This window comes from Cupressus sempervirens, chromosome 7, assembly GCF_028749045.1.
Source record: "Cupressus sempervirens isolate cs-2001-9-10 chromosome 7, ASM2874904v1, whole genome shotgun sequence".
NCBI lineage: Eukaryota > Viridiplantae > Streptophyta > Pinopsida > Cupressales > Cupressaceae > Cupressus > Cupressus sempervirens.
The window spans coordinates 799,046,697-799,279,521 of record NC_143124.1 but is presented as its reverse complement, the minus strand read 5'-3'; the positions used below and the strand labels follow the sequence as shown (position 1 = coordinate 799,279,521).

At 35.0% G+C, this 232,825-nt stretch overlaps 3 protein-coding genes across 4 annotated transcripts; 2 read left to right on the top strand and 1 right to left on the bottom strand.

The window, feature by feature from the left end:
- Nucleotides 1-54,522: 54,522 nt before the first annotated feature.
- NFXL2 (NF-X1-type zinc finger protein NFXL2) lies at nucleotides 54,523-188,011 on the top strand. Of its 2 annotated transcripts, none has more exons than XM_089793043.1 (14): nucleotides 54,523-54,718; nucleotides 54,799-56,075; nucleotides 95,128-95,241; nucleotides 95,434-95,489; nucleotides 105,378-105,444; nucleotides 124,874-124,966; nucleotides 142,343-142,428; nucleotides 142,561-142,723; nucleotides 142,831-143,076; nucleotides 143,360-143,550; nucleotides 154,424-154,505; nucleotides 173,432-173,644; nucleotides 176,633-176,719; nucleotides 187,222-188,011. In XM_089793043.1, the coding sequence occupies exons 2-14, from the start codon at nucleotides 54,846-54,848 to the stop codon at nucleotides 187,384-187,386; spliced, it is 2,793 nt and encodes a 930-aa protein (XP_089649169.1). In that variant the 5' UTR covers nucleotides 54,523-54,718; nucleotides 54,799-54,845; the 3' UTR covers nucleotides 187,387-188,011. The 2 variants fall into 2 exon arrangements, with proteins under 2 accessions (XP_089649169.1, XP_089649170.1); XM_089793044.1 differs by having other exon boundaries at nucleotides 54,574-54,718; nucleotides 54,820-56,075.
- On the bottom strand, nucleotides 79,485-80,540 carry LOC149549782 (uncharacterized). Its single transcript, XM_089794967.1, has 2 exons — nucleotides 80,354-80,540; nucleotides 79,485-80,162 (listed from the first exon to the last, which is right to left on the bottom strand). The coding sequence occupies exon 2, from the start codon at nucleotides 80,131-80,133 to the stop codon at nucleotides 79,519-79,521; it is 615 nt and encodes a 204-aa protein (XP_089651093.1). The 5' UTR covers nucleotides 80,134-80,162; nucleotides 80,354-80,540; the 3' UTR covers nucleotides 79,485-79,518.
- Nucleotides 188,012-218,399: 30,388 nt separating the features above from the next.
- Nucleotides 218,400-221,465, top strand: LOC149549780 (L-ascorbate oxidase-like). Its single transcript, XM_089794369.1, has 3 exons — nucleotides 218,400-218,431; nucleotides 218,529-218,703; nucleotides 220,821-221,465. Exons 1-3 carry the CDS (start codon nucleotides 218,400-218,402, stop codon nucleotides 221,463-221,465), a joined length of 852 nt encoding a protein of 283 aa, XP_089650495.1.
- The last annotated feature ends 11,360 nt before the right edge of the window (nucleotides 221,466-232,825 follow it).

The window sequence follows — 232,825 nt, the reverse complement described above, 5'->3', positions numbered from 1 at the left end:
GAGACCCCTTTCACTCTCCTTGTCATTCACTTTATGTTTCTATTCCTCTTTAGCATTTTATGATCATTTCTAGCCTTTAATTGCCTCTCAACTCAATAATATGAGTCTTGTCCTATTTCAAAATTTCAACATACTTTGTCCAAAAATTAGATGTCATAAAACCTAATATAAAATTTATTTTAATATAATCCCTATTATCCTTGCTTCCTTCAAAATCAAGGCCTATTTTCTCGCGACTAGATATAAATTATCAACACGGTCAATCATTTTTTGGTTGAAATTTGAAGAGAATAACATGATTACCTTAACATTACTAGATCTAGTCTTGATATTAGGATATGGTCATTGTAAGTTATTATTTTATCAATTTTAATCTTGTAACTCGTACATAAGAAAGTTGTCTTTCCACATTTGGTAGGTAAATTCAATACAACCCTTATGATGAGAGATGTCTAGAAAAAATGAGTCTAAAGGTTTGCATATTTGAGAGATAATTCAACAACATCAAGTCTTCATCAAGGATTTCTCATTATGATGAAAACTTCAATGAATGTTGGAGGAATATAGGGACTAGCCACCAACTGATAATTGACTTCTACATATCCCTAAGGGTTTTGGTATAATTTTATGTTATTTTTTATATTTTGGGAATAACTTCCTGTCTAAGTTTTATCATTGATTTGTGATCATTCATATGTTCATGTATTCTTGAGTTCGTATATGCATCATATTTGATTGCCTCATTTAAATTTCACTCTAAAACACTTAAGTAGGGATCTTATTTATGTTTTTCTCACTTATGATTCATACAATATTAGACACACTTAAGGCTTAGAGTAAACACTATAATCTTTAGAATTTAACTTGATTATTTGTAGAGGTGTAAATTAGCAAAATGGGTTCTTGACAAAGACAAACCCATATATATCGATAACACCAAGCTCTCTCCCTTATGTGAGTTTATAAAGAAATCTCATTCAAAATTTGAAGAGGCATAATTACCCAAGTTTTAAAAAGAGATTTTTAAAGGAAACTTCATTTTATTAGCAAAGGATAATGACAGTAAGCCCTAGAGTCCTAAGGACTAGGGCATATAGAAGATTTGTTTGAAGAGGTAAATCGGTGTAAAAACAACTTTGCCAATTAAAACATTTTTATCCAAAAAAATTCTTTAATAACTTTAGATGCAATAGTTATGCACATAAACACCATGAGACAAGATTTATGTGGAAATCCAATATGGGTGAAAACCACAAAAAATATTTGCTTCATATATAAACTTATTCTTATGCAATGTTTTGTAGGTTCCAACCCTTATGTTTATGAGAACTAACTCACTGGAAGAACCAATTCCCACACTTCATAGGTACCGACCTACTGGAAGCACCAATCCCATTGTTGTCTTCATGAGCCAACCCACTATGCACAAACTAATTTTTCACCTTGACACTCAACTAATTATGGACCCTTTAGCACAATTGTTCTTGTATTTGATCTTTATACCTCTATTGATCTTCTCTTTAAATCCACCTTGCAGCTTTCTCTACTTTGAAATAAGCCTCTACTCCTCTATATATACATAAATCAAATTTTTAATATGATTATATATTCTAATTTTTTTCACATATATCTTGTCACATCATGCATTGCTCACTTTGCTCTTATATTTATACTTTATATTTTCATATTGACCACTCTTGTGCTTGGGACAGGCTAATCTCCAAACAAAATGCACTAAAGACAAAACAAAGTCAATTTTTTTTTTTTCCGTATTCATGAAAACATAGTGATTATTTTTTAGTTTTTTTGTTGTTTTCAACTACAAACTATGCAAATCGTGAAGATTAGATGCTGAGATTTTTGGAAAAATCCATGATGTTTTTTTATTTTTTGAAAATTGGTCAACTGTACAGTTTGTAGAGAGGATAGTCGCGTCCCCCATACTTCAACAATTTTAAATCTAAATAGTTTATTCCTTTTTATCCTTACAAATCATACTCAATTCATCTTCTTATTTATATCTTTCATTTCTATGAAATGTGCTTCTTGAGATAAAGATACATATCGCCTCCTTTTATTATTATTTTATTGAATCACTCATTTAATAAATACTTCCCTTAATCGCACCTCAATTAAAATAACATAGCTATTTAATTATACTTTTAAGTTTTCTTTTAATGTTCATTACCCTACCTCTATGACTTTTCTATTTGATGAGCATTCAATGCATCTAATATCATTCCCATGATATTTGTATCTCTACATATTGTCAACTAATTACACATTTTGCACAAATCGCAATTTTGTTTTTCATCTTTAATTCCAAATCAATTTCTATTCATTTATGATGTAAAAATATAAGCTCGTGGTGGTTTCTTGTGATATTCAAATTGTGTTTTTCATATTTGTTCCTTGAATAAATATTTATGTTCCTTCCATAATCATAATCACACAACTTTTAACTTGTTAATAGTTAACAATCATGACTGTTGTGTATAGTTTCACTCTTAATTTGAACAACCCATCTAAAAATATGTTCCTTCATTGCTGACATGGACATGTATATGATTTGGTACTTCCTTTTTGTTGACATGTCTCTGAATTACATGGCTTTCACATGCCTTCTAAAATAGTCATCATTAAACATATATGGTGTCAAAAATTTATCTTTATCATTGCTTTCTGATTTCTATCCCAATGCTACTCTATTCTATACTTTTCTTTTGTATACTTAAGCCCATACACTCATTCCTTTTGAGGTTGTATGCATGATTCAATATATTATTCATTGTATATGCACAAATTTTATTTTAACACATTCTCATATACTAGTATTCAACAACATAATTCTGGATATTTGTGTGTGCTAAAATGTTGACACACTTCTATGATTATATCCAAGATTGCTCAAGAATGAGGTCTCAAATAGCAACTCATAGCTATCTATTTATGGAGAGAAAGGGTTTATAATGGAGGCCCTCACTTTAGACCTAGTTTGTGCCCATGCAAGTACACCATAAAATGAGAGAGGAAAAGAGGAAAAGTAAGAGTGTTAGTCTCCATGATCATCAAATATGCATGCAAATGAAAATGGAAGCTATTCTATATGATAACAATGCATGAAAACAAACTAATCTATGAAAGGAAATGCAAATGAAAGATTATTCTATGAAAGGAAATATAAATCTAATCTAACATGCAAGTGCAAGAGTAATCTAAATGGATTGTCATTGATGCATGAGAGAAGAAGACAAGAAAAGAGAAGCTGCAATGTCTAAGCTCAAGTGCTCAACTCTCCTCCAAAATCGCTCTCCAAACTTGCAGCATAACAATAAAATCTTTATCTATGAAAATAAGAAGGAGACCTTATAAAGGAAAGTGTGGAGAGGAATGCATCCTTAAGAGTAATGTGTGATAAATCTCTAAAAAGGCAAGTGAGAGGAAAAATCCCATCACTTAGAAATATGTACAAAAAAGAAATCTTTATTTATTTTTATTTATTTTATTTCTTTTTTCATCAAAAAAGAGAGCTTTAAGTGGGGATTTATTTATTTAATTAAAAGAGGGATTTTCTTTTAATTAAATAAGATAAGATTATTTAATTAAAAGAGAGATTTTAATTAAATAAGATTATTTAATTAAAAGAGAGATTTTTTTTTAATTAAATATGATTATTTTATTTATTTAAAAGAGATATTTGTTTTAATTAAATAAGATTATTGATGAAATGATCAAACCTTAAGAAATATTGAAATAATTAAATTAATTACGATTTGATCAAGAAAATTGATTTGAATTGAAAATATTGTAAGGCATTGATTCAAGAAATTGATAAATCAATTCCATCATTTGATAAATTGAAGATTGGGGGCCCATACTCTAGATGACCATTTTAAGGTTCATAAATTTGCCCATCTTTAACTAATGTGTGATCTTTATGGGAACGCATGTAGTCAAAGAATGCAGTTGAAGTGTGAGATTGATTTGGGGTCACAAAACAACCCAAATATGTGATCAACGAATGGGAACGCATCATGAGAAAGATAAGTTGATTGAAAAAGGCAAGGTCAACACCCCTGTAAATAGGTAATTGGCATGTCCAAGATAATAATCTCAAGCAAGGTTGCCTCAAGCAGAGTAATTGATAGGATTGATAAAGCTGAGTCAATGAAGTTTGATAGGTAGTGCCCCTCGTGATCAAAATTGAAATGAGATAGAGGAGAAACAAAAAATTGATAAATTTGATCAAATCAAATTAAAGATAAGGTTCTTGATGTAAGATGAAAGATATAAGGATCACAGAACCAAGGTAGATCATCAAGCATGAAAGATTATGCCCCAAGGTTGAATTAGAAGAAAAGAAGTGGGGTGAAAGTGAATGGAAGATAGAAGTTTGGAAGAGGTGAAAAGAAATGGAGAGAAGAAAGAGAATTTTCCTTAAGAAAGAGACTGCCCCAAAATCAATCAACTGTTTAAGATAGAAAATTTTGATTGAGATCATGAAAGAAGATAAGAAAATGAAGATCAAAACATGACCACAGTTGATTAAAAGTCCACAAGAAAGATGAAGGAAAAAAACCCTCTCAAACTCACAATGCAGCCTAAAAATGCAAATTAACATGAAGTCTAACAATGCAAACTACATGAAAATGCAAAGGTGTATTTACAATAGAGAAACTATAACATAGCATTTTGTGTTCATCATTTATTAGAGAATATTAAGGAACTTATTTTCATCACTGGTCCATTATTAACAGACATCGAAAAATCACACAATCATCACTAGTCACAAGCGTAACTATGAAGATTTGAATGTGATTTAGATTGGATTAGAATGAAAAGATTCTAACATAAGCATCAAATACATAGAGGTCAAGATGATTTCAATGTTATCTTACCCAATTTAATGTAGCAAAAACATGCTCGCATCAAGGCATAGATGTCGAGATGACCATAAGAATGGCTATGCAAAAATAGTCAAGGATGATACCTCAAATCTCCTAAGTGTTTCAAGGGGACAATAATAGACACTCTAGAGTTTCTAGACCACACCCACAAGTAGAAAGAAAATAAAAACATGCCCCATGTCCAAGTCCTCTAGCTATGCATACCAAAGAGACTTATTAGTTAAGGACACTCAATGAAAATTGATAATAGTCAACACACAAAGAAAAGATCATGACATAGCTCCAACATTAAGTGATGTGTTAAAAAATTTAAGTATGTTAACTAATACTAAGTTCTGAGGATGAGAATCAAATGCTTGCAAGTAGGTAAGATCAGATGACAAAACTGGGTAAGACCAAACTAACAAATGTTGAAAAACACTCGATGTCAGGGGTTGTATTGAAAAATACAATTGGGGTGGTGTTAAAAAAAACACCATTTGCAAGGTGTCCTAAAGACTAACGCATCCAAGAAACCAAAGCTAACACAGTTATGCCCCCTAGACAAAGACTGAGACTAATTCCAAACCAAGGCAACAAGGACAAGACACGATGGAGAAAGGCTAAGTGTCAGGGACACATGCTAAGAAACAAGGGTGCAAAGGCCTCAAGTAGCATCCGTTTCCAAGTTTTCACCACTTAGATTTTATTGCAGTTTGTTTTTTATTTTTTATTTTTTCATTAATTTTTTATTTTATTTTATTTTTTATTTTCATGATTTTTTATTAAAAATTTTGTATTTTTGAGATATTTGATTTTTTCGGTGATATATTAAAGCGCCTATTGCTAGGTTTTCACTAAGATGATCATTTGTTCCAGACATTTTGTGCTTTTAAGGATTTTTTTAGCATCATATATGATTTTCTTTTTATTTTATTTTTTAGAATGATTTAGAGTTTACTTGCTCTCAAGCAAGATCAAATCAATTTGTCCCAATGTCTAGCAAGGTGTAGGAAATGATGGAGAAAGATGGTGAATAATCAAAGATGGATAAGAAAGGAGTATGAAGCTAGTGAAAGCAATCCTCAAGGATTCACTCCTCAAGAGTACCTAGGCTAGGGAAAGATAGCCATATGAAGCATGTGTTGGACAAGCCAAGAAAGGAGATAGCATGTAAGATATGTAGTGGAAGCCAATAAGTGCAATAGCACATAGGATAAGTGATGAAAGCCAATAGCATGAAAGTGTGTAGTCCAAAAGAGTACGCATGTCAAGAGGCCTATGAGAACCAATTTTTTTTTTAATGTGATCAAGACCAAGGGGTCAAATAGATAGGATGGTGATAGGATGGAGAAATAAGAATGAAGGTAGATATGAAGGCTATGAATGAATCTTCTAGATCAACATGGAAGCTAATGGATAAAATAGCCAATACACAAGGATAGCTCAACATTGTCAAGATCAAAGAGAGAAAAGGGGATAGATGGATGATGGAAGAATTACCCATGATGCTTGTTTGTCAAGTTTTCATCATGGTACTTATCCAAGGCACCACAAGAATGGTTTTCACCATAGGATGAATTTATTTATCTTTAGTTTTGCTACCAAGGCGCCACAAGAAGTGGTTTTCACCAAGGCACATTTTCATATTTTTTTATTTTTTCAATTTTTAGAAAGAGCTCAATTTGTTTGAATTTAGATAACACTCCTGTAGGAAAGATAAGTCATGATAATCCAAGACCATAGAAAGGTATGCTCAAAGATGCTAATAGAGTGATGGAAAGGAGATGGTAGATAATGTATATGGAGGAAAAGGTTTTATGATTTGGAAAGCTAGAAGGAATATGGATAGCAGGTAAGTGTAGACTTGAAAATATTGCATAAGGGTAGATGAGAAAGTAGGCAAGATCAACATCGACACACAACTTGAAGGGTTGTGAAATGATGGAGTAGTCATGGAGGAAATAACTTGAGGTTTAGATGCATGAGGTATTAGAGAAATCTTGGAAGGAGATGGAGTGGAAGGCTTTGGAGGCTTCTTAGGAAGATTTTTGGAAGAAGATGGAGTGGAAGCCTTGAGAAGTATAAATGCTAACTTAGATTTATTTTCAATATTCAAGTCTTTCAAAAGAGACTTGGGAATCCATATAGCTTTAGATTTATTTATTTTTTGGATGCTTTTGAACGCATTTCTTTGATTTAACTCTTTGGGTAGTAGACCTTTGTGGTCTCTTGAATGTTTTTTTTTTCTTTTTATTCACATGTCGATTAGATGGGACATAGTGATCTTCTTTTTTCAATGGATTCTTGTATTCTTATGTTGATCATCCAAATTACTTCCAAAATACTTGGGATTTATGGATGAACAAGGTTAGTATGATTGGTTCATATGGATAGATGAATGAAGATTCATCAAGGATGAGTGTCTTTGTTGATCTTGAGGTACAATAGGATAAGTAGGAGATGAAATACGAGTGAAATAGGAGATGGAGGAACATAAGGTCCCAATATGGAAGGAAGTTTTGAAGGCTTTATCTTAGATGGATAAGGACCAAGGATAGATTTTGGAGATGCAAAGGGATAATGAATAGGGGTATGAACATCTTTAGAGTGAGAGACATGACCAAGGCCATCAATAGACTCATGTGTAGCTTTAATAGGAGAAATATCTTTGATAGGAACAACACCTTTGATAGGAGTGTTTGAAGCAAGTGAGCATAGTTTTGAAGTGAGTATGAAAAGGTAAACAGGAAGGGATTCTTTGATCTTGACAAGTTTCTTTGGATAAAATAGGCATAGAAATTTGTTCACAATTTTTAGTAAGCTCGAGGGAATTAGTAGAAGTACTATCTTCATCATACTTAGGAGGTGGGTAAGACATAGGATATGGTAGAGTGACATCTTGAAGGATATGAAGGGGTGCTTGATCTTGATCTTTCTTGACATTTTTATATTTAGCCTTTTGAGAGTCCTCTTGACATGGAGCCACTTCCAAGGACAAGGGATAATATGAGGTTTGCATGATAGTAACTTGAGGAGATAGTGAATGACTAGTTGAAGTGAGCATAGTAGGCATAGCATCACATGAAGGTTGAGCATCTTTAGTCTTAGTAGCATGAAAAAGTTTGCAGCCAAGTGTAGATTAGCTTGAGCTTCTTTTAGAGGTAGCCCTTGAGGATACACATAATCAGTGTGGAAAGCATTAGGCTCTTTGTTTGATGGAAGTATGTTGGATAGCTTTGAAGTTTTAGGAATTTCATGAGTGTTAGAAGTGGAGGTGTCAAGGAAACCATCACTTGACATAGGTTCATCAACATGATCTTGCTCAAGAGAAGTATCATCATCATATAAGTCTTTAGGAATTTCAACATCAATAGCTCCATCACCAATAAGATCTTGAATTTAATGTTTTAACGTAATACAATCTTTTAATTTTATGGTCTTTATTTCTATGGTGACCATAATAGTGATCATCTCTCCACAATGGAGGTTTTACCTTAGGTTCATAAGGTCTAGATTTGTATGGTAAATTAATTATCTTGTTTGTAACTAAGGTCTCAAGCACCATGTCATATGAAAATCCCAAAGGAGTAAAATTCTCTGAAAATTATGTCTAGGACCATTTTTGTCATTCTCGTCTTGGTCAAAGATAGGTCCATCATGAAATATTGGCATATGCTTAAAGGAGTTATTACTCGCTTTCTCTCTCAAGAGGTCTTTGGATCTAGAAGATGAAGACGATTGATGTCTGGGAGTAGAAGATGTAGACCTTAAAGAAGATGATTCATGTAATGATGTAATATTCTCCTCTAATATTTTTTCAAATTTAGATCAGATTCCCATTATGCGCTTAGTGAGATAAAGGCAAGTAGGATCATTTGTCTCTTCTATCTCTTTGTATTGAGCATATATAGATCTTGAAATTCTTTAACAGTATGGAGGAGATCATGATTATCTATATTTGGTTGAGGCTTTATAGCACAAGGTTTGAATGTCATGGTGGTAGATAGAAAATCAAGCATGAAGGAGACTACGAAAAGCTAATAAGGCACATGAGATAACTTGATGTCCAATCTAGAGAGGTAGAGTGTTCACTTTCCAAAGAGAGGTAGCAATAAAAGAGTGACTTGTCAAGAAAAGTGCCCAGGCAACTTACGACACCTATGACTCAAGTCGAGAGCTAGGCAAGAAGCCAAATAGCAAGTAGATAGCTCAAGCGAGATGAAAAGTGAACAACTTTCCCAATCAAAGAGTTTAGTCAAGAGATCAAGGTAACCATTTTAGTGAAAGAGAAGGTCTTAGAAAGCTAACATAGACTACGAAGATGGAAAAGACCAAGAGTGGTAAGACCAAAGAGCCATTTTAAGCAAGTTCAAGCACTAGAGAGATAACAAACCAAAGTCAAATGATGGAAATCACCCTAGAAAGAAACATAAGAAAAAAAATTAGACATGATGTTTCACATGGAGAAAAATATTTTTGGAGTTTTGGATTATTTTATGGTTTTTTTAATGTTTTTGAAGTTTTGAATAAAAACACACAATGAAAGCATGCAAAAAGGAAAGAATCCTAAGGCTCAATTTGATGGATGTGTCCCCTTTTTTTCAAAGTGAGGAAGGTTCTAAACATTCAAGCACATCAAACACGCCAACAACCTATTCGGGTTTCTATAAGGATGCAAAAGCTCAACTAGGGGATGTCCTCGATGTACGCAAGGTGTGTGAGGCTCAAATTTGTAGATGAAAGAGAATACTGCCAAATAGCAAGGGGGAAACAGTAACCCAATCTTCACCTTCACTTCCCAAATGTATAAAGTTCTTTTGGACTTAGCCAAGATTGACAATATTGCTACTTCCAAGAGCCCTGTCTTTAGATTCAAGCCACACTATTTATACTCTGTTGGAACATAGGAGTTGAGGTCATCCCCTAGGGTGATCACTTCTCTAGGAAAGCCCCCTAAAAAAATAAAAATAAAGATCCCTTATTTATGTTCCCCTCAAACTCCTTAACAAGGATGCAAGAATAAAACATCCATAAAAAAACCTTGGGGATTAAAAAACAAAAGGGGTTTATTTTAAGCCCAAATCCAAATGTGAATGATTCATTTTAAGTCCTTTTTTCAATGTTGAGAAAACACGTTAAACAATTTGACAAAAGAAGAAAATTATTTTACAATGAAAAAGAAGTTTATGATCACTTTTTATAATTCAAATGAGAAGGTTTGGAATGTGTGCACCTTTATTTCATGCTTTCCAATTTTTCCATTTCTTTGCTCCTTAGACCTCCAAGTTACCGTCACAAACTTCAATCAAGTGTATGAAATCATGAAGAAATAATAAAATTCATATGAAAATACATTGAAATAGGTTATTCCATACAAAATTAAAACTCATTTCAAGCATTAAACCTTGTGCAAATAAAGTGTAAGCTAACCACTAAAATGCATTTTTTTTTTTTTTTTTTTAACCTAGTTCTCAAAATTGAGATTTTATGCTATGATTTCGGTCCTAAAACTGAAAATGTAAAGAAGAGACCCCTATTGAAAACCAGAGAGCTTTCCAAGAATGTAAGAAATTTAGTCATATATCTTCATTTGTTCCCTAGGGACTCATTTTTTGAAAACAAATCAGTTTTTAGAAATCGAGTTATAGAGCCCCAATATGATTTCCACATTCAAAACACAAAGAATAGACCCTATGTAGAATTTAAAGGCCTTTTCAAAAATGTATATTTTTCTTAAAAAAATCTTTGATTTGCGGCCATAAATTATTTGGTATGAAAATCAATGAAAAATTATAACTCACCCACAAAAGCTCAAAAAATTCCAAATTTTGGATTGAGACATCTCTAATGCATCCCCAATCTGCAAAAACAAATTCAGATCCAAAATCCAAGCGGTTTAAGAGATATGATCAAATCTTTCAAATCTCGGGGTTTTAACCTTCAAATGAATTTGCACAAGGGTTAGCCTTAAAACCAAAGTAAGAAACTTGCAAAACCACTTGATTAGATCCAAGAAATTATTGTAAAAAACCAAAAAAAAGAATGCAACTAAAATGCAAGAAAGAAATGAAGCTAAAAACTTAGTTCTAGCCCCACGGTGGGTGCCAATAATGTGTGCTAAAATGTAGACACACTTCTATGAATCATTATATCCAAGATTTCTTGAGAATGAGATCTCAAATGGCAACTCATGACTCTTCATGGAGTGTAAGGGTTTATAATGGAGGCCATCAGTTTATACCCAGTTTGTGCCCATGCAAGTACACCATAAAACAGGAGATTCAAATAGGAAAAGCAAGAGTGCTAGTCTCCATGATCATCAATTATTCATGCAAATATAAATAAAATTTATTCTATATGATAACAATGCATTAAAGCAAACTAATCTATGAAAGGAAATGCAAATGCAAGATTATTCTATGAAAAGAAATATAAATCTAATCTAACATGCAAGTGCAAGAGTAATCTAAATGGATTGTCATGGATGCATGAGAGAAGAAGACAAGGAAAGACAAGTTGCAATGTCCAAGCCCAAGTGCTCAAGCTGTCCTCCAAAATTGCTCTTCAAACCTCCAACATAACAATAAAATGATCTATGAAAATGAGGAGAGAGCTCCTTATAAAGGGAAGTGTGGAGAGGAATGCATCCTAAAGCGCAATGTAGGATAAATCCCTAAAAAGACAAGTGAGAGGAAAAATCCCACCACTTAGAAATATGTACAAGAAAGAAATCTTTATTTATTTTTATATGATTTATTTAATTTATTTCCTTTTTTCATCAAAAAGAGAGCTTTAAGTGAGGGTTTATTTATTTAATTAAAAGAGGGATTTTCTTTTAATTAAATAAGATAAGATTATTTAACTAAAAGAGAGATTTTATTTTAATTAAATAAGATTATTTTATTTATTTAAAAGGGATGTGTTCTTTTAATTAAATAAGATTATTAATGAAATGATCAAACCTCAGGAAATATTGAAATAATTGAATTAATTATGATTTGATTAAGAAAATTGATTTGAATTGAAAATATTGTAAGGCATTGATTCAGGAAATTGATAAATTGATTCCATCATTTGATAAATTGAAGAATGGGTCCCATAGTCTAGGTGACTATTTTAGGGTGTATACAATTCATTATCACCTTATTCTCAACATAGTCATTGATTTTGATCACTGAATTAGATTGCCCATGTAATATAAGATTGGTATAATTTGTTGCATATACTATTTTGTTGAATGATACTATTAAAAAATTCTTATGGCTTACTTTTATTGTTGATTGTTTTCTCATACGATGAGTCTCTTGTTGGAAACTACAATTGGAACAATTGATATGTTGTCATTGATGTCAAACCTTATCAATAAGACAGTTTGCTATTTGATTTGAGTGTCATATCTATATGATTAATGAAGAGGATTTGAGAAGTTGGACATAACAATAGCACCTAGAGGAAAGGTTGAGTTATGGAGAAGATACTAAGATGAACACTTGATTAGTTAGACTTTGAAAAGAACAAATGATTGTTCAAATCATGTTACAAGTGGAGATGACAGTTGTACTACAGCATTGAAGAAGTAATCAAAGACCGACCAAAGCATAGGCTTGACCAAGCAACAAAGAAGAAGATTAAGGAACTTGTAAATTATGTCAAGTGATGCTAGTGTCAACCAAGCGTCACCATATGCTGAGCAAAAACAGTGTCGATCAAGCATCAATATTGATCGAGTGTCAATATATGTCAAACAAGAATGTTAGTAGCAATCAAGCAACCCAATGATGACCGAGTGTGAAGACACAGTATTGGTCAAGTGAGAGAATTTGATTAATTATGAGGAAATCATGATTTCCAACCCATAGAGTTAATTTCTTGAAATGTGTAAAATGTGTGGAAGATAAGGATGAATGACCTAGAACATTCTAATTCAAGGAAAAATTGTGTTTGTGTGTTTTATGAAAGGATTCATAAAGAATCCTTGAGAAGTTTCTAGAAGGGAAAAGAGGAGATGAAAGTATGGAAGAATTCGATGAATTTAACCTAATCCTAAGATCGACAGTGATATTTAAGCAACAAAAGATCAAAATTACCTATTTAAGGAGGTGTAAGGGCTAACTTTAAGGTTGGTTGAGGTTAGCAATGTTTGTGAAGACCTAATAAGGTTAGAACAATTGTTGATGCTATTGATTGACAAACTTAAGCAGAAGGCTTAGAACAGTTGAGAAGAGGTGAAGAGTGGTCGCTTGAAGGGTTGCCAAGAAAATTAGAGATAGATATGAAAATGGAGGCCAGTCAGAGGATCACCATGTGAGTCAAACTAAGATCTAAGTTTGTGAAGTGAGTTGTATTTGTCAGGTCAAAACCTATTGTTGATTTCTAACCATTGTATCAGTATTGAAATCCTTTAATCAAGGTTGACCTAACAGTCATATGTAAGTCCTTCAAACAAGGTGACATTCTAATGGAATATTCTAAAGTCTTCTAACAAGGCCACTCCTAATAGGGTGATTAAATCCTTTAACAAAGTCACATTCAACAGCGTGTTTTATAACTCTTAACAAGGTTGGCTCCTAACAGAGCTTACTTCATAACAGTGACAAGATTGGTGGCATGTTATTGGTGGTTTTTCCCAAATTGGGTTTCCATATTAAATCCTAGTGTCAAACTTGTGTCGATGTTATTTGTGATGATTTTCTTTTAAAGTTTTACATTCGGCAAGTTTTTCGTAATTAGGACAGTGGACTACTAGTTGATGTTATTGATAATCTGCTATAGAGAACAAACTAATGAATGTTGAGATCTAAAGTTGTTTAAGTGTTTATTTGTTCAATTGGTACATCTAGACCTTGGATAATGGAAAAATCATAGAAAGAGTTAACTATCAAGTATTAAGTAACCAATTATTTAATACATAGGGTGGCTCGCTACTAGTTTGGATCACTTTTATTTGGGCTCACTGTCATGATACAAGATATAAATGATTAATAATTATAAAAAAAATGAACTAGTGGGAATGCATCTACAAATGCATTGAATACAATTGTGTATAACAAATCTTCTCCTTTTTATTGATACTTGAAAACTTTACTAACAATTTATATATTACAATTTACATTTACATACAACATCATATATATCATCATTAATGTAGTATTACATTTACAAAAAAATCTAAGATTACTATAGTTATATACCATTATTGGTATGTACTTTCTTTATGTCAATTGCGATGCAAAAACGAAATGTGTAGTTGATCTCCAATAAATAATTTGTTAGCTATACCAAAATAATTTTCACATAAAAGTATATTGATTTTTTTTATCAAAAAAGCCATGTACAATGTTAATTATGAATTATTATTGTTAATATTAATAATAAAAAAATTTAGTGACCTCTATGAGTATTAATATTAGTGAACATAGAACTGATACTAAAAGATCCAGAATGGTGACACATATGACAGCAAAAAATGGCTAGATAATCTAACAATTACCCCCATTTTCATTGATAACAAACAAAAATATTTTGGGAAGCCAAAAATGCGCATCAAAAACTACAATTTAAAAAATATGAAACTTTTTAACTACTACTAAATGAATGCAAAAATCCCACTAATAAAGACATGTCAATAATTTCTACTTCTTATTTTTTCAAAATCTATAAAAATTTGTAGACAACATTTTTTTGTGTTTTTTGTTGTTTTTGTTGACAATGCCCCCTTTTTTAATATATGAAAAGCGGTCATAAATTGTAAAAACTAAAACATATGGAAAACCTACAAACTTTAAGCATTGATCGAAATGGAATCAAGTATCTCTTTTAACTTTTAATTAGTTCTTCAATTGAATTATCCTTGTTTCAATTCCACTTTGTGATAGCCTAAGACAGTTGGTAAAGACGTACACAAATAATAACCAACATAGCTTATGCATCTTCAAATGTTGACAAATTTTATAAGGAATACCCTTATGTATTTAACATTGCATTACTCAAGATAGAATTATAGGAGACACACATATCTAGATTACCTAATAGAAAAATGATACTTTCCCTTTGTTATTGAAGGTGGAAAAATTTCTTTCAGCTCTTGTTCCAATTTAGTTATAATTTTACCCATCAAGATTAATAGTTATCTTGCAAGACCTGTAGTCATTTCTCACAGATAACTTAGTAGTATCCATTTCCTCCTTATCTTCTAGTTTAACATTAAATATTGCAAAATATTGTAAACATGCACCAATAAAAACCTATTTTTGGTCATTAGAAGATTCAAGTTCATACATATCATCCATACTCCTTTTATCATCAAACAATAAAGCATCAAGAAGTATAATTGAATATAAAGGATCAAAACCAAAGTTAGGACTTACCTCTTTCTTCTTTTTGTCTCTCCTCGCCTTTGTCCAAAATGGTTCTTTATCCTTGTCAAATTTGGTAGATTCATTAGACTCGTTACCAAAATCAACTATGATGGGAATAGCACTAGGATGTCTGCTAAACATTTTAAAATTGCCCCTATGAGAAAAGCATTTTTTAAGTCATCATGTGTGCAAGTTTTTCAAGGTAGAGTAAAAAAGCTTGTCAGACCCTCAATTCTCCTTTCTCTTTGAAGTGGATAGAACTAACATAATGCAACTTTCTATCCTTTCTACTTGTCTTCTTCTATCTTCTCTTCTCATGGATTACATAGCATAACACAACTTGCTAACATGTTGGAATCCTTATTTTTTCTCTCATTCTTTATGATCTCATAGTTATGCTAGTGGCTTGGATCATGGATTTTGTATCATCTTTAGTGATACCCTTTCCCTTTATATTTTGTCATTTGTTCTCTCACAATAATTTTTTGTATATGATATTATTTGACGTGAGATTTTTTTATTAAGATCTCTTTCACTAGTTAATTTGGAGTATAATAACCATCTTTGTATGTTGTTTTTTTCTTTCTTTGTTTAGATTTGTTTCTTTTCACTTGTGCATGGATGTGGAGTTGATATCCATGGTTTGGGGGCTTAAATCCTTTAATTTTGTGTTGTCTTACCTCTTTTTTATTCAACCATGATCATCTCTCTTTCATCATTCTTTCCTTTCTTTGATATCCTTCTTTATTATATGCATGATATTGTCTCATACTCCCACTAAATCAAAATTTAAATGTATAGTCCTAAAATGTAAGAACTTAATTGTGCTCATGTTGTGCTTACTTTAGTATGTCTCCTATAATATTGCACTTAAATGCATACTTAATTTAAATATGCATCCTCTCCCTCTTTTAATCTTGTTTAAAATTAAGGTTGGTCTCACTGCTAGGCATCATTTCCCATTTTTCATCCAATTCCATAATTCATATCCTTAACTAGGACTCATGCATTTATTTTTAGATTTTAGGATTTATCTCGATGTCCTGGAAACCTATATCCCGCCTCCTTTCTTATTCCATGACATTCCCTAGGAATTTGATCTTATTTTACCATGGAAAATTTGAGATTTGACTTGTCCCAAGGTTTTTGAGTGTAGATTTAGCTAAGGGGCCAATGGTAGGGTTTTCCACAAAGTTTTAGATTCATAGTTGGCTTTGACAAAACTTGAGCCACAAAATGAGTATAAAAGGACACCTCCTCCTCTCATTTCACACGTCCATTATTATGAAATCATTCTATAGTTAACAAATCATGCATACATTTTCCATTCAAGAGATCCATGTGCAAGCTACCATCTATCATTATGAAGGAATCCATTATCAATAATTCAATTCATCAATCATTCACATCTAAGGAAGTCATCAAGAGACATCAAGAATTTAAGTCTTTATTTCTATCATGAAATCAAGGTTTTTCCTTCCATAGATCTAGCTTCTTTGCCCCATTAAAGGCCAAGAAAAGGAGTGTGTTATCAAAGAAAGTGATCTATATTTATCCATTAAGTCTTCTTCTTCTCTCTATTCCCCAATTAATCATTATAGAAAATTATATCTGCTACATCAGGTTTTGTCTTACATGATTTCCTTCTGAGAATTTTTTTAGTCAAATCCATTATATCAGCATACTTTATCACATTTAAAGAAGTGATTTTATCTACATGGTAGATATAGTTCAGTGTCTAGATCTAGCCTCCGTTACATGCTAGCACGCTTTTTATTTATTTTGTTTTGTTTCAAGGTTGATTCATATACAAGGGTTTGACTGATGTAAGCCCCTTCTTCCTAATTTTACTGTGCTTAGGAACATGTTACAAAGTTGTGGATTCAAATTTCAAAAGTTCATGTGTAGTCATAAGATCCAAGATAGTTTCATTAGATCCGACACTATTAGGACACAAGTCAACTTGTCAACTTGTTCTTCGAAAACTAACTTATACCTCACTTTTGGCTGAAAATTTTACTATAGAGAGTATAGGTCTCAATTTCCCAAAGCCAAAGTTATAATAGATTCTAAAATTTCGACGATAGTCAAATCCAATTTCAAATTACCATTTCCTCTATTCCATTTCTGGGTACACTCATTCCTTGTCTTTTCCCTTACACTTACTTTAATCTAAATTAGATTTACTTTGTTTTAATCATTTTTCATATCACATATCATATCATATCTCTATAAGAAACTAAAAATACCTCTTTGAACACAAATCTTGCATTAGAACCCTTCATCCTTTGGTTGTGCCAATCAGATTTATTTAAAGGTGGGTTTTTATTCCAATGTATAGGCCCCTTTGATGTAGAATTTGGTATGTACTCTACATCTTAGCATTGCTCAACATTTTCCTCTATACAAGTACATACAAGTGTTATAGTCTAGGTATATACACAAGTGTACAAAAGAACTATTTGACTTATTAGAGCATCTCTCATTGGATTATCTTCTTGATAATAAAGTGCAATCTTAGTAATGATTCAAGCACAAATTTTACATAACATATGTTGATTGGCATGCATTTGAGCGTATCAAAATATTTATATAAGAAAATAAATTGTAGTAAGTGCATAGATAAGCATATAAGAACATACAAAAGATACAATAAATATAAGAAACAAGAAGGATCACAAACTAAAATGCAGACCATAAAAACATCAGCCAATTATATGCTTCTAAATGTGATAATTTGAATGATTAACACTACTTTAATTGCTTTAGTTATGTACATTATAATATCAAAAACATGAATCATTTATTAAAACCCATCCTTAATTAAAAATTGTTAATTTATACTACATTAGAGGTAGAAAATTATTATATTAAATTGAAAACTTATTAATAAACACCCTTGAACATCAATAAGGGAATATAACTACTCAAGATATTCCAAAGCTATGTTGGTTCAAAGGTTTTTCATTTTTAGGCTAGTATAAGATAATTCTTTTCTTGAGTGTGGGTTTTGAATAACTTTTCTTTATTCCAAAATGATACTTTAATACATAATAATTTTTTCAAATCCATATTTATACATTAGAAGATAAATTGGCAATTGACTAAGGTTTGAGTTTGTCTCCCATTGTAAGTTTAATTGAGAGGTTTGGTGTATGAAGGTTCATATTTAGTATATTGGGATGTGATAATTTTTCACTTGACTTTGATACTTTTTGAAATAATATTACCTTAATTTAATTGTACTCAAATTACTATGGATTGGCTTATAGCTAAATATTCTATTATTATTAATATATAGTGGCTTTCTCAACTTTTCTATATAAAGAAAGCAGTTGACTAGGGTGACTTATCTTGACTCTAATGGTTTAAAACAATATACACCAAAACTAAAATTTTGATACTTGTCATAGTATTCTCTAATATCAAGTGTTGATCAATGATCATTCCAACATAATTCTTCAAAAGAGACTTGATATTTCTTGGAAAACTTAGAACTAAGAACATATGTCTTCCCATAATCTCAAAGGATGTAAAGTGCCAAATGATTTTTTTCTATTAACTTTCTAACAAATGCTTTAGTATTATCTACACTATTTATTATTTATATATCAATACCAAGTACATGAAAGTTAAAATAATGACTATATAAAAAGGTACTAATAGTTACACTTGATATCTTAGGCAAAAATAATAGCTAAGGAATTAAGAATCCTTGTTGTTTTAAAGAAATGACTGCTAATTAAATTAATATAAAAATTGATCTCATGGTCCATTCATCGATTTTGAGTAATCTCTTTAATACAATATGATAATTTTGACTAGTAATATATTACTTTTCAAATCTCTCCCTATTATATACTTAGCATTAAATATATAAGCAATAATATCAATACTTTATATGGTAACTAATGTACATACTCTTAAATGATGAAATTCTTTGAAGTTACATAGTGGTGAAAAATAAATGCACTACTCTAGCTATCAATTCAACTAGGACCAAACACTCTTCATTAAACATTGGGATCCAAATTGTAATAAGTGAAATGGTGATCAATTATAGACCACCACTTCATTTGTACATTGGAATATGAAACCCACCCTTAGACCAAATCTAATTAACCCAACCCAAAAGGATAAAGAGTGTTAATGCATGATCTTGAAAAGGATATTTTAAGGTAATCCTTATACAAATAGAAATATATGATTATTATATGTAAAAAAACACCTATTACATGATAAAAGAAATGATTGCTAACAAGATGTGATGTCAAATCGTATGTAAGACAGTAAGTGCTCAAAGAAAATGGAAATAACTAACTCATATTGAAGTTAGGAAGAAGGAATGAAATTCAAATATGAAATTAACTGTAATAAAACTATCAGAAGTAGAAATTGTTCTAGATTTGGAATCCTGACACCTGTAACTCTTGTATATGAAATTTGCAAATTCCCAAGATAATGTCAAGCAAAGTCATCCTTGTCAAAACAATTAGATCTTGTTTTGGAGGCACAAAAATTGATGAAATATGTAGCAAAACTATCATTAGTGTAGTAACTCTGAAAATTCAAATCTTAAATTGTGGCATCTATTGCTGCTAAAGAAAAAGGGGAAATTGTTTGTGGGGAGGGGTTTTCTTTGTTCAATCCTCTATATAGGAATTGACCTTGAAACAAAATAAATTTTGCATGTAAACAAGAGAAATGTAAGTATTAACCTTGCATGAGAAACCCTCATGGATGGATGTTAGGATTTGATAAACTCATGAAGATGCTTTTATGCTTTCTTGAGATGCTTATGAGGATCAAGTGTGTTTTTCCAATTATATGGATATACACTTTTCAAATCCTATATCTTGAATAAATTTATGCTTGATCACTTAAATGGAGAAGAAGAGAGAAGAATAATGGATGCGGATAGTCTTGCTTGCTTGTCAATTCCTCTGCTTGGTCACCACATGAGAGAGAAATTTGCATCAATAAGAGAAAATTATCTTTTAATGGATGAAGACCTAGAGATCTCGAATTAGATACTTGTCTTCAAATCTTGAGTCAACCACCTTAAATTGCATGTACTTTCTCTTGAAATCAACTTGTATGTGAGATATATCTTAGAATAAATGTATCAATTTTCATTTGATAGTGGATGTCAAAATGAGATGAGTTGATCCCTTTTTATACTGATTTTGATATTCAATATTGTCAAGATGACCACATGTAAGATTGGAAATAAAAACCCCCTGCATTAAGTATGAAGTTTTCTTAAGTTCAATCCCCAAGACAAGGCCAACCTGGGTCACCCTTACCCCACCAGGGTTAATTTAAAAGTATATCCAAGGAATGGGAAGTTTGAAAAGACTTGGGGAGATATAATAAAGATTTGGGAAATAAAGCATAAATAAGCTCAAACCTTGAAATCACTAAAATAAGGTCTAATAGGCCCTAGAGTCTTCAATTAAATGAGCTCTAACATTTTAGGATAGTAGACTTAGCCCCCACTTTAGTGGGAGTACAAGACAATCACATGCTCATGGTAAAGTAGATCAAATACATAAGATGATCTCATCAAAGTCAAGAAGACAAGGAAACATGAAGCACCCAAGTGACTTAAGTCCTCATCAAATCCAAAACTAAGATAAGGAAGACATCACTTGAAAGAGAAAGAAAGAGAGAGAAAGAAGAGTGTGATTACCTAGCCCAATAAGATTGTTTGTCTTACTATTTTCCTCACAAATAAAGAACCACAAAAGATGACATTAAAAATCATATCATTTGTGTGTGTAAGAATTTGGTATAGCTCTAATACCATGTAAGAATTAGCCTAAGGCAAGAATGAAATGCCAAGATCTAGAAGCTCAAGAGATAGCACAAGAGAGACAAGATATGATCAAATGAGAATGGATTGATCAGATAATTGGATGAATACATCATAGAAGTGCCTTGTATATAAAGGCAATTGAAACGTCTAGGAGTCATACAAGAGATAGGCATAACAACTAAGCACATGTCCACTGAGAGTGGATTATCCTTCATTGTGCATGAATGTATGTGCAACAATGAGAGGATAAGAATACAAAGGTGTATCTCATAAAGAGATGTAGTAGACAACATGTGCTCAATTGGAGTGCAAACTACTGTGTTGTCAACATGACAACTCATATGAATATGCAAACTCCTAAGTGTCTGCATGACAAATAATATGAATATGCATTATCCTAAGTAAACTTAAGTAAAGTGTAAATAGTAAATACTTATTTACACCAACACTTCCCCCCCTAAGTGTAACTTATGGAAATGTACGTAAGCTCACAAAAGCTTGATAATAATGCAAGATGGGTCTTGACTACTAGGCCATGTTAGGTACCCATGTACAAGATGCAAGTGCAAAAGATAGATGCAATGCAATCTCTCAAAAAGTGGAGAAAGAGGGAAAACCACATTGGAATAACCCCCCTCCAAAAAGAGAGATAAGTACAATAAGAGAAAATGAGAGAGAAGAAGACCTCATGTGAGGAAAAGATCCCCCATAAGAGAGAAGAAGAGGAAGATAGACCAAGTAACCCCACCTAAATGTAGAATGTACACCCATGGCAGATGCTTCAAGCTCAATGTAGAAACTGTGCCATGAGTGTAGAACAATATTCCTCCCCTTAGGAAGAAACAAAACAAAAGGTGCATCAATGAAGCCTCTCCCACCTATAGGAAGAAACCTCAAAATGTATAGAATCTCTGAAACCTTCTCAGGTGTCCCCATGTCAATACTAAAAGGTGCCTTCTCCAAATCATGTGTACTATGCCACTTTGTTGAAAAGAAACAAATCAGGATCAATTAAGGATGAACATAGAACATGTATCAAAGACCCAAGTGTCTCCTATGAAGAGAAAGTGACCTCCTCCAACTGTTGTATCAAAGTATCCACCATCATGTCAACCTCAAAAGACTAATCAAGTAGGGAATGAAGATGAGGGTCAGAGTGTTGCCCCACAACAACTGAAGAAGGATCATCTTCACCAAAGAGAATATGAATGTCCTTAATAGTGTCTTCCAAATTCATAATGTAGGACTCCATAAACAAACTAGAAATGTCTGCCAAGTAGTCATCCCATGGAATTGAGTCTAGAAGACAATGAATATCTTGTTGCACTAAATCGCTTGAATCCATGGCTATGTGAATACAACTATCATCATGAACAGTAGTAGATAGAATATCAGTAGGAGGAGAAGTAATGGATGGCTCAAGAACTTGATCACATGTGAGAACACCCAAGTTCAAGTAGCCAAAGTTCTCCTCAAAATATGGATCAACACTAGAAGTGTTATCAAAATCTGCTGAAGAATCTATTGAGAAATCATTGTCATTATCATAAGAAAAATCTGAGTAGTATAATCGAGATGTATGATCAACCACCCTTATAGAAATGATCTATCTAGTCTCCAAGTCTATAATAAAAATTGAATTAGGTGTGAATTCCACAATCTTTCTTCTATCTCCATGAGTGAGCTGATAGATGGAAAGAAGATTATGACTTAGGTGAGGTACACACAACACATCTTTGAATTATCCCTCCCCCTTATCAATAGTTCCTTTCCCAATCACATTCATGTAAGTATGATTTCCCATCAAGATAGCTGGAGTATGAGAAGGATCAAATGATGAAAACATAGACTGTAAAGATGTTGTATGATGAGAAGCCCCTAAATCTAGAAGTCATCTCCCTAAATCTTGACTTGAAGTAGCTATTAAGGCTTGACCTTTGCCCATGTGATCCTTTCCTTTATCAAAATATGAATGTGAAGAAGAGGATGAAGTAGCCATTCTTGAAGGTAGACTAATTTTATTGTTCTTGAGAGGATTCTCAAGTTCATCAATTTCCTTCTTATTACAATGATGTTCTTCATGTCCATTCTTCTTGCAATATGCACAAGTAAGAAACTCCTTCTTAGATGATTTACCCTTATTGTTGGATTTTTCTTGTGGTGAGGAAGATTTTTGTGTGGAGGTAGACTGATGTGTAGAGGAAGATTGTTGTGTGTCATCTTGTGGCTTAGCCTTCCATTGCTTTTGCTTCTTGTTGGAACTTTTACCACCTTGATTACCTTGATTCCCCTTATTAGCTACCAAGGCTTTGGACTTGGAAGATTGGAGGATTCCAAAACTCACTATTTTTTCATGTTTTAAGACCAACATTCCTAAAAATGACTCAAATGAAGGCTTAGTGAAGGCACTTCCCATTGTTAACTTGTGAGTATTATAACTTGAAAAAAAAGTTGCATATTTAGGAGTAAGATGAGTCATCACATGTTTGATCAACTTTCCATCCTTGATGGGTTCACCACAATCCTTATGTTGTGCCCTGTACATGTCTACTTGGGTAAGATAATCTTTTATGGTGTCAAAATTCCTAGATCCAATTTGAGAAGATTGTCCTCAATGGTGTAGGCCATATCTTCATCTACTATCCCATACAATGCTTCAAATTATCCCAAACTTCTATTAGATCGGTAATGTTTTTGATGTGATATTTGACAAGATCTGAGATATTATTTAGCAAGGTTCCTAAGGCCATCTCTTGTTTTGATTCCCAGTCTTCTTTATGAGACTCATCAACATCATCATCAAGTTTCTTTGCAGCACCAGTTACATAACGTAGTAAACCTTTTTCAACTAATGGTTCTCTTTTCTTTCCAAGTAGCATAATTATATGGTGTTAATTTAGAAAAAGAACCCATAATGCAAAACAAAGAGCACAATATCAAAAGAGATAGAAGAACACAAGACACACATCCCCTTTTCACTCAATCAAATATTCCCCCCAAAAAAAGATGATTTGGCCCTTTATATTTAGTGCGTGTACAATTGACCACTTGTCAAAATAGACCAATGTGGACTTCTATTTTTGATGGTTACAACAACAAATATGAAGCTATTGACTAAACAAGATAAGACACAAGACCTCTCAAGGATCTAATTAATTACAAGTGCTAAAAAAGGCCAAAAATGACCAAATGATGAAAGTAGTATGTCCACTCAAAATTACTCCAAACTGATACTAGACCTAGAAAGTAGACAAAAATTATACACTTTCAAAAAAAATAGCACCTGAATATGTGTCCATATAAGCCTGAATGAAGCCTTTGAAGTTGTAAAATTTGAGATTTTCTATTTGCAGAAAACTTTAGGAACAAAGATCACAAACAACCTACACCAATGTGTAGATCACAAAATTCTACCCCAAAACAAAAAAAAAAATCTCAAAAAAAGGAGTCTATAAAAGGGAGATATCGCTATTTGAAAATCACCTCTATAATTATTTTTTTTGAATCACTGTTGTCGCATCTCCAAAAATCAAATGACTCTAGATTTCACCTCATATGTCTGATTTTAATGAAACAAAAGTCGATTTTATTGGTTTTTTGACCTTTTGAATGTGATGCCAATATCTGATTTGCACCAACAAGCTCTAATCTTGACCTGCAAAAAAAATCTCTCCAATGGCTATGCAATGAAACTCCTACGGCTCTTATACCATGTAAGAATTAGCCTAAGGCAAGAATAAAATGCCAAGATCTAGAAGCTCAAGAGATAGCAAAGGAGAGACAGTATATGACCAAATGAGAATGGATTGATCAAATAATTGGATGAATACATCATAAAAGTGCCTTGTATATAAAGGCAATTGATATGACTAGGAGTCATACAAGAGATAAGTATAACAACTAAGCACATGTCCACCAAGAGTGGATTATCCTTCATTGTGCATGAATGTTCATGCAACAATAAGAGATAAGAATGCAAAGGTGTATCTCATAAAGAGATGTAGTAGACAACATGAGCTAAATTGAAGTGCAAACTATTGTGTAGTCAACATGACAACTCATATGAATATGCAAACTCTTAGGTGTCTACATGACAACTAATATGAATATGCATTATCCTAGGTAAACTTAAGTAAAGTGCAAATAGTAAATACTTATTTACACCAACAGTGTGATACTGCTTCAACCAATCAAGGATTTCCTTAAGGAAAGTGTGTCCAATAAGGGATTAAATAAGGAATGATAGGTCCTATGGGAAGGTAAGATTCATTAGGGGTCAGTAAAGAGAAGAGAGGGAATATATCCTTAAGGAAAGTGTATCCATAAGGGATTCAAAAGAATGATATATCTAGGGGGAAGGTAATATACCTTAGGGATCGAAAAGAAAAGAAGGATTTTTCATTAAGGAAGGTGCATCCGTTAAGGAATTTAAATGAAAACTAGCATTGAAATAATGTGTGTGTATGTGTGAAAAATGTGAGTAAAGTGTATGCCCCCATGTAAAAGCTTATTAAAAATCACCTAATAGGTGGAATTGATTTAATGAAGCATAAATACATCCATGAGAAATATTTCCACTATTAATGCCCCCAAAAAAGGACAAATCAAGGAAAATGAGCACATGACAAAAGAGACCATGAAAGGGATCTACCAACTCTAGTATCGATATGATCATAAAATAATATGTGAAAATATTATGTCAAATAAAATATCATCATCTCATAATGGTTGTGAAACTACAATCACAATGGATGAAAATCATGTAAGAGTTATGAAGAAAAGCCTTTTTGGTTCAACATCATAGAGACAAATAGTTAGTTCCAACAAGAGGAGCAAGGTCAAGAACACTAGAGAGAACAATAGTTAGTTCCAAAAAAGACCTTGGTGTGAGGAGAGCTCAATGTGTTCATTACTAGGAGTGCTAGATAACTATTGTGAAAGCATAGCTAGGAAACCATAATGAATATCAATATTCCCATGCATGTCATTAGAATCACTACCATGAATATCATTGTTAGCATCAAGAACATCATCATTAAGAGTATCTTCACCATCTAAATTAATTATAATGGAATATAAGAAATGAATAAAATTAACGCATTTGTTCATTTTTATGTTTTTTGAATTCACTTCCTTCATTGGCTAAAGTATGAGTTGTTCAATGGTAAGAAAATCATGAGGTGAAGTATTTTTTGAGAAGCATATTGATGAGCTCTAGCATCATGCTTGGATGAAAATAACGAGCATGATAGTTATGATTGGTTTTGCTAGAGATTTGGTTTGGGATAAGTTTAATTAATATTGAGTAATGTTCTTTTTTAGGAGGAACTGAAGGTGTGAAATTAGATTGAGAGATGACTTGGAAGAGAATGTGTATAAGAAATATGAGGTGGAACAAAAGAATATAAATGAGGTATACATGGTGTAGGAAGAATTATATGTCTAGGATCATCCTTAGGTTTGTTAAGTTCACAAATATTTTGAACTTCGTAGGCTTGGTATGATAAAAATAGATATTTAGGATGGACTTGAGTTGTTTGGGGCATAGAAGGCCAAAAGAAATCAAGGTCAGCTAAGTTTCATGGCATAAAAGATTGATAAAGACTATAGTTAACATTATGATATTTCTACTGTAAGGAAATTTAATAAATTTATGAATAGGAGGAGTCATAACTTTCATGGAGGTAAGCCAAAGAAGACCAAGTTTGACTTTAAATTGATCAAAAGATGGAATGATAGTACAAGTAGCATCTAAATTTTTACCACCAACTTCAACATAAAATGAAATGGAAACATGGAAAGGATAAAGAAAACCATTGCAAGTCTGAATCAAGACATCAAAATTATCATAAAAACCTTTTTGCAACTATTCACTAAAAGATTCTCTTCAATTATCACATATAAGTGGGATTAATAAGGGCACCATGTAAAGCCTTGCTAGAGAACCTAGGAGATATAAACCTAAAATATGCAACTAAGGCTACGTAAAAAAAGAAATTCCTTAAGAGATTACGAACAATAATGTAACAATAACGTGGAAACAAGTACTAACAAGATAACACATGCACACAATGTAACTCAAGACATAGATTAGAAATCTCAAGGGTTTTATAATGTTGAATTACATGTATATTTAAACCTACTAAGTGCAATCATAATATTCCACTCCACACAATGGAGATGAATGATGAAGAACATCATCACATATGAGAATCTCAAAACCAATTGATGCAATGTCCAAATACATAAAAACTTTGCATCCACTACACAAGTCACACAATATGAGATAAAAATCAAAGTATAAAGTACATATACAACATCTTGTAAAGGTTTCATAACCAATACATTAATTAATGCACAAGAATAAAATGAGAAGATAAAATGTGCTTTCAAGATGAATCAAGATAATGCAACTGCTACAAGGATTATCTAGCACTAGAAGAAGAAGTCAAAATATATGTAGGAAAGTGTCATCACATACATCTAACCATTTAATTTTACCTAGAAGCCTCTCTGGACCCTGACACTTAGGTTATTATATATCACATCAACAAATCTCTCATACAAGAAAGGCTACTAACCATTCAAGACCTTGATCAAGAATCTTCTCCCACTCTCATCCTAGTCAAAACCTCAATCAAGTACTTAGGTATGGATGAGTAACACCCCCCACCTCCCCACCCCTCTCTTAATATATTGTGTTACCACTTTATTAAGTTACTTACAATAAGTGATCGTGGTAGCCACTTGTGGACTCCAATGCTTAATGCAAGCCAGTCCTAGTTATACACCTAGATAACCTACCCTAAGCTCATAGATCATAAAGAATCTCATAAAAAAATTCAATAATAATAATCAAATACAAATCCATAAAAGAAGCTTGAAAGACTCACATTGGTCCTCAAATCATAATTCTCATAAATATATATTGGTCCTCAAACCATGATATGAAAAATCCTAGTTGGTCCTCAAACCATAATTCTCATAAATACATATCGTTCCTCAAACCATGATATCACAAATCCCATTTGGTACTCGAACCATCACATAACACACTCTCAAAGAGTACACAATAGATGAGCTTTAAAAATTGGTTAGAAAAGAGTAATGGTGACTGGAACACCAATATTAACTATTTAACACACACCACATAACCAGACACTCCCCAAAGCCTTTGTCTACAAATCCTATAGCCAGCATAAATCTCACAATATCAACATTGAAGAAGACAATACACACATTTGTGATCACATAAATAGCTTCTCATGAATAAGTGTTCAATTTGTTTTGTAAAGTTTAGTTTGGCTATAAAACATTCATATAAAATCTCATATGTGTGTGTGTACATACATGTATATATATATATATACACACACACACATATATATATACATATATATATATATGTGTGTGTATATATGTGTATATATATATAGATATATGTATATATATGTGTATATATATACAGATATGTATATGTATGTACATACATATACATATATATGTATATATATACATACATATACATATATATGTATATATATACATATATATGTATATGTATGTATATATATACATATATATGTATATGTATGTATATATATACATATATATGTATATGTATGTATATATATATACATATATATGTATATGTATGTACATACATATACATATCTGTATATATATATACACATATATATATACATATATATATATATATGTATATATACATGTGTATATATATATACATATATATACACATGTATATATATACATATATATATACATGTGTATATATATACATATATATGTATATATATATACACATACACATATATATATACATATGTATATATATGTATATATATATATATATATATATATATATATATATATATTCTTTTAAATAAATAAGTATTTAAATAGACTTTTCATGAATGTTAAACACCGTGTGTTTAATAATGTAATAATGATATTAATTTTTTTAAATGTAAATATAAATAAAAACATTAGTTTTAAAACCAACATGTATAAAAATAATAAATAATATAGATTTATTAATTTATTAATTTTTAAAATAAATAAATAATAATTTTTTCTTTGCAAATTCAACAACAAATAATTTCTTTCTTTTCTTTTTTTTTTTGAATTCATAAATAAAAAATAGCTTTCAAAAGTTCAAATATATATACTTCTATTTTTCTTTTGGTCTTCTAATTTGTGATTTATTATATTTTTCTCTAGACATATATTCTTTCTTATTTTCTTGTAATTCTATAAAAATGATTATACTCATATGCAATTAACATGTGTATGCTCATATGCATAATAATATATAAAAGATATTTAAAATAAAAATTTAAATTTAAATCTTCTAGAAAATAATATACTCCCAACTCAAGATCTAGGGTATAACTATTATTCAAATGAATAAGAAATTCTCCTCACGCAACAAAACCCAAAAAGTCTTTTAAATTCAAATCTTGAAACAATAGAAACCAAAAAACTTCAACAATCTAACAAAGATGATGTAAACAATCTTTCTGATATATATATATATATATATATATATATATATATATATATATATATATATATATATATATATATATATATATATATATATATATATATATATATATATATAGTAGTTCGTTGCAATCACGAGAATAATCTCAAAACCCCTAAAAGCTTCAAACATTTGAACAAATTCTATGAACTCCCAAAGTTCAGATAAGCTCCAATACTTGATAAACCTAATGAAATAATAACCTAAAACCCTCTAATATAGAAGACTCAATAGAGTTTTTAAAACAAGAGACCCAATCATGTGCACTAAGCTTTTAACTTAAATCATAATTCAATTTTATAAAATTGAAAGTACAACTTTAATTACATATTAATATTTTTAGCACACTCTATGTGAAATTATAATTAATGTATTTAGCACAATATAAAATGAAAAGGTATAATTTAAATATATTTAATAATTTTAGCACAATATAAATCCAACTTGATATTTTATATCAATTTATATTATTTGTACAGATTTAATTTGGATTTTGGATTTAATAATTATTTATGTTAATGTTAGTGTACTTTTAGTCGGATAAAATTCACTCTATATCTATTACATATATTATATTATATATATATCACATATTACATATGTGATATATGTGTGTGTGTGTTAAATAAAAAACAATTATATTAAATATTAATGAATAAACATGTCACATGGAGGGACATGTATATCCATATTTCGTCTAATATAAGAGAGATGGTTTCCATTTGGAAAGTATATACCATAATAGGCAATGCAAATACATTTGAAATAATCACCAAAAACTAACATGGTATCGGATCCAATTGTAAATGTATCAAAGAGAAGTTTAAAAATGAAATTATCAAGAGTGTGATGATTTATAACATATCTTACAATAGAAATTTATCATGACACATTATTTAAGATGTTCTCATGCTACATTATAAACATAGATAAAATAATGTATTTTTCAAAGAGGGGAGAACATTAAAGTTCTCAACACATTAGTATCAAAGGTACAAGGTAGAAAGATATACTGTCACTATGGAAAGTATTGGAAGGTTAGCATACAATAAATACTCATGAAGAAACAATAACCAAAGAGTGACAGAGGGAGAATGAGTATGAAAAGAACTAGGAAAAATATATACAAAGATTCATGTTCTAATTCTTAGTCAACATGGAGAAGATATCAAGTATAGTGGAGATCACCAAAGACATTAGGTATGGAGAGAATAGTACATGTCAAATGGTAAACACCATGAAAGGTCTACAGGGAAGATATAAGGGAAAAGAATATACGAGAGGAAACATGCCAAAAGACAACTAAAATGGTGGAGATTAGGCATGAGGATGCCATATTGTCAAGGAATAAGATACAAAAAAATTGTAAAAGAAGCAATATATGTTGCCAACGAAAAGAGGGAATGGAGGATAAGGCGTGTTTAGCTAAGAGTAAGCCAAGGTTTAAAACACAGAAGTGGTGTGATTAACATGTAAGGAAGAAGTATGACTCAACATACGTGTATTTCCCATTTATATTACAAGATATAAAACAAAATAAATGAAGACTATAAGTGGACAGTAAAAGGAGATATAAGTATTACATGTAACTTACTACTATACTACAACTCATAAATTCATCCATGTAGTAGAGTCATAGAAAAAGAGCTTGATAATTGGATGGACCATTGTCCTACAAAGGTGAGTAATTTAACAAGGGTTGAGGTTGTACTAAGACATTGAAGGCTATTGATAATTGACCATCTAGTGTGAGAGAAATACTATGCAAGATGAATGTAATACTCATTAGGTGATCAACCCTAGTTTGAGTATGTTGACAGATCCCAAGGTTAATAACCTTGGTCCCACTTCAAACCCTAAAATTTTGTGTGGGTACAATAAAATGGGAGGTAGTGACACTCAATGATGCACCACAAGAGAATAGTGATGTTGGTCAATAAAGCATTATAGAACTCGCCAAATAAATAAATTTTGTTACCAAGGTTAGAGGTACATATAAATTATTTATTTTCTTATGAATATATTATAATATTTTGATTAGGATAAGAGCATTAATAATTAATGAGATTATAATGGGGATTTATAATCATAAAATGATAAATTGTATTGGAATAATTGGGATCACTCTCGAAGTCTGGTGTTTTATAATTATTTATATCATGTTGGAAAATATCATGTAATATAAGAGCTATTTTCCTTGATATTTTCCAATAGTGTTCTTGCAGGAAAAAGAGGGAGATTGAGATTCAAAGGGAGTCTGAGAGTCCTTGTGTGTGACTACATGGTTTTAATGGGGGCTTGTCCCCTGTGCACATCACGAGGAAGTGATGACTTCCAAGTGATTATCATAGAATAATTCCAAATGATTATTACTTGTATTTGCACAAATTATTGAAAGGCAACGATCTTACAATAACTTAATTTTCTATTATGATGGATATCTTACAATGTTTATGCAGATCATGATAGATTATACTTTGCATGGTGGATGTTTGTATGATAAGAATTATGAGAAAGTGTGTGCACATACCTCATGAACATTTTGAGTACATGGTGAATGTTAAGAAAATTGATGTTCTGGAGGCCATTACACAAAATACTTGTTGAATATCATATGAGATGACATTCAAGAGGCCATTACTCATAATACTTGGTGAATATCTTGCAACTCGACATTTAGAAGGTCATTACTCCCAATATCATTACTCAGGGTATTTGGTGAATATCAATTGTTGATATTCTGGAAGCTAATTTTCATGATATCAAATGCGATCTCAAAATGTTGAATATCTTATGATCAAAGATATTACATTGAGATAAAAAATGGTCATGCATTATTCTCCCTAACTAAGAGGGAGTATTAGTGTTAATGTAGTTTCAATTGGATAAAACTCACTAAAGATGTGTGTGTGTGTGTGTGTGTGTGTGTGTGTGTGTGTGTGTGTGTGTGTGTGTGTGTGTGTGTGTGTGTGTGTGAGAGAGAGAGAGAGAGAGAGAGATTTAATTAGATATACAAGATATATATTACATATGTGATATTTACATATATAATATTTATGTTTGTGTGTTGAATAACAAACAATCATATTATATACTAATGAATAAACATGTCCTGTGAAGGGACATGTCTATCCATATTTCATCTAATATAAGAGAGATGGTTGCCATTTGGACATTGTATACCATAATAGGCAATGCAAATACAATTGCATTGATCACCAAAAACCATTTTAATTATTTTAATTCCACAAGTAGACTTTTAGTTAAGTCTTGTTACTTGAATAAAGGTATTTAATTAATTCATCACACTTAAATATTATCATATCTTACACTTCAATATTCATAATATTTATTCCTATATCAGAATTGATCTTAATAAATTTATTTTACCTAATAAACATACAAAAAAACTCACACAACTGAACCACGTGAAAATAAATAAAAAATGCTATCATGGTCTAGGTTAGGTTCACAAATCCTTGTTGGTTTCTGGGGACTGCTCATGCAAGTATTTTACACTTATTATTTCTATAGGTTGATGTGTTTAGTATATTGAGGGTTAGCATGTTACCCTAGCATAATTCATGTAATATTGGATTACGGTTATGATTTTGTAAAGAGAATATATAATTTCTTGCAATGATATTGAACTATAAGAGAGATTGTAGATTGAAGATAATGAAATACTAACACAAAGACCCTAGCTTAAACCACCAAAACTAATTTTCAAGGTTGATTCTTCAATGTAGGGTTTGAACAAGGCAAGCCCTCCCCAAATAAACAAAATTGTTTTTTCTTGTGTGTAGGAGAAAAATATCATAATTACAACTTTGGATTTGAAAACTACTTCTCAAGAGCTTTTGTAAGAACTTGTATCAATTTTTCTACACTGTGTTGGGAACATGTCCAACTTCATATAAAACTTCTAGGAGATTTTCTTTAGGTCAACCTACGCCTCAAGATCTAGGTAAATCATGGATTTTAGGGTTTTTTTGTCCTGATGATACATCTACAACCAAAATCATAGTCAAAGTTCTAAATAGGTGATTTTTGGAGCTAAAATTCATCTTCTCTTTCACATCTCAAGGTAAGTTCTCCTTTCTTTGTTTTATCTCTTATCATAGACCTATTTTAATAACTTAATTAGGTTGATTTCATACATTTAGTGTCTAGATCTATTTTACTCTTGTCAATAAATCAATTGATTTAATTTACATTCACATTGCATTTCTTAAATTTAATTAACATTGCATGAAAAAGGACTTCTTGCATACTTCCTCGATATAATTTGGATGTAGCATTGTCATCCCTTCATCCTACTTGGGTTTTTATAATCTAGCTTGAGTTATATTGAGAGTTGTGTCTGGAAGCCCCTCTTTCTCTTGTATTGAATGACTTAGTGTGTAAATGGTTAGTTAATAAATTTATCTCATCTAGTTAACATTGTTAAATTATTGCTTCCATTTCCCCCCTAGACATTTTGGTGAACCTGACACCTCTTCTTTTTTACTTTGGAGTTAAATCCCTTGATCTCTCTTGTTTCTTTCTTAGCATTGGGCATTCATCTTCTTTTGGTGAACCTGACTTTTGCCCCTTTCTTGTTGGAGTTAGATTTCTTCTTTGTGCATTCTCCTCTTCACATAATTTATGGAGTTATATTTGGCTATCTTGTGAAGTTATATCTCTTTATATTTTTATGCTTCTTGTGTACATTGTAATTTGTTACATATTAGTTTTGGTTAGATCTCATCATACTCTCTATTTGTGATCTCCCCTTTTATGAGCTTTATCACATTAAGTCCAACCTATAACATTCTCGTTAGGAGAAGTCATAGACTTGTGGGCTCTTTTGATCACGAGTCACCTTTCCTTTCTAGGACCCATGATGATACATAAATTTTACCTCATGATATCAATCCCATCATGGATAATAACTCTTCTTAGTCTTCCCATGATGAAGGTGAAGCACCAAGAGTTCTTCCTTCTCAAGTCGGTAATCTCTCTCACGAGTTTGATAAGTTGGAAAATTGGCTTGCACAAGAGTATGAAAATCATGATAGTGTTGCCACTATTGAGTCTATTGAGAATCTTATTAATTATGATGATTAAAAAAAGTCCAATTTGTGTGGTATACCTCACCTTTTTAATACTCATGTTATGCCTTTGACGAAATATGCTTAAGAGTAATGATACACTCCTTCCACAATCATTGAACCTTCTAATCCTATTTCAAATTATATTGTTATTATTCCCACTTACACGCCACCTCTCATGATGACTTCTACACAAGCCCTAATCCTCAAAATGTTGATATTTCTAACCCCACACTTCCCATGAGTATTTATGCTCCTTCCATACCTTCTTCATTACCTTCATATAATTCTATGCCTTTCATGCATTCCAATTCTCTTTTCGTACCTTATAATCCTCCACCAACATCTTTGCATATTCACTCCACTTCTTAAAATAGCTTTGCAAACACATCTAATGTGTCTATACCTATTATTGTGCATTCTAATGCCACAATTAGTAGCTTGGTTTAACTTGTCACCTCTTTGCAACAAGTGACTCAATTCACTGAATCTAAGTATAACATCCCTACATGTGACATTTTGAATCCCCTTTCTTTAGACTTCCTTCATATTGTTATCTCATAGTACATTGAGATACCTCATCTCCATACTTATCATGGTAAAGGCAATCTTGTGATTCATGTTAGAACTTTCCAAGCTATATGTAGTAATTTTTCTCACGATTATAGACTAATGGCTAAGTTGTTCATGTGCACATGTAGGGACAAATATTTTCCATTTGTTATTTACCCCCTTATTCTATTGATTTTCTCAAAATCTTGCCAATTCCTTCATTCAAAAATTTCAAAACAACATTGGTCCTCCTATTTCTTTGATTAATTTGATGCATTGTAAACAAGATGCTAAAGCAAAAGTTAGTGACTTTATTGGTACATTGAATCATTTTTATCCCCAAATATCGTATCATATGCCTAATAATGATATTTGATGTATTTTAATTTCAAAATTTCAAATAGACGTTATAGATAAGATTTTCATTACTAAGTATACTTCCTTCTCACATCTCTATGTAGTGCTTCAGCATTATCAATTACAAGTGACTCAACTTGAAAGCACCACTACAATGGCTCTTGTTACTGTTGATAAGAGTGATGTCACTATTTATCCAAAAAAAAATTCTAAACCTAACAACTACATAAAAATCAGCAAGACAAGAGGTTATCAAGTGGCTACTACATCTAAAGGTACAAGTACTTTTTCCTCTGTTATCATCCTAATCATATATACACTACTTTATTTATACCTTTACATGTAGTGATGTTGAAGTTTATTGATTCCAACATCATTAAATGTCCTCTTATCCATTATATCGCCACTAGCAAACCATTGCCTAAGTCATTTGATCAAAATGCTTTTTGCCAATATCATCAACAACCTGGTCATGATACTAACAAGTGATATCCTTTAAAAAATGTTATTAAAGACCTTATTTATTCTAATGCTATATTAGTTGATGTTGATGTTAATTGTACAAATAAATTTGTTGCATCTCCTAATTAGAACTTACAAATTTACACTAACCCTTTACCTTCACATTCAACAAATGCCATTAATCAACCATCTTCTCATGCTACTAATAGAATTTATGATGACATTGTAGAAGAAGCTAATCACGTGGTTGATCATGATGAAGCTCAACCTCAACCTTCGATTTCTCCTCCACTTAGACCTATATCTTCACTTCTTATCACCTTTGATTACTCTAAGATGATTAAAGCACCTGGTGATCCTCTTCATATTATCACTAGGGTTTATCATATCTCTCCTTGTAGTGTTTAGATTAATCCCTCTTCCTCAATGAATTTTATCACTAAAGAGTATTTTTTTAATAAATGGTTATATGAGAATACCTATGACACATTTAACATTTATATTCAAACTTGTAATGGTTTTATTTATCGCTTGAAAGGTTCTATCTCTCTTCCTATGACCCTTTATGGTAAAGTTGTGGATACTACCATTGTTTTTATCCCCACTTCTAATAGATTTCAAGTTAAGCTTGGTAATTTATGGATTTCTTCCATGCAAACTATTCTCCTATTCATAAATGCGTTGAGTTTCTTCACAATGGAGAAATTGTTACTATTAATCATTCTCTTTATAAACCTTCACATCCTCAAGATTGTGCTAAAATAGACTTTTATTGGCCTTCTCTCCCTAAAAAAGAACCTAATCATCTTGATCATCTTTATTAATCCTTTTAGCAATACAAAGTAGATAGAACTCTTATGCTTAACCTTCCTAAGGTTGATCATCTTGCATCTATCTTACCTACCCGACCTATTCCTCTGTTGCATAATATCTATCAATTTGAAGTTGTTCCCTTTTAGAAAACTATGCCAGTTGATCTTAATCCTTCAAGTTTATCTCATCGGACCATTCACAATCAACATGCTCATAAGAATCACAAGAATAATCAAGATAAGGCTAAGGCCCATGCTCTTACTTGTCACATTACATCTTCTCTCAACCTCTACCTTTCTTTGATCAACCCATGCTTGAATCTTTGGAAGAATTTAATCATAGTAATAGCATGTAAATGGACAAATGTGATGATTATGTTCATATCTTAGATTATATTAATCTTGATTATGAAGGTACTCTTGATGATGATGTTATTGATTCTATTGATAATGCACATGTTAGTGATGATTAATATGGAAATATTCATATGGATTGTGATTTTCCTAACATTCTTTATAAATAGTTAACAATTACGCCTAGTATCGAGCATAGTTACCCCCACCAAATTTCTTGCTTGGATTTGGTTGTGGTTCCAATTGTGTTAGATGGTGTTCCTCTTGTAAATTTCCCACCTTTCCATAATGATATAGACTGAGATGGGGTGGGGGGAGGAGGCATGGGACATGCTTGAATAGACTTATCTAGCATGGTATTATTTATGTATTTGTCTTGTGTTTCCCCCATGTTGTGCTCTTTGTTATAAGTTTTATCTAGATTGTTTTGGAATATTCTTGTTGTTTCATTGGCATAAGATGATAAAGTAAGCAAATATGTTGTACATGTTCCTATATTTTTATCTCTCTTCTGTTGAAAATATAGGATAGGCTAGGTTACTGAGAGGGGAGGGGTGAATTGGGAACCAATAAAACTTATTCTCATTTCACCAATTAATCCTTCATATATATTCTGATCCAATTGCATGCATGAAAAATTGAAAGCATTAAAACATTCATAACACTTTGACAAAAGATATGGTGACCCAGAACCCTTCCAAATACAAAGTAAAAATGGGGTGGGGATGATACCCACAAGCTTTAGTATTGCAGTATAAAGTTGGTTAGTCAAGGCTTACAATTGATCACTTTTTTATGACCGGCCATGTAAGGAGCAATAAGGACTGCTAGGTCCAACTTATTAAAGAATTTACAAAACATAAAATGAAGTATGCACTCGATAAAGAGATTTCCAAAAGACTGTTGAGTCTACCTTGTGAGAGGATTTAACTACTCAACCTGTTAGGATGAACCAGTGGTTGATCTCTAATATACAACTTTGGTTTGCTGATTGAGATTCCTTTGAAGTGTAACAATCACCTTGTTGTGATAGATAAATCTTTGCTACTCCTTAGACTACTTGTAGCCTCCTTACTTCACACTTCTACTCTAATTATATCTCACACATATATATCTATTCTTCCTTTGGATATGATACAATGCATTTCATATATACCAATCCAAATTACAATTCATCAAAGTCGGCTCAACTCCTGGCACTTGGGTTTTGAAGACAAACTCAGTGAGGTTCTGATACTTGACAACTATTGTCAACACTTGGCATCACCATGCTCTTGGTAGATGTAGAGGCTCAATTCATACTAATCACTTTCAAGTAGTTTGAACTTGGTCAGCACTAATGACTTGGTGAATACTATGAAACTCGATATATAAACTGAATCACTTGGTTGACATTGCATGGCTCGGTCAACACTAACACTACGGGCTCGGTATAAACTAAATCACTTGGTTGACACTTCTTGGCTCGATCAACATTTGATTCATATCACTGATATTGCAAACTCACTAAACACTAGAGACCATGGTTGACACTGTGCAACTCAGTTTATACTATGAAGCTTGATTTGCAATATTACTTATGAACTTGGTAGATACTGCTTGATGTGAACTAAATACCGATTCTAGAACTCGGTTGCAACTGTAGAACTCGGTAGAACCTAAATTACTCAGTTAACACTGTAAACTATAAGATAAGATTGGTAGCTGCCAACTATTTGGCTAAGTGTGAATCACTAATAAACAAACTTGACCATAATGTCAACAATCTTCCCCTTTGACATTAGTGACAAAAACACTTATAAAAAAAAATAGAATTCTCAAAATTTCAAGTCCAACACATTCTTTTGCCTCCATCCGATGTCTTCAACTTGGTAACATACTCTGTTTAAGAGATGTTTTCTAATTTACAGTACATGTATTTGTATAATATTATGCTGCTCCCCCATACATATATCACATATTATACTTTACTCACTATATACATTATTCACATCTTATTTTCTCCCTTTTATATCACATCTTCTCCCCCTTTATATCACATCTTATATTACATCTTCTCCCCCTTTTTGACATAAATGCCAAAGGTATATGCTATATGGTGATGCCAAAATGTGACAAGAAGTTAGGATGTACTTTCAAAATAAATTCCATTGTCTTGTCCCAATTTTCATGTAACATTTTGCTTGCATGCAATGCAATCTGTACTTCTGTAGATAATTCTATCATGTGATCAACTATGGAGAAGTTATGATCATGGATGAGAGTTATGGCATGTGCAATGTATTTCTACAATGCATCCATGTTTGGGAGAATCATGTCTTGGATATCTACAAGTGTGGCCGTAACCATGGCTTCTTCCCTTAATAATTCTACTTGCATATTAGTCAGAAATCTTATCTTTGAGTAGTGAGCAAAACTATAGCTCGGATCTAGTGACAACTGGTGTGTACTTGCCTTCAAGTCTTCATCTATCTTACATAGTCTATCTTTGATTTCTTGAGTGAATCTATAGATGTATCACATAACTTGATGAATAATGAAGTTACATTATTTGCAAAGGTTTCCAATGAGCTAAGAATAGTAGATAATCCTACTTGATTTATTGCAATTTTTTGTGCAACTTGCTCCAATACTTTGTTCTCAAATTTCCTCTCCGCTCTTTGCAACAACTTTTCTTGTCCGTTCAGATCTTCATTGAATTTCTAGACAACTTCTACTAACTAAACCAAAATAGGTTGTGTACTATCAACCTAAGTACTTAGTGCATCTACAAGTATGCTCTTCACATCTTCAAGCACTTGATTTTCTCTACTTTTCTCTTCTCTAAGCTTCTGCTGCTTAGCTTTCTTTTGCAATAGTTCACCTACTATGCTCATTTGATCGGGATTCAGAGTAGAGATATCCCAATTCATGATAACTATATCCTCATCAAGATCAATGTCTTCTTTTTTACCTTTTCCCTTGCTTGAAACTTTAGTACTTGGTTGAGGCTTTCTCTCAACTATCTTTGTACTTATTATTTGCATACTTGGAATTGTAACAATAGTAGAAATAGAAGGGCTAGCAACAAAAGTAGATATTGCACTGACAATAGAAATACCTTGTTGTGTAGCCAAATTTGATAATAGAGGAAGCACTAGCTGCTCGGTAGATGAAATGCTAACCACTTTAGTCAATAAGGTACTTAGCTGAACAAGTGCAGAGATTGGTTGGGTGCATGGTGTTGTAGTGGTTGCCACAACCAACTCGACATAAGCTTTCTTTGAGCTTGATGGCATTAAAGCTTTGCTCAAAGAGTGATGAAATGAGGCCATAATTGCTGCAACAATCTTCTCTGGGTTGGTTTCCTCAATACTCTGAATCTCAGGGAGATTCTCCTCGGTAGCTTCCTATTCTTGCTCCTCATCATCTAGATTTACATTAACTATTTCTACATCTTCTTCATCATTTTTTTCATTTTCTTCCTTGTCATCTTCATCATTTATGTCACTAACATGAACAAAAAAATCACTCCGTTGATGAAGTTTGTAGATATTCTTCCATGTAGTTGTAGTTGACTTCACTACAATTTCTATGTCTTTGAGAAGAATCATGCATGTGTTCATTTTGAGAGTGAACTTGTATTCATTCTTCTTTATGGAATCTTTCACCTTTTTGTCACTAAGACTCGACATGAACTACCTCAGAGTTTGTTCAAATATATCTTTTGCAATTTTCTTAGCATTTTCCCATCTTGGCTTGATTGCTTGCATAAGCTCATTGGGAATTTGTTGTACAAGTTCATCGAGAGAGTATTTCCATCTTCCTAGTTTATTCACACTTCTAATTTCTTCAACTTTTCTTGAAGTGTAGGAGGAGACTTTTTGAAAATAATTTCCTTGGTAGCTTCTTCACCTAACTTCAACTTCATTTTATTCTTAATTGACCTTCTTGTAAACACAATTGGGGATGATTTGGTAGGTTTGGTTATGTTAGCCTTACCTGTCTTTCTTATTAGCTCTTCTTCCTCGAACTTTGTTTCTTCTACTCATCCTCTGCTTCATCTTCTTCCATATTATCTCCTTTTCCTTCTATCAATAGGAGAGTAGAACTTACTTGCCTCAATTTTACTATCCTCTTCTTTCCTTTACTAACTACTTGAGTAAGCTTAATTTCAAGTTCTATTCTAGCTTTGGCTTTGTCAAAAGTACCAAAATATGTGGCCTTGGGATCCATAGATTCATTCAACAGTGCCTCAATGATATCCTTAGTGTCATTAATGTTAACATCATAGCTTAGAGGCTTAACCCACACCACTCTAGGTTTGACTACTCGAATGTACACTTTGTCACATTCTACCATGAAACAAACACCATCCTTGTAATCTTCTACAAGTTTCATTGGAATTCTATACCTGTTATTCATCTTTTCCTCAAATAAATCAAAGTAATTGTCCATGATACAAAAAAATTCTCACCCATCTTTGCTATATATTCATTAATTTGATATAGTATTGATACATCTTTCCTCTATACTAATGTACCTTTTAAAGAAAAAACTTTTGCAAAAAGAAAAATAAACAAGTCAGGAGTGAACCAAACTTACATGGGTTATTCTTCAAAGTTCTGATGCTCTTCATGTTTTTGTTGAATTGATTCAACATCAGCTTGGCAAGGTTGAAGTACATGTTGTTCTTCACCACTTTGAGAGCCAGATCAACAACCTCACATGATACGTTGTTAAGATGATTGGAACTATAGATCTTATGAGTTATCACATGAATTCCAAATTTTAGCTCCATGTTAGTCACATTGTTGATCTTCATACCTCTTCCATCCCACTCGAAAATAGTTTTGTATTCCAGCTCTACTCGACTTAGGGTTTTAGTAGTCTTTTCTTTGTTCAACATTGGGAGTCCTGTGATTTGATGAATCATTTTCTTTGTTATTTGAATAGGTTGCTCCAACCATAGTTTCTCATTGTGTACACGACTAAGGATAAACCTTATCTATTTTATTTGGAAGTCTTAGGGCATATGCATAATGTGTGTTAAACCCTTGGTCTCCAAATGTTGATGCTTAGGTTTCAACACACCATTCACACATAACTCTTTCAGAGTCTCATCCATTTCTAGGGTTCCAATATCTTGTGTTGAACAATGAAATTGTGAACAAATATCATTAACACGTAATACTTTTGGTGGAATTTGTGACTAAGCTCCGATAAGATCAAGTGCTTCTACAATTGTTGGACTCAACTTGAAGCCTGGTGCCTTCCAACCGACTCCTCAAACCAACATCTCAAATCCTTTCCCATTCTTGCTACTAGAAGATGCTATGCTCGATAAGGTTTGTGAAAACACAAAAATCTTCAATAATAAACACACAGGAAGCACACGAATGGCTCTTGTAAATAGCTCTTCAAAAATTCACTATGAAAAATGAATTTGATTTCGTTCTTTTTAACAAAATTTTCATTTTTCAATCGCTATAAATGCTTGGTATAGTTAGTCAATTGGTGACAGATTGTCTTCCACTCGGTTCAATTTTAATGCTCGATAGAGACATTCATAGCTTGGTGTCCACACAATATTTTAAGTGTATCCCGACCTTGCTCAACGGGGTCCTGCAACTTGACCTAGCTCGATAATGTCTAGGTTTTCCTTAGTCACTCAGTGATCACTTTGCATCTTGAATGTTGATATGGATTTTTCTTTCTAGCTGGCTAAAATTGATGTAAGATGTCTCCTTCAAAGTCTTAGTTCTAGTCATCCCTTTGAGAGATTAGGTTGAAATGCTTGAGTCACCCAATTCTTGAGTGATATGTGCTTCATGGCTCGAACTTGCATTCTTAGAAGATTTAGGAATCCATTGTTTCCTCATCTGCTTTTTGATATTGTCAGCTTTGGCTTTGTTTTCATCTTCAACCATTCTAGTGTTCATACAGTTCTTGGCAAGATGTCCAAGTTATGTACAAATAAAACATCTTCTAATGGTGTCTCTTGTTTTCATGTGATGTTTTACACAATTTTCTCCAATGTGCCCAAATTCTCCATAGTAGTGGTGTCTACACCATGTGTTATAGTCCCAACCAAATATAGCTTTCACAATCTGTTCTATTGGGTTCAATATCTTGGTTGTGCATTTAGAAGATTTGTGCCCATGTTTGTTGCACTTGTGACATTTACCTTCAAATTCAGGTTTCTCTTTGCATTCACTTGCTCTATGACCATGTTTATTGCAATTGTGGCACTTTCCATTGAATTTTGTTTTACCATTAGTCCAACATTTGTTTGACGTATGATCCAAATTACCATAGTAATTGCAAGTAGGCCTTTGATTATTTTGAGCTCCTTGCTTGGATGATTCACCTTCTTTAGTGTATCCTATTCCTCTTTTCCTTTCTATCTGTATTGACTTTGATCATTCAATTGATTTATCTCTGCTTGAGATTTCATCATCCTCTCATTGGTTTTCTTTTCAATGTTTGAATCATTTTGAAATCTTTCATTTTCTTATCTTAGATACAAGATTTCTTCATTTGTGTTAGTAAGATGATCAATGAAGTTTTCTTGTTGAAGGGATAGATGTTGGATTTCATTGTTCTTTCCTTCTATCTCTACTTTGGCTTTGTCTTTTTCTTCCATGACTTCACATAATCTTACTGACTGAATTTCTTGTTCTCTTTTCAATTTTCTAAATTTTTCTTGAAGATTGCAATTCTTTTCCAATAGGTCTTTGATTACCTCATTAGCTTCATTTGAGTTTCTTTCTAGATAGATATCTTCAATTCTTTCTTTGGTGCAGAGATTGTCATTTATTTGTACTGCAAGATCTTTTCTTATTTTTAGGGATTGAGAGATTTTCTCCTTTTCTTTCTTTAGTTTCCCAATAGCCAATTCTAAATCCATCTTTTCATTGTCAATAGCCTTGTCTAGACTGTATACCTCCATTGCCTCTAATGTTTGCTCAAGTTGTTGAAGCTTCTTTTCTGAGAACCACAAATCTCTAATATCAATTGTTGGAAATATAGGATAGGCTAGGTTATTGAGAGAGGAGGGGTAAATCAAGAACCAATAAAAGTTATTCTTATTTCACCAATTAATCCTTCATATATTTTTTGATCTAATTGCATGCATGAAAAATTAAAAGCATTAAAATATTCACAACACTTTGACAAAAGATATGGTGACCTAGAAACCTTCCAAATAGAAAGTGAAATTGGGGTGGGGATGATACCCACAAGCTTTAGTACTACAGTATAAATTTGGTCGGTTAAGGCTTACAATTGATCAGTTTTGATGATCTGCTCTGCTAGGAGCAATAAGGATTGCTAGGTCCACCTTGTTAAAGGATTTACAAAACATACAATGAAGTATGCAATCAACAAAGATATTTGCAAAATACTATTGAGTCTACCTTATGAAAGGATTTAATTGTTCCACCTTTTAGGATGAACCAGTGGTTAATCTCTAATTTGCAACTCTGATTTGCTACTTGAGATTCCTGTGAAGTGTCACGATCACCTTATTGTGATAGACAAATCTTTGTTGCTCCTTATACTTCTTGTAGCCTTCTTACTTTACACTTCTACTCTAATTGTATCTCACACATATATATCTATTCTTCCTTTGGATGTGATACAATACATTTTATATATACCAATCCAAATTATAATTCATAAAAGTTGGCTACAATACAAGTTTGACATACACAAAGTTAGCTCAACTGCTGGCACTCAAGTTTTGAAGACAAACTCGATGAGGTTCTGATACTTGAAAACCATCATCAACACTCAATATCGTCATGCTCTCGGTAGATGTAGAGGCTCAGTTCATGCTAATCACTTGAACTTGGTCAACATTGATGACTTGGTGAATACTACAAAACTTGACATATAAATTAAATCACTTGGTTGACATTGCATGACTCGGTCAACACTAAAACTATGAGCTTGGTATAAATTGAATCACTTGGTTGACACTTCCTGGCTTGGTCAACACTGGATTCATATCATTGATACTGTGAACTCGGTAAACACTGGAGACCATGGTTGACACTGTACAACTTGATTAATACTATGAAGCTCGATTTGCACTATTACTTATCAACCTGGTAGATATTGCTCGGTGTGAACTAGATAAAAATTTTGGAACTTGGTAGCAACTATAGAACTCGATACAACCTGAATTACTCAGTTAACACTGTAAATTGTAAGATAAGCTTGGTAGCTGCTAACCATTTGACTAAGTGTGAGTCACTAATAAACAAACTTGACCATAATGTTAACATCTTCTTCTATTTATTGTTACACATTATACTGTATATGTGTTATTGTTTGTGCATGTGCCCTCGTGTAGTTCTTGGATGCTTTTGACATGGTACTACTAATTCCTTTTGGTCTCTGTGTTGCCAACCCAAAAAAAATTGTCTTTGTATCTCTTACACTCTTTTCCTCCATTGTATTGTAGTTCTTCTTCCTTTGAGAAATAATGACATTTCATATAGTTTGATATAATATTACATATTATCATATGATCATACTGACCCCAAAGTTAGTAGATCCCTTTTGTGCTCTCTTCTTTATCACATGTTTACTTCCCTTGAAGTGTTCCCTATTGGGAGAATTTCATAGTGAAAACACTTTAGTGGATGCATGTATGCTTCTATTAAAGCTATTGCTACCATTAAGGCATTTACAATTGCTTTAACATGGAGCCATACACTCTTCTCACGTATGCACACAAACACTTTGGTTGGTTTTTTTCATCTTCTTGGAAATGTCTATCAAGCTATCAATAATTTAGGGAGTTTTATCCTCATTCTTCTTCTTTGACCCCTCTTTAGATTACCAATAGTCTAGGAGGAATGATTCATGGTTTTGATTTATCTTTGGATTACTAATAATATCAAAATCTTGATTCTTTCTTTTTAATCCTTCTTTAGATTATTGACGATTTGGGAAACCTGATCTTGAGTTCGATCCCTCAAGGACACACACATCCTTATGCCTAGGTCATTTTTCATTCCCCTTTAGGGACACAGAGTTCCCTTGAGGATGAATTTCTTTAATGAATTGACTAGCATATCACACAAACTTGTTACACCATTCAATTCATCTTTAATAGGTTGACTATCATGCCACACACACTGGTTAGACTATTCGACACCATCTTTTGCACTAGTGTGCCTCTTTTGTGTAGTTCACAATAAGGAACACAACCTAACTACAACTTTTCTATTGTCAACGACATCTCTCTCTTTTTGACTTTGGATATCATGAAGGCTCAAGTCTATTGGGGGCTTGGTAGTTTCTTCATTTCCTTAGTCATGATGAGATCAACTCTTGCTTTTGATCTACTTTACCGCAAGTATGAGGTAACTTATACTCCCACTAAAGTGGGGGCTAAATGTACCATCTTAAAATAAAAGCATCTATTATTTAAGACCTTTATCTCCCACACTTCAATGAATTTATGGAACATCAATGGATTTGTGCTTGATCAACTCTTTCTCTTGCTTAGTCTCATTTCTTCCATTTTTATTTGTATAGTTATTATGATCTCAGGGTTACTTCTTCTTGTGATAACCTTGGAATAGGTCAACCCAAGTCGACATATATTAGAATAGGTTGACCCAAGTCAACATATTTTGGAATAGGTCGACCAAGGTTGGCCTTTTTTTCAGGGAATTTGGGTCGTAGGGTTAGTTTTGTCTCGAGGATTAAAATTTGAAAATTGAGTGACCCTATCGGCTTGCCTTTTTTTGGTACCCAAAAAACTAGTATAAAAGGAAGTCTAGGAACCTCATTTTCACATCATCATGAACATTCACATGCACAAATACAAGCCCTCAAGAAATCAATCGAGAAAATTTCCTAAGACATTTCTAACATCCATCAAGCAAGGATCCTTTGTGAGCATTTCCTCATCAAGATCTAAAATTTATTGGCTATCAAGGGAGAATATCTACACTATTGCATTCTTCTTCTTCTTCTTTGGTGTACATTTACATCCATGGCTCCATGATGTGGTCCTAGTAGATCCATTGCATTTGTAGAGATTTCCTACATCCTTCATTACAAATTCAAAATACAAAACATTCAAACATTACCAAATCCTTATCAAAAAGGGTTTTATCAAGCAAGGTGAGTATTTATACTTGTCTTTCTTCTTTTCATGCTTTATATTTCATTTCATTTCAAGGTTGGTTCCTCAATCTAGGGCTTGACCAAGGTAATCCATCCCCCAATAAACAAAACCAATTTTTCTTGTGTGCAAGAGAAAGATATCAAGATTGTGACTTTGGATTTGAAAGCTACTTTCCAAGAGCTATCAGGAGAACCTGGGTTGATTTTGCTAAAGTGCCCAAGGAACATGTCCAACTTTCTATAAATCTTCTGGAAGGTTTTCTTTAGGTCAACCTATTCCTAGAGGTCTGTGAAAATTAAGGATTTTTTGTTTTATGTCTTGTTCACAAATCCATAATCAGAATCACAGTTATAATTTTAGACCTATGATTTTTGAAGTGAAAAGATATCTTCTCTTGCATATTTCAAGGTAAGTTCTCCATCCTTTATTTTATCTCTTAGCATAGACTTATTTCCATATCATAACTGGTTTAATTGCATACACTTAGTGCCTAGATCTATTTTACTCTTGTAAGTAATCAATTGGTTCAATTTCCATTCACATTGCACATCTTAAAGATAATTAACATTTCTTGAAAGAGGAATTGCTTGCACACTTCCTTGATATAATTTGGGTTTAGTATTAACATCCTCTCATCCTACTTGGGTTTTCCTAATCTATCTTGAGTTATATTGAAAGTTATGTTTGCAAGCCCCTCTTTCTCTTGCATTAGTTGAATTAGTGTGTAAATAGTTAATGAATTTATCGAGCATCTAGTTAATCTTGTTAAATTCATTGCTTTCATTTCCCCCCTAAATGAGGTGAACGAAATTTGAGAGACTCATTGTTGTAAAAAATTATATGGTTGAGACTTCAAATATTGTTTCATTCTAGATAAAAAGGAATCATTACACGTAGATTGACATATATGATTTTGTTGTAGTGTGCTCAAATTGCATGAAGTTCTATCCTCTTATATTTCCACATCAATGCAATCTTATCATATCATAACATTGCAAATACTTTTATTACATGGCCACATTACACACATCCTTATCACATTCCCTATAATTTGTCACACCACTTTCTTCACAGGCAAAGATTCTATTCCTTCTTTTTTATTCTAATTATTTATAGATAGTTAAATCAACTTGTAGCTTATGCTTATTTTATGTGGCAAAAACTACTCATTATACATTTCCATTATTTTCCAATTTTAAAAAATAGTATCCTTAACAAGTGCACAAATATTTACTTTTTATGTTGTTTGAGAATGTCTATATGTTCAAAATACATGCTCATGTTTGATTCTCACATATTGTACCATCTTAAACTAGATGCACTCTAATTTAATGAAGGTTTATCACGTATTTAATGTGATATCATTAATCTCCTTGTATCTTCATTGCTTCTTCTCTTTTCTGTCCTTCCTCCTGGGTGGAATCAGGGTAAAACCTAATAGATCCTTTTTAAAGCTCCTATTTTCATTGTGTTAAGCTTGAGGTAGGATCTATTCCTTGTAGGTTCTCCCTTCCTTTCATCTGTCCACTTTGAATCTACTCTATGTACCAAAAAAACTATATCTCAGACTCTATGCCTGTTTTTAGAAATCTAGGACCTACTTAGGGATTTTGAAAGTTTTGGGACATGGTTATCAAGGGTGCAGTGCACCCCTAATCAATCAAAATTGATGTGCACCCCTAATGAGCCAATCAGGGCCACAATGTACCTCTGATTAAGCTTTATTATGGGCCCTCTACTTGGATCCCATGTCTGATTAGTTTTAGGGCACAAATTTCTAAGTAGGTTAGCCCACATGAGTAAGCTATTCCAAGCCCTTTATAAAACCTTCCATTTGCTTCATTTCTCATATCTCATCGTCAAGTGTTTAAGCACCCACAAGTTTAAGCCCTCAAGCTCTCAAGTTCTCAAGAATTCGAGACATTTAAGATATCTCTCCATTAAAGATCAAGGATTCATGTATTCGAGTTATTGAAGGTGTTTATGCTATAATCTTTCATATAATTTCAATAGTCAAGATATCCCTTCATACATTCAAGATCCTTTGTTGCATCTTCTACATTTGTCCTCTCAAGATCTACATTCATCTAGATGCATTCCTAAGGCGGATTTGAAGCACATTCATTTATGAAGGTTTTTGGTTTTACTTTGATGTCCTTTCTAGGGTTTTAAATTTGATTCAAAGCTACTACATTTACATAATCACATTCCAAATTCAAGAGCATATCCATAGATTTACATTTCTTTTATCTTAGATCTATCATTAGTACTTGTTAGCATTCTCTATTTGTTTTAATTCAAGGTTAATTCCTAAACTAGGGTTTGACTGAGGCAACCCCCCTTCCCCAACAACAAACAAATCCTTTATTTTGTAGGTTGTGGATCTCAAATTGATGAATAGGTTGCAGATCTGGATACCCTTTTCAACTTTATTTGAATTAGTGTCGCACACAGTCAATCAGAGACACAGTGCACCCCTAACAACCTATTATTTTGCCCCTTATTATGCAGGTCGCCCCTGATAGATCACTAAACAATTTCAGATGTTTATTTGTGATGTAGTTTTTAGTGTTTTTCACAAGAATAAGCCCTTTTAGAGGTTGTTTGATAACTCATTTTTAGGTTTGTATTTCACAAGGTATATCATCTTCCTCTCTTTCATTTCTATATACTTTATCATTTTGTCTCATCTTTATATTTCAGCTCTATATTGCATATGTTCTTGCTTAAACTCTCTTAAGGTGGAGGTGAGAGGGAAATAAACCTGATTTATTCATTCTTTTGTCCATTAGGTTTACATTGGTACTATTCCTCTCGTACCATTTTGATCTAATCAAAAGGAGTGGATCTTAGTCTTTCTCCTTCATAAATGTATGGTTGGATCGCTTCCATTTTTCTACACTATACATACATTGTGCACAAAAAACATAATGACAAAATTACTATACTTGTGACACTTTTGATTTAGTTTTTGTGCTCACTTTGGCGAAAATGTTTTGATGCACATAACACATGGACAAGCGACATATTTTTCTTTTAATTTTTATTTGTGGCCCAAAACATTTATATCCTAATTTCTCCACATTGTAATAATCTCCATACTTTAACTAGGTATTCATCTTCACTTCACTCATTGTATAACTATATTTAATTTTTGATATTGCTATTAGGATTTAACAGTGGCATTTTGAGTTGAACTCATTGACCCATAGTTTAGGAGTAGTGATTCAACATGAATCCATCTTTTGTGAGAATAAATTGAACACTTAGCACTCACTGGATCTAGGTGATGCTCATAGGGGTGAAGCACCGAGACTTCCTAGGAGGTCACCCATCCCAATACTACTCCAGCCCAAGCGCGCTTAACTACAGAGTTTCCTCCATGGTTAAACCCAAAGCTTGCAACCCCATTTGTAAAACCTTCACCAAGTGTTGTGCCTTATGAACCATTCATTAGAAAGCCCCTCAAGCTCATCAATTGATAAGTAGGAGATAATTTCCACAGCAAGTCAAATTGTGATATTGCTATTAGAATTTAACTGTGGCATTTCGACTCAAAATCATTGACCCATATTTCATGAGTAGTGATTCAACATGAATCCATCTCTCATGAGAATAAATGGAACACTTAGCACCCATTAGATCTAGGTGATGCTCACAGGGGTGAAGCATCGCGACTTCCTAGGAGGTCACTCATCCCAGTACTACTCCAGCCTGAGTGCGTTTAGCTACAGAGTTTCCTCCATGGTTAAACACAAAGCTTGCAACCCCATTTGGAAGACCTTCACCAAGTGTTGTGCCTTATGAACCATTCATTAGAAAGCCCCTTAAGCTCATTAATTGATAAGTAGGAGATAATTTCCACAACAAGTCAAATTGTGATATTGCTATCAAGATTTAATTTACTCCACAACACATAATTAATACTTTGTGTATACAAATCATTTTTACATCCTAAATAGAATGGGAATAACCCCTATATCCTAAAGTCTACATTAAAATTTTTAATATCCAGCAAAACCAACACAATCTCATATAACATACTTTTATATAATAATTAATGCAGAATAGGCATTCTACAATGGTAGAAAGGGTGGAGTGGGGTGATGTGAGTTTGTTAATGTTAACTTTTATCTTTTTAAATTAAATTTGACAACCATCTACACGTCAAAATTTAAAATTTAATTATAAATAAAATATACTATTAACAAGGGCTCTGCAAGAGCTAGAGTCCCTGCCTTTAGGCATTCTACAATGGTAGAAAGGGTGGAGTGGGGTGATGTGAGTTTGTTAATGTTAACTTTTATCTTTTTAAATTAAATTTGACAACCATCTACACGTCAAAATTTAAAATTTAATTATAAATAAAATATAATATTAACAAGGGCTCTGCAAGAGCTAGAGTCCTTGCCTTTTTGGTGAAAAAATAGATGATTGTTTTAGTGATTGATTTGTCAAATTTTGTATTAATCATACATATACATATATATATATATATATACATATATATATATATATATATATACATATGTATATACATATATGTATATATATATATATATACATATGTATATACATATATGTATATATATATATATATATATGTATATATATATGTATATATATACATATATATATACATATATATATACATATACATATATATATATACATATATATATATACATATATGTATATACATATATATATATATATGTATATATATATATATGTATATATATATGTATATGTATATATATATGTATATATATATATGTGTATATATATATACATACATACATACATACATACATACATATTCTAAAATATTAATCTGTAAGTATGTAATTAGAAGATAATGTACAAATATATAGTATGGATAAGATCCAATGCATTTCTTGCAAACAATTTTATGACAACAAAATTAATATTAGTTATTGTAAATAAATTTATTTTAAAGTAGACAATAATAAAATAATTGTATATACTTATTTCAATATATATTCATAGTTGATGTTTTAGAGAAAAGATATTTGAATACACCAATTTGTCCCTCAAAATATCACATGTAACAATTAGTCTAAAAATTTGAAGGCAAGGAAAAGATTAATCAGATAGCAGAAAGAAATTATGAAATTTACTACAAGATGGGCCAAACACTAGAATATTCATTGTGAAAACAAAGCCCCATCTTTAAAAAATATTTCTTTTAAAAAGATATGTCAAAGAATATGTACTTGGCTAAGGAGGAGAATAGATATGTGGCCAAGGAGGAGCTTCACATTGAATGGTAGCACAAACTGAAAGTTAGTAACTACAAATATAAAAAATGCCTAGAACATAGAAAATTATGGAAAGAAGAAGAATGAAGATGTTTGGAGTCTTCCATAAAATGACAAAAAATTATGTACTATTAATTTAATAATGAGAGTAGACATCCTCTCCTAAAGTATAATGTTGAACACCATTTTTATCCAAGGAGTACATAACACACCACTCTGACTTGGGGTTTTCATTACTTGAAGAATATGAACTCTTTATAACTCTATTTTGATGCATTATTGAGAATGGAATCCTTGCAATAAATACAAACCTTTTATAAAAATATGTAAGGCTGTTGCAATATAATACAAATCCAATATTGATGTGATATGAACAAAAAAAACTCAAATAATATAAAAGACAAGAAAGCCATAAGGCAAAATGAGCCATAGAATATAATGGAGAAAATGGAGAAAGACAACTACACTGATTTTACTTATCTCCAACCCAACCCAAAAAACACCATAGCTTTGTGAGTATTCCAGAAAGCAAGTATGAAATATAAAACAAGTGCAATATAATGACTTAGTACTTGCCTTAATTCTAATAATTTTTAGTATAAATCTAATGTTAAACTAATAAATTTATCATAGTATATAAAATATTTTAATCAATGCAAATCTTATATAGTTAAATTCTATTCATATATATCATATATACTATTATAAATAAATTATAATATAAAATTAAAAATATTTTAATAATAATAATATATAATAGTGTTTCTTAAAATATTATATAATATAAGTGTAAATAATATTTTAAAAAATATTTTAGTTGAATGAAAAAGATTAATTCGTAAAAACAAAATATTGAAAGTATAAACATCTAAACTAACTTACAAATAAAAATATCTAATTTCAATCCTGTGCATATAAGAGTCAAAATGATTCACCCAATCAAATCATCAAAAAATATTTATTAGAAATTATGTAGTTAAAAAACTTGCATCTAACTCTATGCATTTTATAATTAAATTTGAAAATGCTAAATTAAAACTCGTAAAAACAATAAGTTTTAATCACGAGTTAGACATGAAAATGCACAATAAAATGCATATATGGCTGTTTAATAAAATGCATATATGGTGGAAGTTTAATGAATATAATGCAACCACTAAGGCCAAATTAAATGCCGGTCTATTATTTAAGCCGCTTTCCTTTCACATAACAATAAAAGAATTTGAATGGATTTTTAAAAATGTTTAAACCACTAGCAAAAATAGTAATGACCAATAAAAAAATAGCTTTTAAGTATGAAAAATATGTATTTTAATAATAATATTAAGAGACATTTAACATTTGGTAATGTTTTCAGATTTTTGAAAAAACGTAATAATAGTATAAACAAGGCAAAAACTATAGTCTCCTGCGTATAAGGCAGGGGCTAAAAATAATTTAATAAACACCACATAAAATATTTGGAGATATAAATCATCAATTTATTTAGAAATTAAAAGAAAAAGAAAAAGTTAGTTAAAAAAAAAACAATTGAAGAAAAATGAAATAAAAATTGTTTTAGATGCACTAAATTAAATTTTAATCATTTTGTAGTGGATATCTATCAACATTTATTTAGATAAATTTACTAAAGATATCTATACTAGTATAGTTGAAAAATTATTAAAACATTCAAATTTAAGAACATTAAATGAATCAAATTTACATTACTATTATATTATGAAACATTACTATTTTATTATTTACATATGTACACATCTTTCATTATACTTAATTCATCCTACTAAAAGATTTGACTCAAGAAAACATGCTTCCTTATATGTGTGAGTTCCACAATGATGTTTCTAGACGCCACCTTCATTTCTCAAATATACAGAAGACTATGCCAAATTGATTTCATCAAAACATTTTCTACCGTAGAACATCACATAGTTAGCAATTTTAAACAAGGCTTTTCATCTTCACGGATGATATAAATATGTTCAGGGGGAATATCGCAATGGTCATTAAGAACGTACACATCTTGCGTTTTCGGGTTCTCAGGTATCAGTCTTTCTTCGACACACTTTGAATTACATTTCTAGCATTTCTCTGTATGTTTTAATTTTGCTATAATGATTCAGGGAAATTGTATGTTATCATAGTTGAGGAACTGTAATGTTTGAAAACCATGGAAACCATCCGATCGAGAACCCCAAATGCATGGTCTACAAACATACTGCAAAACAATCAGCGGTCTACAAATCCTTTGCAAACCATTCAATCTGTTAAGGGTACAGAGATCGCTTTATATGCCGAAAGTTCTGATGGTAACAGCAGCGAAGAAGAAGGTTCCAAACTAATTGATCAGAATCCTGGCGAGGGGATATTCAAAGAGTATCTGTCGATCCATGGTAATAACTCTGACGAGGCGGGCCTTTCGAAGATAAGAAACCTTCTTGCTGCATCGAAATGTGGTGCTGTGTCATGCCTAATTTGCTTAGAGAAGGTTAGATCTTTTGACCCAGTTTGGAGTTGTCAGCAGAGCTGTCATGCAATTTTTCATTTGATTTGTATTCAGGAGTGGGCAAGGCAGGCATCCAATTCGGCTGCAGAGAGATCCACTGCAAGGTTATCCAGAGACCAGTTTCCGTCAGCTGCGTCCACAGCCCTAGAAAATTCATGTTGGCATTGTCCTAAGTGTAGGCTTGACTATCCGCGTTCTCAAATACCCAGGAAGTACACTTGTTTTTGTGGGAAATTAGAGAACCCCCCCAATGATCCATGGATAACCCCACATACATGTGGGGAGATTTGTAGAAGGCCACTGCCGAAGAACTGTGGGCACGAGTGTGTGTTGCTGTGCCATCCAGGGCCGTGCCCACCATGCCCCCAGCTTGTGAAGACAAAATGTTTCTGTGGGGCTCTGTCTGATGTCAGAAGATGTGGGCTCAAAAAGTTTTCGTGCAATGGACCTTGTTCTAAATTCCTTACTTGTGGGCTTCATAGGTGTGAAGACAAGTGCCATGATGGCCCCTGTAGTCCCTGTCAAAAGAAAGGAATTTATAGGTGCAAATGCGGAAAGATGGAGAAGGAGTGCTTTTGTTCAGAATCCGAATTTCGTTGTGAAAATCCATGTGGTCAGGAGCTCAGCTGTGGAAAACACTTGTGCCTTAAGGGTTGCCACTCGGGTCCTTGTGGTGAGTGTGAATTGCAGGGAAGGAGGACTTGTCCTTGCGGGAAAGTAGAGTATAATGGGATTCCTTGTGATGCTGTGGTGCAAACCTGTGGTTCAACATGCGAGAAGATGCTTCGATGCTCTCTTCATAGATGTCCAGAGCGATGTCACTCAGGTCCTTGTGTTGATACTTGCCGAATTGTTACGGTAAAACTCTGTCGATGTGGAAGCTCTAAGAAAGAGGTGGGTCTCTCTCTCTCTCTCTCTTTATTTTTTTGTTCTTGAATAAACTTCTCATTGAAGGATTCGTGATTGCTGAGTCAATACAGAGTGTAAGGCATATTTTTCCTTTTTAAATTTCATGAATACGTTTCCGACTACAGTATACGCAATTACGTAGCAGACAGTATTAATACTCTATTAGGAGTACATATACAACATAAGAGATCTTTCAGCAGAACTTTGTCAAGCAACATGTTTACAAGATTGGAATATAGGTCTTATCATGATAAGTTTCTTATATCTAACGATCAGCCTAGGTTTATCAAATACGTACACAATAAACTGAACCTAATGCACGCACTTATTTTTTGGTAATCCTATTTAGAGAAAAATCATTTTAAAACAACATTAGATCAGTGTTATCACCTTTTGTGCTGTCTATGCCAATATTCTGTTTGGACATTCCCTATTATTTGGAAATATCTTTGTTTTAAACATGTCTTAGTACTGAGTTGCCTGTAAAGTCACAAGCATGAAAGTTGGGTTGAGAGATAGGAACTAAGTAATGTGATGAAGAGGAGGAAATCAAACTTGGAAATATCTATCGGAGTTCACATATATCATGTTCCCCTAATTATTGACTTTCAATTTCACGACATATTTCCATCACTTTGGCTTCGTTAACAAGCTTAAGTGTAGTGCCTCTCCCATTTGACTTTTGTTAGTCATCCTGATGGATGCAACCTTGCTGATCTTTTGTTGTGATGGGATCATGATTGTGACCCTGAGTGGTCTACACCGTCGAGGTGTTTGGATTTATGTTGTTGTATCAGTTGCTTTGTTTATGCTTTTGACTGATCTATGAGATTATGATGTGATTCTTGGTTTACTGAGGTTTGTGCCAGTGGTTACCAAGATCGATGTGGTATCATGAGGTTGTTCCATGATTACCTTGAGATGTGTGCAGAGATTGCATTGTGTACTTTTTACCATGCTACATTGGACTAGGTTCCTGTAGCAGTGGTTAGTCATGTTTATGATTGTGTTTGCTTATGTGTTTTAAGTGCCTTTTTAATGCAAAGTAATCAATCATTATTAAATGCGTAAGTAATTAAATGGATTGTTCATGTTGGATTCTTTGGTTAGGTATTGCGGACATTTACCTTGTTATATTTTTGATTAGAGAGATAATTGTTACTCATGTTATGTTTACATTTGAGAGGACATGAAGGTCAGATGTTACACCTTGATTTCAGTATCATAGATTTTAGACTACTATGTTGTTTAGTTAATCATATTGCACGATGATGCCATTTTGGTACGACAGTGTGTTTTTATGATGATATCTGGTTATCTGGTTTTTGGACATACCTCTGAGTATGTTATGTGATGGATTTAATGCTATGGTTATTTACTTCATTCCTGCGTTGTTATGCTTTATGCGAACGTGAGTGATGTAAATAGATTATTTTAATATAATTAAATAAATGGTTAAATTAGGTGATTTAACGCATTATTGCTTCAGCTATGTTATTATATGCAATTGCACTTGATTGTGTTGTTTAGTGTGCAGGATTTATATCCTTGGCAGTGGCACATGGAGTTAGTGATTCAGCCTTTCATATTTTACCAATGTTGTCCTGGTATGGTCGACGTGTCCTTAATTAAAGTGTTTAAATTAAACCTTTCGGTGATTATTAAATCCAAACTCATTTGCATTATGTGACTAGACCAGTAAGCGTGTCTGTGCATTTAGAGGTTCGCATTGTCGCGAAAGTTATTAAGGAGATTTATGTGTTTTTGGATTTTCGGGCTTTTTAATTGATTTATATTAATTTCTGGCAGTTTTGCCATAGATGAATTCCTATTTATAGGAATAGCTTGTTTTCGTTTGGGTTGATTCGGGGTTTAACTAGGTTGGCTAGTTATTTGCCCTAATCGATTATTCACTCGAAAAGTGAATAAGTATCCAAAGAGGAATTTAATTCCTCACTTCTCACTTTCAAATTGGAAAGTTGGAGAGTAAAAGCCAAAATCGTCTTCATAAGGATTTACTGTTTTGTTCGTTGTGGAAGCTACGGGCGTGGGATCGTCGTAAGGTTGAGCTCGTTGGATCTAGCTCGGGGAAACCTTGGATTGCCGCGATTTTCAGCCACTTCTGCGGGCGTTTTATTTTTTGGTTCAGTTTTTTGTTTTGCCTTTTTGGCTATGAGGTAGGGCTTTCCCATTTTATTGTTTCGGCTTTGTTTCTGCTTCTGTTTTTGGTAGCCGTTTGTTTGGAGGCTGAGAACTAGTGTTCCCCTCCGTTTCTGTATGTTAGTTCTACTTGGTTGGGCGGGTACGAACATTTCCCTATTTTTCAGAATGAGAGTTTGGGATTTTACGCCGTTATGCTGGCCGTTTTTGCATACGGTGTCCGATTCCATTTATTTTTTGATTTTTGGGGTTTTTGAACCCAAAGGTCAAATGGGTTTTAATTTTGGAATTTTTCTAAAATTTGGGGTTTTTACTTCATTTTGCATGCCGCTCTATTTTCTCGGGTTTTCTTGGCACAATGTGGGTTGTGGACTTGGATGATCCGTTTGGATATCAGTTAGACCACTCCTGCACTTTTATGTTGCATTGGGATGCGTGTTGCATCCGTACTCCTGATGTTGTGTTCGGTTGAGTGATTTTATACCTGGTGTTATTGTTTCTTTTAGACCTTTGCTTTTGTTTCATGAGCGTTAGGATTCGTGTAGAATCCATACTCTCGGATTGAGGCCGGTTGAGTGAGTTCATGATGTTTGGTCTTGTTGCATCATTGAGATTCGTGTAGAATCTATACTCTCGGATTGAGGCCGGTTGAGTGATTTTATGATGTATGGTTTTTTGGCTTTGGGATTTGTGTAAAATCCATCATTCCCGTGTTGCTTTCAGTTGGGTGTTTTCTTTGCATTGTGTTCTCATTCCTGTCTTTGTGTTGTGATCTTCGTGATGGTGGTGTGCCACACACGAGTACGTGCGCGTACATTTGTCGGGTGACTTGCGAGGCCCGATCTTCCGTGGTATTGCCGGAAGTTATGATCATTGGGGTTGGGATGGGAGTATGCATGCCCACGGGCACTTGTCATAGGATGAGCATGGGTAGGGTAGGGTAGCATATGGAGGGGGCTTCTATCTCGTAGCCCGGCAATCATGACGCCATGGGTATGGCTGAGAGGAGCTTGATTAAGTGATAACTAAAGAAAATGTGTGACTGGTAATAAAACTTAAGATAATAAAACTTCGTGTGATGGTTCCAAGGGAGTACCTCGAGAGGGAAGTACCTTGCGAGAGTTTCCACACGTGATCCAAGCTTGGGCTTTTCGATGCCAAGCGACTCTCCATGATGTTAGTCCCTACATAGTAGCCTATTGAGTGTCTGACCAGGACTTGTACTCCTTGCATTGTCTTAGGTTCTTGGTTGCAGCTATCATACTGTCTAGTGTGAGTGTTAGCCTTGGATATTGTGCTTTATGTGTGTTTGTGGTTGGATCATTATTTCCATCAGAACGGCAGGTGTGGACCTACGGGTGCCACGTGGTTGGGAGGTGTAGCTACCTTCACCATTGCTAGGGATCGGTGTACAGAGACGATCTTTGTCCTAGTGCGACCGTTGCTGGATGTCTTCACTTGATACTTCGGGTTCCAGAGTATGCTTTCTTGTGATTTGTGCTTTCATTGGGATGCTTGTATATCAGGTTTAGATGATGTTAGTGTATTTGATGCATTCCTTTATCATGATGTTTAGCATATGATTAGATGATGTTATTTGATTTAGTAGTATATCTGTTGCTTATTGCTGTTTAGCATATGATAGGTGATGTTATCTACTGTAGGATTATCTTATGCTTTTCTACTAGCATGTTAGATTTCCTTATGCTTATAGTGTTGTATGTTTTTAGTAGTGACGTCCCTATTACGACAGTACAGACGATTTGGTCGGTGGCTTGGGATGTTACGCGCGGGGGATGGCTAGGATCTACGATGGTCTTATGATGCTATTGACGGATGGGAGGAACCGCACAATTAATTTGGTTGTTTAGTTTCTTCTGGTATTTTTGTTTATTGTGATGTTTATTTCAGTATGTTCTTTGCTGTTATGGTTTAGATGGATAGATGTTCCTCTTTCCTTGCTGTTAATGCTCTCGAGTGTCCATTACTCGATTTACGTGGATCCGGTACTCCCCGGTGTGGAGGTTTTCTTGTTTTTTAGTTTTTCGTTTGTGTTTTGTTGTCGCGCTAATTTGTTTTCTCGTGTGGAAAGGTAGTTCCTCGCGCGGGAATGTATTTTCTCGCGCGAGAGAATACACTTCTTTGTGTGAGAATGTAAATCTTCGTGCGGTGCGCAGGGAATCCTCGCGCGAAGAGCGAAAGCCCTCGCGCGATGCTCAGTAGTCCTCGTGCGATGCTCAGTAGTCCTCGTGCGAAGTTGCGCACTTTCTCGCGTGCAGCGGTGAAAGATCTCGCGCAAGACTCGAGACCATTTTTCTTTCTCGCGCGAGAAACAGGGGCTATCTAGGCTTGTCAGATGAAAGTTTGGAAGTTGGTTTTGGACACCCTTTTGGTTTTTACACCTTCCTAGTTCAAAACAGATTTCTTAGGGGTTTAAAATATATCGTTTAAGTATAAGTTCCTTATACTTAAAACATATTTTAATATATGCGACGAATCTTTTGAGATAGGTTTCAGACCTCTCGGAGACAAGTTAAAGATTCTAGGAAATTCCAGGGCTTTAGAAATCCAGACTTAGCCAATTTTCAAGACTTCAGGATTTCAGGCTTAGTCGAGTTTCAGGATACTGCATTTACCCTAACTTGGTGTTTTGTTGATGAGTGGTCATTTCTTGAGCCCTTATCATGTGCATTGTCATTGTTGGCTTTGTTTGTGTGTGTCAGTTTGGTAGTGGCGTTTGGAGATTCGTTGGTTGCCGAGATTGTGGTGAAGTCTTCCGTTGCGATCGTTGTGATCCTTGTATGATGTTGTCATGTGCATTCATACTTGTAAAAATAAATAAATTCTTGGCTTGTATTTCATCCTTGTTTCCAAGGATCTCCAGGCGGGGCATTACATTAAGTCCTTCACCTTTAGTTTTGTCGAGTTTCAGCATCTAAAAGTTGGCTTTTCTTTCAATTTTGGGTTTTAGAGGCTGCAATGCAGTTTCTCTTCAATGGTGGATCTTTGGCCTGTAGTTGTGAGTAATTGTTAATACAATTATACAAGTTCCAAGCTTGAATCACTTGTACTTGTAATAGCCTTGTTGAGACCTGATTTTGAGTGTGTCTTGTGTTTTTGTTATGTTTATAAGTTGACTTAGTCATGCTCTTAAGTGATTTTTGGGTTTTTTGAGTTTAAAAATAAACGACTTGCAATATGGGGTTTAAATCCCAACATGCAAGTAAGAACCTCTAATATAACTTATAAGAACTTGGAAGTCACCCTCCAGAACTTGAAATGCTTCTATAAGTCTCTTTTTAAGTTAAAATAGCTTGCAATTTGGCCTTCGAGGCCCGAAATGCAAATTCCATATATTAAAAAGCTTGTAACATGGATTTTAAAGCCCGAAATACAAATTACAAGCATTTTGTGACTTTTAAAATGTTTTAATAAAACTTGTTACTTGTTATGGAAAACCTGATATATGTGTTGCTTGTGTTTTGCGGGCTGCACTCTCAACTATACAAGTTTGAAAGTTTAAAATAGGGCCTGTTTTGTGGGGTTTGAAACCCTAAATGAGAGTTTACAGGTGTTTTCTCATCTTGAAAATCACCATTTGTTTGCTTGAGACCCGTTTTTAATGGAAATGCCTTTATTATTCACAAATTTATGACATGATTGAACTGTTACTCTTACGAGTGCTTGTAGACTCAGATTAGACTCAGATTTATCCTTCTAAGAGCCCGTGTTTGTATCCTTTACAATCTTGTCCTTGTTTTCTGTCCACATTTTGTGTTTGAGGAATTCATGAGTTGCGAAGTGGCATTTTTTGCTTCCCTTTTTGCATTTTCAGGGCATTCAATAAGGCATTTTCACCTCTGTGAGCATTACCTAGATCCAGTGAGTGCTAAATGTTCCATTTATTCTCATGAGAGATGGATTCATGTGTGAATCATTACTCATGATACATGGGTCAATGAGTTTGACTCAAAAACTACACAGTTAAATCCTAATAGCAATATAATAGTTTGACTTGCTGTGGAAAATATATCCTACTTATCAATTGATGAGCTCAAGGGGCTTTCTAATGAATGGTTCATAAGGCACAACACTTGGTGAAGGTTTTGCAAATGGGGTTGCAAGCAGAGTGGGTTTAACCATGGAGGAAACTCCATAGTTAAGCTACTTGAGCTGGAGTAGTATTGGGATGGGTGACCTCCTGGGAAGTCCCGGTGCTTCACCTCCGTAAACATCAACTAGATCCAATAAGTGCTAAGTGTTTCATTTATTCTCATGAGAGATGGATTCATGTGTGAATCACTACTCATGATACATGGGTCAATGAGTTTGACTCAAAAACTACACAGTTGAATCTTGATAGCAATATCATCATTTTCCATGTGTTTGTTTCAGACTAGGTTGTTCCTGAAGTTAGTGCACTCATTTTTCGTTGGACTTGAGTTGCTTTTAGATTTAATTTTCATTATCTTTTTTTTTGTTTTGGGTTTTGTAAATCATTTTAACACAAGTTCTTTTTGCAAACTTTCTTGTAAACACATTATTTGCAGTCAATAACAAAAGGCCCGATGCTAGTTCATGGTTTCAAAACATAATATCTTCTGGTCATTGAAGAAGAAGAAATGCTAAGAACAAAGTCATTGTAAGGAGAACATCAGGACAGTACCATTTCAGTCAATACAATGGACATTCAAGTGTAATTTCAATAGCATTTGTGACAGCCACAGTGAACATAATGAAAAGTCTTGGGAGAAAATAAAAAAAAGACTTTCAATGTTAAGGAGCAGTTCATACAAATAAACAATGAATAGAGTTTCAAGAATGTCACATGCATTACACCAAACAAGTCATATAGCAGTCATTGTGATTCTTCAGTTACAGAACTCAAACAAAAAGGCAGTGCCAAGGCATTATTCGACCTTCAAGCACAAAAGAGGTGGAGAACGCTTGTATGAAAGCATGGTCAGAGAGTCTAGAAAAGTGGAATCAAATAGTGATGGTGGCACAAGGGACAGTATTTAAGTTTGATAGTCACAAGAGCAAAAAGAGAAGGGCAGAACATTGAAAACCAAGATGACAGGAAGGGTATCTAATCAAACCCAGTGACAGCCATTAGTGGTCAATGTGTTTTATAACAGTGAGAATAAACAATGTTTAATAGCAGTACTATTCAATGACAAGAACAGCAATTATAAAGATGAATAAGTAAGCAAGCATGTTATAATGATAGTGGTAAACAACACGAAGATGGAGATTGACTACTAAAGAGATGTTTTCAGTGACTTACTTCACTATTCTAATCCATTCTAATGACAAAAGGGAGCATGCTTATTCCAAGACTGGTTTGAAGGAGCAGAGCTAATGATAAAGACACATTATATAGAACATGAAAAAATACTGTTGTAAAGATTAGAGATCAAGAGCAGATAAAAACAGTGAAAGAGTATCTCTGATATGTTGTCCTGCATTTTGTCACCACAAAATGTAGGTAACAGTACGAAACTTTTTCAACTTAGTTTCACATTTCTCTGAGTTTAGTTCATTATTTAATTGGTTAGTATTGATCAATCAATCATTTCTAATTGATATAATTAATACTTTTACTGAAGGCTTTCGTCAAGTCTTTTTAATTTTTTTGTTTGTTGAGCCTATGCTTGATTTCGAAGCCTTCAATATCATTTTTCTTGTTTTTGGGTGTGTGTTGGTTAGCCTTTGGTTCTTTGGTTTTACTCAAGTCATTGCTTTTAGTTTCCCCTTCAATTTGATCTATTGTAGGGCTTAATCGGAGTTGGCGATCAAAAGATATGATTATTTTAGTACCCAAAAAGTGGACCTTTTAGGTGCAACTGCAAGAATTAAAAATATCATGTTATATTTTTAAGTTGACATTCACTTTTTGAAAAATATAACATGAATTCATTTTATGTTATGTTTTTAAGTTACTTATCATTTCAGTTTTTCACTTAAAGTAACTATAGTGCACTTTAATAAATTCTTTTCACACAGGGTTCAAAATGGTGAGAGCTTTGGTAGGTGGGAATCTGGTAGACGGAAATTTAGCTGTAGGAATTGATCTTGGCGATGCATGGAATTCGAAAGTGGGGAACTCGATAGGGATTGTTGGGAATTCGGGGATGGGTTTTTATGTTTTGGAGCAGGAAGAAGATAAAGTGCTGCTTGGTTTATGTTCTAGAAGATGTAGTGACACTGATAATATTTATACTGATCCTCTAACCGAGTGTCCTGTCAGATTAGAGACCCAGTACAGGAGGGGAATATTTCGGTGGATGTGGGGAAGGATGCAAAGGGATCACATGTGGAGGAGCAGAAGAAGGATGATTTGGAAACGAGTCAACGTAATTGGTCTTCTTTATTCGGAAGAAAGCCAGTAGGAAAGTCATCTTTTTCTCTTATTACTTCAAAATACTGCTGGGAAAAAGGTGAGTTTCAAAATTTCATCCCAGATATTCTATTTCGACTATGGAGTTTATCCTAGTTTCAAAAGAGGAAATTCAAGGGTTGAGACCTTCGCCTCATCCTCTTATATGTTCTCACGAACAATTTGTGGATGATACCATCTTCCTTGGAAAAGCTAATGTTAGGGAGTTGAGAAACCTAAAAAAGGCACTTAATCTTTACTCCTCTGCTATTGGACAATTGATTAATTGGAACAAGAGCTTTTTATTTTTTATTAACACTCCAATTTTTAGACAAGGAAAGATTGCTAATATTCTTGGGTGCTCTATACCCTTGGGGTTGAGTCCTTCAGAAAGTTTTTGGGAGGATCTTGTTAAGAAATTCAATAAGAAACTGGCTAGGTGGAAAGGTAATATGTTGAGTCAAGTTGGTAAAGTTACTCTCCTCAAAGCCTATCTTCAAAGTATTCCTGTTTATGCTTTGAGCCCCTTTAGGATTCCAACTAAATTTGTTGATGCAATTGATAAAATTCAAAGGATTTTCCTTTGGTTTGGGACAGAGGAAAAGAAGAGAATGACTTTAATTGCATGGGATAAGATTTGTAAACCTAAGCTGGAGGGTGGATTGGGTATAAGATCTGTTAGAAGTATGAATAAAGCATTATTAGCTAAACAAGGATGGAGAGTCTATCATGACAACAAGGAATGGAGTTCTATATGGAAACATAAGTACCTTTATGAGGCTCATTTTTCTGATTTTCTTTCCTACCCTATTGTTCCTTCTTCTTCTGCTATTTGTCATGCGGTTCAGGGAGCTAGACACTTTTTAAATAAAGGATGTAAATGGAAAGTAGGCGATGGGAGCAAGATCAGGTTTTGGGATGATGAATGGCTTTTGGATCACCCTTTGATTGAGGATTTTGAGGATAGGACTTTTGTTGATATAATTAAACAGGTTTATGGTGATTTTGTGGAGAATTACTGGATTCACAGTAAACGGGTTAATATTGCTATGATTAATTATGATTTTTCTAGCATCCAGTTGGCCTTGAATGCTGTTAGCCTTTATCCTCTAAAAGAGGATATTTTGGTTTGGGCGATTGAACCAAGAGGAGTTTTCAAGGTCACTTCTATTTTTAGAACGGAGGACATTGGAAATGCTCCTATGTGGGCTAAAGCATGCATTAGAGGGCTTATTCCTAAAATCAATATCTTTTTTTGGACTATGCTTCAAAACAAAATTTTAACTTTGGATAATTTGCGAAAGGGAGGGGCTTACTTGGTCAATAGATGCTGTCTTTGTAAGATGGTCTTTGAAGATAGGAAGCACCTTTTTTTAAACTGTAGCTTTAGCCAGGATGTATGGAGTCATCTCCTTAACTGCTAGAATTTAGTTTGGGTTCAATATAATAACATTGATCAATGTTTTTAGAGCTAGACATGTCCAACTAAGGATGTTGATATTGGTTTTCTTAGGAAGATTTCTCTCCCTCATCTCTGGTGGGGTATTTGGAAGGAGAGGAACAATAGAATTTTCAGAAATAAGGAGACTCCTGATTGGGTTTTGGGTCAAAATATTATCAGAGCTATCAAAGAGAACTTCAAATCCCAGAAAAAAATGTTAAAGGTACTATGAATGCTAAAGGTACTAAAACAAAATAGGAAGATCAGAGATAGAATGTAAAGTGGAGATCTTCACCTATGAGATGGATCAAAGGTAATTTTGATGGTTCAGCTAAAGAGAATCCGGGAAAAGCCGGATGTAGAGGTATGTTGGGAGACCATTACAGTAGGGTTGTGGATGCAATTGCAGTACCTATAGGCAAGTCTACTAGTCATAAAGTAGAGGCTACGACTGCTTTGTTCACTACGATGATGGCAGTGGAGTCTGGTTTTTGGAATTTTTGGTTGGAAGAAGACTCCCTTAATATTATTAACATGTTGAATAATAAGAGTCCGATAAGTTGGAGTATTGAGGGAAGTATAATGGAAATAAAAGACCTTATGAATAAATTTGATAATGTTTTTATTTTTCATATTTTTCGAGAGGGCAACAAAGCTGTTGACTGGATTGCGAATCAAGTGGTCTATAGGGAAACAAAGTTGAGTTGGCAAGATGACCTAAGCAACGAAGTGGAGCCGACGACAATTGTTAATTATGATATGACACATGTTAGCGAAGGAAAGATCATGCAAGATCGAGGAATTTATTAAGGGAAGTGAGGGGTTTATGGCGATTTTTCTGAGTATCCCTAGGTGGTACCTTTGTATAATTATGGATCGTACTTGGCACATATGCAAGGTTAAAGGTTTCTTGGAGATCAAATACATTTTACTTTCCTTTTTGGTTACCGTTTATCAGACTAGTTGTAGGTGTAGAGCTGAATATGAGATGGGAGGGGAACCAAGAAAGCAAGAGCTGAATAATTGTAAAGAATGGAAGGCGAACTCAGATGTATGGGATATTCTGAAAAAAGGGAAAGTCACAACATATATTGAGAAACTTCAAGGGTCCAAGCCCCACATTATAGAGTCCTTAAAAAATTGGATTAAAGATAGGGTTACGCTGCATGGGGTCACTGTGAAGCTGTCAAAGGAATTTATCGCTGAGATTACAAGTCTTCCAATGGAGGGTCTTAAATTCAGCAATGAGACTGGTATTTTGAATGCGACTTTCAAGAAATTCCCTAAAATTGATGAAGAGGAGAAAAAGCTAGAGAAAAATGACGATTTCTATGACCTGAGCTAGATTAAGGTCATGTGGAGGGATGTTTTATCATGCATTTGTGAGTATTTTATCCTTGATGGTAGAGCTAAGAGAGTCCACAAGTTTCATTTTGTATTCCTAAATCATTTTAGGTATAAAGATAGAATCTCTTTCCTGTTTTATTTGAAATACTCTTTGTTTCAAAGTCTCCAAGCCCATAAGGAGTTACATCCTGTGCTCCATGAGGGCTTAATCTTACTTATTGATAAGTACTGTAAAAGCAAGGCTGTTAAACCCTCTCTGATTGTGGAGAAGAAGCGGGAAGTGACTGGTAATGAACCTCACTCAAAGAAAAAGGTTAAAAGTGAGGAAGGCACTAGTGATAGTAAGAGCACCAAAAAGGGTAACAATCTGGAGATAAAAATGAAAAATGTAGAGGATGTTACGAATTCTGAGAATTTTGTAGAGGATGATAATAAAATGGAAAGGGGGGACCTCAGCTCAAACTTGGAAGGTTATTCTGGGAGCAAAGGCATGTCAACTAGTAAGGATCATGTGGAGGGTAGTAAAGACAGGAAAAAAAAGTCTAATGCAGGGTCTAAAGCTTTAGGGGATGAAGAGGGGAAACAAAGTGGTCACCTTTCCCATCCAAAAAGGAATTCTAGTGAGGAGAAAATGGACATGGACATAGAAAAAAATGAGGGTAAAGTCCTTGTCATGAAAGAGCATAGCCTGAGTAAGGGGAATAAAGAGGGGCTTAATGACAAGTAGGATTCAAACACCGAGATCTAGGTCAATATAGAAAACAAGGATACTACTATTGACACTGCGAATAGGACTGATGAAGGGTGCAGGGATGAGTCTCACCAAGCGAAGTTATCTTTCCTTCATACTGCCAAGCCAAAAGTGGAGGCGTCTCTTCAAGGTGACTCATGGCTCTACAATGAGATCATGGTGCTCAAGAAAAAAGTTGGGGTTATTCAGAAAGAGCTGGACCATGAACGTGCTATGAGAGCCCATCTGGAAAGACAAGTTGGAAACATTCTGGACAAACTTAAGGAGTATGAGCTGGAACTCCAGCAATTAATAAATGATAGTGGTTAGAAAATGGAGTAGGTTACTTCCAGCTTGTGTGCTGCAGCAACCAATCTGGGCAAGAAAAACAATGAGGAGATTATGTCTTTAGATACAGTTGGGGTGAGGAGTCCAGGAGGGTCAAGTAAGAGAACGAGGCAAAGTATGAGGAAAAAGATAATTGAAGCACTTGAGGTTCCTGATTTTGCCACGGTTGATATTATCCAGAGTACTACAGAAGCATGCAAGGAGGTGGAGAAGATCATTAAAGAGCTGTTGTAGGTGCTGGTCATGGTTGCTGGTTCGTGTGGTTTTGCTAGTTTTGTTTTTTATTTTCCAGCTTTTGTTTAAACTTTAGGTTCCAGGTCCTTGTAAATCCTAGGTGTGTTTGGTTTAAACTTGCGGTTTTAGGTCCTTGTAAAACCTAGTTTTTGGTGTTTTTTGATTTACTTTATGTTTTAGGTCCTTGTAAAACCTGGTAGTGCTTAATGTTGATCTTTTGCTTTTGTTAATGGGTTTCGAGTCCCTTCAAAACCTGTTTTTACCTTAATCTAAAACTATAGTGCACTTTATGTTATATTTTTTAGTTGAGTTACTTTTAAATTTTTCACTTAAGTGACTATATTAATTATATAGTTTAATTTAATTTTTGAGTTTTAAATCGAAACATCTTGATTAATATTACTTTTAAGATGATATTTGCACATACTATAGTAACTATACAATGTAATATTATTTATGACCCACTTGAGAAATATTTATTCAAATATTAAATTGACATGTGCTTAATCCATCATTTAAGTTGTGCAAACATGTTTACAAGCACATTTTCATTAAAAATATGCAGTTGCACCTAAAAGGTGCAATTTTGAATGAAAATGTCTTTGAGAACACTTAAAACACGTTATTACATGTATTTTTTTGAAAAACATGCAATAGCACCTAAAAGGTGCATTTCTGTCTAAAGTGCATTTTTGTGCAAAATTTAAAACATGCATATGCACCTAAAAGGTGTGTTTTTTCTTGTGGCTTCCATTGCTAACATGCAATAGCACCCAAAAGGTGTGTTTTTTACAAGGGACTCATTTTTGAAGTTTCTAAAACATGTGTTTGCACCCAAAAGGTACTTTTTGATGAAGAAGCCATTTTTGAAGTTTTTAAAACATGTAATGGCACCTAAAAGGTGTGATTTTTCTTCAAGAGCATGCTTATGCACTTCGAAGCACCCGATTTACACTCAAATGCTTAGATATGATCATGGTATGACTTGAAAATCCCAAGAGGAGAGGTGTTTTTGCATTTCTTGGCATTTCCATGCTATAGATGTTTGATTTCATGCTGAAATTGCTCATTTTATGGTGATTTGCAGTCATGTTTTTGACCAAAAATTTCTAATTTCATGGTGTTATTGATCATGTTTTGGTCCATGAAGGAGTTGATTTGGGGTTTTTAATCCATGTAATTGTTCTTGGGATTACATTTTTGCCCTTCGTTTACCAAAAACGATTCATTTTGGGCAGATTGAAACCACGCTTTTATCCCAAGAATGTCCCAAGAACTTGCATTTATTGAAAACGTTGGAGTTGAGAGGGATTTTAGGGCACGTTTTGGGCATTCTTATTCAAAAATGCCTCATTGGATGCTCATTTCGAATTCATCATTGCAAGGTTGAAGAGGTCCAAGTTTGTTTGAGAATTTGTCAAAGTTGGAATTTCATTCCCTTCATTTTTGGCATATTAATCTTCAAGTAAGTGGACATTTCATATTTTGTTAATTAATTCATGCTTATCTTGTTGATTTGATGCATGTTTTAGCTTGATGTTACACATTTTTTGATATAGATGCCATGTAAAGTGCATTTTCTCTTTAAAATGATGAAAAGTCTCATTTTCTCATACTTTAGTTTTTTTCCCAAATTCCAAATTCAAGTTTGCATATTGAGGTATCTTGCTTATTGACATGTTTGAAGGTATGCATTTTTTTTTGTGCTTGTTTTCGTTGTTTGCTTTCTTGTTTTCTTGTTTTTCTTCATCCCAAGAACTTGAGCATGTTTCACTTTATTCCATCTTCCATCAACACATGCAAATCTTTTCATTCCATTTTCGCCATCACATGTCATAGCACATTGCATCTGTTCCTTTCATATGCAATTACGACATTTACATGTAATTCCCCTTTCCATGTCATAACACATTGCATCTCTTCCTTTGCATGCAATTACATGTAAACTCACCTTTCATCCCCATTTACATGCAATCTCACTTTTCATTCGCAATCGCATGTCACATATCATGTAATTCACTTCTGTGCAATGACATCTTGAAAACACATTTTTGACTTGGTCACTTTTTTAAAGTCAATTTTTTTTCATTTGCATGCATTCCCATGCATTCAAGCTTTCATATCTTAAAGCATATCCATCAATGATCACTTCCACCTCATGTTTCCATCCTCTCAAGTCATATTTCAGCCTTTACATATGTATGTTGTCTCTTTTCAAGATCATCACATTAGATCTTCAAAGTGTCTCATCCATACTCTGAAGCTTTGTTGCTGATTGAGAATCAACGTTTTTATGGAAGCAATATCCTTTGATGATGTGTTCACATTTTGGAATTTTCATGTTGCAGCACAAGCCTCATCAACAAAATCAAAATGCAAAATGAAATATCAATATGAAAGAATTCGCTCATGCAACTCCATCCTCGGTCACATCTATTCTTGATAGTGTGTCAGATACAAAGATTGGGCATGTAGATATGATTGATTTCTTACGAAGGATATAAGTTCCTGCTGGTCATGAAATGAAACACATCAAAAGGAGTGATATTCATTGGGTGTCTTCCTTTCCTATGGCTGCCCTAGAACCGGAATTTGTTCTAGGATGTGCAAAGCATTTTACTCTGAAGTCAAAAACAATCAAGGATGCTGATGGTAATGTTATTATTAGCCTTGGTCCTGAGGTTATTGAACAGATTTTTAAAGTGACAGAGTGCAAAGTGTTTGGATTTGACTAAAGAAACATCTTTGGAGAAATGGAATGCAAATAAGGGAAATTACCATAAATATGTTAATCTATATTGGTTGTATTCCAAGAGAAATAATTTCTCAAGATGGCCTAAAACCATTCATAGATCCAATTTTAAGCCAAAATACAAAGACTTGATTATCCTTCCCAGTAGAATATGCGGTCTCAAGGATTCCAGTGATTTTGAACCATGGATGTATAAGTTCATTTTCCAAATCATTTATAATAAAGAACATATCTCTTGGGGAGAACTTATTGGCACTGCACTTTGTGAGTAGTTACTCAATGTAGGAACATCGACATCGCTCTACATGAATTCTTATCTTGTTTATGTTGCTGCTGCTATGGGATCTTTTTCAGGACTTTCAACCAAAGGAGACTGTTTTCAAGTTCCAATTTGGGAATATTATGATCAGATTACTTTGACTAATAGTAAGTATCACTATAGGAGGGTTCGAGATGCATTTTTTGGACATTTCCTATGCTTATTTGATAAGCGGTTTTCTGTCAAAAGAGTGTTAGATGAGGTTTAGGATAAGGTTAATCAATATGGTTGCATCTTATTCAGTTTCCAACTTTTACTTACATAAGAGTTGGGTATTTCAAAAGAGAACCATATACCTTACCTAGGTATGCTACTGACAGGATCATTCTAATGGAATTGACCAGACAACTCATGGAGGTTAAATCTGATCAACATGCTCTGCATAGACCTGGTTTCGGTATTTCTTTTGCCAAACCCTTGGTGATCGGTCATTATATGATCAATTCTGTACACAAAGCAAAGGCCATGGAAGTAAACTTAAGTTGATTACATTGAAGAAGTGCAAAGCTAGATTTGATTTTGATTACAGAGAGATGAATTCAAAAATCAAGAGAGCATTTACTCATGTCCATCGTATAGAAGATATTTGGATAGACATGTGGCCGGAGTTGGATATAATGAAAATGGACTATTGTAGGTTGACTTTGCAGCAAATCATTGATCTTAGTATGCTCGAGATCACATTTGATTTCCAAATTGAAGATGATGGTAATATTCTTGATCCAAAATAGCATCAGGCTGGTTTTGATAAATGATGCCCTTTCCCTATTCAATAGCAGCAAAAATAGGTACTTCTATCCTTGATCGATTTCAGTCTATTCTGGCAAACACCAACAAGTGGTTGAAAATCAAAGGTCTTAAAAGTGTCAATCCAAAGTTGGGTTTGGATTGTGGAAGTTTTGGTCCTCCTGGAAGGAAGTCACAATTAGGAATTGCAGGTAAAGATGGTGCATCTTCTTTTATTATAAAGAAATCCCTCAAATTCAAATTGAAAGGTGGAAAGGGATTTAAATTATCTTAGGCACCTAAATAAGTTCAAGAGCTAGAAGGAGAATTTGATGGACTTGATGAAGAAGATGAGGAGGAAGGAGAAGTCATGATCATATCTCCTCCAAGGCCTACACAAACTCAGGGACCATCTATGCAGGAAACACCTTTTTTGGGTACGATAGATGATGATGTGGATTCATTTTCCACTATTTTCACACCTTCCATCCTGACCTTAGAAGTAAATACATCGGCTCTTCCTATATCTTCAGCGACTCCTCTTAGTTTAACAATTGAACAATGTGAAAATTTAGGGAATGTGTTTGAGGATTTTCCAACTCTTACAGAAGGTCAAGTTTCTCAACTTGATACATCCCTAACTGGTTCTGAGTTATTCATGATAGAATCCACCTATCATGCACCTATGGATTCAGCTGTGCAAATTGAATCTTGCTCGGTCACAATAGAGATACAATCAGAATCAATGCCAATGGTCTCCACTGTACTTGCTTCCATAGATGAAAATTTCAGTTTGTCTGCATGGTTGTGCAAGATTACAGTAAAGAGAAGAAAGGTTGTCGTATCCCCAGATGACCTTCCTATTAAGAAAACTAAGTCCAAATCTTTGAAAGATAAGATTGTTTTAATAATCTTGGTTGACTCTAAAAAGACCAAGTTTGTAGAAATTGTTGAGCTACTGGTGAACAAGCCAGTTGAAGAACTTACTTGTTCCGATTACAAATTCACCAAGGTAGAAATTGGAAAGCAGTCACAAGTGGGTTGCTTACAAGATGCTCAAGACGCACTTGCTAATGTGTCAAAGAGCAATCATGAATTATGGGAAAAGAAAAATCAGCTCAAGTAGGAGGTTACTCGCTTAAATGAGGTTATTCAACAACAATCCTCACAACATGTAGTTGTTGTATTTCAAACACCTAAAGAGAGAAGGATAGTAGAAGATGTAAAGTCTTGGATGGGAGAAGTCATTTCTGAAGGACTACAAGCGATTCAAATACCATCAAAGTTCTTGGACGTATAAAAAATGTTGAAGAAATGATACATGATTTGACTGCATCTCTGGCTTAGGAGGTTGATACTTTGAAAGAAATTTTGAATGATTGGGATGAGATTGCTAAATCTGATCTAGATGCCATGGTTATGTGTGACGTTCTTCCATCTTGTGAAATGTTCTACAGATGTCATGGACTCATGGGTTACAAGGAAGAGACACTAAGAAAGCTCGTAACTAAGTTGCAGGTTAATTTAGAAGATTGTTAGGCAATGGAAGTTGGGATCACGTGTGACTTGGAACAAATGGGATGCCAAATTCTTGATGAACATGGTAATTTGGTTGTAGTTGAAAGGATAAATTTAGAATATACAATCAGGATCAATGTTGATTTAGATTCTGAAGATTTTGGTTCTCATACAATGAACAAGTTTGCATTGTATAAATCTTTAGCAAAGCACTTACAAGATTCTTTGTCAGCAAATTCCAAGATTGTGAAATCAGCATATGCCGATGCAGTAAGAATAAAAGCCATATCAAAGACAATGGAGATTTTTCATCTTCCTATAGTGCGTGATGTCATCATCAAACTCAAGGCACTAAAGAACAATTTTTAAGATTGTTATTTTGTTTTTATGTTTGTAGATCAAAGAGGATGTATTGCATGAAATTATGAAATTGCACGTAATACGAGTTGCATGTGTAATGACATGTAATCCAATAATTTCTCTTTTAGTTAGACTAGGTCAAAGTTGGCTAAGTTGCTCCCACTTTTTCCTCCATCTTTTTCTCAACTCCTTTGCCTATATAAACGAGTGTTCTCTTATTGTAAAATCTATCTTTTATTGTATGCAAGAGAGCTCTGGAGAAATTTTGCAAGCATAACTTTGATTGTCTAGTGCCATTTTGAAAGAAAAGTGAATACAAAGAATCAGTTGAGACTGAACTTTGATTGAGTGAAATTGTTACTTGTGCAAGTTAGAAGCTTTGATTGTGATTTACATTTCTTATTTTTGATTCACGTGTTGTTTTGCATTCTTGATAATTGAGTTTAAAAAGAATTAAAAGCAACTGGATCCAAAGCTTTTACTGGTGTGGTTGTAGAGATATATAGACTAGAAGCTTTGTCTGTAGTTTATATCTCTTTTTTGATTCACAAAATAGTTAGGATATCTTTGCTTCTGGAAGTCTTTGTGCCCCAATAGTAAAGCTTATTCATATAGAATAGATTATGACTGGACTTAGAGCCAAATCGGTACACTTTCAACTAACATTTGTTGATTTATCGGTACCATCATTTCCAGCTATTAGATAGGAGTATAGTTAGAGATTTCATCTTGCCCATTACTTGCTCCATGGGTAAGTGGATTCTTTCCTAAGAGGAAAGAATATTGGTAACACTCCTTTACAAAATCTCTCAACTTCTTGCTTACCTTGAGTTAATCCAAGGAACGCTGAGAAGGGGGAGCCTTCCTGTTAAGGTAGGAGAGACTCTGTCAAACACGTTGTGGTTGGTCATCCTATTTTGTGACTAGAGTTTACCCAAAACTGTTGGTTGCAAAATATCCACCCAACATAATGGCATTTGATCTCCAAGACAATGCTGCAATGCAAAGGACAAGAAAGAGCAGTAACATGTAGGATGGATTGAAATAGATTGTTACCAACTGCTCAAATATGATGAAGACTGCAATACCATTGAAGAATACTGCCACCTCAATGTTCATAGTCAAAGGGCATTAAATTGTTTTCAAAATAGAAAAAGGTCATTTTGAACAAAGGGTGCTGGTCAAATGAAACTCTGATAGATGAGTGCATTGTCATAGAATGCTTTCAAGACAGAGATATCAATGATCTATGACGTTCTCAATTTTCAGGCTTCTTGCCTCAAACTTGCAAAGAAATTCCCCAAAAGAACCAATACTACCTCACTAGAGGATGAGATAGGAGTTCATTAACAAGGAGTTTGCAAGAATAATCAAGGATGCAAGTGGTTGTCTTGAGATTAAATGTGTTCACCAAGTGCGGATTCCGCAAAGTGCCAAGTATCCTATAGTAGTATGAAAATTTGATAGAGGATGATGCAAATAGAATTGTGTCTTCAAACACTTAGATTAGTTTCATTTGTGCACTTATTGTTTCATTTTGACAAATCACATGTAGAGCGACAAATTGTAATTGCAGGCAATCATATCTCTTGCAAACTTGTAATTACATGTAAACACATCGCAAGTTGAAATACAATGGGACTCACAATGTTGAATAGTTAACTGCAATTAGTTGTGGAATAAGTCTTAAATAGTTGGACTTTCCCACTTTTTTCTCTCAACCCCTTTCTTTTAAATAAGAGAGGGTACACATTGTATTTTTTTTTTTTGGGAAATGCAACAAATTTTGTCAGTGTGTATTCACTCTTTAGACTTTGAGCTTAGATGTAAATCAAATTGCTTTCAGTAAAAGAGGTAGGTTGGTTTGAGACTTTGTGCTAACTCAAGTTGTCATGTGATTACATTTTTTGGATTTGATTATAAGTTTTGCTGTATTGTTCAAAAGGAATTTAAATTCAATCTTGCAGACTTTGAGCTACTTTTCAAGTTTGTAGTTAGTGTAGAATGCTGAAGCAAGGAAATAACTTGTAGATTGTGTTGCTTCATTTTTTGCATTTGTGCATATAAGGTGAAGGACATGTTGGGGACTTTGAGTTTCATGTAGGTTTCATCTAGTGTTTATTGAGGACGCACCCCCTTGCAACGCTGTGATATTGTTCCCAAGTCCCCAGTGGGATCGCTTGTCAGCGCTGCTTGAGGCTTGACCTTTGGAGGGATGATTAAAGGCTTTCCTTCACTACATTTTGGCATTTTGTACTTGTTTTGATATCATGCTACACTATTTAGTATTTTACTTCTTAATAGTCTTATACATTTATTCATAACTAGCATTAAGTACCATATATTTAACAAAGTAACGTGAATCGGAATCGGCAAGGCCGAATCGAATCGTGAATCGGCAATGAATCGGCGATGAATTGGCAAATTTGAAAAAACCCTTTAAATTTAAAGATTTTAACAATTTAAAACTTATTTCATACACCCTTTACTGAATATATCTTAAACACACTATAACATCATCAAATAGAAGTTAAAACTTAACATACATAAACATGGAAGTTTGGAACATAAAATCCATCACATAAGTAGCTATGTTATCTAAAATGTAAATTGTAGGCTAGCTGAAGTAAATAGAAATCAAATGATCATAATAATTTAAATCATAGAATGTATGTAAGATGATCCATAAGACATCAAATCATAAATGTATGTAAGAATCTAAGATGAAGATCCATGAAAGTTTGAAACATATGTCTATCAATGATTCAGTATCAATATTTGTAAACAAAATATAAAAACAAGGCTCTAGCTCAAGCCTCAAACTCATAGTCATCATCATCCTCAACATCATCCTCAAGCTCGGTTGCAGCCTCAACCTCAGTCTCTGAGTATCCAGTCTGGCTAGTAGCAAGGCGTCTAATGTAGGTCCTAGAGGACTGCCGAGCCATATCTCTCGCATGGAAGATGGGCTCACAAACGTCGCTAGGGCCTGTGCCTGTGCATGCATGTGTGCGTCTACCAATGCCTGAAGAACGTGCTCTAGCTGCCTCAGCCTCTATATCCACCTGGTCAACCCACGTACGGTCTTCCTCAGTGAAGACTGGATCCACAACCTCTGTGAGCCACTCTGATTCTGGATCAATCTCCTCTGGAATGATTGGAGAGGAGTCAGTGTCCAAAATCTGTTTGATCCTAAGACAGAGGTTGTAATGAACAAAGACAAGATCATTCAACTTTTGCACTATCAACCTGTTTCTCCTCTTCGAATGGATGTGCTCAAACATGGACCAACTGCGCTCACATCCAGAAGCATTGCTTAGCTGACTCAGAATACGGATGGCAATTTTTTGAAGTTTTGGGGTTGTGGCCTCAAACATTTGCCACCATCTATTTGAAATAAGGGAAAATAGAAACAATTAGTCTCATTTACAAATTACAAGTTAACTCTAAAATTACATAATCAACTTTAAGTTTAGAATCTAGATTCATGAACATTGAATATATTATTTAATTTTTACCTAGCTATAGTGTTGTCTAAGCATTTATGGCCATCTTGCCAGAGAAAAGTGGCCCCTCTTTATTGTTGAACTGGTCTAGCTCAACAATCGCAGCAACGCTATCTTCATTGCTCCTCAACCTCTGAATCACTATGTATAAGCCAGTGAGAACCTCCGCATTTGCCTTGAATTCAGGATGGAAACGAAATGCCAGATTCAGATAGTAAGCTGCTGCATGGATGGGTTGATGGAGCTGATTCTGCCATCTCCTATCGATGATGTCCCAAATAGGGCCATACCTCTCCTGCACTCCTGCATATTGGGCTCTGATGGCCTCCTTGGCCCTATCCATGCCCTCATAAATGTAGCCCATAGAGGGCTTCTCCCCATCAGTAGTTCGTAACAAAGCTACAAGGGGCTTAGTGACCTACATATAAAGTAAAACAAAAAATTTGAGTCAAAACTTAAATATAAAATAATATAACTTAAAGTAAAAGTTAAATACTAAATGTTAAATTGCAATAAATTTACTTTAAGGATTTCTCTAGCGGGTTTCCAAAAACCATCCTCATCAGATATGCAATCCACCACATCTATCTCTGTAGTGGTCGTAGCATAGGAAGAGGAAATCCACTCTCGCCCAACAAACATGCTCCTCAATTAATCCCTTGATGTCAACTAGGACTGCAGGGTGATGAAATTCGAGGCAAATCTCGTGATACTTGGGCGAGCTAACTCCTTGCCTTCTGTGTACTTCCTCATTGTGCTAAGGACAAATGAATGATTATAAATGAATTTGCATATGTTTTTTGCCCTTTCCACACATGACTTGACAAACTCAAGTTTTCCAATTTCCTCCAACATGAGGTCAATGCAGTGTGCCGCACAAGGGGACCAAAATATGGTGGGGTGCCTCTCCATCAAAAGTTTACCTACAACAATTTTAAGTCAATTAGAAATTCAAATTTCAAAATTCAAATAAATTTATTTTCAAAACTTGAAAAGTTAAAAGTTAACCTGTAGCAACATAACTTGCTGCATTATCCGTCACCACCTGGATCACATTTTGTTCCCCCACCTCTGTTATGACTTCCTCAATAGCCTCACATAAGTATGTGGCATTTTTTACATGTGCGGAAGCATCAATGGATTTGATGAACATGGTATATTCTACAAGTAACAAAACAACGAATTATAATATTAAATGGATCATCAACAAATCAAAATTTACAATTATGTATGTAGGAAAGTAGAATGATCAATCGCCTCTATAGGATACAAGAAAATTGAGGAGTGTTCTATTCCTCCTATTTGTCCAACCATCAGTCAAGATGGTGCAACCCTTTGCAATCCACTCCTTTCGGTTCTCCTTGAGCTCAGCTCTCATGTCCTCTACCATCTCATCCAAGAGGTATCCGCTCAACTCAGCGTCAGTTGAGGCTTTAAACCCTGGACCACAAATAGCAACTGCATCTATCATGTTCTGCCAATAAGGAGCCTTGTCACAAATAAAAATTTAGATGTCAAAGACTCAAATTATAAAACAAGTAGATATAATTAAAGTTTTACTTTTACTTTTAATTTTAACTTTAAAGAAAACAAAGAAAAAAGAATCAATTACCTGGCTGCAATAAATGGAATGTTGCAAAAGTACCAAAATTTGCATATCTCCTTTCTGGCAGCATCATGAATCTCCTTGTTCAAACCCATGCCCTCAAGCGTGGGTTGGGAATCAGGAGTAGTGCGGGGCACAAAGTAACTATTCATTTTGTTTTTCCGCACTCTAGGCTGCAATAGGTTGGTGTGGGACTCTGTTTCAGTATGTGACAGACTAGCACTAGCACTAGCACGAGCAGAAGAACTAGGATAAAAGGGAGGCCTAGAAGAACCCTCTCCAACACAACTTACGGATGCGGAAGCTGATGCAAATGCAGATGCAGATGTGGATGCGGGAACGTGGGAGCCAATACCCCTTAACCCTTCAAGTTGCATTTTCTTATTTGCTTTGTCTTTTTCAATTTTTTCTAATGCCATTAAGCAAGTGTCTTTTGCCTCAGGAGTTTGGTGAGTGCAAACTATAACATCGTGTCCAAGTATAGTAACAATGTGGTATTTCAATCTATAAATACCTCTGGAAGTTTTTTTTTCTGTACAAAACATACATTTTGTTTGATATTTGGTTCTTCCAGGGAACTCTTCGTTATATTTCCAACATTCATCTTTTTTACCCATTGCGAATTTGCGAAAAATGAGAGCAAAGGCTACTGCAATAATTTTTTTAATGTTAAATATCAAAGTTTGAAGCTAATAAAAGCTACAAAACAACAAACCCTAGTTTACAACTTAGTAAAAATAAAGAACATTCAAGATTTAAACTAATAATCTTGAAAACAATAAAAATTTAACAAAAAATGCATAATACACTAACATGCAAGAAAAAATGAGCACTTACCTCTTGCAAATGAGTTGAGGAGTGTTGATATTGGCTCCTTAATGCTCCCAATGCAATTGATGGGCTCCCCAAATGGCTTGCTGATCTCTTTGGTGCTCTTCCTTCTTGCCAGTTAGAAACCTATGGCTTTTCTTTTCTCTTCTTCTCTCTCACTTTTCCTCTCTTCTACTCATGCTTAACAAATAGAAGGCCCTTTGTTTCCTTGTCCCAAAAACTTTTCCCCCCGTTTCGATGTCACTCCATTTTCGACGACAGTTTATCTATGCTTTCATCCTTGTCCTTGAATCCACAAAAGGAGTCATGGAAAGACTTTGAGCTTGCACGAGCCTCTTGTTTTCAACTTCGTTGAATTGTACTTAAGTTATTGTTTTAAAGATAGAAATGTGTATTCTAAAATAAGAGAATTCGATGCAAGAACACCTTATTTGAAAGAAGAGGGTATGGTGAAAGTAACCCTATAGTGCACATAATCTTAGGGTTTAGTTTATTATTAGCCATTCTTAGTAACAATACACAAGGGAGCCTTCCCTTAATTAGGAGAGATTGTGTCTCACATGTTGGGATTGGAACTGCTATTTTGTAGTTGATCCTTAAAACCATTAGTTGCAAAATATCCACCTTGCAAATTGGATGAATTTTCATTGGTAGAATACTAAAAACCAATAGTTTACCCAAAATTAATCTCTCTCTCTCTGTGTCTATTTCTTTATGTGTGAATATTTATTTGGTTTAGTGAGTTTGTGTGCCTTGCATTGCATTTATTTTATTCCCATTATTATTCATGTATGTAGTTTTAGTTCAAACATTCATGAAATTAGAATTTTATTTTGATTCCATTATAAGATATTGTTAATCTTGACTAATGCAAATATCACATGACCATTTTCAAAAGTGTAGAATCAGTTCTTCGTAGTTGATAGCTTGCAATATACCTATCTTGGAGACTTGTAAGGTGTATGTTCTGTTTGCCAAATAGTTCAATCTTAAAGTCTACAAAAGGAAGTGTCCTTGTTAGGAATTAGCTGTTACAACAAGAAACTTACATTGAGTGCATAAAAACAATGAGAAGACATAAGAAGCATGGAATGTGGGCACATATGCAAAAAGAAAAGCCAAATGCATAACATGGAGATAACATCCGATGAAGAAACAGAGGAAAATTGTAGCAAGGAGACAAGGTATGAAGATGAAGAGGATGGGACCTAGGCCACTAATGTAGGCTGCATTGAAGGACAAAGGGTAATTACACCAGTGAATAGTGGAGAATCTCACATTTTCATTAATAAAGATTAGTTGCTAAGATGAAGCTGAGAACCAAGAACATTGAACAATTCACTGCAACTACAACCATAGGTTCTCTGTGTTGACGATTGTAGCTGTGAAAGAGATCTTGATCTCTAGAAATATGGACGTTATTACCGTTATGGTCACTTTCAATTGAAAAAGACACTTCTGTTTAAATTATAATATTAAATGTAATGACATGGATCTTGATCTCTAGAAATATGGACGTTATTACCGTTATGGTCACCTTCAGTTGAATAAGACACTTATGTTTAAATTATAATATTAAATGTAATGACATGTCATTCAACATGTGCTTAGGCATGGAAATTCGAAGAATTGTATTTGGAATTGTAATAAAGAAATTGGAGAGACCTTCGGTTGGAATGTGAAGATTCTCTCCTTAAGTTATATATATATTGCATCAAGCGATAGGCATTGTACACTTGAATTTTTATCATCAATAAAGAAGATCTTGTTGTGTTGCTTGGTTTTTCCCTTTATTCTGGGGGGTTTTCCTAGGCTATTTTTAGTGTTTATTGTTTCAATTTTGGCCCTTTCCTATTGTTGTTTATCTTCATTGATTTCTGAGCCCTATTTTTAACATGGTATCAGAGCCAAGTCGATAACAACAATAAAATGAATCTAAAGCTAAATGCTTTTTATTATTTTTATGATATTTTGTGAGAAAATTTCATGTATTTGTGATTGCTATGACTGCTGTCTTTATGCCTCAATCATCACCGCCTAATGTATCGACAGTGTATGAGTATTGTGTATGAGTTGTTAAAGACTTTTAAATATTTGGATTTTGGATTCATCCTATCTTTCGATGGTTGAGTTTTCTGGTTCTTTATTGAAATAGTTGAGTGCATACGGGCATCGATTCTTTGTGGCATTTTTCAAATACTCTGGTTTTATCGTTCTTTGAAGAGTCTCATCTCTTTCGTCGTTTTGATATCCCGTGCATCATGTGCTCATGTCAATTGTGATTTGTGATCTCTTGTTACTCTACTCTTGGCATATGATTGTCTGAAGTTCACATTCGTGTAAATATCTGTAAGGATTAAGTTTGGATGCTCTCCAAATGGTGTATCCGTTCTCTCCATTGCCTTGGAATAATCGTTTGGAGTTCATGCAGTACCAGTGCAATGTTTTGATTAATGTTCTTATCTGCTCGTATTTGCATATTCAGTGGCTCTCTCCAATGTTTTTTTTTGGCTTGCTCTTCATAGGTCATGGCTTTGCATTTATGTTTTCTTTATGCGTTTGCATATGTTTGTTGGGCTGACTTATCGCATATTTATGTTCTTGTCGTTTCATAAGGAATTTTCTTGGAACTCGTTTCTTTGAAATTGGTTCATATAATTTATTGTTTATCTGTTGTTTCAACTTCTTTCTTGTAACCATGCTCATTTATTCTTTCATTGGAATATCTTGTGGAATGAGTCGTTTTGTGGAGGAAGATCTCGGTGTGCAGACTTTTTCATATGTTTCTCCTTGAGTAGTTTATCCTGTGTTCCTTGTGAATGTCTTTTATTGGGTGCTAGCCATAAGCGTTGTTTAAAATATATGGAGTGGAATCATTGAAGGATCAAAACTTTTAGATAAAGCCACTCTCAAAGTTTTCGATGACTTTTTTGCTTATAGATCAAAAGGCTTCAGATGCAACATCTCAAGATTTTTTAATCTAGTGACTATCGAAGAAAATGATAGACGATCTCACACAAAGAGAAAGAGAATTTAGGAAGTGAATAAAACAAAAGTCCAGGCGGATCACACGACAAAGGAACTTCAGGAAGAAGTTGCCAGGATTCGAGGTTTATTTCAAAGGTGGAACATATAGGTCAAGCCATTCCTGGATGGATACTTGAAGAAGCCATTTTTGGAAATGAAAGGACTGCCCTAGTTGAAAGAAGAATCACTTGGATTATGCATTTGGGATTATAATGGAGTTTGCGAAGAAATATATTGAAGAAGATAAATATCTATTGATGTTATGCATGGTGTCTTCTTGCAATTTATATCTGAGTTGTCCTTTTATTTGGAATAGTGAATATTCTAATATTGATTTGTGTTAGAATTGATATTATAAGTCATTAATAGCTACTTTTGCTGTAGGAGAAAAGCAATGATTATAAGGGAGATGTTTGAGCTTCAGAGGGAGGCTTAATAATTTAGAGGGAGTTCTTATGGAATCCCCATCACTCTTATGTATGCTTGTGATGTTTGTAAGATTTGAGACCTACATGGAACTAACTCTTATTTTATTATACCTATTCTTGTGTGAATAAATGAGATTGTAAAATCAGCTACAATAACTCTTTCACTAAGCAATAGTGAACATCATGTTGAGATAGTCCATGATGTCATCACGTTGAGAGATTTCGTGCTGGGAGTTGGATGTCATGTTGAGAGATTCCATGACAGTTCACGTTGAGAGATTCCGTGATTAAAAGCTTAGTTGTGAGTCTTACAAATTTGTCATGTTGAGTGATTCCATGATTACTAACAATGAGTAATTGTTACATCTTTTCATGTTGAGTGATTCCATGATTATTAACAATGAGTAATTATTATAGGTTTTTCGTGTTGAGTAATTCCAGTAATTAAATAGTAGCTATGTGATGAGATTTTATCATTGAAATTTTGGTTGTAGTCTTGTGTGATTGTTTAGCTAAAGATATCTCTCTGGCTAAGAGGGAGTGTTGACGATTGTAGCTGCGATAGAGATCTTGATCTCTGGAAATATGGAAGTTGTTACTGTTATTGTCACCTTCAGCTGAAAAAGACACTTGTGTTTAAATTATAATATTAAATATAATGACATGTGTCATTCAACATGTGTTGAGGCATGCAAATTCGAAGAGTTGTATTTGGAATTGTAATAAAGAGTCACGTTTTGGGAAATTGGAGAGACCTTCGGTTGGAATGTGAAGTCTCTCTCCTTAATTTATAGATATTGCATCAAGCGATAGGCATTGTACACTTGAATCTTTATCATCAATAAAGAAGTCTTTTGTTGTGTTGTTGGGTTATTCCCTTCATTTTAGGAGGGTTTTCCCAGGGTATTTCTAGTGTTTATTGTTTCAGTTTTGGCTCTTTCCTATTGCTGTTTATATTCATTGATTTTTGAGCTCTAGTTTTAACACTGGTCAGATGTACTAAAAGAGGCCACAAGAAGAAATCAAATTGGGGAAGCCCCCCATTAAAGAGGACTTACATATGGCGCCATTAGATGTTGACATAATGTTTGTTGCTCTTTGGACTTCCTAGGCCGATTTATGTTTGACCTACCTAGCTTGAAAATCTACTTACAACATGAGGGGCAAGAAGTCACTTTGGAGGGGTTACTTGGTGTATCCCCGAGGGTAGTCTCTTGCAAAAAAATGGAAAGGATACTTAGAAATGGGATAGGTGAGTGGATAGCATAGTGCATGATCCTTGACGACATTCTCCCAAGACTACCCTTGATAAGAGGATTTGAGCATACCATAGAATTGGAGGGAGCAAAAATGTGTGATCACCATGCCCTATTGACACCCTTGCAAATTTAAAGAAGAGGTTGAGAAAACCATTAAAGAATTACTTGAAATGAGTCACATTCAACCTAGTACCATCACTTTTGCATCATTCGTGGTCCTAGTTAAGAAGAAAGATGGTACGATGAGGATGTGTCTAGACTATAGAGCTTTAAACGAGAAGACAATAAAAAACTGTTATCCTATGTCAAGAATTGATGAATTGATTGACAAATTCCATGGAGCCAGTTGCTTCTCCAAGATCAATTTATGTTTCTAGCATCACCAAATAAGGATGAGAAAAGAAGACATTCGAAAAGCTGCTTTCTGGAGATTAATTTATGTTTCTAACATCACCAAATAAGGATGAGAAAAGAAGACATTCCAAAAGATGCTTTCTGGTGTTATTCTTGATGATATCCTCATTTACAGCTAGACATGAGAGGAACATCTCAATTACATTGAAGAAGTCCTAAGCATCCTAGAACAAGAGTCTTTGCATGCCAAAGCCTCAAAATGCGAATTCGTAGGGAAGAGGTCCTCTACCTTGGCTAGAAGATCAACATGCAAGGGGTAAGTGTAGATAAAGGAAAGGTCAAAATCTTTAAGGAATGGCCAAAACCTAGAAACTCAACACAACTGAGGGACTTCATGTTACTATGCAGATATTATAGCCACTTTGTGAATATACTTCTCCAAAATAGCCTCCAGATTCTCAATAGGTTTTCAAAAGATTAAAAGGAACAATGAGTTCTTGCCCCATGCTTAATATTCTTGACTTCCCATTATCCTTAAAAGTTAAAACTATAGTGACACTTTGGCGAGAGGAATTCAAGCTGTCCTTGTGCAAAATAAACATCCCATTAAATTGACAGTCGTAAGCTCATTGAGACAAAAAGACACTACTCAATCTATGATAAAGGAAATGCTAGCTATTATGTAGCTTGGTCAACTTTTGGCAATATTTAGTTTGTGGAAGATTGAATGTCAAAACATATCACTATAGTTTGGGTTTCTTCATGATTCAAAAGGACCTAAATGACAAACAGGAGAAATGGGTAAGCAACATAGAAGCTTATGATTTTGATATGGAGTGTATGGAGGGGGCATATAATGTTGTAGCGGATGCTTTATCCTAACATGTGAATACCTCACAAGTATTGCTATGGAATGGAAGGGTGATATCACTGTGAGATATGAAATGTGTAGGCCAGTGGTATCTTATGAGGAAATTTGCCCAGTGAAGAATACAAAGTGGTGAACAAACTTATATAAAATTAGGAATACTTGTGGCACCTATTTGAAAATGAAGACACGAATCCCTAAGGAATATCATGATAATCCTTTATTAGGCCACCAAGGGTACAATAAGACTTACAAACAAGTAGGAGAGAGATTCTCTTGGAAGGGACTCAAGAAAGATGTTAGGAAACATGTATAAGAATGCATGGTATGCCAAAGAAACAAGACCAAACAAAACCATCCAATAGGTCTTCTATGTGATTTTATAAAACATCTCAGTCTGTTGTTAATAAACATTAAGACATGAACGTAATTTGACAATAGTCTCTCATAAGGGAGTGAGAGAGTTTACAATTAACAAAGAATTGCTATGGGCAATTATTGTAGTGGCATTTAAATTAGAACAGCTATAAGCACCCTACTGCTCTATGATTGTGGAGAATCGTCAAGTGCACCTTATTGCAAATATCTTTTCAACTCCTATATCGGGCGACTATTGGTGAATCATAGTTAACTCAAACCATGGAAGAATGGAGGACTATATGGAGGGAGAACTGTAATTGTAGGGCACCCTACTATATTTCCCTACTCCTCATCTTCTCTAATTGGAATTCACAGATATATTCTCTTTAGTCTAATCCTTGATTTATTTGTGAATAATGTTGTCATTATTGAATGTGTGTGTGTGTGTGTGTGTGTATATATTTATGTTGGCATTGTGTCACGTGGTGAATGCAAGATTATAAGTTACAAATCATATAATTGAAGAAATCCTATATGTGGTAAAATTGTGAACACTAACCCTAGTCTGTTGCAATTGTGTTTTAGGGCAATTTCGAGGGCAAATAAGGGAGGGGACATTATAGATCAGTACTTCCCTGTGTATGTATTTATACTTTATTATTTTGCTAAAAAATAGGACAGTTTGAACTTTATACATTTATGGTTTACTGTTCATTCAATTAAGTTAACCCTAGTCTATTGCAATTGTGATATAGGGCGATTCCTAGGGAAATTAAGTGAGTGGACATTATAGATAAGGACTTCCCTTTGTATGTATTTATACTTCATTAATCTTCTAATAAACAGGACAGTTTGAACTTTATACATTTATGGTTTACTGCTCATTCAATTAAGTTAACCCTAGTATGTTGCAATTGTGATATAGGTCAATTCCTAGGGCAAATAAGTGAGTGGACATTATAGATAAGGGCTTCCTTGTGTATGTAATTATACTTTATTCTTCTTCTAATAAATAGGACAGTTTGAACTTTATACATTAATGGTATACTGCTCATTCAATTAAGTTCTTATACGAGTTGAATGATGGAATCTTGTCTCAGATTAGAATGTATCTTCTTAGCATTTTAAATGCATGAAAATATATGATTTTCAGGCTTCTTGATTATAAATATAAATCTGAAACTCTACATTCAATCCATAGTTGGAAAACTCGGACTCGGCAACAACTCGCCAAGCCCCCCAAAAGTTTAATAGGGAAAAACTCGGCTATTTAAAAAAAAAACTCAGGAAAACTCGAGAACCTAAAAAAACCGCTGAAATTTAACTAAAAATACATTTCTTTTGCAAAATTTAACGAGAAGATGCATCTAATAAGTTAATTAAAGAGAACACAAAAGAAACAAGTAGAGTTTATATATATATATATATATATATATATATATATATATATATATATATATATATATATATATATATATATGCATAGTGGGTACAAAATCGTACTGTCATGCGGAATGTTGATGGCGGGAAGCAAAATAGCAAATAGTTTCAATTTGTCAAACTAGAAGTAAATACTAAATACATCAATACAATCACATCTTCTTTCCAGCTGTACTAGTAGGAAAGTGAGGGGGTCTAGTCCTCGAAGAAGTGTCTCGCACTGGGATTGGGTCTGAGCTACGTGATTGTGAAGTCTGTGGCTGTACCTCCTCGCTTGACATCCCTACTCATTGGCTCGACGCCCTGGAAGAGGATGTATCTCCTATATGTGGCACTGGTAATGCCTCCTCTGAGCTTGAATCATCATTGTCCTCATCCTAAATGTCATCCATTGTGAAATGAAGATCTGTTACAACACCCCCCTCCATGGCTTGCCTCTCCAAATCAACGATCTGATTCTCTGAAAACAATGGACTTGGCTCCTGTGCCGTCCAATCAGAATAAGGATCTATCTCTTTTAGATCAAGTGGACTAGGTAGTGCTGATTTTTGTGCCCTTTTTATGCGCAACTTAAGATTATAGTGCACATAAACAAAGTCATTGAACTGTCTTTGAGTCATTCTGTTTCTTTTCTTTGTGTGGATGGACTCAAATAAGCTCCAATTGCGCTCACAATAGGATGCGTTACAAGGTTGGCATAGGACTTTGAGAGCAAAATGTTGGAAATATAGATGGAGTAACTGGGGGGGGTGAGTCAGTTACCACAAAAATATTTCAAATCCCTTGGATGTTAACAATAAAATTGATTGCTGCTGTTATTCGGTAAACACACGAAAAATGTTGTAACTCCGTAAATGCAGTGTGAGTTACTCTTAACTAATTTTAAACATTTACAGTGATTAACTTACAAGCATAAAAGAAATAATATGAACACATGAGACACCAAGATTTAACGTGGAAACCCAATATGGGAAAAACCACCAATGTAACTAGTTACTGTTTTTCACTCTCTTGAAGTGAGCCTTGTTAGGAGCCAACCTGGTTAAAGGTTACAAAACACACTGTTAGGTGTGACTTTGTTAGATGGTTTAATCACCTTGTTAGGAGTGGCCTTGCAAGAGGTCTTAAAACAATTCAATGGAACTGTCACCTTGTTAGAGGATTTACAATTGGTTGTTAAACCAACTCTGTTAAGAGATTTTGGATCACTGCTACAATGGTAAGAAAGTAACAATGAAATGACCTGATTGAGATGCAACTGAATTGCTGATTACAAATCTTTGTTTTGCTTCATGCTAGATCCTTCCTAATCGAATATTGCTTTGCTGCTCCACAAGGATATTTGACCATCCTTCAAGTTTGCTCACACACTTTCCTTTTCAATCAATCAATACACTTGCATACTCTCCCATACACTACAATCTCAACTTGACCTTATATTTATATCGTTCAGATTATCAAGTCGGCTCAATTACAAATTACAATGACCAATAAACATCACCATAGTCGGCTGGAATCAATATTTGAAATAATTAACCTTCATATCCCAAATCAACAAAATCCTTTGATAGTCGACCTAGCTCGGTAAACACTGGTCCTAAGACGATTCCCTATGTTAACCAACAGAAGCTTGGTTAACATTGTGAACTTGCAAAAATCCTTTGGCAAGAACTCGGTTAATACTAACTCTGTTCAAATTTCCTTCATTAACCATGAGAACTTGGTTAACACTGCTTCCTGCTATAATTTGCTTCAACGCCTAAGTGAGCTCGGTAGACACTATCTTTGCAGAGTAATTTCTAGGAATGCTCGATAAACAAGAAAAACTTTCTTGGTGACCAAGTGAGCTCCGTAAGTACAGATTAACAACTGATATGACATTTGTGTAACATCAAAAAGAACACACAATTAGACAATTGTATCCAACAACAAATTCTTTAAATTGGGGGTATTGCCACCCCAACTTGCTTGCCAACCATCTGCAAAAAAGAAATATAATAAGTTATAAAGCAATGAAAAAGATAATCAGAAAACACAACTTATCAGTTTGCAAAAGTTTTAAAGATTGACGCTTTACCTGGTGCTTGAGTAGCTCTTGCTCTCTTTGCTAGCATAGAAGAGAATAAATTACTCCTTGATTCCACATAGACTTGTTCGGTCACAACAAGGTCTCTCTCTGCTTCATTGGATATTGTTCTCTTAATGCATTTAGAGAGACCTTCCATGAGCTCCGCGTTAGGATCTGAGTAGGAATCATTAGCCCTAAAACAAATAGAAAATGATATCAAGTCTTACTACACAACCTTAAAAAGTAAAGTAAAACGAAGTCTTAGTAAAATCTCAAGGACAATCATAGTACCTGAATTTGGGGTTGAGGAAGTAGCCTGCTGCATGAATGGGATGGTGGAGCATATTGTTCCACCTCCTATCAATTATTTCCCAAATGGGGTCAAATTTGAGTCTGTCCACATGATAGTAACTTCTAACAGCCTCTTTGGCCTTATTGATGGCCTCATAAAGACCTCCTATTGGGGATTGTTGCCCATCACATATGCGCAAGACTCTAAGCAGGGGCATGGACATCTACATTTGTAATTTGAAAAAACACAAATTAGTTAATAACATAGTAAGTTACGAATTAATAATGAAACTTGAATCAACTAAAAAAATAATGTTTTGATTCTTCAAGTTACCTCCACAATCTCCTTAGCCTTTGCAAAAACAACTATTGTCAAAGACTATCCATGCCATAGCCTCTCCTTCAGGCTTCTTTGAGTAAGGTGAAGCAACCCAATCGGCACACACAAACATTTTTTTCAGAGCCAATATGTGGTCGAGAATACTTTGCAATGTCAAGAACACCGTTGCAAACCTTGTCATAGTGGGTCTCACCAAATCTTTGCCTTTAGTGCCTTTCTCATCAGATTGAGAACCCATGGGTGATTATAGATATATTTGGTGACTCGCCTAGCATCTTCCACAACTGGACTCACCCAATCAAGTTTTCCTGTCCTCCAAAAGAAGGTCAAGGACATGTGCTGCACAAGGTGATCAAAAAAGTGTGGGATGCCTCTCTTGGAGGATTCTACCTAAAAGATTAGTAAAAAATCAATAATTAATTACAAACATTTCATATTCATATTTACATCAAATCTAAATTAAACAATACCATAGCATTACATTCATGATTCATATTGAACATAAAAAAATAAATTTACCTGCTGCTGCATTATTTGTGATGATTTGCACCACATTCTCTACTCCCACCTCCATGACAATATTCTCCAACATTAAAGCCAATGTGTGCATTTTTCACTCTGTTGGAGGCATCAACAGATTTCCAAAACATCACATCCTCTTTGAAAGCAACCAAGAAATTAATAATGGTTTTACTTCTTCCATTTGTCCACCCATCAGATAAAATGGTGCACCCATATTTCTCCCACTCTTTCTTTTGGTCTTCTATCAATAATCTTGCCCTATCAACCGCATTGTCAAGCAAACTACAAAATTTAGGTGTAATAAAGTGTTAGTAAAAAATAAGAAATAACAATTTAGAATTAAAATATAACAATGAACTGAAGTGAATCACAATTACTAAATTAGTAAATAATAAAACACTAACCTTCCACTCAAATCCTTGCGAGAAAGGCGGCTTGTACCCTTTGCCTGATATTGAAATTGCGTTCACCAAATTCAACCAGTAGGGACTATCAACCACATTTATTGAGAGATTGTTGAAAAACCAAAAATTAGCTGCTGCAATATTAGTTTGCTCATGCACCTCCTTGTTCCATCCAGTGGCCTCTAATGATGGTTGTGATCCAGCTTTGTTCTTGGACACAAAATAACTCCCTATCCTTGATGTAGATGGTGATGAAGAACTAGGAAATGTAGAAGTGGAACCGACAATAGAGGCACTTTCTTTGCGAATCCACAGGCCACGAAAAGATTCCGTTATGTTCTCAAGTGCTTCTTCTTCTTCTTGCATATCAAAAGGAGCTCCTTGAGGTTCAGCTATGGTTGCCCTCATAGCTAATTTTGCCCTCTCCTTATTCAATTTTTTCTCTTAAGCAGCTGCAAGTAGGGCATTGATGAATCTTTTTTCTTCTTCAATTACTTTGAGACGAGGATTTGAATCATTTTTTTTTATGCTTGCAAGGTGGTATTTGAAGTGGTTTAGGCCTTCAAAAATAAGTTTTTTACTTGGAATACATATAACCTTCTCAACATAATTTGGAGCTTCATAGGCAAACTACCATGCCTTATCTCTTGCATTTCTAGGCCGAGTGCTTATATATCCAGATGGGCATGGTGTTTGTGGCCACTCCTCCTGCGGATTTGTCATTTTTTTTTAATGCTTAACCGCTGCCCTACACATAAATTTATAAAAAAACGAATAAACAAAGTTAGAACTTAGAACTTAGAAGTTAGATCTATGAGTATGAACTAAACAAACTAAACGAACAACTTGGGCTTGTTTTTAAAAAATCTTACATATTCTTAAAAAAAAATTGTCAAACATAGAACTGAATGGCTTTCAAATGATTCAAACATAGAGTTAAAATGCTTTTAAATGATTTGAGTTCATTTACAAGCAACAACAAAACAAAACATTTTTTAAAACTATAAAAAGTTTTCCAACTATGATAAAAATAACCTACCTGGAGAGAGATTTGTCTTCTAAAACCGGTTAGAATCTTTTACAAATCCACTCAAATCTGCCTTGAATCACTTGCAATCACCTAAGAATGCCTTCAAGCCTTCTTCTTTCCACACCTCAAGCCTCTAGAATGCATAAATGTAATTGGCATTGCAAAAAACATACTTTTTGCCCTATATTGCTGGGCCAGCGTGCAGGCTATTGTCTCCGCGAGTTTTTCCCCCAGCCAAGTAATTGAAATTCGCAAGTGAAAAATTCGCTGAGCTAAAAAACTCAGCGATTGTTTGAAACTTGCCGAGTACTCGGCTAGTGTTCCAATTATGATTCAATCTATTGAACATAACTTTGTAACAAACTAGTTGGAGAAAAAGGGGTAAACATTTTGGATTAGTTCAGTTTGGGGTTTTACAAATGATGATCAATTTTATAAATCTTGCAAAGTAGAAAATTGGTGGGCACCAAAGCATAGAGCTACTTTGAAACTAAAATGTTTGGTTAATGTACTGGCATGCAATGGAGAAGTGTGGGCTAAGGCAAGGAGGAAAGAAAGGTGCACATTTGAAGAATGATTAAGTGTGTTAAGCAGTTTAAGGAAATATTGCTGACAAGGTAGTATTTGCAGTGCTCAGATGCTCCACTGCACTCCTTAACAAGACATCAAAGTTTTGTATCTGCACCAGGAAGCATAGGTATATCCCTACTCAGCAACTTCCAGAATTTCTGGTGCTTGAATGCAAAAAAGAAAATTGCATTGAGAGAATGTGGTGCATGAGAAAGGCTCATGATAGAGCAATGGTGTGTGCTAGGAGAGAGGTATGCATCTATACCAAGCAGATGTATTTGAAAAGTATTACAACTAGTGCGCATGCTAGGGGATAGATGTGCTGTGAGACAACAGTTAAAATGCGGAGGCATGCATCAAAATAGAAACACAAGGCTCTCCAAAAGGGATTTAAAGACAAATAAAATTAATGTACTGGAACATGCCAAGGTAAATAAGCTTTTGAAATAAAGTTCTTGTTGTAGACTTCTGTTGTGTGGTAAAGGTGCTGGAATTTCCTATGTTAAGGTGCATAAATTAACACTCCTAAATGAAAAACATTTTTTTTGGCCTACCCAGCCACAGAAAAAGTGTCCCAGCCACAGAAAAAGTGTCTCTTTTTATAAGGTTAGAACCTTTCAAAAACAGCAGCAGGTTCTGGTAAAAAAATGAATTGAAAAAATAGAAAATCTGGAGTGAGGAGTGTCTTCTAAAGCGCAAAGGCTATGTTGAGAAGAGTTGGCTCTTGAATTTGAAGCAAATTTTTTAATTTAAAGGACTCTTTGTTTCCATTGTGGCTATACAGCAAGCCACAGTATTGGATGAGCAGTAGAATTCCAGACATTCAATAGTGTTCACTACATTCAAGAGCAATATTTTTAGCAGAGTTTATTCGTGAAACAACAGCAGTAAACTTCTCAGTTTTTAATAACTGGTTTCTCTCAGCATGAACAAAAGCTGTAGGAAGGAAAACAGTAAAGTAAGAGCAGTATACAACATTTTTTATTCCTTCAAATTTTCTCTCAGAATTTGCAAAAATAAAGTGGAAGGACTTTTTCTTAAATCAGCAGCTTAAAGCATTAAAGAGACTTTCAGAAGTTGCTTTTTGATTCACAAGGTGCAACATTCTGTGTCTTAGCTTTGAGTTGCAGTTGTCTCTCATCAATGAATAATCAAATCTATGGGAAAGTGACATGCCATTATTCCCTGAAAGCAAAGATAAAAGAAGAAATTTCCCTCCACCAATTTGAAGGACAGTTTACTGTACACACTGTTCTGTTCTTTTCTACGTAAAAAGGTGTCATTCAAAATGCTAACACCTGTTAATACCATGCTTGATAAATTTTATACATCACATGATTGGAAAACGTAATAGATATGACTTTAACAAGGTGTAGCCTTAGAAGTGGGAGGTGTTAAATTAATTTGGAGTAGTTGCCTTTTTTCTTGAGTGTAAGTGTTACATATTAATTTTGAAGTATAAGGCTGCACTCAGATGCATGGAGTGAATTTTTGATTAATAGATAATTGTTTAAAGCAGGTTACTACATAAAAACAAATAATAATATTATTGTTGTGGTTATTCACAGTTGATTGACAAATTGCTTACTTAATAGGTGTTTATAATTTTCAAACAATATAATATTACATGCAATATCTTTTCAATTATTATTTTTTCTAAATGGCACATGAAATTCCTCAGGTTGGATTCCTCTACCATATAAGAAATTTCTTAGAACCATACTTTGGCACTTGGCTATATTTGGTATTTTGCCTGTGCTATGGAGTCCATTAAACCTAATTGATTGATGATTAATTACCTGACAATTTAAATGAATAGGTTCCCTGTTATGAAGATTTAATTTGTCAACGAAGATGCCAGCGGTTACGTGACTGTGGGCGTCATTTCTGCAAGCGGCGTTGTTGTGGTGGAGATTGTGCCCCTTGCACGGAGGTATAACATCTAATGCTAAATCCCACTGCAGGTGACCGCATAGCATAATTAGTGTCTGACATTGTATTATGAATATTATTCCTAAAATCCGTTTTCATTGAGAAGCATTCATTCATCATTGCCTTTAGTACTATCTTTTGGATTCTGTGCTTTTTGTTTACATAATTTAGAATTGACTGTAAATGTCTTCAGGTTTGTGGGAAGAAGCTTCGTTGTAACAATCACAAATGTCCTTCTCCCTGCCACAGGTATATATGATATTGATGTGCTTTCTGCTATTTTCCCTCTAAGTCTTATGTTACCTTACAAAAATGGTTAACTAGATTAGATTTAAGGCTCACGTGGTAAAATGCAAATTCAAAAATGTATATGGCATTAATACAAGGTGGTTGTATTACTGAAAAGATTATCGGGTTATTTTCACAACTGGTTTCTGAACTGGTAATCACCTTCTTGTTGAAATAAAAAAAGAAGGTTCAATACTTAGACAGGGGCCATTTCATGCCAAAGTTGTTTGATTATGGCTTTTCTTGAGATATTTTATTGTACTAACTCACTGAGATCTTGAACATATTTGGAGATCTGTGTTGAGACTTAACTATAATGCTGTTAATATCTAGGAATGATGATAGATAATATCTTTTGGTTACCTGATGTATAATTTTCAGTACAGCTTTATGTTCAATTGCTAAAATCTCAGACTTGATAATGGATAGTCAACCTCCAGATGTATTTGAAACAGATATGAAAAACTGTGATTTCAAACAAATACTGTGATAAAATACGAATCCTGTACAAGTTGAATACCATTGCTGTTAAATCTGTGATTAGGTTGGCAATCTATAATATGTTGTGGGCATATTTACACAGCTTGTTATATTATTAAATAGGACGAGTAAGACATCTGCTAGAAAACAGTTTCGTCCTAAAGGAAACACATGTTAGTGAATGAATGAATCAAGATTAATCATATGTCGATTAATGCTTGTCAGTCTATTTATCTCTTGTGATATATTCATATTTTTTAATTGAATAGTGAATATCTTGGGTTAATGTCCTTAAGCACATTAATAATGAGACTCTTTGGCTTGGCCAAATGATACAAATTATATAAATTTATTATTCTCAAATAATAGTTTTAGAAGTAATCAGGAGGCTAGAAAGGTTACAAAGAATATAGAACCCAAAGGACTCATTAATAAATGTGTTCTTGGAATGTGGTTTTCAAGTTCACATCATGAAGTATATCTTTGATGTTATTATAATGCTCAGCTTCTTAGTTCCGTGTAACAAGACTTGAAGCAAAACAATAAAATTCACCATAAATGCATTATGAATTATTCTAGGAAAATATGGACAATGATAAAGAGATGAATATGGTATGATAGAAGTTTTTTTTTCTTCATTAAGATAAGATAGATAAGACACAAATAGGATCTAAGGGATTGGCAGAACACACCAAGAGGAGCCAACTGACAAAGGGAACACCAAACGGTGCATGGGGAAGAAGCAGAGCAAAAGACAAACAAGAGATGAGAGTGGCAACCGACAACAAGCTAGCCGTGCCTCACCACAAAGAAGAAATCTCAAATCAAAGGATATGGCCTAGGATAAGAGGAAGCCCTATGTCATCTCTGAGGGCTGCTAGAAGTGGAGATCTGTTGGTTCATGTAACTCCTGCTAGGCCTCATAGACCTGGCATGCCCAAAAGTAGGGAGACCAAGCAACAACTTGATACCTTGAGCCAGAGAGACCAACGAGAAGGAGGTGATGAACTATTTGTGGTCTGTCTTGAAGGAGACTGAATCTGTAAGGTGTGGTCTTGAAGCCTTGTGGTCTCCGGAAGATAAAGGGCCAAGCATCATTGGTCGGTGAACTTGAAGAAGGATGAGAGAGACAGGCACTCTTTGAATAGAGAGTAGAACCTCCTACCGATCTCACAGTAAATGGGGAAATGGAAAACAAAGTATGTTTCAGTCTTAACCTCTCCCATGTCACAAAGGTGACAAATCTGGTCCTCTCTATCAATCTGATGATTTGTTTGAATACGGAGCTGATGAGAGCCCACCCTAAGGAGATGCAAAGTGTGTGCGACCAATGCTAAGAGAGGTATGGAGGGCACCAATAACCTTATCTTGTATATCAATAAATTGCTCAACATAGAAGGGCATCCTTGATCTCATAGTAAATGGGGAAATCGAAAATAAATAGCCTCTCCCATGTCACAAAATTGACAGATACGGTTCGTAATCAATCTGATGATCTGCCTGAATACGAAGCTGATGAGAGCCCACTCTAAAAGAGCCTAAGGAGATGCAGAGTGTGTACGTCCAATGTCGAGAGAGGTATGGAGGACACCAATAACTCCATCTTGTATATCAATAAATTGCTTTGCATAGAAGGCCATTCTCAATTGAAACCCCGTTGGGGGTTTGATCCAAGTCGTACGGATATACTATTAAGTATCCATCCTAACGCGCCCATTCAACTCCTAAGGAGATGGAATTAGGTGAGCAGGAGCATCCAAGGAATACTGGAAAAGAGGAATGTCGGTCTATATTCATCGCCGCGAACCTCAATGAAGAAGACGCCTAGGCATAAAAACATTGAGCCTGACCAGTGGAGTTGGCGCTTGCAATCATCTCCGAGAAACGATAGCCCAAGAAAGAGTATATGTACTACCCCTCAGTCAAATTTGCAAAGCATCGAAGACAATGAAGAAACCAAACTAGGTCGAAAATGGCCCCAATTCTGAGAGGATGCACCCCAAACTCAGCGAGATTGATACTATGAGTAGTAGATTGGTGAACATCTAATGATATGCCCGTGCAAAAGGGTTTGAACCCTCTCCACCAAAGCCCAATCCAACTCCAAAAGAGAAGGCCCCTAGACCACATAACCGTAAAGCTCGTCAGTTTGATCGAGGTGTCCAAGAGGGCCAACTTGGACATGCTGTCCAGAAAGTGATGGTAGAAGTACTATCTCTCAACCAAAGTAAGGAAACCACACCCCTTGTTAATGCGGCGTTGAATGGTGGGTCTCATGATGAAACAAGGACCAAAAAACTTGACTCCCAGATATGTGTAGGAAGAAGACGTCTCGCACTCGGCACCTTGCAAAAAGAAGTGGAGATGAGAGGTCTTCAAGCAATTGAAGACCATCACATCGTAGTCTTACCTAGGTTGACCACTAGTTTTCGTCAATTACAAAAACAAAGCCAGGTCATCTAGAAGCCGTTGAAGACCCTCTAGAGAGGAGGCTAAGAGAGCTACGTTGTCCGCAAAGCAGATAATGGAAATCAAGGTTTGATGTAAGAGGCAACCATCACCCTAGAGTGAGTGCTCTCGAAGGAAAGCCTCCAACTCATCAATGTATGTTCCAAATAAAGTGGGGGAGAGACAACCCTACTTCATCTTGATGGTGCTTTGTATAGGGCCTAAAAAGTCCCTGGAGTGTTGAATCTGTCCACAATGCTTTCATATAGTCTCATGATGGCCGTCAAAAGAATCTCGGATATTCCCATGTCTCTAAGTCTCTAAGAAAGAATTTCTTGGGGAACAAAATCAAACGCTATGCGAAAGTCCACGAAGCAACAATAGACCTTCACAAAATGATGCCGAAACTCCTTAATGATAGCCCATAAAGTTAGAATCTAGTCCATATTCTAAAAGTCTGCTTGGAAACCCGCTTGCCCTCTTGTTCAAAGATGAAGCCTGTCCAGCTCTTTCGAGAGAATAGTGTTCAACATTGTAGCATAAAGCTTGAAGATTGTGTGCCCAACCATAACGGTCCTATTGTTGTTGGGATCTAAAATTGGCCTAGTCTTGTGAATCAGACAAATAATATGCCGTGACCAAGAAGGGGGGAAGCCAATACGCACCAACTTGTTAAAGAGCATTGTGAGGAAGGGGCACAAAACCAAAATGCTAAGCTTGAAGAGTTTCGCCTAGAACCTTTCCTCATCTGCAACCTTGCTACTACTCATGGATCTGACAACCTTGCTAATGTTAGAGAAGTTGAAAATATGCAATGCAATTGGGGGTGAATAGGATGGGGGGTTGGTTGGGAATATTGTAAAGGGTCGATGTGTCCAAGAACAAAGAGTTGGGTTCCAATGTGTGTGTGTGTGGGGGGGGGGGGAGGGGAGGGGTATTTAACGGGGGAAAATAGTGAACTAGAAGGACTTGGGGGGTTGTAGAAGCGTGGTGGAAAGAAATCTACCTTGCATCGTGATGAAGAATCACTTTTTATGGTGGAGAAATGTGCCATAGGAGAGTTTTAATCAAGTGAAGGTGAGGGTATAGATGGAAGAGGTAACACGAATTGAGTGGTGGAAGGACTTGCACTCCTCATTGTACCACTGGTTTAAATGACTGATGTTTTTGCATCTGGGGCTGCAAGAAAAAGAGGACGAGTAGTAGGGAAAGGAGAGGAGGGAAGACTCCCAAAACATGGTAGTAAGGCAATCAAACATGAAGGAACACACAACATCAGTGAAAGGATCAGGGTGAAGGAGTTGTCTGAGGTGGAGGGTGAAGAGGTCCTGGGCCCCACCATCGAAGAAAATGGAAGTGCGAGTGGGAGACGGCTCCAAGAAGTAGAAGGGAGAGAGGGTGTTGGGGGGACTTAAAAATATAAATTGGTAATGTGTCAAACTGGATTTCTGATTCTTAGCAATTTTGACTTGAAAATGAATGAATACCTTCTAATCACAAAGATCTTGTTGTATGTAGGTTGAGAGCACAGGGTGAAAGGTTATGGATTAAATTATTAAACTTGTTGGTGGCAAGCTGCACAACGCTTTATCTCAATTAGAAACTTTGAAAATGATTGGCAACTGGTTTTGGTTGGAAGCTTTTAAAAGAAAAACAATAATATAATAGTTTTGAATGAGAACTATAAAATGTTACATAACCAAATCAGAGAATGAGAATGTTTGAAATATGCAATTTATCTACCATCTAGAATACTATAATATCATTTAATGAAAGATCTAAAAATCATATAAAATACAACTTACAAGAATTTGACATATCCCAGTGTTGAGTTTGACTGTATGGCCTTTCGAGGAATAGAAAATAAAGTAATGAAACCAGGGCCAAATATGTTGTTTTCTTGAGGACTGCTACACATGTAATAACATTGTTGTAATCTTGGTACGTGTTTTCCAAATGGCAGCGTCCTCTTGTATTTGTATGAGAAATGAACCAAGGGAGATACATGTCCCTTCATTAGACATGTCTATTCATCAATATTATTAATATAATGGCAAACTTAATTATAGTTGTATATATATTATATATATGTAATAATATTAGTTTCTTTTTGATCTCACAATTTTATCCTAGTAAAGCTACCAAAACATCAACACTCCCTCTTGGCTAGGGAGGATAAACATAGAACATGTATTACACCATTGGTAGGTATGGAAAAATTCAAAGCTATATTTGATTGGAAGATATCCCCCATTTTGATATCACATGATATTGAGAGTATTGGCCTTTAGAATGTCAATATATGATATTCACCAAAACTTTGAGTAATGGTCTCCAGAATATCAACACTTGATATTCACCATGTACTCAATAAGGCAATGGTCTCTAGAATATCAACATATGACATTCACCATTTCGATATCACATTTGAGTATTGATGTCCAGGATAGCAATATATGATACTCACAAAATACTCTTTGAGTAATGGCCTTCAGAATGTTGAGATGCAAGATATTCATCAAGTACTGCGAGCAATGGTCTCCTAAACATCAAGTTGCATAATATTCACCAAGTACTCTATGTAATGGCTCTAGAACATCAATTTGCATAACATTAACCATGTATTCAAAAAATGTTTATAAGGTATGTACACATGAACTCTCATAATGTGTACCATATAAACATCCACCATGCAAAGTATAATCTATCATGATCTGCATAGACATCGTAAGATATCCATCATAATAGAAATTTAAGTTATTGTAAGGTTGTCACCTTTCAATAACTTTTTCAAATACAAGTGATGATCATTTGGAAGTTGTCACTTCCTCGTGATGTACATAGGAGGTAGGCCCATTGAATAATGCAGTCACGTGCATGATACCCAAAGTTTACATGAAGTCAAGACTCCCTCTAATTTTGATATGATCAAGATCTTCAAAGATCAACTGAAACAGATCCTTTAAATCTAATGACAATCCTCATTTCCTGCAAGAACATTCTCAAAGGAAAAGATCATGGCAAATAGCTTATATAGTGCGTATACAAATATAAATGAGAGGAATTTACTTTATTAAAAATATGGTACTTAAAAAATTATACTCGAGAATACTTATCTCATATAGTCAAAAATGATGTCACAACAGTGAATCCCCTTAGGTTTTGAGACTGATTTTAGCATATAAAAGAATTCGTCCTCCTCAAGACTCTACTTCACATACTTTTATATTCTCTTTTCATATGATGGTGATGACTTTTCAAAAATCATGCCTCTTTTTATAAATAAATTATATCTTAAATAAACATTATTTATATAACTTATCTATTTAAAAAATCATAATGTTCTAGACATATACATATATGTATATGTACACACACACACATATACATACATACATACATACATACATACATACATACATACATATATATATAAAATTTGTTACCATCATAAATTCTCAATTACAATATTTTATATAACCTCAATTATTAAAGTGTCTTATTAAACATGTGAAGGAATATAACATAAATATTACCAATAACACATACTTTATTTTTACCTTTATTGGGTTTGTCCCTGATGCCTCTACCTCCCTAAGGTCTTTATCCACATTCACGACAATATCTTCCAAATTCTCAAGACTTTTGAAAATCGCAGCAATGGATGGGTTAACCAATGTTTATCTTGAAAGTCACTGTAGTTCCTCGAACAATGACACAGAATCACGCTAATGTTATGCCGTCTCTTCTATTTTTCATCCATTTCATTGCAAATACTCACACCCTCCCTCTCAACATGGCCATTTCAATTGCAGATTTGAATGCCAGTAATTCTATTGGTTGCTGGGAAGTAAAATACCAACATTCTATGACCTTTATCTTTTGTCGGGCTCGGTGGATTTGGATGACTTTCTTCAATGCTGATGTGTTTTAATAAAGCATGGAATAAGGAAAATGAGTATGGTTGTATGTTCCTACAATTTCCCAACTTGGATGCTTCAAGAGAGAGCCATACACGTTGCCAAGGTAGCCTACTGATAAAATTAGACTAATGGAATTGGCAAGACAACTCATAGAGGTACAAGCTTATCAATCCAGTTTGCACCAACCAGTAGTGAGGATCTCATCACGTAACCTATTGAAGAATGGTGGGTACTCATTGGATACTGTGCCTAAAGCAAAGAACATGGAGTTTGAACTCCAATGGATCATGTTGAAAAGATTTGCAGCCAGGAGTTGTTTTGACTGGAGAGGGTTACATGATAAGATGAGGAAGCAGTTCTTACACATACATCATCTAGAAGATCTTTGGATTGATGTACATACTGAGGTGGATATACGATGCATGGACTATACTCGGTTGACTGTGAAGCAAATTGTGGGTTTCAACTTGGCATCAATCCCTCTTGGATTTGAGGATGATGATCAAATCCTATATCCTGAATATTTTCAGCATGATGCGGAGAAGTTACCCATTCTTCCTCCTACATGGTCATGTAAGGAAAGTACCTCAATTTGGGATCGATTTCAGTCTATTCTTGCTAACACCAACACTTGGATGGAAAGAAGGGGTCTCAAATGCATCAAAACAAAGCATGGAAAAGACTTTGATCCTGCTGATCCAATTGGTTTGAGATAAAAAATAAAGGATAAAGCCTAAAGGTAAAGATGGGACATCATCGTCTACTTTTGAACCTCCTGTTTAGAGTTTTCCCAAGCTATATATCAAAGGAGGGAAGGACTTGAGAGTAGACATGTAAAAATGCGACAGACTTTATTGTTTCAAAGAGGGCCAAAATGTAGACATGTAAAAATTTCCTCTTATATCAATCTCCCTTTTTTCTATTAATCGGGTGGATCCATTTTTTAATAATCGTATTTCCATCATAATATTTCTATTATTCATTATATCATAATTTGCATATTTTCTAATATTAGACCCACCTGACATGTATAAAATGTATTTTTCGTCTCATTCTTAAGCCTCATGAATCTTTCTTTGTTTTTGCATATTTAATATCTCTTGCATCTCTGATCTTGACTAGCCTATTAACATTCATCATATTTGCATTTTTAATTTGATCTTTTGATGTCCATTCTTCATAGATTCTTGTGCATGTGCTTCTTAGAGCATCCATTGTTGAGCATAAGGTCTTGACAGATAGGAGAGTAATGGAGTCAGAAATCCATTTGCATGCAATGGTGTTTTAGACTAGTTATTTTGTTTTGCATGTGTGTGCGTGTGGCAGGTACTTCATTGTTGGATGTTGGAACAAAATCTGAATCTCTGATTGAGAAATCTATTTCCCTTATCTACAAATGTTAACAATAATCACAGTTTTTTTGCAGAAATCCCTACTCAAGTTGATGGACTGGGAAAACCTTATGTTCATTAGAAATTCTAGAAAATTCAAAATCTAGTATGTAATTTAAAATATTTGAATGGTGCTTTACTATTTTATTGATATCGTTAAATAAAGGATAAAAAGTATATTACATAGTATTTATGATTTAGCACATTTGGCTATTTGTTGGTTCAAAGTTTCTGAACACTTGAAAATAACTATGGTCTTTACTTTTTAGTTTAAATTATAGATCCATTTTTAATTTGACTTTTAATTCTGCTAATCTTGCAGTGTTTGAGTTAAAAAATATTAGTGTAAAAAATACTCTTTTCGATCTCTCTCTTTGAAAAATTTATTTATTTATTTGTATGTATAATATATAGTAAAATATAAAATTTCCCTTTTTATGTATCTGTCCACGTGTGTTTTTATGGGTGTTTGTGTATGTGATTTTAGTTTTTAATAAATGCTTTGCCCTGCAATGTATAAATTAGGTTTTTTGAAACTTAGCTGTGTTGTCGCCATCCAAGTCAGACAAAAGGTATTTACATTTAGGGAGTTATGGTTACTGTGATGTCTCTTCCAAACTTTGCACATTAATGAATTGGAATAATTGAATGCTTTAATTGATGTGTACAAGCATATGACTAGAAAATGTTCAACAATCCCTCTTAAATGGATGCTACTTTTTGAAATGACAGTATGGATAAATTTTTGTTGACCACAAAAGAAGGCTAAATGTTTTACAAGTGTTTGATCTGCATTGGGCATTTCACTCCTTCGGACTTCTATAAATTTCTATTTTGCATCGAATGGTGTTTAGTGTATAATTTGTGTCACTACAATTGTATGTTCATCACTCCTATCTTTTAATAATTGTTTATATAGTTTTCTTTTAACACACCTGTCTCAGCAAGCCTACTTTCCATGCCTGTGCTGAGTTTTATCTTCTGATTCTCTAATTTCTCTAGGAGCTTTTCTTTTTGTCTCCAGAAGGTTAGTGCTGTTCTTTACATTTTGCTGTACTGTACTTTTTGTCAATGTGCCAAATGTAAATGGAAGTAGTATAATAATGTTTTCATTATCCACAGTTGTATCTGTATGTATTCAGATCATTATTTTCTTCTTTATGTCAATGTTATTGTTTTTAGTTTCCTTGACTTCTGTAGTATAGATATAGACATCTCATCAACCTTTTGTATATGATGTGTCAAATGTGTTTATAAATAACTGTGATTAGCAGTTTAATTTTAATTGTTCACAGCCAGACTTTGATGTTTCCTTAATAATTTTTTATAAACATTAATAATAGCCACTTCTTTAACTATGCAGCATCAAAATACTAAGTTCACATCCTAGTTCTGGTACTTTCCCAAAATGTTTTTGTACCTTTCTTTTTCTTTTCCATCTTAAGGACTGATTTAATTATGTCTTCTTAAGAAAAGAATTTGTTTGATTGGTTTGCCATTTTTTAGTGAAAATTTTAGTTATAATTCTATTGTTCTTTCCAATAGTGAACAAACCAAATGTTCTGCATGTGTTGTCCATATTGAAGATTTCATTAATGTTTATGCAGAGAGACTTGTGCACCTTGTCCAGTTACGGTCCGCATCTCGTGTGCATGCGGAGAAACATCATATGAGGTGAAGTTTTGACAAGTAGTTTCAAAACTTTTAACATGTTGATATCTGACCTGTTTGTTGTCCTTTGAAATTGTTGATCCTTTGACCATAGAATATGTGTTTTATAGGCTACAAAATCTATATTATTGATGTTTTGCAATCTTAATTGTATAGCCTAGCATTTGGTATTAAAATAACCTTCATGTTTCTTTTTAATGCTCACTATTGTATCTTATTATATCTCTGTAAATATTAGAATGTTTCTAATATTTAGGTGTAGTCTAGAATAGAATTTTTCTATTCTATTTGACTCTCCTCTTTGTATATATAGAGCAGTTTGATCTCTGATTAATTCATTCAAGTATTTTGCCATTTACATTTGTAACATGGTATCAGAGCTAGGGTTTAAACCCTTTGTGCAAATCGACTGAAAAATTGTCTTCAGCTACTGGCGTTCTTGGAAAATTGTGGATTTGTTTTCTGCCAATTTTTTTTCTTGGAAACCCGTGGCTTACTTTGTAAATCACAAATTTGAAGGTCGTTTTTTCAAATTTGGAAGTCATTTTTTCAAATCTGTTCACACCCAGATCTCAAAAAGTGGGATTTTTGGGTTGTTTTTTTCAAAAACAGGTCTGTCTATCCCTGTTGGATATTTTGCTCGCATTTCAGCTGCTGGGTTTTGTTGTTTTTTTCACTTGCAAACATCATTTTTCTGCCTTTTTGACCTCTTTGGCCGCTGACTGTTATTCTGCTCGAAACCCTAGTTTTTTGACTTCGGAAAAAAATTTTGATCACATATTCTTGGTGGATTTTTTGAAATCTCAAATGGGTCTTCATCAAATTTTTCTAGGTGCCTCATTTTTTGTGCCTCGATTTTCGAGCCAGCGGATCCGGATTCTGACAACATTTTATTTCTAGGTTTTTCGAGCTCTTTTTTGGGTACTCCAATTTTTTTGGGTCTTTCATTTTCTCACCTCGAAGTTTGTGCCATTTGAAATATTCACATATTATAAGCATCTGTATCAGCAGCATCAGAAGTCGGACTCAATTAAACAACAAGCCAATGCTGCCCAACATTCAAAGCAGAAAGAATCTATCTACCATGCCTTTATGGCCAGTACACTTGTAAATCACGTGAAATCTTTTGCCTGGTACATCGATTCTGGTGCCTCCCGACATTTCACTCATAGGCGTGATTGATTTGTTGAATTCACTCCCTATTCTGACTCAGTAATCTTTGGAGGCGGCGAAGAATACAATATTGTCGGCAAGGGCAATGTTCAAATTCAGTCTGGAGGAAGAAAACTCATGTTTCTCAATGTATGTTATGTTCCTGGCATGAAACATAATCTTCTGTCTGTTAGTTAGATTATGAAGCACTCTCCTCAGTTTTTCAGTGGAAATAAGTGTTCGATTATTGGTCGTGCTTCTTACACTACCCTTGCTTTCGGTCTTGAGGATCATGGTATTTATAGGCTTGTAGATTCAGGCGATTCCCTTGAGCATGCCTTCATTGCCGAATCATCCACTCTCAGCAGTCTCTGGCATCAGCGATACGGTCATCTGAACATTCAATATCTAGCACAACTTGCTCGAGATAATTTAGTCCATGGCCTACCTAATATTCAGACCCATAACCATTGCGTTTGCGGAGCTTGCCAAGCAGGGAAGCAACATAGGACACCATTTAAGAATGGTGAATCATGGCGGGCATACAGAGTACTCCAGCTAGTCCATGCTGATATATGTGGTCCTACGAATACTCCTATTACTGGGAACAGGTATTTTTTACTCTTTGTGGATGATTTCAGTCGCAAAATGTGGGTATATTTTCTTAAGCAAAAATCAAATGCTTTTCTTGTATTTCAGCAGTTTAAAGCTCTAGTAGAAAAAGAGTTTGGTTCCTCCATCCGTACTCTTAGGACCGATAATGGGGGGGAATTCTGTTTTTCTGCTTTCTCTGCCTTCTGTACTACTCATGGCATTAGACGTCAGTTCACCACACCTCACAACCCTCAACAAAATGGTGTTGTAGAGCATTGAAACCGTACCATCACAGAAATGGCTAGGGCTATGCTAGAACATAGAAATGTTCCCAGAAAATATTGGGCAGAAGCAGTATCCACAGCTGTCTACCTTCTTAACCGGTCACCCACCCTTGCAGTTAATCATAAGACTCCTGAGGAAGCCTGGTCTGGTTGCAAACCTAGGATCAACCATTTGAAAGTTTTTGGCTCTCTGGCATATTTATGGATTCTTGATGCCAAACGCACTAAGTTGGATTCCAAAAGCTAGAAACTTATGTTTACAGGATACAGTCACACACATAAGGCCTACAGACTGATTGATGTAAATACTGATCGTTTAATCTTCAGTCGCGATGTTGTGTTTGATGAGGAATTTGGACCATTTCCGCTCTTTGACTCCCCACCACATTCTGAGATTCAGTCTTCAGCAATCTTTGACTTGGGTTCTTCTATTTTATATGAGTCATCTGATGCTACTGATACACCATCTCAGTCACTTCCAGATAATACAACTCCTGCTCTTGCTTCTCATCCAGCTATTTCGACAGCATTTGATATTGGCTCCTCGACTCTTCTGCCAAAATGGTGGGCTCAAATGATTAGTGATCTTCGTCTTGATAAACTCATTGAGGGTAGAACCTCTAGAAATAAGAGCCTTCAACACAACATAGTTAATATAGCTCTTATGGCCAACATCCACAGTATCCCTGAGCCCTAGATATATGCAGAGGCCAAAGGAATTCCAGAATGGGAACAAGCAATGGATGCTGAGCTTCAGAGTCTTCAAAAGAATCACACTTGGGTTCTTTCAGATCTCCCTCCTGGGAAGAAACCCATTAGCTGTAAATGGGTCTATAAGGTCACGTACCATGCAGATGGTACCTTGGACAAATACAAAGCCAAACTTGTTGCTCGAGGATTCACCCAACGCGAAGGCATTGATTACGAGGAGACATTTGCACCGACAGCCAAGATGAGCACTATTCGCATTCTTCTTGCAATTGCAGCTCAGTATGGTTGGAAAGTTCATCAAATGGATGTGAAGAGCGCCTTTCTCAATGGTGAATCACAGGAAGAAGTCTACATGACGCAACTCCAAGATTTTGAGGTTGCCGGTTCAGAACAGAAAGTACGTAGACTCCAGAAGGGCCTCTATGGTCTTAAACAGGCCCCTAGGGCTTGGTACATAAAGATTGATCATTACTTGGTTGCTCAAGGATTTCAGCGTAGTCCGTCAGACAATAATCTGTATATTAAACACTCTGGTAATGATATTCTTTTTCTTGTTGTCTATGTGGATGATTTGATCATTACTGGAAATTTAGAACATTTGATTTCAGAAATCAAACAGGATCTATGCAGAACTTTTGATATGACAGATCTCGGATTGCTTCATTATTGTTTAGGTATTGAGGTTTGGCAGACTGACAACAGTATTTTTTTGTCTCAGTCGAAGTATGCCAGAAGTTTGCTTGATAGGTTTCAAATGCAGGATTGCAAATCTACCTCCACTCCTATGGAGATTGGTCTGAAATTGTCCGCACAATCTGTTTCTCCTCTTTTAGATGAAACACTCTTCAGGCAGCTAGTAGGTAGTCTCATCTACCTTACTACTACTAGACCTGATCTCAGTTTTGCAGTCAGCTACATCTCACGGTTCATGACAAACCCGAAGACTGATCATTGGATTGCAGCGAAATGTGTGTTACGCTATGTACATGGTACTTCAGATTATGGTCTTCTTTACACAAGGAGTACTACTCCTCATCTCAGTGGATTCACCGATTCCAATTGGGGCGGCCCAGTTGATGACAGGAAATCTACTTCTGGCTATGGTTTAGTATCGGATCTGCAACAGTTACTTGGACCAGTAAGAAGCAACAGGCACATGCACTCTCCTCTACAGAAGTAGAATATAGAGGAGCTGTCAAGGCAGCTTGTGAAGCAGTTTGGCTGCGGCAGATGCTTGCAGATATGCATATTCGTCAAGCAGGTCCGACTTCTTTGTTTTCAGACAATCAGGGCGCACTCAAACTTGCCAAGAACCCAGTGTTTCATAAATGAACCAAGCACATAGAGCTTCATTGCCATTACATCCGACAATTAGTAGAAGATGGATCTATTCAGTTACGCTATGTTCCTACCTCAGAGCAATCAACAGATATTTTTAGAAAACCCCTTGGTCCTGACAAATTTGTTAAATTCAAGGAATCTATTGGTGTAGTAAATAGATTGAGCATTAAGGGGGGGTATTAAAATAACCTTCATGTTTCTTTTTAATGCTCACTATTGTATCTTATTATATCTCTGTAAATATTAGAATGTTTCTAATATTTAGGTGTAGTCTAGAATAGAATGTTTCTATTCTATTTGACTCTCCTCTTTGTATATATAGATCAGTTTGAGCTTTGATTAATTCATTCAAGTATTCTGCCATTTACATTTGTAACATTTGGATTGTATATGATAATAATATATGCATACTAAGAAGCAATTTTTGAAGAAGTTTTTCTGGGATTTGAATTGCTCTTTATATACAAAAATTCTTGCACAGTAGAGGAAGCTCACAGTGTGCAATTTTCACTGCATGATGACTTGATGCTCTTATACTCTGCTTCAAATGTACACATTGCAGTAGAAGTAAGAAAAAAAAAAAGACAACCTTTATTTAAGTGTTAAATAGTTACTATTATCTGTAGTATGGTGTCAGGCTAGAGTTTTTGCATTCTGTATTCATTTTTGCTAGAAATTCTAGAATATGCTACAAGTTGAAGTTACATAACAATGCAGGAGATTTTTTTGGAAAAATTTAATTTTGTTTGGTAAATCTTGTAGTTGTGTAAGATTATGGGTCCCTTTAATGTAGCTTTGTGACCACTTTATTTTATATACATGGCTCTGTTCTTTTTCTGAGTGTGCTCATTTATTTTAATATTCTCACTTATATTTTAATGAGGTCACACATCTCATTATATGTATGAGAGAGGTGACTATTCTTCTTTATTGCGTTGGCGACTCAAACCGAGTGGGTTCCCTTTATGGGGTGAGTTTGAGGCAAGATTAATCCTCGTGGCCATGTTGCGATCTGCGTCGCCCCCAAGTGGGGGTGGCAAAATACATCCATGCAGGAGAGTCGATGCCAAGACCATGGGGATCACCCACAACCTCAGACCAACTCACCTAGCCCATGGGGGCATGAGTGAGGTGACTATTCACCAAGTGTTACCACAGTTAGGATATCCTAATGACTCAAACCGAGTGGCGAGACTAATCCTTGCGGCCATGTTGCAATCCACACTGCCCTCAAGTGGGGATGACAAAATACTTCCAGGTAGGAGAGTCAAACCCAAGACCTTGGGGATCTACCCACAACGTCATACCAACTTGCCTAACCTGTGGTGACTATTAACCAAGGGTTACCACACTTATTAAAATATATTAATATAATTATATTACTATAATATAATATCAAATAATTATATTTATCAATATAAATATATTATCACAATTATTATGTTATTAATATAATATAATAATAATAATCTTATTATATAATATTATAATTTTTTTATCACATAATAATATAATTATTATCTCACAATTAATAGTTGGCTTGTGGATCCCGACCACAACTACAATAAAATCAACACTCCCTCTTAGCTAGGGTAGAATACTTATTTACAAATTACTTTTCCTTAGTGTAGTGATTGACCACAATAGCTGCATTCATATGTGGAAAGATATCATCTCTTGTGATATCAATCATCATGGCATATCCATAGATATCACTTCGATATACACCATTATAGCTTTCCATAAATATCACCTTATGTGATATTCACCATTATGGCATTCCATGAATATCACATTGTGCGATATTCACCATTATGGCATTCCATAAATATCACATTGTGCGATATTTAGCATTATGGGCCATGGCTTTCCATAAATATCATTTCATGTGATATCTACCATTATGGCTTATAGACATTTCCAGAGGTAATATCTACTAATTTGGCATATCCATAGATATCACCTCACATGATATCCACCATTATGGCTATCCATAAATGTTACTTCATGAGATGTCAACCATCATTGTGGGATCGTCACCTCACAATGATGGTAAGATATCATTGTGATATTGTCACCTTATAATGATATTCACCATGGCTCATCTAGAGTGTGAACACTCAAGTACAAGAAAGTGACCACAAATTCTCTCATGTGGTATTGTCATTGTGTCACACATGTGACATATACCATCAACCATATTAGAGGGTGGTAATCAGGGCTTACACCTCAAGTTTCTCTGTCTCAGAGGAAAAATGCATTACAAGGGCTAACACCTCAATCTCTCAATCTCATAAAAAATGCACTTCGAGGACTGACACCTCAAATTTCTGTCTTAGAGAAAAATGCACTGAGAGATGACACCTCATATTTATGTCTTGGAGAAAATGCACTACAAGGGCTGACACCTCCAATTTATCTGTCTTAGAGAAAAATGCACTATGAGGGTTGACACCAATTTTATGCATCTTAGAACAAAATGCTTTATGAGGGTCGACACCTCAAATTTATTTGTCTCAGAAAAAAATGCACTAGGAGGTCTAAAACCACAAAATTTCATCTCAAAAGAAAAATGCATTACGAAGGCTAACACCTCAAATTTCTTCGTCTTAATCAACTTGACCAAGGTCCTTGGATGTCAATAGAAGTAGATCCTATAGATTCTCCAAGTAAAGCTCCAAGCACTAAAGTTAACCTCTTGACCTCGTCCACGATTGCTTCTAAAGGTTTCTATTAGACTCTCTTTGAATGTTATTTCCTCCTCTTCGAAGAAATGTTTTCAGCCATCAACTCAGTCCCATGATTGCAAGCATCAAAGATCTTTTCCCCTTGAATGCAATCCCTTATGCCTCTTCATCCGTTTTGAAAGCATTTCAGAGAGATATTACAAGAAATTCATAGAACAAAACTATCCCAAAGGGAAATGACCCCCTTTTCATAGCTAGAATCATACAAGATTCACTATCCCATTGTTATAACATGAATTAACTACATAAAATTCATGATAAGAAAAATACTTATCTCTTGTAGTCAAAGGATAATGCCCTCTAGGCAATTCTCGTATAGTAAGGACCATTGGTTGGGTTGAAGCCATGTTTTATACATTTCACTCACTGCAGGCAAACTTTAGATCTAATGTTGTTCTCCCTTTGGTGGATCCCTATGCATAGTCGACGAGGCATCTCTGACCTTCCCTTTCTCAGTGAGTCGGATCAGAGCAGTTTCAGTCAACCATGATAGAATCTCAAGGCTTGCCTACGGAATCCCACCCACTTCTCCACCTGTTTTCTAAGTTAGGTCGGGGGGCCCCTATTCAATCAATAAAGAGAGGCCACCTTCTCTCCTACACAAGCGGCTTTTGCGATATTTCTCTAGATTTATAAGCTTTGATTCACCCTTTTGAAAAGGTTAGTTTCACTCATAAAAATTATTTGCACTTTGAGAAGTAGTCTCTCTTTCAATATCAAAAACTCATAAAATATTTCTCAATTGCATATCAATCTACATTTATAAAGCTCTTTGGTAATTGTAGAAACAATCTTTATTCAAGCATCACTAGTATCCATTCACTTAGGGTCCGTGTGGTCACTGGAATTATAGAATGATGAAATTCTACAATGCTAGAATTAGCCAATTCTGGAATTTCCAAATCCGGAATATTGTTTTTGGAATATAATTAAAACCATATGAGTGGGAGGATCATTTTCTGCATTTGGTTTGAATCTGCAACCAACCTCACAGTTTTATTGACCTCTGGCCATGACATTTCATGTTAAGATTCCAAAGCAAAGAAGCTTAGTGGGCAGCCTAAAATATTCCACGAATTTTCATCTACTATAAGCAATGTGGAGCAGCCATTGAAGAGGCAAGTTTTTATAGACATTATGCAACAAACAATATGTCCACAAACACCAATAAAGAAATCTCCACAAATGTAATTCATTGCCCAAATGTTCTAGAACCATATAATTGAGAATGGATATTCCAAAACTAGGTAAACAAAAATATATAGTTGCAGTGAGAATGGATGAAGAGGTCGAAATCCCTTCGTACTTTGACGAAGATTTCGAAATAACAATATCACTCCAATTTATGGGCGGGGCAATTGTGAAGCCCAGTGTGTCGAGAGAAACATTGGAGAAGACAGAGATAAAATTTAGATCCCTCCCCATCTTCACGCGCACAAAACATGAAGTCTATGACAAAGGATCGACATGCCTATTTCCAGGCGTTTGGTGGAAGCAATTAGGTTAACTAGGAGGCATGATGGTTAGCCACACCCAACAAACACTAGACAATCGAGACCTTACTCTCAACAACACCTTGCGCCCTCATTCAACAATAGTCGGCTGTCAACTCCTCCATGGGTGTCAAGATTTATTTTTCGGTGCACACAACTCTTCTAATTCATTGGAGATTTTTAGGGTAAATGCGGGCACGAATCCTAAAAATTTGGTCTATTAAAAAGTAGAATTGGAATTGGTTTCCCAATTCCACCTTTTCATGTGGAAGATTGGTATTGCTCATTTTGGCAAAAATAGAATTTGGAAATTCCAATTCCATTTTTCTTTTTTGGAAACAGACTATGAATTTGGGAGTTTGGATATTTGCATTTCCAATTTCACCTCAATTCCAACAACCAAACGGACCCTTAGTGATTTGTAATCATAAAGATATTTTACGACTTCAGAAGTAACATTTGTTTTAATATGAGCATCTTCCCTCTTCTCTTCTACAATGTCCCTCAAAGATGACAGCAATCTCCACTCTCGCAAAATCTGTTTGGTGACCTAAAAAGTAGCATCTCTTTTGAGAAGAACTTCAACTTGCTTTAGTAATGCTGGGTACCACATTGTGACAAGTGATCAAGTATCAAGTGCAAATGGCTTATTGCCTCACTTTCAACAAGGGATGACCTAGGTTTGCAGACACATACTTGCAGAGTATCTTTTCCATTGTCATCTTCACTCACATACAAAGGAAGTTCGGAAAGATTGTTATCGAATGGACCCACCATATATGGCAACATGCACTATTTTATGTAGTTATAACTATTTTCAATTATCATATTTAGTTGTCACAACTACAATACAACTGCTTAACCAACCTTTCGTTTTGTATTGAGAAAATTGCATAAGACACTTTATATTTGATGATGTTAATGCTCAAATGCCTCTATTGTCAACATGGACAGGTGGCGACAAAATTTCTCAAACCTCTTTTAAATTCCTTTATAACTGATGGATGGTAGATGAGCAGCCTTCAAAACTTGTGACGTAGAAGTATCATGCCTAGATACATGCCAAAAAAACAAGTTTTATAGAGCTTGATAAATGTATCATCGCTTGTATGGGCAACCCCTAAAGGCCATGTTAGGAGACTAGATTCATATATATTTGTTCTTGACATCAATCAACATTCCAGAGCCTGAAATGCGGAACTTGCAGAATATTATATGATTGCTTTATTAATTTGATGATTATGTTCCTCGAAGCATATCAATTGTGAAATCAATCATGGTCTTAAAAATTTCCTTTGTCTCAACTCTGTTGAACATTAAGTCACGAATTAAACCAAAGGTTTGGGATGCATCATAGATAGATTTGGTGAAGTTGGCAACGCCCTCTATGAAAGGACTGCCAATATGTGTAGAGTCCTTCGCCAATGTTGTGAAGAGAGAAGGCACACCACAAATACTACCTTCACTCACAATTGCATTTGATAGAACCTAATGACACTAATCCACCGTTTTAGAAGGGATATTGTATTTGGAGCTACTGTTGAAAGGAGTTTGTTGTGAAGAAAATTGATGCCAGGCTAAATTAGTACCTAATTTCGTATCGGGTATATGCTGGAATATCACAAGCTTTGATACAGTTTTTCCTTGCTGTATTAAGGTATTGAGAAATAGATGTGTGAATCACTTATTGCCTTTGCATGCAGCCACAATGCTAGACTTGTCACCTGAATTGACCCACAACTATTTGTTGTTGTAATATTCATTACCTAAGGAAGCTATTCCAGGTGTTGTTTACCTTTCATGGAAATGAGCAAGGCGGGGCATTATATTTATTGACTCTTTGAAAATTAATCTGCTATTTATAAAATCATGCTTGTGGCTAGCACCAATAGGAGCGATTCAATAATCTAATGTTTGGCCTCCAAATTGCTATAGATTGGAATATCACACACTTTCTTTCAGATATACAGAATAATCCAATTAATACATATGAAGTAAAACCAAGAACATACCACAATACTAGTAGGCAAGGAAACGATTTCTTTATTGATACCAAAAACCAACATGAGTACAATACCAATGTTCCAAATATTTATAGAAGGGTTGGTTCATTGGAAACCAATCGACTCATTTCCTCACCACCTAACTACCCAACCCAACTAGCTTTAACAAGTACTAACATAATAGTTACTTTTTTTTAACTACATCTATTCGTCCCCCCAAAAAAAGAAGTCGTCTTCTAGACGACTGTAGAACATGAAACCAACAAAACAACTTTGATTTCAAGAGAAAGGATGGGAAGACGTCCTTGAGCTCGAAGTTCCCCTTAGCTGTTGCAGGTCTCGCTCAGCTATCTTCTGCTTCGTCCGAACGCCCTGCAATACCCATAATGCGTCCATCTTTTTAGTTTCTACGGCCGCGATCTTGCTCTCCAATTCAGTTTTTTCTTTGTTCCAGGCTTCCTGCATAGTAACTTTCTCCGCTTCCCACTGCAGTTGAAGACTCTTTCTTTCTAGCCCCAACAGTTTAGCTAGGTGTCTTTCTTTTGGAAGTTTAAAAAAAATTCCCTGAAAGACAACCTCCATTGTTGCCAATGCCTCTACGAGAGGCGATTGTTCCTGTCCCACGGAAATGATAGAGCTGCTCGTCCATGTAGTGGCCATGTCTTCTGAATAGCCACCCTGTTCCAGTAGTCCCCAATTTGCATGATAGTTAGTCTACATAAAGGCGGCCAAGGCCTCTGCTACCCTGATGATAGTTTCCAGATTCTGAGCCCTGGTTTGCTCCACAATCTTCCGAGTACACTGCTCCATGGCATGAAGCTTAGTGAGGAACAGTTTGGCCTTGATTGCAAAAGAGGCTATGTCTAGTGGTTCCCTGCGCTCACTTTGTACCTCAGCAATTGTCTCTATGGGTAAAGACACCATGCCTTTCTCTTCGAGTAACCTGTCTGTTTCCTCTAGGATGGTATCTGTCTTGATCACATCCGCATCAACTAGTGTCGTCATGCTACCCTAGGTGTGAATTTTTCCACTTTTCTCCTATCCTCCTGCTGGTTGTACCACAAGAGCAACCAGATGGACTACTTTTGGACCAAGAGGTGTTTGTAACCTCACTTCATGGGCACACTTTGTTTGGCACCTCAAATCTATGACTTTAGTACGGGAGGGTTGTTTTGGAATGATAAGCGGCTCCATCTTCGGAACTAATATTCTGGAAGCTCCCCATGTCAGAATTTGTTGCCTACCACCTGGTCCTTCCTTAACTCCTACTTGATTTGGATTAGAAGTATCTGCTGCCTCAATTTTGTCGGGATCACTAGATGGTTTCCGGTAAAGTTTAGAAGGTTCTGCTACCCCTGTTGGAAGTGGCCCCTTTGTAGGTGGTAAAAACGTCACCGTGTGTGGAGTCCCCTGTAGATGACTCAAGCGGGTCTCCGCCTCCTGTGAGATTGAGGAGGACAAATCCATATTGCTGCCTTCTTCTGAACTTCCATCATCCTCCTCTTTCACTTCTTCGATCACTACTGTTTGTTTCGATTTCTATTTCTTAGGTTCTCCTTCATTGTGAGATCCCATGGTATCCATATGCAGCCAGTATGTCATAGCCGGCTTGTAGGGCTCCAGCCTATTAGTTGGTACCAGAATTCTTCAGTGCTCACTGCTCACCTGAGTGCGTACTGCTTCTAAGAACAAGGCCACCGTATGATGAGGCATGTAAAAGGCTTTATGTTTTAGCTCCATGAATTTTTGCAGTCTATCAAAAAGAAATTTAGCCTAGTTATACACCTGTCCTTTATACAATCCCTCAACTTCAGGTAACATCCACAGGGCAATGTTGGATGTACATCTGCCCGTAGTGAGCTTGCTTTTAACCAAGTCTACAACATAGCGCCATTCATCGTTTGCTATTAAAATTTTCTTCAGACCCCTACTGTTCTTCAAGATTCCTTCCCATTCCAATTTTGTAAGATCTTTCTTGCACATTAATTTCAACCATTTCTTGTCCTCTACTATCATAGAAGTTTTTTCCACTTCTTGCTCTCAGTTGGGGATTCCGAAAACCCTACTTATTTCTTCTGGTGAATAAGAAACTGTCAGCTGTTGCTGAAAATGCTGTAGTATAGATTTATGGCATGATTTCTCATAACCTGTAATTAAATTTCATAGTATAGTATCAAATTCTTTTAATTCAAAAAATAGCATAAAAATTATTTTTTCTACCTCTACTGCGCACAATGCCTTTTCGAGGGGATGATCTGCTTCTGCTTTCTCCCACCAAACCCTGCACTCACTTCCCATCACACTCTCAAATGTAATATTCTCAGCAGTGATTGTGATTTTCTATGCCACTTTCCCTTTACGTTTTTTCATCTTCCTTACCTCCTTTGCTTGCAATAGGGCAGATTTCTTCTTTTTGGAGTGGATAATGTTTCCCATGCTCGGATTTCCAATGCTTAGTTTCACCATCGTGTGTCGCTGTGTTAATTCACAAATCTTGTGAACTGGTTGTATATGCCACCTGTACCAACTGTCCTTTCGAAGTGATTGCTTGTAACCAACTTTCATGTGTTGTCTTGGATTCTGTACGAATTTCTCAAGTACTAGGAATGCCTATTTTTGTCGTACCTCTGTCTGTTGTACTCCTCCAGACTGCTGCCGTATGAGTGACTCTACCTGCTGTACGACATTACTTCTTATGTCCCCTTGCCGTATGGAATTACTTCTTATGCTCCCTTGCCATACGGGCAATTGTATGGATGAGAATCTTTGCCTTTGATGTTGTACGAATGCAAATAAATGCCATATGGACGTGGATGGATGTTGTACGGCCTTGGATGGAAGGTGTACGCAGTTTACTTCTTGTTGCCGTACGCTGCTATGTTCAAATGCTACGATTTGGAAATGTCGCATTGTGCCTAGTTTCCGTATGGATGTGATTTGGTGATGTCGCACTCTGCCTTGGTCCCGTACGGAATTGATTTGGTGTTGCCGTACTCTGCCCTGCTGCTGTACAGAATTGATTTGGTGATGTTGTACTTTGCCCTGTTGTCGTACGACTTTCTTGGGCATCCTTCCTTCTCGTACAGCTGTCCGTACGAACACCTCTGCAATTTCCTGTCTGTTACTTCCTTCTCTGGCAATTCCTTCTCTGTTTCTTCGAGTAATGTTTTTGGTCATGTTTTGTGACTCCGTCTCTTTATAAGGACTTGGTTCAGTTTTTTCTCTTTTTGCTTTTCATTCTTTTCCTCTTTTATATTTATGAAATAGCTATTTGTCTCGTTATTCTGTCTCTCATACGCTTTTAACTCAGACACATTTACTAGGTCTCTGATAGGTTTGTTATCCAAAGTAGATAACTTTACTGCCGCATTCTCTTTATACTCCGTGTATTCCTTCGGGTACCTTCCTTCCAATTGAGAGTCTTGTATTTGTAATATATTACATTCTGCATGGAAAACTTCATAGTCTCACATTTGCCAGTGGAATAATCCATTAAGGGAATTTGTGTCATTGTTTGAGCACCCCTTCCTCATCTGGTTCCATCCCTTCATAGTTTTCTCCTTCAGAGTTTGATGCCAAGTCCTGACTTACTAACTGGTTTCTGAGATCTATGATTTACTTTCTTCCTTCAGTCTCAATAGATAGCGTGTTCCGTTTTCAGTTATGGGTAGCTTTTGCTGCGACCAACCGTCCCCTACCTAATAAAGCATCGTACCCTTTCTTTTCTAAAGGGATAACCACCAAATCAATAAAAAATTGTTGCGTACCAACGATGACTTTTGTCCCATCAGCATTCCTATACTCTTGATTCCATGTTGGTCTACTCCTAATAGTTGAAATGTCGAGGGCTGGAGTGTAGGTTTACCTAATTCCTTCCATGTTTCTTTTAATAAGACATTTACACTGGAACCTCCATCCACAATAGTATTTGAGAGTTTGCACCCTAGTATCTCCATCTCTACTACTGTTGGTGTTCTCCCCATCCCTATGGTGAACAATGTATTGTCTTCTATGTGTACTTATCCTTCCTTCTCTTTCTTTGAGGTTGTCTCTTTTGGTTTTGCCCCTCGTGTTAGTGCCACCTGCAATTGAGGTAATGTTTCTAATAAATCACCTATTTTTACTGGGATAGCAGTTTCCAGTACTGCCTCACAATATTTGTTATACCCCTATTGGAATTAGGTTTTTTCGACGTTGTCTTTCCTCGCTCCCCTGTGCTATCTTGAATGTCTTTCTTTGCTTCATGAAATCTTTCTGTCTCCATACTAGCATCTGGGTAGGTTAATTTTCTGGCTTGCATCCTGGTGATCACCAGAATTTCATCTTTTACATCTTCAATGTCTAACATATTTAATCCCTTTTGTCTCGAGCAATTTGCATTTTCATGATTGCCTGGCCCACACCATTTACAGAGCATCCCTCCATTTTTCCCTCCTCCGCTTTGGCAATCTCGTGCAAAGTGCCCCCATTCATTGCATCTCCTACACTGGGTCATTGGTCTCCCTTTGGAATCATACTGAAGTGGACGCTGGCGTGTGTTGTTATTGCTATTATTGTTACTTCCTCTCCTATTGTTTCTGTATCCTCCTGGTGAGGCTTCCGTATTTGTATTCTTCTGAGGAGTGGAGGGTGGTGTGGATTTCTCCCCTTGGGTCAGGTATACTTGAGCGCTCTATGTTTTTAAATTGTAAGGACAATCTTTAATTGTATGCCCCATTACTTGACAAATCTCGTAGAATGCTTTCTTCGGGCAAGATCCTTATGTATGGCCTTCCTTTCACAGTCAGTACACTAGAGTTCTCTCCTTTCTTTTCTTCTTTACTCCCGGCCACTTCCTTCATCAGTCATCTCAGATCTTTTCTCAAGGCCTGAATAGTTTTGGATTCTTCTTCGCTCGCTTCCGAACTTTCACTGGAGCTTCCATTCCTTCTTGTCTTAGAGGTTTTACTCGCATTTTCTATGTCCATGGTGCGAGTACACGCATCCCCAAAGGTTGATGGTGGATCTATCTTCATTTTTTTCTAAGGGACAGTGTTAGTCCTTCAGTGAACCATCATTTCTTCAGTCCATTTGCCGGCTTGCTGTCCAGTTTCCTTATGAGCTCTTTCAGTTGTCTAGTATAGGCTTTGACAAATTCACTCTTCCCTTGTCTTTTGTTATAAATCTATGTTACAATTTCATCATCGTCTCTCAGCAGTTTGAATTCCTCTTCAAAAACTGTGCGGATATTACTCTAGGTGTTTTTCTTTGCTGCGTCCAAGTCAGTATACCAATCAATGGCAATACCCCTTAGTGTGGTGCGGAAGGCTTTTAACCATTCCGCTGGTCATTTTCTCCATTCACTTGCCATATTGTTATGCACATTTTACATTGCCGAGCGGGATCGTCTGAGCCATCCCCTGTGAACCTTTGCAATTTTTGTTTGTCTATAGCCATTATGTGAGGTTTTTTTCCCTCTTGTGGGAACACTTCTTCCAACACTTCCTCCTGATGGAACACCTCCTCCCAATGGAACACTTCCCCCAACACTTCCTCTCGACGAGACACCTCCCGATGAAACACTTCCTTTGGATTGAACTTCGGATGGAACACTTCCTCCTGACTGGAAGTTCGCTCTCGAGGAGGAACTATTGAAAGTATCTTCTTCTTCTTGACTTTGCCCCTATCGGAGATCTTTTCCCATAGGCGTCTCTGGATTTTTGTCTCCCAACTTCCTTGCTGGTGTCTCCGAGATGACCAAATTTGCTATACCTACCAAATTTGCTATACCTTCGATTGTATGCTCGATTAATCCTTCTTGGATTCTTGTGGAATCCTCTTGTCCTCCCTTTAAGTTATGGCGTCTCCCCTGCTGCTGCTGGCGACGTAGTACCCTCAAGTCGACTTCTTCCTCAGTTTCTTCTCCTTCTACTCACCTGCGATATATATTTGGAATTAGGGGCATGAATCAATTTTATTGTCTTTCTCTTTTACTTGTAACAAATTGCTTGCTAACAGGCAAGAAATCTCTCCTAGGAGATCGTACATCGCTAGTGGCACTGGAAGTTTGTTGCGTACTGTACCTTCAGGAACCGTTCTCTCGGCTTCCCTTCGTACGTACTGATCAACCGCAACTTCCCATGCCGACACCAAATCACGTGTCAACTGATCTTCCTTGGTTATTTCCTCCACTTCCCGTCACTATTTATTACTTGGATGAGCGGTACAAAGGGCCTTCCCATTATTCCATCCTGTCGACCTACAGGTTCAGACTTAGGCAATGGCGCCAAAAATGTAGATTGGAATATCACAGACTTTCTCTCAGATATACAGAATAATCAAATTAATACATATGAAGTAAAACCTAGAACATACCACAATATCAGTAGGCAAGGAAATGATTTCTTTATTGATACCAAAAACCAACATGAGTACAATACCAATGTTCCAAATATTTATAGAAGGGTCGGTTCGTTGGAAACCAACCGACTCATTTCCTCACCACCTAACTACCCAACCCGACTAGCTTTAACAAGTACTAACATAATAGTTTCTTTATTCCACTTGCAACTACACTTTGCTTGGATACTAGTAATAAATGGGCCACTCTCTAAGTTGGAGACCCATTTGGACTTGTGTGCACAGGAAAATTTCAAGTTTGTTAATTTAACAACGACCTCTATTCCTCATTTCTCCATTGCCGCTCACTTCGGCTATTCAATCCCCTTAGGAATCAATAGTAGTGGACCCTGCAACATGTTGAGATAAATTGTAGAGAGTGGACTAGTGGAGTCAACTCTAGTAAATCGCAAGCTATTTCTTTTCTCGGTTATGTGTCGATCATGAATGCTAATGACTATTTCAATTCCTTCATCTCCTTATTTTATGCTAGACTATCCACCTCCGTTGAATTCTAGTCTTCTAAGTTTTCCCTATATTGCTTGGTCATACCATGTGAGGTTGACTGCAAAATCTCTAGATTTGTTAGACCTCATAGGTTGATAGGGAACCCACTCTAATACCATGTTTTTCCTAGTGTGCTCATTTATTTTTTTATTTCTCACTTATAGTTTTATGAGAACACACATCTCATTATATATATGAGAGAGGTGACTATTCACCAAGGATTACCACACTTATTAAAATATATTAATATATTTAATATTAAATAATTATATTACTATATTATTAGATCATATAATTGTATATATCAATATAAACATATTATCACAATTACAATATTATTATTATTTTTTGATTGGTAATATGCCTGGAGGCCAAGACTTTAAAATTCGTACAAAGAAAATTCTCATTTCAATAAGACATCGGAGACAAGAGATGGGATATGTATCTCTGATTTTGTCCTTGCATATTTAACAGAAAATTGAATTTGAAAATATTTTCAGCTGGACATTGTTGAGGAATTTTTCTCCGAAGATGTTCGTAATGTCTTTATTATTTATACCTAAAATCTTGTAACTCAAACTTTGACTAAGATCTTTGTTAGTATTTATTGATACAATTATACTTACACACTTATAAATAATGAGTTCACCTTTATGAAAAGATGTCTTTTTATGATTACCGTTTGTATTTTGATTTTTGCAATATATTTCTTTGAGTCTTATTCTTCTATCAATTATTCCAATCAGTTACCCATGTCTTTAGCCTTATCCACATATTAAAATGTTTTGATTAAGTTAAGAAATGTCTAACACATTCATATTACTGGAATGAATCCATTTATATGAACTGATCATTTGCTTTACCTTTTATGAATATATATTGACGTTTTAACATCATTTATGAAAAGTACAGCTGAATACATACTGATCAGGCATACGGAGTATGTTTTCTAGTTTCAAACAGAGCTTCTCAATTTTTTATCTATCTTATTTTCTTGTTTTTTAAAGAAAATAATAGGGTATATTATATTATTGTTAATATAATATAATAATAATTATATTATTAGTTAATATAATAATTTTACAATATAATTATTATCACATAATAATATAATAATATTATTATAATATAATTATATTATTCACAGTTAATAATAAAATATAATCACAACCTTTGTGATATCTATGTTGGCCTATGGATTTTGACCACAACTATAATAAAATCAACAATCCCTCTTAGCTAGGAAGGAATCCTTCTCGATAATAGATAGTTGATGACTGCCTTCAGTTTCGTCCTCTCAACACTAGCTTCAACAGGCTCACATTTCAACATTTTAGATAGAGAACATCATTGCCTATACAAAGTCTCAGGTGCTTTTCTTCCCACTTTTCCCTGCTATCTAGATTGAGAGGCTATCACTTTTAGTTGTGGGACTTATTAAGGCTTTCTTGTACCCAATAACTTGATTTTTTTTTTCAGCATACTTGGGGGCATTAAGCGCCCTTGGGATGGGAACATGTATGTCTAATAATATTCATTCTTCTACGTTGCTTTTTGCCATTTTGGTTACTTGAACTCTGTCATTCTCATCCTTGGTGCCTTGAATCTGCTTTGGTTTGGCAATAAGGGCATTTGATCCTCTTTATTTATGGCCCCAGTAACAAGGATCATTACACATTATGATATTTTTCTCTCTTCTTAGAGATTCACTGATATTTAATGTTAGCAAAGGTTGTAAAGCAAGTGCCATTTGCCTCTTAGGATATTTTATATAATGATAATGCAATAACAGAAGCTAATTCATTCTAATAACATGATAAATTTCATCATCTTGACTATTACTTGGATTCCCTTATTTTCAAACGCACACATATTAAGTTAATCAGAATTGTCATTGACACTCTTGTCATTGTGCCCAACGATGTCATTAATTCTTCTGGTACATGCTTTCCTATAGGTGTACAACAGTGCTGGTTTTCAGTCCCTTTTTGGTTTTGATCTTCATTGACCTCTTTTTTTGTTGACAAGTCCTCCCTTTATTTTAGTTATTTCTTCTTGCACTTGAGTCATATATTTGTGCTTTAACAGCCTAAGGTTTGCCTCCAATTATGTTTATATTGTTTGTGTTAATTTACTTCATAAATCTTAAGGTTCTGTATGCCCTAGTGCTATTCTAAGTAAGTGAATGTCTTTCTTTCTCATACTGAATTTTTAAATTTCAGGTGCCCTGTGGAGCAGAAAAGGGACTAAAGCCACCCAGGTGTCTTAGGAAATGTACCATTCCTCCTCAATGCAGACATGGTTCCAAATGCAAGGTTTTTATTCAATCTTTTCGCTTTCGGGTTCTGTTAATGACAGATATGGAATGTTCTTTTGGATTGCTGTGGTACGGTTGCATGATATAGGTCCTCATTCCAAAATTCTAAGTTTACATGATATAGAAATGGAGATTGAAATCTCTTATAGGACTCCTCATGCTTATGTTCTTTTTGTAATATTGTTTGAGAGGCTTAAATAATGAATTTTCAGGAACTAAATATGCTATAACTCACTTTAAAGTTTAAATTGTTCACGAGCAATTTAATATTCCTTTCAACATTCCTTCTATATGGTGGATACAAAACTACTTTTTTGTTTTTGTTTGGAGTTTGAACTTTGGATACAGTTAAAGAACGGAATTCTTGGCTTATTGCCAATGCTATTTCATCTTTAAAACAAATGGAAAGTATGATTAACAACTTGAAATTATATGGAAGTATAATTATGCATTCGTATACAAATTGTGGTTGGAGAGAGCTCTTTTGTGAACCATAAACTGTCATGTTGACTTCTAGGAGCATATGGAAGGTATTTGGTCTAGGGATATCGATCAATGCAAATATGACTCCAACCCATGTGTGAAATTTTAAAAGATTTTGCATCTGGTACATCATTTAAAAATAATAAATTAATGCTTGATGGAGAGAAAAGATTATATATGCACTAGAATAGACAATGCTTGGATGATAACCATAGTTTTAGGACTTTGCGAGTACTCTTTAGAACTTGCCAAACGTGCAAGTCCTATCTTTGGCTGACTCTACTTGCCACTGACTTGCATGGTAAGTCTAGAAGTCCGAGCCTCACCCCAGGACTTTCCAAAGTCCTAGACTCTCGACTTATTGGTGTGGACTCTTGCATCTGCTTGGACATATTCTAACAACAAACTGCGAGTTTTTCTCCTCCATATTTTGTCTTAAACTCATCATTTTCAGGTTTGAATAAGAAAGTAGCAAGGGAAGGAGCGGAGAAGACAATCATCTGTGTAGGAATTAAAGGGCCATGTTTTTTTGATGGCATAGCCACCAAACTCTCACTTTTGGCTTGTGGGGGAACAAGCATTCCTCTCACCCTATTGCTGGTTTTTCCTTACATCTCACAGCCTGTGTAGCTTATCATTGCTACCTCTCAAAACCATTAGGGTCCTCACTCCCCAAAATCCACTAGTTGTTGGAATCTCTTCATACAAGAAATTTGATAATGTTGAAGGGATATGTGAGTGGAATTACACAGATGAGGATTTTTTGCTGTATTTGTGGGGTGGGGGGATTGCATTCTTTTTGCTCGTCCTAATCGAGTTTTGACTCTAGTACAAACCAACTTCCAAGTTTGAGTCCTCTTTTGGGCTGCTGAGTCCACACTGAGTTGGACTCCTAGAACTATGCAAAGCACTACACTTGGCCCACCTAATTATTTGATTATTAATTTGAAAGTGTAAGGCGTTGTCTTTTAGTTTTATCTATTGCATAACAAATATAGATTTCAGGTTGGGTAATGAAAGGACACCATTAATTCTACCTTAAGAGAGCTCTAAATAAACAAAATATATTTTTCTCACTTAAAACTTTCTTGCATCCACCTCATCACATTCTGCTAAATATATCTGATGCTTTTTAGAAGAAAACATAATGAATATCAACAACAGTTTGTACCGGTTCATAAAATTCACTGCACTTGCATTAACTGACCTTTGGTGCTTCTCATAATAATTATATCTTTGCATGCACACTAAAGTAATCACAACTTCTTTTAAGTTTCTAACCACCCAATTTCTCTTTTCTCCAGTACAAAAAAATTTGCTGAAATAAATTGAAGATTTAATTTGAACGATCTTGCAAGAAATCTGTGGTTCCAAAGCTTTGATCTTTCTAGTCAAATTAGAAAATATATTGTGTGGAAAAGGCCATTGAAATTTACATGCAAGTTTCTCTAATCCTTCCTCAATCCTCTATTTAGCTTCTTCTTGGCAGATTCATCCAATCAATCAAGTACCGCTACTTAGATCCACTCCATCAAGGTAGAGTGGTCACCTTCATGTCTTAGATATACTAAATCACTCCTTGTGTCTTTTTTGGTTACATGGAAAATATTCAGTATCATTTTATCTAGTAATTTGCGTGCTTAGCTACATATGATAAAAAAGATTGGTGATATTAAAGACAAACAATATTCATGTCTGAAGGCAGGTCCAGAGGATAAACATTACTGCCAGATTTCCATAAAATCTGGCATGGGATTGTTTCATATTTTCTTAGTTTTTAAATTGGCCATGGGTATGAAATACTTTTGTACATACTATCACCATATTGCCAATTGGGTAATGATTTGATATTTCTTCATGACATAATCAAAGAAATCCTAATTGGGTCCCTATCACTGACTCCTCAGGTCCTGACCTAGTTCAAATTGTTACAAATGTAAATGGCGGAATACTTGAATGAATTAATTAGAGATCAAACTGATCTATATATACAAAGAGGAGAGTCGAATAGAATAGAAACATTCTATTCTAGACTACACCTAAATATTAGAAACATTCTAATATTTATAGAGATATAATAAGATACAATAGTGAGCATTAAAAAGAAACATGAAGGTTATTTTAATACCCCCCCTTAATGCTCAATCTATTTACTACACCAATAGATCCCTTGAATTTAACAAACTTGTCAGGACCAAGGGGTTTTGTGAAAATATTTGCTGATTGCTCTGAGGTAGGAACATAGCGTAACTGAATAGATCCATCTTCTACTAATTGTTAGATGTAATGGCAATGAAGCTCTATGTGCTTGGTTCGTTCATGAAACACTGGGTTCTTGGCAAGTTTGAGTACGCCCTAATTGTCTGAAAACAAAGAAGTCGGACCTGCTTGAGGAATATGCATATTTGCAAGCATCTGCCGGAGCCAAACTCCTTCACAAGCTGCCTCGACAGCTCCTCTATATTCTGCTTTTGTAGAGGAGAGTGCATGTGCCTGTTGCTTCTTACTGGTCTAAGTAACTGCTGCAGATCCAATACTAAACACATAGCCAGAATTAGATTTCCTATCATCAACTGAGATGGTCCAATCGGAATCGGTGAATCCACTGAGCCGAGGAGTAGTACTCCTTGTGTAAAGAAGACCATAATCTGAAGTACCATGTACATAGCGTAACACATGTTTCGCTGCAATCCAATGATCAGTCTTGGGGTTTGTCATGAACCGTGAGATGTAGCTGACGGCAAAACTGAGATCAGGTCTAGTAGTAGTAAGGTAGATGAGACTACCTACTAGCTGCCTGAAGAGTGTTTCATCTATAGGAGGAGAAACAGATTGTGCGCACAATTTCAGACCAGTCTCCATAGGAGTGGAGGCAGATTTGCAATCCTGCATTCGAAACCTATCAAGCAAACTTCTAGCATACTTGGACTGAGACAAAAAAATACTGTTGTTAGTCTGCCAAACCTCAATACCTAAACAATAATGAAGCAATCTGAGATCTGTCATATCAAAAGTTCTGCATAGATCCTGTTTGATTTCTGAAATCAAATGTTCTGAATTTCTAGTAATGATCAAATCATCCACATAGACAACAAGAAAAAGAATATCATTACCAAAGTGTTTAATATACAGATTACTGTCTGACGGACTACGCTGAAATCCTTGAGCAACCAAGTAATGATCAATCTTTATGTACCAAGCCCTAGGGGCCTGTTTAAGACCATAGAGGCCCTTCTGGAGTCTACGTACTTTGTGTTCTGAACCGCCAACCTTAAAACCTTGGGGTTGCGTCATGTAGACTTCTTCCTATAATTCACCATTGAGAAAGGCGCTCTTCACATCCATTTGATGAACTTTCCAACCATACTGAGCTGCAATTGCAAGAAGAATGCGAATAGTGCTCATCTTGGCTGTCGGTGCAAATGTCTCCTCATAATCAATGCCTTCGCGTTGGGTGAATCCTCGAGCAACAAGTCTGGCTTTGTATTTGTCCAAGGTACCATCTGCATGGTACTTGACCTTATAGACCCATTTACAGCTAATGGGTTTCTTCCCAGGAGGGAGATCTGAAAGAACCCAAGTGTGGTTCTTTTGAAGACTCTGAAGCTCAGCATCCATTGCTTGTTCCCATTTTGGAATTCCTTTGGCCTCTGCATATCTCAGGGGCTCAGGGATACTGTGGATGTTGGCCATAAGAGCTATATTAACTGTGTTGTGTTGAAGGCTCTTATTTCTGGAGGTTCCACCCTCAATGAGTTCATCAGGACGAAGATCACTAATCATTTGAGCCCACCATTTTGGTCGAAGAGTCGAGGAGCCAATATCAGATGCTGTCGGAATAGCTAGATGAGAAGCAGGAGCAGGAGTTGTATTATCTGGAAGTGATTGAGGTGGTGTATCAGTAGCATCAGATGACTCATATAAAATAGAAGAACCCAAGTCAGAGATTGCTGAAGACTGAATCTTGGAATGTGGTGGGGAGTCAGAGAGCGGAAATGGTCCAAATTTCTCATCAAACACAACATCACGACTGAAGATTAAACGATCAGTGTTTACATCAATTAGTCTGTAGGCCTTATGTGTGTGACTGTATCCTGTAAACATAAGTTTCTGGCTTTTGGACTCCAACTTAGTGCGTTTGGCATTAGGAATCCATACATATGCCAGAGAGCCAAAAACTTTCAAATGGTTGATCCTAGGTTTGCGACCAGACTAGGCTTCCTCAGGAGTCTTATGATTAACTGCAAGAGTGGGTGACTGGTTAAGAAGGGAGATAGCTGTGGATACTGCTTCTGGCCAATATTTTCTGGGAACATTTCTATGTTCTAGCATAGCCCTAGCCATTTCTGTGATGGTACGGTTTTGACGCTCTACAACACCATTTTGCTAAGGGGTGTGAGGTGTGGTGAACTGACGTCTAATGCCATGAGTAGTACAGAAGGCAGAGAATGCAGAAGAACAGAATTCCCCCCCATTATCAGTCCTAAGAGTACGGATGGAGGAACCAATCTCTTTCTACTAGAGCTTTAAACTGCTGAAATACAAGAAAGGCATCTGATTTTTGCTTAAGAAAATATACCCACATTTTGTGACTGAAATCATCCACAAAGAGTAAAAAATACCTGTTCCCAGTAATAGAAGGAGTATTCATAGGACCACATACATCAGCACGGACTAGTTGGAGTACTCTGTATGCCCGCCATGATTCACCATTCTTAAATGGTGTCCTATGTTGCTTCCTTGCTTGGCAAGCTCCGCAAACGCGATGGTTCTGGGTCTGAATATTAGTTAGGCCATGGACTAAATTATCTTGAGCAATTTGTGCTAGATATTGAATGTTCAGATGATCGTATCGCGGATGCTAGAGACTGTTGAGAGCGGATGATTCGGTGATGAAGGCATGCTCAAGGGAATCGCCTGAATCGACAAGCCTATAAATACCATGATTCTCAACACCGAAAGCAAGGGTAGTGCGAGAAGTACGATCAATAATCGAACACTTATTTCCACTGAAAACGACATCCAACTGAGGAGAGTGCTTCATTATCTAACTAACAGACAGAAGATTATGTTTCATGCCAGGAACATAACATACATTGAGAAACATGAGTTTTCTTCCTCTAGACTGAATCTGAACATTACGCTTGCCGACAATATTGTATTCTTCACCGCCTCCAAAGATTACTGAGTCAGAATAGGGAGTGAATTCAACAAACCAATCACGCCTATGAGTGAAATGTCGGGAGGCACCAGAATCGATGTACCAGGCAGAAGATTTCACATGATTTGCAAGTATGCTGGCCATAAAGGCATGGTAGATAGATTCTTTCTGCTCTGAGTGTTGGGCATCATTGGCGTGCTATTTAATTGAGTCCGACTTCTGATGCTGTTGATACAGATGCTTATAATATGTGAATATTTCAAATGGCACAAACTTCGAGGTGAGAAAATGAAAGAACCAAAGAAATTGGAGTACCTAGAAAAGAGCTTGAAAAACCCAAAAATAAAATGTAGTTGGAATCCGGATCTGTTGGCTAGAAAATCGAGGCACAAAAAACGGGTTTTTGCTATGGAGGGGCCAAAATGCACTTCATAATCAATTTGTTTGAATTTTTTTAACAAATTAATATTCATATATAAATTTATAATTAATTAATAAAAGTGCATTTTGGTCCTTGTATAGACAGTGCCCAAAAAACAAGGCACCCACAAAAATCTGATGAAGACCCATTTGAGATTTCAAAAAACCTACCAAGAATATGTGATCAGAAATTTTTTTTGAAGTCAAAAAACTAGGGTTTCGAGCAGAATAACAATTGGTGGCCAAAAAGGTCAAAAAGGCAGAAAAAAGATGTTTGCAGGTGAAAAATAACAACAAAACCGAGCAGCTGAAACGCGAGCAGAATATCCAATAGGGATAGACAGACCCGTTTTATAAAAAAAAACCAAAAAATCCCACTTTTTGAGATCTGAATGTGAACAGATTTGAAAAAATGACCTCCAGATTTGAAAAAACAACCTTCAGATTTGTGACTTACAGACTAAGCCACGGGTTTCCAAGAACGCCAGTAGCTGAAGACACAATTTTTCAGTCGATTTGCACAGAGGGTTTAAACCCTAGCTCTGATACCATGTTACAAATGTAAATGGCGGAATACTTGAATGAATTAATCAGAGATCAAACTGATCTATATATACAAAGAGGAGAGTCGAATAGAATAGAAACATTCTATTCTAGACTACACCTAAATATTAGAAACATTCTAATATTTACAGAGATATAATAAGATACAATAGTGAGCATTAAAAAGAAACATGAAGGTTATTTTAATACAAATTAGATCCAGATTTGGGGCCAGATACATACTGTGGGCTTGGTCATGCCAAGTCTAGGTAAACTTTAATGTGAGTTTGCACCCAAAACTTGAGAAGTATTTGACTTAAAAAATTAAGTGTTTTTTCTTTGCCAAAAATGAATTGCGACCCCCACCCTCGTAAGTTCTAGGAACCAGAGTAACATACAACAAATAACAGATGAACAAGAGCACAATGACACCAGAGGTACCTTGGGAACCCTCCTACTCAAGGAAAAAACCCAGCACAAGCGAAAATGATCCAGTATAGATAATCAAGAGTTTTAATACAAAGCTTGACAAGCTTAGATTGCAGATAGACTTCTTTATCAAAATTGTTGTCACATAACAAAACCTAGAATATAAACATATCCTTTTGATCCTTTTGAATCAATGATCACATGCACCAAACTGATCATACAATAAATACACAGAGAAAGATATACTGGTAAAATATTATTTTCAGACTATCACTGTCAAATGATCATGCTTGAATACCATCACTACAACTTGAATTTATTGTATATTGTCCATTGCAAGAGCCAACTTGAAGACGAGAATCACACAACACCAATAATCTGATGATTTCCGATAACACTTGTAATGGAAGCATGTGCAGAATAATTTGCGGCAGTTCAATATTCCAAAGAGGGGATTCACAAACCTGATGCTGGTAGGAGACCCAAATGAAACTTCTGTATCAGTTGCATATGACATCAAAGAAAATTCTTGACAGCACACAATGAACAATAATTAATAATCTTTAATTAAAAAGAACTTGCCTTTTTCTCAGAAAAATCTAACACACGTATTTCCACCAGTCAGGAAAGAATAGAGAAACAAGATTGACCATCGTCCAGAATACTAATACCGAAGTGCATAAAGATGATGACAGATGTTTCTATGAGCTGTTCCGTATTCTTAATACTTTTATCATCGACTCCAAGGATGGGACCCTTCTTATAGACTATTGGTTCCTTCTTAAAACAGCAATAGCCATGTCAATGCAACTCGGTGACTATTAGATGATCAATAGGTGAGAATGACCTCTCCCACAGCTACAAAACACTAACACTCCCTCTTAGCAAGTGAGAAAAAAATTCACGTCTTTCCATCTCTTAACATGATAAGAATAAGAAGTTGCAACAAAGAAGGGTCAATAAAAACATCTCATAACAGATTTTTCTAAAAATAATATTGTCATCTCAGCATGACATTCACCATGGCTACTCCTAGAGGGTGAAAGAAGCAAAAACTCTAAGTCATGGAGTCTCACACATGACTTCCACCATGGCTACTCCTAGAGGGGGATCCACCATGGCTACTTCTAGAGGGTGCAACAAGGGCTTTCACCTCAAACTTCTCTCTCAGCGAAGAATGCATTAATAAGGGATTGCACCTTGAACTTCTCCCTCCTAGAGAATAACTCATTAACAAGGGATTGCACCTTGAACTTCTCCCTCCTAGAGAATAACTCGTTAACAAGGGATTGCACCTCGAACTTCTCCCTCATAGAGAATAATTCCTAAACAAGGGATTGCACCTCAAACCTCTCCCTTACAGAGAAGAACTCATCAATAAATCTTCACGATGATGTGGCTTTATTTGAGACATATATCAACCTTTTGACCTCCTCGTCTGAGGTTGCATGTGATGGATAGTTAGACTCCCTCTGAATGGAGACTTCCTCACAAAAGGGGAAACCTTCTCACTTCTTTGATTATCATAACAAAATAAACCTGATTCTAATGTTGACCAAACAAAGATCTTTAGTAGTTACACTGCTACACGAGCTTGTTGATCCTCAGCCAAAGGGTTTGGCACTCTCCCTCTGCAACTCAAGCTCCCTCTAATTGTCATATCCTTCTCTTAGAAGTAGCTTATCAACTTAAGACTCAAGAATGTGGGCCAAGTCTTCGTGAATGATTAGTACACCAACTGGATATTGAAACTCTTCCTCATATGATATTTAATCCACCATACTTTAGCTCCTTGATCCATCCTACAACTAAGAGTGATTAATAATAATTCATAACATCAAACTATCTAGAAGAAAAATATAGAGATCAGTGCTAAAAGAATACACAAACTGTTATACTAAAGAAGAACAACACAAAATTAATGATCAGTATTCAAAGGTATAATCATAAAATACTTTGAGAGTGCCTATATTTATCTTTCAAATGTGCTAATTCCTTTGCTAGCAGCAAAGTCAATAGATTAGATGCGAAAATCAATTTGAGACTACTTTGCAAGTGGAGTACATATGAAATCTGTCTCTCCAACTTTTTTTGAAGCTTCTTGTACATGTAACTCTCAAGAAATAATCATAGTTACACCACCTTGGAGAATGTGGGGACAGGTTTTCAGGTAAGGTGGGCCGCAGGGCCTCGATTTGTAGACAACAAAGGGTGGGAGATGAGGGGTGTATATACTATATACATGTGTACTTAAAATGCAAGTTACCAAAAGATGTATAGCAATCTAAGACATAAAGATGTAAAATACCAATTTACTAAACTTTAAATACTTGAACATTGAACAATAAATACTAAAATTATAAATACTCGAATTAACAAATGGAAGAGTACTAAATTCATTCTTCTCTCTATTATTGCAAACAATTAGAAACCAAAAATGCATGCCAATGAAGCCACATAATGAACGCCAGCAATATATCACAAGTCTTGGGTCCCACATGCCTTAGGGTTAAAAAATAACCAATTTTATATTAAAAAAATGTTTTATTATTTTTTAAACAAACATTTGTTTGTTTTGTTTCTACAATGGACACCTGAATGGGAGCAAACAAATATATTGGATATTTGATAAAGAAAAAAATATTATGTAAACAGCATATTAGATCCTATAAGCAGCAATACACATACCCAAATATGAGAACATGTGCATAAAAGAAACTATACTAAGGGTTCGATATCATAGCACACAAAATATCTGACAGGGCATATACTATATAGATGCACAGACACCTACAAACAAAGGTTCCAGAACAAAGATGTCACGATAGGGTCAGAGATATTTGCAGCGGGACTTTGATATCAAAACAAAATATTGTTTAAAAATCAGATAACAATAAAAGAAGCAGCATATAATTTAAATGAAGGTTGTGATTTACAAGGCACAAATAGTTATATTTGGAGAGGGATAATATTTGAGAATAATTTATGTTTAAGAAAAATAAGATATGACCTTTCACTCTAAAAGGCACGTTCTTTAGAATAAAAGTATATATAATGGAAACAAAGATCATTCTCAAAAATAGAAGTGCAGAATTGTGGATGAGAATGTAGAAGAGAGAAGTAAAAGGCAGCAAGTGGAATATACGAAGTAAGTTTGGTGCAGAATAATGTAAGAAATAAGAGATGTGGAGAGAGAAAAATAATAAGAAGAAAGACATTAGAATAATAAAAAGAAAAGAGTGAAGTCAGCAGTGAGTAAGGGAATATGAGAGTAGGGATATGAAAGAAAATAAACAGGAGGGAAGAACTGTAATAAGAGATGGAGAAAGTTTATAATCAGACCTTTAATCTAAAGTATATATTTATATACATTATAAGTGTGTTTTAGTATTATAAAAGAAAAATAAGAAGGATTGCTTAATATTGAAGACAATATAAAAAAGGATACTTTTGCAGAAGCACATGTGAACTTAAAATATAAATATCAGTTTAAAAGAGGTGGTGCATTTGAATCGTCCATCATCAATTGAAGACAAGCAACATTGCCAAGGTGGAATAAGTTTGTGTATAGTGGGTCAGTGCTCACAAAGACAATAGTGGTAGTAGGTGCTTCCACTAGGTTGGAGCTTGCGAAGTGTGGGAGTTGGAGCTTCCAGGGAGTCGGTGCTCATAAACATAGAGGTCGTAGCCTCTGGTAGGTTGGAGCCTACAAACCATTTTGTAAAAGAACAAGTTTATATATAAAGCAATTAATTGCCATGGTTTTCTCCCGCATTGGGTTTTCATGTAAATCTTGAGTTACTGTGTTCATGTGCATAATTGATCATTTCAGCATTTGAAGTTAATTGTTTGGATTGTGTGCTCTTTAGGGAGAGGTAGGGTAAATTTGGTCACATGATGGGAGGGTTCCAAGATGATAAAATACCTTGAGGGAGCCCACTTGTAGACTTTCTTTGCACTTGAACACAATAAATTTAATATCCTTTTTTAAAGTTAGTGATAAGAAGAGAAGTAAAGAATTAAGGGCATAAGTATGTATTATGTAGAAACTATTGTTCCTTAATATAATGTAAATGCATAGTGATGAATGTTCCTACTTGAGAATTGGCATTCTCCTAATAGGGATTCTTACAAGTGGCCATTCCCAAGTTCCATCCAAACCCTAATTGGGAATTTTAGAGAAAATTAAGGTCGGTCTTATTTGGGGAAATTACATCCATTTATTGACAACATTCTTTTCCAAACAATTGAGGAAGCTAGCTTGAAATGGGTTACTAGTTGAGGACACCGTTGCACCTACAGGAACATTTAAAGCTAAATATTATAATGGAGCCCAAAGACATGATTTCTGCTTAGCGAACACTTAGTGGGTCCAAAGACATGATTTGTACTTGGCAAAAAAGGAAAAAAGAAATCAAATTGTTTGGAAACAAGACTATTTTATAAATGGATTTTTTGCAATGTAATGAGCTTTTTTTTCTCTAGTCTAGGATTCAAAGGTAATTGATTCAAGAAAGATGAAGCAAACTCAACTATTCACAAGATATCATTAGTAATATGGGCTTGTAGTGGGGGCAATCTAGCTTTTTGTTAACTCATCTATGCTTATACATATGGTATACCTTGGGTAGCAAGACATGTTAGAATTAGAGTAGTTTAATGTGTTTACTTACTAATTATAATATGTTTTGAACATGACGTGTTATGATAAATTGATGTTGTATTAAATAGATGAGATGAAGGCTCCTTATATAGATTTACAAAGACAACGTTTCTAAAAGAAACAATTGTGAACTAAAGACGGGAATAGAATCTACATAGCAAACTAAAGACTAACTAAGACAATCATTAAAGAAATATTGCAATGTTGTAATATCCTCTCTTACTGATCATCATCTAACTACCCTGTAAAAGACTGTACATGCCTTTGGCCATAAATTCTGTTGATACCCGTGCTGGATCTACAAATTTTCAGTGACTAGGAGTAGCCAAAACTCGTCCATAAAAATAGAGGTTGCCCCCTTCTCAAAATGCTCTGTAACAAGAGACAAGAGCCTACCATTGACTTTGCCACTGAGATGAGTCTACCACGAACCCTCCTAGAATTTGAAAAACTTCTAACTAGAAATAATCACAAAATGTCCAACTTGATGTTTGATAACAAAACTGTGCTTTGTTGTAGATAGAGACACATCGATAACAACTACCATGATTTTGAGTAAAAATTGATAAACCCTCCAATTTTTAACAGCAGAGCACAATTCCCCAAAACAGATTGCAAATGGTCATGATTTTTTAGGAAAATATCGTCAAACCCAAGACTACAAATCATCATGATTTTTTCAGAAATCAGTAAAAAGTCACAAAGGAATCCCACACAAGTTCGCATATTGCAAAATAAGGGAAGTTTTTTTATGAAAACCCATCATAATTTATTTAAGGGAAAAAACTTTGAAACCCATTAGAAATTTTTAAGGGAAAAAATTAAGAAAACCCATTGGAGAAATGTTCATGCAGCAAAAACCAAGATTTTGCGTGGTAAAACAACAAATTTAAATTACAAGTACACACAACTCACAAAATGCACGCGAAAGCAACATGCAATAATATTCAACTCACATCCAAGTACACGCAACCTTTGAAAATCAGAGACTTTTTCTGAAACCAAGAAATCGCTCAATCAAACACTCAACTAGGCTCACAATTTTCAGCAAAAATCTTCAAAGATGAACTGCAAAATTATCGTAAAATACCTCCAATGGTTTTTTATTCAAAAACTAAAAATAAAATTCTTGAAAAAAATTCCAGATCAGATGAGGCTCAAACTTTTCTTAAAAAAATTTCCCAAATTTTAGGGAATCCCATCGACCTGCTATGATACCATGCTTCAGTAAATTGATCTTGTATTAAATAGAGGAGATGAAGGCTCCTTATATAGATTTACAAGAACCTTTTTGCTAAAAGAAAAAATGTGACCTAAAGACGGAATAGAAACTACCTAATAAACTAAAGATTAACTAAGATAACCATTAAATAAATATTACAATATTCTATTGGCATGTTCCATTCTGCAATTTTTTTTCCTATATGAAACTTTGAATGCAATTGAATATAAATATTTGATATTAAGAGATTTTAGCAATGTCTAGACTCGCTTTTCTGTTGTTACTTGTAGAGAAGTTTCCTTTGCTCTTAGTATAGTCATGTTGTTGCATTTAGAGGTTGTTCACTTGTACGTATAACAGCAGGCCTAAACTTGGTTGGCTTTAATTTGATCCTTTGAAAATGTAGGGCGAACACCTTCTCATAAATAAATCAACTTAAAAGGTCATGTTTGGGTCACCAAAATATGGTAACAATAGTGATATGGGAAGTATGCAAAGAGAATGCATATGTTTGTGTGTGTGTGTATGAATGCATGCATGGATTTGTGCATAGTTGAAAAAATCTTACTCGACATTAGCTTGATTGGCCCAAATTTGGGACTCGGCAAAAACTCGGGGAAAAACTTGGCAAAACTTGACAAGTTTATCAAACATTTGAAAATGCACCAACTTTTTAAACATTATTCCTTCTTATTTTCAAATCTATTATTTGTGATAGATAACTACACCCATTAAGTTAAAGGTTATTTGAATGGTTTAACATAGTGAGAAGCATGAAGTTTGCTGCATGTCTTGATATATTCTCTAACTTACTGGTTAGAGTTCGGCTTACCGGTTAGAGTTCGGTTCCAATTTCGTCAAAATTTTGGAAAGGGGTTTGGGTTTGTTAGCACAAAAACATGTAAAAATTTTTAAAAAAAAATAAAAATAAAAATAAATATATAAATATATATATATATATATATATATATATATATATATATATAAAGCATGAGTTGAAATTAGAATGTAGCATGGTAGCATAAACACATTTAAACAACATATAGTTCAAGTAACAAGTTCAACATCAAAGATTCAAAACATTAAAAATAAATCATAGCATCAACTTCAAGTATCATTGTTTCACGTTCATTGTTCAACTAATGGAATAAAATTCTATTAATATTCTAAGTTCTTCAATCTTCGTCTTCTTCTTCTCCGGCATTAGTTGACTCAGTAATAGAGCTAAGGCCAATGAGATCAACAGCAACAACCATGGTATTGGCATCAAATTCTTCAAAATCATCTAGTGTAAGCTGAGCAATGGAAGCCGAAAATCATTTCATAACAACCTTTCAGGGTTGTGGATGCCAAAAAGTTATTAAGTTCTACAAAAAGACCACTTTTTTGTCGTCTGCGGGGCTCAGAATTCACACGTTTCAAACTTGGTTAGCCAGCTCTTGGCATGGTCCACCCAGGTTCAAACTAGGTTCCAATAGCTCAAACCAGCAGGGAAAAAATTGAACCTTGCCCGGACTAGCTAGTCTGGGTGGTCCAGGGGCAAACCTTGGTAACTTAGTATATTCTTCTTCATCTTCCATTATAAATATTTAATATGCTTAGAGAAGACATGATTATAGTTTGTGAAGAACAATATATTGTCATTTTGATGTAGTGTGGAGAAAAGAACAACCCATTAAAGAGAATGCCTTCCTACAGAATAAACTAGGATAAGAAAATTTGAGAGCTTTGATTGACCCATCATGTAAATTTTTTAATTTGTCTTTGTTTCATTCAAAATTCCTAGAAACAATGAATAAATGTCGTTTGTGAAGTGGAGGTGCGATGAAACTCTAGTTGTGTCAAAAATTGTGGCAAAAAAATGCACAAAGTGGTTTTACATCATCAATCGCAACTTAGGGTTTTTTGAGCGCTTTAAATTTCTCATTGATTGAGATATGGCACTATTGGTGAATTATTCATTGAATACTCAAATATTGCCGCAATTTTTCTATAAAATCATTTCTGATTTCTAGGTGATTAAATCATGGCAATGGTCTCACGATCTTGCGATATTCCAGTGCTTTTTTCAACTCTGCATGTACATACATACGCATGCATAGGTAGTTACATTTGTACCACACAGGTATGTAGGTATATATGCATGCATGCATCCATGGATACATCCGTGTTGTGCATACTGAATTCATTGATGTATGTGTGCATGCATGTATATATGTATGCATGTATGTATATATGTATGGATGCAAGATCGCATGTAGGAATGAATGCATGCATATGTATGTATGTGCGCATGTGCATGTGCTGGGTTGTGTGCACGTGTGCATGCATGTGGAATGCATGTGTTTCGAGTGTAAAATGTTCCATTCAAATGTGTGTTGTTTGATGTTACTATTTGATATGATTAAATTGTTGATAATTTTAAATTTTTAAGCGATAGCGTATCACTTTCCTTGCTGTAGTTAATGGGTTGATCATAGGACCAATAATGGGCAGATTAGAACTTAGAAATATTAACAATTGGTTTTTTGAGAAAATTGGAGTGTGTTTTGTGACAATGTAATGAGAGCCGGGTGGTGGGCAGACATCAACTGTTACAACATTCTGAGGAGTGGCTTTTTAAGGGTTACCAGCATTGCCATTTGAAGTAAAACACTGAAATATCCCTAGCAGACCGATTCACTGATCTGCTGTAATTTTATTTAAATAAATAGAATTCTCCTGCAATTTTTAAGTGTTCTTACAGAGTAGACAGAAGTGCAAAAGTTTGGTGTTTGATTTTTGATATTTTCTCTTCAAAATAGATGTGTTACAATATCTACTAGTAACAGCAATATTTAAACAGCATAGTAATGATCCAAAACCACAGCACTTGAAAGCTGGGAATACCCAAACGAACCCAATAATAACTGTTACAAAAATAAAAGCAACCCAGTACCTTAGCTACAGTCAACGCCAGATATGGATAGGCGGCCAGCTATAGGTCTGCAGCAGATCTGTTCTTATTCCAACGCCCACTTGTGCAGAAAAGGCGGCCCAGATCTGAGATGGCGGCTGCTGCTGAAGATCAGATAAGAAGGGTTGCCATTGCTGAAACTGCTTGCTTTCTGCCTGAAAATAGTACTGAAGACTTGCTGAATCATAGCTGCTTGAGGGTTACGTCCCAAACAGTTTACTCTCTCAACCTAGGGTTGGCGTCCTAGTTGGAGGAATGTTCTACCAAAGCCAAGCGCCCAAAATGATGGATGAATAATGTAAAAGATAATCTTTCCTCCCTTTGCTTCACTTTATAACTCCCTACTAGGTATTCGAACCCTAAAAATGACCTAATATGACTTAAGTGGAAACTTTGGGTTATAATGTTTATTTTCATTATTGGTGTCCAACATAGAGGAAAAAACATTATTTCAATCATGGTAAAAGTATCAAGTGTCACCGAAGCTCCTGTAGCTGAAAATCAAATAGTAGAGGTCTGGCACTTTCCAACGGACTATCACACCCCAACACAACTGACCAACTGGAGCCAAAAATCTCCTTATTTCAACCTAGTGGTTAATAAATTAGCCTTATTTAAATATTTAATTACTAACTTAGGGAAATATTTAAACATATTTAAATATTTCCCCAAGAGCCAACTAATAGCCAAATCACCATTAGAAGGTGAAACTGAACTTGCCACCACCTGTGACTGATGCCGGATATCAAGAAATAATCGACAGTCTCATCCCTCAAATCTAGGGATAACCCTAAAAAGTAGGAAGACCTCCAAATCTCCCGAAATTGAAACCAGGGGACGGTCTCCTATAACCTCAATGCTGGATGATACCTCCACCTCCTAGAAAGTAGGGGTCTCCTCCTATAATTAAGGAATTCCTTTGAATCGTGCCCTCACTGTTAGAAACTTCAAATCCGAACACTGTAACCCTGATTGAGCCTCTAAACACTCTTGCCAGCCTACGAGACTCCTTGATAGGCTAACTCACATATCACTGCCAGAAGGAGCTAAAGAGGGGACATGACAAACACAGTGTACACAATGGGCATGAAAATGGGAGTATGGTCAAACATTGAACTAGGTTCTAATGAATGTTTAATGTACCTTCAAACTATGTTCTTCTTCAGTTGTTTTTCTGGTCTGGTGGCACTGCTATAAGTATTTATAGATTCAGAAAGCATATAAGATGGTGATAATGTGTGTTTTGCAGCTCCTGTAATATATCATGATTGAGAGAATCAGGCCTTTAGTCCAAACTTATACCTTGGTGAACCGGAATAACATGTTTTAAAGAAAGCTATTATTTCTCAGTTCAAAATATCATTTATAGATGGCAGTTTTATATCTATGCATTATAAAAGACAAATTTATAATTGCAAAGTAAATTTATTATAGGTGGCGATTTTATATATGCTTTTAATTTTTATATTCCTTTCTGAATGAAATGTATTTTACCAGCCACATAGGTGTCACTATGGAGCTTGCCCACCATGTGGATTAGTTTGTGATGAGGACCTTCCTTGTGGTCATAAATGCAAAGAAAGGTTTGTTCCATCAAAATATAATTTATCAGATCATTTAGGACATTTTTTATACCTATTCCTGAGCTATGTCATATGAATTATGAATCTTTTCACTTTTGTATCTGGATTAATTTGTATTTACTGGAATTCTAGGTGCCATGGTCCTTGTCCACCTCCAAATAGAGAATTCACATTGAAACCGAAGAAAAGGAAAAACGTTCAAGAAAGTAATGAAAGCCTTGGACTTCCTTGTCCACCTTGTCAAGAATTGGTTGTGAGACAGTGTGTTGGTGGACATATAGGAGGAGAACGCAAGGTATGTTTGTTGGAGTTTCATTTATGTTCCTTTTAAGTTACTGGTTACCTAATAGGTGCACAGATTTCTTTATCTAAATTGTTGAAAGTGTTATGTTTTACCTGTAGATGATCTGTTCTCAGAGCACTGCATTTGGATGTGGTAATTACTGCGATAATCTTCTCCCATGTGGAAATCATCATTGTAAGAAACCTTGTCATAAGATCAGTTTGGCCCAAATTGGACAGGCTAATGTCTTTCAACTTAATGGTAAGGATACCGGGCAGACAGATAAGGATAATGAAGCTTCTTCAAGTGGAAGATACAAGGAGTTGCTAGACTCATGTGATGAGTGTGAATTGCCATGTCAAAAGGTGGGAGAGCTGAAATTTATCATGGTCAGATGGTACTACATGGTTGCAAGTATTTGCTTCTATCAAACTTGTTTCCTAATCTGAGTTTTTCTGCATACACATAGAGAACTGTTTATGGTTCTTTACATACTTCTAAATATTCTTGTTATAACCGGTTTCTCAAGTTGAAAATATTGTTATATACAAAATTCTGACTTATTTTTACTTTTTAAGATATCTTTAGTGTATGCATTCCTTGCTTCCAGTGAAAACGACTCATCAATTATGGATTTGCCTCATGCAGAAACGGTTTCCTGCTTGTCCACATCCATGTCCACAGTTATGCCATCCTGGAGATTGTCAACCGTGCAAAGTCCTTATAAAACGAGCTTGCTACTGTGGTACAATTATCCGTGTCTTTGAATGCAGTGAATTTAATATCCTGTCTGAAGAAGAACAACGGAAAGTTCGTCCCTGTGGAGGTCCTTGTCACAGGTTTTGTGCACATATATACTTTCTGAATTCACATTGATCTAACAAATGATATAAGCTACTTATGGTCAGAAATGTATTCTCAAAAATAAGGATACAATCATACATGGTGTTAGAATGAAACCTTTATAATAATTTGTTTAAAGCTGTATTGCTGTTGTGCTAACCCAACTAGGAATTTTATTCAAGTTATTGATATAGGATGTTCACAAATTGGAACTTAAGTAGTGCTCAATAGACCCCAAATTCGAAAACTTGGGACAGATTTGTAAAAGCTCAGCAACTAAGTTTTAAAAATGGGGAGTTTATAAGTCAACAGTCATGTATGTTTTCATTGATGAGCATATAGTGTGACTTGCATGCTTAAGAAGAGACATTTAGGTCAAAACAGCTTAGACGCATTATTAAGACAAGTAAGAATAGATGCTAGAAGGAGAAGCCCGGCCAGCTTCTCCTCATTGTTAGGCACTTATATTATATCAGTGACAAGAAAATTGATTGCATTAAGAGAAATATAGTATATATATGACAATGATGTGCCTACGAGAGACTGAACAAAGTTGCACACCTAGCATATAATCCTTAATGGAATAAGGGCTTAAATGCAGTATGAAAACTTTATAAAGAATGACTCCACTATGACACTGCAGCTGCATACAAGCTGTTGTCTCGTGGAAGAGCTAAACTACCACAAGGATATCTTTCAGACTAAGGGATTGTTAAAAATGGAAGAGAACTAATAGATGATTGTTTAAAATATGTACCTTGGGTTGAACTCGATTAATTAGAATAATATTAATGATAGGTGTGTACAAAGATGGTGAAGGAGTTATCTTAAACACTAGTTCTCTCCATCAAAGGTTCCATTTAGAGTTTACATCCTTTTGAATATGTTGTCATTGATAATAAAGGTTGATGATCAAGTTCATATAAAATTTGGAAGTTTAGTCAAAGTAACAGAGAATTGGAATGAGTTTCTTGGTTATCTCCTTGAGTTGCTTGTTTGTGTGGTTAAGCTACTACCTGATTACATGCTTGAGCTGGTTGGTTGGCTGGATGAGCTGCTTGAGCTACCTGATTACGTGCTTGAGCCACTTGTTTACATGCTTTAGCTACTTGTTTACTTGGTTGAGCTAGGTGGTTGTCTGGTTGAGCTACTTAGGTGTCTTCCTCAGCTACTTGGTTGTGTGCCTGAGCTACTTAGTTGCATGCTTGAACTGCCTGGCTGTCTACTCGGGCCGCTTGCTTGTCTTCTTGAGTCGCTTAGTCAGATTGTGTGACGCAGCTTCTACAATTTTACTATTTTAGTATGATGGGCAAGTTTAATATGCATCACATGATTTAATGCTTTTTTCGGCAAAGATCTTGTTACTCGTAACATTTTTTGAGTGAGTGGTGGTGGGTTCTTTACTTCTGAAAAGGCCGGTAGACTTTCCTATTTTTAGCTGGACAGTGTGAAAGAATGTGGAGAAAATGTCATGAGTGCGGGTCTACAATAAAGTGCTGTTTCAGTGTTGAAAAAGAAAACAAATCACCACATGATTGATATGGAAGGAGCGTTAATCCTTTGCACCGGCATGAGTGGAATTAATAGTGCCGTGCATTTTCTACTGGGTTGTCTATCGTAACAACTCTAGTTGAACCTTGTGGGATATTTTTTTGAAATAAACAATATCCTTTGCAAGAGATGTGAGTGCTTTGGGTGGAGCTTTATTGATTCTAATGACTGGATGGCTTGATTTTGAAGACATGCTGTGTGAAGGGATTTTATGATTCCCGAAAATGGGCAGTGTGACAATTATTTCTCAGAGAAAATGTGGATTTCGACAATGTGGAATTCAGACTGCATATAAAAACATATATATTTTTTAATGCTGGCAATAAAAACATTGTCAAATCTTTTTCTGCAGACATTGAAGATTCGTGTATGAAAGAGGGGAATAGGTGCAAATAAATTTGTAGTGGTAGACGCGAGTTAGATGTGCAATGATTTTTTTATGGCATTAAGTTTGAAGTATTTGATGGAATGTTATCTCTAGGTCATACATCTTGAGTAATGTAGTCACATATTTGATTGTATCAAATGCATCCACAGATTTCTAAAACATAGTGCTAATATCACAAGGGGTGAGAAATTTTATATGGGTTTGGTTCCTTCTACTTGTCCACCCATTTGAAATAATGGTGCACCCATTACTAGCCCTCTATAATTAGTGCGCTTTACCAACAGCTTGAACATCATGTCTTGCCTCATTCAACATACCAATGCTCAATTTCTTGTAAGATGGGTCTTGAAACCCAATATGCTGCACTAGCATCCACCATACCTTGCCAATATCGAAATCTGACAGCATGGAATGACAAGGTACATGAGCGCTAAAAATTTGCAATCACTTTCTTTGCTTGTTCATGGACGTTTCACCTCCACCCCATACTCTCTAAATTGATATACAATCATGGTGTACTATGAGGTGTGAATAAAACATTAATGTTTCCTCCATCTGTGTTTGGGCCTTGTGCTGTAGAAGTAGTCGTTGTCCCAGATTCCATAAAAACCCCTTGTGCACCATCTTTCTCATCCAATTGATTCTTGCTAAAATCTGTTGAGTTCCTGCTTCAACCCTAGTTCTCTGTAGAATGGTTAAAGTACAGTAAACCAGGACATCAATTCAATATTACTAGTATCAACATATGCACTTATTACCAATGACAATCATACCAAGTATGTGCGAGGGAAAATAGTGTTCTTTATTTCTTACCAAAAAATAACAAGCACATCATTCATGTTCAAATGTTCTTAAATAAGTGCTTGCTTGGTTAGGGAAGCTAACTGACACATCCCCTTGCTACCTAACTACCCAAACCCACTACTAACTATCTCTAATTACATTATTGTTTTATTATGCTCTACATTGTTGTAGAAGCCGTAGATCCCGTTCTATTGCTAGTTGCTTAGCTTAGACTCTTTGTAATAGTTGCAGGGCTTCTATCCTATCCTGTTCCACTGAGGCAACTTTGCTTCCTAGACTGCTTTCTCCAATTCCCACTCTTCTTTTATTTTTCTTGTCATTTCCTTTGCTTCTTGAAGTTCCAAAAATGCCCCCCTAAACACCTCCACCTGAGCAAGTAAGTGCATGAGAGGTGGCTGCTCCTTGAATGTGGTTATGGCACTTCCTCTCTATTGCCTCTTCTTGCCTTGTTCCACTTTGCATGAGTATGCTTTTGTCTTCATTACAATCTTCCTTCATGAATTTCACAAGGGACTCCACTACTTTGACAATTGTATCCATATCCTGCCTCTTGGCTTGCTTTATGATTTCCCTTGTGGTTTGTTCCATGTCTTGTAAGTCCTTGGGGAGCTTTTCAACCTTTTTCTCCAATGAAGGTACCTTTGTACTTGTTCCTACCAGTTCCATGTGCCCACTCTGAGCTTCCATCCCGTCTTCTTCTATCCAATAGGGTCGGTGAAGGTGGGGTACATCTTTTAATCTCATCTCAAACTTTTCCATAACAACCTCATCTATCACTTTATCCTCAACTTGTATTACCTCTTTTTCTATTCCAGCCCCTTACATTTCTTGCCCATTGTTGTTGGGCTTTCCCTATATCCCTTTCTTCCCTGCAGATGTTACTATCAATGTGATAGGCTGGGCCACCTCTATCCCCTCAGGCGTGGTGATGTGATAGTATGCAGTATCTTCCTATGAGCTTGAAGATCTAGTACCTTAGCCTAGGGTATCTGCACTGCTAGAACCATTTGTGTCACAAAAGACAACTGTGTGGTTGTAAATGCTATCTGTCTAGCTCCCTAGTTAGCAAATGCCTTCCTTGTTTGTGTTGTACAATTGCCTTCTTCCGTATGCACTCCAATTCCTCCTGCTGGCGTACGACTGGCTTCTCCAACTTCTTTATAGGTCATACGACTTTTCCTTTCCTTGCTGACCCCTTCTATACGATTATTCTTTGTATGGTCCTCTAGTGGACGACTATCTACTTCTAGCGTACGATGTCCACCCTCCTGCATCTCAGTTGTACAGGTATTGTCGTACAAGATTCCTCTAATCATATAGATCCCCCGACTGTATGAGCATCTCCTTCTGTTTCATTTGTATGGGCATCTCCTTCTGTCTCAGTTATACTGACCTCTACCTTCGTCTAGACTCTAGCCGTATAGGCATCTCCATGCTAAGTATATTGCTTCGTTTGGATTTCAGTCTATTGTGGTGTGGTAGTTGACAATCGTCCATCAACTGGAAGAAATGCAATATACACTGATGTTCCTTTGAAAGTGCTTTCAGCCATATGAAATTCATCTTCCTGGGATGTTGAAGAGGATTCCTCCGTGTTTGTATCATCACTTTCTGCTTCATCGTCATCTGAACATTCGTCCTCCTCGGTTTCCATGTTTGAATGGAAACTTCCTGTCTTATTCTTTTCCTTCAAGGTTTTCCACTTCCAACTCCAATTGTGTCTATGTGCAACCAATTTGTCATTGCCGACTTGTAGGGCTCTACTCTATTGGCAGTAATAAACTTCCCCCAATGTTCTGGAGAGACTTGAGTACAAAGAGCTTCCAGGAATAGGGCATTGGTGTGATGAGGCATATAAAAAGTTGTGTTTTAGCTCCAAGATCTCCTTTAATCTTTTTGAGAGAAGTTGCACCCAATTGTATATTCTCCCCATGTTTAGTCCATTCACTAACGATAGCATCCAAATGGCTATGTCGGAGGTTCTACTCAATGCTATGAGTTTACCCTTCATGAAGTCTACAATGCACCTCCACGCTCTAGTGACTATAAGTCTTTTTCAACCTTGGCTATTGTTCTTACTTAGAATGCTTTCCCACTCGACACGATCATCCCTGCACATTAATCCCGACCATTTCTTCTTTTCTTCCATAGTCATTTTTGTTGGTGTTTTTGCTGGGCCCTATTGTCAGTTTGGAACTTCTCTTTGGCTGAATAGGAAACTATAATATATTGTTGGAAATATTAGATTACTGATTTGTGCCCACTTTTTATCATATCTAACAATCATTGTCCTAAGCATAGGCTCAAACTCCTTTAAATCAACAATAGGTATAAAATTAATTTTATGTACCTCTGCCTTGCATAGGCCCTCCTCCAACACATGATTTTCCTCAACATCCTCCCGCCAGATTCGACATTCACAAACTACGAAATCAAAACAAAAATGGGTCCAAGATATATTAAATCAATCGGCCCATTAACAATAGTTTGATTAATGATTTATTTTATAACGGGAACATTACATCATTGTTCTCCTTTGCTTCTTGTTTTGCTTTTTTGCGAGCACCGTTTGGTATTCCTGTTGCTAGTAGTCTCCTTGATTGTAGCATTCAGCTTGGACCCTTTTAGTGGTCTTTTGTTGGACATTAATAAATTTTTCTCTCTTATCTTCGACAATGCTAATTTGGTTCTATCTAGGAAACCCATCCATGAAGGAATATGTTTCAGGACATTCTGCTAGAATGATATCAATAAATGGGATTGGGAAGGGATCTTTTATTGTTATTGCATTTAGACTTCTAAAATCCACATAGATCTGGATTTGGTTCCCATCTCTTTTCAACGAAATAACTATAGGTAAAATCCACTCATTGGTTTGCACCTTGAATATTATACCTGCATCCATCAAGATGATCCCCTCTTGCACTTTTGCGCATAGCTCTGGTTCATCTGATCGGGTCTTTTGTGGACTGGTCTTGCTCCAAGCATGAGGGGTATTTGGTGGACGCATAGTTCTGATGGCAACCGCTTTAAGTCCTTATATGTCCACGCGAACACGTCCTTATATTCTAGAAAGAGTCTAAAGGCTGCTGCTTTCACTACAGGGTCCCAGTCATCTCCTATAAGAATCTCCTTCCGATGGTTTTCCTCCCCTAGATTCATCCTTTCCATTTTAACTTCATATATTTTTCTTTGTCCTTCTCGAATTTGTGAGCCCAGGCACCATCAAGTTTGTACATAGCTTCCTTATACTCCCCATAGCACCTTGGATATTCTTACTGGGATTGTGCGTCCTCAATGTGCAACATATTACATTTTGGTTGAAATACCTCATAATCCCCATTTGCTAGTGGAATAGACCATTGAGGGAACTTATTTCATCCTCTGAACAATCTCTGAGTCGTAATATACCTTCGTCATCTAGCTCTACTCCTGCACCATCCTCCTCGACTTTTGAATCAGATGCCAACTCTTGACTTATAGTTTGGTTCTGCAGGTCAATTGTATACTTCTGTACATCTACTTCAATGGAAATAGTATTTTTCTCCAATTGTTATTCGCCTTCACTGTTACCAACCATCCTCTCCCTTATAGTGCATCAGATCCCTTCTTTTCTAGAGTAATCACTACAAAGTCTAGGAAGAATTGTTGTGTGTTGATAACTACTTTCTGTCCCATTAGTGTCTCTATAGGCTTGATTTCGTGTTGGTCTGCTTCTACCAACTGAAATGTAGGTGGCCAAAGAGTCGTCTTCCCTAGGGCCTTCTAAATTTCTTCGGGGAGGACATTGACACCCGAGCCTCCACTTACAATAGTATTTGTCAACTTGCATCCCATTATCTCCATTTCTACCACAGTAGGTGTACTTCCCACCCCTATGGTAATTAAAGTGTTAGTGTCCTTCCCTACCTTTGCTTGCATCTTCCCCTCCTTCGGTTTTTCTTCCTTTGTACTTCCCCTTTCTGTTATCACCACCTTTAGCTGAGGCAATGTTTCCAAGAGATTGACAACCTTCACTGACACAGTGGCCTCTAGTACTTGTTGCATGATGTTAATTTTAGATACCGACCTAATGGAGGGATGTTTAGAGGAACTCACTTGTCCTTCCTTCACCATGGTATCTTGAATATCTCTCCTAGCCTCCTCAAATGTCTCTTTCTCCACACTTGCATCTGGGTATGTAAGTTCTTTGGCTTGCATGTTGGTAATGGCTAAGACTTCCCTTCCTTGGTTTGAAATTTCCAGCATGTTCACTCTTTTTTGTCTCGAACAGTTGGCATCCTGATGTTTACAAGGTCCACACCATTTACAGAGCATTCCTCCATTTTGTCCTCCACCTTGACAATTGCGAGAAAAATGCCCCCATTCATTGCATCTTCGCATTGTATTATGGGACACCCCTTGGCATCATACTGGATTGGTTGTGAGGTGTATTTTTATTGTTATTGTTATTACTTCTCCTGTTATTCTAGTACCCACTCGGCGATGCCTCCATGTTTGTGTTCTGTAGGGGTGTGGAGGGTGGTGTGGATTATTCACTTGCATAAAAAATACCTGAGTGCTTCGTGCCTTTAAATTATAAGGACATTCCTTTATAGAATGTCCTAACTCTTGACATATATCACATAATGCTTTCCTTGGGCGATTGTTTGTGGTGTGTCCTTTCTCATTGTCAGTACACTGTAGTTCCTCCTCATCTTTTCGTTCTTCATTGTTGTCCACCATTTCTTTCATCATCCTCATCATGTCCTTTCGTAATGCCTGGATTGTTTTGGATTTGTCTTTGCTTCCTTCTGAATTCTTGCTTTTTGAGATTTTTCTCACTTTCAATATCCATGACATGAGTGCAGACATATATTTCTGTTACTATCTCATGTCATCTTGTAAGTGTCTAAACTCTTCTTCAAAAGCTGCTTGGAGATCCTTCCATGTTTTCTTTTGGGTCTCCAGTTTCGTATATCAATCAATGGCAATCCCCCTTAGGGTAGCCGAAAATGCCTTTAACCATTCGTCCTCATCATTCTCCCTGCTTGCTTGCCATATTGTTATACAAATTTTGCAATGTTGTGCCAGATTGTCTGACCCTCCTCTTGTAAATCTTGGGAGTTTTTGTTTGTCCATCATTTCGGCCATCTTGGCTCTCCCCCTCTTCAATTGAGTGTTCATATCCAATTGGTTTACTCCTTGAGCACTTACCCTAGGTCTTTTTATTTCTCCTCCTTGTGCTTCTTCTATTTGACTAGAGTTTCCTTCATGGGTTGAGCGGTATCTTGTGTGTGCTAATGTTTCTAGATTTGGCCACCTAACCCTTGTTTCACGTTTCTCCAAAATTACTAAGTTTTCTATCCCTCTTATCAAGTTTTCTTCTTCTTGGTTCAATACCTTTAATAGATCATCGCGACCTTTGAAATGGCGATGCCTTTCCTCTTGCCCCCTAATCCGTAAGGCCTGTTGTAGGGCTACTTCTTACCCCTCAGTTTCTTCTTGTACTCACCTTGGGTCCTTGTTTGGAATAAGGGGCATTAATTGTTTTACTGTCTAGATGTCCTTAAATTTCCCTTCTCTTGGAGTTCACATGCGCTTCTTTTCGCAAAATGTTGGTGTACTTGTTGCCTTTGTCGCTTGCACTTTGGTTCGTTCTTCCTCCACTCGTATCAAGTTCCTTGCCAACAATTGAGGTATCTACCCAAGGAGATCATACATTGCTGGTGGAATTGAAAGTTTGTCCCATATCGTGCTCTCAGGAATTGCTCTCTATCGGGCTTGCTTTTGCACATATTGGTCCACATCCCACACCTCTACCACATCTCGTATTACTTCATCTTCCCTTGTTATTTCGTCTTCTTCCCCGTCACTGTGTGTGACTTGTACTTGTGGCAGGAATGGTTTGCCCATTAGTCTGTCCTGTTTGTGTAAAGATCTCGACGTTCGAACTTAGGCAATGATGCCAAAAAATGTAGCATGGCCATAGTATAGTAAACCAGAACATGAATTCAATATTACTAGTATCAATATATGCACTTATTACCAAAGACAAACATATCAAGTATGTGCGAGGGAAAATAGTATTCTTTATTTCTTACCAAAAACCAAGTACGTCATTCATGTTCAAATGTTCTTAAATAAGTGCTTGGTTCGTTAGGGAGACCAACTGACACATCCCCTTGCTACCTAACTACCCAGACCCACCACTAACTTTCTTTAATTACATTATTGTTTTATTTTGCTCTACATTCTCACTTTTTTTCGTCTTGCACTCAAAATTTGCATCAAGACCTTGTTTTGCTTGATATGTGACATTTGTAGGGCATAGGGTGCACATGGCGCTCTTATTTCCTACTTCTACCAAATGCTATTTGAAGTTTTAAATGCGACCGTTGATTTCATTCAGACATTAATTGCATTTAACCTTCATGCTTCCAACTATAGTGTGCAACTTGTCCACGCAAAGTCTTTCAAATGTGGCATTGTGATCAAGTATCAAATCTCCAAGAGCATCATAATTTAGTCAGTTAGCTTTTTAATGTTGAAATTGTGAATTGATAAGTGATGCTAAGTTGCTAACCATTTAGATAGAGTATTTGCGATATGCATGAAGTTTTCTGTAATAAAAAAATGGATGAAGTTTTGAATCTTAAATATAGATTGTTTCAATCGTAGTTTGCAAACTCTCTGAGTTGCTGAGTACTCTCTTGTTTTTCCTGGGCAAGTTTCCACAAGTTCAACTCTTGAGTTTTTTTAGACACCAAAAAACATGGGTAAAAATGTTGATTAGTCCCTGTAAAAGTTGTTGACATTGTTGACCGTTTTTTTGAAATAGAAAACTGGTGATTAATTGCAACTGATCAAAATTTTTTGCAGATTTTTGCTTCATTGCTTTATAGTACTAAATATGTTAAATGCACTATCTGGCAGAATTGTCAAATCTATTTTTCTAAGTTCCTTAGTCTTTTCAAAGGATTTTGAAAATAGCTATGTTCCACGGAGTTTCCGGGACTGGGACGTGTTTCCGGTACGGGTACAGATCAAAGCCAAAATTTACGGGAAGAGACGTAAGGGAATAGCTATTAAAAAATAGGAGAATTTTTATATATAGAGAGAGAATTCAAATATTAATCTTATAACATTGATAAACCATTCACCATAGACATTTTAGAAGCTCAATGCATAGCAAATTAACAAAATTCAAATACTTTCATTGTGAAAATATGGCGTACATATAGTGAAAATGCTCAAAGGCTCTATGCATGAAATGACATAAAATATTTAAATGTAAACAATGGACATTCTATTATAACTAAATACTTAACAGTAAATACTAAACAAGAAGTCCAACTCCATAATCAGCTGTTCATAATAACATGAAAATGTAAATACAATAACTAGACTACTAGACAGTATATAGTATATACATAGGAGATCACAATAATATATAGCTGTCCATAATTAGTAGATGGTATGTCTAAGAGTCTAAATCAAGTGAATTTGATGCCATAATTTTCTCTTTCAACTATTGTTTAGTGTTCACTCCTTTGACTAGTTGCTCCTTCTCTTGCTGCTCTTCTCCTCTGCAAATGTGAAAATGATTTTTTTTTTTTTTTTTTGGTTATTTTATGCTTGGACTAGGTTTTGGTATTGTTAGATGTGGTTTGGGTGTCCTTGAAGACCAGCCAACCTTGTTTTCCAAATTAAAAAATGTCTTAATGATTTAGCATTGACAGTCCAAAAATTGCTTGAGCCATAGGGGACAGCTAGAAGTACCTGGGAGAGGTAGGGAACTTCTAGCCGTACCCTAGCCATACAGGAAATTCCCGTCCCCGTGTCCTTGGTATGGGTTCAAGCAAAAAAAAAGGTGGGTACGTGTCCCCGTGGAGCACTGGAAAATAGTGTTTCTTAGAATATTCAATATACAAACTAGAATAGCTGACTCTTTAATCATCAGCAAAAGATATGTACACATTGTACAGTTTTAGGTTTTTTTTTCTTCAGTTTGAACATTGGATATTGTTTTGTCTTTTTCAAGAGATCTGTGTAAGTAGGTTTCTATAATGCTCCTATAGTTGAAATTTTCCTACGGTTACTTTCTGCACTGTGCTATGTGTCTCATGGATTTCTTGGTCTTTTAGGAAGCTGCCAAATTGCACACATCTTTGCCCTGAGATATGCCATCCAGGCCCCTGTCCATCAGCTCAAATATGCCGTAAAAAGGTGAGCTTTTGTTACCGAATAATCCATTCCATAAGATTTTTACTATTTCAATATGTTCCTGCTGATTTGGTATACATTAACTCTCTGATAATTTGTACATGCAAACTGTAGACATTTATAGGATCTGAAGTACTCTTTACAGCTTATATGGAAAGGGTATAAACAGATACGATGGCAGAAATATTTTACAGTACAAATGTATGCACAAAATGCAAATAGGAGAAATGCACTGTTTGCTGATTTGAAAGTTCTCGAAGAAAGGCATTGTTTGTTAATTCTATCTATTGTTTTCAGATTTCATTCATGTTCTCATTGTTGTTTTTATGATCAGGTTAATAGTAATACAGATATACGACAATTCACACAATTTAACACAGCATATACCCTGAAAAAATCTTTTAACTTGAATGTGAAAAATCCAGCAACAAATATCTCTAATTGTATAGAAGTAATTGATTACAATATGGTCTAATTCAAGATCATTCACATGTCTGATCTGCAACAGTAATGATAATGCTGAATACAATATATATTGGATCACTGTAGATGAATGATTTCAATTACCTTTTATAATCAATTGTTAATGATTTGCAGCTTCGGTTGGATTAGTCCAATCGATGGAATCTAATACATATGTAATCTATAGATCTTGAGAAATTGATATCTATCATTATTTGTATTCTGATCAAAATAATTGTCATGAATATTACCAAACATATTACATGATTAATAATTATTAAGTTAAACCCCACCCGCTCCCCCCCTCTCTCTCTCTCTCTCTAAGTGTACACACACACACACACAGATATCATTAAACATATAGTTATATACATATATATAATATGTATATTATCTAACATAACAATTTTTAATCATGTAATATGTCAATATTGAGGATTGACTTATCAAATCTGAATATATTCATTGCTGTATTGATTATATGTAATCCATAGTAACTATCAATCTGAATATTATCATTTGCACATTTGCATGTTACATTATGATTATTAACTTACATGAGACCTCGATAATAATTGACCTTGTGAATCATAACAACAGCAAATTAATCATATTTATGAATCGGTACAAACTGGGACATGTCTTAGTTAGAGACATGTCGCTACATGGACTTTGATCCATGTAGGGACATGCCTCTACCTGAGGCATGTCTTTATATATAGATATAGATATAGATATGTATGTATGTATATGTATTTGACATTTGTTGATCAGCAAGTATCTTGAAATGTACACAAATAAAAGTAGTGCAATTACAAGGTACTAGCTCCTCAAGATTGCCAAAAATTATACTTAATAAACTTCTTTCATCAGTCTGAAATATTTTATAAATAACAATATTAGAATCTTTGTTAATCAAACATTTTGAATAATTATTCTAGTTATACTAGTGGATTGAGAACAACACAATTGAAATAAAATTAAAAATTACCTACAATCTAAATCTGATTAAACTTAGCATGTTATCACAGCCAATCTAAGGAAGATCCATATCAGATTTATAAAGAGATTATCTAAACTGCCTTTATAATTCTTTGAATATACAAAATGGGAAATGGTGTCAGATTTCAAAATCGACCTGAAGGATCATCAGACTTTTTATTTTGGAAATTTAGAGTAATGCTTTTCGTAGAAGAACATGAGTTAGAATCATTTGTGGAGAAAGAAACTTCCATACCTAGTGAACACAGTGAGAAACATCAATGGATGAAAAACAATAACAAAGCAATGAAGATATTGTGGATGCTGTAAAGGATCATATAGTTCCAATTATATCCTTACTGGATACTGCATATGACGTGTTCACAACCTTAGAGAACATGTATGAGATAAATAATACAAGCAGAGATCTTTCTCTTGAACAACTCCATCATGTCAAGATGAGCAAGGGTGAAACTATTACATCATACTTCATAAGAATAATAGAGTTAAGAGATCACTTATCCACTATTGGCCACACAATTGACAACAAATAATTAATGATGTTGGCTTTTGACGGACTTCCTACATTTTCGGAATCCTTCATACAAGGAATAAGTACTCAATCTAAACTTCCTAAGTTTGATCATTTGAAAACTGATTGCATTAAAAAATGTATGCTTAAAATGTGGGCACACTTCTATGAGTCATTATATAATTTATATCCAAGATTGCTCAAAAATGAGGTCTCGAATGGCGGCTCATAGCTCTCTATTCATGGAGTGCAAGGGTTTGTAATGGAGGCCCTCAGTTTGACCTAGTTTGTGCCCATGCAAAGTCTTGGCTTATTACTAGGGGGATAGGGTTAAATCCTCAAAATGAAGATATTCAAGTCCTATGCTCACAAGAAAGAGAAGAAATGTAACTTAAAGAGGAAGAAAGGAAATGGTTCAAATGGAAAGCGCCCATTCAAGAGAAAGAGGGACCTATCTAAAGTGCTTAAGATGTGATAGATTTGGTCATCTTGCAATGAAGCGTCTAAACAGGCCTAAACCTCAAGCTTCCACGTTGAAGTTAATAGAGTGAGCTCGGATAAGGACTTAGAAAGACTTGTGTATTATGCACCCCTTTCAAGTCAAGTAACCAACAATCTAAATACTTGGGTCATAAACAATGGAGCATCTCATCACATGATAGGATTCAGAGAACACCTAGATCGTCTTGTGGAAGATTTAGATTGTAATCTCCCCATTTTTGCCCGCATTATAGTTTCAGAGATTAGCCTATTATTGTGATCCTCATAGACTAATTATTGTGGATATAGGGTCTTCTGAGGCAGTGGCTTGTCTTGGGAAGGTCTTATCTTCTCCACAATTTAGTAAGCTACAGGTTGGTCTTCGTTTGGCTTAGATTGGATTGTGTTTGGGCTTAGTTTTGTGTATTGACTATTTGTGGTAAGTTGGGTGTTGATTGAGATGGACCCTTTCGTTTTTTGAAAAGTGCATTTGGTCACATGGAGAAATAATAGGTATGACTCCTTTTTCAAACGACATATTTAAATGATGAGTATTTTGGGAGTTATTATATTGTTAGTGGCCAAATTATTATTAGTTTAATAAATGGCTTATTATAAAGTTATAATTTCAATTGAGTTGAGAGTTGAGTTATCATTGGAAAGAGCCATTTATTAATTAGTTAAGTCAAGTTAAGTGAAAGAATATAATGGAAGCTTCTAATTAATGTTGTGTGGTGAATTCTTGAGCAAAGTTACATTTTGGCAACAAAAAGGGCATATGGAGGTTATAAATACAAGCCCATTTGTTCAGAAAAGTACGCTTGAATATTTATTTGCTTTGTTGCCTTTGTGATTTTTCTTAGGTCTGATTTTTGTGCCCTTGCTGGAGTATAAGGGTCTGAATATTGAGTTTTTACATTGGATCTACAGCTGAAGTATTGTAGGTTCAAATCTGAGATTTTGTTCTGAGTTTGCATTGGCAATTGTGCCGAGGTGTACAATTATTACTTGCATTTTCTGTTCAAATGGATTGGCTGATTATTGAAGGGTGGCATTATCTATAGGCAGCGTTTGGTTAGACGAGTTTCAGATTTGCACAATTGGGAGGCTGCGATTCATTTGGTTGCGCTGAGACTGGAAATTGAAGAGGCACGAGCTATAGTTTGGGGTTTATATTCAAATCATGGCAGTGATTTAGAATTTACAAATTGGCATCATTCATATTGCAAACAAAATATGCAGATTGACATCCATCCTGGCATTACATTCCAAGTTGTGTTTGATGAGGAAGTTGGTTAGTTATTGTATATTTCATTTTCAGATTTATTGTGTCACCCTGCAACACTATTGTGTCATGTCCAATAAATGAAAATTGTGCTAAGGCATTTAATAAAGTGGGGAGTTGCTCGTTAATTGTTTATCAATATTCTGATATCAATTTCCAGTCAATTTGTGCATGTATCAAATTATTGAAAGAGTGGACAATCAATTCCCATATTGATATTATATATGGTTATGTGCACGTATCCATCTCTAGTTCATTTGCTTGAGTTTCGAGTTTACTTGCCAAGTTTTTGACGAATTGTCAAACATCTGAATAATTGATGTATTTTGGAGTTATAACCAGCTAGGGGTTATCACAGTGGTATCAGAGCAATTTTTTGCTAGCCTGTAAGAATTGGGCTTAGTTATTATTTTGGTTGGTGCTTACTTCTGAGATTGTCAGATTGATTTTGTGATTGGTATAGTGACATGGATGGTAACAGGAGATTCATTCTGGATAGATATTATACTCATAGGGGGCGTTCTTCTCCGCCTAGGGATGGAGAATCTGAGATACAGGGTATTGTGAAACAGTTGGATGTGCTAGTAAATGAGTTGTATCAAAATCACAAACGACCCAACTGATTTCAAATCCGAGATTTGAGCAAAGCATGATATCACTTTTTCGAAGAGTGAAATGTGATTATATAATGGTCGCTACAAATGTGCGGACATTTCTTATGAGACACCACATAACTTAGACACAATGAATATGGAATGTGATGGGAATTCATGTCAGGTTGACTTATATGATACAGTTGTTGACACGAGTTCTCAAAATTGTGCATTTGATGGCGACGTAGTGATAGTGGGATTAGGAGCATGCAAGGATACTATTATATCAGCAACCACTTCTGTGTGGGTTGAGCCATCCAACAAGGAGTTTAATAATTGCATGCAAGTGTAGATGTGTGCTTTGATGATAGTACACTTGTTATTGATGATGAGGTGAGTGATGTAGTGACAGAGTCATGTTATACTATTGATCAACACAGTGTTGATGTTCACTTCATGGACAATCCTATGTTCGACATGGATGCACCATTGTCTTATGACAATCCACTATTTGAGGTTGATGTTGATTAGTCACCTGAGTGGATTTGGGCTTAGTTTTCACCATCTACAAAGAATCAGTTTTGTGTTGTTGGTCTTGATGATGTTAGTGGTATTTAGTTGGTTCAATGTTGACAGGGGTGTTACATACTTCTTCATTTGGGATCCCAATGGAGGTTGGAGTTCACTGTGTTGTCGGATTGTTTGAAGACAAGCAATCTCGGGAGGGAGGACTGAATGTCCCCATTTTTGCCAGCATCAGAGTTTCAGGGATTAGCCTATTATTGTGATCCTCATAGGCTAATTATTGTGGATAGAGGGTCTTTTGAGGCAGTGGCTAGAGGGTCTTATCTTCTCCACAATTTAGTAAGGTACAGGTTGGTCTTTGTTTGGCTCAGATTGGACTTCGTTTGGGCTTAGTTTTGTGTACTTACTATTTTTAGTGAGTCGGGCGTTGATTGAGATGGACCCTTTCTGTTTTTGGAAAGTGCATTTGGTCACATGGAGAAATAATAGGCATGACTCTTATTTCGAATGACATTTAAATAATGAGTATTGTGGGAGTTATTATATTTTTAGTGGCCAAATTATTACTAATTTATTAAATGACTTATTATAAAGTTATAATTTAACTTTATAATTTCACTTAAGTTGAAAGTTGGGTTATCATTGGAAAGAGCCATTTATTAATTAGTTAAGCCAAGTTAAGTGAGAATTTAATGAAAGCTTCTAATTAATGTTGTGTGGTGAAGCTTCTTGAGTGAAGTTACATTTTGGCAACAAAAAGGGCATATAGAGGTTACAAATACAAGCTCATTTGTTAAGAAAAGCACACTTGAGTATTTAATTGCTTTGTTGCCTTTGTGATTTTTCTGAGGTCTGATTTTTGTGCCCTTGTTAGAGTATAAGGGTCTAAATTTTGAAATGTTACATTGGATCTACAGTTGAAGTATTGTAGGTTCAAATCTGAGATTGTATTGGCAATTGTGATAAGGTATATGATTGGCCATTTCTTCTTCTGTTTTATGGTGGCTAAGGAGAGTTTTGTGTTGAAGAATTTCACTGGCATTGAAAAAAATTATTAAATTTGTACCTACATTTTCTATTCGAATGGATTGACTGATTATTGAAGGGTGGCATTATCTACAGGTAGCGTTTGGTTAGATGAATTTCAGATTCGCACAATTGGGAGGCTGCGATTCATTTGGTTGCACTAAGATTGGAAATTGAAGAGGCACGAGCTATAATTTGGGGTTTGTAGTCAAATCATGACTGTGATCCGAATTTACAAATTGGCATCATTCATATTGCCAACAAAATATGCAGATTGGCATCCATCCTAGCATTACATTCCAAGTTACGTTTGATGAGGAAGCTGGTTAGTTATTGTATATTTCATTTTTAGATTTATTGTGTCTACTTGCAACACTATTGTGTCATGTCCAATAAATGAAAATTGTGCTAGGGCATTTAGTAAAGTGGGGAGTTGCACATTAATTGTTTGCTGATATTCTGATATCAATTTCCTTTCAATTTGTGAATATATCAAATTATTGGAAGAGTGGAGAATCAATTCCCATATTGTTATTATATACAGTTATGTACATCTATCCATCTCTAGTTCATTTGCTTGAGTTTCGAGTTCACTTGCCAAGTGTTTGATGAATTGTCGAACATTTGAATAATTGATGTATTTTGGAGTTATAACCAGCTAGGGGTTATTACACAGATGAAGAAGTCACCATTGGAGATGATTCTATCCTGTGAAAGGGATCAAAACTTGCACTATACATTTGAACTCAAACATTTCTCTCTAGCTAACAGGCATATTATTCGTACAAGGTATCAAATGTAATAGCTTGGTGCAAGAACTCAAAACATTAAGACAACTCACATTATAGGGGCTCGACATGGATGTTTATACAAACTTTGCAATACTCCCTCTCAAGCATTAATTTGTGAATCCTCCGATACAAGTGAGATTTGGCATAGAAGATTATGGCATCTTCAATATCATGCTCTACTTTGATTTAGAAATTGGTAAGAGGTTTATCTCAAAGAACCAAAAATCGGAACCGGATCGGAATCGACGAGGCCTACTTGAATCGTGAGTCACCTATGAATCGGCTATGAATCGACAAGGTGAAAAAATTTCTTGAAGTTCAAAGATTTTTAAATTGGTGATTTCTGGCGATTTTTTACCAACTTGCCAATTTTTGGGGCCAATTTTGCTGTTTTTTGGCGATTTTTGGCACAAAAATTGACAACTCGCTGACTCATCGACTCACCATTAATCGCATGAATCGCCTGAATCGCAGCGATTCACGTTACTCTAGTTTATCTAAACTTAATCAAGAACATGAAAGAACTTGCAAAGGGTGTGCTATGGGAATGCACACAAAAGACACCTTTCATAGTAGTGAAAATAGATCTAAAGATGTGCTAGAACTTGTTTATTCAGATTTATGTTGATTAATGATAGTAACGTCTTTAGAAGGATTTTTGTACTATGTTATTGTGTAGACGACTATCCTAGGAAGACATGAATATAATTTTTTAAATGAAAAGAGTTTGATGAAGTCCTTATGAGGTTTAAGGAATTCAAGGCTCTACTAGAAAAAATGTTGGGTAAAGAATTAAAATCCTAAGATCATATATTGGGTGGGGGGGTTCTTGGATATATCTCTGATAACTTCAAAGCCTTGTGTAATAATGTTGGGATTAAGAGGGAGTTTATTGTTCCTTACAATCCTCAACAAAATGGGGTAACAAAAAGGAATAATAGAACAATTGTAGAAGAAGCCAAACTCATGCTACATGACCAAAACCTTAACACCTCTCTCTAGGCTATGGCTGCTAATACCGTTATCTATATTCAAAATAGATGTGCTCACTCTAATTTGGATAACAAAACCCTTGAATAAGCATTTTCAAAAGTAAAACGTGATATAAGCCATTTGAGAATCTTTGGTTTTACCGTTTACATTCATGTACCAAAGAAAAGAGATCTAAACTAGAACCCTCAGGGAAAAGGGGGATATTTGTTGGCTATGGTGAAACTTTTAAAGCCTTTAAGATTTACATCCTTGGACAAAAAATAACTGAACTAAGCAGAGACAATCTTTAAAGAAGATGATCAAAGATACTCATGAAATGGACATTGAAGATCAAGAATCTTCTCAAAATATGGAAGATCATACTTGGTGCAGAGCACCAAGGCACTTGATTTATATTTTGGTTTTCATGTTTGTTTTCACCTACTTAGGCTAGAATAAACAAACCTTGGATGAAAAGTCCATGGGTGTCAAAGCAAGACACCATTTTGTATGCTTAAGGCACTTGATGCAATTTATAAGGAAAAGTTGCTCATTAGGCAAATTTGGGTTTTTTTATTTTTTGGTCAAGAAAGCCTAGGATTAGGTGGTTTTATTTTGTTTTAGGTATGTTGGAACCTTTTCCAAGTCCTAGAAGTGGAATCAAGTGAAAAATGTAAAAATTGCACTTTTTGTGCAAGTTGCATAGTTGAAAAGTGGTAAAAGTTGCTCAAAATTGCAACTCAGTGGGAAAAGGGTTATAAATATTAAAATATTGATTGTAACCGTTGAAATACACATAGGAGAGATATATACCTCATTTGTGAGGTCTAGAGGGCATTAATGTATGGATTGGAAGAAGTTGCAAAGAAGGAAATTCAGTTTTGGAGTTGTTTTTGCTGTTGTTTGCACGCTACACGAACTATATGGACTGTTAGACCAGATCTGATGGATGTTTGAGATAGAGCTTTGAATCAGCTTTCGTTTGCTTCTGGTCTCATCGTTTTAAGTATTTTCTTTCTCGAGTTATTGCATTTTTAGTGAAACTAGGTTTTTAAGACACCATTTTGGTGCATACAACAAAGATGGGCCTCTAACTACAATTTCCTTGGTTGGAATTTCATAGCCACTTGGGAAATGGTAGTTAGTAGGGTCCTCTTAAATATTCCAAGGTTCCAAAATTGGAGGATGTATTTTGTGATTTTTCCAGTCAAGCCCTGGGTCAAGTACCATGAAGGATTTGACCTCTTGTAATGTGTTGATTTGTGAATGGTAGGAGTTTGGGACTTGGTGAAAGGTTGAGCATTTGGAAGTAAGTTATTTTAGTGTTGCCGGTCATTCCCGAGTATTGAGTTCATTTCGACGACCCCATTTCCTACTGGTTGCTTTGTAAACCGAGCCTAACTTGATCACTTAGGTCTGTGTTGCTTTGTGAAGGAAAGGGAATGCTGGAGTGGGGCTAGAACTTGGTGCTTTCAGGTTTGAAGTAACTTTGAAAATGGTATTCAAAAACCTAATTTGCTTTTGGTCTTGATTGAAACTTTGTGAATTTAGATCTAAAAAGCCATTTCAGGAGGGCTAAAAGGGGCTCATAGGGCTACTAGGCCAAATTGGGGTTTGAGGCTTTGTGCAAGTGTATGATTCAAGCCAATGGTGTAGTCTGTGGTAAATAGATGCCCTAAGATCATTTAACATCTTAGAACCCTTGGGACAAACTTCTAGTGTGTTTTCCTAGTATTGACTTAGTTGTGGGAGATTGGTGCAAAACCCATAAAGTGGGCAAGTTTGGTTTTTTGTCCTTGGATTCTTGGTGAAGTTGGAGAGTGTGTTTATTTGATCCATTGGAGGATTGGAGCGTGCTGAAACCTTGTAATAAGGTTGAAGTTTTGATAACTAGTTGGTTGATTTCAAGAGTGGGAAGCCCATTTGAAGCTTCTTAGTTGTGCTCTCTACATCAATACTCTTGAGATTTAGAGGGGGACTCCTGAATGTATGGAAGACAAAAATTGAAATGAACCCATGGACTCTATTGATGAGCCTAGAAACACTGCATTAAATTGCAAAAGACCTCTTTGGGCAAGAAAGATGATTGAAGAGGCTGAAAATTATGCAGCTCCAAAAGGAACCTTCAGAGAAAGCAAGAGACCAAATAGATACTCCAACTATGTTGATCTTATGGGTGAATCATCAAGTTTGAGCCTTCTAGTGTTGAAGAAGCACTCCAACATCAAGTTTGGAAAGATGTCATGACAAAAGAATATCAATCCATATTCGAGAATGATGTTTGGGACATTGTATTTAGATTTAAAGGTCAAATCAGTCGTCTCATCCAAATGGCTTTTCAAAATAAAAAATGCAACAGATGGGATTATTGAAAAATATTAAGAAAGGTTTGTTGCTAGACGGTTCTCACAAAAAGAAGGAATGGATTATGAAGAAACTTTTGCTCCAGTTGCTCGCTACACCTCTATCCAGGTCATTATTGCTATCATTGCATCAAAAGGTTGGAAGTTCACCAAATGGATGTGAAGACTGCATTTTTTAAGTGTGCCTAGAACAACTTGAGGGATTTGTGATTCATGTTGATGCTTCTCATGTTTGTAAATTGAAGAAGACTCAGTATGGTCTTAAGCAGGCTCCTCGATCTTGGTATGAGAAGATAGACAATTTGTTAAGTATATAACTTGATAATCTCTGGGTCCGAAAGTGCAGACCGCACTTGATCTTCTAAACCTAAATATCTACGTATGGCTTTATGTATATGATCCTATCTTCCTTTGTTGTGGCGGCGACTTTCCATAAAGTTATTTGATATTAAACATAAATCTAACACAATGTGTTAGTCATTAATTAATGTTGAATTAACTTGCCAATCATTGGTTTAATGAGAAGTCATATAAGCCGACTTAGGAAAGAGACATGCCCTTTGAGGGTCACGTCTTTTAGTCAAGATATTTAGAGGGATAGTATTACAATTTTGAAGGACACACAATTACAATTCAGTCTGCTTCTTCAAGCAAATATCATCTTATCGGTTTATTGCAAAAATATATAACATTCAGATCAGAAGTTAAGGTGACAACTCCTTCAATATTCAGATTAATAAGAAGATCATTCTCAGCAACCAAGGACAGAATTAAAGTCTGATTGAAAGGACAGAGAATTTGCAGAAACTTTACATGGTATCAGAGCTCTGGTAGTCAAACCTAAGCTTTGCAAAATTCAGTTATCGGACTTCATATATATCTAGCAACTATCTTCTATCTTCAATGGCATACACAATCAGACCCGAGGACAGGTTTGATGGGAAAGAACACTTTGATGCTTGGAAATTCAGATTCATGATGATTCTTGAAGAGAATGATGTAAGACGATTTGTTGATGGAGCATCCAAACAACCTCTAGTTGAACCTCATAAATCCATCTAGAGCAAAGGAAATAGGAAAGCCATTCAAATCATTTTAGATGGAGTAAAAAATGATATTGTACCCGTGCTTAGAAAACATCAAACTGCATTTGATATGATGAAATGCATATGAGGTCAACAATGCAACTAGGGTTCTTGCATTGAAAAGACAACTAAATCACATTCAGATAAAGAAAGGAGAATTAATGAATTCTTATTTCCTAAGGGTTGCCAGCATTAGAGATGAACTATCAAGTATAGAAACCATTATTAGTGACACAGAATTATGGGAGACTTTTGCACAAGGAATAAGTGCTAGAGATAATCTTCCTGACTTCAATAGACTTAAGAACGATTGTCTTCAAGAAGAATCCATAAAGCTAAAGAAAGGAGGGAAACTAAAAATAGAAGATTAAGAACTTCATGTTTTTAATACAAACTCCTATAAGGGCAAGAAGAAGCATTTCAAGAAGAAAAAGGGAAATCAAAAGAATGGGAAACCCAAGAAAGATCTATCTAAAATAAAGTGTTTCAAATGTGAAAAATTTGGACACTACAAATCAAATTGTCTTAAAAATTCTAAACAACAAGCAAACTGTACAAATGTTTCTAGGGAAGAAGATACCTATGATCCTGAGAATCGGGTATTGTACTCCTCATTATCAAATGAAATTTCAAGTAAAGCATGGGTAATTGATAGTGGATCTCTAGACATATAACGAGATACAAAGAAACACTAGACTCTTTATCAGAGAAGGTTAACGATGAAGTTACCATTGGTGATAATTCAGCACACTCTGTTGAAGGAATTGGAAATTGTACTTTGAAACTAAAATTAGGAAATTCTCTTCTTCTTAAAGGTGTACTCTACATGCCAAGAATTAAAAGAAATCTAATCTCAATTACAACGCTTGAAGATGATGGGCATAATGTTGCATTCGTAGATGGAAAAGTATTAACTTGGGCAAAAAACTCCTCAATCAAGAAAGCGAAGTTGATTGGCCAGAGAAAACGATACTTGTATGAATTGAATATAGAATCTAGTTAACCTATTCAAGCCTTAGTTCATGAAGCTGCAGACATAAATGAAATATGGCACAGAAGATTAGGGCATCTAAATTTCAATACCCTATCAACTATGGAGAAAATAGTTATTGGATTACCTAAACTAAATAAAGACCACTAAAGCATATGCAAAGGGTTCGCTCTGGGTAAGAACACCAGAAGCCCATTTCATGATAGTACTAGGAAAACAAATAATGTTTTGGAATTAATTCATTTAGATTTATGTGGACCTATGTCTGTTCCTTCTCTTGGAGGATTCTAGTATTATATTTTGTTCATTGATGACTTTTCTAGTAAAACATGGATTTACTTCTTAAAATGCAAAGAATTAGAAAAAATCCTAAAGAGTTTTAAAGAATTCAAAACATTAACTGAAAATCTTTTAGGGCATAAAATTAAAACCCTTAGAACTGATAATGGAGGGGAATATACCTCAGACTTGTTTAAAAGGTTTTGTAAAGAATCAAGGATTAAGAGAGAATACACTGTTCCTTATAATCTAGAACAAAACGGAGTAGCAGAAAGAAAGAATAGGACAATTATAGAAGCTGCTAGAGCTATGATTTTTGATCAAAGTCTAGAATATTACCAATGGGTAGAAGCCTCTTGTACTGCTGTTTATATTCAAAACAAAAGCCCGCATTCTTACCTTAGAGATAAAACTCCTGAAGAGGTATTTACTAAGGTCAAACCTAATATAAGTCATCGTAGGATTTTTGGGTGCCCTGTATATATCCATGTTCCAAAAGAAAAGAGAACCAAGTTAGAACACTCTGGGAGGAAAGGTATTTTTGTAGGATATAGTGAAACATCTAAGGTATATAGGATTTTCATACTTGGACAGAAAAGTATTGAACTTAGTAGGGATGTGATTTTTGTTGAAGATCTTGCATTCAAAAGAGCCTTAAGTTCTGAAGAACCTTCTCCTTTATCTAGTTCTGAAAGAAATAGTGAATCTAGGTCCCAAAGGGAGAACTTAGAAGAAATTGAAGATGAAATTCAAAATATGAATCTTGAAAAAAATCAAAATTTAAAGAAAAGACTACTTTGGGCCATTAAAATAGTTGAGGCAGCTCAAGGCTTTGCTGCACCTTCCAGAATAGTCAGAGAAAGCAAAAGACCTAAAAGATTCTCTAATTATACAACAAACATGAGTGATTTATCCAAAGCAGAACCAACCAATCCTTCTAATGCTATTAAACATACAACGTGGAAAGAAGCTATGACAGATAATACCAATCTATTATGAAAAATGATGTTTGGGAAATTGTTCCAAGACCTAAAGGAAAATCTGTTGTTTCTTCCAAATGGATATTTAAAATAAAGCATGTTATTGACGGTAGTATTGAAAAGTATAAAGCTAGATTTGTAGCCAGAGGATTTTCTCAGAAGGAAGGAATTGATTATGAAGAAACCTTTGCTCCTGTTGTAGATATACCTCTATAAGAGTAGTCCTAGTAATTGCAACATCGAAGGGATGGGAAGTGCATCAGATGGATGTAAAAACAACATTCCTAAATGGAAAGATTACAGAAGAAGTATATCTGGAGCAACCAGAAAGATTTGAAACTCATGATCTAATGCTTTTGTTTGCAGGCTCAAGAAAGCTCTATATGGGCTTAAATAGGCTCCCAAGGCTTGGTATGAAAGAATTAATAAGTATCTCACCGGCTTAGGATTCTCCAAGAATGAAGTTGATCCAAATTTATATTATAAAAGAGATAAAGATGATATGGTAATTCTAATACTGTATGTTGATGATTTACTAATAACAGATGACGATCATCTCATAGATCAATGTAAGAAAGATCTAACTAGAGAATTCAAGATGAAAGATTTGGGACTCCTTCATTACTTCCTAGGACTGGAAGTACAGTAGAATTCTGACAGTATCACACTTAATCAAGGGAAGTATACATCAGACGTTTTGAAGAGGTTTGGAATTTGGAATTGCAAGCCTATGTCTTCTCCAATGGAGACTAATCTACATAAACTTAAGGAAGCAACAACAGAATCACCTTCCATAGATCCTACTTTCTACAGACAGATGATTGGGTCCCTTATGTACTTAGTAAATACAAGACCGGATATTTGCTATGTTGTTAATGCCTTAAGTCAGTTTATGTGTGAGCCAAAGGAAATTCACCTAGTTGCAGTTAAGCACATTATGAGATACTTACGAGGCACTCTTAATTTTGGACTCAAATATGAGAAGGTTGGCTTGGACTTACATGGATTCACTGATTCAAATTGGGGTGGAAGTATTAAAGAGAGGAAAAGTACTTCAGGATCTTTTTCAGTTTAGGATCAGCGATAATATCTTGGATATGCAGAAAGTAGTCTTCAGTAGCTCAAAGCTCCACAAAAGCCGAATACATTGCAGTAGCGATGGCCTCTCGAGAAGAAGTTTGGCTAAGGAAGTTACTTGTGGGATTATTTGGGCAAGCCAAGAATCCTACGATTATTCATTGTGATAATCAGAGTTCCATCAAGTTTTTAGTAAATCCAGTTTTCCATGACAGATCCAAGCATGTTGAAATTCCTTACCATTATGTAACAAATATGGTAGACAGGAATTCTGTAAAATTAGAATACATTTGTACTGCAGATCAGACAACAGACATACTCACCAAAATTCTATCTAGAGTGAAGATATAACACTTCAGGAGGAGACTTGGTATGGTTGAGTTGTAATCCATTTCTACTCTTTAAATTATTAATAAAATGATTTTTTGTTAGGCTATTGACTGTTATGAGCTCCACCATTTGTATTCATTATTTAAGAGGTGACGATCTCTAAGATAATGAACACTTGTATAGAAGACATTATGAGAGGTGACGATCTCTTAGATAATGTGCTAAACAGTAGAGTTCTACTGCAAGATCTAGATGAGTTTTAGATCGTATTGTGATGTGGACATTGTTATGTCTGAGTCACAATTTGGATAAAGTAAGAATTTTAGTATTCTCCGGGTTTATCCTGTATTCTGGTAGATCTTAAACTCAGGATCTTGTTGTGATATAGAAATACCAGTTTCTATGAGTCACAACTTGGATAAATGAAGAAATTAAATTACTCTTCAAATTTATCCTATATATTATTACTAGTAGCAGTGATTTGTCATATCACAGGTTTAGTAATATGACATTGTATCATGTGTTCTATGATACCACATACAAAGAAGATTCGGACAAATATAGAGTATTAATTCTTGCTTATTCATCCGTATTGATGTTGCTAGATATGATATCTCTCTGTGTGATTATTAAGTTAAGAGGGAGTGTTAAGTATATAAGTTGATAATCTCTAGGTCTGAAAGTGTAGACCGCACTTGATCTTCTAAACCTAAATATCTACGTATGGCTTTATGTATATGATCCTATCTTCCTTTGCTAAGGCGGCGACTTTCCATAAAGTTATTTGATATTAAACATAAATCTAACACAAAGTGTTAGTTAGTAATTAATGTTGAATTAACTTGCCAATCGTTGGTTTAATGAGAAGTCATATAAGCTGACTTAGGAAAGAGACATGCCCTTTGAGGGTCATGTCTTTTAGTCAAGATATTTAGAGGGATAGTTTTGCAGTTTTGAAGGACACAATTACAATTCACTCTGCTTCTTCAAGCAATATCATCCTATCGATTTATTGCAGAAATATATAACATTCAGATCAGAAGTAAAGGTGACAACTCCTTCAATATTCAGATTAATAAGAAGATCATTCTCAGCAACCAAGGGCAGAATTAAAGTCTGATTGAAAGGATACAGAATTTGGAGAAACTTTACACAATTACCTCCTCAAACTAGGGTTCTCCAAGAATGATGTAGATCCTAACCTTTACTTCAAGGTAATAAATAGTGATATGTTAATTCTCATTCTTTATGTTGATGATTTGCTGATCACAAGAGAAGATGATGGACTGCAAACCTATGTCTACACCTATGGAGACAAATTTACATACGTTAAAAGAAACAACTGCTGACTTGGAGTTAGTAGATTCTACTTTCTACTGACAGGTGATTGTATACTTGATGTACTTGATCAACACTAGACCATATATTTGTTATGCAACAAATGCACTCAGTCAGTTATATGTGAACCTAGACAATTACACTTAGTTGCAACAAAACATATTTTGAGATACCTACGTGGCACAATTGGATATGGATTAAAATATGATAGTGTAGATCTAAATCTACATGGATATACAAACTTAGATTGTGTTGGACGTGTTGTTGATTGTAAAAGACTAAAAGTACTTTAGGATGTTGCTTTAGCTTGGGATCAACCATGATATCCTAGTTTGGCAGAAATCAATCTTCAATTGCATGGAGTTCCATCGCGGCTGAGTACATTGCAACATCCATGGGAGCTTGATGTTTGGTTGAGAAAACTACTGGTTGGTTTTGTTTGGACAAACCATGCGTTCCACAATCATTCACTGTAATAACCAGAGTTGTATAAAGCTTTTAGTAAATCGAGTATTTCATGATAGATCGAAGCACATTGAGATACCTTACCAGTGTGTTAGAGACACAATGGAGATAAATGTTAGCCAGTTAAGATATATTAGTACAAATGAACAAATTGCAAACATTCTAACCAAGCCTCTCTCCAAAACAAAGGTGGGAACCTTAGAGGTAAACTTGGTATTGTAGAAATGTAATTTTATTTGAGATTAAGTCTCAACAAATTTATTGTTCTAATATATTTGAAAAGATGTTTAATATGTAAACTCTTTTGTTGTGTGTTGTTACATGACTTATGGACTTTGGTAGACATCTTGAAAGGTGATGATCTTTCTAAGATGTATACTTAGCTTTGGTTATTAATGTAAGGTGGCAACTTTACTATAGTTTAATCTAATATCATGATGGATGTCATGTTGATTGAAATGACTATGCCTTTCTTGTTGCTCCCTAATCCCGCTTGTCCAAAGCCATCGAAGCTATGGCTGGTTGCCTCCATGCCTCCCTAGTACTTCAATCCCCCAAAAAATCATTCCTTGGAAACCCTCGATACAAGCCATTTCGGCCCCTTCACACCAGCTCCTTGGCTTCCGCTTCATCTATAAAGAACACATCCTCATTGAAGAAATGTTTAGAATTATAAAAATGTTCAAAAATTAAAAAGCTTCCAAATTCCTAAGCCCTCCTATGAGGGATTCAGACCTAGACACGCTCTAATACCATGAAACTTTAAAAAACAGAATGATTGTATTAACAAATCACACAAATAAATAGAGTATACAAATGCTATAAAAAACATGAACTAAAAAGAAAAGTTGTCTAAGAAAAGGCAGTGCCTAAAAATAAATGAAATTAAGATAACTAAAAATAAAGCTTAATGACCATTAATTAAGGTCCTAGAATAACGAGCTAAATATAGCAAGAACATAGGATACTAAAAATATTCTAATAGACCCTTACAAACAAAATTGAATTCATGCACTTTTACATCTCTAAGCTGGGTGCTAATTTAGAGGGTGCCAGTCCAAGGTAGAAAATTAATTTAACTTTCTTTTGCAAAATTATTTTCTATTTTATTTCAATGCAACAGTGCATAAACCTTCTGCATTGAATCTTCTTGTGCACATGCTTTCTGCTTTTGACGCTGCTATGCATAAACCTTCTCAATTGAATCTCCTTAAGCAGAACCACAATGTCCATAGATTTTTCCATTGATATCAATGACAATGATCCAACAATCTCCCTCTTTATGATTAATGGCAACCCTCTAAAGAGATTAATTTAGCTTTCTTTTGCAAAATTATTTTCTATTGTATTTTAATGCAACAGTGCATAAACCTTCTGCATTGAATCTCCTTGTGCACATGCTTTCTGCTTTTGATGCTGCTATGCATAAACCTTCTGAATTGAATCTCCTTAAGCAGAACCACAATGTCCATAGGTTTTTCCATTGATATCAGTGACAATGATCCAACAATCTCCCTCTTTGTGATTAATGGCAACCCTATAAAGAATTAATCTAGGAGTGCAACGGAGCTTCTCTCCTTGACTGAATGCCTCCCTACTCTTCTTCTCCCCATTTGAAATCACTGGCAAAGGCTTTCTGGGTTTAAAAAATAAGACAGTAAATAGCTCCTTCTAACATTCCTGCCTTGAAGAACATAGTGAATGGATGATGATGATACATATCCCTGTTTCTCTTGTAGGTACTCAAAGGCTTCTTTGGAAAGGGCTTTGTGAAGATCTCTGCTATTTCTTTGTTCATAGCAATATACTCCAACTTCTCGATCAACCACTTGCGCTCTTAGGAAATGAGTTTCAATTGGAATATGCTTTTCCGTGGATATCATTATCAAATATCAAGAAATTGGCACATTCTGTCACTAGACGTTGGGTGGTGGTTACCTATAAACCTTTTCACTCAGTAGCTGTGGTTGGCCAAGCTCTTTCATTTATGTATCTTTTATTTCTACTTTCCTGGTTTAGATTCCAAAATTTGTCTTCAATAATCATGTCCTCTGTGATGTGTTTATTAGTAAATTCCATGCAATTGATGCTTGAACTATGCCTTTCATCTCTGACACATTTCCACTGATCATTGATAGGTTACTTGGTTTTGCAAGCATCAATTGTAATATTGCTTTATTTCGTTTGTTGTATTCTTTGGTGATTGTATTGTATTTGGTGGTTGCTGGAAATTGCAAAATTGTAATCTTGCCTTTCTCTTATGTGATTGTAATTGTTGGTCTTTCAATTATAATGAATAATGTATATTTTTAAATGTTTTAAATGAGGAGAAATTCATGCTAAAAAATAATATGCTCTGGTCTTATTTGGGTAGGTTATGGTTCGTTGTTCCTGTCAGCGTCTGAAAAAGGAATGGACTTGTATGGATGTCCAAGCCGCATATCTAAAATCCCAACATTCAATAAAGGAAGGTGCGAAGAGTGGATTTGGATTAGGAATTTTGCCTTGTGACAAGGATTGTGAAAGATTATTAGAAGAGAAGATGGCTCGATCAGAGCTTCAGCAGCGTAAGCAAGTGCTTAACGAGGTATGTTTAGAATGTAGTCATGAAATGAATGATCAAGCTTTCCATTGGAAGTTACATTTTCGGAGAAGCAGAATAAAATTGCTTTAGTTTGCTTATGTCTAATGGACATAGTAACTTCTATCTGATGTGTGTGTATAAATGATTGTACACACATCCATAAACAAAAGAAATCATGTCAAAATGTATTCTATTATTATTGAACTCATATGAAGGTGGTCTTTTGCCACTGGTAGACTTTAAACCAATTTCAACTGAGACAGTTGTTAGATTTAATTCTCCATGTTTCTTAAGTACACATGACATATATCTGATCTAAGGAATAGAAAATTTGGCTTACTGATTGGCTAAATGTTGATGCAGAATAAATCTAATTTTTTACCCCGGTTAATGTTTTATTCTGCACCTTTCATAGCATAACCACTCTTTGAATATGAAGGGAATGCTTTATGCAACAAAAATAAAACCTAAATCTGAACAGTATGTACTTGATTATTACAAGTTCTATATGTCTTTTGGGTAAGTTTAATGCATAGCAAATAACACTAAAACCCATCTTTTTGGTTCTCAGACTAGGTCTAAGGGTGATTCAGCACCTCTTCTCAAAGTGAGTTTATATGCTTTTGGACTAGAAATAAACAACACAAATAGCTATCAAATAACCACTTTTTCTAGTTAAAAACAGAGACTGAAAAAATGTGAATAAAACATTGGGACAGAATAGGTTTAAACACAAGGACACGGACACTTAGGTAAATTGATTTAATGATTCATGCATAAAGTCACAATCTACAACTTCAATCAAACTGATGACACAAAGCTTGCAAACTCACAATTTAATTGTGAACCATAGATCAATAATAAAGTGTTTACTAATATGCATGGTAATATACATGCATGAAATAATAACACAAATGGCAGTGCGTACCTGACGTAGGAGCAAAATATATATTGATTAGCTCATGAATTCATTACAGAGAAAAAGACCAGAGATGGAATCAAAAATTACCATTTGCCCAATGATACCATCTCCCATTCCTTAGCAGTACACAATATATTTAAAGGACTCGACTGTTGCGAAGAGGAACACAACCATCGACCAACTGAGACAAAAACTGCTCAATAGTAATAACAAAATACAGACGGTTAAAAAATGATGGATAAACGATAATAGCAAACACAACCATAGGCATTTTGTGGCAACTACATCATCGCCCTTGAAAGAAAAGTCGTCTTTGAAACGACAAGTATACATCATGTAATATCTTCAGAAAACTAATAACAAGGGTGTAGACAATGACTTGTATTGTGCAAACCAAAAGTTTAGTGTACTTCAAAAATAAAATGGGGGTTTGGGGGCGATGCCCATAGCGGGGTCAAGAGGTAGTGTCCCTTGTAGGGATCTGGGGGTAGCGCCCCTAATGGGTCGAGGGGCAGTACCCTAGGCATGCTCTTTGTCCCAATATAGGGCAGGGTCATGGGACAAAGATCCCACTGCTAAAACCAAATTGACACCTTCAAAACTGCACAAAACTCCATGGCGCACATCATTTTCTTGATTTTTAAAGATGCCAAAAACAATTTTGATAAGGCTCATATTGTAGTGTTAAACTGTCATATGATTCCAAAGATCCAATTGCACTCTTCACTTCATAATTGATTGTCGTACTAGTTGCCACAAGGAACTTGCATGTGGTACAGCCTGTTGTTGCTGTACTGAATGTAATTGAGACAATGCACAAACTGCCCTCGAAAATTTTCAGAATGTTGTGGATTACATACTTGTATGTTGCAAAACCACATACAAAAACATGTGTCGTGATTGAACCACAACCTTTTTTATGTGGTTGAAAACAGAAGAAAATAAGAAAGTTATTGAACACTTATCTTTTGTAGTTCTTGCATCATTTTTTTTTTTTTATGCGACTGCTAGTCTGTCTAAATTAAGACAATTACAATAAAAAATACTTCAAAAAAAAATTGAGATCACTTCTTCTATGGTTCCTTGACTATTTGCTTCATGTTTAGATGTAGGAAAAGTAGACGCCTAGTATCTAATATGATAGAAGTAGACATATGATGGTGTTTATATTATATTGTTAGCAGTTCATATATTGCTTTTCATGGTTTTCAATTATAAGCTCTATTTAATTGCTCTACTTTGCAATTCACAGATCTTTTCTCTCACAAGATGGATATTCTGTAATTTGTATGGAAAGGCTCTGCTTATTCTTTTTTAATTTAAGATACTGTCTGCTTAGAGAATACGCCTGTCGAGGAATAAATTTTAAGAATAATCTATTGTAGCATAATATTAGTTTCCCACCTTGATAATGGAGGTTTACACTCCCCTCTAATAACTCTATCTATAGGACAGTGTCAAGTTTTCAGGGCCTGGAAATGGTTTTCTTCCTGTAATATTTTTCATTAGATTTGTAGCTGTTGTTTCATCTACAATGGGGCATGTATTAAATCTTATCTTATTATGTGATATTGCTATTTTCTTTTTCACTTTTATTTTTATTTTTATCCACCTGATGCATATTGAAAGATACATACGTTATGGTTTCAAGCTATTGCAATGGATGGCGTTTTAAATAAGATTTATTTTGAGTCATCTGAAGAAGCTTTTGACTGAAGATTATTTGGGAGGACTGATTTGTTTTTGTTCATATACAATTTAGAGTTTAAGATATTTTATCAGAGCCTTTCAGATTCTGATTCAACCATATTGTTTTGAATGTTCAAACATGCTATTCTTGCTTGATATGTATATATTTTCCTCAATAGCAATGGTAAATCTTACATGAAACTGTTTTCCATAAAAAATATTGTGTTAGCGTCACCTTATTGTACATGGCAAATTTATAGACCTATTACTTCACCGATGTTAACAAGTAGATACTCTTTGTTAGTCAATATGCAAAAAAATAATTATAAACTTTCTGACTTTCCTCGGTCTATTTTGTTTTCAATTACATTATTCTAAAGAATAAGGCAGAGCAAGTTGAATCTGTACCAAAGCGACGGAAGCGGCGTGGACAGGCGCAGGAAAAGCATCAGCCCTCAAAGTTGCAGGTCAGTTCTCTCTTATTTTTCTCATGTTGTCCCTCTAAGTTTCAGTTTAGGTAATAAATAGCATCTAATTGTACAGAAAATTCAATAATGTGAGTCACCTACCATATGATTGCTTGTGGCACATCTTTTATTGGAAGTTTCATGATTTGCTAGTATTAAGAATTAAAGAATCTAAAGCATAGTGTTAATGTTTGGAAGCTTCAGTCAGTTAAACCTATAAATATACATATATAAGTGTGATATATATATGTGTGTGTGTGTGTGTGTGTGTATGTATATGTATATTAATTATATATTTAATATATGAGATATTATACATATTTGTTATTGTATAATTATAATGGATAGACATGTCTCATGAGGAGACATGTCTCTCCATGTATCATTTGAAATACATATAAGAGGAGATTGATGCATTTGAAAAGCATATACCTGATTACAAGGCAATGCCATTACATTTGCAGCAGATCCTCGAAAACTTAACATGGTATCAGAGCGTTGGTTACTGCAAATTATGATAATTGCTATTCCTGAATGTAGAAAGCATCTCATTGCTAATAACTGCAAATAATGGTGGAAAGATTATCTACAACAGTGATAGTGATTCAGGCTCAACCAGCATTCGAAATCTTGGAGAAAGTATTAAGGCCCTGAAGAATTCAATTCCACCAATGGAGAGTGATCTTCTTTCCTTGATCAAAATTGTGATTGCATCTATCAAGGACACAGATTTACTTTGCTTTAGAGATGGTAGTTGCAAGGGTAGATGCATCCGAAAGTAGTTGGTGAAACATTTAGCTATAATGCTGCAGTTTGCAAGTCAAAGTGGAAGGTATCCGATAAAGTTCTAGGAGGTGAATATGAGTATGTGGATGTAATCCCGTGAAGAAGAGTTGCCATAGATAATGGAGGTGATTTGAATGGATGAACCCAATAATTCAGATGTTTGATGGGTTACCAATGAGATATCTGATAGAATGTAGTTGGTGCCCGTGCCTAGTTTGACATAATAGAGGTCGAGTTATGTGATTGTCTTGATCCAAATTTGCTGCGGTTACATGGAGTATAATCGGTCAAGAGTCATCGTTGTGGTAGCTCCACCTAGTATTCTTGGGATCACATCCTGTGACGATATGCCACTCGTGGCCCTCGAGTGCAAGATAAGCGATCTTGAGAAGCATGTCGCTGATCAGGTCTTTCCATATTTCTTCCAGCAAGTCTATAATGGCACAAGCTTGTTTAGGCGTGGCCAAAGAGCTCAAATGGCTACGCAGTTTCCAGACAAAACCACCGAAAGTCCATTCTAGTTGGGCTCGCATTTCCAATGAAATGACCACCCTTCATTGCTAAGGTGAGTAATGATTTAAATGTAAATTTAACAGATAACCTGACCCTTAATGGAGGATCATGTGTAAACTCAAGTCGGCTACCGTTTACTCTAAGCATTAAGACAACGTTGTATTTGGCTGAAAGGAGGTATGCAAATAATTATTTCAATTAGTTTGACATTATGAAAATTATATATATAATTGAATTGATTTTTAGATCTTCACCATTATTGTTGAATATATATTTATATCTGAATAAATATATATCATATATTTGAAAGATCTATATAAAGTATATATATAAATTTATATAATTGAGAATTATAATGAAAATCATGATAATATTAATGAGATATATATTGTTGTTAGTATCAAGAATAAGTTAAAAGTACTTACATTCTTATTTGATTTTTCTATGAGTTATTTGCCTTGATCTTTTCCTCTAAGAATGTTATTGCAGGAAAAGGGAGATTGAGATTTAGAGGGAGAATAACATTTCATTTGAGGAAATCTTGAAAGAGAGGGAGAAGATTGAGGATGCTATTTGGTTCACCTTCAGTGAGCCCGATCTTATTGATTGAGAGGGAGTAAACCATGTTGAGTTGGTTTCTCTAATGTTCAATAAGTTGTCACAATTATGAGGACTGTGACTATGTATGGGCCTATCCCCTGTGTGCATCATGAGGAAGTGACGACTTCTAAATGATCATCACTTGTATTTGCAGAAGTTATTGAAAGGTGACGATCTTTCAATAACTTAATCTATTATGATGGATATCTTACGATGTCTATGTAGATCATGATAGATTATACTTCGCATGGTGGATGTTTATATGGTATGCATTATGAGAATGCAAGTGCACATACCTTATGAACATTTAAGCACCTAGTGAATTTCAAATGAGTTGACATTTGCCAAATGAGTTGGCATTCAATAAACCACGAAGTCAAATGAGTTGATACTCCGAACCCATTTTTTACATTGAGGTAATATGTTGTTTCAAATTCTTGTTTATCCTCCCTAGCTAAGAGGGAGTGTTAATGTTTGGTAGCTTCAGTCAGTTAAACCTATAAATATACATATACAAGTGTGATATATATATATGTGTGTGTGTCTGTGTATGTATATGTATATTAATTATATATTTAATATATGAGATTATACATATTTGTTATTGTATAATTATAATGGATAGACATGTCTCATGAGGAGACATGTCTCTCCATGTATCATTTGAAATACATATAAGAGGAGATTGATGCATTTGAAAAGCATATACCTGATTACAAGGCAATGCCATTACATTTGCAGCAGATCCTCAAAAACTTAACACATAGGAATCCTATATGTTATTTATTCAGATGCGTTAATCTTAATTGTTTTCCATATCAAGTTCATCTGCTGATGAAAATATTGACATTGTCTTTCAGTTGGATCCATTCTCCTTAGTCCAAAATTGATCAATAAAACAGCTGAATTCAGTTATGCTTTATTGTTCAAGAAAACTGGTTGTCATAGTCAAGATTTTATTGCATCCTTCCACATTCAGCGAGTCTTTTGTTCTGACATCCATAGCCAGATTACTTTATTGGCGCTATCAAATTGAAAATTTAAGGGCTTGTCCATTACATTTTTGCAGTCAGCATGCAATCTTCACATTTAAAACTATTTTCCACACTCTAATTGGGATGGGAATGGCAGTGCAGGTCATTTTTGTAAAAGTATATGTGGAAATTCAAAATTTTGCAAGTTTAGCTGTACATCACGTTGAGATTCAATATTTATTGATTCAAGTATAGCAGCTTTAAAATATGAAACTGCATTGTTGTTGTTATGACAGAAAACCCCAAGGTTACAGAATGACAAATATACTATACTCCCTGGGGATGTGTCACTTACCCTAAATGCTCATCTCCTACAGGAGACACTTTGGGGATGCAAAAACAAATAGGAAATGGCCCCTCCCTATACTCCCTTTTCTGGTAAAACAAGGACATATCCCTAGGACATCCAAAACTAAATAGGGGAAGCCTTTGAGCCCCATGAGATCAGCTATCCCCTATGGCCCAGGTACTTCTTCAGCGTATTTGAAAAAAAACACAATTCTGATAGAAACAGAGATGGGTGGACCCACAAGAATACCTGCACCCCTTTAAACTATGCCTAATCCTAAAACCACCTCTAAAACATCTAAAAACAAACTCATAGTAATATTTTTCAACTTGTGAAGAAGAGCAGGAAAAGTAGGAGCAGCAGTGAAGAGAGGGCAATAGGGCATCAAATCAACAATATTTGAGGTGATTTGAACAACTAATTTTAGTAATTGTTTCTTATGATTTCTTTGCATTTAAAAAAAAAAAAATTCCAAACACGAGGGAGGGTATTTTGTTTATTCTGGTTTTGTGTACTTGCAGCTGTATTATAAAATCTTAACAAAAGAGAACCAGAATACCACCATGTCCAAATCACAACTCCCTGGCAAGCAAAGTTCAAGTGTTTGGTTTGCAGTAGAGAAAGTATGGTACTCTAGTGTAGAAAAGAAAACTTATCCAAGTTTACTAAACATGGATTAGAGGATCCAATGAGGCACCATAAGACTTGGGAAAAAATTTGGACAACAGTTGGGAAAGACGAAAATACTATTTTGTTACCATCTTTCCCAAATGGCTTGTAAGGAGTAGTGTTTTATTGGTATATAGAAATTAACCAAGGCTCTTTGAAGAGATCAAAGTAGGTCTTTGAAGAAGAGTTTAAGTTGCTTAGTTATGATTATGAGATAGTAGCAGAAATCTACAATGCAAAATAAGGTAAACATGAAAACATACGACATAATAATTAGTTAGAGAATTTCTAAAAAAATTGAAAAAGAATTTTGATTATTGGTCACAAGATAAGATAAGATAAGATAATGATATTAATGTCCAACAAAAGACCAAAAAGAGGTCTAGGGGACTAAGATAAGAAAAGATGGTTCATGGAAGGTCTACTTAACTCACGGAGAAAATAAAAAAAAAGGTAATGCCAACCTCTTTCAATGCATAAGCCTAAAAATTGAGGAATGGACATCGAAAGGGAAGACAAAATATTCTCCCGTGGTAGAAGAAAGTGGAATTTTGGATGACAATAGTGATAGTGAATCAGAAATGGTACAAGCACCTTCAAGGGACATGCTTTGAATAATGAAAGAATGAAAGTGAAGAAAGAAATCAACAAACAAACTTATAACTATAGTTATCTAAGTGCCAAAGTTATGGGTCATTCAATAAAAGTATGCTCATATAATTTGAGTACATTTTACACAAGAATAATAGTCCATTCCATCAAAGCTATATAACACATCTCTAACCAATTATTGAAATCTAAGAGGAGGTCAAAATCGGATACAATACAACTCCAAAGGATGTGTAATGGTACAAGAGGTTGGAGGTACATATAATCTTGCTCATGTAGGTACCACCATCCAATGACATCCATTCTACTTTGGTCATTGATTCCATCAGGGTCTGCATTTTTTTTCGATAAAAAGTCTGCAAACTTGCTCCTAACATTCAATGCCACCTTAGGATTGCTAAAGAGTCGGCTCAATGCCTTCTTATACGCACTAGCAACCTCAGGATCTCTGTATGGTGGCATTCTACCAGGAATAGTGTAGTGTTCAGAAGGTGAACTTGGCTTGAAGGCAATCTCAACCCGAATGCAATATCGACTTGAGGGGGATTTTGTTCCGAAGGGAATCTCTGTCCAAAGGCAATCTCGACCCAAAGGGGATCTTTGTCCGGAGGCAATCTCGATTTGAAGACAATCTCGGTCCGAAGGGGATCTTAACCCAAAGGCAATGTTGACCCAAAGGCAACGACTTTCCGAAGGGGATTTCAATCCGAAGGGAATCTCAATCCGAAGGGGATCTCGACCCAAAGGCAATGACTTCTCGAAGGGGATCTTGACCTGAAAGCAATGACTTCCTGAAGGGGATCTCGACCCGAAGGCAATGCTCTGATACCACTGTATTGTTCCAATCCCCTGTAGTTGAAGACGTGCTTCCTCTGTATACCTAATTTTGTCCCTGTCAGGTAGTTGGAGGGTATTGTACACAAGGGAGGAAGCGAGTTGAAGGAAGTGTACGGCTTGGAGGGAGGAATGACTAAGTCGTATGGTAGTGGCTATGAGGCCACGTGTTGAAAGGTCGTACGGTGAGAGGAAGGAGGCCGAAGGGGAAGTAGGTTGTACAGTGATGGGAAGGTGGCTGTACGATGAGAGGAAAGAGGTCGTACGGTGAGACGTTGAAGGTGTATGGTGGATGTAGTTGTACGATTCAAGAAGGTAGTTGTACAGTGCTGGAATGGTGACCATACTATAGATGGGAGTTGTTTGTACGGTGAGTGTAGCAAATGGAAATGTACAATTTGTATGCTTGAGTGAGTTCACCAGTAACGGAAGATATGTGATGAATTCAATGATGCCAACACATAGTGAATTATATATGATATATTGAACACAGACTACTTGGTACACGAGAGAGAGAGAGAGAGAGAGAGAGAGAGAGAACAAATATATTCAATTAATCTCCGAATAATAATTATATTTGCAAACAAAGATGGTGTGCAGATTTGCCAGATCCGAGCAAGTAATATAGAGACGGAATAGGGTGAGGGTTGAATCCCACCGAAACCGGAATAGCCAAGTAGGAAATCAGATTCCTTTTGAGTTTTAGGAACTTGCTTCTTATCCTTTAAGAGCCATTTATCTCCATTCTTTAAATGCAAAACCAGGTCACCTTTGCCAACTATCTCACATGGTTCATTGTCACTAAGGTAAAGTCTACCAAGTTTGCCTCCTCCATAATTCTTGAAAGCTTCTTGACATGGAGTTGCATATATGGAGGCACCAGAATTCAACACCAACAAATCTGTTGTAGTTTAACATGTTGACAAGATTAGAGAACTTTCATTTCGTTCATATGTTTTGTTAACTTCGCTGTCCTTCAATTGATTGTGTGTTTTTTAGTATGACTGGCAATTCTTTGCAGCATGTCCTTCACCACAAAAGCAACCACCTCTGTTTTGCCTTATACTTTGAACTCCTTGCATATTTTGATCTCCTTTGATTGCTATTCCTGTGATGGGGACACAACCCAACAACCAGAATAGACACAATAGAAAGGGGGAATTACATTAACTAAGAAAATAAGCTGGTACAAACAGTGCAGAGAAAATAAACTCAAAACATGCCCTGCGGGCTTACAATAGCATAGATCTGGAGAATATTTCTCCTTTTAGCACCTCCTCTCAAGCTCCAACCCGAACTGCCTTTTACAATGCCATAAACCTCCTTAAATAGACCCCGGAGGTTAAGGACTAGGAGTACATTCTAGAAAGTGCTAGTGGGCATCCACCGACAAAATAGAAGGTTCCGGAAGCTGCGTTAGAAGTCGGTGCAATTCTAGAAGAATCCAGAAACGGTAGCCGAACTTCCGGGAGGCATAACTTTTGAACCGTAACTCCGATTGACGAACCGTTTACATTTTCGGAAAGCTCTCGAAGCGCTCTATAGCCCTATGGACAAGCTTCGCTCGTCCCCCATTTTTCGACCCTTTTCGAGGCCATTTAATGCCCCAAACTTGACTCTGAAGCATTCTTAGGGGGTCTCCAAAACCCGAAAAATTGCAATAACTTTCAAACCGTGGGGCCTTTTGACCTGATTCTTTTTCTGGAATGCTCTAAATCTTGATTACATTCATCTGGCCAAGTCACACCTTCTAGGTCACCAAAATGATGGTCAAATTGCATGCTCCTATTTTTTCGGGATTTTTAAATGAACTGATAGTTGAAGTATGAGAGTTGGAACCTTTATTTGAGCCAAATGGGTATCCAAAAATGCAAAGACATAAAATAGAAACTAAGTCTAAGTACATTTTTTTGGGTGACACAGGATTGCCCTTATACCTCTGGATGCTCCTGCATCATCCTGCCTCTTTTTTGATGCCTCCCTCTATTGGCAAAAATCAAGGCATTACCCAATGGGGTTCCTTAATTTTTTTCTTATGTATTTGTCAAGAAAACTGCCTGCAACATCATCAAACTTCAATTTTCTTTTGAGATGACCCTTACCACGAGGGCCTCGTAAGAGCAATACTGGACTGCGGAAATTTGTCAAATACTTGGCATACACATGAGGAAAGAATGTAATTCTTTGAAACAATTCACCAAAATAACAAGTTCAATGGTTAATGATAATACCAACAGTATTTAGCGCAGACCTATAGCAGAATAGCGAATTCTTCTTGTATCCAATAATGGAAATGAATAACAAGTCTGGTTCAAACGCAAACTTGATTTGCAAAGAGTAGACGGTTCATCTATATTTTTCTAACAACCAAATGAGTATCAAAAACCTGAAATTCGAGCCTCTATATGAAATACTGATGGCAGATTCCTTCCTTGAAGCTGGTCCAGTTTGGGTCGAATTGAGCTCTGATTCATTCCCGCCTGTTCAAAGTGGATTAGCCATTCTTTGCTGTGTATTCAACCATGACCCGTAGTTGTAAATCAATGTCGACCCCTGCAATACATAAGGAATTCCTGCGATTTTTAAAATGATCTTCCCAAACTCCACGCTGATGACAGTAATATCTGCGGATGCTGTAGGAAGTCGCCGAAATTAATATAAGAAGATGCCTCTCCCGTCCGATCACCTTCCTCTAATCTCTGATCCAATTGCTTGCAGAAGAGTGAAATGAAATCGAAAACTTCTAGGCTGTTCTCCGATCTGCCCTTCTACGGTTTGCTTCTATTGCCGGCTAGATGCGATATTCAACTCCTCCATCGTTCTGCCTGTCCGGATGAGGACTGAGCCGTCTGGTTTTTAGTGATGACCCTACAACTATTTTGCACACAATTTCCACCACAATCTGCTTATACAGCCGGCTTGATGCGATTTTTATTATTAATTGCAACCTTAAATCGAAATGCTAGACCTGATGTGAACTGAGCCGTCAAGGGTCAAGGGTGACCTGGTAACAATTCATGCGCAATTTAGACCAGGGTGGAGAGATTTATGATTCCAAATGTGTTCCCAGTTTCCTTCAGATTCCTCCAGTTCTGCAATAATTAATTCCTTTTTACTGACCCTTCAATGATCAACAAACCACAATGTTTTTGGCCTTAGGCCACAGATCTCTGCCCAGGTGAAATGACTGTAGTGTCACCTCCAATTTTGCAAAATTCGGGTGATATTTCACACTCTCAAAATTGCTTATCAATGGGAGTTATCGTTCCCAAAGATAATTTGAGAATTTGCAGACCAAATGACTACAAATCGCTCCAATTGGAATAGAAGTCGAATCCACAAAACCGTTTGTCCAAATGGGTGCCTCCTGTACTCTATTTATTCACTTTTTGAGAAGTCACTGGAAGCTTCTAGAAACGTCTTTTATAATATCTTATTATAATGCACTTTATTATTAAATAACTTTATAAAATTAAAAATGCAATCTCAATTCAACATTAGAACATGTAGGCCCCAACTTACTGGATGTAAGATTAATTGTACTCTCCGAGAGCAAAATGCAATCATCTGGCAACAGTAGGACTCTCTCTCCAAAATCATTTGCCTACGAGAGTTGATGATAGGCAAATCTACTGTAGGAATCATGTCGCTAGAAAGGGGACATGACATCTTTTTCCAGATACCAAATTGCTGATTGCCATCACTACTCCTTCTGAGTTATTTGGTAGAGTGCACATCAACTAAATAGCTTTGACTTAATCATCTAGATTTATACTTACCAAAATCAATTGACTAATCAGGGTATTAAATTCATTTAAATGATTCAACATATTTCCCCTTATTATATTTTGAGATTATGTGACTTCTTGATGAGAAAAACTTTATTCAAAACTGAAGTCATTTCAATGTTTCATACACATATCAGATAGTGGGTCCAACAATCCTTTTGATGTTGCTTCTAAAGAGACATTAAAAAGAATGCTGCTAGATAGAGAGAGGATCATAGTTGCTCTCACCTTTTTGTCCAATTTCTCCCACTCATCAGTCATCTAATTCTGCTTCTTGACATTCCTTCCAGCACAAGTGAATGATCTCCTTTCCTTAGCAAAGATTCCATCCTGCATCTTCCACAATCCAAAACTCTGCCCAGTACATTTTGAACTTCTTTATTCATACACTCGTCATCCTTTCTATAAAAATTTCACCAATTTCCAAACAACACCCTCACTGAGCTCTCATACCAATTGTTGAAATAAGAAAAGCAGATAAAACAACTCAGAAACAGAATTAGACAGGACATAAACCATGAACTCATAGTGGCTCACCAATATGGCTATACTTATGTTGAAGCAGGTGATAAACAATAATCTCTGTTTTTGTACCTTCATACAGCATCAGCTTATGCTATCAATCATAATTAAATAATTGCATTATCGACATCCACATATGTATTTCTTGATATAGTGCCCCTTCAAACTTCGACACTTTTCATCCACTCGATAGCTTGATAAAAAAGTCGTGTTGTTAGAATATATGTGTCATGAATTAGTGGTGTTTTATATCTGTCATTGACAACAATAAGCCAAAGATTGCTTCAGTTGCAGTAGAATAGATTATCTATGGGAATTAACTTCATTAAGAGAGTCAGATGGTTATAGATAAGATATTTCTATTCATACTGTTGTGAATATTGTGATTAAGAAATAAATCATTTTGTAGTCAAATGGGTGATAACCATGAGGCTTCTTTCTCTCCTAGTTTGACATATTGTAAATGTTCCAGTTTAGACGTGAGGCTTTTTCAGATGTTATTTGGTTATGTAATTTTCACACTGAATTACTTGTGTTCTAATTGACAACAATATAGAAGCTGAGTTCTTCAATTGCTGTAGACTAGATTATCTCTGAGGCTTTAAGATAGATGGTCACAGGTAAAATACTTTTATTCACTTTTTCATTTAAAATAGTTTTCTTGAGCAATGTACATCATAGGCTATCCCAGCTGCCTAGCGTTTTCAAAGGATAGGTAATTGTAAATTTAAATTAGCATTTGATAGTATCTTTTTGTGCGAACAATTATGCTTTCAAGTTTTTATTAATGCATATACAGTTGTGGAATTGTAATGTGTAAGGACTTTTATGTTGACCTTGTATCTATGTTGCTTGCAGGGAATATTCAATAGAATATGCAAGTGGGTACTTATAGTTTTGTTTCTATTGGTGTTTGTTGGAGCAATATATTCTGGGTATAGAGGTATCCTATGCCTATCTGATTGGATGAACGAACTGGATGAGAGACGCCCAAAGAAGAGGATACCAGGAAGTTTAATTTAGCGTTGGTTTCTTGTGGATGCTGCTAGGTGTCTTATTATGTGCATATATTATCTTGTAATCCATGGTTTTATATAAGCATGCCATCTGTCATTTCCTTGCTTTGGTTTCCATGTAAGGAAGCAGCATGGATTTTATGGTTCTCTCATCACTTTGGTCATTTTTCTCTCCTAGTTTGTACAGCTGGGAATTTTACATCATCCCTGGTTAGGGCATGTGGGTAGAGTTCAAACAGTAGTAGTTTTGTTTCAGGATTTATATTTTCTTAATCACCTTTCTTCATTTTCTTATTTTTAGTAATTTATTTGTAATATGAAAAGCATCTGTTTAGGCTTGCTCCATTCATATTTGATTGCACACTCCCTCGTTGAATTCACAAGTCTGGAGGCAAATAGGGTTGTACACCTCACTGAATAATATATAAAGTAAATGAGATTCATTTACTAAATTGATGCCTTGGTTGGCAGTACCCTAACAGGTAACATTTTTTCAAACCCACTATTGTGTTTTGGAGTTATTAGAATTGGGCTACAGTATTTTAAAGTAACCATTTTATTAATTGTTACACATTCTTTCTTGATGAGGAATATTTGAAGCCTCTGATTAATACAACATTCATTTTCAATAATTTGGTTAGATTTGATGAAGAAAAATGACTGCCTCAATTATCTTGTTTCTTCCTACAGTGTGAGTGTATGAATTTCTTTGTGTTAATTTAGAGGAAATTATGGAATATTACTGTATAGATATGTTCTCAAAATTAGTGATGGAATTTCTAACGTTTTGAATATGTTATTAACTGAGATATTGGTCTGTAATGTATTAAGTGGCCATAAGTTTTTCTTTATGTTCATTGGCATAGATATGTTCTCAAAATTAGTGATGGAACTTCTAACGTTTTGAAAATTTTATTAACAGAGATATTGGTCTGTAATATATTAAGTGGCCATAAGTTTTTCTTTTATATTCATCGGCACAGTATGTTGAAAGTATATTAACTCTTGGATGCCTAGTTTAAAAACCACTCGGGATAAGGTAAGCAAGCTTTGTTTGTAGCACAGTTAGGCACCTCTTGCAAGGAGTATGGGGCAGTTCCATATTATTTTCATCATATGTAGACCTTAAAACAAATGGCTCGTATCATGTGCTATAAAAGCTTCTTTACTTTTCTTTTCTTTGTTCCCTAATGACATGGTGGGATTACAAAATGCATGTCATAAGTTTTTATATGTGATTCCAGCAATGACATTAATGGTCCACAGAATTGTTTTGTTTGATATGAAATATTTGTATGGGTTAGGTCAGATATTTCCCAACATGACCCAACCCATCTTGCTTGGTTAAGTTTTACGTTTGTGCTCTGATGCAGTAATAATTGTGTGTGCCATTTTTCTGTTCTTTGATAAATATTTTCATGGATTTTAAAACTTTGGATTTAAGTTTTTTTAACATGATTCCTTCATATTTTATTTGTTAAATAGAGATAAGTTTCACAGTTTTATATATATATCCCTTTTGAGGAGGATAAAGTTAATGCGTCCTTGAATGATTGCATAGTGATAAAGCTAAGGTGTTAAGGTGTTTATTATTTACTATTTTTTGTTTTTGTTTGTGGAGATCAACCAAGTACTCCACATGGCACATTGAGATTACCTTATATTCAAAATTGGGAGACTGGGTGCACTAAATTGATTATGATAACTCCCTGAATGTTTGGTGTTCTTGTGGTGAATTGGGTCATGCTTCCACTAGTTGCTTGAGAAATAAGGAACGTGACCTTTTCTTTTTCTTTTTTTGGAAGAAAATGGATAGAAAAGTCAACTTCTAAGTAGTCATGTACTTTTTGTTAGGAGGTTCAAAGAAAGTAGATATTAAAGGGAAATGTCCCTTATGGATTATTCAATGTTGTGTGTCTCTTGCAAAGTTTCGGGGAGAATGATCCTTGTACAAGAAGAGACACGTAGCATTTAGTTCACGTCGATTATTATTTGAGTTTGAGGTAGTTCTTAAAATCTTGTATTGTCAAGTTTTACAAATTATTGTAGGAAGATTAACAATTGACAAACCATGTATTCATTGTTGAGATTTATTATGAACAAAGAATTTGTAATGTTATCGAAAGTTTCAGAGATGCTCCTGAATAGTTTAGGTCATGTTTTCGAAAGTTTCGGAAATGCTTCGACGGTTTCGATAATGTTCTTGAAAGTTTTTCTTTGAAGGCTTCGATAATGTTCTTGAAAGTTTCAGAGAAAGGTTTCTATTCTGATACCACCATAATGTCCCTTTCCCAAGGTCATCACGAAAGTCTTTTCTCCATGAAACAAATGCACTATTTAAAACACAAGTCTTGCTAGTTCTTATGTCTGTATGAAGAGGGAGAAGAGGGCGTACAACTCAAGGAGGCATGTTGTACGATAGGATAAACATGTGATGGTTGTATAATATTTGGGGGGAAGTCGTACAGTCAAGGGGTGTAGCCGTACAGTGAAGGTGAGGGGTGATGTATGGTGTGGAGGAGTTGGCAACATTGTAAGAGGGGAGGTAATGAGGTCATATGATATCATAAACTAGGTCGTACAATGGGAGTATTGCAAGGCCATACGGTAGTACAGTGGCAACAGGTGTATTGCAAGGACCAAATCGTACAACAGTGTGTGCGAAGGCTCATAGAGGTGTATTGGAGGATGATGTGGTGTGTTGGGGATGTGGGGTGTGGATCTATGGTGATGCAAGTGATGTAGTACGACAAGGGGAATGCAGGGAAGTTTGGCAATGCTATTTGTAATGCGAATAAAATATATTAAGCACAAATAACTTGCAGAAGCTAGAGACCAAATAAATACACACTTGTTACCGAATAGTAATGATATTTTCACATATAAATGATGCTCCAACTTGCCAGATCCGAGCCAAGAAGTACACAGATGGAATAAGGTGAGTTGAATCCCACCGAAACTGCACAAGCCAGATAGGGAAGATCTCACTTCCGAAATGGCGAACAACAAAGAATTCCAACGAGAATTTAGCGTACAGAGAAAATAATCTAAATTGCTTACCTACGACTACCTACAAGTTGCACTTAAATGCCCATTGGGGAAAACCTTTCTGAGGCTGCACAAAGATAGCCAATGGCAACACTTACCAATGGAAACTAAAATAAAAATAGGTTCGAGATATATATTAAATCAATCGGAACCACAAATACAAATAATAACTTGGGCCCCATATTAATTAATTAAATGTTTTTTTATTATATTATTTAAATTTTGGGATTAGTTAATAAATTAATTTAATTAAATTATTACATTAAAAATTGGGGACATTACAAATCCTTGCCGGCTAAAGATTGCTTGTCCTCAAGCAATACGCAAACTCCATGGTCCCAAACCATACACAGATGCATATTGCTATATTTGTTGAAAACTCCATGCTTTTTCAAGATCACTAATTCAATTGTGATGAGTAGATTGCCATTCGAACTCCAGTGCACCACTGTGATACAAACATTGTTGTAGCCTTCACCAGGATCCCAATGACACAAATTGATGAAATCTTTCACGTCATTATGTTAAAAAATCTCTTTGGGTATGGTCATGCACACAGACGTTGATGTTGGCACAAACTTACCCACTGACACAACCACAATGACCACTATTATATTCCTGACGGATGAAACCTTGACAAAGAGAGCTTCAGTGGTGAGAACGTCTATGAAAGGGGGTTTGACTGTAAGAACCTCAACGACAATAGTTTCGGTGAAGGGTGTCGCGATAATGGGAGCTTCAGCAAAGAGTACCTCAGTAAAGGGAACCTTGGTAGAAGAAACCTTAATGGAGAGTACCTCGACAACAAACAAAATTTTAGTTGCAAATAAAACCTCAATGACACATAAAATCCTTGTTGAAGCCTCGATGATGGATAGAGCCTCAACAACAAGCAATGCCTCAATGGCAATAAACGTAGCTATTGTGATTGATGTAGCTACAATGACAGACACATAATGATGATGAAGATTGTCATGAAGTCATCGACAGACAACTACAACAACAGATACACCCTTGACAAAAGATACAGACTTGATGTTAATGACGGACATGATGACGTTGACAGACACCACAACGGTGACGAACATGATGATGGACTTGGCAATAGACATGGGTGTAGTGATGACAATGGACACAATGAAGATGACATACATGATGACGACGACAACGGTGTCAAACATGGCAATGGACAAGGTGGTGGTGATGAGAACAAACACAATGATGATGCAGATATGGTGACGATGACAACAACAGACACAATCACGTTGATGGACAAAAACTCAATGACGGACACAAACTCGACGTCGATGGTGAACATGATGGTGACAGACATGAACTTGGCATCGATGATGGACACGATGATGACAGACAAACTTGACGACGGACATGGATTCGGTGTCGATAGACACAACGATGATGGATACAAACTCGATCACAAACACAGACTTGGCGTCAGTGATGGGCATGATGGTAATGAACACAAACTCAACGATGAACACGAACTCGACGACGGACACAGACTTGATGATGGACGCGGACTTGACGACGAACACGGACTTGATGTCAGTGACGGACATGACGGACACAACGGTGACAGACACAAACTCGTCGATGATGGACACATTAGTGACGGACATGAACTCGATGATGGACACAGACTCAGTGTTGGTGACAGACATGACAGTAATGGACACGTTAGTGACAAACATGGACTCGATGACGGACACAAACTTGGTGTCAGTGATGGACATGATGGTGACAGACACGAACTCGATGACGGAAATGGACTTGGCGTCGGTGATAGACACGTTGGTGACAGACACGACAATAGTGACGGACACAGACTCGGTGTCAGTGATGGATATGACGGTGATGGACATGATGATGGTGACAAACATACAACCTCAGCGACAGACAAGACCACAATGATGGACATAGCTTCGGTGACAGACATAGAACCTCGACAACAAACACAACCTTAGTAATGGACACAGTCTCGAGGACGAACACAAACTCGATGACAGAATGAGCCTCAACAACAGACACAGTTTCTATGATGGACACAATTTCAGCAACTGATAAAACTTCCTCAACGGATAGTGACTTGGTGATAGGCACAACTTCAGTGATGGGCACAACTTGATCTATCCATGTCTTAACAAGATCCATGCAAGCATCCTCTTCATTTTTTTGGAGTTCTCCCCATGTTGGTGTAGTAGAAAGATTTAGTGAATCCTCCTGGAGTGACCTTGTAATCATGCCTTTATTATGTAAAGCATCACCCTTATCATTGTCATCCATTTTCTCCCACTTGTGCAAATGAGATATTAGTTTTTCTTCACAATGCTTGAAAACATTATTGACCAATTTATATACTGCTATAGAGGGGATACATTCTAGATTATGAATAGCTAATAACATAGATGTGATGGGTTGGGATATTTCATCCATCTCTTCAATGCATGAAATCATAAGACTCTTCATAGCAACTAGAATCTTAGTATCATGATCTTGCTTGATGGTGACCAAGAACTGATGAAACATATCATGGACCAAATTTTGCAATTCGAGATCTAAGAGAAGGTTACTTTGACATTGCACAATTCTCCAATATTGTAGATCTCCTACCAAAAGGGTCACTACTAAAGTCATCAGGACTTTGAAAGTTGTCAACTATCAATTGCAATACCTCTATCATGGTGTTATCATCATATGGTGCTCTAGGAGCCAAAATTCTCAAGATCTCACTGAGACATGTTGCAACTACCAATCTTTTATCCTTGTCATGGTGTTTCAAAAGCTTGGGTTGACTTAAGGCATCCTTAATCGACAAGAGGATTCTCTGTATAAATCTTGAAGGTAATTGATTCACCTGACACAAACATACTTCCAATATATTTAATGGAAGATCAACACCCTCACTAAGCTCTTTGCCAATCTTTTGTAGCGCCTTCAACCACCACTCTCCATCACTATTCAGCACCATAGTGTGATTTGAATACCAAAATCTCTTAATCATCCCAACAAGCTAGCAAGATCACCAACTCTGATACCACTATAATGTTCCTGAACGGTTTCAGTAGTGTTCCCAAAAGTTTTGGAGATGCTCCCGAATGGTTTTGGTAATATTCCCAAAAGTTTGGGAAATGCTCTGACTGTTTTGGTAATATTCTCAAAAGTTTTGGAGAAAGGTTTCTGCTCTAATATCACTGAAATATTTTGAGCGGTTTCGGTAATGTTCCCGAAAGTTTCAGAGATGCTCTCGAATGGTTTCGGTAATGTTCCCGAAAGTTTCGGAGATGTTCCTGAACAGTTTCGGTAATGTTCTCGAAAGTTTCAAATAAAGGTTTCTGCTCTGATACCATTGTAATGCCCCTTTCCCAAGGTGACCACGGAAGTCTTTTCTTCGTGAAAAAAATGCACTATTTAAAACACATCCTGCTAGTTCTTATGTATGTACGAAGAGGGAGGAGAAGAGGTTGTAAGGCTCAAGGAGGCAAGCTGTATAGTAGGATAAACATGTGATGGTCGTATGGTATTTGGAGGGAAGCTGTACAAGCAAGGAGTGTAGCTATACAATTAAGGTGAGGGGTGATGTACAATGTGGAGGAGTTGGCAACCTTGCGAGAGGGGAGGTAATGAGGTCATGAGATATTATAAACTAGATCGTATAATGGGAGTATTGTAGGGTCGTACGGTAGTACGATGGCAACAGGTGTATTGCAAGGAGGGTTGCACGGTGTCAAGGACCAGACCATACGAAAGTGTGTGGGAAGGCTCACAGAGGTGTATTGGAGGATGTCGTGGTGTGTTGGGGACGTGGGGTGTGGATGTAGGGTGATGCAGGTGATGCAGTATGGCAAGGGGAATGTGGAAAGGTTGGACAATGCAGTTTGTAATGCAAATAAAATATATTAAGCACAAATAACTTGCAGAATCCAGAGACCAAATAAATACACACTTGTTACCGAATAGTAATGATATTTTCACATATAAATGATGCTTTGACTTGCCAGATCCAAGCCAAGAGGTACACAGACAAAATAGAGTGAGGGTTGAATCCCACCAAAACCGCACAAGCTAGACAGGGAAGATCTTTCACTTCTGAAATAGCGAACAACAAAGAATTCCAACGAGAATTTGTAGTATAGAGAAAATAATCCAAATTGCTTACCTACGATTACCTACAAGCTATGCTTAAATACTCGTTAGGGAAAACCTTTCCAAGGGTGTACAAAGATATCCGACGACAACACCTACCAATGGAAACTAAAATAAAAGTAGGTCCAAGATATATATTAAATCAATTGGAACCACAAATACAAATAATAACTTGGGCCCCATATTAATTAATTAAAGGCCTTTTTATTATATTATTTAAATTCTGGAACCAGCTAATTAATTAATTTAATTTAATTACTACATTAAAATTTGGGGACATTACAGAACTTGTGAAAGTAAACATTAGATAATGTTTGTGTAGCTAGAGAGTTGTGGGAGCATTACAGTTACATGAATGATGGTGTTTTTTTCATGACTTACCATATAAGTAATGATTAAACACATTGGTTAAAAAATAACAATATAATCATGCGAATCATTTTGTTTATTTAGAAGTAGATAGAATTGTATTGGAGCCATTTAGACTCAACAAATTAAATGAATATATAAATCATTTTATTTGTAACAAATGACTATTGAAAAAAATAGAGAAAAAATGTTGAGATCAACATAACAAAATGTTAGTATAATTGAACAAATTTTTTTAATAACAATCATAAATCAAAAGTATAATTCAAATATCGTATTGTTAATTTAATAATAATTTTAAAAATGTATTAAAAAAAGAAATACCATTAAACATCATTTTTTCTTGAATATTGTATTTGTTCAAATTGTTTGACATTAATGTTTTGTCAAGTGGAGGAAATGGACATGTTTATTATGCTGAGAGGCATTCTATACAATGGCAGCACAAATGCCCAACACGAGAATATGCCAAGATTCCTTGTCAATAAAAAAGAAAAGGCAGGAGTTACAAACTTCTAAATTAAATATTAAATTATTAAATCATAAAATAAAAAATATTCCCAAAATAATAGTTGACCGAAATAATAGTACCCAGAAAATATGCCCCTAAAAAATAGGGCCCGAAAAAATAGGGGCGAAACAATTTCAATATGATTTATTTTTTTGTTGAATATAATTTTGCATTCATATTCATGCTTGTTTTTTGTTGGGAGTGGGGGAATTTGAATTAACTTCGTGGAATGTGAAGAGACATCTATTGGGGGAGATGAGGAGTCTCTCACAAGCTATAAAATAAAGACTTCTCATTTCATTTTCATTTTATGATTTTGCCAGAAGGAAGAGGTGGAGATTGTTGGAGTTTTTGAACAAGAGTAGATTGAAGTTTTGGAGTAAATTTTTTTGCTTCTGAGATTTCTATTTTTTATTTAGATTTAGATGTAGATGTAGATTCAAATTCAAAATTAGTTATAATATTCTACTTTGATTTATATTTCAATTTCAATTAGTTCCATTTAGATTTAAAATTATATTCGAAATTGTTTACGCTTGCATTTAATAGTTTAGTCTTGCATGTTTGATTTAAATTTAGATTTGCGTTCAAAAAATTTTGAGTTATATATTTTATAATACTTTTCATTTGCATATTTTAAAAGTGCATGTTTCAAATTAGTTTTAGATTTGCATGTTTCATATTAGTTTTAGATTTACATATTTCAAAATAATTTTAGTTTGCATGTTTTAGATTTGAATGTTTCATAATAGTTTTACATTTGCATGTTTCAAAGTATTTATATTTTCATATTTCAAAGTATGATTTTATCATTTATGTGGATGACAATGTCACCATATCAACACAATTTATACTTTATTAAAATTAATGATTTATTTAAAGTGCATGAATCATATATTTAGTATATATTTTATCATTTTCAGGTTATAAAATATAAAAATTTCTCGAAATAATACTTGGCCAAAATAATATGAAGCCAAATAGATACTAAAATAATAGGATCTAAAAAAATAAGGCCAAAAAAATAGAACCCAAAAAAGTAAGGCTGAAATAATTTCATTAAATTTTTAAATATAAAATATTTTCTTTTTGTTAAATTTATTTTTTGCATGCACATTCATGCTTATTTTTTGTGGAGAGTGGGAGAATTTGAAACAAATTCGTGGAATGTCAAAAGACATCTATTGGGGGATATGAGGAGTCTCTCATAAGTTATAAAACAAATGCTCCACATTTCATTTTCATTTTGTGTTTTTACAGGGAGGAAGAGGTGGAGATTATTGGAGTGGATTAGAGTTTTTGAAGAGTAGATTAAAGTTTTGGAGTAATTTTTTGCATGTGAGATTTCTATTTTTAATTTAGTTTTGCATTTAGATTTAGATTTAGTTATGTATTTAGATTTAAATGTAGATTTAATTTCAAAATTAGTTATAATATTTTCTTTTGATTTAGATTTTAATTTCAATAAGTTTCATATAGTTTAGTCTTGCATGTTTGATTTAGATTTAGAATTCAAATTGAATCAAAATATATTTGATTTAGATATTTGATAATACATTTCATTTGCACATTTTTAATGTGCATATTTCAATTTAGAATAATATTTGCATATTTGCATATTAGTTTTAGATTTGCATATTTCAAAATGTTTTTGGTTTGTATGCTTTAGATTTGTATGTTTCATAATAGTTTTATATTTATATGTTTCAAAATATTTATATTTTTCATGTTTCATAATTAAATTTTATCATTAATATGGATGGCAAGGTCACCTTATCAATAAAATTTGTATTTTATTAAATTTAATGATTAATTTAAAATAAAAAAATCGCATACTTAGTTTATATTTTACCATTATTTAATTAGATTAATTATGTGTTTTATTTAAATATTTTTCATAGTATATATAATTTTTTTATTAATATTTATGTTTGTAATGTTTGAAAAGTGGAAGATAATGCCACCATATTTCAAGCATTACAATCTAACTATTTCATTTGAAATATTTTTTATTTTTATTTATGTTATTTTAAAAATTATTCATTTGAAAGAATTTTTGTTAATTGTGAATGCTTTTTTATTTTGATAATTTCTATATGTTGATGTTTGTTTATAAGTTTGCAGGTTACTATTTGAGTTATGGATGCCTCGAACAGAGAATCAAATATTATTTGATACTAGCCTAACTACTTCAATGACCTCAAATGATTTTTTTGAGACCGAGTTTGACAAATGCCTACAAATAATTAAAGAGATGTGCATAACTATAATTAAAGTTGTGGGGAACACAATATTTCCAATTTACCATGTTGAGGAAATGGAAGTAATGCATATGAAAGATGCATAAAAATTCATGTGTGACACATCTACAAAAGTGGATGGATTTCCCTCAATGATGAAAGAAATCTTTCATGATCATTGTTCAAACAAAGGTCACAAAAGAATCCTAATTATTGAAGAATGTGACATGTATTTACACCATTACAAAGATTTTTATTTTTTGTATGTGGTTCATTCTTGTCTCCATTTTTAGAATTTTACTTCTAATTAATTGTATTGGCAATTTTGTTTCTGCATTGTTCTATGTAACTTTCATGAAGAAGAGAACAAGAAAAAATAAATTTATTATTGTACAAAATATATCTTTAATGGATGTGGCTACTAAATATGTTAATTACGAAAGAAAATCATAAGTCTAAATAGATGTCCTTAATGATAAGTACATTTATTGATTACAATTCTTAATCATTGCAATAAAAATTGCATTAGCATTATTAAAAATTCAACAATATATAATGTTCTCACATCATCATGGAGAAATAATTTCCATAAAATTTATTGTTATATATTCTTTCACACTTTTTACATCATCTAAATAATTGTGTTGGGAATTATAATTTCCCTTTCATGAATTAAATTTTTTCCATTATTTGAGTCATTTGTATAACACATATCCCAAATTTGACTATACTTGTACTCCAAATACTCCAACACTACACCTAAATCTCATACTTCCCTTAACCATGTCCCTTATTTTAGTGTAACATTTAAACACTTATTAACCCTAACCATAACATCGAGTGTCATATAAATGAAATTGTAAACCTTGGATCCTAACTCTAACTCTTACTCTATATATGACTATACTAAGCATTTAGTAAATTATATACCTTAACCTAACCCTATATGTATTAGATACTAGAAATAATATTATATTTTTAATAAGTGGAAAAAAAAAATTATATATATATATATATATATATATATATAGAGAGAGAGAGAGAGAGAGAGAGAGAGAGAGAGAGAGAGAGAGAGAGATTAGGGGTGTATCTAGAGATTAGAGAGAGGGATTAGGGGGCGTATCTAGAGACTAGAGATAGAGAGAGATTAGAGGGTATATTTAGATAGGGGGAGATATTAATTGGTGTAGTTAGAGAGTAGAGAGAGAGAGAGAGAGAGAGAGAGAGAGAGAGAGAGAGAGGATGGGAGAGGGAGGGATTACATTATTAAAAAGGTTAATAACTTGTATCACAATAGCACTAATCATGGGTACTATAATAGAACTAATGCACATAACAATTTAACCTAACAATTACCCTAACACTAAGGTAAACTGTAATAATAGCACTAACATCAACTATAATATGATTAATAACCTAGAAATAACCTTAACCGCAATAATAACACAAATCTGAACTCTATCTCTAATTCTAACTCTAACTCTAAATCTGACTCTGACTCTTACCCTAACCCTAACCCTAATCCTAACCCTAACCCTAACTCTAACTCTAACTCTAATTCTACCCCTAACCCTAACCTTAACCCTTTATAACCCTAACTCTATACTTAATTCTAACCCTAACCCTGAGCCTTACTATAACCCTAATCCTAAGTATTATTCTAACTCTAATGCTAATTTTAACCCTAAACCTAACCCTAATTTTAACCCATATTCTAACTCTAACCCTAACTCTAACTCCAACTCTATCTCTGACCCTAAACCTACCCCTAATTCTAAGCCTAACACTAACTCTAACTCTAACCCTAACTATAACTATAACTCTAACTCTAATTGTAACCCTAACCCTAACCCTAACCCTAACCCTAACCCTACCCATCATCCTAACCCTAACACTATATATAATACTAAGCCTAACCCTAACACTATATGTAACTCTGACTCTAACCCTAACACTAATTCTAATCCTAACCCCAACCCTAATTCTAACCCTAAATCTAACCCTAACTCTAACCCTAAATCTAACCCTAACTCCAACTCTATCTCTAACTTTAATTGTAACTCTAACTTGATCCCTAACTCTAACTCTAATTCTAACCCTAACCCTAACCCTAACCCTAGCCTCAATTCTAGCCCTAATTCTAACACTAACACTAACCCTAACTCTAACACTAACACTAACACTAATTATAACCCTAACCCTAATGCCAAACATAACTCTAACTGTAACCCTTGTGCTAACCCTAACCCTAATTCTGACCCTAACTCTATCTAACCCTTCTTCTAACTCTAATTCTAATTCTAACTCTAACTCTAGCTCAAACCCTAACTCTAAATCTAACCCTAACCCTAACCCTAATTCTAAGCCTAACTTTAATTCTAACCCTAACACTAATTCTTACCCTTACCCTAACCCTAACTCTAACTCAATCTCTAACCCTAATTATATTTGTAATCCTAATTCTAACCCCAACCCTAACTCTAATCCTAACTCTAACTCTAACTATAGCTCTAATTCTACCCCTAACCCTAACCTATATATCTCTAACTCTAATCCTAATTCTAACCCTAATCCCAATTCTAACCCTAACCCCAACTCTATCTCTAACTTAAACTCTAACTTGAACCCTAACTCTAACTCTAACACTAATTGTAACCCTAACCCTAATGCTAACCCTAACGCTAACCATAACCCTAACACTAACCCTAACCCTAACTCTAACACTAATTCTAACCCTTAACTTATTTCTAACCCTAAATATAACCCTAACCCTAACTCTTACTCTAACTCTAACTCTAACTCTAACCCTAAGTATTTTTCTAACCCTAACCCTAACCCTAATTGTATTTACAACCCTATTTCTAAACCTCACCCTAATTCTTACCCTTACCCTAACCCTAACTCTAACTCTAATCCTAACTATATTTGTAACCCTAATTCTAACCTTAACCCTAATCCTAACTCTAACTCTAATTCTAAACCTAAGCCTAACTCTAACCCTAACCCTAAGTCTAGCCCTCACCCTGACTCTAGCTCTAATTGTAACCTTAACCCTAACAATAACCCTAAATCTAATCCTAACTCTAATTCAAACTCTATCCCTCACCCTAATTTTAATCCTAACTCTAACTCTAACCCTAACCCTAACCCTAACACTAACCTTAACCATAAACATAACTCTACCCCTAACTCTAACCCTAAATCTAACTCTACCATAATTGGAATCTAACCATAACCCTAACCCTAACTTTAATCCTATCTCAAACCTTAACCCTAACTGTAACTCTAACCTTAACCCTGACTCAAACCCTAACCCTAACCCTAACCCTATCCCCATTATAACCCTAACCATAACCATAACGATAACTCTAAACCTAACCTTAACCATGAGCATTACTCTAACCCTAACCTTGACCATAAACATAACTCTACCCCTAACTCTAACCCTAATTCTAACTCTACCATAATTGGACTCTAAACATAACCCTAACCCTAACCCTAACTATAAGCATAATTCTAACCCTAACCTGAACCATGAGTATAACTCTAACCCTAGATCTGACTCTACCACAATTGGACTCTAACCCTAACCCTAACCTTAATTTTAATGCTGACTCAAAACCTAACCCTAACTCTAACCTTAACCTTGACTCAAACCCTAACCCTAACCCTAACCCTAGCCTTATTATAACCCGAACCCTAACCCTAATCATAACCATAACCATAACTCTAACCCTGACCTTAACCATGACCATAACTCTAACTCTAACCTTAACCATGACCATAACTATAACCCTAACCTTAACCATACACATAACTCTAATCCAAACCTTAACCATAACTCTATCCCTAACCTTAACCATAGCTCAAACCCTAACCCTAACTCCAACCCTAACCCTAACCCTAATTCTATCCCTAAGGTCAACATTAACTGTAATGGTAACTTTGTCCCTAACCATATATCTACGTATGACTATAACATTTTATATTACAATATCCCAAAAAATAAAATATTTTTTTAAATCTAAATTAAACTTGTTATATTAAATTTTTAAAAATATTTGACTCAAATTCTAACCCTAACCCTAACCCTATCCCCACTATAACCCTAACCATAAACATAGTGATAACTCTAACCCTAACCTTAACCATGAGCATTACTCTAACCCTAACCTTAACCATAAACATAACTCTAACCATAATTCTAAATCTACCATAATTGGATTCTAGCCCTAACCCTAACCCTAACCCTAACTATAAGCATAACTCTAACCCTGACCTTAACCATGAGCATAACTCTAACCCTAGATCTGACTCTACCATTTTTGGACTCTAACCCTAACCCTAGCCTTAATTTTAATCCTATCTCAAACCCTAACCCTAACTCTAACCTTAATCTTGACTCAAACCTTATCCTAACCCTAACCCTAACCCTAATCATAACCATAACCATAACTCTAACCCTAACCTTAACCTTAACCATGACCATAACTCTAACCCTAACCTTAACCATAAACATAACTCTAATACAAACCTTAACCATAACTCTAACAATAACTATAAACATAACTTTATCCCTAACCTTAACCATAGCTCAAACCCTAACCCTAACTCTAACCCTAACCCTAATGCTAACCCTAACCCTAATGCTAACCCTAACCCTAATTTTATCCCTAAGGTTAACATTAACTGTAATGGTAACTTTGTCCCTAACCATATATCTACGTATGACTATAACATTTTACATTACAATATCCCAAAAATAAAATATACTTTTTTATCTAAATTAAACTCCTTATATTAAATTTTAAAAAATATTTTGAAGCATAATTTTATAGTAACGTCATACAACTCTAATTAAAATTAATTAACAATTTTATAGTAACCTTATCAAAATAAAAAATAAAAGGTAAATATTTTTCCTATTGCACCGTGATTGCCACTAGCTTATATATACCTCTATATATATTACGTCGAGAGTAATCGTTCTCCAAGAGCCTATTTTTATTTAATCCCAAAGTTATTTTAATCGAAGTTGGGATTTATGAAAATACAAATAGGCACCTCGAGAAAGATTACTCTCGACATAATATATATAGAGGTATATATAAGCTAGTAATTATTATAATACCAACGTGTTTTATCTATTTAGTATGTAATAATATGTACAAGATATTATTATTACTTGTCACACCAATTGTTTATCACATTGTAGTAGTATAAAGTTTGGGAAATAAATTATTTTTCACTTTCAAAAATAAATAGCAAAGTCTTAACTTGCAATTGTTCCAACCAATAAGACCATCAATAAATTTTTGCTATCAAATTATTGAAATTTTAGTATATGCCAGTACTAAGTACTATATAGATGAAGAAAGTGTTTGAAAAATAAAAATGTATGATTGGATAGAAGAAAAAATAAAATGTAGCTCAATGAATGCCATAGAATCCTACCTCTCGATAGGAACTAATAAAATAAATATTTTTGAAACCACCCGAACATTGGGTCGATAGGTTAGTTTTATTGTAATGCTTTTCTTTTTGTAACCTCTTGGTTATTTGTTGGTGTCTAGTTGTGCATTATGCTCTATCCTTTTCACTACAAATGTCATGGGCTTTTTCGAAACATCCCTTACATAAAAAAGGGTTTGTTTGGTTCGTGGAATTAAAGAAACTAGGATTTCTACAAACCTTGGTTTAGCCAAATCAAGGTTTTGCAAATCTTCATTCCGATTTTTGGGATTTTACTTGAACTATTTGTTTCACTCGGAAGATGCATGTGAAGACACATTTTTTATGTGTAAGCTTGGAGTTGAAGGCAAATTTCAAAAAATAGTCCAATCTATTGTTTTTACACTCCTTAAAAAACATAACCAGGTTTTGATTTTCAATTCCTACTTACTAATAGGAAGTTGGAAAACCTGGTTTTGAGGCAAAATTGGAAGTCCGGTATGCTAATTCCATTTTGCCAATTTTGAAACAAATGCAGAAAATTTCAAATTCGGATTTTGAAAAAGACAATTCCTATCATCTTCTAGGAACCAAACAGACCCTAAAAGATTTTGTTTATTTCTTGCAATTGAATGCTTTTGCCTTTATATATATTTTATAATATATTTGCTATTAATAAAATAAAAAAAGCTTACAATATAAAATTGCCATTTTTAAAAGTTTAAATGCAACTTTTGACACCAACCCTAAGTTAGTAGAAATACTAATTCTAAGTATTAATTAGAAGAAAAATTAATAAGTCTTAGTCAATTGAAAATTGTAGAAAATCAATAATTTGAATTTCTATATAATCTTTGGTCTTATATAATATATATGTGAACAACATTGTTAATAATTGTAGACATTTATCATAATAAAATGAATTGTAGTATATTAAATTTTAGTGTAATTAATTTTTTTAAAAATAAACATATACCTACAGTTTTGTATCTAAACTTGATAAATTGAATTACTTGTATAACAAAATATAAGTCGTCACCTTAGACATTTGACTTATGGTTCTTGAAGGCATTTAAGATCTTGCCATTAGAAAAATGTAGTTGTCAATATCTTTTGTGAGTGAGTGAGTGTGTGTGTGTGTGTGTGTGTGTGTGTGTGTGTGTGTGTGTGTGTGTGTGTGAAAGAGAGAGAGAGAGAGAGAGAGAGAGAGAGAGAGAGAGAAAGTTGACTATTAATACACTTTGAAGATTATTTTATGTAATTTCCAAATCCATTTTTCCTTACAGATCTAAGAGTGCAATAAATTATTTAACAAGGCACTCAATCACTTGATTTCCTTTCTAATTAAACAATGCTTATCTAAGATTAGTACATGTATCTAGGGCATGTCTCAAGGTCATGTGGTCAAAAAGCCAATAGGGAAATAACTAGTGTCATTAAATGACATTTTTTTACTTAAATTATATTTATATTTAATTTAGAAATGGTGGTGGCCATCTTCCCTAAAGCTAGACAAGCTTATAATTTTATTAAATGTGGAGAGCAGATGAATCTATGAGAGCTCGGGGCTCATTCCAAGATAGAGGAATATTTGAGAGTGCAAGATATGCACTTTCAAATTATTAAATCTTGTCCATTCTTTGTAGGGTTACTACAAATTTATCATATATGTTCCATGGTGCTTTTATGTTGATGAGTTTGGGCCAAAAAATTGGAGAGGGTCATTCACAAAACACTAATTAGGAGACATCGCAACATCACATTGCATAGAAAGATTTTAAAGGTAACTAATGAAACAATCATATTTTGCAAATGCTTGTTACTTAGGCTAAGTAGTCTTAGTATGAAAAAATTCAAGAGAAACAAGAGGACATGGATAGGAGGAAACATCCAATAGTAAATCGGGGTTTGGTAACCTTTTACTTTTTACTATAGTTACCCCTAGTAATTAATAATTCTTCATAGCAATACATACGTAAAATAACCTTTAGAAAAGTAATTGGACCTCCAATATATGTTTGATATTTCAATTAAGGTACCAAACTATCTGATTTTTGTTGTTGTTCTCATTTGTGACTTAAATATAGGTTTCATCTTCTCACTAAATAACAATCCACTCTATAGAAGGTGTTACTTACTACTAGGTATAAATTGAACCATTATTGGGGTTCCTAGTGTTCAATATTGGGTGACACCTTTTTTGGTCACTTTATGATCTATACGCATACATAATAGCTTCTATAGGGTGGATCATTATTGGTGAGAAGCTGAAACTTTATCTTTAAGCAATTAAGTTGCATATGAGAACACCAACAAAAATGGGCTAATTTGACATTGTTTGGTACCTCAATTATTGAATGCACAAGGTTTTCTATAGCCACTACTAGGTATCTTCCCCTATTTAAATGGCTAGACAATTCATAAAATCTTAGTCAAAGTTGTGAGAAAAAGGTTATGCAAGAGATTTTTTTAAATTAACTTTGTGTTATAGTTAGCTAAAATTTTAAGGCCATCAAGAGTACCTTTTTAACATTAGCTTCCATTGTTTCTTCCATCTTCATTCTAAAGTATATTGGAGAAGACCATTGTGAAGAAGTTAGTTAAGGTATTAATCAAGGCATTAAAAATTGAGGAACTACCATTGGGTTGATGTGAACCAATATGTGCTTGAATGATTTCTTTATTATTGAATGAAAGCAAGCCCTTGGAAAGATGAGCACATGGTTTAGAATAGTTAGCTATGTGGGATCTATAATTGAGATACTCTAGGCACAATTGACAACTTTAATTAGCTCATTAAAATGTTGGTAGGGACCTTCATAAGTGTCTTGTCCATTTTGTATTTTGGAAAGCTTTACTTTATAAAGGGACAAAGAGGCATAAGATTTACACAAGATGATGATGTTTTGTTGTTAGGATGCTTGTTCATTGGGGTGAAAGGGTTGATCCAAAATTAATGATACCTCCTATTCTAATGTTGTACATTCTGATGAATTGTAGTCATTGATAAAGAATGCCAATTTCAATAAAAATGAGTATTAATTCAAAAATAATAATTGTATTTATGGTTTCTCCCAAGATTATGATCGCCTTTTGATTCAGTAAAGTCAAATTATGCCTTGTGGACCCTATTGGGGAACTTATTGCTCCATGCTTGCAACTTTATTTACATCTTTATTGGAGATTTCCCCTCCTTCTTCCCCTTGTAATGGGAATTTGGATGACAATATTGCTTGAATTGTACTTTGTAAATGGAGGGAAGGTATTTCTTCTTCCTATTCCCCAACCCTTAGTCAAGTTTTAGGCGAAAGATGCACCCACTCTTTATGTGGGTTGTTTGTAGTTTTTCTCATATTTTGTAAGTGGTTTTTTGATGCCATCTTTTGCTCTATAGTTGGGGCCTTTTGTCCTAAAGGGTTCAATACAGTAATCTGTTGCTTTGCTTTAAAAAATAATTATAATTTTTTCATTAGATTGTGTAATCATTCTTAGATATTTCTTTTTAAAAAATTGACTTAATTAGTAATATTAATAATATTGTATATCTTCATTGCTTATGTTTTTCTCAAGATATGGGTAACACTTTGATATTTTATTAAAATAATTGTGTATGGCATGTTTTTGATTGCTTAATGGTTTGTATTTTTTTCTTTTATATGATGTTGTGGTATCCTTGCAACCCAACCTAATACTCAACTTGCCTTGCTTTGGTCTTATAGTCAAGTTGAGTGAGGAAGGGGTGAGTTGGGGTGAGACTAATCCTCTAGGGATATACCAAGCAAATTGCAAACTAGGTGCATTAGGTAAGTCTAGGCTTTTCTTTCAAGCTTGAGACCATTGGAGAGAAAACCCAAGGCCCAAGCCACAACTTGGATACATGTGCATGATTTATATTTTTTTAATAGTTGGTTGGTTTCTTTTCAAATATTTCTTTGAGCTTCTCTAAAGGAAAGTTTCTTCTTATAGTATAAAAATGTTAGGAAAATGACCAACTTAAAAAGAGAGCTCTGTTTTAAAACTCTCTGCATTTTAGGCTCTACAAAACCAAGGTGGGTTTCCTTTTTCATGACATTGTTTTAATATACTTCAAGTTATGTAGATGCAAAATCATATGAAAATTTTACACAAGGTGTGGATTGATAAGATACAACTTAATCTCAAAACCCTCTTATATTCTTTTAATTAGAATGCGAAATGTAGAAGAATTTAAAAATTAATTGTAAAATAGACTTTGTATTTTTTAGATCAGATTTTTTCAATTTCAAATGAGAAACTCAACTAAATCAATATATCATCCATTATAAAGCGTAAGAATTTGCCTAAGGGAAAAATTCAACTAGGAACTAAGAACTCAAACACAAGCACAACTGTAGACCAGAAAGAGAGAGTATGATTAGAATGATGATATATTCATTCAATATGCAATGTGTAAGTACACTAGGAGTGCCTGCATATAAAGGCCTCTGAGATACATCTAGAATGCCTTGTAATCAGCTACATGATATGTCATACAACCAGGCACATGTCCACCAGATATGGATTATCCTCCATTAAGCACGAAAGTAAGTATCGTGATGAGAGGATAACCCTACAAGCATGTGACATGCAAATCAGTGTTGTAGACACCATGTGCTAAAATAGAGTTGCATACTCCTATGTTGTCAACATGACAACTCAAAAAGGTGTGCAAACTCCTAAGTGTCTCACAAAATAAAATAATAAAATAATGCATTAACTTAAATAAACTTAAGTAAGTGTAAATAGTAAATATCTATTTACACCAACACCCCCCCTTAAGTGCAACTTAGGGGAACGCCCTTAAGCTTACGAAAACTAGGATGAAATACAAGATGGGTCCTAGCTACTAGGCCATATTAGGTACCCATGTACACAATGAAATGCAATCTCTCATAAAGCAAAGAAAGATAGAAAACCTCATGGGAAAAACCCTCCCCCAAAAAGAGAGATAAATAGGGATGCATGGATGGATGGAGTAATCAAGAACCCCCCATTACAACATGCATCTAGTATATACATAAGTGAAGAAGGAGAGAGACAAAACCTCATAAGGGAAAAAGTCCCCCCCATAAGAAAGAAGAGGAAGAGAGACAAGGTAGTCCCCCCACCCCCAAAATGAAGAATGCTTGTCAGTGAAAGCCGCTTCAAGGAAGAAGCTGGTTCAAGAGTGTTGAATGATGTTCCTCCCCTTTGGAAGAAACAAAGGAAAAGGTACAATCCCAAAGATGTATGGTGGCCCTGAAACCTACTCAAGTATCCCTGTGCTGACGTTGATGTTCACCCCTTCCAATTGTGCTGAAAAGAACGAATGCAGATCTGGCAAGGATATTTGTTGAACCTATTCCAATAAACCATCTATCTCCTCAACTAACAAAGAGACCTCCTTCAATTGTTGTACATAAGTATCCGCAATCATGCCAACCTATGAAGATTGATCATGTAGAGAATGGACATGAGGGTTAGAGTGAGCCCTCGCAAAAATTGTAGAAGGATCATCATCATCAATGAGAAGATGTAAATCCTCAAGGTTGTCTCCCAAGTCAACTAAAGCTGGAGTTGGAAGATGAGATGTACCATGCTATGTTGGACCTTTCACTGTGACAATATAAGCATGTGGACTGCATTGATGATGTGACCTCTCACTGCAACTGTCGATAAAACTCCACATTTCTAAATTTGTTGAAGCATTATCGTTGGTGTCACTATCATTTTCCACTGTGTATGATGTGCAGAGAGGATTAGAAGATAAGTTGGGTGAACTTTCCTCAAAGTGAACATCCTTCTCCACAAAAATCTCATGAGTCTCTGGATCCATAAGTCTACAAGCCTTCACATTGTCTTCATAACCTATGAAAGTACAAGTCCTAGGTGTCGGTGCCTTGCAATCCATGGAAGATAGGTTAGCCCATGCTGGACAACCAAAGACTCTAAAGTGACTCACAACTAGTTTTCTGTTGCACCATGCCTCAAAAGGAGTCTTCCCGTCTAAGGCATTATGAGGAGACCTATTAAGTATGTGAGTAGCACTGCTAATGGCTTCAACTTCTAATGTAGGATCAAGAGACTTTGCCTTTATCATGCAACTTTCCATGGTCTTGAGAGTCCTAATCCTTATAGCTGCAACATTTGTCTTGTGTGGACTAAATGTTGGTGGGTTATGAAGATCGATTCCCTCAAGTTTGCAAAAGTCCTTAAGTCTTCTATCCACATATTTGTTCTCATTGTCCACCTGTAGAACCTTGATGGCTTTCCTTGACTTGTGTTCAACATGAGTCTTGAAGTCTTGAAGCTTATGGACCACTTCACTCTTATGATGAAGGAAGTAGACCCAAGTGAATCTCGAAAAGTCATCAACAAATGTAAGGATGTAGTGGCCTTGGCTGACTGAAGTCACTGCAAAGGGTCCTATTAAAACCATGTGAACTACCTGAAGAACAACTAGAGCTCATGAAGACTTCCTTTTATCATACTTCTCCTCGAGATACATATCTACTGAACATGATGAACACTTTCCCTTAGAAAAGTTGATGTTAGGTAGACCTTTGACCGTGTGTTTTGAGCAAAGTTGCCAAAGATGGTGGAAGGCAATGTGACCAAACCGCTCATGTCATAGGTTGATGTGTGAAGTAGAGTGAGTCAAAAAGGCTTAAGAAGGAGAGTTAGGCACAAAATGGGAGAAGGAATAAAGCCTCTTGTCATCATTGAATTTCCCCACTGCAACCAATGAATCATCTCTAAGACTTTGCACCATCACTAAATCTGGAAGGAACTCAACTTTGTGACCATCTCTAAGGTGAGTGACTTGGTAAACTGAAAGGAGATTGGAGTTAACGTTTGCAATGTAGAGAACATCTTTGAATTCCCCATTTTTCATTTCCACATGTCCTTTCCCTTCAACTTCCATTTTAGTATCATCTCCCATGAAGATGTGTGGTACCTTTGATTGCTTCAATGAAGAAAAGTCTCCCTTTGAAGAACCCATGTGGTAAGAGGCACCAGAGTCAAGTATCCATTCTGAAGAAGAACTTGTATTTTCCATAAGTGCTTGACCTTTACCCTTTGAAGAGGTTGGAGTTGAATCCTTGGAAGTACCTGGCACTTGAATCTTTTTCTTCCTAAGTAGATTTTCTAACTCATTGATTATTTTTGTCTTGCAATGATGCTCATCATGATTTGGCTTTTTGCAGTATGCACAAAAGAGTTTGTCCTTCTTTTCATTACTTCTCTTCTTGTTGGAAGAAGAACCACCTTTTTGTGAGGAGGATTGTTGTGTCTCTGTTAGAAAGGTTAATCTTTCCTTGGATATATTTTAATTGGGATATTCCAAGGGTCCCTACATGTAGTTTGTCCACTTGTACACATGTGGAGGACATGTCATTGTTTGTCCTTTATTCCACATGTAAGGAAAACTCTTGTTTATTTCTTTATTTAGTTTATCCTCCTTAAGAGGATTGTGACACTTTGCACACACCTATTATGAATGTGGCATTCATAGAAATGGGAGTTACAAATGCAACTCCTCTCTCATCTCTATATAAGAGATGCTCCTCCTTCTTTCTTCATAACTACATACCACTCTAAGCACTTGATGTTATTGTATTGAGCTACTTTTGCTCCAACACTCTCTCTCTCTCTCTTCTTTAGGCATTTGCCTTCATTCATAATAACTCACAAGGGGTTTTCTTTGCTTTCCCCTTATAAATCCTTGTCTCCATTGTTGAACCATCTTGGTGTATGCTCTTGGAGTTGCTTATCTTATGGTAACATTGTTTCACACTTAACTTACTTGGATTGTTTCTCGTTCCTTGCTCAACATTATCATTTCTTACATGGTATCAGAGCTTGGTTATCTAATCCTTGTTTTAAGTTTTGTGGTGAAGGTTGCCATTCATTGGAGCACACCTTATTTGGAGACGTTATTGAGAGAAGAAGATTGTGTTGTGATTTTAGCTCTTTTTAACTAATCTTGTGCATGCAAGCTTCATTTTTTACTAACCCTCTTTGGAAGGCTTGCCGCCAAAGGGTTTTCTTGCAAAGCTTCATATTTTTTTACTAACCCTCTTTGGAAGGCTTGCCGCCAAAGGGTTTTCTTGTAAAGCTTCATATTTTTTCACTAACCCTCTTTGGAAGGCTTGCTGCCAAAGGGTTTTCTTAGTAAATTTTAATTTTATTTTTTTGGTTTGTTTTGGACGGCATGCCGCCAAAACAAAACATATTACATTGGTAAAGCTTTTTATAAAAACTCAATAGTAAAGCTTTCTATCTCTCTACTTTTTCTTACTTCATTTATAAAAAAAAAAAAAAAAATTCTTTAGAAAAAATATATATATATATATATATATATTTTACTATATTGTGTTTTTTTAAAAACATAGTGCAAAGTTTTTTATATATAAAATAAAATTCATTTTTTTTAAATTTAGTTGGGCGGCCGCGCCACCCGCGCGCCACCCCGTGCCTCAGCGCGCAACCGCCGCCGATGGCACTGTCCCCATTTCTCCGCGCACAAGCGCCGCCGTTGCAGACTCGCGCAAACACCGCCGCCGGTCCCAACTTGCGCCGCCGCGCGCAAACACCGCCGCTGCCAGTACAGATCTGCACCTCTACGACCCCTGCCGCGCGCAACCGCCGCGCACTCTTGCGCCGCTCCCCACTCTGCTCACATTTTAAACCCCAACCACCGCTTCCGCCGCTACCTCGGCCCTCCGTTCGCCACGCGGCGACCACCGACCTCGGCCGCTCCCATTACGCGGTGACCACCGAATTCGGCCCTCCGTTTGCCACGCGGCAACCACTGACCTCCGCCCTCCTTTTGCCACGCGGCAGCCACCGACAGCTCCGCTCCACTTTCACATTTTTTTTAAAAAATCCTTCCCCCTCTTTCATAATTTTAAACCTTTTATGTTTTAAAATTTTGTTTTAATTCCAACTAATCCAACTTGTATTATATTAATTTTTTAATTGTTTAATAAATTAATTTTTTAATTTTCTCTATCACAATTAGTTAAAATTAAAAGAAAATATTCTTAATCTTAAAAAAAAAAAACAAAAAAAACTAATTGTTTTTTCAAATAATAAAATTTAAATTTTTTTTTCTCTCATTTACCAACATTTTTTTGTTTTCAATCCATCTGATTTTCAAATTAAGGGCATTTATTTTTTTTTCAAAAAACCGAAGAATTTTTTTTCCTAATCATGTCAACATTAATTCCAGAAATCAAACTTAATTATTCTAATTATCATTCTTGGAAAAATCATATCTCATTTATTTTTCGTTTTAAACATCTCTTCGAAATAGCCACTGACCCTTCTCTTGAGCCCAGTTCAGCGGCTACTCAAGACGAGAAAGATACTTGGAAAGCTAAAAACGAAGAAGCTTTAGGGTTAATTGGTATTTCTATTATTCCTGATTTATATTTCTTAATTGCTCACTGTTCTAAAGCTCATGATGCATGGTCCATCTTGAAAACCAAGTATGACAGTGACGATGAATACCGCAAAATACAATTGCAAGATCAACTCGAAGATCTCAGGTATGCAGATTTTAAAGGTATGGATGAATTCCTCTTAAAATTTGATTCTCTTAAAAGTCAAATTATGGCTTTAGGTGTTCAATTAGAGGACATTCGTTTAATCCATCTTATTCTTAAAAAATGTCTTCCTAGACAATTTCAACAGTTTATAACCAATATTCATGCACAGCTTGCTATTCCTACTTTAACTTCTCAGTTAACTTATGTTATTTTTCAAACTTTATTAAGACAGGAAGAAGCTAAGCTAATTCAGTTTTCAACTAATAATTTTCGTTCCAATAATAATAATTACAAACAATCTACTTCTAATTCGAATAACACTAAATTTCATCCCAAATATAATAATACCCATCATCCTAATAATACTCGTAATACTAATAATCAAAGGAACCATTCCAATTCCAAACCTCATTGTTCTTATTGTGGCAAAGATGGTCACCTTGTCAATAACTATTTTAAAAAACAAAATGATAAAAAACCTATGAATCATAGTACCAATCATCAAACCACAAACCATAAAAAAGGTCATTCGACTAGTTCTAATCCTCGTCATGCTTTTACTTGTAGCTTTAATCTTTGTAAACCTTTAGAATGGATTGTTGATAGCGGTGCATCACAACATGTCACTTCTCATAAAGAAATTTTTGATTCCTTACAACCTGATATTGCTAACATTCCTATTCAGTTAGCTAATAATCAGACTTGTAAAGTTGAAGGACTAGGTAATGTTACTATTCCTAATGGTAAATTGCATGATGTTTTATATGTACCTGACTTGAAAACTAATCTACTTTCTGTTTCATAGCGATGTCAGAACTATAAAGTTGAATTCTACAAAGATACATGTTATATTATAGATCCTCAAACTCTCAAAGTGATTGCTTATGCTAAAATGGATAACGACAATTTGTTTAAATTCCATGAATTTGCTAGTTCACGATATTCTTTAGATACTTCTATTGATTTCAATATATGGCATGAAAGACTTGGTCATTTAAATTCTGATTATATTACTTTCATGCAAAAGCATAATATGGTTGATGGCTTACCTAACATTATTCCTTCCAAGATTGCCTGTACAGGTTGTATGAGTGGTAAGATGCATAGGGAGCCCTTTCCAAGTGGAAAATCATGGCGAGCAACTCATAAGTTGCATCTTGTCCATAGTGATCTTTTGGGTCCCATGGAGAATACCTCCATCCAAGGTTCTCGGTATGCACTTACCTTTGTTGATGATTTTTCTAGACGAACTTGGATCTATTTTTTGCATAGCAAGGATCAAGTTCTTGATATATTTATTGAATTTCAGTTATATGTTGAAAGGCAATCTGGGTATAAACTTAAAATTCTTAGAACTGATAATGGGAAGGAATATGTGAATACTGCTTTTCATTCTTATTTGAAATCGTGTGGAATTAAGCACGAGCTTACTATTCCTTATACACCACAACAAAATGGTGTAGCGGAAAGAAAGCATCGGACCATTGTTGAAATGGCTCGAAGCATGTTGCATGCTAAGAATTTGCATTATAAATTTTGGGCTGAAGCCATGTTTTGTGCAACTTATATTCTTAATCGGACTCCTACCAAAGCTCTCAAGGCTATCACTCCAGAAGAGGCTTGGTCTGGTAGGAAACCGAATTTACATCATTTACGGATATTTGGTTCTATTGCTTATGTTCATACGCCTAAACAGAAAAGGCATAAATTAGATGCTAAGTCATCTCCTTATATGTTTGTTGGCTATGATGAAAACACTAAGGGTTATCGTGTTTATGATTCCACTACTAACAAAGTTCAAGTTGCTAGAGATGTTTGTATTGCAGAAAATGGAGTTCATGATTTCTCTACTACAACGGATGAAGAATTCAGTGGCACTAAAATTGTGCTAGTGGAGGACCAACCTCCTTCTCTTAACCCTACTCTTTCTCTTAATCAAGTACCACCGGTTATTTATGCTCCTACATCTCATGATACTCAAATAGATACTAATGATACTTTTCTTACTCATGATTCTTCCTCTAGTGATAATTCCATTACAACTAAACGTAAACCTAAATGGGCTCAAAATCTCATCAATGAAGCTGATGATTATATTTCCAAATTTGGTGGAATTAAACATAGAAGGATTAATTATTGTAATTATGCTTTGATGACTACTATTATGAATTCTAACGATCCTAAGTCTTTTGATCAAGCTAACTCTCAACCTCATTGGCAGAAAGCCATGCAAGAGGAATATGATTCGTTACTTGCTAATCACACTTGGGACTTAGTCACCTTACCTCTTGGCAAAAATCTAGTTTCATGTAAATGGTTATATAAAACAAAATTGAATACCAATAATGAAATTAGTAAGTTTAAAGCTAGACTAGTTGCTAGAGGTTTTTCCCAAATTGAAGGCTTAGACTATAATGAAACCTTTGCACCTGTTGCTAAAATGCCTACTATAAAATTAGTTCTTGCTTTAGCATCTAAAATGAATTGGCCCATTCATCAAATGGATGTTAAAAGTGCCTTCTTAAATGGTGAGTTACATGAAGAAATCTATATGGCTCAACCTCCTAGATTTGTTAAGGAAGGTAGTGAAAATCTAGTTTGCAAATTGAACAAATCTATTTATGGTCTTAAACAATCACCTAGAGAATGGTATTCTCAAATTAATTCTTTCTTCATTTCTCAAGGTTTTACTAGAAGCAAAAATGATCCTAATTTGTATATTAAACATACTAACGATGATATTATCATTGTTATTGTTTATGTAGATGATTTAATTCTCACTTCTAGTTTAGACATTTTGATTTCTGATATCAAATTCCAACTTAAACAAAAATTTCAAATGACCGACTTAGGTATCTTACATTACTTCTTAGGTATGCAAATTTTTCAAACTCCTAATGGTATCTTTGTTTCTCAAAGCAAGTATGCTTATGATCTTTTAGAAAAATTTAAGATGAATGACTCTAACCATGTTTCAATTCCATGTGAATTAGGAACTAAATTAATGAATGATATGAATACTCCTTTTGTTGATGAAACTTTGTATAGACAGTTAGTAGGAAGTTTAAATTATTTAACTCTTACTAGACCTAATATTGCTTATAGTGTTGGTTTAGTGTCTCGCTTTATGTCTAAACCTCAACAAACTCATTTTAAAGTTGCTAAACGCATCTTAAGGTATATTAAAGGAACTATTAATATAGGCTTATTTTATGATCCAAACTCTGAATTTATTTTACATGGCTATATTGATTCCGATCTAGGTGGAGATCCCAATGATGGGAAATCCACTTGTGGTTATTTTTTCTTTGTTGGTTCAGGTCCAATTTCTTGGAAAAGCAAAAAGGAACACTCTATTTCCCTATGCTCAACTGAAGCTGAATACAAAGGTTGTACCAATGCAGCTAAGGAAGCCTTGTGGATTCAAAGACTTCTTAATGATTTCGGTCTACCTCAACAATTACCTACACCTATACATTGTGACAATCAAAGTGCTATTGCCTTGGCAAAGAATCCAGTGTATCATGCCCGCACCAAACATATTTCACTTCAACATCACTTCATTCGAGAACAAGTTGAAGAAAATCAAATTATTCTTCTTTATTGTAAAGGAGAAGATCAAGTGGCTGATATTTTAACCAAACCACTTTCTAAAGAGAGATTTCAGTTCCATTGTAAAAATTTGGGTTTACAACCCGTTGAAGTAAACTCCCCAAGTAAAGATTAAGGGGGGGTGTTAGAAAGGTTAATCTTTCCTTGGATATATTTTAATTGGGATATTCCAAGGGTCCCTACATGTAGTTTGTCCACTTGTACACATGTGGAGGACATGTCATTGTTTGTCCTTTATTCCACATGTAAGGACAACTCTTGTTTATTTCTTTATTTAGTTTATCCTCCTTAAGAGGATTGTGACACTTTGCACACACCTATTATGAATGTGGCATTCATAGAAATGGGAGTTACAAATGCAACTCCTCTCTCATCTCTATATAAGAGATGCTCCTCCTTCTTTCTTCATAACTACATACCACTCTAAGCACTTGATGTTATTGTATTGAGCTACTTTTGCTCCAACACACTCTCTCTCTCTTCTTTAGGCATTTGCCTTCATTCATAATAACTCACAAGGGGTTTTCTTTGCTTTCCCCTTATAAATCCTTGTCTCCATTGTTGAACCATCTTGGTGTATGCTCTTGGAGTTGCTTATCTTATGGTAACATTGTTTCACACTTAACTTACTTGGATTGTTTCTCGTTCCTTGCTCAACATTATCATTTCTTACAGTCTCAGATTGTGATTTTTTCTTCCACTACTTCTTGTTGTTGTTGCTTTTCCCTCCTTGACTTGTTTGGTGCTCATCACTAGCCACCAAGGCTTTGGTCTTTGATGACTTGAGAAGTCCTAAATCCATCAAGTGAGACTGTTTAAAAATCAACATTTCTGTGAATGCATCAAATGAAGGCTTCTGGTAAGAAGATCCCATGGTCAACCTGTGAGTATTAAAACTTGAAACAAATGAAGCATACTTTGAAGGTAGCCTCTTCAGGATGTGATGATAAATCAACTTTTCATCCTTCATGGAATTTCCACAATCTTTAAGAAGTGCCCTTTACTCATTGGCTTTGATGATGTAATCCTGAATTGTGTGAAAGTTCTTTGGATCCAAGAGAAGTAGATCATCCTCAATTTGAAACCCTTTTCTTCATCCACCTTACCATACAATGACTCAAGTTTATCCCAAGCTGCTTTGGATTCTTTACAATTGGCAATGTGAAACAAGAGATCTCTATGAACACAATTCCAGATAACTCTTAAAGCTTGTCAGTCTTGAGCTTTCCAATTAATGAGTTCTTTAGCATTAGTAGGTTTGGTAATTGTACCATCAACATAAAGACTATATCCTTTTTTCATTAATCTACTCCATGCAATATCTTTCCATGTAGAATAATTGTGTGAAGTTAGAGGTGGACTTTTAAAACCCATAATGCAAAAATGAAAAAAAAAAACAATAGAGAGACACAAAAACATAGTACACACTCCCCCCCCCCACTTTTCACTTAATCAAAAGACCCCCCCAAAAAAGATGCTTTTGGCACTTTATAAGTAGTGCATGTACAATGGGCCACTTGTCAAAATGAACAAAGTGGACTTTCTAATTTTGCTTTTACAACTACTTTTTGAGGCTCAAATCTATCACTAAGCATTGTAGCTCAAATGTACAACAATTCTGAAAGTAATCAAAGCTTTACAATGCAGAAAAAGTCCTAATTCTGAAAGTGAGAAATTTTTCCACACAACCATAGAATTTGACTTTAGATCTAGAAAGTAGACAAAAAAATATGCACTTTCAAAAAAATGGAACTTAAAAAAGTGACCAGATGTGCCCGTACGGAGCATTTGAAGTTGCAAAATACAGGATTATGCAGGTACAACCACCAAAAAATGTAATTTAAAAAAAAAAAATTGTACCAAAACCAAAAAACAACACCACCACTAGAAAATTTAGAAAATTCTACCCAATTTCAAAAAAAATTGCACATGAATCAGAGTCTGGATGTCCAAGTTATGGGCTCGCAAAGTTAGGCTACCAAATTGAAAAGCAATCTGGAGAGGGGTTTAGCAGAAAAATTTCATGGTTTAATTTGACGGTCAAATAGTCATCAGTGTGGTTAAAAATTGAGTGGAAATGACGGTCAGACAACAGTCAAATTTAACATGGTACTCTGCTAATATCAGTAAAAAATGGCCCCTACTGATGTGTCAGGCTAATGTGTCGTCTATACTGTACAACTATGTACATGTGGTAACCGTATAGTGTACGGACTGGGCATGTGGTGGTCTATGTGGAAATGATGTGGTTGGCTTATGTGGTAGAACAGGTGGCAGCCACGTATGCGCTGATGTGGGCGCTGACTAGGAGGCTGACTGGACACGTCGTGCTTACGTGGCAATGCCTGTTCACTGATGAGTCAGCAATGCTAACATGTCAGGTGGGAGTACAAGTGGTAGTCTGCTGCTGACGTGGCAACACGACTTACGTAGCACTATCTGTGGAAGATGTGTGTCAAATGCTATAGAAATCCACGTAGCGTTTCACAGTCTGCATGGGAGCGACACGTGTCACAAAAGCATGGGACTGGAGAAAGCAAAAAATAGCAATGACCAAAAAATTATTCCGCAATAAAAAATGATTCGCTATCGCCAGGAATCTTCAAACGTCGAGTTATAATGACTGGATGCTAGTTGCTAGGAAATTTCAAATCACACCTCGCCAGGAGAACATCACTGACCGAAGATCAAATAGCGATGCTGAAGTTGAATGGCACGGGTCAGATTTCTTCCAATGGTGCTGGAAAAAGGTTTAGTTCACTAGGTTTTGCAAAGTTTTATCCCACATCGATAGTGGGTTCAACATATATGTTGAATAAAATGTAAAGGCCGTAGGTCCAAGGTAAACACCTTCCAAGGTGTTTAAAGAATAAGGGGCACGACTTTGTAAACAAAGAGGCCACCAAGGAATATGGCTGCCAGTCGTGAAGTGGCCGGGAGTGTAATGTGCCACCCAGATTTGGTGGCCTAAAAATTGTAGAGTGCCCGCTACGTGTGCTGTGTGTAGTATGGCCACGGTGTATATGAAATATGCCTTGCGCCAAATAAAATATGCCACCAATAGCAGAGCTGGGGTATCATTGCCCAGTTCTGCTAAAAAAAATTCTCTGCCAGGTGCCCAAAGGGCAAATTTTTTTTTTGAGAATTCTAATGAAAATAATTGTAGAGATAAAAATATAGATCTGAAAAATTAATTAAATCTGCAAAAAAAGACCATACCCGAACTGCAAATTGGGGCCCTCAAGTTTCGATTTGCAAAAAAAATTTGCCTTACAGTTGACTTTGGGCCAAAGTAGCCAAGTTTATAGTTGATCTTCATCGAATTAGCATTTCGGACGCAATGGTGAGGTCAGATCTAGTTCTAGACACTCCCAATCAATGGTCTCAAATGGCTATGTGATGAGAAAATTTCCAATCTTTGATACCATCTGTAGTACTCTGGATTTAGGCTAAGGTGTTGAAGCAATCAATGGTCTCAAATGGCTATGTGATAAGAAAATCTCCAATCTTTGATACCATCTGTGATGAGAAAATCTCCAATCTGTAGTACTCTAGATTCAGCCTGAGGTGCTGAAGCAATCAATGGTCTCAAATGGCTATGTGATGAGATCTCCAATCTTTGATATCATGTAAGAATTTTCCTAAGGGAAAAATTCAACTAGGAATTAAGAATTCAAACACAAGCACAACTGTAGACCAGAAAGAGAAAGTGTGATAAGAATGACAATATGTTCATTTAATATGCAATGTGTAAGTAAACTAAGAGTGCCTGTATATAAAGGCCTCTGAGATACATCTAGAATGCCTCATAATCAGCTACATAATATGTCATACAACCAGGCACATGTCCACCAGATATGGTTTATCCTTCATTAAGCACGGAAGTAAGTGCGGCGATGAGAGGATAAGCCTACAAGGGTGTGACACGCAAATCAGTGTTGTAAACACTGTGCTAAAATAGAGTTGCGTGCTCCTGTGTTGTCAACATGACAGCTCAAAAAGGTGCAAACTCCTAAGTGTCTCACAAAATAAAATAATAAAATAATACATTAACCTAAGTAAACTTAAGTGTAAATAATAAATATGTATTTACACCAGCACAAAGTCTTGAATCTTGCAACCCATCTCAATCTAGACATTAATTCAACAGTTAATTAAATATTATTAAATTGCAATATTATAACCTACTACTAGCCAACAATGTTCTACAAATCGTTAATATAACAACAATTTTTTGTACATTCAATGAAATAAAAAATTCTCTTCAACATAAACTATGAGTTAAACATCTATTATGAAAAATGTACAAGAAATGTTTTTATTATTATTATTAGCCCATAGGCTATTATAGGTGAGCATCTCACACAGACCTATCTGATGCTTCAAAACAACTTGTTTTGTTTTTTTGAGGTGGTTTGGAGTTTTAAAAGTCAAATTAGATTTTCAAATAAGATCTCTGAATCAAATTGGATTTGCAAATCATTACCCATCTTTACAGCATAACAAAATATTTTGTGTGGCTAAGAAGTTTGGGACCCTAAAAGGACACGAAGAGCTTCCCCCGTTGCAGTCCAATAGGCGGCTCATCCTTCTCAACATACAGAAGAAGATCAAGTGGGCAATCAACAACATTTCATTGGTGACTCCTCCAACTCTGTACTTGGGCACCATGAAATACAAAATAAAGGGCGCCTATGACACCAACCCACCTCCGAACATCTACAGTCCCCGTGACTACGTCACCATTTCTCCTTCAAATCCTAATGCCGTCGAAGGAAACATCGTTTACGTCTTCAAATACAATTCTGTTGTGCATGTGATACTTGAGAATGCAAACACTCTGACTACCAACAATTCGGAAATCCATCCATGGCATCTCCATGGCCACGATTTTTGGATTCTTGGATATGGAGACGGTGTTTTCGACTCGAAAAAGGATCCTTTGAACTACAACATGGTAAATCTGCCACGACGAAATACAGTGGTAGTGTTTTTGTATGGATGGACAACCATTCGATTTAAGGCGGATAATACTGTTTGGTTGAATTCAAGATTGATTGCGGTGGGTTTAAATGAACGGCATTTACAGTCACAATTTTATCTAAACATTCATAAATTTTATCTAAACATTCATAAATATTAATCTTATCGATCCCTCCAATAGATAACATCAGTGATACGTACTAATATATATGTTATGTATTGAGTTTGCACCATGAATACTTGGAGATGTTGATTATAGATTTCCGCGGTTTGGTAATCACCTCCTCTTTGAACTTAGTTATTATCAGCATATGCTTAATCGCTAATTTATCTTATGATTAGCCTACAGATTGTAGGTAACTCAACTGTTATTCTCATCACAAACATTGGTTAATGATAGTTGTCTTTTACTATCCTTAATCAAAATTTATCAACATGGCACTAGTAATCAATATCCTTGATTTGTATTGTCTTTCCTTCTTCACATTCTTGATTCATCGTGTTGGCATACATCATTGATATCCCTTTCACGTTATGTAGGCTTCCAATATCATCAATGGTTGTTTAACACCTCTTGCACATGAGTTGATGTTTCTATTTATTATATTTTCATATCACATCATAGAATTGGTCTTTGTATCGATAAATCAAATACATCTCCTTCCTATAATCTCTAACTTACATAAAAATCAACGGTTCCTTTGTTATACCTCCAATTCATGTTGGAGTCATGTGATCATCATAGACTTAACTTAGTTGGCAATGCTCATTGTTGAGGCTATCATAGACCTTTTGATGTCATACTCATGGATGTCTTCAAAGTGATTTAGTTAATATGTTGTTAGAGATTCCATGGATACACATTAATTGTTGTATTTCTTCTTCATAGTATTGAGAATGATTGATATTAAAATTCTTCGATAGAGAGGTATCTTAGTTGTTTGCCCATTCCCTTCTTCTCTTTTCAACTATACTCGGTTAATTAATAGCGGAGGTTCATATAAATAAGTTTCACTTTTCAATTAAATTTTATTAAATCACATTATGGTTTTAGGCCTTGAATTAGGGGCATTACATATTGACATCCCATTTTGATTCTATTAGGATATCATATTATTAATCTCATTAAAAAATATATTGTCAATTAGTGTCAAAACGCTTAGTTATAATAAAAAGACAGTTACAACCAAGTCACTAGTACATGCAGTGTTAATTGAGCTCTCAAAGGATCCAAGCAAACAAGTTAACAATATGATGGTTCATAGTTGAGCTCTGATGGTGTCCTTTCTTTGATATCTCTCCTCTAAAGATAGGAATGGAACATTGGTCATCATCCCCGTCCCCCCCACCCAACCACAATGTTAAATTCCCACTAATTCTATTTTATAGAGTTTTTAGTCACCAATAAATCCAATGAGAGACAATCACATCGAATCTGAACAACCCCACTAATGTGCTTGGCTTCATGATGTTAGGTATAGTTGCAAACACACAAACAATTAAAAAACAATCTTATGAAAATCTAAATTTTTAGGGGTCATTTTGAATGCTTCATTAAAATGTATGTTGATATGGAATCTATTTGATGATGTTGACCATAAATCTTATGAATAAGTAGGGGACTTGCCAAATAAGCCATTCTAAATAATCTAGAGTGATTTGAAATTATTAAATAAGATTTTGAGAAGTGTGAAATTAGGGTGCTCATCCACTATGTTATCTCTATGTCTCATAGTCTATCTTTAGCCTCACAGACGTTAAAACCAATTTTTATTTTTCATTTAAGAACACCTAAATTAAACTATTTCAAATCAACAACGTTTAATTTTTTATTTTTGTAGTTTGAAGTTTCCTTCACTTTATATTAAACACCTAACAAATGTGTATGTGGACAACCATCTTATATAAAATTGCACCTTTTACTAGTGAAATGTTTTCAAATTGAATCGTAAGTTTGGTTGCTAAACCTAAATTTATGAAGGCATAACAATTCCATCGAATCAAATATTGGTGAAGAAGATAAGGGGACATTTGAGTTTGTTTTTTTTATATGCAAATGTCAATCTACCATTCATAGTATTAGTGTATTATATGATTAACTGTAATATTTCTTGTGCAATATCAAGTTACACTTCAAACAATGATATTCAAACAATTTTTATGGCATGTTATAGATTTCATGAATTGATTATTTGTCCCCAGATTAATATCAGTTTGGTCACATATCATTGGTTTCTATTCACAATGTTTAATAATGACTTGGCATAGGTTATTGGGTTTTCAACTATAATAAAATCCATTGATCAGTGTACACATACTTCATGAGACTACAAATTCCTATATAGAATGTTGTTTATGTGTGCATTGAAATGATATTAGATTGGGTTGAACAACTTTGAGTTTGGTAAGAGATTGAATAATCAAAGAAACATGAGTTTCATTTTCGAAGGAATCTGAGAATGTAGAATGTGATTGGCCTCTTATCAGCTCTTTATGACGAGATGTTTGGATATGCAGATTTGGTAAAGAGATTGTTTTGAATATCATATTGATGTTTGAGTCCCTTCATTTACCTTAGTTGAGTAATTTATCCTTTGAAAGGTTCAAAGGGGCCTGGCTTAAACATCATGACAAACTAAGCCTTTGATGACTTAGGTGGTTGTGGGCCCAGTCCTGTCAGTCAACCAACCCATTATCACGTGTTCCATCTACATAAACAACACCATTAACATTCAAATCCGTTAACATTCAAATTTGAATTATCCTGTGTAAATTTTTCACCGTATTTAATATGTCGCTTTCATCCACATCAGTGTTTATTTGCATTGTACTCCTTTCCTGTGACACACAGGATCTTTTCAACATGGTAGAAATCTATCCAATAACGAAAGGGCAATATTACAGTTAGAAATGCTCTGGTAGACATTTAGCTAAAATGTTGAAGCATAAACGATGCACGAGAACTATTTAATCAAATGCCTCAGAGAAATATGGTCTCACGAAATGCTATGATTGCAATATTTGCACAGTATACTTTCTTAAAAAGTGTTTGGAGTTTGGAAACTCTCCACCAAATAGGATTATCAGGTGTAAAGGTGTGTTAATATCCTCCAGCCTGTGTGAAAATGGCAGCATTGGAATAAGATGTGGACGTTCATCGCAAGATAAAATGTACATAAATTTTGTTAGTGTTGTAGCAATTTACCTTGCAGACATGTATGAAAAATGTGTAAGATTAGGCAATGCATGTGAACTGTTTGACATAATGCCTCAAAGTAATATGCATGAGGAAAAATAAATTCATTGCAAAGGCTTAAAAATTTTGAATCAAATATTATTTTCATAGTTAAATTCTTTCCCAACATCCTTCCAACCTATGCTAAAAAAGGAGCTTGTGAACATGGTGTACACATCTATCAAACACTAAATAATAGGGGAGCATTATCACATGCTATAGTTGCAACTACTCTGGTACACATGTAGGTGGTAATGTGTAAGCCTACACAAGGCACATCAACCATTTGACAAAATGGTTCAAGAGATGTTTATGCTTCTAGCTAATCTGTTAGACATATATACATGATTTCAGTTCATATTCATAAATATGATTTATAGTTTAGGTAATTGTAGTTAAGATTCACTATGCCAATTAGATAAGGATATTTGAGATTAAGAGAATTGTGAAAGTTTAGGGAGTCTAGGTAATGTGTTTAGGATGAAATTGATAATAGAATTATTTTATCTATGTTTATTATATTTGTAAAATTTGTAATGTTATCAAATTGTAATGATCTATATTATAATGAAATTCATCTTGTATGTAGGTTATATCAATGGATAGTGTACAATATTACCATATAACATATTAATAAGTAAATTAAGATGATATCTAAAAGCCAATCTAACTATTGAGACACTCACCAACTATCTAGAAGGATACCAACAGACTCAAAATAAAAACCATGCAGTTAGAAGTATCACATCTATATGCCCACTCCACCAATTCATTCCACACTATTCTTTAAGCAAGTTTGAAAAAGTTAAAATATTAAAATAATATATGTCTTAATGTGTGCTCATGGGTCTACAAACATTTTCCAAGTTCAAGCAGATCCTCAAATTAGATTCTCATTCTCTCCTATTTGTGCTTCATATAATCAAGTTAAAACAATAGTCAAATGTAAGAGAGGCTCTATACAATTAGAAGTAGAGATATATACTTGCATCTACATCTACATTGATGAGCTTGACGAGCTTGAGGCATTTCTCCATGATTGCTCGCTCCTTGGCGATGGTTGTTATTTACATTAGGTGTTGATCTCTATTCTCCTATTTGTTAATGATGTGATTCTCCTAGCATCTTCCCTCGATGGTCTTCAGCGGCTCCTTGATGGCTTAGCCTCTTTTTGTGACTAATGTGAGCTAGTTGTAAATCTAGGCAAGAGTTGGTTATGGTCTTCAAATGTTTGAGGACATCACACCTCCATTTTTATTTCTAGGGTATCGAGATCAAGATTTCATCTTCATATACTTACTTGGGGGTTAAGTTTTTTGGACCTCAGTTCAACTTGAGTCCAACCATGTAGCCCAGAGTCAACAAGGGCTCAACTCTCTTGCTATTCTTGAGTGACAGTGCTTTCGACACCACTTTTAGGACACCATGACTAAGATGTCCCTTCTTGACTCCCTAGTCAAGCTGACTATCCTCTATGGCTCTACTATTTGGGGCCCCTCCCTCTTGGAGTCTGACTGGGCCTCTATTGAGAGAGTCCAAACTCTTTTCCTTCAACACATTTCCAAATGTCACTAGTCCACACCACACAAAATTGTTCTAGTAGAGTTTAGTGCTCACCTTTTCAAATTGGGGACCATCTTTGATTTAGTTTGGCTTCTTCACGAGCTCTGGAGCTTCGAGGATACCTCCGACGATTATCACAGATATTCCTACTTGGCTTACTATTCCTCTTTGGAGGTTACAGGTTCAGACTTTGGTCATAGGTCTCTGCCTTCTTGGGCTCGATTGGTATTAGTTTGGATCATCCTCCCCCCTTTCAATTTTCTCTAGATGCTCCAACCCATCTTCTTCCATCTCAGTCAGATTTGAATGAGCATGTTAGACTTGACATCTACAAACAATATGTTATCACGACCTAGAGGAATCCCCCAGGTGGGCTCTATCGACGTATGACCTTTTATGTTGAGCACTTCCTTGATATCCAGGATGGGATCATCTTACGCCCCTCGTACCTCACTCATTGTTTGACCCACACTCTTTGCATCTCCTTGGGATCTTTTAGAGTGGGATCTCACTGACTACGTATTCAAACCAATCACCAAATTGATAGGGAGGACAAAATTTGTTAGCTTTGTCACCTTGGGGAGGTTGAAACCAAGCCTCACTTTATTTTTTTGTTGTCCCATTTACTATGAGATTCGAGGGAGATTCTACAATTTTTCAGAGAGTGTCAATCTCTTACCTCATTTTTTATATATATTGACCAACATTGCCTTGCACTCTACCTTTAGGAGACCATGTGGCTTTGTGAGCACACTATACAGCTCCATCTTTGCTCGACATTAACCCCTACTCAACTCATCACCTATTTCTTTAGTCCTATAGTTCCTTCTTGAGGATTGAAGCGGCCTCTCTACACTATCTCGGTTCAAACCAGATCTGTGAGACCCTGCAAAGATCACAATCGGTAGCATCCCTCTAGTAGACCTCATAGGTGACCTTCTAGAGTACCTCATTTCTCTAATGTCCACCTTTCCATTTTGGACTACTTCTCACCTATGAGGAGTTCTTAGTTGTTGTTATTCCTTTTCTTGGTTATTTTGTTGTTTTTCTTTCATGTTCTTTCTGCGGACATCATTTGGTGCTCCCCCCTACTAGTGTTTGCCCTTTGTATTGTTTCCAGTCCCTTAGACCCTCGTTGGTCTCCTATTGGACATTAATAAATTTATCTTATCTTATCTTATCTATACACTTCATGACATAAAATGGAGTTCATCCCCTCAATATCTTAAAAATTGCTTAGACTTCATTATTTCCCAAACCTATTGTTCAAATCTTTCAAGAAAATTTGAACTCTACACATTATCTCTAACACATTGGGAATTCTTGTGGTCATGTATCAAAGTTGTTATCATTCACCAAATTGAGCTTTCCCATGCTCAACCACATCCACTTTAGTGCATCTCTTATCGATTTAATTTCTCCCACTCCTTTTTCTCTTCTTTTTGGGAAAATGTTGTCTTCATCAAACAACATATGAGTACATTTGACCACAATCTTGTCTTCCATGTTTCTTAATGTAAATCCTATATGCCTATTATTTCCTCCTTATACTTTCTTTCCAATTGTACACAATCATGATAATGATATAATGGTCTTTGAAGCATATAAAGTATGTCATCTATTAAGGACCTTATCACATAAGTGGAGTAACAAGGGAACTAAAGTGACATTATTAAACTTTGGAGCATAAATATAAAGCAACATCCTTGGAAAGTTAAAGTAACAAAGAGCTAGCTGAGTCTGAGAAAATGTAATATAATTTATACAAACATATTTAATATTACATACTAAAAATATTACATATGAATCTATCATAAAATATTGTTTATCAGTATTAGAAAATAGTTCAATCTTCTTGTTGCATGCAGTATTGCGGTAAAAAAAACCTACAACCAAGCATTGATAGTGATGTCGACCAACTTCCAAAAGAACTCTTTCTATGTAGAGGCCGACAAAAAATGTTAACGACAAACCTCTGGACTCAAATAGGCCTTGCAAATGAATCACTTGGGGAGGTTGTAGATTTGTGTATACACCTAGTTGCAAACCCCCAAAACTACCTCTATATGTATTATCTGATTTGATAATTACAATGGCATACCTTGGAATCAAGATGACCCACAAAGTTTACCTATTTAACACCTATACGATCCTTGGGTAATCATTCACAAATACCACTATCCATGTCATGAGCACTCACCATACATAAATATCAAGAATTGACGCTTTAGATAATAACAATTGATATTGGCAATGCAAAATGACAGGGTTTGACTTTTAAAACAATATCAAGAGTTAAATCACTAGATTGCAAACCCCCAAAACTACCTCTATGTGTATTATCTGATTTGATAATTACAATGGCATACCTTGGAACCAAGATAACCCACAAAGTTTACCTATAAAACTTATATGATCCTTGGGTAATCATACACAAATACCACATTCATGTCATGAGCACTCACCATACATAAATCTCAAGGATTGATGCTTTAGATAATAACAATTGATATTGGTAACGCAAAATGACGAGGTTTGAATTTTACAACTATATCAAGAGTTAAATCACTAGACAAATTTCATATAGGACCAACATTCTCCTTTCATCGATATTCCAGAATGAAAAATAATCCATTACAATTATTAGGAGAAAAGAAGAATCTTGATTGCAATAACTCTCACTAGTGGTTCCTTAATATATATGAGTCTATGTGTGATACTTCATCACCTTTTTAATGGCTACATTTATGCATTTCAATATCCTTTTTCCCCAATGAATAAAGTTGTTGTGTTACGGGGCATTATGAGAAGATGTCCCTTGTGGTGATGCAAATCTTTTTTTTAGAAATTGACTTCTTCTTGTTCCAAAAAGAAACTACTCATTACCATGTAATACATATAATGTATTAAACTTGCAACCAAAAATGTGTCTAAAAGATTCTACTAATTTCCTCAAAAATAGTTTATTTTGTGAGCAAAATATATACCAATTTAACAATCTTTGATTTTTGTTTACCCCTTCTACAATTATTTTCATTTTATAACACATATATATGATTTTTAAAATAATTAAATTTAAATATTTCAAATTAAGAATAATTTATTTATTTTTAGATCTTTTAAGTTTTCTTTTATATTATATTAGATGCCTGACAAAAAATAAATGTGAGCAATCATATTATATAGACTACACCTTTAGTCACTATCAGCATACCCCTTGCTCCTTCGGGTGCAACTGCTAGTTCTTATATTGTTCAAAACTTGTTTAACCGATAGGTTATTTGTGGGAACTTTGTTCTAGAAAATTTAATTTTTGCCGAAAAAGTTGTTAGCTGGTTGGAAAAATTACCAATTTGACCGTAAAATTGTAAATCCTTCTGATTAATTATTTACCAGCTAGTTCTCACTCCATCTTTTACTCTTGTTTTGATATTTATTAGTTGTTGTCTCCACTTTTAAATATTATTTTTCATTTTTCTATTTATTTAGAAAAATAATTACTTGTGATCTCCACATTAGCTTAGCTCATGTTGTGATCTCTATTTATTTAACTTTTGATATATAAAATTGATTTAGATTTTAGTTTTAAAAATTTTATTTTATTTTTATATTAGTTTAGTTTTTACTTTAATTTTTTTTTTAGTTTCTATAATTTATTTAGTCAATAGAATATTTGTTAAAGATAGTGCTTTTTTTATTTTGGTATTTCTCTTATTAGTTTTTCATAATAGATTTTTTGATGGGGTTTTTTTTAATTTATTTTTTTTCATATTTGATAAATTGAATTTAATAAATAATATTTATTAATCTATTTAAAAGATTTATTAATAATTAGGTTATTTAAATTGAAATTTATTAATAATCTAATTTTTTGACATAAGATTATGTTTTTAAAAATAATTTAATTATAGAGCACCTGTTGACTTATCAAACCACAAAAGCATGCAACTGCTAGTATACGTTGTTGGAGACAACAACAATGACATTCTATTAGTATACACCACAATTATAATATGTTACTACTTTAGGGCCTGTTTGGTTGTTGGAATAGGAATAGAAAAGTTGGAATACGTTTTCCATTTTTAATTTGGTTCGTCACTTGGAATAGGGAATAGGAATAAGTATTCCCATTTTGCCTGTAAAATGAGCTTATACCCATTCCAAATACTACCTATTATTGGAATAGCCATCCCTATTCTCAATATTACATGCCTATTCGCCATTCCTATGCCTGTGACCAAACAGACCCTTATTAAAGAAGATTTCAATGTTTGTTCCGAACTTCCAAGGACTACTAAATTAACTGGCCTCCCTGTCCAAAATTACAATTCCCATTTTCAAAACCCTTTACAAAGAAACAAAAGTCCCTTAAATAGAAAACTGACCATGCAGGCTCTAGAATAAACTTGCATGACTGATGTGACTATTTACATTTTCTTTAACAAATTTAGTTAAAAGAAGGTGGTACTGGGTTGTTCCAATATATGATTCATCTTTAAAACAAAATTGAAGACTTCATTCTAAAAATTGGAATGGGCTCAGGTTGATGCGAACTGCATCACAAAAGCCAAAAACTACACCAAAACTTGCTACGCCAGTGGAAGATTGTTGGAGATTCTAGGACCATGTTAAATGCCCAATATGATGTTGATTATAGAAGATTGAAGACAGATTGAAAAGAAAAGAAAAATCATGTAGATCAAATACGCATTTTTAACTATACTGCAATATGCCCGTTGAATACTCAATTGTGAGATAAAATTTGCTGACCATGGCCATATAATGTACATGTTCATCATTTGTGAACTCCTTTGTCACCTCCAAAAATATAACCATGCCAATAAGTCTCAAAAGCTTGTCAAAAATGAAATTCGTAGCATCCATGCTTACTTTATTGTCCTCATAATTTGACTTGAATATGGGAGGTACAATTTTACTATAATATTCTCTTCATACTACACATGCTTTCATTTGTCCTTCATACGTAAGAATAGGAGGAATTTGACTTAACTCTAAACTCCTCAAAAGCGCTTAATTCCCTCTTTCAACTTGCTTGAAAATCATTGTGGGAAGAAAGGATACATTCCAATGAATAAAATATTATGACAATATTGGAGAAGAAGCCATAACTATTAACATCAAGATGTAGAGAACTTGGGAGGATCTTTATCAATGACATCCCCTTAGTCCACGTAATTGAAAGTATTGTCACTTATTTATTTCTTTCACATGATTTGCAAATGTGTCTCGCATGGTGTTGTAGCTATCCCATAATTTACCAGCTTAACCAAGGAGATGGGAGAGCTTGTGACCTAACAAATTATCAATGAAGTCTAGAATAGTTTTTATCCTCTTGCAATCTTCTCAGCTTCTTTACTCTTCTTCAATTTATTCATTTCAACAGTTGGGGTGTCCATCTGTTAGGCTGAATTTTCTTATATACACGGTTGGACAAGGAAGGACTAGAAGTATTAGCATGTGGAAAAAGTGAGAATGCCCTCTCCTATTGTGTTCTTGCAGGAGCTTTATGTTTTCCTTATGTGAGTTGTCAAAATAAAACCTACAATGTTTTTACTACTACATTACCAAACTTGCAATATTTACTACTAATTTTGTTGATTGGAGTGTAGATGTATCCCTAATCTCTTGACAATTAGATTACCAGAGAGTTTTCCCATCAAATTAGTTATTTATGGTCTTTTATCTTTTGGGTACATTGACCAAATTTCGAGTACCTCTTACTAATCACTAAGACTAACCCAAAATTTAAATATTGTGCCTATTCATCATATGAAAAATATGGTAAATAATGTCTCCCTCCTTATGTCATCTAGAATAATAACTAAGGAAAGATCTCATCCTTCCTAGTACTAAGCACCCATTGTCCTTAACAATTTTTATTTCTTCCTCTAGGTACATCTTAGATATATTATAGCTCACTTCCCTAAGTAATTTTATTTCAAGATCACTTGACCCCTTAGTAACTAAGCACGTTGTTTCTTATTATTTAATTCTTTTTAACATAAAATCTATAAACTCTCTTTATTTGACAAATTTATTGTCTAATGTGAAAGTAGAACATGCCAATGCAATGCCCTAAAATCATTAATAGAACCCTCTATTGTTTGAAAAAATTTATTATCATCCTTTCTTGAGGTTGATCTTCAACCATTACTCTAAGAGGAGAGTTTACAACTTTCCTTATTTCTTTAATATTAAGACATCAACATCATCAAGATACTCAACCAAATGTTGAGTCAAAATTTGTTTCCATTTGAATAAATTGTTGTGGTTAACTACATTATCGGTAATGACCCAAATGACTAATTCATTTAGTTTTATAAGAGGGATCAAGCTTCTTCCTTTTTTTCCTCTGTTATTTGAATTATGATATATGTCTACTTTTTCCTCTAATGAGAGGTTTCTAAATGTGTCTTCAATCTTATAATTCTTAGTACAAATCCTCCCAGTTTGACCTCAATTCTAGTTATTAAATTGATAAAGTTCTTTGGGTCACAATTTTATCATTTTGTAAGGCTCCAATATGGATTAGATTAAATTTGTCATTCCTTTTTACTAATTCAAATTCAATGAACACAATATCTATTGGAAAGACTGGGCTATTCCTTTTTTCTTTTTTTTTTTAAAATCTTCTCTAACTCATTTAGTTTCCATACTATTTCTAAAATGTTATTTAGTTCCACACACTCTTGGGTGAAATA

What these genes read in the sequence shown, in the direction of transcription:
- NFXL2 (XM_089793043.1), top strand. Translation starts at nt 54,846, where the DNA reads ATGGAAACCATCCGATCGAGAACCCCAAATGCATGGTCTACAAACATA. An exon ending in GGTCATAAATGCAAAGAAAG is followed by an intron (nt 142,429 to 142,560) that starts GTTTGTTCCATC and finishes CTGGAATTCTAG; the next exon opens with GTGCCATGGTCCTTGTCCAC. An exon ending in GTGAATTGCCATGTCAAAAG is followed by an intron (nt 143,077 to 143,359) that starts GTGGGAGAGCTG and finishes TGCCTCATGCAG; the next exon opens with AAACGGTTTCCTGCTTGTCC.
- LOC149549782 (XM_089794967.1), bottom strand. Translation starts at nt 80,133, where the DNA reads ATGGGTAAAAAAGATGAATGTTGGAAATATAACGAAGAGTTCCCTGGA.
- LOC149549780 (XM_089794369.1), top strand. Translation starts at nt 218,400, where the DNA reads ATGACGGTCAGACAACAGTCAAATTTAACATG. An exon ending in CAACAGTCAAATTTAACATG is followed by an intron (nt 218,432 to 218,528) that starts GTACTCTGCTAA and finishes GTAACCGTATAG; the next exon opens with TGTACGGACTGGGCATGTGG. An exon ending in CAGCAATGCTAACATGTCAG is followed by an intron (nt 218,704 to 220,820) that starts GTGGGAGTACAA and finishes CCATCTTTACAG; the next exon opens with CATAACAAAATATTTTGTGT.